This window comes from Saccopteryx leptura, chromosome 3 (assembly GCF_036850995.1).
Source record: "Saccopteryx leptura isolate mSacLep1 chromosome 3, mSacLep1_pri_phased_curated, whole genome shotgun sequence".
Taxonomy (NCBI): domain Eukaryota; kingdom Metazoa; phylum Chordata; class Mammalia; order Chiroptera; family Emballonuridae; genus Saccopteryx; species Saccopteryx leptura.
In genome coordinates, this window is record NC_089505.1 from 190,214,182 (window position 1) to 190,502,539 (window position 288,358).

At 42.9% G+C, this 288,358-nt stretch overlaps 3 protein-coding genes and 1 long non-coding RNA gene across 8 annotated transcripts; 2 read left to right on the top strand and 2 right to left on the bottom strand.

Moving 5' to 3' along the window:
* Positions 1-14,857: 14,857 nt before the first annotated feature.
* TBC1D7 (TBC1 domain family member 7) lies at positions 14,858-36,357 on the bottom strand. 4 transcript variants are annotated; one of them, XM_066377076.1, is made up of 9 exons: positions 36,281-36,357; positions 34,263-34,382; positions 32,860-32,940; positions 30,206-30,244; positions 29,318-29,505; positions 24,941-25,078; positions 17,652-17,797; positions 16,465-16,594; positions 14,858-15,435 (listed from the first exon to the last, which is right to left on the bottom strand). In XM_066377076.1, the coding sequence occupies exons 2-9, from the start codon at positions 34,372-34,374 to the stop codon at positions 15,349-15,351; spliced, it is 921 nt and encodes a 306-aa protein (XP_066233173.1). In that variant the 5' UTR covers positions 34,375-34,382; positions 36,281-36,357; the 3' UTR covers positions 14,858-15,348. The 4 variants fall into 4 exon arrangements, with proteins under 4 accessions (XP_066233173.1, XP_066233174.1, XP_066233175.1 ...); XM_066377077.1 differs by lacking the exon at positions 36,281-36,357 and adding an exon at positions 36,091-36,115; XM_066377078.1 differs by lacking the exon at positions 30,206-30,244 and having other exon boundaries at positions 36,281-36,354.
* A 19-nt stretch (positions 36,358-36,376) lies between these two features.
* On the top strand, positions 36,377-68,383 carry LOC136400425 (uncharacterized). The gene is made up of 4 exons (XR_010750304.1): positions 36,377-36,477; positions 52,592-52,698; positions 67,382-67,472; positions 68,221-68,383. It is a non-coding gene; the product is annotated as an uncharacterized lncRNA (long non-coding RNA).
* Positions 68,384-75,016: 6,633 nt separating this feature from the next.
* GFOD1 (Gfo/Idh/MocA-like oxidoreductase domain containing 1) lies at positions 75,017-220,066 on the bottom strand. Of its 2 annotated transcripts, none has more exons than XM_066377081.1 (2): positions 219,099-220,066; positions 75,017-77,070 (listed from the first exon to the last, which is right to left on the bottom strand). In XM_066377081.1, the coding sequence occupies exons 1-2, from the start codon at positions 219,349-219,351 to the stop codon at positions 76,151-76,153; spliced, it is 1,173 nt and encodes a 390-aa protein (XP_066233178.1). In that variant the 5' UTR covers positions 219,352-220,066; the 3' UTR covers positions 75,017-76,150. The 2 variants fall into 2 exon arrangements, with proteins under 2 accessions (XP_066233178.1, XP_066233179.1); XM_066377082.1 differs by lacking the exon at positions 219,099-220,066 and adding an exon at positions 205,771-205,870.
* Positions 219,898-223,373, top strand: LOC136398393 (uncharacterized). Its single transcript, XM_066372686.1, has 2 exons — positions 219,898-220,443; positions 223,263-223,373. Exons 1-2 carry the CDS (start codon positions 219,898-219,900, stop codon positions 223,371-223,373), a joined length of 657 nt encoding a protein of 218 aa, XP_066228783.1.
* Positions 223,374-288,358: the final 64,985 nt, after the last annotated feature.

The following is a 288,358-nucleotide window of genomic DNA, read 5'->3' on the forward strand; positions in this document are numbered from 1 at the left end:
AGCCTGGCCTTCACAAAAAAAAAAAAAAAAAAAAAAAGAGTACACCTGTCCCCACCTAAAACTGGATGGGAAGCAAGTTACTCTTGAGATGCACACCCATTGGTGAGGCTACTTACTTTTCTGCAGGCACTCCAGGCTCCTATGGCCAGCAGTAGCCCAGGCTCTGTGCATATTTTGGGGGGAGCTCAGGACAGTTCCTCAGGCAGTGCCCACTAGCCGTGGCAAAGCTGTCATAAACTTTCCTCGCAACACCTGGAGCGAGCACGCCACTGCCCAGCCCCAGGAGGACACCATCACGACATCTTTTTTACTTTGAACACTGAATCTGAATAGTTATTGACATGGGTAGAAATACTGTTCAGGAAAATGTGTGCGGTCAGGATTTTAGCATGGCTTCCCAAAAGGCTTACTGCCATCTGAATGCACTACTGGTGTGACAAAAGATGTAGAGCTCTTTCATCTGGCTTCTCTACGGCAGGCACATGTTCTAGGGAGGTGCCTGCTTTGCCAGGAGTTGATTCTGAACGTCTTCTCACAGCTGTGCTTCAGGCAGCTCTCAGCACCCTGGCTCCATGGTCAGGCTTTCCCCGGCCCAGGAGAGAGTCCTAAGAGAACTCATTCTATGACCTGGACTCCTCCCACCAAGACCAGTGGGTCTTCTGCCGGCCTTGGCTCTGAGGCCTTTCAGATGCCTAGAGACATGAGGCCCAGATCAGTTTCCCTGCAGCCAGCCAGCAGTCCAGGTCTTCTGCCCAAAGTGCCCTACTTTTGCAGTCCACGTGTGCATGGAAGAAATGGAGCACATTTTCCACTTCTGTTCCCACAGAGCACCTTTTCCAGCAGTCACTTGCAGGAGCTCTGGGTGCACCAGAGGGCACCCACCATAGAGGTGGGCAGTTTCAAACCCTCTGTAAGTGGCTCAGCAGCCTCCGTGGACCATAGGATGGCTCTCTGCTGTCTCTGTCCTTTCCTGAAATCTTGAGGTCTTTATAGAAATCTATCCAAATTTCTCTTTTGCCACATTGTTATGACAATTGGACAATGTGTGTTACTTCCCAAGATGACAAATTAATGAGGGGTAGGGGGTGGGTGGGGGGGAGAGATGGCCTGGCTGGTTTACAGTGTGTTACTTTCCTGAGGAAGCTGCAGTTTGGAAGTCAAGGTTTATTTTTTGTGTATAAATTTCCTCTTGTCATCTGGATTATCACAAAAGGAAAGATGTGAAATTTCTCAGATCGAAATGTTTCCTTCTGAAAATCAGGCATTGCCTGCTTCTCCCCATCCCACCTAAGACAGAACAGTGCCATTGATAGGCTGACCCGTGCTCTTTCAAAATTGCATTCTTCTTCCCAAAGGCCCTCAAAGCCCTGAAAACCCATTAAAACTTTAGCCTTTATATCAGATTAGAGACACCAAACAATGTGATGGTAGATGTGAAAAGTGAAAACCTCTGAGTTTATTTTTCTCCCGCTTATGATCATGTATTTATATTTGCTGAATGAAAATTGTGGTGTGTGCTGCGATGAATGACATTTCCAGCTCCCCCTGTGCACAGTCCGCGAGCAAAGGTCACCTTAAATGACTCTTCCCATTTGTCTGTTAATCCCCAAACTGGTTGCTTTTTCCAGTTGCTTCCTGGGTGTCTGTACATAGTTTGTCTTTGTATAGGAGCGCTCTCTCGTGTTCTAATTTAACAGATGACGGCTGTATGAGGAAGACCATGTAAATAGAATACAAATTAAACTGGATCTCTATGGCCAAGGTTTTGTACATACAGAAACTGCATGGTATTTAAATTATTGTTTGTCTCTGATGATGTATGCAGTTTCTTTAAAAACAAATCCAAAAAAAAAGAAGTCTTAAGAAAATCACTCTCTTGCCTCCTGTGTGTTTTATCAACCACCCAAAATATATACTTAGTTTGGTTGGGGTGGGGGCCAGTGGTGAGTCAGCACATCAGAAAATTATAAGAGTTAGGGAGATATAGGAGGGAGATATAGGACAACCTCACAGATCTGGTAGCACCAGGGAAGAAAGGATTGCTGCACATAAATTAACTTTCTAGCCTGACCAGGCGGTGGCGCAGTGGATAGAGCGTCGGACTGGGATGAGGAAGGACCCAGGTTCGAGACCCCAAGGTTGCCAGCTTGAGCGCGGGCTCATCTGGCTTGAGCAAAAAGTTTACCAGCTTGGACCCAAGGTCACTGGCTTGAGCAAGGGGTTACTTAGTCTGCTGAAGGCCCGCGGTCACGGCACATATGAGAAAGCAATCAATGAACAACTAAGGTGTCGCAACGAAAAACTAATGATTGATGTTTCTCATCTCTCTCCGTTCCTGTCTGTCTGTCCCTATCTATCCTTCTATCTGACTCTCTCTCTCTGTCCCTGTAAAAAATAAATAAATAAATAAATAAATAAATAAATAAATAAATAAAAATTAACTTTCTAGATAACATTTGTGTGCCAGGACTTTTTTCTTCCAAAAGTGTTTTAAGAACGTCTAAAATGCATTACCCAACTATCTGTCCTTTAATAATCTGGGAGTGATAAATGTGAATTAACTTGGCAACTCATTCAGTCACCGGGTTTTATCAGTTACCAGACAGCCTTAGATTGCAACATTGCCTTAGGGAACCTATGGGGTGTCACTGCCTAGAAGCAAGAGCCTCAGACCACTCTACTCTGATGTCTGACTCCTTTCTTGAGAAGCCTGAGTATTTGTCCTGCAAAGCAAAGAACTTGATCACTTAACCTCCTGGTCCTAACTTGTCTTTTGAAGGTTTGTTGGGAAGCGAGAGGGGCTGTGATGCTTGCTGGCACTGCTCTCCTGCACCATGGCTGGAAATCGGCCTGGTCAAAGTACAGGTGCCAACTCAGTAGGACTGGGGTGGGGTGGGGGTACCTGAGAGTTTGCATTTCTAACTAGCTCCTAGTGCATACTGATGCTGCTGGTCCAGGAATCACACTTCTGGGCAGTGGGGGCTCCGGAGAACAATCCGAAGGGAGCTACTTTTCCTTTGCCTGGGACTCTGTAGGCTCGGAGAAGCGAAGCAGCATGTGCGAGGCTGATGTCTTTGCAGACAGCAGTGGCAAAGCCCAGGTTGGAAGTCAGCACCTCAGCGTTGCATCCGTGTCTGAGCACCCTCTCAGCTGTGCAGCGGAGGGATACTGGGCGGGTTTTGCAGAAAGAATGTAGGGTTTCAGGTGGAGCTTCTCTCTCATCCTGCCTTCTCCTCATCCCCAGAGCTCTCACTTAATGAAGCTAACCGTCAGAACTTGACTGCAGCTATCCAGGAGAGTGAAAGGGCCAGAAAGGAAGGCTATGGTAGAACCCCCAACAGGCTTTGCCTTGCAAGAAAAAGGGACACTGGCCTCCATGGTAAAGGGAAACCTTTCGGAAGTAAGGAGAGGTCACGGCTCCACATTCTCAGTAGGTAGAGGCACTTGGTGTGCCCATTCTCAGACCCTCAGACCTGTTTACACCATCCCATGACAGAGAAGTGGTGTTCCTGTCATGGCATTTAACTGGACAATTTTGGCCAAGTCAATTTCTATGGGCCTCTATGTCCTTATCTGGAAAATAAAAACACTGAATTAGATGTTCTCTCCTGTGCTTGGGGGCATCAGTTTTCTAAGATTTGGATGTATCTGGATTTTTTAAATGCTAAACCTAGTCCTTAGGAAAGAAGGATCCTTAGATAAGTCTGGTCAAGGCAGTCACTCAGACAGTTTGAAGTCCTCTTCCTCAGATCACCTGCAGTCTGACCACATGCCTCCACCCCTCCCTGCTTCGGGCTGGCCTCCTGGAGTGCTAGTTGGTACCAAGACCTGCCCTCCCCCACGTCTTCATGGGGGCTCATCTTAACGCTGCAGTCAACCAGGCTAGTCTGTCTACTTCGTCCAACCTCTCCCTGCCTCTCTCTGCTCTGGACACAGCACCCTGCAGGGGCCTGTGGGCCTCAAGCAGTGATGCTTAAGACACTGCCTGCAGCCTCTGCTACACCCCAAGTTTGAGGGAGCTTCCATGATGGGGTGTTTTTATACCTGCGTGTTAATCCAGCGAATAAACTTGGTGCCACACGCTCCCCGCTGGCTCTCCATGGGCCCTAAGAGCCACCCTGGACTTAGATGACTCCATAGCTACAGCTCCGATCCTCTCTGAGTGCCTGACCCTGATGCCCAGCCTGTCACAAAGCAGAAGTGTAGTGTAGACATCAAGAGCAGACATGAGCCCACATGCCCTGAGATCAAATTGTGGCTCTGCCCCTCACTAGCTGTGTGACTTTGGTCACCTTTCTTAATCTCACTGTGCCTTAAATTCCTTATCTATAAAACAGGAATAGTGGCACCTGTTTTACAGGGCTGTTAGGAGAAAGCAATATGTGCAAGGTGCCTAGCACAGTGCCTGGCAGAGCTAGGCCTTAGTCAGCATCAGCTCTATGGTTTACATGTCCATCTCTCCCTCAGGCACCTCAGACTTCTCTGTCCCAGACAATGTTTCCCTGTCTGCCAGCCCTACCCCCCTGTCCCTTCCTGTTTCTCTCTAGTCCCTTTTCAGGGAATGGCATTACCTAGAAGTCACTTTCTTTCCACTTCCAGCTGTTCATGAACACCTGCCAGTTAGTCTCAAAGCCGTTGCACTGCTCTTCATTAAGGGCCCCTCTCCTTCCCACAGGGTGGAGTCACCTTGCCTGTGGCTTTCACCTGTCTAAGCCTGCTGCCAGAGTCCTCTATCCACAGACTTGCTCATGTCACACCTCTGCTTGACATCTGCCGTGGCCCCCACTGGCCTACTGATAAAATGCCAATCTCCAATGTGCCACCCTTGCTGTCAGCGAGGCCCACCCAACATGTACATGCTCCAGCTCACAGGATCCAGGACAGGCTCTGCACCATGTGTGGCTCTGGAGCCCTGTGAGGGAGACTGTGCTGTGGTAATCACCTCGGGACAACCAGAGCTGACAAGGGCTTCAGGGACTGACTGGAGTCCAAGAGAGGCCTCCATTTGCTGACCCTGGGACTCTAGTGCATGAGCAAGGGTCCTCAAGCACGCAAAAAAAAAAAAAAAAAAAAACGATGACAGACGGTTGTCCCCTGTGGTGGTGACGTGTGGCACCTTCATGTCTAACCAGCTCAGCTCTGGGTGCCTGCCGACAGCACTACTCACTGCTCCCACAGAGCACCCAGGCAAATGTGCCTGAACCAATCAAGCCATGGCTGCAGGGGGAGGAGAGAGAGAGAGAGAAGGAAAAGGGGGAGGGGTGAAATGGGCACTTCTCCTGTGTGCCCTGACGGGGAATCAAACCTGGGACATCCACACCAGGCTGATGCTCTACCACTGAGCCAACTGGCCAGGGCCTGAAATGCAGGCATTTTTAGACCATCAAGCACCTGGTCAGAAAAACAGAGCCCCACAGGACAGCAGGGAGTTCCCAGCGAGCAGCCCCACATTGGGTCTCTACCCACCACCTCCACACCAAGGAGATGAGCCCCCTGGATGATTCAGTTCCCTGTACAGAGATGGGCTTTGCCCTCCAGGAACCTACTGGCTCTTCCTGAGCTGAAACAGTACAGGGTACCAAATATAAATAATTGAGGTGAGGAAGACAGGGAGGACAAAGAGCGGTGGCTCCAGGTTTGGAGGACAGCTTTAAAAATTTTGAAGCAAAAAAAAAAATCTCTCATTTGAACAGAAGAGGTGTGGACCATTCCACTGTGGTTGAAAACCTTTTACTGTAGCTTCCCATCAGTCTCAGAGAATGTGCAGTCCTTGTTAACAGCTCAGTCCATTGGGCTGGCTCGGAACAAGGGGCTGGGGTAGAGTCATTTGGGTTTCAGCAGCAAAGCAATGGAGGGAGTTGAGCTGTCACCCGAGCCACGTCCTGGGCCTCAGCTTAGGGCTTACAAGCGGGTGGAGGAAGATACAAAGCGGGTTTCTCATGGCCCGCTTGAAAGCTGCTCGTGCTGTCCCCCTTCCTCCTAAAAAGCCACACTCACAGAACACTGATGGTAACAGGGCCACTTAGCTCAACTCTTCTGGTTACAACTGAGGCAGTGGTACTCTGCCTCCCTCGACACACCAAGGCCTGTGCCCAGTGGAAGCTCTGAAGGGTGTATTACTGCCTGTACCAAAGCTGCACCCCTGCAGTCCCCTCATGGCTCATGTCGGCACTGGTTGCTGCTGTTGGTTGGTCCTGTCCTCATGCCATCCTGAGACACCCCTCCCAGCACTAGCAGAATGAGCTCTGCACCCTGGCACAGTGCTGGGTGTTTTCATCCACCATCCCCTTTTTATAGGTGAGGGGATGGTGAAGCTTAAAAGAAACAGGGTCACACCACTGACAGCCAAGCTGAGGACCTCAGACTTCTGACTCTCAATCAATTCCCTTGTCCCTACGTGACAGTTTTAGACCCAGATTTAAACCCGTGGCTGCCCTGCCAACCTGCATCTGCTGTATTGGTGTCAGTTAGCTATGGGTTCTTCAATCTTCATGTAATGAAAGACCCAAATAGTAGCTGAAACAACTGGGATTTTTTTTTAAATATAAACGAAGTCTGGAGTTAAACAGGGATGAGCTGTAATACCATCAATGTGCCATAGCTCTATTTTTCTGCCAATCATCCTTATGTGGCTTCTACCCTCAAGGTTGCCTCATGTTCCAAAATGGCTGCTGGAGTTCCAGTCATTATGTATGTGTTCCTAGTAGGAAGTAAAAGATAAGGTTACCTGCCTGCTGAAAAAATTGTCTTTAAATAAGAACCTTTTCTAGAAGTCCTACCTAATGACTTGGCCTCCATCTTATAATCCATTCCTCTTTGCACAAGAGGCTGGGAAATAAAGTTTTCTTAACACATTCCTACTTCAAATAAAATTGAGGTCTAGCAAGTAAGAGAGAAGTAGAGGGTGCATATGGCTGTTAGCTGCCAGAGAGCTATCCTTGGTAGTAAGCTGACTTGGGATAAGGTTATAGTGAAACCACTTCCAGTGACCTAGCAAGGAGAACAATCCATGGAGAACATCCATGTCTCAGTTCTGAGACTTTAGTCAGGTTTTGATGAAGTGCTTTATAAACTTTAAGCAATAACCCCATCATTGCCTAGAAATAAAGCCAGACTAATAATTTTAAAATGAGAATAATGGGCCCTGGTTGGGTGGCTCAGTGGATAAAGCATCAACCTGGCACACCAGAGGTTGCAGGTTTGATCCCCCAGTCGGGGCACATACGAGAAGCAACCAATGAGTACACAACTAAAAGCAACAACTAAGTGAAACAACTAATGACTTGATGTTTCTCTCTCTCTCTCTCTTATATCAATGGAAAAAAATTTTAAGTAATATAAAATAAAAATGAAAAAATGACATGGGCAGGTAGCATTCTCTGAGGCATCTTTCTTTCTTTAGCAATCAGGGTAAACTTCATACTCTAGTGAAATCTACACTCCCTAGGTCCTTGCTACTCATACTGTGGTCCAAAGACCAGCAGTATTGGCATCATCATCAGGGAATAGAATAAAAATGCAGAACCCCAATCCCACCCAAGAGCTACTAAACCAGAATGCATTTTAACAAGGGCCCCAGGAGATTCCTATGCTCATTAAAATTTTAAAAGGCCCCCCCCTTTTTTTTCTTTTCTTTTTTTTTTTTAGTGAGAAAGAGAAACAAGAAGAGAGATAGATGAGAAGCATCAACTCATAGTTGCGGCACCTTAGTTGTTCATTGATGGCTTTCTCATATGTGCCTTGACCGGAGGGCTCCAGCTAAGCTAGTGACCCCTTGCTTAAGCTAGTGACCTTGGGCTCAAGCCAGCGACCTTTGGCTTATAAGGAGCCCCTTTCAAATGCATGATTTAAAGAACCTATAAAGTGCCTCTAATCTCAAGACCCTTCTCAGGAAACAATCTCCTCTAAGGCAGTCTTTAGGAAAACTTAAGTCACAGTGCCACCTCTCTGAGAACACGTTTATCACTGTGAGAGCTTGTTTTGTGCCAGGCACTGACCTAAGGGCTCTGAGGGTCCTGCACTTAATCCTCCTACCAATTCTGTGAGGTGACTATTAGTATTGTACAATGTCAAGTCCAGATGAAGAGATTTTTAAGGTTCAGAGAACATATAGAATGAATGTTTCAGAATGAAGGAGTTGCTTGGAGTTCAATACAGTCCAGACAAGGAGCCAGAACACCTGTGTGCCAGAGGCTGCTCGGCCCCCCAGTGGCCTGGTATAACCTCCTTGGTCACCCAGAAGTTCACTTTTCTTATTTATGTATTGGGGAGGGGACCAGCAAGTTTTCCTCCAGATTCGACATTCCTCAAGCTGAAGTGTTTCACCGCCATGAAATCAGTCAGCCTCAGCAGCTGCCTACCCCGACTGACCTTATTTAGGTTCATCCAGTTGTCACCAGGGCTGGCGGAGCCCAATCTAGTCTAGAGACCCAGCTAATGGACACCCGGAGGGACCCACACACCTTCCCAAGCAGTCAGGGGCAAATAAATACAGCTGGCGCCACCTCTCATCACCAAGCCTCCCACACGACCCAGGCTGGGGTAAGGAGCTGGGCAAAGCTGACTTTCCAAAGACTTCCAGAATAAACTAGACTTGATACACTTACAAAGGAAATGCCTGGCCATGTGACACTGTTCACCGAAGCCACCAGCGAGGTGGTCCCACTCTGCCCACCCCCATCTGGAGGCACTGGCTGTGTCACTCTCAGGCTGATTGACAGAAACCAGAATGAACGGTGAAGGAAAAACCACTTAGACTTAGTGCAAGGCAGAAGACACTTGTTACACCTCCTGGCACCTTTCCAGGGCACATATCCAGTCCAAGGATTTGCTAAATGGAGTGGAAAGTGTTTGAGACTGTCCTACCAGTTCACGTGGACCTTGTGACAATGCCCCTCATTCACTGCCCTTAGACTGCCATGGACACAAGAGGCTCATCATGGCATGATGTGTTTGCTCTATGAGCCCTTATCTCCATGGTTACATATGATAGACCACAGACAGCACCAAACCCACACTGTACCACACCTTCTGTCCCACAGATTCAGGAATTGGGGCCAAAACACTCCCTCCCCAGTGACTGTACCACACAAGTTTAGGGTCTTAGGGTAAGGCATCTTTGGCCAGAGCAATGTGGACTGCAGAGACAGAGGTCAACAGGAAGGAAGAGGATGAGAGGGTCCAGAGTCTCGGTAGTCCTGTCCCAGACTCCAACCCTTGCCCTTTATGTCTGAGCCTCACCCCTGTATCCTACAGTAGAGTCTCCTTGAAGCAAGCCAGCACCAGAACAGTCCTATTACTTGTCACCAGAGGAGTCTTAATCAATACTGAGCCAGCCATTCTTGTGTTCCTCTAATATCCCCGTAGAACCCAGGCGGGCTGGGAGGTGCCTGGCACTGAGGAAGTGAAAGAAGGAATTAGACATGATCTCTACTGCAGAGGCCAGCTCAGCCGTGGGCGTGCATGAGAGGAAGGTGCTGCAGGACTGAAGAAAAAACATACAACACACAACATAAAGAAAAGATGGGCGCTGGCCAGTTGGCTCAGTGGTGGAGCATCGGCCTGGCGTGCAGAAGTCCCGGGTTTGATTCCTGGCCAGGGCACACAGGAGAAGCGCCCATCTGCTTCTCCACCCCTCCCCCTCTCCTTCCTCTCTCTCTCTCTCTTCCCCTCCCGCAGCCAGAGCTCTATTGGAGCAGGGTTGGCCCGGCACTGAGGATGGCTCCATGGTCTCTGCCTCAGGCACTAGAATGGCCCAGGTTGCAGCAGAGCATCGCCCCCTGGTGGGCATGCCGGGTGGATCCCGGTAGGGCACATGCGGGAGTCTGTCTGACTGCCTCCCCGTTTCCAACTTCAGAAAAATACAAAAGAAAAAAAAAAAAAGAAAAGAAATGATGAGTACAGGGGACTCCCAGTCTCTAGGACTGAGAGCCCAGATCTCTGCAGCCTCATGATATTTATTTGTTTCTTTTATCAGCAAGCAAATTAGCAGAGCATAGACTTAGGGACAGAGAAGGATGATTAAAACATTGCAGATATGCAGGAAATGGCTATAAGGTTCAGAAGCTTCTATTAAACAATCTTATCAGTGCTTGCCAGGGTAGCGTTCTACCCCCATAGGCTTTGGCATTCCAAAGTCTGCACATAAGACTTGTTTCAGGGCAGCATTCCAATCTCAGGCCATTTTCCTACACTCTGCCCTCAAGGATCTCGCAGGCAAGTGTGGACACAAACAGCTCACTCCTAACTAATGTGTTAATGTGGGGAAAAGGATACCAAGTGCCATGGAAGGAAACAAGGTCAAGGGCAGAGAGCCAGGAGAGCTTCCTGGAGGAGGGGATGCTTGCACTGAATTTAAGAGATAGGAGGATGTAGGTCACAGTGAGGAGAGGATGCTTCTGACAGAAACGACAGGATGTTTATGGATGGGTTGGGGACAGTCTGGTTTCAGGGAGAAAACATGCCTGAGGGATTGTACCAGGTAAAGTGTCCGTGCAAAAGGGAACAAGACCATCTCTGGCCTTAAGCAGCTTGCATTTCATTTCATTTTACTATTATTTTTGTTTTTGAGAGAGAGATAGGAAGAGAGTGGAGGAAAGGAGAAAGAGAAAAGCATCAACTCATTGTTCCATTGAGTTGTGCACTCATTGCTTGCTTCTCATATGTGCCCTGACCACGGCTTGAACCAGAGACCTCAGCAACGAGCTGGCAACCCTAGGATCGAACTAGTGACCTTGGTGCTCTCAGATGATGCTCTATTTACTGCGCCACCAGCCAAGGACAGAAGCTTGCATTTTAAAGGGAAAGTTTAGTAGAAGTTCAAGGCCATTAAATGAGAGACTTTCAAAAAGTACTGCTAAAGGAGTGGTGGCCGAGGTGTTGCAGAGCTCAGAAGAAGGGGTGCACTTTTGCTGGGAAGCTGATAAAGGACTTCTCAGGGCCCGCAGGGCTATCAGGCCTTGAAGTTCAGGCACCTTCAAACAGAGGCGGTGCCTGGCCACACTCTGGCAAACCATCTATTAAAAACAGTCACCATTCTGTGGAGATCCTTGTTTCTTAAAGTGCTTTCACATTCAACTCATCTGATGCTAAGAACCACACTGAGGGGTAAAGTGTGTAAAAGAATTGCTGTTTGGCAATGGGGAAGCAGAGGCACTGGCAGAGCAGGGAGGCTCAGACCCTCCCCTCAACCCCACTCTTCCCCCAGTCTAGGCTGTCACCTCTTCCATTAGTAGGGAAGGGGGCAAAGAACCACATATCTCAGAGTGAGTCGAACCTTTCTCTGGAGCTTACAGGCCAGCCCAGGTTACCTTCTCCCTGTTACAAGGTGCTTTACTTAGGACTAAGAACAAAATACATACTTGTTTAATTTAATATTTCTCTTCCCTCAATGATTTTAAGTCCCAAGAGGGCAGATAGCATGACTTTTTTCAGCAATTATGTCCAGTACCTGGCCCATAATGAGGAGTGCATTCAAATTTATTTCATGATTGAATGAGAATAAATAAAACAACCAATGAAACAAAAAAGAAGAGAGAGGAATGAGAGGTGGGGGTGCAGGCTCACTGGGTGGCCTCCTGACACTTAGAAGGGAGCCATCAAAGCTCTCCTCCCTCACAAACATGAGTATCACGTCCAGCAGGCAGGTGCGGGTTGGGGAAGAAACGTGAAAACTACTGACAAGGACCAGGCTGCTACCTGTTAACCGTACAGGAAAAGGAGGGTGATGGGAGACCAGGAAGATATGGCAGAAAGAGCAGAAGTTAGTGTGAGCTCCAGCCAACCCTAGCATGTGTGTGCATGTGTGTAAGTTCTTGGTAAACTACTTATATCTAAATTTTAGGCACGGTTTGGGGCTGTGAACATTAAGCACCGGCTGCGATGTTTGGAGCTCCAGTTAGTCAGAACAGGCTTACTCCAAGGAGTTTTTTCCCTGTCCTTCTCAGAGCACATTCTTCTTTCCCCTATGGTTTCCTCACAATAAAGCCAGCCCCCAGGACTAAAGTGGGGAATTGTCACCTCACTAGCAACTAACTGTCCACTTACCTTTTAACTTCCATAAGATAAGGCTGGAAGAGAGGCTGAAAAGGACAAGAGGTGGTCAGGAAAGCATGCAAGGGCAGCAACCCCACCCCATCTGTGGCCTCCAGGAAAATTCCTCTCTCCTGCTGTCATCACCCCCTTCCTCCCCCCTCCCTCCTACTCTGGACAAGCAACAGCTGATCTGGACAGGCAGTGTGAGCCGGGGGGGCCACAAGCGGTTTCATTTGGCACAGACACTAAAGGAGAAACAGCCCTTTGTCTCACCCACCAGAGGGAATGCCAACAGCTCCTGCTACACAAATTCCCACACTCCCCTGCGTCCTCCAGGTCTTTGGAGCCAGCTAAAGACAAAAGCTGCTTACTCTGTGTGACCTGTGACCACTGGCAGACACAAATGCAGAGCAAACGCCCTGCCAGCTGCCCACCCCCTATCCCCCATCAAGGCTGCCTTTGCCCTAAGAGCTCAGGACACTCCTCCTGCTTAATGTCTCATAGTGGAGGCTGTCCCTCTCTGAGCAAGAGGCCTTCAGACCAGTCCTGGGATGATATGCTCTATTTTCACCCTCCTGGTTTCCAGACTTCCTTCCAGATTCTGCACTATCAGGGACAAAAAACAAACCTCAAGTCAAGGTAGGGGTGTGGTGATCACATGACGGGACTGACTGGTCAGAGGAAGGGAGGGTTCTTAGGCAACTGAAATGGGGCAGGCGTGCTTCACACCAGAGCAACAGGGGACAGAGGCCTTCAAAGTGCTTTCCACACATCATGTGACTCGAGTGTGATTTTTAGGAACTTTCCATCAACAAAAAACAACAAATAAACCCCACTTCATTCCAACAAACCCTGACCTCATTTCCGAAAGTATCCTCAAACATACACAAGCCTCTGTACACACAATTTGCCAATTCCCTCTGTCATTGAGCAAAAACCACACACACACACACCCCTTCCTTGCCCTCAAAACCTCCTAGCAGAGCAGAATCAGAGCTTCTCACCTGGCTTTGAGAAAATACTGCAGAAACTCAATTGAGTAGTGCCAAATCCCAGTTTTCCAAGGGAAGGAGAAGTCCACAACAGTTTGGCTACAATAGAAGCCCTGGGCTTAACATAGAGGAGGAATCCTGCAGTATCCTGACAAAATGTTTTGAATAGAGAAATTGGGGGAGCTGTGCTTCTCACTAAAGATAGCGAACATTAGTGTTTTCAAAATACTTAGTTCTTAGCAGAAAAAAATGTGGACATTAAAATAAAATTAGATCCACCCAGTGCCTTAAAAAACCCTTCTACTGAGATGAAGCTCTTTAGTTTTCTCAGAAAACTCTTGATAGTTTCAGATTGACTCACTTAGAAAATAATTCTCACCCCCACACCCTATAGCCAGAAATGCTTTACCAAAGGTTTGACAGAGTACATTTGCAGAATATTGTCCTTACTTTCCAATTCCTCAGCAGTCAAGCTTTCCATTCCGGGTTGCTTGGACCTCCCCTCAATTGTGCAGATGAATACTGCAGCCCCTGAAGCGTCCTCCCCAACCCCAAGGCTCCCATCTCCCCACCTCCACCTCTCCTGAACAGACCAGTCTTCTACCAGCATTTCAGTGTAAGCAGGAGCGCATACCTTGAAATTATCCCCTTGATGAGAGATCACTAATTTTTTTCTTCCTTTTTTGGAATATTCACTAATATCCCTTGACCTTCTAATTTCTATTTTACTAGTTATACAAATGATATGTGGCTCATAAAATATATAAAATTATTGTCTTATGACTTCTCTTTGAACTCCATATATCCCTCAGGATCACCGCAGGACAGACGACCAGAGCAGGAATTCCTCCCTTTGCTTTTTTCTCACAGCCGCCCCAACTGGACTGAAAGTTCTTCAGGGACAGAGGCAATCAATTAATAAATGTGAAGTATTCACTGTAGGCATCTGTTTGCCTTTTGTGTGTGTGTGTGTGTGACAGAGAGAGGGACAGATAGAGACAGAAAAGGAGAGAGATGAGAGGCATCAATTCTTCTTGCGGCTCCTTAGTTGTTCATTGATTGATTTTTCATGTGCCTTGACCGTGGGGCTAGAGCAGAGCAAGTGACCCCTTGCTCAAGCCAGCGACCTTGTGCTCAAGCCACCAACCACGGGGTCATGTCTATGATCCCACACTAAAGCCAGCGATGCCACGCTCAAGCTGGTGAGCCCATGCTCAAGCCAGTGAACTTTGGGCTTTGAACCTGGGTCCTCTGCATCCTAGTCCAACACTCTACCCACTGTGCCAGCACCTGGTCAGGTGGCAGCTATTTGACTTGAGGTTTTCTTCTGAGTGTATTTCTTTGTTGCTGTTTTAAAAACGTCAATACCCTTAGATAGACTGCTCTACAGAAGTATAGGCTAGTGAACTCAGCTTGCTCTGAACTCATTCTCAAGTTATTTCACACATTAGGGAGGGACTGCATTCTCCGATTTATAACTCCCTAATTTTATGATCTCCCTCCTCTTTTGGGGGTGGGGTGGGGTGGAGAATCCAGCTCACCACTCAGGTCCCTGGAAGTCTGACAGCTGAATCAGTCTTAAAGGGCCGCATCTCACTCACTAGCCTCAAAGCCTGTCACTGCCCAGTTACCACTATGAGGCACAATACGGCCGGGGGCACTAGCTATTAAACTTCACCCGCCATTTCTCCCACTCCTATTCTGGGTGACAGACTGCTCCTTGAAGTATACCCAACACTTAATGACCCACCAAGAAAAAGCATGACTCCAGCATGTCAACAAATATTCTCTCTCCTGATAAGTAAATTTAGACATATTTTGTTCAACATCTGTTTTATTCCAAATGGCACAAACAGAAAATAATGTAAATTCTTTATTTAAATTTAGCAAAACAAAGCCTCAAAAGCAATTAGCTTAGATTTAAACAAGAATTGCATCAATAAAAGCTGAGTCCAAGTTGTCAACAAAAGGAAGTTATTCTTTACTCCAGAAATAGACCTTACAAAGTCACTAAGTTGGTGCTAATTAGAGAAGTGCAGGGTGTGGTTATGGACTGCTCATTAAAGCGTCTACCCACCTGACTGAACAGCTTTAGAAACTCCAACAACCCTTTCAGCTGCACTCAGAGTGGAACTTTGTACTTCTGCGTAACTAAAGGATGCTGCTTCGCAACATGGCAATATTGGCGGGGGGGGGGGGGGGGGGGGCCTTAATTAAGTAATTATACTGGAAAAGAAATGACACTTTGACAACCAAAGCAAGAACTCTGTTTTCAATCACTTTAGTGCTTCAGGTTCCACACGGGCCTGGCAGTGTCCAGTGTTCAGGCGGAATGCACCGGGGTCCCACAGTGTTTGTGCCATAAGTCGATGGCCTTGCTCACAATCGCATCTGAGCTGTCCTGGGGAATCTGTGAACAAGCAAACCAGTGTCCCTGAAACCGCAGCGTTTATAACATCAGTCTCCCTCATTCACAGTGGCATATTTCCAAGGGCATTCTCGCTGTTTTTCAGAAAGTGATGGCACAAGAGGCTGCTGCCTGGACCTCTGTTTCACATGACCCCCGAGGACACACTATGGAGCTCTGATGTCAGCTGCCTAGGTTCAAATCCTGCACTGCCCACTACACTGTGTGGCCCTGGGCAGGTTGCCTAAGCTACCTGGGTTCAAATCCCATCTCAAAAATGTGCAAATGGACCCCACTGCATAGGGCTGTCACAGGATTCCATGAGCTAACCCATGAGAAACACTTAACATAAGTCCTGGCACTGTTAGCCACTAATTATTATAATGATTATTCAACACATATTCACTTAGTACTTATTATTATTATTTACCCTGCCTGTTCAAATGTTAATATCGACTGAAAAGAAAAAAAAAAAGAATAGCTTTTGGATCCAGTGAAATTTCTCAGGCATAAGTCTCTTCACATCTTCCTCTTACCTGGTTAAGGGTATTCTAAGACACCCAGAGAGGGAAAAGCTGACTCATTTCCCAACATGCACAAGTTTATACGTAAGCACATTAGCAAACCCAACTGGGGTTCCAACAGTGATGCTAGCAAGAATGAAAGGGCTTACAAAGTCCCCCGAACACTAGAGTCCTCTTCCATTAACAAGGATTACTCATCCTAAAGTGACAGAGCTCACCCTTTTCTTGATAAGGCTCTTAGTAGTCCCTTAAGGGCACAAGACTCTGGTCCTGAGTGCACAGTCACGATGACAATCTCACTGCTCAGACCATCATCCCCCAATTAGAGGATGTAAACTATAATCCCCTTATCAATTATAATCTGAACGTTTTCAAGGGAAAATCTGTTTCTTATAATGTAAAAATATGTCATTTCTCTGAAGTAATTTAATGCAGCAGGAAAACCTGACTTGCTAGTAAGCTGACTTCCTTTCCAGATTCATAATCGAATCAAATAAAGCACACTTACATTTTCCAGAAACTTGGTTATCTTCTCTGAATTGTTCAGTGCCATCACTTTTATTTTGAAGGTTAGTAAAATTTCCACTGCTACAAATACCAGGATCTTACAGGATCCACTTATAACTTTATCCCAAACCCTACAAAAATGAAGAAATAATCAAATTATGTGAGATTAAAATTTGTTTACCTAGTCATCTCAAATTACAAAATTAAATCACATCAGAAGAGCTATAATGAAATAATCATTTAAAAACAACAAATCAGCCATTTGAAATCTATTTTAGACACAATCAGCACTGGATGGAAAAAAAGAATGATTGCTGAAAAGTACTTGCTCTGCTTAAAATCTACCAAATGCTCATTTTCTGTTTCAGACAGACAGTTTCGAGAAGGAAAGTCCTAAACCAAAGTTTAGATTTTACTAATATTTTATAATGCTAATATAATCATAACATGCTAAGGAAAAACAAAAGCAGCATAAGAAATGAGATAAATTCAATCCCATTTCCCAGTGGTTTAAATTCCTTCAACTTCTCCATGGGCTTAAGGAGCTAGTTATTGATCTGCAAGCACACAAACATAATTATTCTGATAATTCCTATAATTCTTAAAGTTGGTATCACACTCTGCATGCTTATTATCTGTTGTCCTGTGATGTTCTCTGTGTACTGCCTCTCTTCACAGCTCTACCCTCACTCCTTGGTGGGGAAGGGCCAAGTCTCCAAACACCCACAACATATGTCTGAAACTAATGCTTTCATTAGATTACGTTTGAGCCTCAAATCTTTTTGACTGCCTTCAGCTACTTGAAAGATGTCATAATGAAACTAAAAACTACCAAGATTTCCTCTAGATCAGGATCTACATTTCTGAAAAAGGCTGGGCTTGTATCAGCTCCTGGAGACTCTTTCAAATGTAAATATTTACAGCATCTAAAACGTTGAGGGCCCTTGATGTTTACAATTGTATATTCTAATATTTGTAATTTTAATCTTTGTCATTATTAAATATTAATATTCTAATCGTATATACAACAAACAGAACCATGTGTTGTTATGTTAGCTGCTAGAGAAGTTAGCTTTAAATTACTATGTTGTTCTAAAGCAAATTTATATTCTGAGGAATGATCATATGAAAAACCAGGATTCTTCTCAAACTCCAAGCCTTCAGTACATCTTTGAAAGAAATACTTGCCTCTGTAAACTGGATTCAGGCAAGCACCCTGCAAAGCACTTCTTGAACCAGAGACCATAAGGAAGTTTGGATACTGCAGAACACATCTTCAGGTGACTCAGCAGCCTGCTATCTTCCAGAAGCAAGTACTGCTCAAAAGCCCTTGGCTAATGATAAAACAAGAAAGATTATTCACTTCCTGTGACATAACATTACCTAATCTTACAACCTATGATGAAAAAATGTACATGATGAATGCAAGGAAGTACTAGAAAACAAAATTTCAGAATCATCCAAGTCACTGGTGATGCAGCAGTTTCCCAAGTCAGCACAGCCAGGGCAACCAACCATCTGGGACTAAGGGGTTTCCTGGGACAGTCCCAGACAAACGTAACATTTGGTCACCCTAATGTTAACTGTATTAACCAGATTCAACAGCCTAAGGCAAAAGTCCAAAAGCAAAATTCAATTGTTCTGGGGAACTTAGAAAGGCCCTTGATCTTCCTGGCTGCTCTAGAGCAGAAGATTATATATACAGAGAAAGAGGGGAAAGGGGGAGAAAGGGGGGAAAGGGGGAGAAAGGGGAGAAGGGGGGGAAAGGGGGGAAAATGGGAGAAGGAGAAGACCAGAGAAACAGAATGGGACTAAAGTGGGAGAACTAGGAAAAATAAGACAAGAGAGCTGGAGCTAGAAAGGGCCCCTCAGCCACTGACCACACATACACTGACCCACCCTGAGCACTACTGTGCGCAATGCCAAGTAGGTTCATCTAACAGGGATGTCCAGAAGTGCTCTGTCCCCAACAAAATGTGCACAAGAATTCTCAGTAGTTAGAGGAATAACACGGAGGGAACAGAGTATACCTGGATTCTACCTGGTAGCCTCTCCCACATAAGGTTAAGCAGCAGCCAACTGGGAGACTAACAAAAGCAGCTCCCCAGACCAGGCCCAATACACCTTGATCACACTACTCTCTTTAGAGTCAGCTGGCTAAGAATGGACCAAAGGGTTAAACACTAAAGCTGACTGATGGTGGCAGAGTGGACAGTGTTGACCTGGGTCGCTGAAATTCCCGGCTCAAATCCCTGAGGTTGCCGGCTTGAGCGTGGGGCTGCTGGCTTAAGTGTGGGATCACGACATGATCCCAAGGTTGCTGGCTTAAGGCCCCCCATCAAGGCACATGAGAAGCAGTCAAAGAACAACTAAAGTGACGCAACTACGAACTGATGCTTCTCATCTCTCTCCTCCCTTTCTCCCCCATCCTATCTCAAATCAATTAAAAAAACTAAAAACCTAGTATCTGTACTCCCTATCCAGAAGAGCACAAGACTGTTTATCATTTAAGTACATGCAAATATTTATTTTACTAAATACATGCATCTCTACACTTCTGCCAAAGAGGTGATTCAAAATATCAGTGGCCATTATAGCCACACACTGTGCTATGTACAGGAAATAGACGACCAAATAAGGTCAAGTCCCTGCCTTCAAGGAGCTTAAAGCTGGTTGAGAGAGCCCAGGAAAGAGGAAACTAGGTGACACTGTAATAAAGCTATGGTTGGGATAAGCACAGGATGCTGGGCACAGCCACAGGGAATCCTCACCCTGTCTTTAGAAGCCAGAAAGTTTCCCTGAGATGTGACCTGTGAGCTGGGCCAGGAAAACACAGGGTCAGCCAGACAAAGAGGGCCCACATGTTAGTATCTGGTCCACTTTTCCCTCTCATTTCCAGAGAATCTCTTACTTTTTCTGTTTATCCAACTTACCTCTACCACTTAATGCTTCCAATAGCTTCTCCAGAACACCACATACAACTCCCCAAACCAGGAGTTTTTCTCTAAAGACCAATTGTCAAAGGGCTCCTGTTCTGGCTTTTCACCTCTGAAACTCTATTCTAGAATTCTGATCAGTTCTGCCAGTGATAAATATGTATGCTTTTGCCATAAAGTGACACAGATGAACACACACACACACTTGTATATTATGTCTCACAACAAAGAAAATTTCATCCAAAAGGCAGTGCAAATAACAAAATTTAGATGGGTGAAGATTTAAAAATATTTATTGTCCTTTTCCTTTATCAGACTGTAAGCTCAGTGAGGGCAGGGGCTGTGTGTTTTGTTCACTGCTAGTTCTCCAGTACCTAGAACATTACTTGGCATAGTAAGTACTCAATAGGTAACTAATGAATGAATACTGTGAGTTAAATGAAATTTAGACATGTATTAATCAACATCATAATAATCATTCAATGTATATCTTTTAGCTAGCCTTATATTCTTCCAAAGTTTGTTTTTCCTGATTTAGAATATGCTTGTACAAGAAATCTTGAAAATACAGGAAAGAACAAAATAAAAGAAGTATATAAAGATCACCTATAATCACACTCTCCAAAGATAACTGGTGATAATATTTACGTTGTACAGCATTCATCTGTCTTGCTGCATAGATTATATACACACTTTCCTTTTATCAATTGGACTCATATTGAATATACAACTTAGTATTTTGTTTTTTGCACTCAACATAATATGGACATGTTCCCAGATTAACAAATAACCTTAAAAGGTAAATACCCTAGGCCCTGGCCGGTTGGCTCAGCGGTAGAGCATCGACCTGGCGTGTGGGGGACCCGGGTTCGATTCCCGGCCAGGGCACATAGGAGAAGCGCCCATTTGCTTCTCCATCCCCCCCCCCCCCTCCTTCCTCTCTATCTCTCTCTTCCCCTCCCGCAGCCGGGGCTCCATTGGAGCAAAGATGGCCCGGGCGCTGGGGGTGGCTCCTTGGCCTCTGCCCCAGGCGCTACAGTGGCTCTGGTCGCGGCGGAGCGACGCCCCGGAGGGGCGGAGCATCGCCCCCTGGTGGGCAGAGCTTCGCCCCTGGTGGGCGTGCCGGGTGGGTCCTGGTCCGGCGCATGCGGGAGTCTGTCTGACTGTCTCTCCCCGTTTCCAGCTTTAAAAAAAAAAGAAAAAAAAAAAAAAAAGGTAAATACCCTAAATAAAGAGAACCTCTAAAAATAGAGAAGAAAAAAGCCATATACTCTAAAAAAAAATGCAAATGGCTCTTACCCATATGAAAAGATGTTCAATGTTACCTATAATAAAAGAAATGCAACCTAAAACTACAGAGGCATCGTTTCTCGCCTATCAGACTGGCAAAAATGACACACCACTTTGGCAAGGCTGTGGGGAAACTAGTGTTCTCATCTACTAGTCTTGGGGATGCAAAAGAGTATAAGATTTACGAAGAGGAACATGGGATATTTCTAGCAAAGTTAACACATGCATTACCCTTTGATCCAGTCAATCCATTTCTAGGGAATCTTTCCCAAAAATCTACTGGCAAATACATAGAAAGATGTAAACACAAAACTATTATCTGTTACACTGTATCATAGCAAAGGACAGGAAATATCCCAAATGGCCAACAATAAAGGACCAGTTGAAGAGTGTAAATATGCATAATGGAGTAGTATGCAGCCATGAAAAAGAAAAAGGAATATCTATACCATTATGGCATGATAATCAGGCAACAATAGGATGAAAAAAAATATATATCATGTGCTAAGTCTAAGAAAGAGGATAAATATTGATATAAATGTATACGTTTTGATAGCTGTATGGAAACTGCCATGGGGTCAAAAGGCACCTAAGTATTTGAATGCAAGTGGAAAACAGGGACAGAAATCAGGTACTGGCAGTTTCTTCATTTTCATTTGTGTGTGAATTTTTTAAAATATAAATGCTGGAACATTAATCATTAATACAAGTTAAATGCTTCAGTGAACAAGTTTCAACAGTTCAACTTTATATAACAATTATAAATAAATGTGTTAAATTTTTCTGGACAATGTCAGAATTTGGATATTTTCTAAAACAAGTAAATTCTCATTGATGGCAACTAAAACAACAACAACTGGTTTTTAACTCTGGGGTTAGAAAGAACTTTCTAAATAGTATATAAAAAAATATTTGACAAATCCAACTGTATCAAAACTTACATTCTTTGTACAACAGACATGGATAAAATATGTTCAACATATTTAAGGATAAATATCCACTTATTGACAGCTTACAAATAAATAAGGAAGCAAACAAAATAGAAAGGGGAACAAATATAAATGACCAATAAACATTCAAAGCTGCTCAACTTCACTAAAAAATGAGGATATGTAAAAAATGGGATAATTTCACTAGCAGATTAACAAAAATGTAAAAACATGACACTACCAAATATTGGCAATGGAGTGGAAACCAGGAAATCTCATAACCTCTTGGAGGAAGCAAAATTGGCAGAGCTTTTGGGTGGGCAACCTAGCAGTTAAAATTTAAATACATCTCTCCTTCAAGTCAGCATTCCCCTACAGGCACCCATTCTGGAGAAAACACTCACACACATACACGAAGACACATGCACAAGGGCATGCTGAGGGTCAGTATGGACCTATCATGTTCAATTATGGCAAACAAGAAACACTATGAGCAAATTTAAAAAAAAATAAAGGTGGTTGCCTGACCAGGCAGTGGCGCAGTGGATAGAGCGTTGGACTGGGATGTGGAGGACCCAGGTTCAAGATCCCAAGGTTACCAGCTTGAGCACAGGCTCAGATCTGGTTTGAGCAAAGCTCACCAGCTTGAGCCCAAGGTCACTGGCTTGAGCAAGGGGTTACTCAGTCTGTTGAAGGCCCATGGTCAAGGCATATATGAGAAAGTAATCAATGAACAACTAAGGTGTCACAATGAAAAACTGTTGATTGATGCTTCTCATCTCTCTCCGTTCCTGTCTGTCTGACCCTATCTGTCCCTCTCTCTGACTCTCTCTCTGTCTCTGAAAAAAAAAAATAATAAATAAATAAATAAATAAATAAATAAATAAATAAATAAATGTGGTTCTAAATGAGTAATTCTCAGCCTGAACCACACTTCAGAATCACCTAGCGCTTTTAAAAAATTAGAATTCTGGGGCCCCTGCTCCAGAGATTCTGGCTTATTTGGGCTGGGTAGAAGAAAGGCACTGGTATTTTCAAAAGCTCCCAGAGGGAGCCTGGCCTGTGGTGGCACAGTGGATAAAGCATTGACCTGGAACGCTGAGGTTGCCGGTTCAAATCCCTAGGCTTACCTGGTCAAGGCACATATGGAAGTTGATGCTTCCTGCTCCCCCCCCCCCCTTCTCTCTGTCTCTCTTCTCTAAAATCAATAAATAAATTTTTAAAAATTAAAATTAAAATTAAAAAATGCAAAAGCTCCCAGAGGGTACTAACAGGAATTCAGGGCTAAAAACTACTGATCTATTCGTACTAACTTGGAAAGCCTCCAAGATATTAAGTTAAAAATAAACTGTGGGGCCATATGAACCGTGTGTTAATATTTGTTTTTAATACTATTTACATTCGTAAAAAGTATATACATCATTATGTGTGTATATGCATCCACATACACATCCATCCATCCTAATGTAGTCTAGAACATATCAAGTTGATGACTATGTTTACTTCTTAGAAAGTAGGGGATGGGGAGACACTATTACAGATCTATGGGAACACTGGATTCATTTGGATTGTTGGACTCCTTCAGAATGTATTTATCAGCTGTTAGCTCAGTGGATAGAGGTTCAGCCCAGCATGCAGATGTCCTGGATCCCCGGTCAGGGCACACAAGAGGAACAACCATCTGCATCTGCTTCTCTTTCCCTTTTTTCTCCCCTTCTCCTCCTCTCTCCTGCAGCCAGTGGCTCGATTAGTTCCAGCATCAGCCCTGAGAGCTAAGAATAGCTCGGCTGGTCTGAGTGTTGGCCTCAGGCACTGAGTATAACTCGGGTGATTCAAGCATCAGCCCCAACGGGGGTTGCTGGGTGGATCCCGATCAGGGCACATGTGGGGATCTATCCCCCTTTCTCTCACTTAAAAAAAAAAATGTATTTATCTATTACTTGTGTTATCAAAAATAAAGGATGAGTTTTTTAAACCTGAGCTTTCAAAATGTTACTAAATTTACTCCATTATTAAATAAGAAAGACTAAGTTATGAAATCATTTGCACATCCTGATTTAATAAGGCAACATTTTATTTACAAATGCTCAATGCTACACTTAAACCATTTTAATTGAAATCAACTAAATGAATTAAATTTCAAGATTTTAAGAATCAAGCTTTATTTAACTTAAATATTTAAAAATCACTCTTGTGCCATGCTCTACAAAGCTGAAGGGCCTAGCCAACCGTCCGATAATCGAGCAGTGATCCTCAGGTTCTTCGAGCCTCCAACACTTGGGTCCTGCAACCCACATCACAGTGACTGCTTTCAATAAAATTTTTAAATTAAAAAACTCAATGATTTAAGGAAAAAGAGAGCTTCACCTTCATAAATGAGAGAAGCCAGGAAAAACACTGGAAAAGAGAACGGAAAGGACACCAGCTTATGCTGATGAAGGAAATGCCGTTCAGTTCTCTGGACTCCCGAGTCGGAGCACAATGCTGCCCTCAGACCCACTCACCTCACCCTCCTCACTAACAGAAGCCTATTTTAACAGGAGAGCACACGTGTCCAGTTAAATACATATACATTTCCCAGTCGGGCAGCCAGGGAACACGGTCCTGCCACGAACTGACATGAAGAAAACAGTCTGTTAGAGCGGGACAGGCTTGACTGACTTGTCACTTCTATTCCTGTCCTGGGTCTCTGCCTCACCCCGCCTGCTTGCCGAGAGCACAGATGTCACAGCTGTCTCTCCATTTTTCTTATGCACCCAGAGGAAGGGTCACACTAAGAATGCTAGTGCAGGCAGGACTGGTTCCCTACTGACACCGCCATGTCGTGGCACCAGCTCTGGGCTGCCTCGCCCCTAGACTGCTGTTACAGGAAAAAAACAATAAAGTTTCTGTTTGGGGGGGGTCTTCCCATCATATGCAGGCAAACCTAAACCTTAGCTCACAGACAGGGACAAGTCTAGATAAAGCCCGTGGATTCTAGATCAACATAAGGGATACTGGGGGGGGGGGGGGGGGGCAAACTATGACCTGTAGCAGACAACTCCAGGCACGGCCATTCCTTTATGTATTATTGATGGCTGCTTTTGTGTGACAACAGCAGAGCTGAGTGACTGTAGCAGAGACACAGGGGCAGAGACACCATCTGGCCTGCCATGCTGAGAATATTTACTACCTGGCCTTTTACAGAAAACATCTGCTTATTCCTACTACAAAGGGTCTACTCCTAATTGTAGCATCACTCCCAACACCACTGTTCACCATGCTCATCATCACCCGCCTCCCTCACCACTCCCCTATCAACAGCCAGAAAAGTGCCCCTCACCAGCTGGCGTAAGGAGTCCCGGTACTTGCGGTTTAACTGATTCACAAAGCACCGGGTGAGCCAGTAGCAGTCAACACTGTCTTCCATCATCTCCTCCATGGCCTTAGCAATGGCAAGAAATACTTCATCTTCTGGTTCCTGGAAGATTAATAATAAATCTCAAGAGGGAAGCAGCAGAAGAGAGGAATACGTATTTCTTTGATAAAAATAAAACTTTACCCCCTAAATTTTGAAGAGGCTGCATTAATAAATCAAAGTGGAACCAAAACGCACAAAGTTCATCACTACAGAGAAGACCAAGGAGGAGGTAAGAATGAGTAACCATAGAAATCTGAATGAACTGTTCTTTGTGAATACTAGGTTTCAGGCTGAGCACTCTAAGTTTCCAACGTCTAACATTAAGGCCATCCATAAAGGAATCAACACTAAGCAGAGCAAGGTGCTGACTCCACCTAGAAATATTCCTGGTGTTAGAGAATTACTCTCAAAACAATGTGATATACAGCATAAGTAATAATTGGAGACATTTGCCAATATGGTAACTTTCAAAAATTTAATGACTCCAAAAGGACTAAGAAAGCATTTTCTTCACCTCAAAGTATTCATACATACCTTTAGAATTCTGTTCTATTTTTAAGCTCCTAAAGAGTTTAAAGTGTCCCTAGAATCCAAATTTCAGGAATCAGAAGAATGGCATTTCTCAATATTTGTGTCAATAATCAGAACATAAAAGTAAACCCTCCAGGAAATTTCAACTAAGAAATCTTATAAAAAGTGGAATCTGCTTGAAAATCTATTTTGTTTCCAAACACCATTATCTTACACAAAAATATATTTTCAACTAGAATGTAACAGCTCAGGGATTTTAATGTTAAAAAAGAAACGAAAAAGTATCTTTCTACTCTCCTAAAATGTCCTAAGTTAAATCAAAATTCCCATTCTAAGAAAATTATTTCACTTTAGGTTTATTTTCAACTTAGTAATATTCTATAAAATGTCAAATAACAGAATCATAGAATATGCATTTTTCTAAATATTAATGTGTCAGAGACGAAGAGAAAAGAAAGAGGAAGAGGGAAGCTCCTTTCCTGAACTCCCATCTAGTACCAGGCACGGGGCTGGTGCTCCAGAATGTGGCATCGCACTACTGCTTGCTCCTGGCCACTCCGGGTGATCAGGGAAGAGGACTAATGTCCTTGATTGACCACGTTCCAGCCCAGTGCCAAGCACTGTCACACATTCTTCTTAATGGGTAAGAAAAATGAGGCGGTGGGGCTTGGTAACCAGGCAGGCATGGCACGGCAGAGCCCAACACAAACACTTTGACGGCACGTCTGCCCGAGACTGCACCGAAGGTGTCTGGGCTTGCGGAACGGACAAGCTGAGCAGGGATGAGGTGACAGCTATAACTATCATTCTTGAATAGATAATCTACCCTGACTTAATATATAAGAACTCATGTAGTACTACCAACTTCACTTTGCCAAAGATAAGCAAAATTTTAAAAAGCTTGTTAAGAGTTCCAATTATTTTCAGGGCCAAACTCTCTGGATAAACTCTAAAAAAATGGGTGACCAGCGGGCCTTCATGGGAACCATACCATTAACTTCAAAAAGAAGGATCAGGTTTCTCTCTCTTTCTCTCTCTCTCCCCCCTTCTCTAAAATGAATAAATAAAATCTTAAAAAAAAAAAAAAAGAAGGATCAGTTCAAAGCTCACACTTCTATAGTGGCAGACTGCAATCAGAAATAAAATAAACTTCATATATAACATAGCTTGCACACAAATCCCTCTTTTGAACAATTCACTATTTCAGCCCTCCAACATCGTTAAAGTGCCCAGAATAAGTTGCAAATTGCATTAAAACGGCTAAAGCTCAAGACCTGAACTCTTCCTCTTCTCCATCTTTTTCCTCTACAAACAAGTAAAACAAGTAACTAGAATTGAGATTAGCAAAGATGAAGTTTAAAAAGCAGGCTGGGGCCTGTGGGGCCAAGGAGAGGCCAGGGACTACAAGGCCTATGCAGCTTGCAGGCCAGGGTCAAGAGATGGCTCAGAGTGCTGGTTACAGAGCAATATGCAAAGAAGTGTTTATGTACTGAGGGCAATGGGAGCCTCTTCAGATTGCAACTGTCAGAGAAGAAATTACAATACAGAAAAAGTAAAGGCTAGAATGAGCCTGATACTGGATCATATATATAGTATTTGGAGCTATGACTGTGAACTCAGGATTTCAATATATTGAGATAAACAGATACATAAACATGCACAGGTGTATGGGAATACGTATGTGAATGTGTACGTATGAACATGTTTCCTGGCTCCTTCTGCTGAGAGGGCCTAGAAGAAATGATACCCCAACAATGATGAGAATACCTAGGTGCCCTATTATTGGTTTCTAAATATCACTCCACTGGTGGGGGCAAGGCAGATTCCAGGCCTGGGGTAGGGAAAGTATATGACCCTGGAGCATCTTTTTATGCCAGAAAGTAAGGAAATGCTCAAAATGATGGAAACTTGTCAAAAAAGACAGAATTCAGCTTGATGAAAAAATCTGACATAATTTAAATACCAAAATAAATACTGGCAGCAATGCATTATCACCCACTGAATAAAAGAAACCCATAAATTCACACTGATATAAACAAATGAGAAGGGAAAATTTTCCTTATAAAACAATACCAACTAATAAATGCAGAGGAAATAAAAGAGTTAGAAAATCACTATTTGGCAATCAGCACAGCAAAATTGTTTCAGGCAAGAATCATTAGCAGAAGGATATTTACAAAGTCTGAAACTTTCTACCCAGAAATTACTTATTAATTACAAAGGGGAAAAGTAGTAGGTTTACATTGGAAAAACCTGGCAGACACCACCTTAACCAAGCAATCAAAGTCAGCAGCCACAGTAATAAGTATCATACTTCTGTGGTACTTCTGCCAAAAATGCATAACCAGATTTTAATCATAAGGAAACATTGAACAAAACCAAACTGAGAAATGCTACACTGCCCTGTACTCTTCAAAAATGTCAAGATTATGAAAGTTTGTACAAAGACTGAGGAACTGTCCCAGATTAAAGAAGACTAAGAACTCATGGGAGTAAATGTAAAGTGTGATCCCAGACTGGATCCAGGGTCAGAAAAAGGACATCAGTGGAACAATTAGCAAAATGTCAACGTCCACAGAGTTCATAATATTGTATCAAGGCTAATCTTCTGGTTTTTTTATTCTACAGTTTGTGAGATACATTTAACATTTGAGGATGACAGATGAAGTTATATGAGAACACTACACTATTTTTTTTACAACTTTTTTCTATGTCTAAATGAATAGTGAAGACACTAAAAAATTTTGAAATCAATAAATGATAAAACTAGCGGGTGAAAGTTTGATAAGAGAGTTTGATAAGTTCTGAACTAAAACTTTGTTTGTTTTGATAAATGGCATTATTAGGACAACTGATCAAATGTGAATGGAGTCTGAAGATTAGATGTTAATACTGTATCAATGCCAACTTCTTGGTTTTGATGATTGTAGTATGGTCACCAAGGGGAATGGTCTTATCTTTAGAAAGTACATACTGAAGGAATAAGTAATGGGATATCAAGTCTGCATCTTATTTTCAAATGGTTTAGAAAAAATATGTATACATATAAAGAAAAAATGACAAAGCAAATGTTCAAAACTATAGACCAGGTATTTTTGGGTAACCTGGGTAAAGGGTGTATGGGAATTCTTGATAGTATTCTTGCAACTTTTTTGTAAGTTTGAAATTACTTCAAAACAAGACATAGTATTAAAAAAAATTAGGTACATGGGGTCAGACTATGCAGGGCCATGTATGTAAGGGAAAGATGTGTTGCTTTTATTCTATAGACAAAGGGGAGCCACTGAAAGTTTCTAAGGTAAAACATGATGCAATCAAAGGCTGGCAAGATAGGACCATCTAGAGCAGGGGTCTCAAACTCGTGGCCCGCGGGCCGCATGCAGCCCGACGAACAATTTTGTGCGGCCCGCAGACTAATCCACGAAGTTCAAAATATTTTGGATAAAATTAAGTAAGCCTAGGGGCCTACTTGTATTTTTCATTTCTCTAGCATCCTAGCTAGATATTAGCTTAGTTAACAGCAGTTGTGATGCGAACTACAGTTTCTGGTCGTTTTATGACACTGAGTAAACCGCATGTACGATTGTGCTTGTTGTACTGATTTTTTTTTGTTTTCAACTGCAGTGAGAAAAGTGTTGCGTAACAGTTGCCTTTTGTAGACCTAGTGCGGCCCGCGGAACAGCTGTGATCTTGCTCTGCGGCCCACATGCTGAGTTGAGTTTGAGACCCCTGATCTAGAGTAAAGTGTTGAACAAAAGTACCACTAACCAGTGGGAAGGAGGGACTTCGAGGCAACTTTCCAGATTCCAGCTGATACATGCGGAGGTAGAGTTCAACCTGAGGTGTGGTATCACTGATAAAGTGAACGACCCTCAGGGCACGGAGGATATCCAAGTACTGCCCCTTGCGATATGACATCACCAGGGAATGGGAATCATGGTGTGGAGGCAGGATCCCTATACAAAGACCCAGGGGAAAAAAAGAGCAAAATACTGAGGCATCAATCCAAATTCCTCCTCTTGTAAAGAGAACCCTGGGAGAAGCTGCCCATCACAATTAAACTAGAACTCACACAATTACATATTTAGTTACCATTCAGATTTCTTTTAGCAATTCTCACTATAAAAAAAATTTAAATACCATCGTTATTTGGGTGACAACTATCACGGCTATAAAAGAGAAATGAAACAGCATCATAAAGCCCTAAATTCAAGATAATAACTGTATCAATTATAATAATGATTTAATTCAATTAAGGTTGTCAACCTAGGGCCACCTTTAGCTCCTAGAAACCCATGTTGTTTTCCTACTTGGCCCATGGTATGGACTGAATTATGTCCCCTCAAAATTCGTATGTTAGAGCCCTAACCCCCACCATGACTATATTTGAAAACAGGGCCTATGAGAAGGTAAAGTTAAATGAGGTTACAAGGGTGTGGCCCTAATTCAATAGGGCCGGTGCTCTTATAAGAAAAGGAAGAGATACCAGAGCTCTCTCACTTTTTGCCATGTGAAGACACAGAAACAGGTGGCCATCTGCAAGCCAGGAAGTGAGGTTTCACAAGGAACCAAATCAGCCAGAGTGGAAAGAGCACACAGGAAAGGCCTTCAGCACACCAAGGTCCCAGCCCCTGATCTGGTAATACCGGTACTCACAAACATCGGTGTGGGCCCTTGTTTTCTCATCTGTCAGGGCTGGAAAATGGGAGGGATAAATGTTCTTTGCAGAACACTAGCTCCTACAGTTTTCATGAGAAAAGGGTGACAGGATCAAATAGATCTGGAAAATGGTGACAATGAATCTTCAAGGCTCTAAGTTTTGCTATAAAGAAAAATATGCTACTTTATTTATTGCAGCCTCATTAAACTTAATCAAACTGCAGAGCAGCACAGACTGGAGTCCAAGTACCTGGGTCTGAAGTCTAGCTCTACAGTTAACTGGCGGATGACCATCAGCAACTTACTTGATCTCTCTATGCCTTGGCTTTTCTATCTGAAAAATGAGAATCATAGTACCTTTCTCAAACAGTTGTTATGATGAATAAAAAAATGTATATACATAAAGCACTTAAAAAGTATACGGCACAGCCCTGGCCGGTTGGCTGAGCGGTAGAGCGTCGGCCTGGCGTGCGAGAGACCCGGGTTTGATTCCCGGCCAGGGCACATAGGAGAAGCGCCCATTTGCTTCTCCACCGCCCCCCCCCCTCCTTCCTCTCTGTCTCTCTCTTCCCCTCCCGCAGCCAAGGCTCCATTGGAGCAAAGATGGCCCGGGCGCTGGGGATGACTCCTTGGCCTCTGCCCCAGGCGCTAGAGTGGCTCTGGTCTTGGCAGAGCAACGCCCCGGAGGGGCAGAGCATCGCCCCCTGGTGGGCAGAGCATCGCCCCTGGTGGGCATGCCGGATGGATCCCGGTCGGGCGCATGCGGGAGTCTGTCTGACTGTCTCTCCCCATTTCCAGCTTCAGAAAAATACAAAAAAAAAAAAAAAAGTATACGGCACATACTTACGTAGAGTAAATGACAGCTAGTACACCTGACTATGGGTCACTCTTTGCTTCGCACCACAGATCTAGCTTTCTAAAGAACACTCTGGGAGACAAAAGTTGGATAAGCTCTAAGGACTCTAGCTAACATGATGCTTTGTTAACGTTACAACCAAACTTGCTTAAATGTTCTTTTCCTGATGTAAATCTTTATTTACCTTAGTTATGGGGCACTATGCAGGCTTCCAAAAAAGCCAAAGAAACACACTATAATGTCCTCCAAATTTAGACTAAAACAGTACAAATTAAATACCTGTAGTTAAGTCCTTATAATACTACTAGAGGCAGCATGTGTTTCCAAGTTAAAACATCAAACGTGTTTTCTAAGACCTAGCCCCAAAATGTCTCTTCCTGATATTTATTAAAATGGTATCACAAGTAGGCAGAACAAGGTCCCTGAGTAATCAACAACCAATGCTAGTAAGAGTCATCCTGTCTTTTCCAGTGTGGCAGCCCTAAATCTCCCATACCTTTACTGCAGTAACAACACAACAAAGACTTACCTGATAAAGACAACTAGGGACAATACAGGTGATGAATAAGCCAGGCAGCCTTGGCACTCAGGGAATGTCACAAAGTATAACTGTGCCTCTCTCATCAATCCACTGGTATTATCAATTAATAAGACACAGTATTTTCCAGCAAAAATAGATAATATTCACAGTGCCACTTAGAAAAAGCATCCTTATTTTCATGACCACTGGAAACACTAAGCTTTTTTTTTTTAATGCCCAGGAAAACACTAAAGTAGCTTTCACCCATTCTCTAGATTGTAACTGCTCAGTGACCTACTAGGAATACAAGTGTACAAAAACTGCCAAGATGCGTAACAGAACAGCTATTATGCAGTGCTTTCTGGAATGGTTTGTAGTCAGACTTAGGATTAAGAATTGTCAAGTCCTGAAAATACAGTGCATTTTAGAAAGAAGATGAGGTCTATAGTCTATACTACCTTCAAATGGGCTCTACAAACCTGAGCTCAAAGACTAGCTCTGCTATTGATAGACTACAAGGCCTTAGGCAAGTTATGTAACCTCATGGTCCTTTACCTATCTGTAAAACTGGGAAATTGGTACTTAACCCACAGGAAAATTCTAGGATTATTCTAAATATTTTCTTTCTTTTTTTTTTAAAGGAAGGAGGGTAGCATATGTGTTAGCAGGTTCAGCCATGACAGGGGCTGGGGGGGACTTTGGCTAAAAGTACAAAGGTCACTTGTGGCACCTAATATGCTTTTTCTTCCACAGAAACTGAGCAAGATCCTCTTCCCTTCTCCTTAAGCCACCACTAATCACTGGAATGGATTCATCTGCACCTCTAGGAAATAAAAACACTTCCATTCCGTTGTGACTCTGATCACACTCATTAGGAAGCGCACAGCATACCTCTATGCTAGGAATCACACAGGACAAACTGAGCGCTAAAACCTAAAAGTTAATTTAGCAAAAAATGAGACCTTGCAGGGTCTTTGTCAAGGTTACCCAGTTCACAGCAAAGCCTAGCCCAGTTCTTTCTCCCAGTGCAATGCTCTTGCCACACTTTGTCTCACAAACTACATTACTTTCTCTTCTACCACTAATAAACTGACAGTCTTAGAGTAACATTTTATGTTTTGCCACTGAAGTCACCTCCTGAAAGGCAATCATACGGAGCAGTAATTCAGTCTCCTAAGATCAGACCCAATATTCAGTGAGGACCTCCTTTTCCTGACTGATGCAATGAGAAATGAGCATTTTTGAAGATAAATTTCCAACTCTTTGGTCGCATACCTAGAAGCACCTTCCATACCAATGCACGGTACATGGACGGGAGGGGAAACCTTTGACTAAAAGTACGAAGTTTCTCAACATCTAGAAGAAGAAAAAACCCCAATAGTTAGAAGCTTTCATGCTGTTCACAATATATAAAAGTGCATTTCGTTGTTTATAACTTAAAGCAGGAGTCGGGAACCTTTTTGGCTGAGAGAGCCATGAACGGCACATATTTTAAAATGTAATTCCATGAGAGCCATACAATGACCCATGTACGTTACACATTATCCAATAAAAATCTGGTGTTGTCCCGGAGGACAGCTGTGATTGGCTCCAGCCACCCGCAACCATGAATGTGAGTGATAGGAAATGAATGGATTGTAATACATGAGAATGTTTTATATTTTTAACATTATTTTTTTTATTAAAGATTTGTCTGCGAGACAGATGCAGCCAACAAAAGAGCCACATCTGGCTCGCAAGCCATAGGTTCCCGACCCCTGACTTAAAGGGTAAGAAACAGTAAATCTACCAAACAGTAAATCTAAGAAAGGGAAATCTGGTCTGATTTCTAGTCCGAGGGTTCCACCAAATAGCTATTTTAAAAACAATTATTGTGTCCCAGCATAGGAGATACATTGCATATATTACTACATTTCCAATAATATTAACAGTAGTTACTACTTACAGAATTTATTTCATTTAATCCACCTTGCAAGCTTATTGGCTATTCTTTTAAAGCACAGAAATGGAAGCTAAAAGCAGATGAGTGACTTGACTGCGTTAACACAGCAAGTGAGTCAGCACTCAAATCCCACATTTTCTAATAAAGTACACTCAACTGTCCTCAACCTGAACTCTACTACTTGTCAAATGAAAATGATAACAACATACTTAAAACAATGATCATCTAACAAGAACCAAAGCTCAGGTGGGAAATGTCTTTGAAACTTTAAAAATACTGTATGCATATAAAGTGCTATTTCTAACTATGGTTCAGTTTTACTTTAGTCAACCACAGAATAGACCTTATTGTTACCAGCTGGAAGAAACTGAACTGTCAATACACAATCCAGTCTCAGTATTTCCATAAGAGAAAGTCAGAGCAAGAAACTGTAAATTTACCCAGAAGCTCTGAAGACACCAATGAAAATTGAAAAAAGAAAATATATGGGTCTAAGACAAGAAAAAAATATTGCCTTCTTTGAAGGCCCTTCAAAAGCATCTGATTTTTGTCTCAGCGAAATATAAACTTGAAAAATCCATAATTTCTCCCAAAATATATATACCACTCTGCTGTCATCCACCATTAAACAATTCAGCAGGTAAAAAATACTTCTGGATGTCTTAAGGTAACATTTATTTCAGAACAATTGAGATGACCAAAAACCAGCAGGCTTAATTTAATTTATAAAACTCACCCAAACGGTCATCTTTTAGGAGAATTTCCAATGATTTCTTTTCTTCCACTCCACGAAACCCCACTTTCTCATAATATACTGAACGAAAGTTCCTTTGAGAATCCTCAGTCATGTTTCACTCTTGGAGAGGGAGCAGGAGGAGAGAAAAAAGTGAGTTTACAAACAAAGAATAAAAAAGGAAAATTTTTCAACGATTTTCTCCAGTGTTTCAGTGAATCTGTCTGCCCTTGCACAGGACTCAATATTAACTCTTTCCTTTTACACAACTCTAACACCACCTCACCTGCAACTTGGTCAAAAACCAAGAAATGAAACCAAAGTCCTCCGAGCCGCTAAAATAGATGGCATGAAGTTCATGCACTAGGGATCTTACTTTACTTATGAGAGCACCTAGTCATAAGATATGTTCAGGCCCTGGCCGGTTGGCTCAGTGGTAGAGTGTCGGCCTGGCGTGCAGGAGTCCCGGGTTCGATTCCCGGCCAGGGCACACAGGAGAAGTACCCATCTGCTTCTCCACCCCTCCCCCTCTCCTTCCTCTCTGTCTCTCTCTTCCCCTCCCGCAGCCAAGGCTCCATTGGAGCAAAGTTGGCCCAGGCGCTGAGGATGGCTCTGTGGCCTCTGCCTCAGGTGCTAGAATGGCTCTGATTGCTGCAGAGCAACGCCCCAGATGGGCAGAGCATTGCCCCCTGGTGGGCATGCCGGGTGGGTCCCGGTCGGAAGCATGTGGGAGTCTGACTGCCTCTGCGTTTCCAACTTAAATACAAAAAAAAAAAAAAGATATGTTCAAAGACAAAAAATGAGTGAAATAGGCAGACAAGGTGTCATGCAAAAGGCTTTACCAAACTGTATACACAATGATTGTTTTTGTTTTATAAGTACTATGCATTAAAAAAATAAGACTAATATCTGAAAAGTTAACTATAGTTATCTTCAGGTAGTAGGATTCCAGAGGATTTTAAATTCTTCCCTTGCTCAGTTGTGTTTTCTAAAATAAGCATTTTGTAAAATGAAAAAAAAAAATTATAAGTAAAAAGCCACAAGTTCCTCCGATTAGTTTTCCTTTAAACACAATTCTAACCAAGTTCATTATCAAAATTCAAAACCCATAAAGCTTAACAGTATTAAATTACAAAACAGAAGAGGGGCAGGAACGTAGCTGGTGGACAAGTTATGCCACAAAGTTAGAGACAGAATAACAACTTAAAATCTGTCATCAGAATTCAAAAATTCAGTGGTCTTGGGTTCTTTCACAACCTTCATACCACTGATGGCACGTCATCAGGAAAAGGTCAAATTAAGTTGGTATTTTAAGAATATAATGGATGTTATGATTTTCACAAAAAAAAAGTACTGCATTGCCCGACCCAAATACTTCAAGTGCCGGTGCAAAAGAGGAACATAATCCTCAGAATTTAGTAATTTCTCATGTGCTCAGTGATCACAGGAGGGCTGAGCTCCAGGGAGCCAAGATCTTTCTTGGAGAAAAGATCGTCTCTGAGCCAATTCAGTCACAGGAAAGATTAAGATTCGCTTAAAATAAGAAATTTTAAAGTGTTCTAAGCTTTGGGGACCAAATGTTTTTTAAGGACAAAATTACTAAGCATTAAAACGCTAAATAAATTTGGAGGTTATTTACAAGAAGCATGCAAACAGCTGCAAGGCGATGCAGTGTCTGCTAAGGAAATCAGTCTCAGACCTCAAAATGACAGACGCATCGTCTTAGAGGAAATACTGTAAATTCCATTCCTGCCCATGACCGAACCCCTGACGGAAAAGTAAACACAGGTTGGTCTAAGGCCCCGCGTCCCATCCCTTCATTACGCTTCACCTCTAGTGGAAACCCGGGTTGAGACTACGTGGCCTGGGGAAGGGCCAGGGATGGACACCAGGCCAGGGGCGGACACCAGGCCAGAATCGCTAACCCGCGGTCCGGCAGGCGGGCGACGTGGGGGCTGGCCAGGGGGTCGAGGACGCCACTAGGAGGTCTGCCGGACGGAGGTAAACGGGGGGACACTTACGCCACGAGTAGCAGTAAACAGCACACGGATGATGCCGCCGCCGCCGCCGCCGCCAGAAGTGACGTCACTCAGTTCGAGGGGCGGGACCGAGAGTGCGCGTGCGCGTACAACGTGGGCGGAAGCTCTGCCCATACAGTGGGGGGGGGGGGGGGGGCGGAGCTGAGACGCCGAGCCCCACATGTGTGAAGGAACAGAAGGTATCTAGTGTTATTCGTCTCAAACACCCATCATGTCTCTCCGCCGACCCTTTCCTAACCAGAGAATCTCGCGACCATGTTATCCTCGCTCTCCCAGCCGGGCGTGGCTGGGATGCTCCCTCCCTTGCTCTCAAGGCCCCTGTCTGGAGACGACCTCCGGACCGCAGGGCGGCGCTCATCAGGCTGTCTGTGGTCGAGGACCCCTGTTTCGTTTTGTTTTGTTTTGTTTTTTAATTTTTATTTACTTTTTTCCCTGGTGTGTGGGAATAAGTAAAGGCCAACCAAACGCAAAGGCATTTTACTCAGAGCTTGCTGTAGACAGAATCAGCTCCTCACCGCTTGCATTTTGTTAGACTCAAAGGCAGGCAGAGGAGTGGGGAAGGTTGGGAGTGGAAAGAAGGGAAGATGCCAGGTGTGCACTCAACGCAGGCTGCTGGCATGGTGAGCTGTAGGTTGGCTGATTAGAAGCGGGGCATCCTATGTGATCGGCAAGCCATGTTTTGCTTTCCCTGCTTCTAAGTTGGAAGCAGGAACAAAAATCAAGGAAGCTGTCAGTTATTAATCAAGTTGTGGCCATTTGGGGTCACCTGTCAGAGAAATGACTGTTAGCTTCCTGGGTTGTTACTAAACTGGCAATCTGGTTTCCTGTAAGGCTGCCTTCGTAGGCTGATTACTGTAGATAAGGAGTTGTTTTCCTATACAGGTTGCTGCTGTTGTTAAGTACCCAATTAACAATTCCGCGGGTTTTCGTAGAGACACCAAGTCTAGATGAGTTTTGAAAAGTTTTATTAGGAGGAAATTTATTAAATATGCCGGCCGCATATAGTTTACATGGAGCAGTCCCAAATCGTGTGTATCTATAATATTCTAGGGGATGGTTATATATTCTTAATTATACATGGTCAGGGAAAAAGCCTGATATCACGGGCATAAGCTAATAACCTTTGTTTTCACCTACACAGGTTTAGGAAAAGGATGAAGGGGGGTAAGGGGGGGATGGGACACAATTCATTAGCAAGTTTATAACATCTGCCTATAGGATTCATAAAAAGACGTTGCTTCACATTAAAATTTACAAGGTAACACAATGGTAAAAATGTCACTCTACATATTAAAAGACATTCCTATATTTTTTAGTGTTCATTTGCTATTCCTTTGTCCAGAGATACATACATTAACTACGTGCTTTCTGGAGGAGAGAGGTAGTTTCCATGGGGACAAATGCCTGTAAATGGCCAATTAATATAAGAAAAGGCTTAATTTAATCTTTCTCTGCCTGCACCTGGCTAGCTATTCATCCATTTTGCCACAGGTGTGGTGGAAGGTTAGACAATACAAGTTTCCCTTTTGCATTTACAACACAATGCCATCAGCCATCTTGGTTTTATGCTAATCACACAAGTACAAATATCATTTACAAAATCTCTGCACACCTAGCCCAAATTAATAAAATGTTCTTCAAGCTTCCTAAAATATTAATATTAATTTTGTAGCTTTTGGTCACTGCGGCAGATTATGGGTCAGAGTTCTATTTTTATACATGGTTGGACCTCTTGTCCGTGTATTCAGCCTCTCAAGTAAAACACTACAAAAATAAATTTTATTAAAAATGAAGTTTAAAAACAAGGTATACTAAATATAAGCCCAAATTTATTTGCTTCAGCAGACATAAAATTACTCTTCAAAATGGCTATTAAAGTTTATAAACACTTTGGATTTCTTTGCTTACCTTTTCACTGACTAGCACCAGACCTGAAACATTCCTCCCAGCGGCACTGCCTGAGTGGGTTTTTTAACCACTGCAGTTCAAGGGGACTCCCCTACAGAAAACTTGGTTCAGTGATGGGTGCTGCCTCCTTAAAAGCCCAAAACTGTACAGAATAGACCACACAGAGGCCAAGCTCTAGAGGGAAACTTAGAAATCAGCGATACAGATGTCAGCCCAGTTGCCATGTTGGTAAGTTAGTGGTACAGTGGATAGAACTTTAAAGAAGCTGGTGGTGGTTGAAATCAAACATGTTCATCCCAGCTCCCCAACCATCATGGTCTTTAGTACTAGAGGACTAAGCCTTACTTAAATTGTGTTTCTTCACATGTGTAAGTGGAGTTCTTCAAGTTACAGCTTTCAGGAGTTCCATTTACTTGATCTAAATCTTGGACCAGTCACAAACTGTTACAATCTCTTTTTCCTGTCTTTAAAATACATAGAGATAAAAAATAAAAATAAATACGTAGAGATAATAATGAGGACAGTATCATAAAGGTATAGAAAAGATTCAATGAGAAGGTATGTAATATGTTTGGCAGAGTGCCTAGCACATGGTACAGTGAGGATATCTCTGAATTGGCTATTAGCTAAATGCTGACAAAATATGGTTGCCCTTTAACTGTCATTCTCTGTGCTTTTAATCACCTTATTGAATTTATTGGGAGGACATTGGTTAATAAAATTATATAGGTGTTGGGCAGATAAAATATATTATGCTCACTTTGTTAAAGATGGCGCTGCCTACATGGAAGCCTGTCGCCCAGGTGATATTAATGTGTGTTGGGGGCGGGCTGTGGGCAAGTAGGATCCTTGTAGCCTAGGACTTGGTTTTAGGACTAAGCCTTTCCCACCCTTTTTGATGTGGGGTGGTACAATCAAATTATGCCTCTGTTGGGCAGATAATATGTATTATGCTCACTTTGTTAAAGTGGCACTGCCCACGTGGAGGCCGTTGTCCAGGTGATATTAATGTGTGTCTCTGGGCAGGCAGAATCCTTGTAGCCTGGGGCTTGGTTTTGGGATTAAGCCTTTCCCACCCTTTTTTGATGTGGGGCGGTACAATCCAATCATGCCTCAGAGAAGTGTCTGTATTAGAGAATTCCCTGTTTGTATATTGGATTAGAGGTTGTGAAGCTACACTATAAAATGGGGGCGAATGAGAGCTTGGGCTCTTGGTTCCTGAGATTATCTTCAGAAGAGAGAGTAGAGCCAGCAGCGGAAGGAGGCCACGTGGAGTAGGCCAGGAGAAGCAGCCAAGATGGCGGAGTGCTGAGTGAGATGCCAGTTTGTGTAGAGTTTGTATTTGGGATAAGGAAGGAGATGGGGAACAGAGGTGAATAAGTCTGGTGAGCTAGAAACCTTTGATTCTAGGAAACTCGGATAAGTCATTGGCTTTGTGAGCACTGAATGTGACTGGGTTTTGGAGCCCAGTGTGTATTTTTACTTGCCCGCCGGGTGCAAGCTAGAATTAAAGATGACAGCCCATCAGTTTTTGGCTCCGTTGTTTCTTTACCGACTGTCTGAATCCAATGCGAACCTGCATGGGCCGGGCTGCTTTGATAGTGGTGGCCCTGGCCTTGGATACTGGCTTTACAGCCTCAGATAAGTGACTTTGTATTAGAGACTTCCTTATTTTGTATATTGGATTAAAGGTTTTGATTTCTACACTATAAAGTGGGGGCAGAACAGGAGCTTGTGCTCTTGGTTCCTGAGATTAGCATTAGAGAGCAGAGAGCAGAGAAAGGCCATGTGGAGGAGGCCTGGAGAAGCAGCCACGATGGCAGAGTGCTGAAGGAAAAGCCAGTTTGTGCAGAGTTTGAGCAGAGAGAAGGAAGGAGATGGGGAACTGTTGGGCAGATAAAATATATTATGCTCACTTTGTTAAAGATGGCGCTGCCCACGTGAAAGCTGTTGCCCAGGTGATATTAATGTGTGTTGGGGGCAGGCTGTGGGCAGGCAGAATCCTTGTAGCCTGGGGCTTGGTTTTGGGATTAAGCCTTTCCCACCCTTTTTGATGTGGGGTGGTACAATCCCATCATATCTCTGATAAGTGACTTTGTATTAGAGACTTTCCTATTTTGTATATTGTATTAAAGGTTATGAATCTACAGACAAAAATGAGGGCAGAACAGGAGCTTGCTCTCTTGGTTCCTGAGATTAACATTAGAGGAGACAGCAGAGCAGAGAGAGGCCACGTGGAGGAGGCCAGGAGAGGCAGCCAAGATGGCGGAGTGTTGAGTGAGAAGCCAGTAAGTGCAGAGTTTGTGCAGGGAGAAGGAAGGAGATGGGGAACAGAGGTGAATAAGTCTGGTGAGCTAGAAACCTTTGATTCTAGGAAACTCGGATAAGTCAGTAGCTCTGTGAGCACTGAATGTGAGTGGGTTTTGGATCCCAGTGTGTGTTTTTACTTGTCCGCCGGGTGCAAGCTAGAATTAAAAATAATGGCCCTCCAGCTTTTCGCTCTGCTGTTTCTTTGCCGACTGTCCGAATCCAGTGAGAACCTGCATGGGCCAGGCTGCTGTGATGGTGGCCGTGGCTACTGGCTTTACAGGAACAGAGGTGAATAAGGCTGGTGAGCTAGAAACCTTTGATTCTAGGAAACTCGGATAACTCAGTAGCTTTGTGAGCACTGAATGTGAGTGGGTTTTGGAGCCCAGTGTGTGTTTTTACTTGCCCGCCGGGTGCAAGCTAGGATTAAAGATGATGGCCCACCAGCTTTTGGCTCCCTTGTTTCTTTACCGACTGTCCAAATCCAATGCGGACCTGCATGGGCCAGGCAGCTGTGATGGTGGCCTTGGATACTGGCTTCACAATAGGTTTCAGGTCTATAGTACTATAATCATCTGTATATTGTATCGTGCGTTCACCACCCCAAGTCAAACCTCCTTTCATCACTATTTATCACCCCTTTACCCTCTTTTACCTCCCCCTACCCTCCCCGTTCTCTTTGGTAATCACCAATGAGGTTTTTTTTGTTTTGTGTTTTTTTGTTTGTTTTTGTTTAATCCCTTTACTTTTTTCACCCTGCCCCCCAAACCCCCCTCCACTGTGACAGCTGTCAGTTTGTTCTCTGTATCTATATAATTCTATTTCTATTTTATTTGTTAGTTTATATTGTTCATTAGATTCCACATATGAGTGAAATCTTATAGTACTTGTCTTTCTCTGACTGGCTTATTTCACCTAGCATAATGTTGGAATCCATGGGAGTTCAAAAGACCAGAGTAACAGGCTTTATTTAAAGGAAGAAAGGAACCCTGCCCGGCACTTCTGGGAGAAGAGCACGGGTTACAGATTAGGAGTGAATTTATAGGGCAAGGAAGAATTTCGAGCCTGTGGGTGTTGAATCAAAAGTCCTGGTATGTCCAGAATGCTCCTCCTTGGGAGGCTTGCCAGCCTCTTGGAATTTCTCTGCCTCGGGGGCGATAGTCCAGTAAGGGTGAGGTCTGACAGATAAGCGGAACATCAAGAGGGCAGTTTGGAATTCCTGGTAAATTCACGTATCTATCATATAATACTCTCCAGGTCCATACATGCTGTCAGAAAAGTAATATTTTCTTCTTCTTTTACAGCCAAGTAGTCTGTGCTTTTTTTTTTTTTTTTTTTTTTTTACAGAGACAGAGAGTCAGAGAGTGGGATAGACAGGAACGAAGAGATGAGAAGCATCAATCATTAGTTTTTCGTTGCACATTGCGACACCTTAGTTGTTCACTGATTGCTTTCTCATATGTGCCTTGACCGCGGGCCTTCAGCAGACCAAGTAACCCCTTGCTCAAGTCAGTGACCTTGGGTCCAAGCTGGTGAGCTTTTGCTCAAACCAGATGAGCCCGCGCTCAAGCTGGCGACCTCGGAGTCTCGAACCTGGGTCCTTCCACATCCTAGTTCGATGCTCTATCCACTGCGCCACTGCCTGGTCAGGCTAGTCTGTGCTTTTGATGAGCTGATAAATACAATATTTGGAAGCTTCTATAGGAGATAAGTCTCTTGGAGACAATTCTTAACATTGCAGCCAGAGTGACCCTTTAAAAATGACCTTCCTCGCCTGATTAGGCGGTGGCGCAGTGGATAGAGCATCAGACTGGGATGCGGAGGACCCAGGTTCGAGACCCCGAGGTCGCCAGCTTGAGCGCGGGCTCATCTGGTTTGAGCAAAGCTCACCAGCTTGGACCCAAGGTTGCTGGCTTGAGCAAGGGCTTACTCAGTCTGCTGTAGCCCCACAGTCAAGGCACATATGAGAAAGCAATCAGTGAACAATGAAGGTGCCACAACGAAAAACTGATGATTGATGCTTCTCGTCTCTCTGTGTTCCTGTCTGTCTATCCCTCTCTCTGACTCTCGCTCTATCTCTGTAAAAATAAAGAAATAAATAAAATTAAAAATTACCTTCCTCTGCTCAGAATCCTGTGAGCCTTCCCATTTCACTCACAGATAAAACCAATGTCTTTCTGTTATCTGCCTCTTTTGACCTCAACCTCATCTACTGCTGGAGACGCTCTTTCCTTAGGACCCTCTCATGCTTGTTTCCTCTGCCTGTAATGCTGTTTTCCCAGAGAGCCAAATAGCCTATTCTGTCATCTCAATTTGGTCAAATCTGCCCTCTGAAGGCCTATTCCAACCACCCTACCTAGAACCTGAACCCCAATTTTCTCTACGCCCCTACTCAGTTCTGCTTTTCCTTTCTTTCATGTTGTAGTAAGGTACCAAAAAGCTACAGAATTAATATTAATATTTTAGGAAACTTATAGAACATTTTATTAATTTGGGCTAGGCATGCAGAGAGATTTTGTAGATGTGATTTCTATACTTGTGCGATTAGCACCAACTCAGGATGGCTGATAGCATTGTATTGTAAATGAAAAGGGGAAGGAGATTTAGATTCCCATCCTTCCCCTACACCTGTAAGGAAGCAGGTAAATAGCTAGCCAGATGCAGGAAGAGAAAGGTTGAGAAAAAACCTTTTCTTATTTGATGAATATTTGCAGGCATTTATCCCCTAGTGCCATGGAAAGTACCCCTCTCCTCCTGAAAGCATGTGGCTGGTGTGTGTATCTCTAAACAAAGGAATGGCAAATGAACACTAGAAAATTTAGGAATATCTTTTAATATGTGGAATAACATTTTTGCTATTGTGTTACCTTATAAGTTTTGATGTGTAGAAATATTTTTATAGGTCCTACAGACAAATATTGTAAGCTTGCTAATGAATTATGTCCCATCCCCTTCTGACTTTTCCCGCCAACCTGTGTGTGTGTGAACAAAGGTATATAACCTGCCACAAGGGCTGTGCAAAGGGGCACATGATTTGGGTTTGCAACTGCCCCATGTCAGCCATATGCAGCCGGCATATTTAATAAATCTCCTCCTTTAATAAAACTCTTCAAAATTCATCTGGACTTGGTGTCTCTATGTAAACCTGTGGAATTGAGGTATGGGTACTTTACAACAACAGCACTTATCACCTAACACTTTTCATACTTTACTTATTTATTTTTGTTTTTTATTGCCTCTATCCTCCCCCCAGAATGTCAGTTCTACAACGTCAGGAATCTTTGCTTTGTGAACTGATGCACCAAATTCATGGAACACTGGCTGGCACATAGTGCCTAATACTGACCTGCTGAATGAATGAAAAGAAATCCCATTGTGAATGGGTGGCCATTCTTTCTTCCTTAACATGGCATATTTTAGCTGTGAGCTGTTAAAAGGCATTATTAGTTGTTGAACTCCCAGTACAATACAGAACATAAAGTGAAGTAGGCAGGTGTGATATTTGTAACTTATAATAAAAAAATACACATTTGGCTTTTATTCCTGTTTCTGGCTCAGAGCTCCTAAAACCCTTAATTTCCTAAGTGGTGAGATGGATAAAGGTGTCTTTTGGACCGAACCTAAGGATGGAGCCTAGTTGCCTGAAGCATTAACCATGTGATTAGGGGGCTGGTGCTTCACCTGACCTCTGAAGAGGGGAAAGGAGCTGAAGCTTGAATCAGCCAAGTCTATGTAATGAAGCCTCCATAAACCCCACAAGGAGGAAATTCAGAGAGCTTCCAGGTTGGTGAATAAATGGAGGTGCTGGGGGAGTACATTTCTCTGAGTTCTGTGAGCCGTCCTAGCAACTCAATCAAACACAAGGAAGAGGTTGTTGGAACCCACAGTCTATAGCGGGTAGGTCAGAAGCCCAGGTGACTATCTGGAATTGCAGTTGGAATCTGAAGTGGGGGTGGGGAGCAGTCTCATAGGACAGAGTCCATAATATGTGGAATCTCTCTGGCATATAGCGTGAGAGTTGAGTTAAATTGTAGGACACCCACTTGGTGTCTGAGAATTACTCAGTGGTGTGGGAAAACAACCCCCAGCATGCATACACACATCAGAATTGGATCACATAATTTTAGCAGGCAATAAAATTTTAATGAAGTTTAGTTAAAATAAGAATTTTAAAACCCAGGTTCGGCTGCCTGCCACTTTGAAAGCCAGTACTCGAGAGACGGATGCTGATATGAGAACAGAGGGCTCATTCCAGTGCCAACAGCTTGAGAAGATGGGGCACTCTCATCCCAAAGACCATCTCAACATTTCAGTGCAGGCAGAGGTTTTTATAAGGAGGGAGAGAGAAAACAGAGCAATGGAATCAAGGGGAGGATGTTGAAAAGTTTTCCACATGCAGACCAGCAGAGTCTATTCTGATAAGGACCTCAAAACCAGTCAGCTGGTGGTCTGGTGTGCATCATCTTGGTTTTACATCGTCCTGGTTTTATGGTCAGCAAATCTCCCAGAGCTGGAAAGCCTGAAGGTCAGGGTCTGCATCCTTTGAAGTCAGTTCCTAGGATTGTTATACAAACATGCTGTTTATCTACACGTTGCATATTAGAGTCAGCATTTACAGAAACAATGTCAAAAGAATGGTAGATGGGTTATATAGCAGGTGCACTTCATGTGAATATATACCTTGTTGTCCCTTTGAGACTTGCTGACTCCTGCTGCCTTGGGAGCTGACTGCCCTCTGGTGGTTAACTGTTCTTACTAAATTTGGAAATAATTGTACTGCTATCCAAACAACCAAATCTCCAGGTGGAAAGGGATTCAAATATTAGCCTTCCTGTTAAATGCAGTGCAGAAAGCTAGACTTCACAGTATAAAACAGAACACTTTTAGGAATGGCACTACATCTTTCAACTAAATCCACTTGTGACAGGATAATAACTATCAAATAACATTAACCTCAACCTCTTGCCTCTCTTTTTTCAAAAGATAAGGAAATGGAGAGCCAGTGTGGTTATAGGTCTAAGACAATTGTCTTCATTTTCAGTAGCAACTAAAATTAATATAGTAAAAATAAAAATCCGTTACAGCATGATTGGGAAATACATACCTAAATTCAGGTAACTGATATATCAAATCACTTCTCCAGAACATCTGGAGAGAGACAAATCTGGATGGTGCTGGATGTTCATCTTGTTTTTCATTCATTTTAGTCATTTGGCAGAGAACTGGCTCAGCAGGTCTGAATTGCTCAATCAAATAGGCAGACACCAGCCATGGGACTCTGGAGGCTCCCCTTTCTGACCAGGCAGCTTTCCTTAGAGTCATAGCACTTCAAGCACTTCACTTCTCCACTTCAACTCACAAGACCTCATTGCCAGAGGCAGATTTAACGGCAGGCGTATCGGGCGCGCACCTGGGCCCTGACTTCTGAAGGGCCCCACAAAACCCCAACTTTACACTTTTTCTAGACACCAAGTTTGGTTTCATATGTACAATTTTAACATTAATAGTACATAATATTTTTTATTTATTTAAAAATATGGTTAACACGTATTTTTATTTTCCCTGTCTCTCTTTTTTTTAAGGAGCCCAATGTTTTCTTCTGCACCCTGGGCCTCAGCCAACCTTAATCCACCTCTGCTCATCACTATAAATATATAAAGTAAGGGCACAGGGGCTCTGCTAGATTGACATGTTGGTCACAGTGCATGTAGACCCTCTATGCCTGGCCCAACTTCAGATACTTGCCTGCACTCAACTACTTTCCACTTGTGAGTTTTTTTTCTCTAACAGACCCTATTTTATGAGTGGTGTGTTTTCATGACCCTTTTTCAGGATGCATAATTATATACAGGAATGTCCTATGAGAGGCAAGGACATTAATTTACCTGTCAAGACTGGTAGATTCTGTAGATGTGATTTTTTAAGAGATTTTATTTATTTTATTCTAGAGAGAAGAGAGAGAGAGAGAGAGAGAGAGAGAGAGAGAGAAATGGGGAGGAGGATCAGGAAGCATCAACTCCCATATGTGCCTTGACCAGGCAAGCCCAGGGTTTCGAACCAGCAACCTCAGCATTCCAAGTCGACACTTCATCCACTGTGCCACCACAGGTCAGGCTGTAGATGTGATTTTTTATTTTCCGCTGTTTTTTGTTTTGTTTTGTTTTTTACAGGGACAGAGAGAGAGTCAGAGAGAGGGATAGATAGGAACAGACAGGAGCAAAGAGAGATGAGAAGCATCAATCATCAGTTTTTCGTTGCAACACCTTAGTTGTTCATTGATTGCTTTCTCATATGTGCCTTGACCGTGGGGCTACAGTAGATCGAGTAACCCCTTGCTCGAGCCAGCGACCTTTGGTCCAAGCTGGTGAGCTTTGCTTAAACCAGATGAGCCCGCGCTCAAGCTGGCGACCTTGGGGTCTCGAACCTGGGTCCTCGGCATCCCAGTCCGATGCTCTATCCACTGCGCCACCACCCAGTCAGGCTGTAGATGTGATTATTGACTTCCAATAAAGTCCCAGTATATAGAAACTTCTGGGTAGAGACTTAGATTGCCTGGTGAATAGGAAGTCATTTAACAAAGAATGAATCCATTAATCACAGATAATTACTTGCCTTGGCCCTGCCCATATCTTGCATGAATCTTAGACCCTTCCAATATGAAGATGGCATTTAAAGACAGAGGAGTAAAATGAAAACTCCATTTTCAGTGAAAGAATTATAAAATAGGTGAAGAAATTTCCTAAAGTGGTGAAGATCAAGCAGGGTATCTGTAAGAGAAAGATCTGCAGATCTCAGAAAGAACCAGCAAAACACACATCTGCAAGGTGTTTTTCAAAATCAGAAACAGATGTTGGAATTTGCCAAGTGGTTTTTCAGCATATGTGAAGATAATCACATGGTTTTTCATACATACTTTGTTATATATGGTGAATTACATTGATTGATTTTCAAATGTTAAACAAATTGGGCATTCCTGGAATAAACACAATCATGATACATTGTTTTTATTTATTGCTGGATCTTATTTACTAAAATTTTGTTTATAAATTTTGCATTATTTTTTAAATTTTTGCATCATTTTCATGATGGATAATGGTCTGTAGTTTTCTTTAGCTTGTAAAGTTTTTATTTGGTTTTAATATCAGGTTAATGCTGGATTTCCAAAACAAGTAGGGAAGTATACCCTCCTCTCCAATTTTGTGGGTCAGTTGGTGAAAAATTGGTATTATTTCTTCCTTGAATGTTTTGTAGAATACACCAGGGAAACCATTTGGGCCTAATGTTTTCTTTTTGAGAAGGTTTTAAACTCTATATGCAATATACTTAATAGATAGAGGGGTATTCAAAGTATCTATTTTTTCCTGACTAAGCATTGATAGTTTAGGTTTTTAAAGACATTTTTCTATTTCATTTAACTTTTAAAATTTATTGGCATAAAGTTTTTTATAATGTACCCTTCTTACTCTTTTAGTGACTGTAGGGATTTGCAGTTATATGTTCTGTACTGATCTCATCTCTCTCATTCATGATATTGGTAATTCAAATCTTTTCTCTTTTTTTCCTGATCAGTCTGGCAGGAGGTTTTATCAATGGAAATTGGTCTTCTCAAAGAACCAGCTTTTTATTTCATTGATTTTCTATATTATTTTCCTGTTCACTATTTCATTGCTTTCCACATTGATCTTTATTCTTTCTTTTCTTCAGTTTTTTATAGTTTATTTTGTTCTTCTTTTTTAGGTTTTTTTTTTGTTTGTTTGTTTGTTTGTTTCGTTTTTGGATTTTTCTGAAGTTGGAAACGGGGAGGCAGTCAGACTCCCTCATGTGCCTGACTGGGATCCATTCGGCATGCCCACCAGGGGGCAATGCTCTTCCCATCTGGGGTGCCGCTCTGCTGCAACCAGAGCCATTTTAGCACCTGAGGCAGAAGCCATGGAGCCATCCTCAGCTCCTGGGCCAACCCTGCTCCAATGGAGCCCTGGCTGCGGGAGGGGAAGAAAGAGACAGAGAGGAAGGAGAGGGGGAGGGGTGGAAAAGCAGATGGGCGCTTCTCCTGTGTGCCCTGGCCGGGAATCAAACCCGGGACTCCTGCACGCCAGGCTGATGCTCTACCACTGAGCAAACTGGCCAGGACCTCTTTTCCAGGTTTTTAAGGTGGCAACTGCTCAGAGACTTTTCCTGTTTTCAAATATATGCATTTAGTACTATACTTTCTAAGTGCCCTGTGATTTCTTTATTGACTCATGTGTTATTTAGTTTTCAAATATTTAAGGACTTTTTATTTTTAATTTAATTCAATTGTGGTCAAATAATATACTAATTATGATTTGAATTCTTTTGAAACTATTAATAATTGTTTAATGGCTTCTCTTGTTAAAGTTTCTGTGTTCTTAAAGAGTATCCTGCCATTGTTGGGGTGGGGGGATTTTATACATGTCAGTTAGGTCAAGTTGGTTGATTCTATTATTTAAGTCTCCTTAACTTTCATTTACTTGCCTGATCTGTGGTGGCACAGTGGATAAAACATCAACCTAGAATGCTGAGGTTGCCGGTTCAATACCCTGGTCTTTCCTGGTCAAGACACATATGGGAGTTGATGCTTCCTTCTGCTCCCTCCTTCTCTCTCTCTCTCTCTATTCTCACTAAAAGTAAATAAATAAAATCTTAAAAACATTTTGTCTACTTATTCTCTCAATTTTTTTATTGATTGATTTTAGAGAAACAGGGAGAGAGAGAGAAGCACTCATTTGTTGTTCCACTTAGTGTGCATTCATTGGTTGCTCCTGTAGGTGCCCAGACAGGGGTAGAACCAACAACCTTGGCATTTTGGGACAATGCTCTTACTGACTGAGCTACATGGCCAGGGCTTGTTCTATCAATTTTTTCACCTTTATTGAAGTATAATTGAAAAAAATAATTATATATATTTAAATTGTGTGGCATGTTTCAGACTAGAATTTTAATTGTGGTCATTTTTATATCTTCCATGCCTCTAACTTTTTAATATAAGAAATAGTGTTATAACAACTTTTACTTACCTTGTCTGGTAACTTTATCATGTGTTAGTTCTGGGTCAGTTGATCAATTTTTCTTCTCATTTTGGATAATATTTTCTTCTTTCTTTACCTGCCTGGTAATTTTTTATTGGCCAGACTTTGTGAGCTTTACTTTTTTGGGTGTTAAATGTAATTGTATCCCTGTAAATAACTGTGAGTTTTGTTCTGAAATGCAGTTCAGATACTTAGAAACAGCTTGATCCTTTTGGGTCTTTTTTTTTTTTTTTTTTTAATAAATCAATTTTTATTTTAATCTTGTTTTTTTGTTGTTGTTTGTTTGCTTTGTTTTGTTTTTGCCTGGTCCTGAATCAGGACTAGTTTTTTCTTTCTTCTTCTTCTTATTATTAATTTTAATTTATTGTGTTAACATGGATTCAAGTGTCCCACTCAATATAACACCCTCACCCCCACACCTGTGTCCCCCATTATACCCATTTTTCCTCTTCCCTGTAACTCCCTCCCCCCTTCCCTAAAATTTGCTGTCCTGTTATCTGTATCTTTGTGATGTGTTTATAAAATTTTACTAATCCTTTCACCTTCTCTGATCCTATCCCCTCTTCCTCTTCCCTCTGACAGCTGTCCCTCTGCCTCCTGTGACCCCATATCTGCCTTTATTCTGTTCCTCAGTCCACCTTATTCATTAGATTCCACATATAAGTGAGATCATATGATATTTGTCTTTCTCTGCCTGGCTTATTTCTCTTAACATAATAATCTCCAGGTTCATCCATGCCATCGCAAAAGGTAAGGTTTCCTTCTTTTTCACAGCCACATAGTATTCCATTGTGTTATGTTCCACAGCTTTCTTTTTTTTAAGAGACAGAGAGAGAGAGAGAGAGAGTCAGAGAGAGGAACAGATAAAGACAGACAGACAGGAAGAGGGAGCATCAATTCTTCATTACAGCACCTTAGTTGCTCATTGATTGCGTTCTCATATATGCCGGGGTCCAGCCCCGGGGGGAATCCAGTGGTCCCACAGGAAGAGACGGCATCAGCACGAATCGAGTGAGAGAGCCGAATTCTTTTCTTTCTCTTTATTCTCTAGTTAGCATTTACTGCCAGGCATCTCTGCCAAATGCTGGTCTAGCTTTCTTTTTATGCACACACACTAAGTTACAATCACATGGTATTTTGTTTCACTACATGTTTCCAGATAACAGTTAATTCATATATAAACTATAAATCAGGTGGTAAGTTATTCAAAGTACAGTTATACAATAGCAATAACAATATTGGTACAAACTTCTAAAAGATTAGTACTAATTAATAACTCTACTTTACTGTTGTTGTGAGTCAAGGGCGCAGAGAGAGATTAGCAGACGAAATCATCAAGGACTAGCAAAGGACCACCGCTTGCTCAGGCAAATGGCCTTGAGTTCATGCAGTGTCCTAATTTTTCTCACAAGACTTCAAAAGGCTTGCTTATTAAGAAATTGTCATAACATCAAGAGTAACTTTTGCTTAAAGATATATAGAGTGCACCTGCAAGATAGCTTAGTAGCAACATAATATCAGAAGGCATTAATTGCTATTGCTTCTATGGATTTCACCACATTCCTCTCCTTATTCTTGAAAAATACAAAAATCTCATGAGAATGTCTCACTGAGAAAGCCCAGCAACTGCCTTCAGTCGTAAAACAAATCTCTTAGCAAAAGATTCTTTTCTTGCCGACTGCGCTCCCATCCCAGGCCACGCAACGGGCCATTCCATAACACCTTACCTAAGATTCTATTGTCTAGTCAAATTTTATTTATTTACTATATTCACACACTAGTTTAGTTCTAACTATATTCTTCTCAGAGTGTTCCACCATCTGCAGGTCAGGTAAGCAAGAAGAAAGGAAAGTTTCTCTACTCTATCACATGAAAAGGCTAGGGAGGAAAGATGATGAATTAAGTGAAGGCTGAAAGGTGCTCTGTGCACAGCCACTGCCTCCTATCCATATACAGGTCACAATCTATTCTTTCTAACATGATTAATAAGAAGAAATTTTCCTACAAACTTAACCCTTTACGAGGGATATCATAGCCAGCCTCTTATGTTTATGAGCCCAGTTCAAGGGGCTTACAGGCTTTTCTGTGGAACTCACACCCTCTGTCTCATTTTCAAAGAAATTACTACGAATCTACAGGGAAAGCACAGTACTATTATCCCTGTGCCGTAAATAATAGCACACACCCAGAAAAGGGGGGATATAAGACCAGATTAATTCAAAAAGTCAAAGGGGAAAGTATCGTTGTGCCTTTCCTTTGTGGTGACTTTGTCAACCCGCAGCCATTGTTCTTCACTGCGGTGACTTTGTCAACCAGCAGCCGTTGGTCTTCTCTGCTGTGACTTTGTCAATCAGCAGTTTTTGATCTTCTTCTGCTGTGACCTTGTCAGCCAGCAGTTGTGGGTCTTCTCCTGCTGTGACCTTGTCAGCCAGCAGTTGTGGGTCTTCTCCTGCTGTGACCTTGTCAGCCAGCAGTTGTTGATCGGCTCCCGACACATATATGCCTTGACCAAGGTGCTACAGCAGAGTGAGTGACCCCTTGCTCAAGCCAACAACCTTTGGCTCAAGCCAGCAACCTTAGGTTTCAAGCCAGAGATAATGTAGTCATGTCTATGATCCTGCGCTCAAACCAGTGAGCCTGTGTTCAAGCTGGTGAATCTGTGCTCAAGCTGGATGTTCCCACATTCAAGCTGGTGAGCCTGTGCTCAGGCTGGATGAGCTGCAGTCAAGTTGGCAACTTCAGGGCTTCGATCCTGGGTCCTCCATGTCCCAGTCTGACACTCTATCCACTGCACCACTGCCTGGTCAGGCTGTACCACAGCTTTTTAATCCACTCGTCCACTGATGCACTCTTGGGCTATTTCCAGATCTTGGATATTGTAAACAATGCTGCAATAAACATGGGGGGTGCATATCTTCTTTTGAACCAGTGTTTTAGGATTCTTAGGATATATTTCTGAACGTAGAATAGCTGGGCCAAAAAGCAGTTTTGTTTTTAATTTTCTGAGGAATCTCCATACTGTTTTCCACAGTGGCTGCACCAGTCTGCATTCCCACCAGCAGTGCAGGAGAGTTTCCTTTTCTCCACACCCTCACCAACACTTATTGTTTGTTGTGTTAATGAGCACCATTCTAACAGGTGTGAGGTGGTATCTCATTGTGGTTTTAATTTGCATTTCTCTGATGATTAGTGACATTGAACATTTTTTCATATGCCTATTGGTCATCCTTATGTCCTCTTTGAAGAAGTGTCTGTTCAGTTCTTTTGCCCATTTTTAATTGGATTGTTTACCTTTCTGGTGTTGAGTTTTAGAAGTTCCTTATAAATTTTGGTTATTAATCCTTTATCAGATGTATCGGTAAATATGTTATCCCATTGTGTGGGTTGTCTTTTTATTTTGTTCATGGTGTCTTTTGCTGTGCAAAAACTTTTTAGTTTGATATAGTCCTATTTGTTTATTTTGTCCTTTATTTCACTTGCCTGTGGAGATATATCAGCAAAAATATTGCTATGAGAAATATCTTGGGTTTTGCTTTGAAGATTTGCTAAGTGGAAGCAGAGACATGTTTATTTCATGGTTGATTATTCCCCACTGCTGGGGCAAGACCCTTCTGAGTACTCCACATGATGCTCCAGGACCCTTGAGGCTTCCTGGTCCAGCTGGCAGGAAAAGATACTAATTTCCCCCCAACCCAGTGGACATAGTTCTCTCTGATTCTTTTGGGTGATTCTTTCCCTCCGTAGACCTCTGAGTTCACCCTCTGGGAAGTTCTTTCCACTCCTCTGTCCTGTGCACTCCAGCTATCATGTGCACCCCCCACCACCACCGCCGCCGCCCCTTCTCTCAGTTTGTTCTACTTCACTCAGGGGAGTCCACATGGGCCCCTCCCTGCACCGTGGCTTAGAAGCTCTCCAGGCAGTGAGGGGAACCATCATAGGGCATAACAAATTTGTTTCCCCCTTTTGTGGAATCACTGTCTTTTGCTGCCTGATATCCAGTGTTTTGAAAACCATTGTTTTATATATTTTCTTCATCTTTTTTGTTGTTGTTTGAGGTGAGACATAATTCTTTCCACAATATTCTGCACCATGGTTAGAAGCAGAGGGCCAAAAATTGTTTTTAATCTTATTATATTTTTTATTAATGCCCAAAATCTCAACAACACATTTTGTCAGAAAAAAAAATTAAGAAGGAATTTACTCAAGTGACAATGCATTTGGTAAGGGCAACCTGAGAAGTGCAGAAGGAATATCTAGGCTTGAGGTGCTGTTTCCTGAGTGGTGAGAGAGGAGACTGTGGAGGAAACAGCATTTATGCTGAGGTGTAAAGAATTTCTGTAGAAAAGAGGGCATCTTTGATCAAAGCACCAGCACTCATTAAGCCGTAAAGGAAAGAGTATGTCTATGTGGAGAATGGGAGCTGGCTCACGGCAACGTGTGGGTGTCATGAGAAGTAAGGCTGGTGAGGAGGAAGGCTCAGCTGTAGAAAGCTAAAGGAACTTGAATCAAGTGTGGACAGTGAAAGGTGACTCAGATCAGAGAGGAATTTCAGAATAGTGGCTCTCAAAGACCTGCAAAGGGGAGACTTGGAGGCAGGAAGGCCTCTCTAGAGATGCTAAAGAGACCCTGCAGAGGGAGGAAGGGAGGGATTTGGGCAGCTGAGAGAATGTGAGAGGTCACAGCTAATGTGGGACTCAGGTTTGAACATCTGGGGCATGGAGGAAGTCAGTAAGGAACAAACAGGTCTGAGAACTTGCCAGTTTCAATTGCAAGTAGGCTGAGCTTGAGGTGACAAAGATCTACATTTGATGGCAACATCCTCAAGCAGTTATAGGTTGTATGCCATGTAAAAAATGCAATGTTAAAGGCACTGTGAAAAAGAAATTCTAGTATATGCAATTGAATCCTGAACAAAGTACAAATGGTTAATTGATTACCTCCACATGAGGTTAGGTTTTTGCCAGTCTTCCAGCCCTAGAAACTCAGCTCAGTGTAATTCTCAATTGGAGGAGCAGAGGGCAGCAAAAGTAGGTGTTTGGGATGTTCCTGAACTAAAGGGAGCTTCGTTCCCCAGGGGCACTTAAATTCTGCCCTGTAAGATTCTGTAGGTATTCCCAGATGCTGGGGAAGAGAGAACTGGCCCTAGCTCGCTCGGTTAGCCATAGATGTATCTTCTTGCATATGGAACTGCTGAGCAAGGCAACAGTGATCTCTATTCCCTCAAGTAAAAAGAATAGTAATAGCTAAATTTATTGAGTGTCTGCTGTCCTAAGAGCGGTGTGCATATTATGCCATTTAATTGTCTTAACAATACGTTTAACTGCTGCACTCTATTACCTCTCTATGAAGTGGTGTTATTATCGGAGAGGGTGTGTGCGAGTGCACATTTGCTCTTTGGTGCACAGAGTTTTGTTAGTTTGTTTACATTTTGGGTAAAGTGGGAAACTTAATAGGTGTTTTGATATTTTGAACCAAAACACTGTGAGGCATAAATAAGATACTTTGGTATGCTAGAGCAGGGCTCCCTGAAGTGTGGCCCTCTGACTAGGACTAGCCAAGAAACTATTGGTTACAGGTCTGCAACTAGTTAAGTACTGGAATTCAGAGCAAGCTCTTAGGCACTCTTACGGCAATTGGACAGTAATCTTATGCCTGTTGAATCTAATACTAAAAATGGCTTACTTGTATGTTGTTTGTCTTTTTTATTTCATTTTTCTAGTAATTTATATTTATTATACTTGAGAAAAGTGAAGTCCACAGCAGATTAGAATTTTTAAAAAGTGCTGATTCTTCGCCACAAGAGTGCTTGAGAAGCACTATAGACACAAAGGTCTGTAGGATGTTGGATAGATCCCTTTGAAAGAGCAAATGAGTATCCATGACAACATGGAGGAGCTACGCCTTTAAATCCTCCAACCTCTCCACTGATCATCATGATTAAAATATAGTGGAGAGGAGAAGGTGAAAGAGGAGGGTGATGGGAGAAGAGGAAATGGGAGGAGGAGGATGCATGAGGAAAGAAAGAGGATGGAGAAACTTGATAAGACTTAAGAAATGGGATCGGCTCACTTCTTGGTCTTGAGCCAAATCATTGCAGCAAGTACAGAAGAGGCAATAAGTAAGTAGAAAGAAATGGATGGAGTATGGAATAATTTTGTCTGAAAGTTGCTCCTAGGTATTGCAGACCCATCTTTTGCATGCACGTTTGATGCAGCAAAGGATTGTGAGGTCCCTGTAATAAACCAGCCTTCCACGTTCATTTATCCCTCCTCACTTACCATGAAAAATGCCTGATTTGTGGCTGAAACACGAACCCTTGGCCTCATTCCAGATTTAACATTAAAGAGTTGCTATTTAGGAATAAGAGGGGAGGGGCGGAGTTTTTCTAGGCAACATGGCATTGCTCAGGAAAAAAAATCAAACAAAAATATTTTTTCAAGGCATAAATAAAACTTAAAAGTGTGCGTGTGGCCCAGAGTGGAGTTTATTAGAGTAGAAGAGGAAAAATGCAATGTCTTTGTTCACTGGCAGGTGTTTTCCTTCTTTGAGGAGATAAAGGGGAAATGCTAAGCTCTGTCTTGACAGAGTACACAGACATGGAGTAGACGTCCATCCACACAATAAGATTTGCCAGGAAGTTTCCCCCAGTCCCCCCCCCCCCCAATCTTTCCTCCTCTGCCCTACTCTCTCTGCATTGAAAAGCCATTTTGGGCTTAAAACTCTTTCCTATTATAAAGCAAGAGCCCTAAAATGATCAACACATTCAACTAAATTGATCATCTGTGTTCTAATCGGTATGAGTGTCAGACCCTTTTCAGAAAGCGTAAATTGATAGAATTTAATAGAAGTGGCCACAGGGGGCTGGAAGCATTCACCCTTCAGCAAACATTTTGAGTCCCCAGTGCCAAGCACTGGAAATACTTGTCCCTACCATCAAGGAGCTTATCATTTACTGAAAGAGACACAAATGAATCCAGAAAACCACACAGTATATGCTTTGGTGCATATACTAGAAGGGGTATAGGGTGCAGAGAGAATTCATTTACAATGGGAGGGGTCATAAAAAGGAAAGAAGTTGGAGATTTGCTCAAGAGCAATGGGCAGGCACTGAAGGCTACTGCCTGGAGGTGGCACACTTGGTATAGAAATGGGAGCCTGCGCTGATATCCCCCAATCCTGGGGCAGCTCAAGAGGATGTCAGGGTGTTTTGGTTCCATTGGAGCCTATTAAGACTGATTAAGGGTGGTTTGCTTTGGAAAATCACATTTGATTTCCATCTCTGTCTAATTCAGCTCAAAACCAATTTTTAAGTCAAGTTCAAGTAAGGTTTAACTCCCTCCAAATCAGTAATTGTCATTTTCATGACACAAACCTGGGAATAATGCATAGACACATTTGACTTCTCAATTTGCTAGTTAGGCAAATAACTTTCAATGCTTCATTTGTCTTTTCTGTAAAATGGGGATAATGGAACTATTTACATCATAGGGCTATAATGGGGATTAAATAACAAAAATATGTAAAGTGCTGTGATTACTATGACAACTTTTGTGTGACATCGACACCAAGTAGTTTGACCAACTGAGTGTAGGGAGAAACCTCTTCCCTTCCTCTGTGTGTATGATAGCCCCAGGGTTTGGGAAGAGGGTGTTGGAAGTAAGAAGTAGTGTATGGACACCTTAATGAATTCTCAAAGAGCGTGAAGCCATTGGCAGGGCCAGAGATGTTCCTCAGATTAAAAGTAGGCACTTAAGAAGGGAATTTGATACAAGCGCAAGCTTTTGTGTGTGTGTGTGTGACAGAGACAGAGAGAGGGATAGATAGGGGACAGACAGACAGGAAGGGAAAGAGATGAGAAGCATCAATTCTTCACTGCAGCTCTTAGGCTCCTTAGTCTCCTTAGTTTATTCATTGCTTTCTCATATGTGCCTTAACCGGAGGGTTACAGCAGAGTGAGTGACCCTTTGTTCAAGCCAGCGACCTTAGGCTCAAGCCAGCGACCTTGGGCTTCAAGCCAGAGACCCTTGGGCTCAAGCCAGCGACCATGGGGTTATGTCTATGATCCCACGCTCAAGCCAGCAACCCCTCGCTCAAGCCGGATGAGCCCACACTCAAGCCGATGACCTCAGGGTTTCAAACCTGTGTCCTCTATATCCAAGACCAACATTAGATACACTGTGCCACTGCCTGGTCAGGCAAGCACAAGCTTTTAACAGGAAAAGAAAGTGACTTTCTGCTGGCCATGTAACAAGCTGAAGTGTGGCCACAAAACACAATTTTTTGTTGAGGATACAGACCCAATTTTCCATTTTCAACTAATGTTATTGAGCTTCTGCTATGTGCCAGGCACTTTTTTAAGTGCTTAAGGTATGTCCTTATACATAGATAGATAGGTAATATAAAATAACAAAATATCCCTACCCTTATAGAGCACACATTCTAGTAGAGGTAAATGTACAATAAACAATATATTTAATAAGTAAGTAGATGAGAGTAATGCTGGTGGGGGTGAAACTGCGTGTCTCTGTTTACTTGAAGAATGACAAGAAGGCCAGTGTGTTTGGAGTGGAGTGACAATGGGGCACAGCAGTAATGGCAATAGTCAGAAACATCAATGGGAAGATGGTTGGGTCTCACTGGTGACCATGAGAACTCTGGCCTTTTCTCTGAGTGGAAGGGGCAGTTTGGGGCAGAGCAACAACATGCTCTGACTCACGTTTGCTGCTGTGTTGACAACAGAATAGAAACCAAAACACCTATCAGGAGTCGTTGCAGAAATTCAAGCAAGGGACTGCATTAACCATGTTTCTAGCTTCTGTAAATTTGGTGTTTTAACATCTGCCCTACATGTTTATGCCTGACACGCTCATTCTGGACAACCTGAATGTGCCTGAGTCACCATGTCCTTGTCTCCTGATCCCTCATTGCTCCCTCCTCAGGAAGACTCCTCCTCCTGGGGGCAAGCTTTTCAAATACAAACCAACCAGCCCAGAGCCCACACCTCAACCACTTCCCTTACCTGTTCTCACACTAGGCCACTGTTCCCTGCCCTGATTATCCCAATGCCTGGTACCAGGCAATGAGGGACAGCCCCTATGCCCAGAGTCCACTGAAACTATTTAAACCAGCCAGTCCTAAATGTGCCAACTCTACGTTGCCTTTCCCTTACTATGGAAGCCACAATAAAGGCAATTGCCCACAACTGTCCTCCTGTCCCACTGCCTTCTGACCAACCCTGGTGCTTCCCTCTGTGACCTCCCAAAGGGTCAAGTGTGGCATCCTCCTCCTCTTGGGACTGTGAGTCTAACAAACGGTCTTTTCAGTGGCAGTCATCTCCTGATCTTGATGGCCCCAGTATATCTCAACTTTTCTATTAATACACTATATTGTAGAACAGGGATAATAATGATGACTAGGACAGGGAAAGTAACTGTGGATAGGGTGACAAGTGGTCAGATTGTAGAGACATTCTGAAGGTAGAGTCAAGAGGTTCTCCTCACCAACTGTATGTAGGGAGGGAAAGAAAATAGTCAATAGTGACTTGGAGTGTTGGACCTGAGCAGCGGGACAAGTGGGGTGGAATGCAGGGAGGGCAGCTTGGGGACACTAGGACATAGTAAGTTTGAGATGTCTATCTGACATCCCAGTGGAAATGTCAAGCAGATGGTTGATCATAAGTCTGGAATATACCACTTATCTACCAAGTGCCTCTCTGTGATAATGGAACTAAGCCCTATAAATAGTTCCACTTTGCCCTCTGGGATGACATTGAGTTTTCTCATCATGTGCACTGGCATGACACAGCAGGAGGAAGGGGTTCTCCTCCTGATTCCCACAAATTCTTCCTGGCAGGTGCCCACAGAGTGTCCCGAGTCTGCTGTGCCCAGCTTCTGCAGTAGGCCACAGCTGGTGCCTGGCCACCAGCAGCATGAGACCCCCCCTCATGGTGGCTACCCCTGGCACCCTCTCGGATGCCTTTGTAGCACGTTCCAAAGTGAAGCCCCAACCAGCAGATGGCTTCCCCCCACGCCCGAGAAGACTAGTTCTCAGTGAGTCCCCGACATCGCGCTCAGCAAACTTTTCCCCCATCCTGAAAGCCATAGCTGCACCCTCTCTAGCTAGGCTGCAGCTCAGCCCTAGGAATGAACAAGGATCCCCTCTTCCAGGTTAATTCCCCCCTTGGGCTCTCTAGCTCAGCCTTAGGGGTAGTGGCTGTTCCCTGTAGCTGCTATTCCTATATCCTTTAGAGTTTTTTATTAATTGCTAGCCAATTCTCCATTATACCAGTATCCTGCTACAATTATATTAAACTGTCCATGATCAAATTATTGTGTGGTGTCTGTCTCCTGACTGGGCCCTGATTGACAGATGGGGCTTGGCAAAGAGGTCCACGCAGGAGATAGAAACTGGGGAGCTGGCCCTGGCCGGTTAGCTCAGTGGCAGAGCGTCGGCCTGGCGTGCGGGAGTCCTGGGTTCGATTCCCGGCCAGGGCACACAGGAGAAGCGCCCATCTGCTTCTCCACCCCTCCCCCTCTCCTTCCTCTCTGTCTCTCTCTTCCCCTCCCGCAGCCAAGGCTCCATTGGAGCAAAAATTTGCCCAGGCGCTGAGGGTGGCTCTGTGGCCTCTGCCTCAGGCGCTAGAATGGCTCTGATTGCGGCAGAGCGACGCCCCGGATGGGCAGAGCATCCCCCCTGGTGGGCGTGCCGCATGGTCGGGAGCATGCGGTAGTCTGTCTGGGGAGCTGTCAGCATATAAAGGCTACTTTGAGGCATGAAATCACTAAGGTAGTGGGCAGATGGAGGACGGAAAAAAAATAGACAACACTCCAACACTAAAAGGACAAGCAAAAGGGAGGAATTTGTATAAAAAAAAACAGAAAGAAACCAATCACTGAGGTGGGAAGAAAAATCAAGAGATTATCTTGGAAACCAAGTTTAAAAAGTGTCCCAAGGAGGGAGCGGTCAATTGTGTCAGCTATTGCTGGTAGATCAAGTAAAATTAAGACCAGGAACTGACAGGGGAAACGGTGGTGCTGTTGATGACATGGGCAATATTGATGGAAGCAAAAGCCTGTGTGAAGTCATCTTAGGAGAGAAACTAGGAGAAGAATTGCAGAGACAGGGCACATTAGCAGCTCTTAGAGAAGTTTTGCTGCAAAGAAATAAGTGGTACCTTGGGATGAGGGCACAAGGATGTAATGCCGAGACGGTATGTTTGAGTGGTTAAGGAAATGGAATAATTGCAAAGGAATAATTGCCAATCTGGCAAGAAGGGTGAGAATCATCCCTGGCAAGTGCCTTAATCTTTCTGAATTTTGGACATATAAAAGCGGTTAAGCATAGCCAGTGTGGTTGTAAGGATTAAATGAAGGCACGTTAATAGATAGATAGATAGATAGACAGATAGATAGATAGATAGATAGATGCAGGCTCCTTCATGCTTCCCTGACTGAGCAGGGCTCCTATCTTATGCCAGTTTTCCGTGGACCAAGCTCTTGCCCATCTTTCCTCACTTCCTGAAACTGCTCTCAGAAGGATTCCATATTGAAAAGAACCTGATAAATCAAGTATCATTCAGGCAAAATCAAAAAGCTGCTTTCTTGAGGAGTATTTGTACTTTGGGATGTGTAAGTCACTAACCAGTAGGTTAAAGTTTCATGTATGAATGGGGTGGAAGAGAGAAATTTGGGACTCACACAGTTCCAGAACCTCCAATCATACAAGCTGGACCAGTTTATTTCACTATATGGCAGGTTCTTTTCATTGCAGAAGTTTTTGGCAAGCTTGTCACCTTAATAACTTTAAAAAGATGTCTTGTGACACACGTATTATAAAACCAAAAGGAATGAGGAGTCTTAGAAATGACTCTGTCTAATCAGGGTTTAACAACAGAAGTTAAAACATCCCCTCAATTAGAAAAAAATTGGACAATCAGAGACCCAGCCAAAACACTAAACAGTACACAAAAATTCCTTTGGTCATAAAGGCTGTAAAACCTCCAAGAGTTTGTGTGAGGAATCTACACATCTAAGCACTCACCTACCTCCCTGACAAACTTCTTGGTGGCTTGGGGGGACTGCAGACCTAGAACCCAGAATTCAAGTCTCAGTAGCAAGGGGAACATGTGTAAAACAATGAAAGGTGCTCGCCTCAATCAGAACATCCAATAAAAAGTATGATGAATATTCTTGGCCAGCTGCACTTGAGTTTCCCAAACTTGAGCTGGAAAAACACTAAAGGGTTTAGAGTCTATACACTCACTGGCTGTGAAGGGCTCTTCCTGCACATCTCTGGAAAAGGGGAAGTTCTCTGATTAGAGAGAGGGAGTAGGGAGTGGGCATAAGAATTGAAGGTAGAACAGCATGGTATTGTAGTGCCAACACCCTTGTCCCCACTGTGACCTGGGCCACAGCTGGGAAGGCCTGGCTGTGTCCTCTGGTCAATTTCTTGGGTTCCTTCTACAGTTATTCTTTCTGAAGCATTCCTAGATGGTATAGGTTTTCTTGACTATTTACGTAGTATTGTTGATACAATATCATCTTGAAAAACAGATGACCATCTTCCCTCAGCCTTCTAATCTTATTACTTACTGGTGGGAGGGAGAAGAATGCACAGCTATTTGGTTTTCTAGGAAGAAAGTGAGCATAGCAGTAATAATAAGAGTAAGCAACTGACTCAAGACACAATCGACCTATTCACTTTCTCCTCTACTTGTTTCTCATGGGTGTCTGTACCTTGATGGCATGGAGTGGACGAGCTCCCTGAAGACTCATCACAGGCTTATTATTGTACAATTTTTTTTCAGGGCCAGAAAGAAAAGCAAAAGAGTGGTTGGGGAAAGGCAGATAGCTGGGTGGGAGTGAGCAGCAGTGGACGCCCTTGAATATGGTGGAATCAGGTTGAACATGGAGGTGGGTTGCCCTCCTGGGAGACTCTGATGAGTGTCCACTGGAACATTTTGGGGTGGGAGAAGAATAAAAACCTTTATGAGGGCTTCCTTTTTGACATCAATTTGCCTGAGTACCAACTTCTTCTAGATGCTACTCATATTTGTAAAAACTGGAAAGAACACAAAATTGACCATCTCACAGTATTTTCCACTCGTCCTTGAGGGAGTACAATCAACATTAGCAATACTATGCTGATGACAAGTTCTGACCTGTACAAAGCCCTTAGAATCTAAGATTTTATTTTTCTGCTAGAAAAGACTTTAAGAAACTATTAACTGGCTCTCTGACTAAAAGAAAGAATTATTGATACAATTTCTGTTTTAGAGATGAAGCAACTGAGGCCTAGGAACATGAGAGGATATAATTTTCTTGAAGTCCCGCAGCCAGTAAGGGGGCGAGGAGGTAGAAATCCACGTCTCCCCTCTGGCAAGGCTCTGTCCTACACCCTGTCGTCTCTCTGGCTGACTAGTGATTATGATGAATTACAAGGAATAAATGACTTCTGTGCTGGAAGAAAGCAGTGGGAAACAAACAGGTGGTGACTAATGAGGCTGCCAAAATCTTCAAGGAGAGGAGCAGGAGTGGTTTTGAACTCTGGTCCATTAGAATCGCTGGAACAGCTATGATTGGGCCCCTGGTGGAGGAGTGAAATCAAAGCCTCTAGGGGTGGAGCCAGGGTGTCCGTAACTTGTGAACTCTCCCCTAGGTGATTTTAAGAGGCAGCCAGGGCTGAAAGCTGCTGTTCCAGAACAGTGATTCTTAACGGGTGGTAGATGGATGACAGACTCAACCTAGAGCAAGCAGCAGTGGGCATGAGCATCCCCATCTGGAAGGTATCCCAGGCTGCCTTCAGAATTTCTGACTTGGTAGGTCTGGGCTGGGAACAAGAATTTTCATTTTCTTTTTTTTTTTTTCATTTTTCTGAAGCTGGAAACGGGGAGAGACAGTCAGACAGACTCCCGCATGCGCCCGACCGGGATCCACCCGGCACGCCCACCATGGGGCGACGCTCTGCCCACCAGGGGGCGATGCTCTGCCCATCCTGGGCGTCGCCATATTGCGACCAGAGCCACTCTAGCGCCTGGGGCAGAGGCCACAGAGCCATCCCCAGCGCCCGGGCCATCTTTGCTCCAATGGAGCCTTGGCTGCGGGAGGGGAAGAGAGAGACAGAGAGGAAAGTGCGGCGGAGGGGTGGAGAAGCAAATGGGCGCTTCTCCTGTGTGCCCTGGCCGGGAATCGAACCCGGGTCCTCCGCACGCTAGGCCGACGCTCTACCGCTGAGCCAACCGGCCAGGGCAAGAATTTTCATTTCTAACAAGCATCCCAGCTGGTGCTGATGCTGCCTAGCCAGGACCACTTAGAGAACTGCAGATCTAGAGGCAACTTCTCAAATAAACTACACTTGCCTGGTCCCCAACCTAAGAGTCCATTGACCTCTTTAGAGTGGACTTGGGGAGCACAGGTGGAGAAGAGGGTAGATCACATTAAAAATCCAAACAAAAATGATTGCAGAGCATACAACTACCATTATAGTGTGTGCCATTTCTCAGGTCTTCTGGAGAAGAAATAAGTTGTCAACTAACAATTCAGAATATAAAAACCAGAACTGAAGGTAAAATCTGGTGAACCATGTACTAGAACTAGCTCTAAAAAGACTATGCATGGTCTATTATCAGACACATGGCAAGCCAGCAACTGAGAGCAAGAACTTTATCTCAAGAAAAGCAGCTTGCCAGGAATTTGGGGCCTGTTGTGACCTCCATAGGGCTTGTCCTGGCTGCTTCACTTTACCTTATAGGGCAATTGCCAGGATATCAGTCACAGAATGAGGCCTAAGAACAACCTGATCTCAGAGGAAAGGCACAGTGAATTGAATATACATGTCATGTGGCGGCTCCACAGTTCTCTGAATGTAACAGCCAGGACTCTGCTGCTCCCTGAATCTTAAAGCTGCACCATGCCTGGGCCAGGCAAGACCATAATGGCTCCAGGGAATGGTGCGTGAGCAGATGAAAATCCGATGGAGGGGACAGTGGAACTGAGTTCATAAATGCATAGACACCCAGTGTTGGTACTGCGGGGGAGGGGGATATACCGTGAGACATTCCAGAGAAGTGGCTATTAGTAACTATGTAGGAAGTAGAATATTAGAAAGAATCTCCAGTGAACTTATGAGATGCATTCAGAGCCCTGCCTCCCCAAACCAAAGACTCCTTCCATGAAACACGGAACTGTTGATGTCTGCAATGACATGGCATGACATTCACTCTCAGGATTGACAAGACATTGGAAGAATTCTAACCTCCACCAGAGTAACTTCATCTGCAGGTCCCTACTCATGAGACTTGGACAAACCCAGGGAGTCAAGCTACTTGAACATAGGAGGTAGTGAGACAAAATTGAGATTATAAGTGATTCCTTAATAGAATTTGGAGACAAGAATTTGGGTACTACACTAACTTTTCCAGGTTACTCAAGTGACTCAGTGCCCTCAGTCTGTTTGTTGCCACAGTAATACTTTCCATGGACTTTGCTAGGCAACACGGATGGATGAGGCGCTGGGAAAATCTGCCTGGTGTTGACATTTTGCGATGCTATACTCTGCACCAGCATTTGTTCCCCCACTCTGAACTCCAGAGTCCACAGTTCAGTGAAGTACATCAGACCTTGCAGATGCAACACATTGTACTGAATTTTAGGGAATTTAACTTATCTGAACATGTCACTTGTGAAAAGGCTTTTCCCAAGCCTTTTAGCTGGGTCAAGGACACCTTAACACCCGCTAAAGGAAGTACAAGGAGGCTTTAGTGCAAACTTTGGGGTTGTTTGTGACCAGGCTTGAATTGTTTCACAAGCCCTGGCCTAATTTCCTGGACACTTTCAACACGGAGAATGAAAGGCATTCTGGAGCTGAAAAGAACTCTGTGCTCACCCCGTGCTTAGACTGTCAGTGGCGATGCCAGCTGCCTGCCGACTGCAGACAGGCTTAGAGAAGAACCCTTTTCTGCCACTAACATTCTGTGTGAACAGCCGCCAGTGGAGTGGAGACCCATTGTTTCTGTAAAGAACTATAAGTCGTCATTTTGCTTTTAGATTCCCCAGCATGAGAGGGCTCTGAATGGTGGCAAAGAAGCAAACGAGGACACGTTTCCCCTGACTGTCAGGCTGGCTGACCTGAGCAGAAGACAGGGGTTGAGGGTGGGGAACTGCAGCTCAGTTACCTGGGGAGCTTTACAAAAAGAGAAAAGATCCAGGACCCATCTGAGGACTGAGCCAGGAAGCCCAAGACAGCAGAGGCCGGGACTAGATGCCAGGACTAGATGTCCAGTCCTGCTGGGCCCAGTCTGCTCCTCCTGAGATTTCCTTCAGAAATGCTCAGGGGAACTGGAGGAAGGAGACTGTAGTGAAGGCCTGAAGGACAGGGTCTCTGATGCCCAGGAGGAGTCAGGCACCATGTGTGTGAAAACAAAGGCTACATGGCAGGTTCCTGAGTGAAGAGTTGTACAGTATGCTCAGGAATAGACTAATAGACAGGCTGGAATATTGAAGACTTCCAGTTTGAACAAATTGCAAATAAGAAAAAACAGGGTCCCCAATGACCTTGGGGTCCAGTAATCATTTAACAGCAGTTGGTACTGAAACTTTTCTAGCAAATGCCAACAATGTGATAGCTTCAAATAGTTTTAGAAGTGAATCAGCCAGGCTTTTTGAAGTTCCTGTAAGAATTCCTCCCTCAGTCCTTCTCATCTGTTCTCCTCCTCCTCCTCATACAAGCTGTTCTCAGAGCACAGATTAGGCCTGTCAGCCACACAGGAACCCTACTGTAGATATTTTATGTAACATTTACTTATCTTCAGAACTATCCCTCCATCTTTATTTACCCTTGGCATAAATGACCCCTTTTGCTCCCATCCCTGTTCCCTTGCTGCTCCCCATACTCCAGCTCCTTCTCCTCTTTTTTGTCCCCATCCCTTCCCTCCTTGCTTTCTTGGTGTTACATACGGCTTTAGCACTTCCCAGCCAACTAACACCCAGCTGTTCTTCTCAGACTAGCTCTCTTTTGCTCTGTGGCAGGCACCTGAGCTTCAAGTCCAGACCTCTTAGCCTGACACACTGAAGAGGGACTGGCTTCTCCAGGATCAGCCATTGGCCCCTAGATCCCACACAAGCAGCCTCAGAAGGCCTCAAAAGTCAGTGGGGGCTCTGGTCTTGCTCCCTTCCCTTTAGTCTCACTGGCTATATGCCTTCTGGGTCTTGGATTTTTTAGAAGTCTGGACTCCAAGTCAGCCTCACACAGCCCTGACCTGACTTCATCCTGATTGAGACCCCTCCATGCTCTCCAAAAGGGAATTAGTGACCTGGGGAGTTCAAGACTAAGGACGGCCCGAAACCTGGCAGGCTTTGTGGATATGGTCTTTACGTCCACTATAGCCACTCAAGACCTTCTTAGAGTTCCTCCTTCTCAGGCTGTTCTTCTTCTGAGGCCCTGGTGGCTGGTGGCGAATGAGGCTTACATACATATATGTTCCAGATTGTAATTCTAGGATTGAACCCCATCAATGTACAGCTCATTGACCAAGAAATGAATTACCATGATTGCCCAAAAATTGCACCTAAAAAGCAGTTCTCCTCGTGACTAAGGAGAGAGAGAGAGAGAGAGAGAGAGAGAGAGTTTAATTTGATCTAAGGTGATCAGAATCTGTGTAAAATTAGGAGAGAAAGGTATTCCCATAATTAAAGTATTTTAGAGGAAGTCTGAAAACTTCGATATGGTGAGTTCATTTGCAGAGCTATGGTGGGGCGCCAGCAATGCTACAGAGACTGTCATTGCTCACATCATCTCAGGAATTTACCCAGTATTGGTCCCGCAGGGGTAGAGGGGCATACAATGTGACATTCCAGAGGAGTGGCTGTAGACTCAGAGAGAAGATTCAAGAAGAAGCCTCAACTTGAACGAACAAGGCAAGGATTCTAAATGTTTTGCATCAGCTTTTTTTGTAGAGGTTTTTGACTAAGTAAGCTGTAACCTGGTTGTGACTTGGCCCAAATTTGGTAAAGAGGTGTCTTTTTTCATGCCTGTCACATACACTTTTTTTTCTTAAGTGAGAAGCAAGGAGGCAGAGATACAGACTCTCGCATGTGCCTCGACTGGGACCCACCCGGCAACCCCCCTATGGAGCCATGCTCTGCCCATCTGGGACCATTGCTCTGTTGCTGGGCAACCAAGCTATTTTTAGCACCTGAGGTGAGGCCATGGAGCCATCTTCAGTGCCTGAGGCCAACTTGCTTCAACCGAGCCATGGCTGCAGGAGGGGAAGAAAGAGAAAGAGAGAAAGAGAGAAGGGAGAGGGGGAAGAGTGGAGAAGCAGATGGTCGCTTCTCCTGTGTGTACTGACTGGGAATCGAACCCAGGGTATCCACACACCAGGCTGACATTCTACCACTGAGCCAACCGGCCACAGCCACATGCACTTATTAGAGAGCATTCCAGAAGGAGGAGCTGCTACTGCTGAGTGCACATAGGGGCTGCCTAGGAATACTAGGCACAGGGATCTTTTCCACTGAGGGTAGTGTGTGTTAATAAAATGGGAGCCTACTACTTAGAGTGAGGTGAAATTATGTATTTTTTCATGTCTATACAAAATTCTGCATACTCTGTGTATGTGTAATTCATTCTTATAACAGTTGTAGCAGTCATTTTATTTTTCAGATTGGATCACCCAGACTTATCACAGCAGGGACTAAAAAGGCCCAAGAAGCAGAAGATAAAAGAAACTAAAGGATGGTCCTGTGTATCTGTGGCGGAGAGTAGGGTGGGGGTCGTGGGCAGAGGAACACAGATTCTTCTTTGTTTTACTGGTAAGCAACCTGAATGACTCAATTGCATCGTTCTTTTGCAGGCGTCCCCAAACTACAGCCTGTGGGCCGAATGCGGCCCCCCACCGCACTTCCGGAAGGGACACCTCTTTCATTGGTGGTCAGTGAGAGGAGCACTGTATGTAGCGGCCCTCCAACAGTCTGAGGGACAGTGAACTGGCCCCCTGTGTAAAAAGTTTGGGGACCCCTGTTTTAAAGCAACACTTCAAGAGACTAACAAGGCAACACTGATCATATCCTGTGATTTAGTAGGAGGCAATATCATCCCTGGTTTACAAAACAAGTATTCCCTGAGAGAAACCAACATCACAAAGAGATTACAAATCTGTGAAGGAACAACTAGCTCCTGGATTAAAAATATACACAAATGCTTGGAAGAGTTGTGTCTTCATCAGGGCTGGTTCCCAGGCCACTCTGCTGGGAGAAACCAAGAGGACAGGGCCCCCTTGAAACCATACTTTGCATTTACACAGGTGGCACTTTGGCTTTGACAAAGCACTCTGTCTCCCTCACTGCCTTCTTTAGAACTACTTTTAGATTTATGACAGTATCATAAAGTGTGAGAAGGTCACATGTGCACTATAATAATTCATGAGAATAAAGGGGTTGGCTGCAATTGATTTTCTCAATGGATGGGCTGTGCTCTGAATGCATTAACATCAAAACCTGCTCATGAAGTAATGAGTAATAAGATCTCTGCTTTCGTATTATTCTTTCTAATTCTCAGTTGCCTTGCTTGTTTTTAGTGAGAGAGATAGGAAGTGAGAGAAATGAGAAGCAACAACTTTATGAGTTGCAGCACTTTAGTTGTTCATTGACTACTTCTCATATGTGCCTTGACCAGGGAGGGGGGCTCCAGCCAAGCCAGTGGACCCCTTGTTCAAGCCAGTGATGTTTTGGGCTCAAGCCAGTGACCATGGGGTCGTGTCAATGATCCTGCACTCATGCCAGTGACCCCACACTCAAGTTGGTGAGCCTGCGCTCAAGCCAGATGAGTCTGTGCTCATGCCAGTGACCTCAGAGTTTCGAACCTGGGACTTCAGAGTCTCGGGTCAATGCTCTATCCACTGTGCCACCACCAGTCAGGCTAATTCTCAGCTGTTTTTAAATGAAGGGAAAGCACCACCAGAAGAATTACGTGTGTGCGTGTGTGTGTGTTCTCGAAGACAGGATAGGGTGAAGAGGAAAGTCTAGCCCATCCAGGAGAGACCTCACGAAATGCAGATTTGCAATTAGGCTGAGCTCTGTTCAAGCTAATTGCCATTAAATACTTCTAAGAACAAAGGAAAAGGAAGCAAAGATGCTCTTGTAAATAGTCAACTGAGCCTGTTAGAAAGTGTCATTCAGGGCTTTGTGGGAAGTATTAGGTTAGATAGGAAATAAGTAGAGAATTCTAAAATTTGCTCCCTGACCTTAAATCTATATTGTCCTCTTCTTGTTTATCTTGACTAAGCTTTCACATGCGCTCTCTCTCACTCTCTTCCCCACCCACCCCATGACCCACCACCATTCCCACCCCCTTTCTTGCTTCAGGTTCCACAAACTGGCCAGGTACCTAGTTCATGATCTGGAGCAGCTGGGGCTAATAAGCAGACAAACAGCTGGACTTGTTCTCTTCATTCTTTATTTGCTCCTTTCATTCTTTTATCCACCAATGCAAGTTGTGGAGGACAGCAGGAAGCCACAAGTGCAGTGGTACATGACAGCTAGCTGAGTGAGCTGCACACGACCCCTGGACACCACAGAGGTAACAGTGGGCATCAGCCCCTGGGCCGGGAAAGCAGACTGCACAGCTGAGAGCCCAGCAGGAAAGCCCACCTCCCACCATAGTTTGGCCTTTAAAACATGAAAAACAGTTGCATTCTTTGTCCTTTTATTTTTCTTTAATAACAAAAAAAGGAAAACCAAAACCTTCTATAATTTATATGCTATTTTTTGCTATCTACATTATATAGAAAATATAGACTGTTTATTTTATAACACACATATTTTCCCCTTGATAAATAATTCTTTAAAATATCTTGTATACATGCCTTGACTTTTTATACATAAGTTTGATTTTATACATATACGTACATATATACTCAGCATCTTTTAAAATCGACTTTCTAAGTTGATCTCGATTATAAGTGATGCAGTGAACAGCAGAGCTGGAGATTTTCACACTGTCCTTGGCCGATTATGGGAGAAGGCCTTGGAATTTGCACTAGGTTGTTGGATATCACACAGGAAAATGTCTTTTCTTAGGGAGCACACTTTTGAGTTGGTTTGTGACTCAGAATCAGCGGCGGATTGCATTTATACCTTTACACCCTCTTAACTCTCCTCATCTGGTCTGATAGCTGCAGCTGGTGAATTTGATTTGTGTTTGTAAATTATGTTTTTGATTCTATTGCCCCTTTATTCTCGGGGTGGGTTGGGGTGGGGGCAGGATGGGGAGCAGAGTTCGCCATTGCTTATGACATCATGGGGTGAAAGTAAATCCAGTTGCATCTGAAGGGACTTCAGAGCCCAATATATTTAGTTCCTTTATTTTATATCCCCCAAGTGGTTAAGTGATGGCCAAGGTCACACCAACTGTTAGTGGCAGACCCAGAACTAGAAGCTGAGTTTTCTGTCTCTAAGTTACATCTTGCTCCACACACCTTCCTGCCTCTCAGATGGGAAGAGGGAGGCTCAGAGAGGTGCAATGGCTTGTCTGAGGTCTCATGGCTACTGGGTGGAAGAGTTGCAATTAAAACTTAGACGTGCAAATGGACTGTGTTCCCTGAGTTGTTGCAGCTGAATCAATTTTCTAGAAATTTATTTATATTTTGAATGTACTCATTAAAAACTAGCTGTTCAGAATATCTTGTTGTGATTGTAAATGTGAACAGTTATCTAATTTGTATGGTATTTGGCAAAGACGGGGACATAAATTTAGATATGGGCTTTTGAGGTTTCCCGAGGTCAGTTCTACTTATATTTCTGCCCCCCCACAACTCTCCTAGATATAAATTTCAAAGCCCTGAAATTTATGGAACAGAGGCCATGACATTGGGGAGCTCATTTAAAAACAAAAACAATCAAAGCCCTACATTTCAATTCCCTTTTGAGACAAGGAGGAGGGTCAGGAAAGAAGCTGTGTGAGTCTGGCTGGCTGGCCGCACTGAGGCTTCCCCACCCTAGAGGGAGGAGTGGGCCAATTGGAAACACTGGGCTTCAGAGGACAGCCCTGACGTTGCCTGTCTTCCAGGACTTCTCACAAGACAAGTGAAGACCACACCTCACCCACCCCATGCTGCTTTAAGAGATGGGCTCAAGTTTTCACACTGGAATCTGGAGGTCCAGCCAGTACCATATCTGAGTGACCGCATCAGTTATCAGTGGAAAGCTGTGTACTACCAACCTTTTTCTTCCCCACATCACTGTCCCTACTCACTGGAGCCCCTGGGGAACCACTGAAGCGTCTGGCTCTCAGGCTACTACAGTGTTGCACTACTGAATCCCCTTGAGTCTGTTTATACCAACAATGAATAGAGGAATAACAAGACCACATCCTACACAATGGTTTTATGCTTAGTGTGGCAATCTAAAGCTTGCTGGGTGGGTGGCAAGGCTCTATAGAAAAATCACGGTGTCACGTGTCTCTGCTTAATAGTTGTCCTAGATCAAAGTCAGTGACCCTGGGCAAGTTGCTGTTCCTTTCAGAACCTCGATTATCTCATATGTAAAATGGGAATAACAATACTCAATACTAAAGCGTTCTTTTTATGGATTAAATGAGATAACTGAAAATACCCTGCACACAAAGGATATCAAGAAATGTTAGGGCACAGAGAGTGCTCAGATTGCTCTCTGCACAGGGAAAAGGCTCTGGGAAAAGTTCATCTTAGTAGGAGTTGGCCAAGACTACCACTAGGGTCCAGATACACCTGACATGAAGGTATCTGCTGCCAGGAAGGCTAAGGAGTTTTCTGCGGTCCCTGCTATGCCTGTCCCATTGAAGGGAGACGTTGTAGAGCAGCTGATAGTGGCTGTGGACTCTCTCTCCAGAGGAAAATGCAGAGAATCCAAATAAGCCCAGAGCATGCCCACACGCTGTGGATGCCATGTAAAAGTCCCTCACCTATCCCTCCTCAGTATTTGGAATTTGGGACATCTGCAGGGGCAACCAGTGGCATGAGCCAAAACTATCAGTGGCAGAGGCATCCACACAGGGTGGGAACAAATCAGGCAAAGGAGACTAAATGTGATGTCCCTAAAGTGGTGCCATTACTATGCTCACTCCTTGCAAATTAAACCAAGAGGAAAGAGCTGGATTATCACTGGGACTTGTCCTAGATCAAAGTCAGCTGAGGGCACTATGAGGTGCTGAACTTTTTTTCAGCAAGCTCTGTTGAAAGCTTGAGATTATAGCTCCATATTGCAACTAAGTCTTGGTAAGTGGTAGGACAGGAGCAAAAGGAGCAGTAAAGAAGTACTTTAAATCTGCTGACTATAATTTTTATATTAAAAAAATGAACTATACTGGTCTTTTCTTCCTCTCATTCCTGCATCTACCTACTACATGCATGTCAGTAGATAACATCTGAGTACTTACTAAAATATTTTTCATGCTTTTTATTTATTTATTTTTTTTACAGGGACACAGAGAGAGTCAGAAAGAGGGACAGATAGGGACAGACAGACAGGAACGAAGAGAGATGAGAAGCATCAATCCTCAGTTTTTCGTTGCGACACCTTAGTTGTTCATTGATTGCTTTCTCATATGTGGCTTGACCGCAGGCCTTCAGCAGACCGAGTAACCCCTTGCTCAAGCCAGCAACCTTTGGTCCAAGCTGGTGAGCTTTTTGCTCAAACCAGATGAGCCTGTGCTCAAGCTGGCAACCTTGGGGTCTCGAACCTGGGTCCTCTGCATCCCAGTCCAATGCTGTATCCACTACGCCACCACCTAGTCAGGCTTTTCATGCTTTTTAAAAGAATATATATCCTGGCCATGGCCAGTTGACTCAGTGGATAGAGCGTCAGCTTGGTATATGGACATCCCAGGTTCGATTCTCGGTCAAGACATACAAGAGAAGCGACCATCTGCTTCTCTTCCCTTCCACCTACTCCATCTCTCCCTCTTCCCTTAGCGCAGCCAGTGGCTCAACTGGTCCAAGTGTCAGCCTCAGGCACTGAGGATAGCTCGGGTGGTCCGAGTGTCAGCCCCAGGTGCCAAGGATAGCTTGGTTGATTTGAGCATCGGCCCCAGGTAGGGTTGCCAGGGGGATTCCAGTCAGGGTGCTTATCTTTCTCACTATCTCCCCTCCTCTCACTTAAAAAAACAAAACAAAAGAATATATACCTTTTCTATATACCCTAGCCTCAAATAAGAATTTTTATTTAGACACTATCACAGAGCTCAGAGGCCTTTGGAGGGAAAAAGAGTCCCAAGTATTTTGGTTAAGTACAGAAATTTAAAATTGAAACCCCAGGAAAATCCCTCCTTAGGTTATAAACAATTTAGGAAAATGAGACCCATAGAGTAATCTATGTAGTTTCCTTTTCCTTCATCCTTAATCACAGCCTTTCAGGATAGCTAGGAAAAAAAAATTCACTCCATTCAGTTTCCAGTATCCAGAAGGCAACTCAGGAGAACCTGAGCCAAAGCAGTCCACAGGGTGACTCTCTGCTCAAATGAGCTCTCGAGACTTCCACTCGGTCAGATCTCCAGTTTTGAACTGATAGCTACAGAAGCTTGGCATGTCATCACAAAGTCTGGAAACAGATCAGGGACTGTAACGGACCATGGAGAGTTTCAGTTGACTAATCTTACCATACTGCATTAGGCCCTGAATGAAATAGGCTGTTTCCAGGAAGACAACCCTTATTCTTCCATGCTAGAAAATGTTCACCATTCCCGCAATGTCTGGACACCCACACTGCACCAATGGGCAGCCTGGGCTTCACAGGACATTGTCCCTGGGAGGAGAATGGAGGGTGCAACTGATTGTACTGTTTGTTTTCAGATTCTGCCTGCTCAGAACCTGGAGGGAACTCTCTGCCCCTTAAATTCCCTTCTAGTTCTCCTGCCAATTATCTGAAAAGAAGTCTAAATCTCAGTAGTATGAGCTGTGAACAAAACTTAGGTAGATTTACAAGCACTAGTTTCTATATCCAACCTTGACAAATCTGTGGAATAAAGGACAAAGAAAAAATAAAAGGATAATTCTCTGTTTTCAAAATGTATTTGATTTGTTCCTTTCAAGACCAGTCCTGAATCTTTGAGAGTGATTTTCGTGACATTTGGTGGCAGTAAGCATTTACAAACCCGTGTGTATGCGTGCGTGCATGTGTGTGCATGCATATGTACATGTCAGGCTGTTCCATTTTGGCACCACCTCCTCTGAGCCTGCAGTTTGCCCTCTCCAATAAATGCTCTGTACACAGAGGTGACAAGACAGGAGAGACGGGAGGCCAAGGAGTAGAAGAACATGTTTTTCTAACCTCAGCTTCTCAATCCTACATGAAGATATACCTGAGAGGGACCTATGTCCCTGTTGTCCTTTTGTTTTGTTTTGTTTTGTCTAATACCTCTTCAATTTTTTTTCAGGTATCACATTCATGAAAGCACAGGTCAAAGCTAAGGAAAAGAGCCTTGGCTCTTTCTTTTTTTTTTTCTTCTTTTTTTTGGAAAGAGGATTATATCTAAGTGGAAGTGCAACTTCCCTTTTACATCCACAAAGCTGCATGAAACTCCTAAAAGGCATTCCCTAGCTAGGTAGGAGAGATGGGTGTTGGAGCACAAAGCCAGTTCAGGGATGGCTCACTTTCCCTTCTGCTGGAGAGCTCCCACTGCACACCAGGGCACCCTGCTGGCCCAGTTCTTGAGGGTAGGGTAGCACAGGAGTTTGTAGTCACACCCATGCCTCCTGCTGCCTCCCTGGCCCTACCTGGGAAGACAGGTGACAGGACAACCTCCATACTAGTGTACCTTACCTTCAATTCTGCTCCATCAGAAGTAATGTTATAAGATGGCTTCTTGCAGTTTTTTAATTGCTGATAAATTCAAAGGACTATGTCATCCTTTGCCTCGTCTCTTGCTCTTTCCTTTTGGCTTAAGAACCTGTCTCTCTGCTGGCCATTGCTGATACTCCCTTACCCCGCCTCAGGCCAGGTGAAGGGCAGTGGACCAATTAGGAAGACACTCCCTCCTGCTTCCTATGAGGAAGTGAGGAAGACCATCAATCAAGAAAGCTGTACACTTTGCTGCTAAGTGCTTTTTCCTTCAGACACTTAAAGTAGCTTCCTGGAATTTGAATTTTCTCATGAGCCCACTGCACCCCTACCTTTCCCCAGACTAACAGGCTTGTGTGAACCTGTGAGGATGTGCCTTCTCCTGCCAATGTGTGTGTGGGGGGTGGGCAGCACCAGCTCAGCTTGCCCTCACAGGAGCATCTGGCTTGCAAAGAAGGCCAGGTGCAGGGAGATAAGGAGGAAAGCCAACCCTCCTAGCTTTTCACAGTGAAGGGCAGCAGAGGCAGCTAAACTCCTCCCTCTCATGCAAATATCCAGCAGGGTTGGTCCCAGAAAAGGCAGGCCCTCTGAACAATCCCAGGTTATCTACTTAGCATCCTAACAGTCTCGTTTGGGGCCCCTCACCTGGGCTGGGGTTCACCTTCCCAGGTGCCATTTATTTCCATTGCCCCTCCACATCCCCAAACTCACTTTCCCCAATATCTCTCCCTGACTCTGGGCCCCACACAGAAAGCCTAAGTCCCCCAGATTCCCAGTCCATGCTAACAGTACAGGGACATCCTGCTGCGGCGCATGGCCTCGCTGATTAGGTAGGCAGGGCTCAGCTCTGGTTCCTCTGTCATAATGGCAATATTCTGCCACTCGCCCGTCTGGCTGGACCTCTTTATTGTGTCTACCACACAAAGTGCGTACAGGCAATCATCGAAGGTGGCGGCCATGGTGAGTGGCCGTCCATCCCATGTGCGCCGGTCATCCTGGTCCTGGAATGCCTGGCGCACAGCCTGCATCATCTTGATGGTGCCACGCAGGTAGGGTGACGGGATGTCGCTGAAGGCCTTCTCGGGCAGCAGGGAGTTGCTGACAGGTGTGGAGTCCTGCAGAAGCAGCTCCTGCTCTGGGGCACTATTGCGCTGCCCGTACAGGTCTGTGCCCACCGCCAACAGGCGCCCAGCCGAGCCCACCACGGTCACATCCTGCTTGAACTCGCCTGGCACGTTGAAGTTGAGGGTGACAGTGCAGCACACCCCACCCTCCAGCACCATCTGGAAGGTGCAGAAGTCATCGCTGGTGATCTGGCGGATGCCCTTTATGTGGTCGGTCTGCTTCACAAAGGTCTTGAGCAGCCCGTGGACCTTGACGGCCTTCTGGCCAGTGAGGAAGGTGAGCAGGTCAATGATATAGGTGCCCACCGAGTGCAGGCCACCTCCGCCCATCAGGTCGTCACAGCTCCAGTTGTACTTCTTGCCCAGCAGGCTGCCACTGTGCACCTGCACCTCGCACACCAGCAGCTTGCCCACGTAGCCATCCTCGATGAGCTGCTTCATGTGCACGAAGGCTGGCAGGAAGCGCAGCACGTTGCCCATGATGCTCATGAGCTTGGGGTAGTAGTGGGCGGCAGACATCATGCGAAAGGCATCCAGCGGTGTGGCTGTGCGGTCGCAGATGACATTCTTGCCAATGCCTGCAGGCAGGGAGAAGAAAGAGCTGATCAGGGCACTGGATGGGGAGGGAGCGGAAGGGGGTGCTGTGGCCCCAGACGTTATTTCTGGGATGGGATCTGATACTTTTATTATAATTAAAAATATTTTATAACACCTTTTATTTATGCAAAATAATATAATCTATATATTTCAATATTCTATAAAGTAAATAATCTGCTCACAAAAATTAGAGAATATTTTATCACTTTATATTCATTTTAAAATATCCCCTAATTTTTGTGAGCAGTATAGCTAAGTTGAATTACTTAACTTTAGTATTAAACCATCCACACTGATTTAAATATTCAATTAATATTTTAAATAGCCTATATTTTAGAAATATTTTTAAATATTTAAAATGTTTTAAAATATAATATAAAATACCTCATTTAATATTTTATGTATATGTCTATAATATTTTATATACAAATACATTACTTATAAAATAGATGTAAAATATTTAAATATAAAATGAGTTCTAGTAAACTATACAATATAATCTTCTTACATATACTATGAAATATGTTTTATTAAAAGCATCTTACATAAGAAATGCTTTAAGTTTTACTTTTATGTAAAACAAATTTTATTTAAAATGTATTATTAAAAATATCACATGTAGAGAAAAGAATAGTGTCTCTATCTGGATAAAACCAGAACACACAAGCTTAAACCAAAGCCAAGGTCAGTCTGATTAAGTATGAGGAAGAATTTCTTAATATCTTTCAGAGACCTAAGCTTTTACCTGTCTCCCCTAAAACCACCAACAAAGGATTATATTTTGAGTGTTATCTTGCTTGTTTACTTTGTATTATGGATCAGGGCTGGCAGTGGTCACAGATGTGTTAGTTTAATGTTTTCTGCCTTCTTTCAGGAAAAGCCACTCTATCTGAGGGGTGGGCAGTGGCTGGTTGCTGCCATCTGTCTCCTGGTGAGGTTTAGTGCTTTTGGACAGTGGAGCTGAGGCCAAAGTTAGGCTTACATGTGGACTGTGATGAATGCATAAATTACAGGTAGGTGGAAGCCCTTGGGGGACTAAGTGGTTCTGGGTGCAGAGAAGGCAAAGGGCCAGAGGAAAGGAGAATGACAGGAGAGGAGACAGGGATTTATTCTGCAGAAGCCAAGAGTCAAGGAACAAAAACAATTCAACTGAGCCTGGAGAAACAGCCAACTGGAACTCAAAATAACACAATAACAACAATAATAAAAGAATTATACGAATTTTATTAGCAAACCAGACTAAAGAATGCTAGGCAAAAAGACTTGGGGAGCTTCCAAGTCAAGGCCAGTGCCTGCCTGTGGCAGGACTCTGTTGTCCAGTCGTGCTCCGTACATAGACCCTCTGATGGGGGTCAGGAAAGCTGGCTTTCCTGATGACCATGAACGAGCAATAAGAAGCACCTTTTACTTTCAGCAACCAGGCTCCAGCAGAGGGATGAGGAAACACGGGTCTAGATTACCAAAAGTGCCACACACCTGCATAACCTAATGTTCTGATAATATGATACTGTACGCATCAGACTCATGTAACACCAGCTCATGCGGGCAGGAGCAGATTTACATGTAAATATTGGTAGGTCACTGCAGGGACAGGTGACAAATGCTGCCAAAATCTGCCTCATACCTGTTGGGTACAGGCTGTGGTCTCTTACACCTCCCTCCAGGCCCCCAAAACCGGGACCCCTGGCTGCCATCATCTTGTTATGCTCCACTGGTCATTTTAATGGCACATGAAAAAAAGTTTATCTTATATTTTCCTGTTATAAAAACAATAAAATAAAATAGTAAATAAATAATAAACTGGGAAATTTAACTCATACCCCACTTCAAAATAATCATTGACTGGGTAATTCTTTGCAGCTCTGCCGATGAAGATTCTGATCAAAGCTAGACTCCCTCTCCAGAAAATGCAATATGAACACACATGCAAAATTCTGCCTCCTTCAAACTCACGCATGGCGCCCCCTAGGTTCTGAGACACAGGCATCTCTTCCTTCAGACTATTATGCGTGTTGTGGTTTCACACTGTTCATTAAGTCCCAAGGATAAAGGCTGGGTCCTCCTTTATGCCCACAGCACCTAAAAGCTTGTCATGAATTTTGCAGGAATCCAGTGAGCATATGCCTGGCCCCCCTCTCTGACCAGTCTTTTGTGATGTCCACACTTGATAGATAGGTGTCAACAATATCTTAATGTATAGTATCTCCAGAAATCAAAAGAGACTTCTAGGAATCTACCATAAAGAAATAATCTAAAATGTATGCACAGCTTTTTGCCCAGAGATTCTCATGCATTATTTATTTAAAAAAAGAAATAAAAAGGCTGGGAACAATGCAAATGCCCAACATTAGAAGAATGGGTAAGTACACTGCAGCATAGCCATAGAATGGACTATTGTGCAGCCACTGAAAATGATGCTTATATTTTTAATGGCAAGCAAGAGGATTATGATGTAATGTTAGGTGAAAAAGGCTCTATTCATAGACATACTATGATTTCAACTCTCTCTTAGACAAAAGAAAAGAAAAAAACTTGAAAGGAACTACATCAAAATGTTTACAGTGGTCCATTGATTAGTAAAATTATGTCTGATTTTTATTTTCTTCACTACATTTTATTAAATTTTATCTTATTGATTTTAGAGAGAGAGGAAGGGAGGAAGAGAGAGAGAGAAGAACATTGATCTGTTCTTGTATGTGCCCTGACTGGGGATCAAACCGTCAACCACTGCGCTTCAGGTCAATGAACTAACTGAGCCATCCGGCCAGGGCTACATTTTTCTACATTTTCTAAGTTTCTACTTTTGTCATCATGAAAAAAACAAACAAAAACTTTTCTTTTGTAAACTCAAAAGAGACATGAAGACCTTCCAAGGATAGTGTTCTCATAATGATAGGAGGGCCCTCCAAAGCCTAAGATGGGCAAGCATGTCCCAGAGCTAATGGACTGGATCTGTCCCTAGAGAGCTGGTGAAGGTGCCATGAACCCTGAACTTGGAATGTTTCAGAGGCTCAGACTAGGTTGCCAGGTCCTCTTGCTCCAAGTCCTCCGGATCTCTTTATGATCCTGGTGAAAGCTACAGTCTCTCTCTAGAAGATGCAGCTCAAACATACATACAAAATTTCATACCAACATCTCAAGCCCATGCACACACCCCCAGGTACTGAGAAACATGAATCTCCATTGAAAAGTGTTGGATACCTTCTTGACACCTTTATGACATAAGGTTAAAATAGAGTTAAGCTGCCATACGCAGAGGTAGCAGACTCATCACAGATTTTTAAAGCAAAGTTTGTTTTCTCTCTGTTCCAACAGGCTACCTCCACCCTGCCTCTTGGTGAGACTTCTGCAATGCCCACGCTGGAACCCTCAAGATCCTTACTCTCTTTCCCAGCTTTCCCCCACCCAAGACAGCCCTGCAAAACTCCCAGGTTCTCAGCAGTGTGACAAGAATCAAGGGCTTAGGCTAAAGAAATGCCATTCTATCTTTGTCATTGTTTTTTGCTTATTTTTCTGGTTTTATTTTAGCTTTATTGAGGTATAGTTGACATAAAATTGTAAGATATTTAAAGTATGCATCATGGTGACTTGATACATGTATACACTGTGAAAGGACTCCCACCATGCATTTAATTAACGCTTCCATCACCCCTCATATTTATCTTTTGTGTGTATGTGGGAACATTTAAGTTCTACTTTCTTAGCCAATTTCAATTATACAGTACAGCATTATCAACTACAATTACCACATTTTTATCACCTCAGACCTTATACATCTTATAGCTGAAAGTTTATGCTTAAAGGAATACAATTCTAATTGTAGACTTTCAGTCATCAGATGCTGTGTGTGTGTGTGTGTGCATGTACATTACTGTCATGTAGATTATCTCCTTTACCCCTAAAATCACATGCATTATAATGGGAACTTGCATTGTCCAGGCACAAAGTTGACATATCCCACAATCCTGGGTATGTCAGATGCCACTGAATATATCAGGGGTCCACAAACTTTTTACACAGGGGGCCAGTTCACTGTCCCTCAGACCGTTGGAGGGCCGGACTATAAAAAAAAACTTTAACAAATTCCTATGCACACTGCACATATCTTATTTTAAAGTAAAAAAACAAAATGGGAACAAATAAAATATTTAAAATAAAGAACAAGTAAATTTAAATCAACAAACTGACCAATATTTCAATGGGAACTATGCTCCTCTCACTGACCACCAATGAAAGAGGTGCCCTTCCAGAAGTGCGGCGGGGGCCGGATAAATGGCCTCAGGGGGCCGTATGTGGCCCGCGGGCCGTAGTTTGGGGACCCCTGGAATATATGCTGAATTTCTCCCAAAGAAAGCCCAAAGATAATACCTGCCTTTAAATTCTATCAGCCTGGGCTTTGAGTTTAGCACTCTAGAAAATACTACAAGTCTTTGGTGTCTTCGAGATTTTCATATGTTTTAACACAATGCCTTCTTGCCACTCCCAAAGAAAGTGCTGGAATGGTCTCTTTAGAGAAAAGTACCCTCTCTCCATTTTGTGCTGGAAAGGAAATAAGTAAAAGCAAGATCTTGCGCTCCTCCCTAAGCACAGGGACTGACGTTCCTTTTTATTTTTTTATGATTAAATATTTTATTGTAAGAAGTCATTGTGACATCCGATATGAAGGTAAATTTAGTCCACCATGGAGGACTCAGTTTCTCAGGGACAGAAACAGGGAGAGGCAGAATGCCACTTTATGAGTCTGCCTCTAAAACAGCTATGGCTGATCCTTAATGGGAAACCATGAGGGAAAACTGGAGCTCTGCTCCACTCTGCATACCCTAGGACAGCCCGTGCCTCCTCACAGGAGGGCCATCTCCACCACCCTGCATTCATGATCTTTCAGATGGAGAGAGGGTACTTTTCTCTAAAGAGACCATTCCAGCACTTTCTTTGGGAGTGGCAAGAAGGCATTGTGTTAAAACATATGAAAATCTCGAAGACACCAAAGACTTGTAGTATTTTCTAGAGTGCTAAACTCAAAGCCCAGGCTGATAGAATTTAAAGGCAGGTATTATCTTTGGGCTTTCTTTGGGAGAAATTCAGCATATATTCCAGGGGTCCCCAAACTACGGCCCGCGGGCCACATACGGCCCCCTGAGGCCATTTATCCGGCCCCCGCCGCACTTCTGGAAGGGCACCTCTTTCATTGGTGGTCAGTGAGAGGAGCATAGTTCCCATTGAAATATTGGTCAGTTTGTTGATTTAAATTTACTTGTTCTTTATTTTAAATATTTTAAACCCACTCTCCTTAGGTTTGGGGTTCAGATGTTCTTGTGGTAAGATGCTGTGTCCTTCTAAAGCAAAAGAGACAAGAACTTTGAGACCTCAGACAATTCTAGAGAAAACCATGCCATGGCGAATCAGCCCAAGGGACGTGAAACATATGGACTTAATTTCACTCCAAATAAACAGGCAGGACAAATGGAAAACAGGAAAAAAAACCAAAACACTAAATGCTTGAGAAGTCATTTGTGTTTTGCCAAGCCCCAAACACTTCCTGAGGAGTTGGAGAGTTTCAGCCAAGCCCACTAGTGCTCACATGATGTAAAGAGATGGCAGGGGTTTTCTGGGCACTTAGGGGCTCTGGTGGATGGCAGTACCCTGTGGCTTCCCTTGCAGGCTGTAAGCCATTACAGTATCATGCCACACTCAGCTCGCTCCTCCAACGGGTCTGGCCCTGTACCCAGAAACGGATGTTTTGAAATCTTGCCACATTTATGAAGGTTGTGCACTATGACTGTTGGGAGGGAGGTGGCAGAGAATGTAGCAGGGCTGGCCTGAGCACTTCGTAGAAGATTCATACCCCACCCACTTCCACAGATATAACACTTACCTCTTTGCAGCCTGAGAACAGAAAGATGGGTCTCCTGGGTGGGGTGGGGCTAGAACCAGCTTTTTATTTTTCAAGACGAGAACCCCTCCTCAGCCAGTAAAGAGTTCGCTGCCTATAAAATGGCAGGATCTCTGAGCCTTCTCACCTATGTCATGGGGAGAAAATGAGATCGACGGGAGACTACTGGAGGGTAAAAGTGCAGTGTGCAAGGTGCTATTCCTGCTCTTCATCAGAAGCTTTTAAATTAAATAATTTCAGAAGGAGCTTTACTGTCCTCCTGAGATCCCTTGTGAGGAAATGAAAATCTAGCTTCCTCCAAAGCCGGTGGAGTGTGTTCTCTGTGACAGCCAAAATAGCCATAGCACTGCTCTTGGAAGGACTTTCCAACCCATAGACTATAAAGCCACACTCAAGCAGCTGCTCCCCTCATTCTCTCCAAGCTCAGGATCTTCAAGCTGTGGCTGAGCACCCATCTATATTCTTTCCAGAGACCAGGGCATTAGTCCATCCAAACAGCACTCCCCCAGGAACCAGGACAGGGGGCTTCCCATGGACCTCTCTGCTGTCCCACAGAGCAGCTGTCTTTTAATCTCCTCCACCAGGTGGGTTATCCCCGAGTTTCTGGGGGATGGCTGCCACCAGCCACCGAGAGACCAGAGCCTGCCCAGGCATGATCAGCCTGGAGCTCCAGAGCATCCCTCCCTGCCAGAAAGCCTCCAGGGACACGTTCCTTATCTAATCAATGGTGGAAATCTGTGAGGCCAGTGCTACTTTCCCACCAGCTCTTCTGGATTACTCCACCTGTGCTGATAGTCTCATCTTCTGAAAGCCAAAATGGGTGCTGGTCCTGCGGGATGGCTCACAGCTGCCCTGGCAGATTGGCAGAGCCTCACAAGTTCCCCATCAGATACGGCTTCCTATTTCCTTCCCTCCCTTTCACAGAAAGGAGAGGGCTTTTTCTGCAATCCAAGCAGGGAATTCATCTTCATTTATACTCCACTCCTTCAACATTTCTGTGCTGGCCACTGGACCAAAAAATGACCAAGAAAGATGAATAAAAGCTCACAGTCTAGCAGAGGAGACTAACCAGGAAATGAGTGATTATGGGAGCTAATCGATTACATGAGCTCACAGATTATGAAATCTAATTAGAGGGATGAGTGGTAAGAGCACAAACGAAGGGCTGCCCAACTGATCAGTGCAAGGTAGAAAGCTTTGCTGGACAGGTGACATTTAAGCAGGGTTCTGAAGCATGTGTGTAAGAATTTACCTATTCATTCAGAAGCTTCAAGTCCCATTTTTTTAAAAAGTGGCGTTTAACTCAGGACCTGATAAACTGCTAAACTTGGACTATTTACAAAGATTGCATATATATATATATATTATATCCTGATACTCAATTTTCTGAGGGAGAGGTTCATTTGTGTCTTACAAGAGTCTATGATTCCAAAGAGATCAAGCAGAATTAGAGACTGAAGAAAGAGCTAAGTATTTGAATAGACAGGGCTATTTTTATAACAGCCCCTTCCCTGCACCCTGAGATCCAGGGCATTTGGTCAATTTCACTCACTCACTGCCATATCCATTCAGTCCAGGTCTCTCTTTCTCCCTCTATCCCCTCACCCCTCTGGAATCTCCTCTCTCCCCTGCCACCCTAACACACACGTGTTTTCTTTCAGCTGAGAAAGTGCAAGAGAAGTGGCAACATCAGTTGGGTGACTTGTCTGAGCCCCACTCTGTGCCCTCTGGGTCTCTTCCACATCAAGTGGAAGGAAGCCACACTGGAGAAATCCCTCGTCCTCAATCCCCTGTGATTTCCTGATGAACCACTTCCCAACTCAAACCATAAGTCTGATCTCCTCACAATAACAATGACATAATTTAAAACAGCAACAACCGTTTATTGAACACTTAACTTCGTGCCAGAAGAGGCTGAGTATTTTACATATACTTCCATTTCTTAATGTACACAACCCAATTGAGGCAGATATCAATGTGAACACTGAGCCTCTGAGCGGGTAAGCAACTTGCCCCCAGTTGGACAACTCAATGAGTTGTAGAGCTGGGATTTGAGCTGTGGCTCCAGAGCCTGGTCTTAATTCTGCATTCCTTCAACACCCAGAGGATGACATTCACGTCCCTGATATCTGCCATTCTTCGGCTACGTGCACCTGTGCACACATGGGCAGTGCCAGCCACACAGGAGGCTCTGAGAACTGTGCAAGGAGCTGTGGTAAACGTTGGAAACCACGGCTGTGGGCGCGGGTGCCTAACGCTCAGCTGCTGACCACCAGACGTCTCAGAGCAGCTTCACTAAGTTTCCATTCTACTTTCTGACTTGAGGTGGAAATGGGCCAGCCAGGGTAACCATCTTCAGCTCCTTTTGTCAAGGCCCCTGATGCCATCAGGGAGAGTTGGAGGGGGAGGGGGGGCAATCAAACAAAGGAAGTCAGCATGGCTGATATAGAAGGGACTTGAAATTGATATAGAAGGGACTTGAAATTGAACTAAAGTAGGTGTTCAAGTGCTTTTCTAGAGCCAATCTGCCCTTAAAGGCCAGCCCCTGTCCCACCAAGCCTTTTTATGGACATTCCTCCACTACTCAAGCCTGTCGTCTAAGCCTTCCTTTTGCACAGAAATCCCTACCAGGAGTTAAATCTTCTCAAATGGGTTCATGCACCTTTGTATCATCTAGTTATTGAGCACCTAACACCCATGACAGGAACAGTACTCTGGAAACACTTTCCATTTTTGATTTCCTCATTGGTACATCCCACACATCTCTACCACTATGGCTTACACTTGTTAAGAATGAGAACATGGTGTTGGAAAGTCACTAGCCAGCTCCTCCTCACCTGGCATTCCCCAGGAGAGAAAAGAATGGCTGCCACTTCTAGCCCAGGGGAGACCAAGAATCAAGGTTTAGAAATAGCAAGTAGGCATGCGGGAGCCAGAGACTTCGAGACTAGCAGCCAGTTTCCCAGGTAGGTAGCCTGAGGCAGCCTTTCCTATTCATAATGTATGGGTGTTGTGTCAAGCAGATATGTTTGTGGTAGTTATTACGGCAGCAATAAAAAAATGGACTGGTGAGGATTGTGGTATACTGGAGATGCACATGCCACGTAACTGTGGAAGCCACCATTCAAATTCAACCAATAGGTGTCATGTAGAGCAGCGGTCCCTAACTTTTTTTGGACCATGGAGGTGGCACATAGAAACCCAAGTGTGAGGGGGCAGAGAGGTGGTAAGAGAGCCCATGAGAGGACCCGAGGCCAAGAGTTAGATGCAGTCACTACAGTGGTCAGGGACTTGGGATAGAGAAATGGCCAGGACTGTGGACCTCATCAGTTGAGTTCTGCTATGTTGCTCCCAAATAGCCAAATGACACGTTAGTGGTAATTATTCTGTGGAATGGCCTGAAACAGCCCCATTCTGAGCCTGCACCACCATTCCACAAGCCAGGATTCAGAGAACACCTGGACAGGGAACAGAGCCAGTCATATAAGCCTCACTCTCCCCATAGAAGCAAACACCTTCTGCAGTGGAAGGGTTCAAAGGGCAAAACACTGAACAGTTGGGCCACCAAAGTCATCTAAAAAAGATTGAGCTACTTAAAAAAATGTAAATGATTGGGGTGGGTGAGATTACCAGATTGGACTATAATTCTGTCCCCTCCCTACCCACTAAAGATGGGGCCCAGAACACTGATCAGATTGGCTGCAGAGAAATAAAAACAATCTGTACTTTCTCTAAGCAGAGTGTGAATTCTCATCAAACACCCAAAAGGGTGGGAGCCTTGTGTTATCTCCCAAAGCCCCCAGCTCATCCCCCACAAAGCCTCAGTACCTAATTGCCAATTGCAAGTCAACACTTTTGGAATAAACACTATCCATACCGTGTGTATAGTATGAAAGAGAGTAGAATTTAAACTAGGCGACTTGAAAAAATGAAAGAAAGAGGGGAGGGGGGAGAGAGAGAGAGAGAGAAAGAGAGAAAGAGAGAAAGAAAGAAAGAAAGAAAGAAAGAAAGAAAGAAAGAAAGAAAGAAAGAAAGAAAGAAAGAAAGAAAGAAAGAAAGAGAGAAAGGAAGAAAGGAAGAAAAAGAGAAAGAAAGAAAAAGAGAAAGAAAGAAAAAGAGAAAGAAAGAAAGAGTAGGAAACTCTCCATTCAAGAGGGGTTATGCTTCAGTGAAGGGATCACAGGTATATTTACCTAGCAGGTTTTTGGCCTCTCTTAAAAAAATGGGATGATTCATAAACATTGGTTTTCTTTTCCCAGAGCCTCTATATCAGTGGTCCCCAACCCCCGGGCTGCGGACCAGTACCAGTCCATGGGCCATTTGGTACCGGACCACAGAGAAAGAATAAATAACTTACATTATTTCTGTTTTATTTATATTTAAGTCTAAATAATGTTTTATTTTTAAAAAATGACCAGATTCCTTCTGTTTACATCTGTCTAAGACTCACTCTTGACACTGGTCTCGGTCACGTGATGCATTTATCTGTCCCACCCTAAAGGATGGTCCGTGAAAATATTTTCTGAGATTAAACCAGTCCATGGTCCAAAAAAGGTTAGGGACCACAGCTCTACATGACACCTATTGGTTGAAGTTGAATGGTGGCTTCCACAGTTATGTGGCATGTGCATCTCCAGTATACCATAATCCTCACCAGTCCATTTTTTTATTGCTGCCGTAATAACTACCACATACACAGCCACTTAACACAACACCCATACATTATCTTTTGAGTTCTCTAGATCAGAAGTCCAGGAAGGCTCAGCCGGGACTCTGCTTAGGATTTTACAAAGCCACTCTGGGAAAGAATGTGCTTCTGAGTTCATAAGGTTGGTGGCTGAATTCAGTTCCTCAGGCTGTGGGCCTGAGGTCCACTCTGGCTGTCTGGCATCGGGAGGCCCCTGCATTTCTCACAAGCCAGTCTGTCTTTGGCTAGTCTGTCCTCAGGCCAGTTTGTCCTAGGGCCAGTAGAAGCACCTGGAAGTCAGTCCTTCTCAGGCTTGAACCTCTCTAAATTCTTCTTTTGCCACCAGCTAGAGCAGAGGTCGGGAACCTATGGCTCACGAGCCAGATGTGCTCTTTTGATGGCTGCATCTGGCTCACAAACAAATCTTTAATAAAAAAAAATAATGTTGAAAATATAAAACATTCTCATGTATTACAATCCATTCATTTCCTATCGCTCATGTTCATGGTTGTGAGTGGCTAGAGCCAATCACAGCTGTCCTCTGGTACAACACCAAATTTTTATTGGATAATGAGTAACGTATATGGGTCGTTGTGAGGTCAGGAAGTAAACTTCCCTCCTTTTAATCAAATAGTCAGCTAGCTAATGCAGAAACCTTTTTGACGAAGAAGATGGCTAAAAGAAAAAAAGATGAGGAGTATCGTACTTTTTAGCAGGAATGGACAGAGGAATTCGCCTTTGTAGAGAAAGCAAGTTCTGCAGTGTGTCTAATGTGCAATGATAAAATTGCATTGATGAAACGGTCAAATATAAAGTGGCACTTCGACACACGCCATACTACATTTGCATCGAAATATACAGTGGGGGACAGCAGGAAGAAAGCATGGCAAGAGCAACTGTGCAGAGTGCAAGCTAGTCAGCAGCAACTCTGTGTTTGGACCCAACAAGGTGACTGGAATTCAGCTAGCTTTGCTGGTGCTTTAGCAATTGTGAGAAAGCCATTCACAGATGGGGAGTATGCCAAAACATTCATGTTTGATGTTGCCAATGAACTTTTTGACGACTTTTCGGATAAAGACAAGATAATCAGATGAATAAAAGACATGCCTCTGTCGGCAAGAACTGTTCACAATCATCCATCATGATGGCAAATCAAACTGAGGCAACAGAAGTGAAGGACATAAATGCAGCACCATTCTTTTCTCTCGCTTTGGATGAGTCAACAGACATAAGCCATTTATCCCAGTTCAGCATGATTGCAAGGTATGCTGTCAGTGACACACTACGTGAGGAAAGTCTTGCTGTTTTGCCTATGAAAGAGACAACAAGAGGGGAGGATTTATTCAAGTCTTTCACTGAGTTTGCTAAAGAAAAAAATCTACCAATGGATAAATTTATTTCGGTGTGTACTGATGGTGCTCCGTGCATGGTGGGGAAAAACAGAGGATTTGTAGCGCTTATTCGCTTCTTTGTGAACATGAAAAGAGACCCATCCTAAGTTTTCACTGCATCCTACATCAGGAGGCGCTTTGTGCTCAGATGTGTGGCGAGCAGCCTGGTGAGGTGATGTCGCTGGTCATTCACATGGTCAACTTTATGATCGCCAGTTTAAAACACTGCTGGATCAAGTTGGGAATAATTATCCCGGTCTGCTTCTGCACAGCAGTGTGCGTTGGTTGTCAAGAGGGAAGGTGCTCAGCAGTTTCGTGGCTTGTCTGAGTGAAATCCGGACTTTCTTAAAATGAAAAATGTTGAGCATCCTGAGTTAGCTAACACTGAGTGGCTCCTGAAGTTCTATTATCTTGTGGACATGACTGAACATCTGAACCAGTTCAATGTGAAAATGCAAGGCATTGGAAATACAGTCTTATCCCTTCAACAAGCAGTGTTTGCATTTGAAAACAAGCTGGAACTCTTCATCACTGACATTGAAACAGGTCATTTACTACACTTTGAAAAACTGGGAGAGTTTAAAGATGCATGCACAGCAAGTGACCCTGCTCAACATCTTGATCTCCAGCAGCTAGCGGGCTTCACATCTAATCTCCTGCAATCATTCAAAGCACGCTTTGGAGAATTTCGTGAGCACACTTGTCTTTTTCAGATCATCACTCATCCACAGGAGTGTGCAGTGGACAGCGCCAACCTGAGTTACATTCCCGGTGTCTCCGTCAGAGATTTTGAGCTACAGGCTGCTGACCTGAAGTCCTCAGACATGTGGGTGAATAAGTTCAAGTCAATGAATGAAGATTTGGGAAGACTTTCATGACAGCAAATAGAGTTAGCGAGCAAACACAAGTGGGGAGAAATGAAAAAACTTCAACCCGTGGACCAGTTGATCGTCAAAACTTGGAACGCACTTCCCGTCACATACCACACACTGCAGTGTGTGAGTATTGCTGTACTGACAATGTTTGGCTCTACGTATGCATGTGAGCAGTCTTTCTCACATCTAAAGAAAGTTAAGACCAGCCTATGATCACGTTTAACGGATGGAAGTCTCAACGCCTGCATGAAGTTTAACCTTACCACGTATCAACCAGACTACAAAGCCATCAGCAAAACCATGCAGCACCAGAAGTCACATTAATGGTAAGAAGTACTTTATTCATCATTGGTTGGCAACAGCATAACAACGTTATTAAAAAGAATTCAGAGACTTATTGTACTTCAAAAGTGTTGGTCTTACATAAAATGCACACATTTACTTGTATTTAGTGTTAAACATATTGTATGGCTCTCACGGAATTAATTTTAAAATATGTGGCGTTCATGGCTCTCTCAGCCAAAATGGTTCCCGACCCCTTAGCTAGAAAGAACTCTATCTTTAAAGGGCTTCTGTGATTAGACTAGACCCACCCCATCATCTTCCTTTTGCCATATAACTAATTAAAGGCCAAGGTCATCTTAACATTACTCCAGCCCAGTCCACTTATTTGGGCATGAGCTCTAGAAAACCTGCCAGGAGGAAAATTCTCAACTCTTCTTCCAACATGAAGTGCCTCAGACACATGTGTACATTCCTTTCGAGCCTCCCCTTGTTTCTATGTTCTTTCAGTAAATTTTTCTCCATCAAAAAGAAAGAATCAATGAGGTACTCTAGACTTTTAAAATTCTATTAATAGTCTCCTTGTTGCCACAGAAATTGTGTCCCCAGTTCAGGGCTCCCAGTAGGCAGCAGTAATGGGAACAGTAAGGGGCAAGGAGTGAGTTTTGGTCTCCAAAATGAAATGAGCACAGGAAACTCTGGAACTGCTATGCATCCACGAGATGCCGCCGGGCTTCCCATCGGCGTTGTGAAGCATCAAGCAGCAACACTGTCCCCATTTTTCCAGAATAGAAAACTGAGGCTAAGAGAGATCATAGACAGGGGGCAGGTCCCAGCTGCAAATTCAGATCTGTGATCCCAAAACCCTGCATTTCCCATTTTCCACCTAGGGAATTGCTACAAGAGGAAGGATGGAAGTGGGATGAAATGACTAAGCCTCGGCGCTACCAGGCACATTATTAAAAGAAGCCCCAAACCATTTGGGCCCCACTGGACCCAGTCCTGAGTTGAGAAGTGATTTGGGATTGAGAAGGCCAAGGAGGGAGGGCAAGGCTAGGCAGTGCTTGCAAGGGGTAAGAACAGAAAGAAGTGGAAGAACCAGAGTGGCTGCTGTCCTCCAAGGGCAGACGTCTAGCTGCTCCACATCGATGGCAGTGGCCTGGCCAGAGCAGCTAAAAAATCTTACTGGGAAGGAGAGTGGCTGAGAAACAGGCCATTGTGGTGGCTAGGTTTGCACAGATGAATAAAGGAAGCCCGGCAACAAAGGGCTCCAGCCTCTTGCACGCGGGCACCTGCCGTCTTTGCAAAAGGAATTGGCAAGAATGGCCTTGCCACATACTTCACCTCCAGGGAGCAGTATGCCAGCAGCAAAGCCACAGCAGAGCCACAGTACCCACCACCCGCCACCCACTCCCCTGTGAAGCCCAGGGAGGAGATTCTTGGGAGAATAAACACTTCGGTGTGACCAGAACCAGCCCAGGAAAGGAAAGCAAGCCCATGCTCCATGCTTCCTCACAAAGAAACAATGAAGCTCCCCTTCATCCAGAAGCAGAGGGAAAAATATAGCTGTGAGGCGATTTTCAATTCAAAAACACAGTGTTCTTGCTGATGTGGCCAGACAGCAGCAATAAGCCACAGCCAGTTGGCAAACCAGATCCAGCGCTCCGGGGTCATTGATAATTATTAACAATCCACTTCCCAAAGCACTTTCATCTACATTATCTCCACAATTTAGACCAAGTCTCTGATCAGGTATGGGGAGTGGTGGGAAAGTGGTGATGGTGAGAAAAAGAGGTAACCTGGCAAGAGGTGTTTGTGTGTGTTTGCTTTCCCAGCAGCCTTTGCAGCAAAGGCATGAGCACACATCTGGGTTCGGCCAACCAGGGATACCACCTGAGCCTGGTACACAAGGAAGGTGGAAGGTGGAGAATCCAGGCTGGCAGTGGGGACAGCAACACCCTATGTCCCAGGGCTGTGATACAGTGATGACAACAATGGTTCCTGCATTCAGCACTATTGCAAGCAACAGGTTCTGTTTATGTAGGCTAGTTTCTCTGGTGAGACATGGACTGCGAGTCCAGCTGCTACACCTTTCTTTGTTCCCTTTGTTTTCCAAGTGTACTTCCCCAGCCTGCCAACATTTCTCTGATGATCTAATGTCTTTTCAAAATATTCTGCTCTGCAAAAATCAGCTGGGTAGTTTCTATTGTTGGAGATTAAGATGCTTCTCTGGGACATGAGGTTTACAAGTTCTGGACCTCTTCCTGAAAAGGTTGATTTGGGCATCAAGGAGCTGCTGAGTGCCTATGAATAAAGTATTCCCAGGCCCAGCAGAATTTACTGGAAAGGGAAATGGAATGGAGGTTATGAAACATGGATTAAAGTTCAAATTCTGGCATTTGGAACTGTGTATCCCAAGCCATCTGATGTGCAGGAAGTTCAGATTACTTATCTATAAAATTGGAATAACACCTTAAAAGGCTGCCTGCTTTATGAATGCAATGATGTATAACCACTGTCCCAGCACATGAAATGTGCTCTAGAGTGTCTGCAAAAGTCAAGAAAGATCCAAATAAAACCTGCTCATATCAGCTCTCAGAGCGACAAGAATTCAATATAAGTGGGTGCCAGGAAGGTAAGTGTAAGGCAGCATGGTGAGTGGGTAAGGTTTCAGGACTTGAAATCAAAATGGGGTCTAAGTCTGACATTGCCACTGATTCAATATGCAAAATTCATCTGTGCAACAGGGCTGACATCTGACCCTCCAGCTTCATCAGACTGCAGGGAAGACGGAATGAGCAGTGTATAGAAAGTCACCTGGGTGGAGAAATAACAACTGACACAACAGAAATACAAAATATTGTAAGAAAATACTATGAAGAACTGTACGCCAAAAAACTAGACAACCTAGATAAAATGGACAAATTCCTTGAATCATATAATCTTCCAAAAATCAATCTGGAAAAATCAGAAAACCTAAACAGACCAATTACAACAAATGAGATTGAAATAGCTATCAAAAAACTCCCAAAAGGCCCTGGCCGGTTGGCTCAGCGGTAGAGCGTTGGCCTGGCGTGCGGGGGACCGGGGTTCGATTCCCGGCCAGGGCACATAGGAGAAGCGCCCATTTGCTTCTCCACCCCCCCTCTTTCCTCTCTGTCTCTCTCTTCCCCTCCCGCAGCCAAGGCTCCATTGGAGCAAAGATGGCCCGGGCGCTGGGGATGGCTCCTTGGCCTCTGCCCCAGGTGCTAGAGTGGCTCTGGTCGTGGCAGAGCGATGCCCCGGAGGGGCAGAGCATAGCCCCCTGGTGGGCAGAGCGTCACCCCAGGTGGGCGTGCCGGGTGGATCTCGGTCCGGCGCATGCGGTAGTCTGTCTGACTGTCTCTCCCCGTTTCCAGCTTCGGGGAAAAAAAAAAAAAACTCCCAAAAAAGAAAAGTCCTGGGCCTGATGGCTTCACAAGTGAATTCTACCAAATATTCAAAGAAGAACTAACTCCTATCCTTCTCAAGCTATTTCAAAAAATTCAAGAGGAAGGAAGACTTCCAAACTCCTTTTATGAGGCGAGCATAATTCTGATTCCAAAACCAGGCAAAGACAACACAAAGAAAGAAAATTATAGGCCAATATCCCTGATGAACTTAGATGCAAAAATCCTCAACAAAATATTAGCAAACCAGATCCAGCAATATATGAAAAAAAAATCATACACCATGATCAAGTGGGATTTATTCTTGGGAGGCAAGGCTGGTATAATATTTGCAAATCAATCAATGTGATTCATCACATAAACAAAAGAAAGGAGAAAAACCACATGATAATTTCAATAGATGCAGAAAAAGCATTTGATAAAATCCAGCACCCGTTCATGATCAAAACTCTCAGCAAAGTGGGAATACAGGGAACATACCTCAACATGATAAAAGCCATCTATGACAAACCCACAGCCAACATCATACTCAATGGGCAAAAATTAAAAGCAATCCCCTTAAGATCAGGAACAAGGCAGGGGTGCCCCCTTTCACCACTCTTATTCAACATAGTTCTGGAAGTCCTAGCCATAGCAATCAGACAAGAAAAAGAAATAAAAGGCATCCAAATTGGAAAAGAAGAAGTAAAACTATCATTATTTGCAGATGATATGATATTGTATACAGAAAATCCTAAAGTCTCAGTCAAAAAACTACTAGACCTGATAAATGAATTCGGCAAGGTGGCAGGATATAAAATCAATACTCAGAAATCAGAGGCATTTTTATACACTAATAATGAACTGTCAGAAAGAGAAATCAAGGAATCAATCCCCTTTACCACTGCAACCAAAAAAATAAAGTACCTAGGAATAAATCTAACCAAGGAGATTAAAGACTTGCACTCAGAAAATTATAAAACATTGATAAAAGAAATCAGGGAAGATACAAATAAGTGGAGGCATATACTGTGCTCATGGTTAGGAAGAATAAACATAATTAAAATGTCTATATTACCCAAAGCAATTTATAAATTCAATGCAATACCGATTAAAATACCAATGACTTACTTCAAAGATATAGATCACATATTACAAAAATTTATATGGAACCAAAAGAGAACACGAATAGCCTCAGCAATCTTGAAAAGAAAGAATAAAGCGGGAAGGATCACACTTCCAGATATGAAGTTATATTATAAGGCCATTGTACTCAAAACAGCCTGGTACTGGCATAAGAACAGGCACATAGATCAATGGAACAGAACAGAGAACCCGGAAATTAACTCACAGCTCTATGGACAACTGATATTTGACAAAGGAGGTAAGGAAATACAATGGAGTAAAGATAGCCTCTTCAACAAATGGTGTTGGGAAAATTGGACAGTTACCTGCAAAAAAATGAAACTAGACCACCAACTTACACCACTCACAAAAATAAACTCAAAATGGATAAAAGACTTAAATGTAAGCCGTGAAACCATAAGTATCTTAGAAGAAAACATAGGCAGTAAGCTCTCTGACATCTCTCGCAGCAATATATTTGCTGATTTGTCTCCACAGGCAAGTGAAATAAAAGACAGGATAAACAAATGGGACTTTATCAAACTAAAAAGCTTCTGCACAGCTAAAGACAATAAGAACAGAATAAAAAGACAAACTACACAATGGGAGAATATATTTGACATTGTGTCTGATAAGGGGTTAATAACCAAAATTTATAAAGAACTTATAAAACTTAATACCAGGAAGACAAACAATCCAATCAAAAAATGGGCAAAAGAAATGAATAGACACTTCTTCTCCAAAGAGGACACACAGATGGCCAACAGGCATATGAAAAAATGTTCAACATCACTAATGATTAGAGAAATGCAAATTAAAACCACAATGAGATATCACCTCACACCAGTCAGAATGGCGTTCATCAATAAAACAACACAGAATAAGTGCTGGCGAGGATGTGGAAAAAAGGGAACCCTCCTGCACTGCTGGTGGGAATGCAGACTGGTGCAGCCACTGTGGAAAACAGTATGGAGATTCCTCAAGAAATTAAAAATCGAACTGCCTTTTGACCCAGCTATACCACTGTTAGGAATATACCCCAAGAACACCATAGCACTGTTTGAAAAGAAGAAATGCACCCCCATGTTTATGGCAGCATTGTTCACAATAACAAAGATCTGGAAACAGCCCAAGTGTCCATCAGAGGACGAGTGGATTAAAAAGCTTTGGTATATATATACTATGGAATACTACTCAGCCATAAGAAATGATGACATAGGATCATTTACAACAACATGGATGGGCCTTGATAACATTATACTGAGCGAAAGAAGTAAATCGGAAAAAACTAAGAACTCTATGATTCCATATATAGGTGGGGCATAAAGATGAGACTCAGAGACATGGACAACAGTGTTGGGGATACAGGGTGGGGCGAGAAGAGGGAGGGGTTGGGGGAGGGGAGGGGCACAAAGATCATGGCTTTTCAGCATTTGCCATATTCCCCCTTTAATCTATAGACAGACAGCAAATATTTACTTATGGTGTTTCCACTATAAAGACTGTTGTCTTAGGGACAAATGCTGATGAACTATTTCAGCAGTTCCTCCTTCTTCAAAGACTTATATGTCAACATAGAGCTTCATGTTTCATAGGACATACTCAAGCTCACTCCATGCTCCCTGGAGCTTTAACACAAGGGAAGGCCCTTTATTATTTTTTGTTGTTGTTGTTGTATTTATTTATTTATTTTTTGTATTTTTCTGAAGATGGAGATGGGGAGGCAGTCGAACAGACTCCCGCATGCGCCCGACCGGGATCCACCTGGCATGCCTACCAGGGGGGAATGCTCTGCCCATCTGGGGTGTTGCTCTGTTGCAACCGGAGCCGTTCTGGCGACTGAGGCGGAGGCCATGGGGCCATCCTTAGTGCCCGGGGTGGCTTTGCTCCGGTGGAGCCTTGGCTGCGGGAGGGGAGGAAAGAGACGGAGAGGAGGGAGAGGGGGAGGGGTGGAGAAGTAGATGGGCGCTTCTCCTGTGTGCTCTGGCCGGGAATCGAACCCGGGAATCCTGCATGCCAGGCCGATGCTCTACCACTGAGCCAACCGGCCAGGGCCTAGGAATGCCCTTGTTGATCAAGCTACCCAAAAGAAAATTATATGGAGCAACCATGACAGACCGAGCAAGACAGTCTCATACTATTCATCACCAGAACGCTGCAGCCTGGTGTAAACAGTTTCAACTTTCTCGGGAAGCAGCACGGCAGATTGGGAAATCCTGTCCAAGGGGTCCTATACTGCCCCTTCATTTGGAGTTAACCCTCAAGGACCCCTACCAGGACAACTTTGGCAGATGGATGTTACTCATATACCTTCATTTGGCAAACAGTCGTATGTCCACATTACAGTGGATACATATCCCGATCTATAGTAACCTCTGTCAGAACAGGAGAGGCTGCTAAGCATGTTATAGCTCATGGTCTGTATGCATTGTTCTATTATTGGATTTCCTAAACTGGCTAAACTGAAAATGCTCCTGCATATGGAGCAAAAGCATTTATTGTATTTTGTCATGCTTACAATCTTTAAAGTTAAGGTATTATTAAAGTGTACTCAGCAAACATTTTAAGGTCAATTTAAAAAAAAAATTTAAAAGGGGGTAGTCATATCCTGGAACCCCTACGGGTCTACCATATCATGCTTTTTACTTAAGAAAAAAAATTTTACATTTCTTTTGAATGCTGATGAACAGGAGACACCAAATCTTTTTCGCCTGCAAACTACTACCTTCTTTATTAGATCCAGCTAATAACACTGTTTTGTCTTTTTCCAAATAGCTCCAGATATATGGAAAAGATTTATATAGGCGGATGGGGATCCTCCAACCCCTCAGCGAGATCTTCTGAGCATGGCTTTTAAGATACCTAGAGGCAGAAAAAGCCCAATAGAGTTCAGGGGAACTACCAGCTTTTAGGATACACCCTTAAAGGCTCCAATGCCCAAAGGGGTCTCATAGGATGCCATCTGGGTCCTGCTTCAATAGTGGAAAGGAAGGTCATTGAGCTAAAGCCTGCCAGGCTTACATGCTTCCGTTGTGAGGAAACAGGGACACTGGAAGGTAGGCTTCCCCCTTGCTCCTCTAAGGGACGGTTCAGTCTCTTCCAGCCCTGCTCCAGCCACCTATGACCTAACCTTGCCCAGAAAGCTGGGGTTTGCCACTGAAGGCTGAAGGTGCCCAGGGCGGTCAGCCCCATCTACGACACTGTGGATGAGCCTAGGGTAATTCTTCCAAGAAGCAGGTAAACTGATCTCATTTGCACAAGGGCCACTTAACTATGTTTTGCCTGAATAGTCAGGTTTTTTATTCTTCCCTCAAAGATCTCTGTTGTGGGTGTTGATAGTCCTATTTTCTGCTGCTTTGTTTAATATATAGTGTTTCCTTTATCCCTCCTACCTCAATGCCCCACTCATATTTCAGGCTGGGACCTACTCCTAATTTAGAGCTCTCTTTCCCCCTTTTGCCAACTTCTATTATGAATCTACCTTTGCCACCCAGCTTAGTGTATCCCAAGGTTCTCTTTACCATGCCACAGTTGCAGAGCTCCAGGGAAAAGCAACCTGGTCTCATCTCTCCAGGCAGAGGAGAACAGAAGCTCCATATCCACGCATGCTGCAAATGGCTTTTCCAGTCTACCTGAATCATTACCAGCTAGAAGCAGTGGTCATTGGGACTTCGACGTGAGCTGCAAAGTATAGAATGATGACAACAATTCCAGTGCCATGCGGACTTTTCCTGGATGTGGACCTTTCCTGGACTCCTGCTCCCTGTGACAGCTCCTAACAGACTGAACTGTGGTTGGGTTGCATTTTTCAGGAATTTGGCATGGTGATGGGGCCAACTTGGACTTGGTAAACATGTTAAGGACACTACTCTTTTATGGATTCTTGCTGTATTGGCCAAGAGCTTGCTTAAAGGCTTTTAATCACTGTAAAAAAAATAGAAGACTGGATAAAGAAGATGGGGCACATATACACCATGGTATACTATTCAGCTAGAAGAAATGATGACATCGGATCACTTACAGCAGAATGGTGGAATCTTGATAACATTATGAAGAGTGAAATAAGCGAATCAGAAAAAAACAAGAACTGCAGGATTCCATACATTGGTGGGACATAAAAGCGAGACTAAGAGACATGGACAGGAGTGTGGTGATTATGGGGAGTGGGGGGAGGGAAGAAGGGGGAGGGGGAGGGGGAGGGGTACAAAGAAAACTGGATAGAGGGTGACAGAGGACGATCTCTATTTGGGTAATGGGTATGCAACAGAACTAAATGACAAGATAACCTGGAAATGTTTTCTTTGAATATATGTACCCTGATTTATTGATGTCACCCCATTAAAATAAAAATTTATTTATATAAAAAATATTTAAATAAGTAAATTTAGATAAATTTAAATCAATAAATAAGAGTCATGGACATAGTTAAAAGGAGTTACCAGGGAAGGAGAGGGCAGTGGGGAAGAGGAGTAAAGTGGAACAGATAATCACAGTAAATGATCTGACTTTGGATGATGGGCACACAATGTAATCAACTATTCAAATGCTATAGAAATGTGTACCTGAAACCTATGTACTCTTATTGATCAATGTCATCCCATTAAAATTTAATTTCTAAAATACATATATGGGAAAAATCATACACTATGATCAAGTGGGATTTATTCTGGGGAGGCAAGGCTGGTACAATATTAGTAAATCAATCAACGTGATTCATCACATAAACAAAAAGAAGGAGAAAAACCATATGATAATTTCAATAAATGCAGAAAAAGCATTTGATAAAATCCAGCACCCATTCATGATCAAAACTCTCAGCAAAGTGGGAATACAGGGAACATACCTCAACATGATAAAAGCCATCTATGACAAACCCACAGCCAACATCATACTCAATGGGCAAAAATTAAAAGCAATCCCCTTAAGATCAGGAACAAGGCAGGGGTGCCCCCTTTCACCACTCTTATTTAACATAGTCCTGGAAGTCCTAGCCATAGCAATCAGACAAGAAGAAGAAATAAAAGGCATTCAAGTTGGAAAAGAAGAAGTAAAACTATCATTATTTGCAGATGATATGATATTGTATATAGAAAACCCTAAAATCTCAGTCAAAAAACTACTGGACCTGATAAATGAATTCAGCAAAGTGGCAGGATATAAAATCAATACTCAGAAATCAGAGGCATTTTTATACGCCAATAATGAACAGCCAGAAAGAGAAATTAAGGAAACAATCCCCTTCACTATTACAACCAAAAAAATAAAGTACCTAGGAGTAAACTTAACCAAAGAGACTGAAGACTTGTACTCGGAAAATTACAAAGTATTGATAAAAGAAATCAAGGAAGATACAAATAAGTGGAAGCATATACCGTGCTCATGGTTAGGAACAATAAACATCATTAAAATGTCTATATTACCCAAAGCAATCTATAAATTCAACGCCATACCAATTAAAATACCAATGACTTACTTCAAAGATATAGATCACATATTACAAAAATTTATATGGAACCAAAAAAGAACACGAATAGCCTCAGCAATCTTAAAATAGAAGAATAAAGTGGGAGGTATCACACTTCCTGATATCAAGTTATACTACAAGGCCATTGTACTCAAAACAGCCTGGTACTGGCATAAGAACAGGCACATAGATTAATGGAACAGAACAGAGAACCCAGAAATAAACCCACAGCTCTATGGACAACTGATATTTGACAAAGGAGGTAAGGAAATACAATGGAGTAAAGACAGCCTCTTTAACAAATGGTGTTGGGAAAATTGGACAGCTACCTGCAAAGAAATGAAACTAGATCACCAGCTTACACCACTCACAAAAATAAACTCAAAATGGATAAAAGACTTAAATGTAGGCCGTGAAACCATAAGCATCTTAGAAGAAAACATAGGCAGTAAGCTCTCCGACATCTCTCGCAGCAATATATTTGCTGAATTATCTCCACGGGGAAGTGAAATAAAAGACAGGATAAACAAATGGGACTATATCAAACTAAAAAGCTTTTGCACAGCTAAAGACAATAAGAACAGAATAAAAAGACAAACTACACAATGGGAGAACATATTACATTATTTGCAGATGATATGATATTGTATATAGAAAACCCTAAAATCTCAGTCAAAAAACTACTGGACCTGATAAATGAATTCAGATGACAATATGTCTGATAAGGGGTTAATAACCAAAATTTTAAAGAACTTGTAAATCTCAACACCAGGAAGACAGACAATCCAATCAAAAAATGGGCAAAAGAAATGAATAGACACTTCTCCAAAGAGGACATACAGATGGCCATTAGGCATATGAAAAAATGCTCAACATCACTAATGATTAGAGAAATGCAAATTAAAACCACAATGAGATATCACCTCACACCAGCCAGAATGGCGCTCATCAACAAAACAACACAGAATAAGTGCTGGTGAGGATGTGGAGAAAAGGGAATCCTCTTGCACTGCTGGTGGGAATGCAGACTGGTGCAACCACTGTGGAAAACAGTATGGAGATTCCTCAAAAAACTAAAAATCGAACTGCCTTTTGACCCAGCTATCCCACTTTTCGGAATATACCCCAAGAACACCATAGAACGGCTCCAAAAGGAGAAATGCACCCCCATATTTGTGGCAGCATTGTTCACAATAGTGAAGATCTGGAAATAGCCCAAGTGTCCATCAGAGGACGAGTGGATTAAAAAGCTTTGGTACATATATACTATGGAATACTACTCAGCTATAAGAAATGATGACATCAGATCATTTACAATAACATGGATGGACCTTGATAACATTATACGGAGTGAAATAAGTAAATCAGAAAAAACTAAGAACTATATGAATCCATATATAGATGGGACATAAAAATGAGACTCAGAGACATGAACAAGAATGTGATGGCAATGGGGGTGGGGGGGTGGGGGGAGGGGGGATGAGGCGAGGAAGGAGAGAGGGGGTGGGGGAGGGGAGTGGCACAAAGAAAACCAGATAGAAGGTGACAGAAGACAATTTGACTTTGGGTGAGGGGTATACAGCACAATCAAATGTCAAAATAATCTGGAGATGTTTTGTCTCAACATATGTACCCTGATTTATCAATGTCACTGCATTAAATTTAATAATAAAAAAAAGAAAAAAAAAAAGAAAGTCAGCTGGAAGGCATAAGCATATTATTTATTATCATAATTATTATTATTATTTTTACAGAGACAGAGAGTCAGAGAGAGGGATAGACAGGGACAGACAGACAGGAACGGAGAGAGATGAGAAGCATCAATCATCAGTTTTTCATTGCGCATTGCGACACCTTAGTTGTTCATTGCTTGCTTTCTCATATGTGCCTTGACTGCGGGCCTTCAGCAGACCAAGTAACCCCTTGATCAAGCCAGCGACCTTGGGTCCAAGCTGGTGAGCTTTTGCTCAAACCAGATGAGCCCGCACTCAAGCTGGTGACCTTCAGGTCTCGAACCTGGGCCCTTCCACATTCCAGTCCAACGCTCTATCCACTGCACCACTGCCTGGTCAGGCAGGCATAAGCTTATTAAAGAAACAAAGTTACTGCAAAATGCAGCAGCAAAAACAAACCTAAAAAACCAACCCTATTGCAGTGCTCGCTCATGAATAAAAACAAAATGCAGAGCCTATAGGTCCTGGTCGGGGCCCTGATTCACTGGACAGCACCCCCCTCCCCTCCCAGGCACAGACTTCTGCAGGCATTATTGGTATTATCGGTTGTGTAGAGTGGCACCAGGGAGGCCAGGCTAGGCAAATGTGAGGCAAAGGCAGCCTGAGAAATTTAGCTGAGTGCCCTATCCACTGCTCCTAGTAAACAACAGGAGCTCAGCTAGTGATGGAGGCTGCAAACCACAACCTCCCATTCTGAGAACCCAATTTCACCCTTGGTTGCCATTGATATTTTGCCAGATCTGTGCTACCATGATCACTAGAATGAGGATCCTGTCAACAGAGCTCAGAATCTCAGGAAAGGGCAAGATGTGGGGGGCAGGGGGTGGGGGAGCTGTATGCACTAGAGGGATTGCTTACAAAGCAGCTAACTGATCACTGTGATGCCAGCTTCCCTGACAGGCAGTAAAACATAATTGCAGTCCAGAAGCCAGCGATTTCTTCCATTCTCCAGCCTTTTCTTTTAAAGGGACAGTGCTCAGTTTTTCATCTTGGGACCAGATGATAATAGCCTGTCCTGAGCAAGGTATGACCAGCCCTCTGGGCCAAAAGGCTGAAGAATTGCTCACTGCATAGTGCAGACCAGTCATACTGCCCAGGCACTGGCTAGGATGAGTCTAAAGTCTTTGGAGCTTTTTTTTTTTTGGGGGGGGGGCAACAATTCACAAACATGCAGACTTTTTTATAGGAAGAAACCTTGTTGGCAGGAACTCCCAGAAAACTGGACACACTTGGTCCGTGGCTGCCCCAGCACCACCAGTTGAAAGCTCTTGGCTTAGTGATGTCAGGTGGCAGCAGCCCCATTTTACAGATGAGGAAACGGGTTAGGGGTTAAATTCCAATGCTTTCTCTTCCACAGTATACCGTGAGGCCCTGGAGGAGGCAGGGATACCAGCACACAGGTGACGAAGGCTCTGAAGGTACCAGCTCCTGGGGAAAAGGCCACGGCAGGGCTGTTGTAAACGCTCCCTGTCTATTCTGAGGGTGATCCTGTAGGGAAGGGACTCCCACGGACTCCCAGGAGAGGGCTCTGCGTGGGCACAGCGCTGGAGCAAGTCTGGCCTGGGGCTCCTGAACACCTGGTCACTCATCAGACTTGCGCAGGACTCGGGAATAGCCTGTGGGGAGTTGTCCAGATGTCTCAGCCATGGCTGATACCCTAGAGCAGTGGTCCCCAACAGTTTTTGGGCCACGGTTTGATTTAATGTCAGAAAATATTTTCACTGACCAGCCTTTAGGGTGGGACGGATAAATGTATCACATGACCGAGACAAGCATCAAGAGTGAGTCTTAGATGGATGTAACAGAGGGAATCTGGTCATTTTTTTTTTTTTTGTATTTTTCTGAAGCCGGAAACGGGGAGGCAGTCAGACAGACTCCTGCATGCGTCCGACTGGGATCTACCCGGCATGCCCACCAGGAGGCGATGCTCTGCCCACCTGGGGCGTGGCTTTGTTGCAACCAGAGCCATTCTAGTGCCTGAGGCAGAGGCCACAGAGCCATCCTCAGTGCCCGGGTCAACTTTGCTCCAATGGAGCCTCGGCTGCGGGAGGGGAAAAGAGAGACAGAGAGGAAGGAGAGGGGGAGGGGTGGAGAAACAGATGGGCGCTTCTCCTGTGTGCCCTGGCCGGGAATAGAACCCAAGACTCCTGCACGCCAGGCTGACGCTCTACCACTGAACCAACTGGCCAGGGCCTGGTCATTTTTAAAAAATAAAACATCATTCAGATTTAAATATAAATAAAACGGAAATAATGTAAGTTATTTATTCTTTCTCTGCGAACCAGTACCAAATGGCCCATGGACTGGTACCAGTTCATGGCCTAGGGGTTGGGGACCACTGCCCTAGAGCTGTGCCAGATACAGACAGCCCAAGGACAAGCCCCAGGCATGGTTTGCTCTCTTCCACGGGGAGGGGTGTGGGGCCCCTGGGACAGTATGACTGCTCACCACCCTCAGAGAGCAGTTCTTCAGCTTCTCAGGTCTTCAGCACAGAGAGGCTGGCCTCTGCCAAGGGGCCTCACTGCAGCTTGTTCCTTTGCCTCTCCTCCACCTAAGTGTTCACTGACCCTCCTCTTCCTGGGAAAACCTGTCATGCTCCTTCACACCGAAGTTTAAATGCCCACCCACAAAAAAGAATAACAGAGCTCAAAAAAAGCACCAGACTGAAGCACCCGGCAAAGTGCAGTCGCACTTCTGAATCCTCCAATACCCTGCGAGGTCACTATCATCCTCATTTCACAAACCATGCCCCCGACCCCTCAGGAGTCCATGTCCCAATTCTCTCCCTGGTAAGTACCATATTTCCCCATGTATAAGACGCAGCCTTTCCCAAAAAATTTGGGGTCTAAAAACTGGATGTGTCTTATACCGTGGTTGTGGCATTTCAAATGCCATAGATGGAACTGAGGACGAGGCAATATATGAAACAGTGATTCATCATCAGACACAGATGAGGACAAGCTAATGGATGGGAGTTTTGACAGTGATGAGTTGTATGAATTTTATGATGAATAAAACTTGAGTTCAATAACTTTATGAAATACATTTTTTTTCCAAATTTTGGGCCCCAAAATTAAGGTGCATCTTATACATAGGAATGTCTTATGCATGGGGAAATATGGTAGTCGAGCTGGGATTCAAACCCACATATTCTAGCTCTCTGTATCTGTGGCTCATCTTGAATATGTTACAATTCTAAATGCAACCTGACAGGCAGTAAAACATGATTGCAAAGGAATCAAGTTGCAATCACAGATTTTCACGTAAGCTTTGATTCGATCCACACACACTCAACAAGGGACCACTGAGAAGAAACAAGACAGGGGGCACCCCAGCCTCCATCTGATCTCACAACTTCTACCACTAGTTTCTGTGCTTGAACCTTGGTCCTCAACCAGAATGCCTGGGCACCCACATTTGCACAGCGAACTCACAGGGGCACTGCAGTGTATTTAGATTGCTTGTTGACACATGGGTGGCACTTAGCATCCCTCAGGCATTGCAGGAACTGCTAGCTGGAGGAAGTGCAGTTTCAATGTTGGATTGCACTACATTCCTTTCAATAACATCCTATTTCTGGGCTTGATTTTTGGCAGTTGCTTGTGATTGAAAACAAAACAAACAAAAAAAGTACTGGACAAAAATCAAGGTAGGACAGGAAACAAGGTCGGTTAGGTTCCATCTGATTCCAAGCTTTGAGAAACTGTGCAGTGCCCAACAGGCACAGCTATCCTGTTATAACATCCTGATTACTCAAGAATGAAATATACATAGTTTTTATTCTTTCCATTTATGTGTTATTTTTTATTTAAATCTCCACTGTGTTGTTAGGACTAAATACTTATTACATACTAAATGGAATTTCCTTTTGGCCTAGGAGCACCATGAAGAAAATTACTGAGACTAAGGGCACCATGAATAGAGAATATTTGGGAACCTCTGTTCTAGAACAGACTGTGTACTCCCTTCCCTCATCCATAATTACAAGTTTTTTAAAAACAGGAGTCACCTTATATTGGTAAATACTTTGGTTTCTCCTTAACATAGTATTTGGTTTCCTGTAGATACTTGTTAGTACTTAGTCAGAGTTTATAATAAAAGTCTTAAACTAACCGATGAGAAGCCCTTAAAGCTCCACCGGAGTCCAGTGAGGTGTGAGTGATTAGGGGAGACTACTGACACATTGGGGGTCAGGGATGTGTACAACGCCTTCTCAACCCTAGAGCATAAATACAATTTTCTGAGCTCTCTGATGCAAAGTCAAATAATTAACTGCCTCTTAAGGGTTTTGAATTCAAATGAGAGTATAGAATTTAGGAAGAAGTCATTTTAAAATTCTCTGCTTTGACTATGAGGTTGAGATTCTGTTTTATTTAAGCTGAACCTATTATCATGTCACTGATCTCCTTCATTCTTTCCAGTCTCACAAGGCTGAGCCACACACCTCAGGGGCTTTCAGCATGCAGGGGAGGGTCAGAACTAGTGGGCAGCAGCAGAGTTCATGTTCTAGCCCCTGGGTAGCTCCAGCCTGAAAACTGCGGGAGGAGCTACAGACCTGCTGAAAGGGAGAGCAGAGATGAGCTGGTTGCTTAGTAGCAGCTAAACACTGCCAGGGAGAGCAGAGGAGGTGTGTGTCCAATGTAAGCTTGTGTTCTAATCTCAGGCATGTGGCACTCCTGTGTATCTCAAGACAAGATTGGCAGGAGAGGATCCACCCAGGCATCTGCTCCCATGCGGCTCTGGTCCTAATAAATTGCACTGGTATCAGCAACCCCAAAATGTTTAAAACTGGCAAGTGGTAATGGTGGGAGCCTTCTGTAATGACCAAGCATTCTGCAACAAAGGATGGTTGTGCTTCTGCTAGGGGCCGGTGATAGGAAGATAGGGCTGTGCAGTCCAGAGAAAACTCACAACCTGCATTTCTGCTAGGTCAGGAAAGGAAAGAACAGAATCATTCTTCTGTTCTTTCAGTGCATTAAGATTAAGCAGTTATCAAGTTATGAGTAGAAATGGCTCATTGAACAATGGAGCACCTTTTGTACACAGGGTAATTTCTGTTGGGGAGGGGGAAAAGAGGTAAGAACAACATCAAGCAGTATAAGTGAGGGGTAGGTAAAGCACAGCCCCTAAAATCCTCTTCAAAGGCTTAAACCTAAAGAATGAACTCGGGAGAGTTAAAGCACTTGCAGAGAAGAAAAACAATAAAGAACAAAATATAACAACAAATAATAATGCATAAGAATAAAGTTACTAACCGATCCCTCCTTGGTCATCTCTCTGCTCCACAGAAAAGGACTCAGGTCTTTTGCAGCTAACCTGTCTTTAGATTTCTTTTCCTACCCATTCCCCCTCAAACACTAGTTTATAAGACTTCTGATCCTTATCAGGTACCTTAGGCCAATGAGTTTGAGCAATTATCCTTACTTTTTCAGACAATAGCTTTGGTGTTCATGGTCCTCTGTTCTCTTTTCACTCCCAGACCCTAAACAATCATTACATTGAATGTCCCAGGGAGTCTCCAGTTCACCCCAAATCCCCTTCTTAATCACAGGCAAACACGCCACATTTGTGCTAGACACATGCCCAGTGAAACAGCAGTTCGAGAGCCACTGCCTGGATAGTGACCTAAGCCACTGACTTAGGTCGTGCCTCTGGCTGGACTGTGGAGAAACCTGGTCTTCTTTGGAGGACACAGCTGCCCCCACCATCCTAAGTCAGCAGATGTTCCAGTTGGCTCATTCAGCAGTTACCAGTTACGTAGGCACACACAGTTACGCAGATCCCATTCTCTGCGGCCACCGTGCACTGTTCCACCCAAGTGCCAGGCCCCACAAAGCACTTCTTCCCAGACGCCCCTATTCTGCGCCTCTCCGCAGGGCTTCCCACTGGCGGCGTTCGCCTCCCCCACTCTCCCACTCTCAGAGGGTGAGTAATTAGTGTCGAGGGGCATGAGGAAGGTGACATGGATGTGACTTTATGTTCCACATCCCCGTCCCAACTCTGCCACTATCCATCTTCTCATTTGCAGAGTGAGGGACTAGGCTAAAGCAACGCTTCCCAACAGGCTCCTGAGGAACACCAGTCCTATGAAGTGTTCACGCTGTGCCAGACATGAGAAAAGGATTCTAATAGGCTCAGAATGTTTGGGAAGTTCTTGCTAAAAATGTTAAGAAGTTTCTCCCTTGCCGAGTGGCTGAAGGGATATAAAGTGTTATCCTGGCATGCCAAGATCGCAGTTCAATCCCTCGTCAGGGCACGAACGAGAAACAAGCAATGAGTGCACAATCAAGGAGAACAATGAATTAATGCTTCCTATCTATCTCACTATCTCTTCCCACTCTCTCTCCTTCCTCCCCTCAAATCAATGGGAAACAATTCTTTTAAGTGAGAGGAGAGATAAGACTCATTCCCATATAAGCCTCAACCGGGATCCACCTGACAACCCGTCTAGGGCTGATGCTCAAATCAACAGAGTTATCCTCAGCTCCCAGGACCAATGCTTGGACCAACTGAGCTAACACTGTGCCTGGGGCTAACACTGGAACCAGTTGACCCACTGTCTGAGAAAGGGGAAGAGACAGAGAAGGGGGAAAGGGAGGGGAAGAGAAGCAGATGGTTGCTTTTCACGTGTGCCTTGACCTGAGATCAAACCTAGGACATTCACATGTGACAATTCACTGAGCCAACCAGCCAGGGCTGAAAATTTTTTTTTAAATATTAAGAAACTTCAATTCTGTGTTCCACCCCCATCCCCAGCCTAGTTCTCATTCCTTCAAGTCCCAGGAGAGATCAGACACACCAACAACTATCCTTATCTCATATGAGTCTTTGTGTCTATTTTGATGGTTTTTAAAGCAATTTTAAGTACTCAGTTACCAGTTACGTAGGCACACACAAATACATTGAATTTGTTAGCACCCTCTCCATAAGGAAATGGTTTATGTAATACAGTAGTACTTCCTTGAGCCATCACCGTTTACAATGAATCTTCAAGGAATCAAAACATGGACCAATCCCTGAATTATCATTTATTATAAATTATCATTTATTTATTTTTTAAATGTTTATTTTATTTTATTGATTTTAGAGAGAGAGGAAGAGGGAGGGAGAGAGAAAAAGACAGAAACATCAATCTATTCCTGTATGTGCCCTGACTAGGGGATTTAACCAGCAACCTCTGTGCTTCAAGATGATGCTCTAACCCAGGGGTCTGAAACTGCGGCCCGCCGAACAATTTTGTGCGGCCCGCAGACTAATCCACGAAGTTCAAAATATTTTGGATAAAATTAAGTAAGCCTAGGGGCCTACTTGTACTTTTCATTTCTCTAGCATCCTAGCTAGATATTAGCTTAGTTAACAGCAGTTGTGATGCGAACTACAGTTTCTGGTCGTTTTGTGACACTGAGTAAACTGCATGTACGATTGTGCTTGTTGTACTGATTTTTTTTTGTTTTCAACTGCAGTGAGAAAAGTGTTGCGTAACAGTTGCCTTTTGTAGACCTAGTGCGGCCCGCAGAATGGCTGTGATCTTGCTCTGCGGCCCACATGCTGAGTTGAGTTTGAGACCCCTGCTCTAACCAACTAAGCCAGGGTATGACCATTCCCTTTTAGATTAAAGCATGTTGTAGAAGGGGGGAAGCCTGTGTTTGGTCGAGATGTTCTCTAGGGTGCCTCCAAGTATAATATCCCATGATTTATATTCTTTATATGGTACCTTGCTAACTAAACAGCCAATAAGCATTTATTTTGGAAGTGTAGGAGCAGAGAGGAAATGAGGGGCTCAGAGGGGCTCTGATGCTAAATCAGGGCTATCAATGATGCCACCAGCTGGCCCTCCATGTGACCTCAAGAAAGGAGAGTATTTCAGCAGTTGTAGAAGCTCCAGTTCATGGAAGGTGGGATGCGAAAGCACTTAAGAACACATTGGGGAGCATATGCTACCTATCTGCCATCGCACACACACCTTTAAGTTGATGAGAAGAAAAGAAAGAGGTGTGGTAGACTGCTCAGAAAAAATCTTAGCAACCAGACATGTAAACAACTCATTGTGAAGTTCAAATACAGGCACTTTTGCCAACTACTATATGCAACTAATATTCTAAAGGTCAATATTGTGTCAATACTGTGTCTTTAAAAAAATATCTAACACCCTTTTCCAGTCTGTCTGTTGAGGGAAAGCCCCAAAAGTCTAAATTCAGATCAATTCTGAAGAACTGACATGTAACCTTATTCAAATTCATAAGAGCTTTAATAGGGGAGCTTACATACGTGAGCACAGCAGCTGCTTCTTACCAGTGGCCATGGGCCAGGCAAAATCCACCCCCATCCCAGAATGGGGCCCCTTTTTATAGGGTTAATAGCAAAACCATATAGTGGGTAGTCACGTAGACTACCACAAAGAACAATGCATTTCTAATTTAAAAGATAACATCAGGCAGTTGTTATGCTCTATACATTCATAAACCTCCCTCCTGGGACATGATGTTTGTCTTCGGGTGGCAGCACTCAGGCTATGAAGCAGCCAGTCCGGTGGGAGGTTGCAGAGTCACAGAGAGCCCGGCACAGAGAGCACAGCACTTCCCAGACGCCTCTGTCCCGGAGCCAGATTGCATCCCCATAGTGAGTTCCCCTCTTGCTATTTTTAAAATTGGTTTTAGAGAGAGAGAGAAGCATTCATTTGTTGTTTCACTTAGCTGTGCATTCATTGTTTGCATCTGGTATGTGCCCTGACCAGGGATTGAACCTCCACCTTAGCATTTTGGGCTGATGCTCTAACCAACTGAGCTAACTGGTCAGAGCCTACACTATCTTACTGTTAATCTTTTTGAAACATCAATACACACATACACACACTCACACGCCCTCCTGTTTAGAAATTTATGGCATTTGAGACTTGTATGCCTTGGCTATGACTTACCTCTCCAAAGGGGGTCTCTACTCTCCCTCTTCTAAGTCCTCAAGTTCAGACAGGTTCAGCCTCACTGGGCACTTTCCCACCCTCATACCTTTGCTCCCTTCCTCCCAAATCCTCATTATGTCAACTCTCTCCAAGGTCCAACTTAAGTCCCATCCCGTCCGTCTCAGATATCTTTTCTGAGGACCCCAAGCCTCAGGCATCTCTCCTCTAATATTTGCTGCCTGAGTCAGTTATAACTTTCTGAGACTTTATTATATAAAATCTGAAATTCTTAGTCATATTTCCATGTAGAATATTGAGTCTACCAACCACCTGTGAGCTCTAAAACTGTGAGACAAGTTCCCATAAACATTCTGGGCTTCAGTTTATTTTTGGTTTATATAAAATAGGAATAACAATGGTATTTACTTCAAAAGGCTGTTTTGAGAATTAAATGAGGTAATGAATATAAACACAGTGGGTGGCATAATAAGTACATGTTAAGTGCTAGCTATTATTAACCAAATAGTGAAACACTTTAGAACAATCAGGAATCATATCTATTTCTTGGTGTCCTCTGATGGCCTAAGCACAATAACCATTTTCAATAAATTCTTATTGCTTGAAATTTACCCAACAAGGTAAAGAGAAAAGAATCAGAGGAGGGAAAGTTGAAAGGGTACTTAATGGCTTTCAAGGGTATAAAGGGTTTACTCTATATAGAACATAAACATTAGATTTTGTTTCCTTGAAGGCAGGAGATTAGAAATGGACTTAAATTTCAGTAATCTTAGCTGAAACTTTCTCATGGTGCCAACAAAGGTGCAGTAGAGAATACTGACACAGGCAGAGGAGCCAGACCAAGGGCAGAGTCTGATCTCAAAGCTCCACCACTTATTTAACTATACTTCTCTAAGCTTCAGTTTCTTTATCTGTAAAATGGAATCATAACAGAATCAACTTCATTGGAGAGTTGTGAGAACCATCTTAGCAAAGGGTCTGGAACATAGTAAGCACTCAGTATATGCTAATGATGGTCATGATGTTATTGTACCAGTAGATGTTGTGGAGTTTGTTTGTTTTTTAAATGATTAGTAAATAGTAGATAGTTGGTGACAGGTCTGCCCATGTGATGTGGGAAAATTACTCAAGGTCCTAAAATTTGTTAGGCTTGGGACCACTCTGGTGAGGCTAAACAACTCTGCTGACCATGGAGGCTGCCACATCTTGCTTTAATAAGAACTGCTTTTTCTGGTTAGGGTGTTTTGCCCCTGAGTTCTCTCATTGACTGTTATCATCTCATACCAGGGAAAGGGGGGAGCAGATGAGATGGATGGTAAGAGCAAAGAAGTCAGGGAGCTTTCCAAGAAAGAAAAGAAGTGAGAAGTGACAGAGGCTTTCCTGTCACTGAATGCTTTCCAGATAGCATTCTTGGGCTCACTGTCCTTGTGGAAACATACCCCTGAACCAGTCCAGTGGTATGCTGTAGTCGCACAGCTCCACCAGGACCTCCCATCCGATGTGGGGCAACAGGGTCGCGTACAAATAGTCTCCTCTCCCTCTCATTCATCTGGAATATGGTGACACCCAAACTCTATAAACCCAAGAAGGAATATATCTGCCAAAAAAGACTCATTGTGGTTAAGTTGGCTCAAATTCATAACCAGAGTCTGCCACTGCTAGCAAATGCCTCTCACACACACACTGCTTTCAGGGAAAAGGCATATATTGATCTGCCAAGCCTCTTGCACTGTGTTCCTGTTGGCTGAGCTGACCCTTATAATGGAGTTCCTGGAATCTTATTTCAACCAATGGGCTTACTGTCTCTTAGCTTAGTTTGTATGTTAGGTGGTATCATGAGTACTTCTATGGTTAGAAAAACAAACTAAGTATATAACTGCTGTGTTCCAGGCTCACAATTGGAGCTGTGCAGCTATATTCTCATTTGAATGTTCACCAAATAGAGTGGTTCCGTAATGACAAATCAAAACGTGTGATTTCAACTAATCAGGAAAGTGCTATTTTGACCAATCAGAAAGTATAAAATTTGGATTCCTCATTTACATAAAAATGGACCAATTAGGGACCAGGGCAGGTCCTTTTCTATACAAGCAGGCCTCCGCTTGTCTCTGGGCAGCATACTTTCAGTTTCCAGGGGACGGTGTGTTTCCCTGGTTTGCAAAATATTCACCAAAATGAAGTTTCTCAGTTTACTGCACCCCACACTGGGAAATCCTATAGGCATTAAATTGGTGGCAGCAAAATTATGTTGACAACTTACTGAAGTATTTATTTTTAATAATGTCAACCAGTGCTTGAGTTTCAAAATTAAAAAAGAAATTGATTTAAAATAACTTGTGGTGAACTACAGTTAATTGAACTACTTATTCAATTAATCTGGACTCTATAAAATAGTAAATGTTTCCCTTGGTCCATTTCTTTTTTTTCCCTTGGCCAATTTCTTTTTTTTTTTTTTTTTCTCATTTTTCTGAAGCTGGAAACAGGGAGAGACAGTCAGACAGACTCCCGCATGCGCCCGACCGGGATCCACCCGGCACGCCCACCAGGGGCGATGCTCTGCCCACCAGGGGGCGATGCTCTGCCCCTCCGGGGCGTCGCCATGTTGCGACCAGAGCCACTTTAGCGCCTGAGGCAGAGGCCACAGAGCCATCCCCAGCGCCCGGGCCATCTTTGCTCCAATGGAGCCTTGGCTGCGGGAGGGGAAGAGAGAGACAGAGAGGAGGGCGCGGCGGAGGGGTGGAGAAGCAAATGGGCGCTTCTCCTGTGTGCCCTGGCCGGGAATCGAACCCGGGTCCTCCGCACGCTAGGCCGACGCTCTACCGCTGAGCCAACCGGCCAGGGCCTGGCCAATTTCTTAAAGAAAAAATTTATAGGTATTTCGCTAGCTAGCTGATACATATATAGCCTGTTTTTCAAAGATTTACTTTAATTGTCATTAAACATTATCTTTTTTGTGATTTCATATAAATTTTATATTTCACATAAAAAATAAGAATGCTTTTCATCCATGATAGGGAAATGACACTAAAAGGGCAGGATGAAGAATAACATGTATGGTATAGAAAGAAAAGTACAAATTTCTATTTGCTTATATTTATGTAAAACACCTCTGGACGGAATACTGATCACCAGCGGCACTGGACACTGGCTGTCACTGGGAAGGGCAGTGGTGGCTGTGGGCAAGGGATGGGTGAGGGAATTTTCAGTGCACCTGCCTTTATACTCTTTGAATTTTGAATTGGGTAACTGCATCACCAATTCACAAATAAATAGGTAAAATTATCGTTTCTATTCAGAACGGAAAAAATGAGCTTTACAAAGTCTTTGGGTGGAGGTGGGGGCCTAAGTTTCAGGAGGGAGAGGGAGGTTGAACAAGGAATGGGCACACCCAGCAGCATGGACCTCTGCCAGCGGATGCTGGGTGCACGACGACGAGCCTATAAATCACCTGCTAAAACACATATATCACAGCCTTGCCTCGGATAGGGGAATCTTGTTTTCCCTTTCTTGTAATACAGAAGATGGATGAACTGTCCAGAGTTCAGATACTGCAATCTCACGGGCTGGTTGGACATAAGCCAGAGCTGCCCTATAGCAGCTGTGTAAACCCAGATAAGAGAGTTAAGCTCTCAGTACTTTAGCTTCCTCATCATTAAAATGTGGACAGTAATATCCTGGGGAGCGAATAAAGATTACCTGTAAAAGAACTGGCTGCCAGGACTCACTCATGCATGTTAGCCCCTTCCCCTTGAGATCAAGACACCAGAAGACACCACAGGGGGAGGCTTCATCAGCTCCCTGCTCTTTGCTCCCTGCAAAAAAAAAAAAAAAAAACCTTCCCTGGCATCAACACCAGCTGCTCGCACTCTTACCTGAGTTAGTTCCCAGCCATGAGCAAAGGAAACTGGGGACCTTGTTGGGAGTGGTGCTACTCAGGCTTGCGTATCTCCAGTCCAGGGGCCTGAGGCAATTCCAGGTCCAGTTTGGGGTTAATTCACTCAAGGGGGAGCTGACCTTGGGACTACACATGCTAGCCACTGAGCCAGAGGAGAGTAAAGGGCCAGGAGAGTGAATGCAGGAATGTAATCCCAGTACCTCACCATTGACTGCCCTTTCCAAATTTGCAGCAGTGGATTCTAGAGCTTGGGAGCCTGGGGCACAACATTTATAATTTTAGTTTGTTTTTCATAACCACAGAAGTACCCATGAAGCCACCCAACATGCAAACTAAGATAAGGAACAGTATCAGTCCTACTTCTAAGTACCTCACTAGAAATTCCCCCAAATAATTATAGGCATCCTTTGTTGAGCACCGACTATTTGCTAGCCACATGCTAGATGTTTCCATCTTCTCTGAAAAGTTAGATTACTGTTTCCATTTTACAGATAAGGAAACTGAGGCTCAGAGAGAATACATTTAACCTGCGAGAGGACACAGAGCAAACAACTGAGTAAGAATTTGAATTCAAGTCTCAGTGCCCACATGCTTTCAAATGCATCTCTCAAGGTGAGGGCCACACTGAGCATCTAAGAGCTATACCAGCAGCACAGTCTTTTACAGGGCAGGCAGTCTCTCCCAGCAGTGTGCCAAAGATTCTGTGTCCCCTGGTGTGATAGGCTGAATGTCAGCATCCTAATCCTCAGAACTCATGAATGTTCCCTTATATCAGTGGTCCCCAACCCCCAGGCCATGGACCAGTACTGGTCCGTGGGTCATTTGGTACCGGTCCGCAGAGAAGAATAAATAACTTACATTATTTTCATTTTATTTATATTTAAGTCTGAATGATGTTTTATTTTTTAAAAATGACCAGATTTTCTCTGTTTCATCCGTCTAAAACTCACTCTTGACACTTGTCTCGGTCACGTGATACATTTATCCGTCCCACCCTAAAGGCCGGTCCGTGAAAATATTTTCTGACATTAAACCGGTCCGTGGCCCAAAAAAGGTTGGGGACCACTGCCTTATATGATGGCAAAAGGCACTTTGCAGATGTGATTAAGTTAAGGATCTAAAGGTGGGGAGATTATCCTGGATTATCCAGGTGGACATGATATAATCACAGGTCCTTATAAAAAGGAGACAGGAGATCAGCATGGGTGTTAGGAGATGTGTTATGTAAGCAAGAGACTGCAGTGATATGAGAAAATTGTCACCAAGAAATACAGTAAAGGTGGCGTCTAGAATCTGGAAAAGGTAAGGAAATGGATTCTGTCCTAAAGCTTCTAGAAGGAATGCAACCAACTAGCACCTTGAATTCAGATTTCTAGGCTGCAGAACTAATAAGAGAATACATCTATATTGTTTTAAGCCACTGAGTCTGTGACAATTTGTTACAGCAGCAATAGGAAATCCACATGCCTGGGATATTTTGTGTCAGAGGAAGGGAAATTTCCCTGAAAAGCAGCGATAGCAGCAGTTACAGGTGTGCAGTAATTCACTAGAAGAACCATATCCGGGCCCTGGCCGGTTGGCTCAGCGGTAGAGCGTCGGCCTGGCGTGCGGGGGACCCGGGTTCGATTCCCGGCCAGGGCACATAGGAGAAGTGCCCATTTGCTTCTCCACCCCACCCCCCTTCCTCTCTGTCTCTCTCTTCCCCTCCCGCAGCCAAGGCTCCATTGGAGCAAAGATGGCCCGGGTACTGGGGATGGCTTCTTGGCCTCTGCCCCAGGCACTAGAGTGGCTCTGGTCGTGGCAGAGCGACGCCCCGGAGGGGCAGAGCATCACCCCCTGGTGGGCAGAGCGTAGCCCCTGGTGGGCGTGCCGGGTGGATCCCGGTCGGGCGCATGCGGGAGTCTGTCTGACTGTCTCTCCCCGTTTCCAGCTTCAGAAAAATACAAAAAAAAAAAAAAAGAACCATATCCGCAGAGCCAGAGAGGCCTGGGTGGAGAAAGTGCTCAGGGAAGGACAAAGAGCTCAGTGAGCTCACAGCAGTGACTGGGGACTGTGGGACCCCACAGAAGCTGGCCCTTGACAGAAAAGGGGATGTCAGGCTTCAGGGTCCTCCCCTGTCCATCTGAGGCCGGCCAGCGTGCTGTGAGACATTTATCTCTCCCCCACTGTATGGCTTTTCACTTACTCTTTCACTTCCGGCCTGTATCATCTCTGGGGCAGCCCCTGCCATGCCCTGAAGGGGTGTGAGCCATAGTTGTATCATACAACCCAGAGCTGGACTGCAGGGGGGACCTGTGGGCCCGTTACCTCTTGCCAGGGCAAACACTGCCTCCTCCATCTGCTTCCATGCTAGAAGCCAACACAGAACAGCAGGGCAGGTGGGTACAAAATGTAAATTTGGCCAAACACCAGTTCAACCTTAGAAGTTAAGAGAAGATGGTGGTGTCCTGCAGAAAGTATGTTAGGAATGACACTGGGCTCACATGGCATCTCCCTGCAGTGCCCTTTGACTTGATCATTGGAGAAAGAATATTTTTTTATATTAAATTTATTTAAATTAAAGTAAACACAGGCCAATTTGGAACCAAATACAAATACTACATTAATTTTTAGAAAAAGAAATTTCTGACTATAGGCCTTGTGCCCGTTTGCTTCCTCTGTCTCCTCAGGTATGCATTCCCTTTCCTCTGTTCTTAACAAATATTTCAAAAGAAAGTCTGGCCCTGGTCACATAGCTCAGATAGTTAGAGCATCATCCTGACATGGCCAGCTTGCGGGTTCGATCTCCAGTCAGGACACATACAGGAATCAACCAGTGAATGCATAAATGAGTGGAACAAGTCCATGCCCCCCCCCCTCTTTCTCTCTCAGTAAAATCAATAAATAAATTTTAAAAAAAAATTAAAGAAAGTCTGAGAAGCCTGATTTAGACAAAAGTGCCAATACTGGAGTCTTCCCAACTATACACCATATTTCCCCAGGTATAAGACCCACTTTGATTTTGGGGCCCAAAATTTGAAAAAAAAAATTACATAAAGTTACTGAACTCAAGTTTTATTCATCATAAAATTCATACAACTCCTCATCACTGTCAAAACTCCCATCCATTAGCTTGTCCTCATTTGTGTCTGATGACGAATCACTGTCTTCAACAATGAGTGCAAAAATAAGTGCGAAAAAGCGGAAATGCAAGTAAAAAAATCTACAACCACTGTATAAGATGCACCCAGTTTTAGACCCCAAATTTCTTGAAAAAAGGTGCATCTTATGCCTGAGGAAATACATATATAATGCACAGCCAGTGAGCTAGATAATGTTACTCTACTGTTGTATATTATGTTATATAACATATAGTATATATGACATATAAAGTATATATAACATACACAATATATTATACATTATATAATATAGAGTTATATAACAAAATACACTGCTCACAAAAATGAGGGGGTCAGGGAGCATGCAAATACTCTAGTACTTTCAGCCTTTTGTATAGTGCATTTCCACCAATGAAATACAAGTTGGTTTTGCATCTCATTTGCATAATCAAACAACTTTCTTTGACTTGTTTGCTTTTCTAATGTTCTTGTTTAATAAAAATATCAAATGCTTTTTTATTGTTTCATATTCATTTTGAAATATCCTCTAATTTTTGTGAACAGTATATATATACTTTTTACACATATATTATGTTAATTACTTTTCTGGGCCTCAGTTTCCTCATCTGTACAGTGGAAATGAGGACTCACACTAGTTTTGATGAACAGGCTTTGCTGCACTCAGAAGGGAAGTCCTTCTGGATCCCAGGACCTGGAAGCAGACTGTGCCTATGTCAAGTAGTGAACCCCTCTCCACTGCCTGTTCAGTCTCCTCAAGAGGCATTTGGGGGTTCTGTGTCATTTTTGAAAGCCTCTCTATATTTTTATTTTTCAATTACAGTTGATATTCAATATTATTTTATATTAGATCCAGATGTACAGCATAGTGGTTAGACAGTTATATAATTTACAAAGTGACTTCCTTGATGATTCAAGTACCCACCTTGCAACAGACAGAGTTATTAAAATATTATTGATTATATTCCCTAGGATGTACTTTACATCTCCATGACTATTTTGTAACTGGCAATTTGTACTTCTTAAACTCTCCACCTGTTTCACCCATCCCCCAAGGCCCCTCCCCTCTAGCAATCATCAGTCTATTCTCTGCATTTATGAGTCTGTTTCTGTTTTGTTTATTGAATTCTTTAGATTCCACATATAAGTGAAATCTCATGGTATTTTCTTTCTTTTGTCTGACTTATTTCACTTAATAATATTGTCTAGGTCCATCCAAGTTGTCTCAGATAGTAATATTTCATTCCCTTTTATGGCCGAGTAGTACTCCATTGTGTAAATGTACCACAGCTTTTTATACACTCATCTATTGATGGGCACTTGGGTTGCTTCCATATTTAGCTACTGTAAATAATGCTGCAATGAACATAGAGGTGCATATATATTTTTAAATTAGTGTTTTGGGTTTCTTCGGATAAATACCCTAACCAAGTGGAATTGCTGGGTCATAGGCAGTTCCATTTTTAATTTTTTCAGGAACCTCCATACTGTTTTCCATAGTGGCTGCACCAATTTGCATTCCCACCAACAGTGCACATCCTTGCCAACACATGTCATTTGTAGATTTACTGATGTTAGCCATTCTGACAAATGTGAGGTGCGATATCTCATTGCAATTTCAGTTAGCATTTCTCTGTGGATTTGTGATATTGAGCATCTTTTCATATGTCTATTGGCCATCTGTATGCCCTCTTTGGAGAAGTGTATATTTGGGTCCTCTGCCCATTTTTTAATTGGACTGTTTGTATTTTAAGTGTTGACTTGTATGAGCTCTTTATAAATTGTAGATGCTAACTGCTTATTGAATGTATTTTGGTGAATATCTTCTCCTGTTCAATGGGTTGGCTTTTGATTTGTTTTTAATGTTTATTTTATTGATTTTAGACAGAGGAGGAAGGGAGTGAGAGAGACAGGAACACTGATCTCTTCTGTATGTACCCTGACTAGGGATTGAACCAGCAACCTCTACGCTTTGGGACAATGCCTGTCTTTTAATTTTGTTGATGGTTTTCTTTGCTATGAAAAAACCTTTTAGTTTGATGTAGTCCCATTTGTTTATTTTTGCTTTTTTTCCCCTTACCTGAGGAAATATATCAGAAAAAAATATTGCTAAAAGAAGTATCAGTTTACTACCTATGATTTCTTCTAGGAGTTTTATGGTTTCAAGTCTTACATTTTCAGTCTTCAATCCATTTTGAATTTATTTTTGTATATAGTATAAGGAGGTGGTCTAGCTTCTTTTCTTTTCCTTTTTTTTTTTTTTTTTTTTTTTGCATGTTATCTATCCAATTTTCCCAACACCATTTATGGAATAGACTGTCTTTACCCTATTGGCATGTTCTTGCTTCCTTTGCATATATTCATTGTCCATACCAGAGTGGGTTTATTTCCAGGCTGTCTGTTCTGTTCCACTGATCTATAGGTCTGTTTTTATTTCAGTAACACACTGTTTTGATTACTACAGACTTGTAGTATAGTTTGATATCAGGTAGCATGATTCCTCTAACTTTGTTCTTTCTCAAGATTGCTGTGGCTCTTTTGTGGTTCTATATAAATTTTTGAATTATTCTAGTTTTGTGGAAAATGCCATTGGTATTTTGATAAGGATTGCATTGAATCTATAGATTGCTTTTGGTAATATGGACATTTTTTATTGATTGATTTTTAGAGAAAGAAAGGTGGGGAGAGAGAAAAAGAAAGATCGATCTGTTGTTCTACCCATTGCATGCATTCCCTGGTTGTTTCTTATATGTGCCCTGAGGATCAAACCTGTAGCCTTGGTGTATTAGGACCATGCTCCCACTGAGGTATCCAGCCAAGGCTGGATAATATGGATATTTTAATGATCTTAATTCTTCCTACCCATGAGCATGGTATATGCTTCTATTTACTTGTACCTTCTTCAATGTCTTATAATTTTCCAAGTATAGGTCTTTTACCTACTTGGTAAATTTATTTGTTTTGTTTTTGTTTTTTTCTGCTGTTATTGTAAATGGAATTGTTTTCTTAGTTTCTCTTGCTGACAGTTCATTATTGGTCAGTAAAAATGCCACTGATTTCTGAATATTTATTTTGTGTCTTGCTACTTTATAGAATTCATTTATCAGCTCTAAAAGCTTTTTTATAGTAACTTTAGGGCTCTCTCTATATAGTATCATGTCATCTGCAAATAATGACAGTTTTACTTTTTCCTTTACAATATGGATGTCTTTTATTTCTTTTTCTTGTTTGACTGCTGTGACTAGCATTTCAGTGCTATGTGGAATAAGAGTAGTAAAAGTGGCCTGACCAGGTGGTAGTGCAGTGGATAGAGCGTCAGACTGAGTTGCAGAGGGCCCAGGTTTGAAACCCTGAGATTGCTGGCTTGGGCGCAAGCTCACAGCTTGAGTGTGGGGTCGCTGGCTTGAGTGTGAGATTATACAATATGACCCTGTAGTCGCTGGCTTGAGCAAGGGGTCACTTACTCTACTGTAGCCCCTTGCTCAAGGCACATATGAGAAAGCAATCAATGAACAACTAAGGTGCCACAATGAATGATTGATGCTTCTCATCTCTGTCTCTTCCTGTCTGTCTCTCCCTCTCTCTGTCTCTCTCTCTTTCTGTCTCTGTCACAAAAAAAAGAGTGGTAAAAGTGGACATCCCTGTCTTATTCCTGATATTAAGGTAAATGCTTTTAGTTTTTTCCCATTGAATATGATGTTAACTGTGAGTTTGTCATATATGGCCTTTATTATGTTAAGTATGTTCACTCTATTCCCATTTTGCTGAGAGTTCTTGTACTATTAAGCTGGTACTGAATTTTGACAAATGCTTCTTTTGCATTTATTGATATAATTATATAATTATTATCCTTTATTTTGTTTATGTGATGTATTACGTTAACTGACTTTAGATACTGAACCAACTTTGCTTCTCAGGAATAAATCCCACTTGATCATGGTGTATGATTTTGTTAATGTATTGTTAAACTTGGTTTGCTAATATTTTGTTGATAATTTTTGCATGTATGTTCATCAGGGATACTGACATATAATTTTCTTTTTTTAGAATTAAGGTTTGGAATCAGGATAATGCTGGCATCATAAAATGAGCTTCAAAGTCTTCCCCACTCTTTAATTTTCTGGAATAATTTTAGAAGAATAGTTGTTAGTTGTTCTTTGAATGTTTGGTAAAATTCACCTGTATAGCTAACCAGTCCAGAACTTGTTGGGAGTTTTTTGATTACTGAATCATTTTGTTGGTTAAAATTGGTTTGTTCAGATTTTCTGTTTCTTTTTGATTCAGTCTTGGAAGATGTCTGTTTGTAGAAACTGAAAGATTCCCTGCTGATTAAGATGTCATGGATACCTGTAACTATTCATTTCTTCTTACACAGAGCATGAGCTAGTTAACAGTGATGCCAAACATTTAAAGAGAAAAGCTGGACAAGAACTTTGGAAAACAGGCATATTTTTAATAATGTAAAACATATACTTATCCAAAGCCCAGCAATTCTACTCCTAGAACTGTACTAAAGAGAAATAAAAACATACATCTGCCAGAAGACCTGAACATAAATATTCACAGCAGTTTTATTTACAATAGCAAAAACTGGAAACAATCCAATGCCCATTAGCAGCTGAATGGGTAAATGTATTATGGTATATCTATAAAATAGAATACTACTCAGCAATGAAAATAAATAAACTGACCAGACATGTGAAAGAAGCCAGATGCAAAAGCCATATGACTCTATTTATATAAAGTAAGCTACAATGACAAAAGGCACATTGGTGGATTCCTGGGCTGGAGCTAGGGCTGGGAATGTGGAGTATGGACCACAAAGTCATTCAAGAGACTTTCTGGAACAATGGAGATACTGTATCTTAGAATTGGTGTGGTGTTACATAAGTATAAACACTTATTAAAATTCATTAAACTTTATACTTAAAATGAGTGAATTTTATTATATGTAAATTATACCTCAGTGAAGTAAAGGGAGAGAAAGAGAGACTGACCTGCTGTCTTTGATGGCATACTCCCCCTTGGGGAAGCTAGTGCGTTTGTTCTTTCTCCTAAAATCCTCCACTGTTATTCACACACCCACTAAGAAGCCGAGTTTTACCCTGAAGGGATTATAATCTAGGACTCCATGGGAATACTGATTTTTGTCTTAAAAAGGAGAGATCTCTACCTTCTGCTACATTGGATACAGCAAAGACTCAATGATAGAGGGTAGAACTCTAGAATAAAGCCATTACACTGAAATGTACACAGGCCCTGGGCCAATCTCCAGCCAGCACACGACCAGTTCAGGCAATCTCATTACAAGTGGAAAATAATTAAAACATGTATTTTTCAGCTGGTACATAGCTGCTGCCCTGAGAGTCCAGGTGTCTTCCCATCGCCCAGTGCCCCTCTTCTCCCCATGGCCCAGCACTCGAAGGGTTGGCAGCAGCACTGCCAAGGCCCCACTCCAGCTCCAAGGTGGCTTCTGTGCTGATGGGTGGGTGCCTGGCATACTGGAAGGGGAAATATTTTAAATTGCCCCCCCAACTTCAGACAAACATAAACTAGGAGTAATCCACAGCATATAGTATTTAAAAGAACACACATTTTGTCAGAACAGAGTGCTGACAAAACACATAATAGAAAAAACACAAAAGTGGGATTTTTATGCATACACCACGTAAAAACTCTTTAAGAGTTTTTTTTTTTTCACTTGAAAGCCCTGCTTTGACCCTAATTGCAGACTTGTGTCTCACTTCCTAATCAAAATTTTAAATGAAGGGAAGCAGGGAAGAGTGTTGGACGAACAGAGAGGAAAGGCATATCTGGTTATTGGAGGGCAGGGATGAGAAGTACAGGCATTGAGAGACCTAGAGTGAGAGACTCTTTTCTGGGGCCTGGGGAATCTAACTCTCCACCCTTTTAAATAAAGTGAGATGAGCAAGAGCCCTCTTTGTCTCTCCTTATAACAACTAGTCATTGACGCTCAAGCATGGGGGGTAGGGATGGGAAACAATGGTGTTCTGTCCAATATCTTCAGCAAGAATGATCTCTCCTCATCAGATGCTTAAGAGCCAACAGCAGCATCACACACTTGTGTAGACCAATGGCTCTACTGCTGGAGGAAATAATTTCATGCTCCAAATTCCTTTATATGAAATGAGGTGAGAGAGAGTTTAGGCTCATTTAATGAGGATTCTCTGACTGTAGGTGTTCACCTTATATAAGGTTAGAGACACACTGTGCCTGAGTAATATAAATTTAAATCCTCAACAGATGAAAAAGAGAATAGAAGGTCCATTAGACAATGAAGGAGACTAGAAAGATATCACCACCAGTTATAAAGGAGGGCTTTTTGGATTCTGATTGAGAAGGCCAACTACGAGAAGATTTTTTACAAACAGAGAAATCCAAATCAGGACTGTACAGTGGGTGAAAACAGAGAATTCTTATTAATTGTTATGGGTCCAATGGTGGTACATTGGCTAATTGGAAAGGGCGGGAGAAAGAGAGGCAAAGAGAGAAAAAGGACAGGAGGAAGAGAGGAGGAATACAGAAACTAACAGAGGCTAGCTTCGGCACCTATAGGTGGAATGGCATGTGGGTATTATGCATGGTATAACACTTTTAACATTTTGCAGAAAAATTAACAATCTAAAAATTAAATTAAGAAGTCTATTTAGCCCTGGCCAGTTGGCTCAGCGGTAGAGCGTCGGCCTGGCGTGCGGGGGACCTGGGTTCGATTCCCGGCCAGGGCACATAGGAGAAGCGCCCATTTGCTTCTCCACCCCCACCCCCTCCTTCCTCTCTGTCTCTCTCTTCCCCTCCCGCAGCCGAGGCTCCATTGGAGCAAAGATGGCCCGGGCGCTAGGGATGGCTCCTTGGCCTCTGCCCCAGGCGCTAGAGTGGCTCTGGTCGCGGCAGAGCGACGCCCTGGAGGGGCAGAGCATCACCCCCTGGTGGGCAGAGCTTCGCCCCTGGTGGGCGTGCCGCCGGGTGGATCCCGGTCGGGCGCATGCGGGAGTCTGTCTGACTGTCTCTCCCCCTTTCCAGCTTCAGAAAAATACAAAAAAAAAAAAAAAAGAAGTCTATTTATATCAGCATCAAAAAGGATAAAATAGAAATAAATTTAAAAAATATAAAACTTGTACTATTAAAACTAAACAAGATTGCTGAAAGAAATTAGAGAAGACTTAGTTAATTGGAAAGATATCCTGTGTCCATGGATCAGAAGACTTAATATTGTTCAGATGCAACACTACAGAAATTTATTTACAGATTCAACTCAATTGCTATCAAAATTCCAGTGGCGTTTTTTTTTTGTACAAATTGACAAGCTGATGCTAAAATTCATATGGAAATGCAAGGCACCCAGAATAGCAAAAACAATCATTGAAAGATAACCAAGTTGGAAGACTTACACTTTGTGACTTCAAACTCACTACAAAGCTACTATAATCAAGATGGTATGGTACTAGGACAAGAATAGAGAAACAGATCAATGAAATAGAACTGAGAATTCAGAAATAAGCCCTCACACTTATGGTTAATTGATTTTCAACAAGGGCACCAAGACTATTCAATGGGGAAAGAACAGTTTTTTCTAACAAATGATACTGGGACAACTAGATACCCATATGCAAAAGAATAAAGTTGGAACTATGCCTCATGCCATATGCAAAAATTAACTTAACATGGATCAAACATAAGAACTAAAATTATAAAACATTTAGAAGAAAACATAGGAGTAAAACTTTGAGACCTTTCGTTGGTAGATTATGACAGTGGCATCCAAAGTACATGGATTTGAACCTTAGTTCTGCCATTTTTTTCTTTTCTTTCTTTTTTCTTTTTTTTAATCAAACATATCCTCAAGATTTTACTGTCAAATAATTAAACAAAATATAAAGCTTAGAATTGGATCACTTGGCCCTCCACCCAGTTCAGAATGCTTGCATCTCTTAGTAGTCACCATTCCCTTAGCTCTGCTGTTGGCCTTAACACATTCAAGCCTCAGCACAGTCTTCTTTGTAGCATTAGCCATTTTGCAAAAAACCAGCTTAGTCTGTGCACCATAGCTACTTTGCTTCCTATCATAATGCCACAGTCCCTGTGCCTGCAGAGAATCCCTGCCCTTCTTGCACTGTGCTACATTGTGGGGTTGATGCCACATTGTTCTTACAGAAAGTCCAGCAGGTTTTAGGAGTATTTGCCATGTTTATCAGAGTATTATTGATACAGAAAGTTCTGCCACTTTCTTGCTGTGGCCAAGGGGGGGGGGGGGCTTACTTTCCCTAAGCCTCAAAGAAATGAAGGTACAATCCAACTTGTAGGGTTGTTATAAGAGCTGTATGAGACAGTACAGTACTATCCTGGCATCTCCCAGAACATGAATTCAGGCAATATGAGTTAATTGTTAGCCATGTTCTTGGTAAAAGAACATGTAGGCTACAGAGTGGAGTCTATGTGTAAACTTGGGTGCAAAATTAAAAATAACGTCATTTCAAGATTTAAAAAAGAAATGCCAATTTACAAAGCTTGGTTTTAATAGTCTGCAAAGGGTACTTTTCATGGAATCTGTAGGGTAAAACAGTTTGCTCTAAAGATTTGAAGGTCCCAAAAGTAGCATGCTAGAGTCCTCTGGGCCAAATTCCATTGGAAGCACCCAGCATTTAAAAATTTTAATTTGGATGCCTTTCTATAAGGTACCTCATCCCAGAGAACCACAAGCCTCAGCATTCCCTATTATATGACCTCAGGCATATCTTATTTGTTTATATCATTGTCTGGTTCCTGAAGGTGATTAAGTTTTTAGAATCTATCTCAAATTCAATGAAATCTCTTTGTTGGTTAGCCAATGCTCTTTTTACAAAGGTTTGGAAAGCCTCTTCTCTTCAAGTTGTAGATTTTTAAAATACTCTTAAATACTTTCCATAACTTTAAAAACATAGCCATAAAAGAATTTAAGAGATAACAGAGACCAGCACTGTCCAAAAGAAGTAAGCTACAAATGCAAGCCACATGTCATTTTAAATTTTTTAATACTCACATGAATAAAAGGAAAAAGAAACAGATAGAATTTTAATAATACATTTATTTAACCCAATATATCCAAATTACTATCAATCTACAGTCAGTATTTAAAAATAAAAATATTTTATAGATATTTTATAGTATTCTTTCAAGGTAAGTGTTTGAAATCCAGTGTGTATTTTACACTTACAAAATATATCAATTCGGAATGGCTGTATGGTCACATGTGGCTGGTGGCTCCTGAATTGGACAGTGCAGATATAGACAACCAATGACCAACAATGCAATGTTAGATATTAAGGTTATACAGGAAAAGACGTCTGCATTGAAAAGTACTGAAGTGGCGGATTCTGAAGCCTTGGTGGTTATGGTGGTGACACTGGTCATTTTAAAGCTTAAGATCAGGTCAAAGTGCAATCACATTACCCAGTGCAGATGGGGAGGAGTGGGTATTCAGGATTGTTATTTCTGCTGTTGTTTCCACTTCTGTCTTCCCTACTCCACATGTAGTAGGGGTGGAATAGGACAGGGTTGAAGAAAAAGTGAACAAAAGGCCTTGGCCAGTGACTCAGTGGATAGAGTGTCAGCCTGGCATATGGACATCCCAGGTTCAATTCCCAGTCAGAGCACACAGGAGAAGTGACCAGCTGCTTCTCCCCACTTTTTTCTCCCCCTTGTCTCCCTCTTCCCTTCCCATAGTCAGTGGCTTGATTTGTTTGAGTGTTGCCCCAGGCACTGAGAATAGCTCAGTTGGTCCAAGCTCATCAGCCTCAGACACTAAAAATATCTCAGTACTCAAGCATTGGCCCCAGATGGGGTTGCTGGGTGGGTCCCGGTGCATGCAGGAGTCTGCCTCACTATCTCTCCTCCTCTTACCTAAAAAAAAAAAAAAAAAAGTGAACAAAGGAGGAGTAGAGGTGGGTTGAGAGATGACAATTCCTAGTATTATATCTGATCCAAGCCCTGGCCCCCACTGACCTGGCCTGAAGTCCAGGAGGAAGCTAAGGAAGGTTTTTCCTGCCGCTCCCAACTTCTGAGGCAGCCTTCTCTAGCTCCAAAGAACAGGCCTTCAGCCTCTGTTATTCAATGAGTGCCATGTTCTCTTAACTGTGATATTTTGGATCATTTTGGCAGGAGGTAGGATGGGCAGGGGTGGAACAACTTACAAATGGCCTTTGAACAAGGAACCAATAAAACACAGACATCTGGCCCTGGGATTCTGCTGGGTCCAGGGACGTCACTGTAAACCCACTAACACTAATTACTTTCACGTCTGCTCCCATTTCCAGTGGAAATAAAATGCCTCTCTGGCTAATGGAAAATGAAATGTCCATTTGCTGTCTGTTTACCACATTACGTAAGAGCTCTTGACACACCACTCCCCCCAACCCCCCACCCTGAAAGCCTTTAAAGGATATTTGCACAAAGCCTGCAAGGGTTCCACACATACAGGGTAACAAGGCTCAGAAAGGGTGCTTGTATTCCTTACTAGGACTGTGGAACTCCTAAATCCTAGACTAAACGGATGGGAGAATGCTGAAAGAAGAAAGTGAGACAGAAAAGGGAAGGAATCCTGCTTATTTTTAATATATGTTTCCAGAAATATCTTGGATGTCCCTATTGGACATTAAGTACAAAGATCTGTACTTCAACTTGTGAATTCAGTTTGACATCAAAGAAGGGAAAATATAGGTCCAGCTGAAATTGGGGTTTAAGAAAATAGACTCTCAACCCATTGAGTCTAACACAGTTGTCCTTTAAAATAATTTACAGAAGCTCACTGGGAAGGCTTCTCTGTCAGTCCTGTTCTAGCTTGGCTGCCTGTGTACCCTCTTTCCCCACTGACCACTGGCAGGACTGCATCCTACTCTATCTCCAGTACAGGTTTCAGAAAATCATAGGTATAGCAAGATCCCTGGATGTCCCACCCCAGTGGTTCTAGTAACATAACCATTCATTTTTAGCAGGAGTCATGGTTGCTAAAAGTAAAAACTATGTTTCCCAATATCCTTTGCAGTTAAATGTGGCCATGTGACTAAGTTCTGGCCAATAGAATATGATGAAAGTGATATACATATAAACTTCCCATGGTGCAGTTTTTCATTTCCTCCCCTTTTTGTGTAAATTCTGATGGGCTGAGGCTACATAGGGCCATGCAGACAAGGACAACATCCTATGGAAGGTGGAGCAACAAGACAGAGGGTCCTGGATTCCTGTGACACTGTGGAGTTGCCAGACTGCTTTCAGAGGGTCTGTTATGTGACAAAGAAACTCATATTTTAGATCCGGGTTGCAGTAGCTAAAATTATATGCTTAGATTTATTTGTTGAAGAGAAAAAAGGAGGACACCCTTAAAATAGATAACCTCACTGTGATTGTTATTTTACATGTTCATTTGACTGGACCACAGGATACCTGGACATTAGGTCAAATATTATTCTGGGTGTATCTGGACAGTGTTTCTGGAAGAGATTAATATTTCAGCAGGTAGACTGAGCAAAGCAGATCGCCTTCCCCAATGTGGGTGGCCTCATCTCATAGACTGAGGACCTAGAGAGCAAAAGCTGAGTGAAAGAACTCCTCCTGCCTGATTGGTGAGCTAGAACTTTAGTCTTTTCCTGACTTTGGACTCAAACATAAATATTGGTGCTTCTGGAGACTCAAGCATGCTGACTTTCAGAGTAGAACTTACACCACTGGCTCTTCTGGTCCTCAGGCCTTCAGACTTGGACTAGAACTACAGCATTGGCTCTCGTGGGTTTCCAACTTGCCAACTGCAGATCTTGGAACTTCTCAGCTTCCATAATTGTGTGACCCAATTCCTTATAATAATTCTACTCTTTTATTCTTGTCCAGCTAGAAATTGATAGTCCAGTTAGTAGAGCAGCAGAGAACTGATCAGGAAGAACCAAGAAATAGCCAGGGATCTGTGCCATACCTGTGATTTGCCAAGACCTGTGCTAAGCACTGAGGTAGAATGCAGTGTGAGATGCAGTCCTGCCAATAGTCAGTGAGGGGATGGACAAGGCATCGTGTAATCACACCACATATATATTGGTTCTGTTTCTAGAGAACCCTGACTAACATAACTCTGGAGAGCCAGTTTCCAACTCTTCCTGCCTCTTACTGGTAAAGACTCTTACATCCCTAACTAGACAACATGCCCCTGGGCTGCACAGGTTCACCTTCCTCAGGGCCTTCTCTCACCTCCCCCTCCATGTGTGCCTGCTCCAGGGCTGGGTGCAGAGCAGCACTTCTTGACCAGAACGACAGTAGACACTTGAATAAAGGATCATATTAAAAACAAAGCCTTTGGTCATCTCTCTTTGGAATGCTTTTGAAACACCTTGCTATGACTGAGAAAACTGCCTAAGATGGCCAAGTGCAAATGGCTTACCTTAGAATCAAAACCTTCTTCAAAGCAGACATTGGTTTTTGTATACTTTCTACATAGCCATGACCCGCCCCCCCTCATTTCCTCTATCTCTCTCAAATGAATGAGAAAAAAAGTTTTTTTTTTAAAAAAAGATCAAACAGGGCTCAGAGAATCAGCTATTACAACAAGATTTAGTCAGGTGGTTTTTCCTCAGTCATTCAATTTCATCAGGAGAGAACTGCAAACACAAACCCTTTGTTTAATGTAGATGGTGATGAAATAAATAGGGTGACTCCAATTCAACCACCTCCCTCCTCAGACTCACCCAAACAACTCTCCAAGATTGCCCAACTGAAGAGCAGAAGTTTGCAGATCTCTCTCTTTTTGGGCCAGCTCCCAAAGTTTGGGAGCACTTGGCTTTGCTCCCAGAAAAACTGTGATCTGGTGAAGGTATGTGAGCAATGTGCCCTTCCCTACCAAACGCTGCAGTAGAGAATGGCCAAGAGCCCATAGGACTAGCATTTGTCCTCCGGGTAGAAAGTATTGATGCTCTCTCAAGCTCAGGAAATAGCCACCTGATCAGAACACAACTGAACATGACCCACTGAATGTGACCTTGGCCCCTGGCTATGGCAGGCAAAGGTTAATTTCCTTTTCTCCTTAGGGCAGGACCCAGTTCCAATTGTCTCACTTTGCCTAATAAAGTTTTCTGCACAATATAGCAAGCACCTTATCTTGGGCAGGGAGGTAAAAGCTTCCCCTTATTTCTTTGTGTGGTTTGAAGTAGAAGTTTGATAAAGAGCACATTTTGCTCAAAAGAAAAAAAAAAACAGCATTAATTGGGAACAGAAATTACTTTTTCTACTTGTGGCTACTATTACAGTAAAAATTTATATTCACCTGTGAGGACCCTCTTCCCCATGTGATCTGGTAGGGAGAAAAGACAGAGCGCCAGGTAAAGGAGCTCCGGTGAACCACTTAGGACCTAAAGGAAAGTAGGCCAATGGGCTGACATAAAATCCGGCCACACGCAGACAAAGGCTTAATAAACAGGAGATAATGTGATGCTGCACAGTCCTCTGGCCCTCCACCCTCACGCTCCATGGCCAATGGTGCTCAGAGCTCAGCTGGTTAACAGCTCTGTTAAGAGACTAGTTGGGCAGATGTATAGATTTGTTTAATATATACCATTATTATGGAATGACTTTATTGTTTTTTGGAGGAATTATATGTATTGCTTTTTTAAAAAAATAAGTGACTCAGAAAAATCTGAAGAAGAAAACGAAACTGTAAATCGCACAGTCCATTAAGCATCCATCAAGTTAGGTGACTGTAGTCCAGTTATGTCTTTAGGCACATATACAGCTGCGATGATGGACAGATTTATAAGTAGAAACAATTTTAAATGGAGTTTACCACATACTATTTTTAATAAAGAGAATTTCATTATTGACAGATAAGAAGCTGAAATGAAATGAAGCTGCTGGATTTCTGAAAAGACATTTTTAGTCAGGCAGGATTCTGCAGGCAGGGTGAGTGTCAATGACATCACAAAGCACATAGCATAGGGAAATCAAACCTCAAACTCTAAGTGATCTGAAAATGTTTTCCTTGGTGCTTTGGAGAGATGCCTTCAGTTGAGATAAGGGTAGAAGCTACTCTGGACTCAGTGTTCTGGGAGCCTTGGCCTCTGACAGGGCCGCTGGCAGGCCCTGCGTTTGAATAGATTATCGAACCTCTTAAAAAGGGAGCACCTAGGGATGGGTGAATCTGAAGACAACAATTAAGGTAGAAAGAGGGTAAATCATCTAATACACGGTGGCAGGAGGAAAGTGGGGAATAATTTGAAAGCTCAGGTTAGTATCAGGGGACTCCCAGAGAGACCAATGCAGGTCGGGCCAATCTGGATCAAAAGAGAAAAAGAGAAGAGAAGGAGAAAGAGGAAAGTAGGAGAAAAATACATGCCTCACATGTCTTGACATTGAGAATTCAAACCTTGCCTTGGGAGACTAAGCCTACATAATTATTCACACAGCAAAGCGGTTTAACTTCGAGAAGTCAATGGGAGATGCTTTCAAAGGAACCAGGACCTCCTACATACCTGAATGGTGAAGCCTTACATTCTCATTAGGAAGGGTCCAGGACCCTACAAACAGCCAGGCATATAGGTAGTGCTATAAAAAGGCTGTCACTGCTCACAGCTGGGTCAGAAGGGAGGAGCAGTAACAGAAGGAAGGCTCTAGGCCAGTGGTAGTAAACCTGGTCCCTACTGCCCACTAGTGGGCATTCCAGCTTTCATGGTGGGCAGTAGCGGAGCAACCAAAGTATAAATAAAAAGATAGCCTTGGCTGGTTGGCTCAGTGGTAGAGCGTCGGCCTGGCGTGCAGGAGTCCCGGGTTCGATTCCTGGCTAGGGCACACAGGAGAAGTGCCCATCTGCTTCTCCACCCCTTCCCCTCTCCTTCCTCTCTGTCTCTCTCTTCCCCTCCCGCAGCCAAGGTTCCATCGGAGCAAAGTTGGCCCGGGTGCTGAGGACGGCTCTATAACCTCTGCCTCAGGCGCTAGAATGGCTATGGTTGCAACAGAGCAACGCCCCAAATGGGCAGAGCATCGCCCCCTGGGGGGCATGCCAGGTGGATCCCAGTCGGGCACATGCGGAAGTCTGTCTGACTGCCTCCCCATTTCCAAATTCAGAGAAATACAAATAAATAAATAAATAGATAGATAGATTTAACTATAGTAAGTTGTTTTATAAAGATTTATTCTGTCAAACTTAGCAAAAATCCAACATAAACTACTTGGTATTTAATTATTATTATATGTTTTAACTTGCTGTAACTCTGCTTTATAAATTTTATAAAGTAAAGTTACTTCCCTACTTTATAAATCACCATTACTGTGGAACTGGTGGGCGGTTAGAAAATTTTACTACTAACAGAGATACAAAAGTGGGCGGTAGGTATAAAAAGGTTGACTACCCCTGCTATAGGCAAAGGGGCACCTTGGCTCAGAGAAGTCAGCTGTGAAAACAGCGACTCCAGGCTGACAGAATCCAACCTGTGGCTATTGGGCCTGTTGGACAGCAGCTATTCATTTTCATTGTTTTAACATGTGGCCTGTTTTTCTTAGATGCAGTAAAGAGTGTCACCTGGAGGGCCTCCTTCCCACACAGAAAGGTTGGAGGTCGGCCTCATAGACGAAGGCCTGTCATTCCAGTACATGATAAAAACCAGTCATGAATGTGAAAGAGCACCTCAATATTTTCTTTTCAATGAATTGAGATTATGCCCTTCCCCCATAATGTCCAGTGAGAAATTTGGAGAGAGCCTTTGTTTCAGAGGCTGCAGAGAGGTTCAAGAATGCCCAGTACAGGTTCTAGCTCCACTGCTTCCTAACTAGCTAGCTGTTGGAGTCCAAGTATCAAGTCCTCTGTTTCCTTATCTGTATAATGAGGGACACACAGATGTCTTAGAGCTAGTGCAGGGATCAGGAGGTGGTTCACACAGAGGGCTGGGGCAGTTCCAGTACATAGGAAGGGCCATGATGACCCACACTACCACTGAGCACATAGTAAGTGTTATGGGCTAAATTGTGCCCCTGAAAATTCATAAGTTGAAGTCCCCAGTACCTCAGAAGGTGACTGCATTTAGAGACGTGGTCTTTAAAGAGGTAATTACAGGGCCCTGGTCAGTTAGTTCAGCTGTTTGGAGCATTGTCCTGAAATGCCAAGGTTGCAGATTTGATCCCCAGTCGACATATATGGGAAGCAACTGGTGGGTACACAGCTATGTGGAACAACAAATCAATGCTTCCCTCTCTCTCTCTTTCTCACTTCCTTTCTCTGTATCTCTAAAATCAATCAACCAATCAATAATAATAAAAGAGGTAACTACGGTAAAAGAAGTCATGAGGGTGGGGCCTAATCTACTATAACTAGTTTCCTTATAAGAAGAGATCAGGACACAGACATGCACAGAGGGAAGACCGTGTGAAGACACAGGGAGAAGGTGTCCACCTGAAACCCAAGAAAGAAGCCTTAGAAGAAATCAACCCTGCCAATACCTTGATCTCAGACTTCCAGCCTCCAGAAGGGCGAGAAAATAACTTCTGTTGTTTAAAACCCCCCAGTCTGCAGTACTTGGTTACGGCAGCCTGGCACACTCACACACATAAAGGTTGTCCTTTTAGCAGAGCTATGTTCAGACAGTATGAACCAGTGTGGAAACAGAGCCTGTGTCACATCTGATTAGTGACAACAGTTCTAAAGTATTTCAAATATTTTTAATGCCTATCCCTTCCCCCTACACTTACTAGTCTTATGCCAGTGGTGCTCACCCTTGGGGGAGAAAATCAACCTTTGGCTATAGAAACCAGCGAGAATATGAGAATATGTCTGCTTTCTGCCCTTTGGCTTGCCTTCCTTCTGGGCTTGCACAGTTCAGTGTTCTGCATGCTTGAGCACCTCTCCCTCGTCCCTTTGAGGCATGGAAGTTATGATGACCAAATACCGTGAAGGGTAAAGGGGGCTCCTCTGAGCAAAGCCATCACCAAATCCTCTTCCAAGAAGCCCCTTGGGGTCTTGTCCACTTTGGAGAGTGCCTGCATCTGAGGAATGTGACAGGGTCGCTCTGACGATGAACAGGCTTACTCTCTGCTCAGCACTGGTCAGCCTTCCAAGCGGTCTCAGTGGCACCTACTGTACACACAAGAAGCCCAGGGAAATCAGAGCTGGGAAGGAAGCTGTACCAGCCCCTCGAGAGACCCAGGCTGACGGAACACCCCCTGGGCCCTGTCACTGAGTCAGCCTTTGCCAACATGTTCCCCCAGAAGGTCTGCACCCGAAACTATGTGCTCCTTTTACCTGAAATTCTTTCTTTTGCAAGTTTGTTAGCCACACAACTTGGTGGAGCATTTACCCACCATGCCCGGAACGTTTCAAACTCTCGGGTAAGAGGAGGAAGGAGCAGGGGTAACCTGTTAGTCCTAAAGATCTGGGGACAAGCACGATGGGGTTAGGTTATCGCTGGCTAGCGGTTGTAGCCTCCACAGGCTTCCATCCTCTCTTTTGCCACAAAGGTACCTCTCAGCCCAGCCAGCACCAGCACGCACAACAGCAAGAAATAAGCATGCATTCCTTGTCCAAGGATAATTCTGATCCAAAAAACCCAGTAAAATCCTTTCTATTGGAAGGTGTCCACAGTGGCCGTCAGCTCCAGGAGGCAGCGAGCTCTCAGATGGCGGTCGTTTAGCTCTCCACTTTCCTCAGCTTAGGTAAGCCAAGGGTGAGGCAAGCTGCAAAGAATGTCTGAGCATTCTTTGGCCTAAATGGGAAAAATAAAATTAAAAACCATTCTGAAGCATGCATTGCGCCCGCCTCCTTCTAAGGCTTTACCAGACCAGCTACCACCTTTGGCTCATTGGGTAGGCTGTGCAAACACATGTGCAAATCAACTCACAGCAAATCCAAATGGAAACAACCCAGCAGATCAGACCCCGAGGTTTTGCTGAGCAGCCCAGGTTCAGTCTCAGAGCTCAGCTCGGTTCTGTATTTGAACAGATTACTGAGAAAAGCAGTCACCTCAGGAATTAGACAGCCCAAAGATGCCCAATATAAAGAGGCCAAAATGAAATGCACAAGGTGGCCAAGCCCCTGAAACAGCACCGCAACCAAGCTGAGTCTACAGGTAATGTTTTCCCTGCTTGACAGTTGCCAAAGCAAACCACATTTGTTCTACAGAGATAAGAGCTTGTTAATACTGGACTACTGCAAGTTTCATCCACCTGTACAAGGCCACCACTTAAGAGAAGGCCACCACTTAAGAGGAGGCCACTCTGTCCCCTGGTCATGCTAAGTGCCATTAAACTACTTACGCTAACCACCTACTAACATGTCAGGTGCCCTGGGGGAAACTAGAGGAAAACAAAGCATGGGCCCTGTTCATAAATGTCTTGCAGTCCAGAAGGGGAGAAAAGATGTGCATATTTGGAAATGACTCGAGATGGCAGCAGGGTCACACTGGATGGAATGCCAGATTGTGTGACAAAGGCATCTGATATAGGAATTTGGAGAGTGCCAGAGTCAGACCCCCTGGGAATGCAACCCACTGAACAAAACCAGCAGCAAAGACTTAAGAGGCAAAGCAGCTGAGGGAGGGCGGTGCCTGTGGTAGCTCAGGGCTCTCACTGCTGCCTCTGGGACAGACTGATCTGCCCCTGACCCGGACCGCTGCCTAGTGCAGAGTAGAAGAGAGCAAGTCCAAGTGCCACTCTCCTTGGCTTCAATTCCCAGCAGCACCACTTGCTAGGAGTATGACCTTGGGCCCCTCCCGAGATCTCTCTGTGCCCCCAGTGCCCCATCTGTGAAGCAGAGACCAATAACTGGTACTGACATCACTGGGCTCTTGTGGAAAGAGCTTCAGCATAGTGCCGGGCACACAGTGAGTAATGAGTGTTAGCTGTTATTATCATGGGCCTGAACTTCTAAGGGTTCCCCTCTGTTAACAGCAGGGATCATGAAATTCAGTCTAAGTCAGAAGACAGATGAAGTAGCAGAAAGTAATTTTAATTTTAAGCAAAGACTTTCTTGGGTGAAGGAGGGGCAGGTGCTAGATTCCCGTGAATATGATGTTAGTCAGAAGAGGCTCTAACTCAGAGCAAAGGCCATGGCAAGCCCAGCAACTGCAGTGGCCAGAGCCAGGGTGAGTCCAGCTGCTCCTGCTGGTGGTCAGCGGCCGCCGCGTTCAAGCAGGAACAGAAGTCAGCACTGAAGAGAAGACTGTCAGTGACACTGTGCCAGAACACCAGTGGCAGGGGTGCACCCAGCTGGCTGATGCCAGGAGTCACTCATCACCCTTCACTGCTTGGATTCAGATCACTCCCCGTACCACTGCCCTTTTTGGTGAAAACACTTAAACACAAAAACTCAACTTTTCTCACATCCTCTTAAAGTCAGTCCCTTCCCCTCTTCCACCCTTTCCACACTTGAATGTACGGGTCTTCTCACAAGAAATTCCTAGAACATGCTTGACTGTGGGAAACATGACCTTTCTTTGCCAGACAGTTTCCTGCCCCTCCCCCACTGACCACTTCAACACTGACCCTACCCCTGCTCCCTGAGGGAGGGCATTACCTTTATTTTAATAATGCAGTATTGCAGTATCATTGAGTCACCCTTGTTCTCTACCCACCTCGTCTTGGCCACTTAACTTAGAGCACAAAAAAAAGTTCTCAGAAAGTAGATGCTACTGGGCACAGTGCAGGCCTGAAGGTAGAGGCACACCTCAGGTGGGCATTAGCCTTCCACCCTTCAAGGCCAGGCCTTGTACATGTCCTGGATCAGAGGGGGACTTGGCTTCATCTCCACAGGGCATCAAGCAACAGAACAGCCCTCTGCGGGTCTGGCTTCAATAGCGAGGCAAGTTGACCTATTTGATGGTTCACTTGCTCATCAGATGAATATCTGTTTTGGACTATGAAAATGGCTAAATGAGATAATGAACACAAAGTACAAATTTAGATCTTGGCACACGACGACCATTCTCCTAACCAATCATTAGCATTATTATTTACGTGGCTATGATTAGCATCCAGTTTTCTATTCATTTATTCAACAAACATTGACCATGTTTTTCCAGCATCAACCATGTGCCAGGCATGCAGTGGTAAAGATGGCCACTGTCCCAGGCCTCATGCAATTTAGGGCCCAGTGGGAGCACAGCCAATAAACAAGTAAGGAAAGAGAAAGATATCATTTCAGGTCATGGAAGGCTATGAAGGAATCAAATAGAGTTAGTGACAGAGAATACAAAGAGAAAACTTGCTTTAGATAGAGTGGTCAGGGAAGGCCTCAGTGAAGTGACATTTGAGCTAAAATCTAACAGATGAGGAAATGCTAGCCAGGGAGAGGCAAGGTGCAGGGCACTGAGCAGAAAGAGCAGTGTGTGTGAAGGCCCTGGAGGAGCAAGGCAGAAGTTTCCTGGGTCTGAAAAATAAAAGATAGTCAGTATGGATGGTGTGCCACCACAAAAGGGCAAGTGGCATTGGGTGAGGCGGGAGGGCTGGGCGGGGCTGGAGCTGCAGGCCTGGAGAGGAAGTTTGATTTTTATCCTAAGGGTGATAAATGTTCAGACTCATAGAGATGTATCATACTCTCAATTCACCACGAACATCTCATGTCTGCCCTTCACTGAGCACTCACTACATGCTAGCTTCTGCGCTAACAGTTTTACATGCACTATCCAGGTGCGGCACACTAGTGATGGGGCCAGGGTAAGAGAACAGTGGGCAGATGCAAGAAGCAGATACGAGATAAGAGGGTGACCAGGCTTTGCTGACAGAATGAATGGGGCCCAGGGAAGAATGCTGCTCAGACATGGCCACTGGCTTCTCAAATTATTCCATCGTTATCATCATCATCATTTCCAAGTTACAATGATCATTTAACCAAAGAACAAGGTTAAATCAAAGTAGTCACTTCTATAGAGGGCACCTACTACATACACTGCATTTTAGAAGACAATGTGCTCAGTAAGAAGCATGTGGTAGGTTGCTCATCTCCTAGTACTCCATGCTTGGGTACTCTATACTCTACTCTAGTACTTCAGACTTGGTACTCTGTCTTTACCTACTTCTAACCACTGAATCTAGAAATAGTTCCCAAAAGAACCTGACAATTGCTGACTGGTCCCATTGAGTTAAGTCAGCTCCAAGAACAAAGCCAGGGAACTAACCTAAAAATGCAAAGTACTAGTTCTGTTTACCAACGCAGCAGTGCCCCCTGTACAAACGGCGTCACCTAGCATGGAGGGGTTCCAACCACATCACGCAGCCTGTCAGACAAGGACCCAGAATAATGTCAGGCTCAAAACAGCAACCAAGGCCAGAGCCCAGGAAGCCTTCTCATAAACGCAGCAAGAAAAGAAATGCCAGAACATGGGTTCTTTCAATCACAGCATGAATAATGCTACCAGTTGCCACACCATCATTGAAACAATAACACATGTCTGGATTGCAAACCTGCTGGGAAATGATTCAGTTGAAATAGTCTAATCCCTCCCCTCAGTGTGGAGCATACTTACTCGTTCCAGTATGAATGTATTCTGGAAAACATGGACCACTTTCATCAACATACAAATGAATCTCACAACAAGATGCAACAGGAGGACTTAGAGAAAGAAAACAAAGGAAGAGCAGAAAGAGACTTTCTAAAGGTGAATCCTTGGGTTTCCCATCCTCCCATGCCTGGGAGACCATGTTAACTTGTAGGTAAGAAGAGAGAAAGGTATCAGGCTTACCCGACCTGGATTCAGCCTCGACTAAGACTGACATGTCATTTTTGGAAGCCAGCTTCACGCTTACTCAGTAAAACCTTACACCAAAGCCAATGCAAGGGACAAGCAAGACTATAAATCATAACACAAGGAATGGAAGGGAAAAAAAAGAAGGTTGGAACTAGAGGAAACAGACATCTCTTGAGTGGGTAACTGTCCTTTCCTCATTAATTTCTCTTCTGAGATACAAAAATCCAAGCCAGACACTGTCTGGCTGACACGTGGCTGATCAAATTAGATCCTTGTGTAGAATATGCAGCCATCAGAGATGATTCTCCCTGCATAGAATATTAATCTTCTTATCCCTGCCTTCATTTTGCTCACCCTTCCTTTAACAGAATGAGTCAAGTCACACAGCTTCTAACATCTTGCAAATAATGAATGTGGAGGCCCGAAGGGTGGCACCCAGGAGTTTGCCCTAAATTCAAACCTGGACCACCATTTGAAGGAATCTCTCTTCTAAAGCCCAGAGTATTGGTTTCATCAGTCACCTCTGCTCCTCATTTCTTATTCATACTCTTACTTAGAGTTGTAAGATGTTAGAACTGAGAGGCATCTTAGAATCAAGCTGTCTAAGACTCGTGGTAAAGATTAAGAAGCAGTTCTGGCAAGGATGAATGCTCCTGGGCACACATCTGGCAGTTGAAACAAAAACCGTGATCTCCTGAAAACTGGTCTAGCCAGGGCTTTCCTTTTATGCTGGGGAAGGTTTACCATCCCTTTTTACTAATAGTATCAATAATGCAAAGCCCTAGAAGGAAGTCAAACAGGTGCTGAAGCTGACAGCCATTGAAATGCATCCTGACAATTGTCTGTTCGGTGTTTTCTGGTCAGATGGTGTAGTTGGAGAACTTCCAGCAGATGGTTCCTGGTTTTGTGTGTTTTTCCTAAGTCCCACCTGGCAGGACAGTGGCATGAAGGAAAAGAAACAGATGGTTGTCATGTTGGACTGCCACTTTGTTTCCTGTTAAAGAAAGAACATGAAAAGAAAGATTCGTGCCAAGTTGAGAGGTGAGCACCCTTCCAAAAGGACACAGATGCAGGGATTATTAACAACTGTGATTATTAACAACTGTGATTGACACCTGGAGGTCAAGATTCAAGAGGAAACAGACTACTTTAGAAGTTCCTCCTCTTCCCTGAGGATGGGAAGGATGCCAGAGAGCTGTCCAAGCCTCCACTGGTCACAGCTCTACTCCCAAGGGACAGAGTGAAGGCAAATGGCAAATGACCCCCCTACAATGTGTGCTCCCAAATGGGCCACTCCTCACTCCCCACAGCCCCCTCCATCCTCTCCCACCTGGACAGTAGCAGCAGCTGCTGGTTTCCCTGCTTTCGCATCTGCTGACTGTTAAACCAGAGAGAACCAACCTCTTAAACCAAGACACCAGATCACATCATTCTCTTGCTATCAACCCCCAAGGGCTCTGCAGTACACAGGACACTGAACCCCAAGTCCTTACTGTCATATATGGGGCTGTCCACAATGGCTCCTCCTCCACAGCCCAAAGTCACCTTTCTCAGACTCCTCCCCTCGCTCACTCTGTCCTGCCCACAGCCTCCTTGCTGTGTCACAGGACATGGCAAACACTCCTCCGCCCCTTCTGCTTGCTGTGGCTTCCCCCTGGAACACCCATCCTGCGACTGCCCCTAAACACCCAGGTCTCACTCCCTCACTTCCATCAAATCTCTGTGGACACGTCAACAGCCTTTCTCTGTTCACCTCAGGGAAGCCATCCCCCCACACCCCACCACCCAGCACTCTCTGACCCCTGCTCCTGGACACAGCACTCTGGCCCCCTGACGGGCTGTCATTCTTCAGTGTTTCTCTCCCCGACTGGAAGGTGTGTGAGCTCCACATGGCAGGACTTGGTCTTTCTACCTGCTTTCCTGTCTCCAGTGACTGGGACAATAGAGTCACAGAAAAGGCACTCAGTACCTACCTGTTGGCTAGCATGAAACTGACCCATGTACTAAACAACGTTTGGATAAAGAAAACATGATTTCTACTAGAAAACCCTTGGACCTCTATTTTTTAGTGTACACTGACTTGTTTCCAAATATATATCCTCCCATCTGTCCCCAGAGCCCTTCTGAAAGGTGACAACGAAGTTTGGCATCTCTTAGGGGATGCTCCCGGCCCACTTCCTTTTGAGACACCACCAGCTTAGGAGTGGATGGCTAAGGAAGCTGAGTGGGAGAGAAGAGCAGAGGAAGAAAGAGCTGTCCTGAACCGAAACAAAGCCCTTCTGAAAGCACCCAGATTCTGAGAGGAAGAAAGGCACGTGTTTCCGTCTCTAGTATGATGCCTCTAACTTGCAACCTATGGAAACTGAGTAAAAGAGCTGCTGTCTTTTCTCCTAAGTCTCTAGAAGCAACTTTGTCAGGTACTTATCTTAACTTTGAGGCTTCTGTTCATGCAGCAGTCTGATACCTACACTTCAACAAAGGACCGACTTTTTGGAGTCTTAAGGAAGAAGTAGGCATAGGCACATGCCTCCTCCATGTGGAATTTAATGTAGCACAAAAACAATGCTATAATGTGTTTCAAGATTGTATTTATTTGTTTGTTTGTTTTAAGAGAAAAAGACAGTGAGACAGGAAGGAAGACAGAGAGAAGAGAAACATCAACTCATAGTTGTAGCACATTAGTTGTTTATTGATTGCTTCTCATATGTGCCTTGACTGGGGGGCCCAAGCTGAGACAGTCACCCCTTGCTCAAGCCAGTGACCTTTGAGCTCAAGCCAGCAATGATGGAGTCATGTTGATGATTCCATGCTCAAGCTGGTGAGCCCACACTCAAACTGGCAACTTTAGGATTTCGAACCTGGGTCCTCAGCATCTCAGGTCAATGCTCTATCCACTGTGCCACCACCGGTCAGACAAGACTGTTTTTTTTTTTTTTTTTTAATTCTATGCCCAGTAAGTGTGATTTGAGGAATCGACTCTAAACAGGATGTCATAAATCAGACAAAAAGTTATGCGCAAAGATACTCATATAAGTACTATTTATAATAAAGAAAAAGCTGGAAACAACCTAAATATCTAAAATCAATGCACGTAGGATTCTTAGCCCAGTGCCTGGCACACAGTGAATGTTCGATAAGGGGTAGATATAAAATTTTATTGTGACTAATTAAAGAAAGTGTGGTACAGACCAGACCTGAAGATGGCAGCAGAGTAGGCAGATGCACAGACTCCCAGCTCACACCACAGAACTGGATTATAAACTAATTTATGAACAATCAGCGTGAAAAACCAAATCTGGACTATAAGAACAGCTTTCAAAAACCAAGGAGCAAAGAAAAAGCCACAACAAACCTGGTAGGGAGCACCTGAATCTCCCCTGCTTATAGGAACGGGGGTGGGGGAATGAGGCTGGGCTCTCACTCCAAGGAAAAGAGCAGTAAATACTGCTCACAGCCACTTGCCTGATGACCAGGGAACGAAGTATGTTGAAAGGGCCCGCTTGTCTTCCAAAAAGAAAGGAGAGAGAGAGAGATGGATGGTGAGAGGAAGAGGAATACAGGTGATGACATGAAAAGCTGACTCATTCAGTGCTAGAGGCGGCCATAACTGGGGGAAGGGTTGATCCTTCCACAAAGCAAAATACAAAAGAACTTCCAGGTCACAGGGATACAGACATCTCTCCAGCTCCAATCAGTACAACAAGACACAGCTGAAAACAAAAAGTGGGGAGGAGGGGCAGTAACTTAGGTCTCCATGGAGATCTGAGATACACCTCCCTCTACTGAAGCTGAGAAAGCAACCCGCCCCCAGAGAGATTAACTGGCAGAAGAGGACTTCAGAGCCTCAGGTCACATCCACTGCATTCCTGGATACAGTTTCAAATAAGCCCCCTACTGAGATCAACAAACAAGACAATCACCTGTTAGGAAAACCGACAAATCAAGATTTCACAGCAGCCCAAATCCGAAAGTTGATTACAAATAATAGCAAACCCAAGAAGACCTAGAAACAACACAAGTGAAAACTGGAGGAAGACAATACCAAGCATAGACTCAACCAGCTCTACAAAGAAAACACCCAGACACCCAGGCACAATGAGAAGACAAAGAAGTGCAATCCAAATGAAACCACAAGAGAAACCTTCAGGAGATGAACTGAGTAATATGGAAATAATCAAACTTCTGGATGCGGAGTTTAAAATAATGATTGTAAGGATGCTTAGGGATCTTAGAACAACAATAGATGGTCATTATAAACACCTAAATAAAGAAATAGCAAGTATAAAAAAGGATATTGAACTATTAAAAAAGAATCAGTCAGAGATGACAAATACAATATCAGAAATGAAGACCACAATGGAAAGAATTAAAAACAGATGGATAGAGCTGAGGATAGAATCAGCGAGTTGGAGGACAACTGGAATGAAGGCAGAGAAGAAAAAAGAAAAGAGACTCAAAAAGTCTGAGGAAACTCTAAGAGAGCTCTGTGACAACATAAAGAGAAATAACATCCGCATCATAGGGGTTCCTGATGAAGAAGAGAAAGAACAAGGGATAGAGGCTTTGTTCAATCATATCATAGCTAAAAACTTCCCTAAATTAATGCAGGAGAAACTCTCACAAATTCAAGAAGCACAGAGAACTCCACTAAAGAGAAACCCAAAGAAACCTTTACCAAGACACAGCATAATTAAAATACTAAAGCTAAGTGATAAAGAAAAAATATTAAAAGCTGCGAGAGAAAAAAAGACTATCACCTACAAAGGAGCCCCCATAAGGATGACATCAGAATTCTCAACAGAAACACTTGAAGCCAGAAGGGAATGGCAAGAAATATTCAAAGTAATGCAGAACAAGAACCTACAACCAAGACTACTTTATCCAGCAAGGCTATCGTTTAAAATTGAAGGAGAAATGAAAAGTTTCCCAGACAAAAAAAAACAACTCAAGGAATTCATTACAACCAAACCAATGCTGCAGGAAATGTTAAGGGGCATGGTGTAAACAGATCAAAGTGGGAAAAGAAAATAGCAAAAGAGGAATACAGCTTTAAAGAATAAAATGGCAATAAGCAATTACATATCAATACTAACCTTAAATGTAAATGGATTAAATGATCCAATCAAAAGACATAGGGTAGCTGCATGGATAAGAAAACAGGACCCGTACATATGCTGTCTACCAAAGACACACAATAAAACAAAAGATGCACATAGGTTGAAGGTAAAAGAATGGAAAAAAACATTTCATGCAAATGGAAATGAAAAAAAAGCTGGGGTAGCAATACTTATATCAGACAAAATGGACTTTAAAACAAAGAATATAGTAAGAGATAAAGAAGGCCACTACATAATGATAAAGGGAGCAATTCAACAGGAAGATATAACTATTATAAATATCTATGCACCTAATATAGGAGCACCTAAATATATAAAGCAGACTTTGATGGATGATATAAAGGGTGAGATCAACAGCAATACTATAATAGTAGGGGATTTTAATACTCCACTAACATCACTAGATAGATCCTCAAGAAATAAAATTAACAAAGAAACAGCAGATTTAAAGGACACACTAGATCAACTCGATTTAATAGATATCTTCAGAATCTTTCACCCTAAAGCAGCAGAATATACATTCTTTTCAAGTGCTCATGGTACATTCTCTAGGATAGACCACATATTAGAGCACAAAAGTGGTCTCAACAAATTTAAGAAGATTGAAATCATATCAAGCACTTTCTCTGATCACAATGGCATGAAACTAGAAATCAACCACAACAGAAAAGCTCAAAAATTCTCAAACACATGGAAACTAAATAGCAGGTTGTTAAATAACGAATGGATTAAGAATGAGATCAAAGAATAAATTTAAAAATTCCTAGAAATGAATGATAATGAGCATACAACAACTCAAAATTTATGGGACACAGCAAAAGCAGTACTGAGAGGGAAGTTCATAGCACTACGGGCAACTTTAAGAAGCTAGAAAAAGCTCAAATAAACAACTTAACCCTGCATCTAAAACAGTGGTTCTCAACCTTTCTAATGCCGTGACCCTGCAATACAGTTCCTCGTGTTGCGGTGACCCCAAACCAAAAAATAATTTTGGTGGCTACTTCATAACTGTAATTTTGCTACAGTTATGATTCGGAATGTAAATACCTGATATGCATTATGTATTTTCCGATGGCTTTAGGCGACTCCGCCAGGGTCGCGACCCACAGGTTGAGAACCACTGATCTAAAAGAACTAGAAAAAGAACAGCAAGTAAAGCCCAAATGTAGTAGAAGGAAGGAAATAATAAAGATCAGAGCAGAAATAAATGACATAGAGACTAAAGAAACAATACAGAGGATCAATGAAACTAGGAGCTGATTTTTTGAAAAGGTAAACAAGATTGATGAGCCTTTAACTAGACTCACCAAGAAAAAGAGAGAGAGGACTCCAATAAATAAAATTAGAAATGAGAGTGGAGAAATAACAACTGACACAACAGAAATACAAAGGATTTTAAGAAAATACTATGAAGAACTGTATGCCAAAAAACGAGACAACCTAGATGAAATGGACAAATTCCTTGAAACATACAATCTTCCAAAAATCAATCTGGAAGAATCAGAAAACCTAAACAGACCGATTACACCAAATGAGATCAAAACAGTTATCAAAAAACTCCCAACAAAGAAAAGTCCTGGGCCAGATGGCTTCACAAGTGAATTCTACCAAATATTCAAAGAAGAACTAACTCTTATCCTTCTCAAGCTATTTCAAAAAATTCAAGAGGAAGGAAGACTTCCAAGCTCCTTTTATGAGGTGAGCATTATTCTGATTCCAAAAACAGGCAAAGACAACATAAAGAAAAAATTATAGGCCAATATCCCTGATGAATATAGATGCTAAAATCCTCAACAAAATATTAGCAAACCGGATCCACCATAATCAAGTGGAATTTATTCTTGGGAGGCAAGGCTGGTACAATATTTACAAATCAATCAATGTGATTCATCACACAAACAAAAGAAAGGAGAAAAACCACATGATAATTTCAATAGATGCAGAAAAAGCATTTGATAAAATCCAGCACCCATTCATGATCAAAACTCTCAACAAAGTGGGAATACAGGGAACATACCTCAATATGATAGAAGCCATCTATGACAAACCCACAACCAACATCATACTCAATGGGCAAAAATTAAAAGCAATCCCCTTAAGATCAGGAACAAGGTAGGGGTGCCCCTTTCACCACTCTTATTCAACATAGTCCTGGAAGTCCTAGCCACAGCAATCAGACAAGAAGAAGAAATAAAAGGCATTCAAGTTGGAAAAGAAGAAGTAAAGCCATCATTATTTGCAGATGATATGATATTGTATATAGAAAATCCTAAAGTCTCAGTCAAAAAACTACTGGACCTGATAAATGAATTCAGCAAGGTGGCAGGATATAAAATCAATACTCAGAATTCAGAGGTATTTTTATACACCAACAATGAACAGTTAGAAAGAGAAATTAAGGAAACAATCCCCTTCACTATTACAACCAAAAAAATAAAGTACCTAGCAGTACATTTAACCAAGGAGACTAAAGACTTGTACTTGGAAAATTATAAAACATTGATAAAATAAATCAAGGAAGATACAAATAAGTGGAAGCATATACCGTGTTCATGGTTAGGAAGAATAAACATCATTAAAATGTCTATATTACCCAAAGTAATTTATAAATTCAATGCAATACCAATTAAAATACCAATGACATACTTTAAAGATATAAATCACATATTCAAAAATTTTATATGGAATCAAAAGAGAACACGAATAGGCTCAGCAATCTTGAAAAGGAAGAATAAAGGGGGAGGTATCACACTTCCTGATATCAAGCTATACTACAAGGCCATTTTACTCAAAACAGCCTGGTACTGGCATAATAGCAGGCACATAGATCAATGGAATAGAACGAAGAACCCAGAAATAAACCCACAGCTCTATGGACAACTGATATTTGACAAAGGAGGCAAGGGCAAACAATGGAGTAAAGACAGCCTCTTCAACAAATGGTGTTGGGAAAATTGGACAGAAACCTGCAAAAAAATGAAACTAGATCACCAACTTACACCATTCACAAAAATAAACTCAAAATGGATAAAAGACTTAAATGTAAGGCGTGAAACCATAAGCATTTTAGAAGAAAACATAGGCAGTAAGCTCTCCAACATCTCTCACAGTGATATATTTGCTGATTTATCTCCACAGGCAAGGGAAATAAAAGACAGGATAAACAAATGGGACTATGTCAAACTAAAAAGCTTTTGCACAGCCAAAGACTATAAGAACAGAATAAAAAGACAAACTACAGAATGGGAGAACCTATTTGACAGTATGTCTGATAAGGGGTTAATAACCAAAATTTATAAAGAACTTGTAAATCTCAACACCAGAAAAACAAACAATCCAATCAAAACATGGGCAAAGGAAATGAATAGACACTTATCCAAAGAGGATATACAGATGGCCAATAGTCATATGAAAAATGCTCAACATCACTAATGATTAGAGAAATGTAAATTAAAACCACAATGAGATATCACCTCACACCAGCCAGAATGGCGCTCATCAACAAAACAACACAGAATAAGTGCTGGTGAGGATGTGGAGAAAAGGGAACCCTCCTGCACTGCTGGTGGGAATACAGTCTGGTGCAGCCTCTGTGGAAAACAGAATGGAGATTCCTCAAAAAATTGAAAATCGAACTGCTTTTTGACCCAGCCATCCCACTTTTAGGAATATACCCCAAGAACACCATAGAACGGTTCCAGAAGGAGAAATGCACCCCCATGTTATAGCAGCATTGTTCACAATTGCAAAGATCTGGAAATAGCCCAAGTATCCGTCAGAGAACAAGTGGATTAAAAAACTTTGGTACATATATACTATGGAATACTACTCAGCCATAGAAATGATGGCATTGGATCATTTACAATACCATGGATGGACCTTGATAACATTATACGGAGTGAAATAAGTAAATCAGAAAAAACTAAGAACTATATGAACCCATACATAGATGAGACATCTAAATGAGATTCAGAGACATGGACAAGAATGTGATGGTAACAGGGTGTGGGGTGGAGGGGTGGGGAGGGGGCGAGGAAGGAGAGGGAGGGGTGGGGGGGAGGGTAGGGGCACAAAGAAAACCAGATAGAAGGTGACAGAGGATGATTTGACTTTGGGTGAGGGGTATGCAGCATAATCAAAGGTCAAAATAATCTGGAGATGTTTTCTCGGAACATATGTACCCTGATTTATCAATGTCACTGCATTAAAATTAATAAAAATAAGATAAAAAAAAAAAGAAAGCGTGTTACAGCTTTACAATGGATCCATTTTGAAGCATTTTTCCCACATGGTGCTGTCACATGCATATTAAAATCTGAGTAAAGGAAATCCTTAAACAATGCCCTTCAGCAAGAGACTGTATATCCGCCCGTATTTTCAGGGACACCCTGTCACATTTTTCTCCCACTCCCAGCCCTGTATTTGCCAGTTGCACAAAAGGCATAGTCACCCATGAGATCTGTTTTCTCCACCTGAGTGATTGCTTTATTAGTCTTTCTTAGTTTTCTCTCTGAGAGGAAGGTGAAAAAGATCATTCTGTAACTCAATCAGCATTTTTTAAATATTTATCATGATCCAAGCCCTGGCTAGCATGAATGTGGTCACAGGAAGGCCTGCTCATACTACTGGGCTAGAAGCCTCTCCTGTCTAAGCAGGGTCTCTAATGAGAGTCCAGCAAGGTTTTCTGTGCAAGCATAGCCCTTCAGCAGGGCTATCAATCAGACACAGCAACCTGTGATGGATAGATCTATAACTGGTTTCTTTCTCTGGGACTCACCAAGGGACAAAAACCTGAAATTGTGACCTCTAATTCCTTGGAGGAGAATTATATCTAAAGCAGGAGCAAAATATTATCAACAGGCTTTCAGAATACTTGGGATTGGTTGGGACCTTTCCCCTTTCCACGTCTATACAAACATATTCAGACACATATACACACACAGACCAACTGACACACTCACACATATGCCAAACACACACATGTCCAAACATAAACAAAACACACATGTAAACACAAAATGCACAAACAGGTACAAACACACACGAACATCCATCACCTCCCTTTCCTCTAATCATCCCCTTCGCCAATGAGAGCTGCAATTCAATCCTAAATTCTGGAACAACAGAAAGAACAAGTTCACCTTTATGGTTTGTGATGCTCAGAAAGCCCCAAGTAGAAGCAAAGGCCCAAGGAATGCTGCCCAGCTAGATTCTCAGAAAAGGACTTTGCAGGAAGTGCAAGGCTATAAGGGACCAGGGAGAGCACCCACCCGGCAGAGGAGGATGCTGAGGTTTGCTAAGTGATACGTAGGGTCCCCAAGATGCTAACAGTGAGTCTCTGTTTCCTCCACAGCTCCAGTGGCTAACCAAAGCATCCCCCCTTCATCTTCCCACTTCCCCACTTATTCAACATTTATTTTAAATAATGCCTCCCCCAAGATAGAAGCAGACACCTCCCAAATAGCAGAGATGCTGACATGTCTACACTTGGACCCTTTGCAAGTAAGTTACTAGCTGTTCCAGGTAGATGAGAAGAAGAAAAAAGGAGAAAGACAAGAAAAACCCACTGTTCCTTTGGAGTCAGATCATTTCCATCTCAGAAGGAAGCATGTGTTCACCCAGATACCAGTGGGCTGGTGCCTTTGTTTAAACAATAAAAGGCTTTCCTGAAAGCCACAGGGAACTAAAGGGTTAGGATGCTCAGTAAGAATTTTCCCTCAGTGAAAGCAGGCGGTGCTCTAGAGGGAAGTTTGACAATTCTGGAAACTCAGCTAGCAGGGCAGACTTCATGTGAATGTGTGTGATTTAGGAATTTCACCCTAGGAACTATTTTAAATCCAGCTTGCTTTAATTGGCTATTTCTTCTACCTCTAATGCCATTTTAAAGACATATCCTCCAGGAGGAAGAGTATGCATGGGAATGAACTTGGCCCTCACAAAGGGTGCCACAATACCCATTTATAGCTGGTTTACAAATAACTATCTTGAAAACCAACCAAAGAAGTGCCTTGAAAAGTCTGTTTCTCTTCTAAAAGAAAATAATGAAATGAAACTCCAGGCAGTGTTACCTTTGAAGATAAATTTAAGGTGCACAGCATAGTACTTAGCAGACAGAAAACAACATAAATACCAGACCCCTCACCCCAGCATTTAGTTGAGACCAGACTCCCAATAACAGCCAAAGTTAACACACAGTTACAGTGACATGGACACTCCTGAGACAGGATAGATCCATTTATTGAGCACCTGCTATGTGCCAGGCACTGGGCTAGCCACTCTCCCTAAGTGTCACAGTCAGCCCCACTTAGTATACTGCAGAGAGGACGATGCCGAGGGTGCTCTGGTTAATAAACCATGGTCATTCAGCAAGTAAGTAGCAGAGCTGGAACTGAACCCACTTTGATCAAGAATGCATGCTCTTCCCACTACATTACATTGTCTCAGTGCAGAAGCTTCTTAGATGAGTCCTTCCTTAGAGACCCTTTTTAACCTATCTCCCACCCAAAGCAGAACTGTCCCCAGCAGATGGTCATTTACCCTTTGTTTAAATAAGTATAGTGACAATGCGCTTAGAGAGTTGCCACTCCATGGTTAAGTTGTGAGTGATCCAATGGTCAAAAGTTCTATCTCTACATTGGGCTGAAAGCTTCCCCGGAATAATTTTGACCCATGGGTTCTCAGTGCACTCAATTCTGTAACAGATTTTGCCAACATGAGGAAGGTGATGTTGACAATGATGACAACATCAATGTTCACCTTAAACCCTCTTTACATAGAGAACCCAGATGTGAAAAGATTCCCTTAGAACTTAACACCCCATCAAGTAGATACAGACTATATTTGGATGTGAACAAAAGAGAATACTTAAAACATTATGTCATCCAAATGACAGAATATCATGAAACTATTAAAATCAGGTTTCCAAGGATACTCCATACCATAAGAAAATGCCCACCACATATTGTTAATGAGAACATTGTAGAAGCAGTACAATAAAAAAATATGTATACATAAAAAATGTACAAAAGAAAATGCAATAATAATAATAATTGTTACCTGTGATTGATGTAAATGGTTTTTTTTTAATGTCCTTTTACATTTCTGCATTATTTAAAAATTTTACAAAGGTTTTCTTTAATATTTTTGGACTTATCTATTCAATCTCGAGAACTACCTATAAGCACATCTCATTTAAAGATTATTAGAACAATAACTGTAGCAACTCTAAACCTATATTGAATTTACCATATGCCAAGCAGTGTTCTTAGGGGTTTATACAGAACAGATTTAATCCTCACCACAACCCTGTGAGTCAAGTACTGTCATTGTCAACCATTTTACAGATGAGAAAACTGAGGTCAGAACAATGAAGGCACTTGTCTAAGGTCCCAGAACTAGAAACAGGGACAGCCAGGACTTAAATCCAGGCAGTCGCTCTGGGGCCATGTTTTTGGCTACTACTTCAGACTTGATCTAAGGTGGATAGACTTTGGAAGAGTATAAAATAGTTAAAAACCCAGTGGATCCACTTCAGAGTATATGCCCAAAAGAACTGAAAGCAGGATCTTGAAGAAATATTTGTACACCCATGTTCATAGCAGCACTAGTCACAACAGCCAAGAAGCGGGAACAACCTAAATACCCATCAACAGATGAATGGATAACAAAAATGCAATAGGTACATATCATTCAGCCTTAAAAGGCAAAGAAAGTCTGATACATGCTACAACATGAAATGTCCTCATGGGTGAACCTTGAGAACTTTATGCTAAGTGAAATAAGCCAGTCACAAAAGGACAAAATTATTCCATTTATCTGAGGTACATCGAGTAATCAAAGTTATAAAGTAGAATGGTGGCTAGAAGGTGCTGGAGGGAAGAAAAATGGGGAGATATTGTTCATGGTGAGAGAGTTTCAGTTTTATAAAATGAAAACAGTTCTGGAGATGGAGGGTAGTGATGGTTGCTCCAAATGAAGAAGGTATTTAATACCACTGAGCTGTACACTTAAAAAAGTTAAAGCCTGGCTGGATGGTTCTGTTGGTTAGAGCATCATCCTGAAGCACATAGGTTGCTGGTTCAATCCCCAGTCAGGGCACAGACAAGAATGGGACCATGTTCCTGTCTCTCTCTCTCTCTCCCTTCCTCTCTTGGTAAAGTCAATAAATAAATTTTTTTTAAGTTAAGATTATAACTTTTATATTATGTGTATTTTACCACAATAACTTTTTTTGGGGGGGGACCTTTTTGAATTTGTCTAGGGGCCTTCCCGTTGAAGACCCCCCACCCCATTTAAAGTTTGTTTTGGAAAAAAAACCAAAAATGAAAAAAAAGTATGAAGATTATGACCTTGCTAAAGTCCTTTGTGGGTTACTCAGAAGACAAACCAAAATTGCAGTCCTTGTTAAGGTCTAAAATGGTGTTTCCCAACGTGGGGCCCACGCCCCAGATAGTTAAGGGGGGCAATTTGAAAATGGACTCGACACGACTTTAACTCTTTTGCCCCAGACCATTTAAATGCAATGCTAGATATCGGTGCCAAATTTAACAAAAAATGCAATTCTTAAATAATTGCGGTAAATAATTATTAAGTATAATTTCATTTGACGAGACCAAAATATCAACTGGGTGATTGACGTTGTCAAGTAAACTTCGTCCTGGGTTCACCGCAGAGCGTGCCGTCTGCCGCGGGGAACCCCGGACGTTTTAAAAACTCGCTAAACAACGCAGTTATTCTCACCTAATTGGCCCATCGCAACTTCTGTAGTAGTTCACATCATTCAGTTGGTGTTAATTTGAAATAAGTGTCAGTCAAAACTGTTGTAAAAGCTCATTGATTTAATAAATATACATATATATATATTATATAGATATAATTGGTATTTGATTTTATTTTTATCAATATTAAACTCTTTATTAAGTACTTCTTTCATCGGGGCTAGAAAGCACTAATATTTTATAAATATTATTGGGGCTATAATAGTGCATGCACGACAATTTTAATTTTAGAAGCATAACTTTCCAGAAAATTTTGTCAAGTGGAAAAAATATAGATACCTTTTGATTTGCGGTGGTAGTGTAGTAAATGTGTTATATACATTTAAATAAATATGAATTTTTAGTATACGTTTACTCTATGTCACATTGAATATATTTTAACACATATTTTAATATTAGTTTTTAATTGATCTTATTTTTATTTCTTATAGCCCATAGTAAACTGAGTGGTGCAAGCAAGAAAAAAACTCGTCAATATTCGGAGGAATATTTAAAATTTGGGTTCATACCCGCTGTTCACAATGAGCGGATTCCTTTTTGTCTTTTATGCCAGCAATGCTTGACCAACGGATCAATGAAACAAGGTCATCTTGAGGCGCATTTGAAGGCGAAACATAGTGCTCATATTAATTCAGATTTGAGTTACTTTAAAACTTTAAAGAAAAATTTTGAAAAAAGAACAACATTAAAGTCTCTATTTACTGCTCATACTTCAACTAATAATCGTGTTCTTGAGGCTAGTTATCAAATTTCTTTATTCATCACTAAAACTGGAGAAAATCACACTATAGGAGAGAATTTAATAAAACTGTCAATATCAGCATTTCTTAAAACGGTTCTTGAAAAAGATGACAAAGATGTAAAAGCTATGCCACTCAGTGACAATACTGTTAGTAGAAGAATAGACGAAATGAGTGAGGATATTAAAAAACAACTTATTGAAAAGCTGAAAACAAGAAAATTCTCCTTGCAAATGGATGAATCAACTTTGAGAGACAGTGAGGCAGTATTGATAACTTATGTAAGATATATTGATAAAGGACATTTTGCTGAAGAAATGTTGTTCTGTAAAAGATTAGAAAGCACCACTACCTCCAAAGATATATATAATAAGCTAAAAAACTACTTAAATGTCAATGATATACCAATGAAAAATATAACATCTTGTGCTGCAGATGATGCTCCCAATATGATGGGCAAGAAAAATGGCTGCTTAAAATTGATGAAAGATGCGAATCCAGAAAGATTCTTGTGCATTGTGTTATTCATAGGGAAAACTTGGTAGCTAAAAACATCTCGCCTGTTCTGAATGAAGTATTACATACAGTAATAAAGTGTGTTAATGCTATTAAAGCTAGTGCCAAATGTGAGCGTCTTTTCAAGCTATTTTGTGAAGAACAAAATGAAGACCATGTGAGATTTTACTTCATACTGAAGTAAGATGGCTATCTAAAGGAAACTGTTTGAAAAGATTTATGGAACTGTTTGATACTCTTAGTGATTTTTTAAGCGACAAACCTGAAATGAAGTACCTGTTAACAATAGATGGTAAAGCATTTGTGAGTTATTTAGCCGATATCTTTGAAAAACTAAATATATTAAATAAGCAACTTCAAGGAACAAATAAAACTCTTGTCGATGCAAAAGCAAAGATATTTGGTTTCATTACCAATATTGAGTTATGTCAGAAACATATTAACAACAAAAACTTTAAACAGTTTCATTGGCTCCAAAAATGTGAAGTAACTGATACCGCTTTACTTGTTATTGTCAATCATTTGAATATTCTATCGGCTGATTTAAAAGAAAGATTTTCTGATTTAAAACAAATTGATTTCCCAACATGGATGATGCAGCCAATGTTAGTGGATTTGTCTGATATATCAAATATGCAGTATCAAGAAGAACTCGCAGAATTGCAAAATGATGAGTCAGTTAAAGCTTTATTTAATATCAAAGGAGCGATGGCATGGCTTTGTGAGGAAACAGAAATCAAATACCCAAATTCAACCAAATGTGCAAGAAAACTATTGCTACTGTTTCCATCCTCATTTTTAGCTGAATGTGGATTTAGTGCTGTAAATGATTTACTGGTAAAAAAAAGAAATTGGCTGGATATAACACAACGTGGAGACTTGAGACTAAAGCTAACCAAATTGGAACCTAATATAAAATCTCTGTGCAGCAAGCATCAAGCGCAAGGATCACACTAAATTAAAATAATAAATTAATATAGAAAAATCTGTATTAAAATTATTTGGAATTTAAATTTCTGTTTTTCATTATATGTTTTGAAATTTTACTTACTGTGTTTTGTTAACAATTTCATAGTGATTTCTTCCTAGAACCTATCATTTATGTTTATTAAGTGAACCAATTTTTTAATGTTAAAAATTATGTATGTTACATAGGGGGGGACATAAAAATTTTAGTAAGGTTAAGGTGGGGCATGGCACAAAAAAGGTTGGGAAATACTGGTCTAAAAGCTTCAAGGTCTTCATGCAATGCATATTGTTTCCCTCTTATATTAAATATAGACCTTTATTTTCTTACTTAAGCCATAAACTAGCTTACTGACTTTTCCAGAAATATCTATTGCACAGTGAGAAGCATTTTTATTCAGGAAATAATAAAGGAGCAAGTGAAACATCCTTAAGTTATGACTCACTAAATATATTATATATTAGATCAAACATATTTTGCAATATGTATCTGACTAGTAAAATGGTTTGTATTTAAAGGGTTAATACCACCTATAACTGCTGAGGCTGGGATCTAACTGATGAAATCTCATCTTTCTGACAAGTACACCTGCCCTGAGCTCTCCCACCTTGGCCCCTGTCAAATCCCACCAGAAAGCAAACTAGAAGTGGTCTACATGTGGCTATTCTAGAAATTAAAATTAAAATGACAGCCATGTTCACAAGTCCTTTCCAGAAAGGGGAAAGAGTCTGGGACACAGTTGAGGCACAGGCACCTGTCACCAAGTTCGATGGTTTGATAGGAGCCATCCAATGTGGGAAGCAGGTGAGTGAAGCTGAGATGGGTCTCCAGCTCTCTCCCCTCCCACTGGCTCTGCTGTGCCTCCACCGTTCTGAGCCAAGGCCACACACAAGCCAGGTTACAGGACCACCCCACCTGGTCCTACAATACAGAAGACATGAGTGCCAGGAAGCCACAGAAACAGCCGGCTAGTTGTCCTACACCCAATCCCGGGTTTATCCCACCCCAGCCCTTACTGGGTCATCTGGATCACAGGGTGAAGAAGAAGCTCTAACTGGGGTGAGATACAGACCTGCCAATCTTTTAGAAAATGACCACACCTCTCCTCTGACCTCCTGAAGTGGTCAAGGACCTCGGGTACATTGTCTGCCCCTGTGAAGACTGGGAAGCTGCCTTGGGTCCCCTGGGATGCTAAATGAATGCCCCACTGGTGTTCTATAGGCACCCAAGGATGCCATGTCTCAACAGGAGCCTCAGCTAAGCACAATGAACAGCTCCACTGGAGGCCAGATGCAGAGGTCTGGGTGGACTGAGGAAGTAGGTCCCTAGCAGGGGACAATTCGGGACTTAACAAGCAGGATAGGGACTGGAAACTAAACTAGAACAGAGGGCAGAGCCCACTGCCAAAAGCTGCAAGTCTTTCGAAGCTTTCCTGCTCTGGGAATGGCTGGCAGTGTCACTGGCAACAGAACATGGCCCTAGTGCCGGAGGCTAGGGTTTGAGTCTCAGCTTCTATTTTTTTTTAAATTTTTTAATTTAATTAATTGAGTTTACATAGATTCTAGGGTCACCTCGAATGCATCCCCCCTCCCCCCTATTCCCCTCAACATCTCCCTTGCCCTCCTCCCTACAGCGCCCTCCCCCCTTCCCTTCAGGTTTATCCCATCCTATCATCCCCTTATTATTTGTTTCTTAGACAGGTTGTTTAACATCTCCAAGCCTCAGTTTTTTCTTCTGCAAGGCAGAAATATAACAGTATTTATCTTTTGTGGTTGTTGTCATGAGCAAAACTATAGGGAAGCATTTTTGAAAACCACAAGTAAGTTGGCCTCGATGTCATGTGTTGTGAAAAACCACGGAACAAACCTGTTAACAGGTCACAAAACACTGAATGTTTCCAGTTTCAGTGAATCATCTTCAAATCATATTTTCAAGATCATGCAGTTTTCCCAGAACCCAGGGCCACATGTCTTCTGTACACCTGAAGCCTTTGTAGAGAAAATATGCTGAGAGAAGGCTTGACTTTCAGAAATCCTGTAACTGCAAAAATCCAAATGACAAATGGGAGGCTCAAGACAGATAAGAGACACGAGTGAACCATGAAGTTAAAAATTTGATTTTAAATAGTGCTGCTTATAGCAAACTTCTCTGATGTCTTTGGGACATTCAATTTCCCTAAGTCTGAGATACCCACATTTCACAAGTGTCACAATCATATTAGATAATAAAGAAAGGTCTATGCCACCATCTGCTATGCCTGGAGCTCCCTTGGACTTGCACAAATAGGAAGCCTAGGATCCTCAAAGGGCACCTTTCCATGGTTAGCAGGTGCCCAGACACCAGACTGAGCCTTGTGACATCGTGGCCCTCAAGCATGGAAAGGAACCATTAAACTTTGAGGTCAACAGTGCCAAAGAGAAAAACCACCAGTCTCTGAGAGAAAGCTGTGGACAGCTCCCTTACAAATGACTCTGAGCTGGGCACCACACGACTCTGACCACACACACACCGAGCTCCGTCATCACAGTCCATATTCAAAAACAACAGGCCTGGGAATCCGTGTAGATAGGAAAGTCCAGCTGGAAACAGGTGGCCTTTTCCATCAACCATGTTTTAATGCTTACTTCCCTTTTCTTCTTAGTATTAAAAAAGGAAAGAAAAATCAGCCCACTTCCAGTGTCTGCAGACGGCTGGGTCCCTTCCATGGCTCTCCAGCCCATGCAAAACTTCCCTTGCTCCGGGGTCCTAGTGTCTCTTTTGACAAGATGTGAGACTGACTCAGCCCAAGGTGACACTAGTCACTGAGTAGTGTAAAAAACTGGAGGCTGGGGAGGAAGTGGAGAGGGTGTGTTAGCAGAGTGGGGGAGGGGGATACCACCGAAGCCCTGTGGCCAGCAGTGGAAACACAAACTTGATGTTTCCATTTTCTTGTCACCTTCTAATCTCAGGCACCCAGGGTGACTGTACCACATTTCATTTCCACTACCTTTTACACCCAGCACATTAAAGACTGCCTAAAAAAAAAAAGGCTCAAGGTTTTCTATCATGAAACCTGAGAACATCCAACAGAGAATTTCTGTAGACCTTCGCACTAAAGCACTGGGGGACCCCAGACCCTTCCCAGAACAGAGGACAGGGAGAACTGCTCCATTATCTGCACCTCTGCAGGGCACCTTCCTCTCTCAACACCTCCGCCCAGCTGTAAATGGAAAGGGTTCCCACTGGCCATCCGTCTGGAGCATGGCACTTTCTGGTTACTCAGCTATTCTAACAACCAGGTCTCCTACTCATCCCATGGTGTATGATTTCCTGCCTGCCTCTTCTCTGGCCTGGTTAAAAAGCACCATGTTAGACAAGAAGATTCTTGACCACCCAAAAAGTGAGAATAGATATCTTAATTAGTACCAAAGTCCCTAAACATGTGATACTAGCTTGCTAAAAACCCCAACAAGCCTCCAAGAACATGGGCCCAGATGTGCTCCCTAGAGAAATCAAGGCAGCTAGGGACCCATCAAATCCATGAAAGAGAGAAAATTAGGGGCATCCACCTGCTGAACCAGAGGCCCTGGCTGGTCACAGCACACCTCCCAGTCACTGGCCTTGGCTTCTTGCTGGGAAGCAGCACAACAGGTCACAGGGAGGGGCTGGTTCCCTGTGTGGCCCTGACATGAGAGGGTGGCTGCATTCAAGGGCTGTTCCTTTTCATGCCATTCACCAGGACATTCTGCCAGCTTTTTGCTACTTCAAGAACTGCTGACTGCCAATTTAACACAAAGGAAGAGGATGTCTAAGACTAAGAGGGGTGAGGTCCATGGTCCTCTCAAGCAGAGAGGCCTGAGTTTCCACCTGCCCAACAACTAGGAGTCATTCAGGTACTACTGATTTATGAAAAGCTTGACCAGAAACTTAGGTGGTACCCTGGCCTCTGGGCATGGCTGAGACATGGGCATTCTCAGAAACAGCTCTTGGCCTACAGCTTTCTGGAAAACTCAGATCAGGGCACATCACAACAGTGTGCCAGGAGATTGGCTGAGTGAACTGGTGAGGAGCATCTTTCTTAAAAGAATAGAACAGGCTGAAGATTGGATAAAGAAGATGTGGTACATATGTACTATGGAATACTACTCAACCATAAGAAATGATGACATAGTGTCATTTATGACAACATGGATGGACCTTGAGAATGTTATACTAAGTAAAATAACTAAATCAGAAAAAGCTAAGAAATGTATGATTTCACACATATATATAAAACTGAGACTCATGGACACAGATAAAAGTGAAATGGTTTCCAGGGGAAGTGGGATGTGGAGGAAGGGGGAGGAGGAAGGGGGAAAAATATAAGGTGATAGAAAATGATTTGACTTTGGGTGATGCCTATACAGCATAATCAACAGCTCAAATGCTATAGAAATGTTTACCTGAAACCTGTGTACTCTTATTGATCAATGTCACACTGTTAAAGTTAATTTTCTAAATAAAATTTAAAAATTAAAAAAAAAAAAAGAATATAACAGGCTTGATCAGGTGGTGGTGCAGTGGCTAGAATGTCAACCTAGGACACTGAGGACCCAGTTTTGAAATCCCAAGGTCACCAGCTTGAGTGCAGGCTCACCAGCTTGAGCATAACATCGCCAACTTGAGTGTGGAATCATAGACATGACCCCAAGGTCGCTGGCTTGAACTCAAGGTCTCTGGCTTGAGCAAGGGGTCACTGGCTTGCTGGAGTCCTCCAGGCAAGGTACATATGAGAAAGCAATCAATGAACAACTAATGTGCCACAACAACAAGTTGATGCTTCTCATCTCTTTCCCTTCCTGTCTGTCTGTCTGTCTGTCTCTCTCTCTCTAAAACAAAAACAAAAAGAAACAAAAAAGGCATCCAGTTTGAAAATTAATAAGTAAAACTGTCATTATTTGCTGATGACATGAAACTGTATATAGAGAACCCTAAAGTTTCCATCAAAAAACTATTAGAACTAATAAATGAATTCAGTAAAGTAGCAGGATATAAAATAAATATCCAGAAATCAGTTGCATTTTTATACACTAGTAATGAACTATCAGAAAGGGAAAGTAAGAAAACAATAGCATCCACAATTGCTTCAAAAATAATAAAATATTTAGAAATTAATTTAATCAATATGTAACAAAACTGTACTCAGAAAATTATAAGACACCGAGGAAAGAAACTGAAGAAGACACAAATATGTGGAAGCATATACCATGTTCAGTGACTGGAAGAATGAACATCATTAAAATGTCCATATTAGCCAAAGCAAGCTATAGATTCAACACAATTCCTATCAAAATGGCTTATTTCACAGAACTAGAACAAATATTCCAAAAATGTATTTGAAACCCCAAAAGACTCCAAATAGCCACAGCAACCTTGAGAAATAAGAACAATTTGGAAGAATCACCCTACCTGATATCAAACTACTATACTACAAGACCACAGTAATCAAAGCAGCATGATACTGGTATAAAGACAGACATATAGATCAATGGAAGAGAACAGAGAGCCCAAAAATAAACCTACACCTTTATAACCTATTAATATTTGAAAAAAGAGACAAGAGCATACAATGGGGTAAAGACAGTCTATTCAATAACAGGTATAGGCGAATTGGGCATTTATGTGCAAAAAATAAATAAAACTAGACCATCTTCTTACATCATATACAAGAATAAACTCAAAATAGATTAAAGACTGAAATTTTAAACTCAAAACCATAAAAATCCTAGAAGAAAATATAGACAGTAAAATCATGGACATTTTTCATAGCAGTATTTTTTCTGATATATCTCCTAAGGCAGGGAATGACAGAAAAAGTAAATTAATGAAACTACATCAAACTAAAAAGTTTACGCACAGCAAAGGAAACCATCACAAAATGAAAAGACAACCCACTCAATGGGAGAACATATTCATCAATATTCATCAATACATCTGATAAGGGCTTAATATCCAAAACTTATAGAGAACTTCTAAAACTCAACACCAAAAAAAAAAAAAAATCAAATTAATAAATGGGCAAAGGACCTGAATCAACACTTCTCCAAAAAAGACATACAGATGGCCAATAGACATATAAAAAGATGCTCATTGTCACAGATTATCAAAGAAATGCAAACTAAAACCATAGTGAGATATCACCTCGCACCTGTCAGAATGATTATCATTAGTAAATCAACAAACAACAAATGTTGGTAAGGATATGGAAAAAAGGGAACCCTCAGCTCTGTTGTTAGAAATGCAGAGAGATGACATCAGAGTAATGGCGGGATAGGAAGCGATACTGATAAATCTCCCCCCAAACTCAACATGATCTTCAACCAGAAACAGAAAAACCTATCCTTGGAGCCTCCAGATGTTCCGCAATACACGCAAAGGTATGATCAAGTGAAAAATTGGCTAAATATATAACCAAACCCCGAAGGAAATAGGGAGTAAGAAATGCTCCGCCTTTCTCACTAACCTAAACAGGGTGGCTTTCACTAGAAACTGAGAATATAGAAACTAAGGCAGGCAAAAGGGGTTAATAGATCCAGGCCGCGGCACAAACGGCCGAACCAGGCTGTGGCACGGAGATCCAAGCCGAGGAAAAACTGTTCTTGTGACAACCCGGGCAATACAGCTAACACTCGTGCCAAACCCAGACAAAGAAAGACAAGCGGGGCAGCCATTTTACCCAATCTCCTGGACGGCGCGCGCAGATAGTGGGCAAGAGATTCCTTCCAAAGCCCCGGGAGTGTGCACCCATGTTGTACCACAGAGGGGCAGAGTCAGGGGCCTTTGTGTGGGCCTAAAGCGGAATCTCAGGCCGCCCCAGCACCTTGAAAAAGCCGCACACGGGGACGGAGCAAGAGCCAATTCCAACGCTGGAACTTGCCGTGCGGGAGGGGGGTTTCACTCAGAGGGCGAGACTTCCAGTCTGACATCTTGGTCTGCGCGCGCAGATAGTGAGCGAGAGATTCCTCCGAGTGCCTCGGCAGTGCCTGCCCGTGTTATCCCACAGAGGGGCAGAGTCAGGGGCCTTTGTGTGGGACTAAAGCGGAATCTCAGGCTACCCCAGCGCCTTGAAAAAGCCGCACACGGGGACGGAGCGAGAGCCAATTCCAAAGCTGGAACTTTTCAGTGCAGGCGGGGGGGTTTCACTCAGAGGGCGAGACTTCCGGTCTGACATCCTGGTCTGTGCGCGCAGATAGTGAATGAAAGTTTCCTCCAAGCGCCCCGGGAGTGGGTGCCCGCCCATGTTACCGGACAGAGTGGCAGAGCCAGAGGTCTTTGAGTGGGCAGAAGCCCTGGCTGATTATGCTAGCAGCTCTGATTGACTGAGCCTTACCCAGAGCCCTATGCTGAGTGGGAATAGAGTGGGGAGTAGCCAGCTCTTTGAGCCTCTTACTATCCAGGCAGAGGCAGCAGCAACCCCATAGCTGGATTATCAGGCTACTAATTGAGGAAGGAAAGACTAGGAGAGAGGCTCCAGGAACACGGACTCTCTCACTGTCGGAGCCTATAAATGCTAATGAGCCTCAACTGCCAACGTGATTAAAGCACAATACATGACATCACCATAGAGACTTATCAACTGCAAACCTCTACCTGAGTGTGCCAAAGGGGCAGAACGCGGGGTACAGAGTCACCGACCAGGAAGAGGGAGAGAAAAGAAAAAGCAAGAAGATAACCTCTCAAAATCAAGAATAATCCGCAGACTTTATAACCTATCCCATTTTATTATACTTGTTCGTTTGTTTCTCTTATCTTCATCCTTGATTTTTTTTTTTTTCCTCCTCCAATTTGGTCGTTTAACTCTCTACCGGTCTTACTCTCTCCTCTCCTTAAACTACACTATCCATAAGTGTTACATCTCCCATTATCTTTTCTTTCCTCTTCCTTTCTCTCTATGAGGGTTGCACTCAAAAACCCTTAACTCTCTCTCTCTCTCAATCTCTCTCTCTCTCTCTCCTCTTTTTTCTTCTTTTAGTGGTTCCCTCTTTTTTCTCTCTCTCTCTCTTTCTTTTCTCCCTCTATATTAGTTTCTTCCTTTCTCCTTTACGTCTCTTCTCATTTAAACCTCAATAACGAACAAATTATCTTAGCTGGGACTCAAACTTATGTTTGTGGCATTTTGGGGGGTTTTTACTTCACCTTTTTAACTCACTAGCAGTGCTCCCATCCCTAGCTCTCCATTTTATCAAGCTCTTGTTCCACTAAATACAATAGTAATTTTTTAATTTGTCCCCCCATTTTCCTGTTTCCCTCTTATTCCTCTCATCATAACTCTTAGTCAACCAACACCTAAACGCAAATCATTTTATTCTTGATCCAAATTTTTTCATTATTTGCTTTTTGTGGGTCCATACTCCCCTCTTTTTTTATTTTTATTTTATTTATTTATTTATTTTTTGCCCCTTTATTACTTTTCCCCAATTCAGGCCCTCCATTACAGGCATTGTTTGTTCTATTAAATACACTATAACTCACAGTTCACCACAAGATTTTCTCAAGAAAGAGGGGAGAGGAGAGGAGAGGAAAAAAGAAGGGGGGGAATAATTTCCTTTTTTTTTAATTTTTTTAAAATTTTTTTATTATTTTATTTTTCTTTATTTCATTATTAATTTAAAAAAAACAATTTTTTAGATTTTTTATTTTTTTAACTTTTTATTCTTTATTAAATCTCATTAATACTATCAACAAAACCACCCTCAGATGCCATTAAGGAAGAGAAAATCAAATATCATGGATATAAAAGAAAGAGAGGTAACACAGATAGATAAGGAAAAATCTATGAGAAAAAATTTAATATATTGTAAACCTTGGAGCTAAATGACAGAGAATTCAAGATAGAAATCCTAAAAATACTCAGAGATATACAAGAAAACACAGAAAGGCAATTTAGGGAGCTCAGAAAACAACTCAATGAACACAAAGAATATATGTCCAAGGAAATTGAAACTATAAAAACAAATCAAACAGAGATGAAAAACTCAATTCACGAGCTGAAAAACAAGGTAACAAGCTTAGCTAATAGAACAGGCCAGACAGAAGAGAGGATTAGTGAAATAGAAGACAAGCAACTTGAGGCACAACAGAGAGAAGAAGAAAGAGACTCAAAAATTTAAAAAAATGAGATAGCCCTACAAGAATTATCTGACTCCATCAAAAAGAATAACATAAGAATAATAGGTATATCAGAGGGAGAAGAGAGAGAAAATCGAATGGAGAACATACTCAAACAAATAATAGATGAGAACTTCCCAAGCCTGTGGAAAGAACTAAAGCCTCAAATTCAAGAAGCAAACAGAACTCCGAGTTTTCTTAACCCCAACAAACCTACTCCAAGGCACATCATAATGAAATTGGCACAAACCAATGGCAAAAAAAAAAAAATTCTCAAGGCAGCCAGAGAAAAGAACAATACAACATATAAAGGAAGGCCCATTAGATTATCATCAGATTTCTCAGCAGAAACTCTACAAGCTAGAAGAGAGTGGACCCCAATATTTAAAGTCCTGAAAGAGAGGAACTTTCAGCCACGAATACTATACCCAGCAAAGCTATCCTTCAAATATGAAGGAGAAATAAAAACATTCACAGATACAGAAAAGATGAGGGAATTTATCATCAGAAAACCCCACTCCAGGAATTACTAAAGGGGGTTCTCCAATCAGATACAAAAAACAAAAAAAAACAAAGCCACAAGTAAAAGCTCCAAGAAGAACACAATAAAACCAAATTTAAACTGTAATAACAAAATAAAGGTGGGGGGAGAGGATGGAGATTAACAGTATCAAAGGACGATGGAGTGCAAAAGTACTCACAAAATAGTGCGCTACAATGAACAGGGTAGGAACCCTTTTCATTACTTAAAGGTAACCACCATTGAAAAAACCACCACAGAAGCACATGAGATAAAAAAGATAGCAACAGAGGAAAGATGTATGGAATACAACCAAATAAAAACAAAAGATAGAAAAACGAAAGAGAAGGATCAAACAAGACACAAAACTAACAGAAAGCAATCTATAAAATGGCAATAGAAAACTCACAAGTGTCAATAATTATACTAAATGTAAACGGATTAAACTCAGCAATAAAAAGGCACAGAGTAGCAGAATGGATTAAAAAAGAAAATCCAACTGTATGCTGCCTACAGAAAACTCATCTAAGTAACAAGGATAAAAATAAATTCAAAGTGAAAGGCTGGAAAACCATACTCCAAGCAAATAACATCCAAAAAAAAGCAGGCGTAGCAATACTCATATCTGATAATGCTGACTACAAGACAACAAAAGTACTCAGAGACAAAAATGGCCATTTCATAATGGCTAAGGGGACACTGAATCAAGAAGACATAACAATTCTTAATATATACGCACCAAACCAAGGAGCACCAAAATATATAAGACAGCTACTTATTGACCTTAAAACAAAAACTGACAAAAATACAATCATACTTGGAGACCTCAATACACCGCTGACGGCTCTAGATCGGTCATCCAAACAGAGAATCAACAAAGATATAGTGGCCTTAAACAAAACACTAGAGCACCTGGATATGATAGACATCTACAGGACATTTCATCCCAAAGTGACTGAGTATACATTTTTCTCCAGTGTACATGGATCATTCTCAAGAATTGACCATATATATGTTGGGCCACAAAAACAACATCAGCAAATTCAGAAAAATTGAAATTGTACCAAGCATATTTTCTGATCATAAAGCCTTGAAACTAGAATTCAACTGCAAAAAAGAGGAAAAAAATCCCACGAAAATGTGGAAACTAAACAACATACTTTTAAAAAATGAATGGGTCAAAGAAGAAATAAGTGCAGAGATCAAAAGATATATACAGACTAATGAAAATGACAATACGACATATCAGAATCTATGGGATGCAGCAAAAGCAGTGATAAGAGGGAAATTCATATCACTTCAGGCATATATGAACAATCAAGAGAGAGCCCAAGTGAACCACTTAACTTCACACCTTAAGGAACTAGAAAAAGAAGAACAAAGACAACCCAAAACCAGCCGAAGAAAGGAGATAATAAAAATCAGAGCAGAAATAAATGAAATAGAGAACAGTAAAACTATAGAAAAAATTAATAGAACAAAGAGCTCGTTCTTTGAAAAGATCAACAAAATTGACAAACCCTTGGAAAGACTTAACAAGGAAAAAAGAGAAAGAACTCATATAAACAAAATCCAAAATGAAAGAGGAGAAATCACCACGGACACCGTAGATATACAAAGAATTATTGTAGAATACTATGAAAAACTATATGCTACTAAATTCAACAATCTAGAAGAAATGGATAAATTCCTAGAACAATACAACCTTCCTAGACTGAGTCAAGAAGAGGCAGAAAGCCTAACCAGACCTATTAGTAGAGAGGAAATAGAAAAAACCATTAAAAACCTCCCCAAAAATAAAAGTCCAGGCCCTGACGGCTATACCAGTGAATTTTATCAAACATTCAAAGAAGACTTGGTTCTTATTCTCCTCAAAGTCTTCCAAAAAATTGAAGAAGAAGCCATACTTCCAAACACATTTTATGAGGCCAACAGAACCCTCATACCAAAACCAGGCAAGGATGGCACAAAAAAAGAAAACTACAGACCAATATCTCTAATGAATACAGATGCTAAAATACTAAACAAAATACCAGCAAATCGAATACAACAACATATTAAAAAAGTAATACATCATGATCAAGTGGGATTCATCCCAGAATCTCAAGGATGGTTCAACATACGTAAAACGGTTAACATAATACACCATATCAACAAAACAAAGAACAAAAACCACATGATATTATCAATAGACGCAGAAAAGGCTTTCGATAAAATACAACACAATTTTATGTTTAAGACTCTAAACAAAATGGGTATAGAAGGAAAATATCTCAACATGATAAAGGCCATATATGATAAACCATCAGCTAACATCATATTAAATGGCACTAAACTGAAGGCTTTCCCCCTTAAATCAGGAACAAGACAGGGTTGTCCACTCTCTCCACTCTTATTTAATGTGGTACTAGAGGTTCTAGCCATAGCAATCAGACAGGACAAAGAAATAAAAGGCATCCATATCAGAAAAGAAGAAGTAAAGGTATCACTTTTTGCAGATGATATGATCCTATACATCGAAAACCCCAAAGAATCCACAAAAAGACTACTAGAAACAATAAGCCAATACAGTAAGGTCGCAGGATTCAAAATTAACATACAGAAGTCAATAGCCTTTCTATATGCCAACAATGAAACAATTGAGAACGAACTCAAAAGAATAATCCCCTTCACAATTGCAACAAAAAAAATAAAATACTTAGGAATAAACATAACAAAGAATGTAAAGGACTTATATAATGAAAACTATAAACCATTGTTAAGAGAAATCGAAAAAGATATAATGAGATGGAAGAATATTCCTTGTTCTTGGTTAGGAAGAATAAATATAATCAAGATGGCCATATTACCCAAAGCAATATACAAATTTAATGCAATTCCCATCAAAATTCCAATGACATTTTTTAAAGAAATAGAGCAAAAAATCATCAGATTTATATGGAACTATAAAAAACCCCAAATAGCTAAAGCAATCCTAAAGAAAAAGATTGAAGCTGGGGGCATTATAATACCTGACTTCAAACTATATTATAGGGCCACGACAATCAAAACAGCATGGTATTGGCAGAAAAATAGACACTCAGACCAATGGAACAGAATAGAAAGTCCAGAAATAAAACCACATATATATAGTCAAATAAGTTTTGATAAAGGGGCCAAGAACATACAGTGGAGAAAAGAAAGCCTCTTCAATAAATGGTGCTGGGAAAACTGGAAAGCCACATGCAAAAGAATGAAACTGGACTACAGTTTGTCCCCCTGTACTAAAATTAACTCAAAATGGATCAAAGATCTAAACATAAGACCTGAAACAATAAAGTGCATAGAAGAAGACATAGGTACTAAACTCATGGACATGGGTTTTAAAGAGCATTTTATGAATTTGACTCCAATGGCAAGAGAAGTGAAGGCAAAAATTAATGAATGGGACTACATCAGACTAAGAAGTTTTTGCTCAGCAAGAGAAACTGATAACAAAATAAACAGAAAGCCAACTAAATGGGAAATGATATTTTCAAACAACAGCTCAGATAAGGGCCTAATATCCAAAATATACAAAGAACTCATAAAACTCAACAACAAACAAACAAACAATCCAATAAGAAAATGGGAAAAGGACATGAACAGACACTTCTCCCAGGAGGAAGTACAAATGGCCAATAGATATATGAAAAGATGCTCATCTTCTTTAGTTATTAGAGAAATGCAAATCAAAACTGTAATGAGATACCACCTCACACCTGTTAGATTAGCTATTATTAACAAGACAGGTAATAGCAAATGTTGGAGAGGCTGTGGAGAAAAAGGAACCCTCATACACTGTTGGTGGGAATGTAAAGTAGTACAACTATTAAGGAAGAAAGTATGGTGGTTCCTCAAAAAACTGAAAATAGAACCTCTTATGACCCAGCAATCCCTCTACTGGGTATATACCCCCAAAACTCAGAAACATTGATACGTAAAGACACATGCAGCCCCATGTTCATTGTAGCATTGTTCACAGTGGCTAGGACATGGAAACAACCAAAAAGCCCGTCAAGAGATGACTGGATAAAGAAGATGTGGCACATATACACTATGGAGTACTACTCAGCCATAAGAAATGATGACATCAGATCATTTACAGCAAAATGGTGGGATCTTGATAACATTATACGAAGTGAAATAAGTAAATCAGAAAAAACCAGGAACTGCATTATTCCATACATAGGTGGGACATAAAAGTGAAACTAAGAGACATTGATAAGAGTGTAGTGGTTACGGGGGGAGGGGGGAAAGGGAGAGGGAAAGGGGGAGGGGGAGGGGCACAAAGAAAACTAGACAGAAGGTGACAGAGGACAATCTGACTTTGGGTGATGGGTATGCAACAAATTGAAAGACAAGATAACCTGGACTTGTTATCTTTGAATATATGTATCCTGATTTATTGATGTCGCCCCATTAAAAAAAAAAAATTAAAAAAAAAAAAGAAAAAAAAAAAAAAAGAAATGCAGACCAGTGCAGCCACTATGGAAAGCAATATGGAGATTCCTCAAAAAATTAAAAGTGAAACTTCCTTATAACCCAGCAATTCCACATCTGGGGATTCATCCAAAATACTCCAAAACACTAATTCAAAAGAATATATGCCCTCCTATATTGCAGCATTATTTACACAAGATTTGGAAATAGACCAAGCATCCATAGGACATGAATAGATGAAAAAGCTGTGGTACATTTACACAATTGATACTACTCACCCATAAAAAAGAAGGAAATCTTACCCTTTATGACAGCATGGATGGACCTGGAGAGCATTATGCTAAGTGAATTAAGCCAGTCAGAGAAAGATAAGTACCAGATAATTTTACTCATATGTGGAATCTAATAAACAAAATGAACTAATAAGTAAAATAAAGACAGACTCACAAATAGACAACAGACTGACAGTTGTGGGGGTGGGGCTAATTGGGGGTAGAGGGATTGAACAAAAAAAAAAAAAAGAGAAAAAACTCACGGACATGGACAATAGTGTGGTCATTTCCTGGGGAGGGGGATGAAGGAGGTGGAGGAGGGTAAAGGGGATAAATAGTATGGACGGAGACTTGACTTAGGGTAGTGAACACACAATACAGTGTACAGATGATGTGCTGTGGAATTGTGCACCTAAAACCTGTATAATTTCATTAACCAGTGTTAATTCACTAAATTCCATTAAAAGAAAAAAAAAAAGAATGTTCCAAAATAAAATTTTTCATTTTCCTCAAGGGGAAAAAAAAGAATTCAGTTTCATTGAAGGACATCCAGATGGTGTCACACAGAATTGCTTGGTGTGAGGGAAAAAACCTCCACACATTTGGTGACCAACAGTGTCAGAAGTAAGTGTTTTGTGTGAGGAGAAAAGTACACACACAGGGAAGAAACACACAAGAGGGAAGAACTGGGATTTTTCCCACACAGGAAGGAAACTTTAGGAAAGGAGGGTCTAAAAATAAAGTTTCTCCATCCTGTCCTTTGACCTTCTGTCATCAGTTCAGGCTGCTATAACAAGATTTTGCAGAATGGCAAAAACAACAAACTTTTCTTACAGTTCTGGAGGCTGAGAAGGCTGAGACCAGCATGATCACGTTCTTGGTGAGGGCCCTCTTCCTGGTTTGAAGACGGCCACTTGTCCCTCCATCCTCTCAGACAGGAGAGAGAGTATGTCTCTGATGTCACTTCTTAGAAGGGTGCTAATCCCATCATGGGGCCTACCCCTTCTCAGAAATGTAATCACCTTCCACAGCTCCTACCTGCAAACACCATCACAATGGGGATGAGGCCTTCAACATAAGAATTTGAGGGAGAGGCAACATTCAGCCCATAGCATCTTCCTCTTTTCAGGACACCCTCCTACATGGTTCCATTGTGGTTCCACGCCTGTCAAAGGCCTGCCCATGATAGCACTGCACCCCTGTGGCTGTTCTGGGAGTGGGCAGCACAGAGGATTCTGCACCTCTACCTCCTGAGTATCTCTCTGTCTCACACCTGGCCTGTACACGCCACCAAACCTGGGTCCACACAGAGAGAAAAGGCACAAGGCTTTAATGAACAGAGCAGCAAACTGTCCATGAACCCACATCGTCTCAGGATTTCTGGTATAAAATGTCCTGTAGAATGTCAATGGTCATTTGTCCAAGTTAATTAAAGATCACTGGGTCTATAATCTTCAACGGTCATATGTCCAAGTTATCACTCACTCATCTAGCTCTAATCCATGTCATCAACATGTGGCTCAGCCATGGCCCATGTACCTCCAGTTTCTCAGCAGCCTCAGGACACCTGTGCAGGAGATGTCGGTGGTGGGGCTGCCTGACCTGTGCACTGCAGGTGCTCCACACACCAGGCCTCTGCTTACTCAGTGCTGGTAACACCTCCTCAGTTGAGACAACCAAAAATGTCTCCAGACACTGCCAAATGTTCCCTCAGGGGCACAATCTCCCGCTGCAGGCTGCTGGGATGACCTGCAGGACGGCTTCTGTCTGGGAAAGCCTGCAGGGGCATTTTCACGGGGCGTTCTCCCTTTCTCTCCACATCCACTTCACTGAACATCACGTTCTCTCTCTCTTCTGTGTTTCTACCACCATTACCCAATGTCTGCCCCCCCCCCCCCATCTCTCATGAGGGTCAGCAAAGATCAGATCCTCCATTAAGCTTAGGAGTTCTTCCCTTCTGGTCCACACAGTACCACCTGCTTCAGTTCCTAAAAGTGCTTGTCAGCAAACCCTCCAACAAACCTTTTCTGAGCCTTCTTGCAGAGCTGTGTCAGGCCTTGAACAGCAAGGGGAAGCAAGCACAGATGTGAGAAGCACCATGTCCTAGACCTAGGAGAACATGGAAGTTACAGGCAGATAGTGTCACTACAAGGTACGGGGCAACTGAAAGGCACTATGGAAACTCAGAGAGCTGGGGAAGATGAGGAAGGAGTGGATGTTCCCTAGAGAGATGGTGTTCAACTACATCTTAAAAGACCAGTAGGAATCAGCGAGACAGACGAGCAAAGAGGGCACTCCTTGAAGACAGGGTGGAAGGAAGCCCAGTGTTCTGGGAGAGCAGGCAGGGGGCCACTGCACAGCAGAAGCACTAGGAACAAACAACAAGGCAATGTGGTTGGAAAACCAGAGGCCTGGAGAATTCACCACAGGCTCTGCTGGCATCTGACTCACTTCAACAGCCCACTTGAAGCAGCAAAAGGTCACTGCACCAAGCCACACACCCTGAAGGGCACATGTCTTCCACCAAACATCCCATTATCAGAGCTTTCTCACTTGGGCACCTCAGAGCCACCCCTTTCTAGAGCTTTCTCATTTGGGCATCTCCAAGCACATTCTGGGCAGCACTCATGATCAACCAACCCCCTGCCCTTTATGTGAGGGACAAGGGGCCTGTGGCCTGGCTACAGCTGCTACCTCCAGTTACCTACGTGTGAGGAGAGTGCTCCCAAAGTAAAACCAAGCAACTAAACCCAAACATGGAGCCCTCAAAAAATGTGCCTCTGATGTGTAAAATGATGGTGTAAAGTGTGGTAGGGGTACTCAAGTCTTCTGCTTGCATCATAAAAAACCTACCATGTGAAGCCTTTGCACATGCTGTTCTCTCTTCTGGAATGCTGTTTGTTCCCCATCTCCACCTCTGTCCTCCTTGCGCCTCCAAGTTCCTTTCCTCCTCATCCTCTCTTTTCAAACAAGACTTCCTTTACTGATGATCTACTTCAGAGCTCTGGTCGATGCTCTTGCCTTTCCTTCAGCTCTCTTACTATAATTGTAATTAAATCAGTGGTTTTCAACTTTTTTACACTTGGGGGCCAGTGAAAATAAGAGAATTATTTCAGGGACCTACCACTAAGGCAGAAATCAGTCTGTACATAAGTGAATTTGACTAAGATCACTGGGTCTATAATCTTCATACAACATCAAGGTGGCTAACTCCTATGCGGACCAGTCTGTGGACCAGTGGTTGAAAAACATTGAATTACAATAAATACAGTAATCAATTGTGTGTATTCTTCCACTAGACTGTAATCTCAAAATGAACAAGTCTTGGGCACCACATCTCCAGGTGGTCTGCCCAGGTATAACCCCCAGTACAACCTAGCAAGTTATTAAACTGCTCAGATACTTCTGTACTGGTTGTAAACAGCTACTGTGCCAAACCTACTGCATGCCTTTGCCAGGACCTAGACACAGTCCAAACTTTGCAATAACTTTTCATAAGAGGGTTTCATTACAGTTCCTGTGGACACAGTGCAGGCCCTAAGTAATGGGCTCGTCTGGGGTTTCAAACTGTTGTCTTTTATTCATGGCTAACATATGTGGAAAAGTTGGATTTCTTCCTCAACTAGCTTTCTTTTTTAAAACCCAAAATTATAAATACAGAAATGGGTGGAAGGGATTTTAGTACACATTCATGTTTACATATGTAATTAGAAAGTTATTTTTAAAAATATGTCTGGGCTCAGGCCAGTTGGCTGAATGGTAGAGTGTCAGCCTGGTGTATGGATGTCCCAGGTTCAATTCTTGGTCAGGGCACACAGGAGAAGACACCATCTGCTTCTCCACTCCTCCCCTTCCCCTTCATTCTCTCTCTCTCTCTCCTCCTCCCACAGCCATGGTTCTATTGGTTCGAGCACATGGGACCCCAGCGCTGAGGATAGCTCCGTGCAGCCTATATCTCAGGCACTAAAAATAGCTTACTTGCAAGCATGGCCCCAGATGAGCAGAGCATCAGTCCCAGACAGGAATTGCCAGATGAATCCCAGTCGGGGCACATGTGAGAGTTTGTCTCTCTATTTCCCCTCCTCTCACTTGGAAAAGAAGGAAAAATAATACTTTTTGAAAAATACACACAATACAGGTGACAGCAGGTACTCCAAGAAGTAGAGCTGGAGGTGGAGAAAGAGGGAGATTAGCATTTTGTACCTTTGAATTTTTTAACAACAGGCATGTATTCCCTGTGTAAAAATTATACAAATGAAGTGAGTTTTTAAAACTTAAATTTTGTAAGTATGTAAATAAAATATAATTTTAAAAATGAAACCAAAATATACACGTTCTTTTTTTAACATCTAACACTAATGTAGAATATAAAGTAAAAATAAGTTTTTCTCTCCCCACCCCCTGACAATTCCCTAAGTAAAATGATTGTAGACAGTTTCCTATATATCTTCCTGGAATATTTATCTTTTTAAAATAACCCAGTGGGATCATGCTATACATTCTATCTCACATCTAAATTTTTCACTTAATATAGCTTGGATATATTTCCTTATCCACATATGCAAATATAAATTATGGTTTAAAGACTACATAATATTATATTGTGTTACTATGGCACAATTCACACAAACCCACTCCCTTGTACATAGGCACTTAGGGTATTTCTGGCTATTCAATATTATAACTAATGCTGCAATAAACAGTTGTGTTACTACAGCTAAATAAATTCCCAGTGGTGGAACTGCAGGGGTGAAGGGTGGGTGTGATTTCTGCTTTAATTGCTACTGCCAAACTGCTGGGCACATAATCATTCTACCGCTTTCATTTCTTCACTTGTACATATTGATGTGCTAATAGGTTACTTTCATCAGAGTCTTGGCTAGACTGAGAAATACAAAGCAGGATTATTTTAGGTGATATCTTGTCAAAGGCACTGTGTTCATACAAAGTTCTAACCCAGAATAGTGTCTGGGGTCAGAAACCAGGGGGGCTGCTGGTCTACCAACCTCTTAGCAGGCCTGTTATATCCACGGAGTTCTTGTATTTCCCTCCTAAAGTCACTTTCAGAGTGAAAAGGATGTTCTCACAACTAGGCTATGAGAGAAAGCAAGCCAACCCAAAGGTAATGGGTCTCTGTGAAGGCAACCATGAAAAGTTAAAGAAAGTTCCAGCTCCAAGAAAATCTAAGACAGCAGGGATTTCTGTGGCTTTTCCCTTTACCCTGCTCGGTCATGTGCTCCCATGATGAAGTTCCACACCTCCCTGAAGCTTTGTTTCTGAAGACTTCCTTCCTCTAACCATGGCAAATGCAGGAGACAGGCATGAAGAGGACCCTCTTACCTCTAAAAGTCACTTTAAAAATAAATTGCTTGGCACCCACCCTCTAAAACAATGTTGGCCATCAGAACTTTCTGCAATGAGGGCATTGTGCTCTATCTGTGCTGTCCAGCAGGGGAGACACTAGCTACATGTGACCACTGGGCACTGAAAATATGGCTAGTGCAACTAAGAAACTAGATTTTTCCTTTTATTTTCTTTAAATTAATTTAAACAGCCTGACCTGTGGTGGCGCAGTGGATAAAGTGTCAGCCTGGAAATGCTGAGGTCACCGGTTTGAAACCCTGGGCTTGCCTGGTCAAGGCACATATGGGAGTTGATGCTTCCAGCTCCTCCCCCCTTCTCTCTCTCTGTCTCTCCCTCTCCTCTCTAAAAATGAATAAATAAATTAAAAAAAAAAAGTAAATTAATTTAAACATAAATAGTCACATGTGGCTGGTGTCCAGTCTTTGGTAGAGCAGCTTCCATAGTTTTAAAGTAAGATGCCCCCTTAGTCCAAAATTTTCCTCAATCAGCCCATTGAAAAAGACAAACTATCCCATCACAGGTGAACATAAGGCAATGAATACAGTATGGGCCAAAATATGGATAGTGACCTTTGACAGTCACTGCTTATGTCTGGCTGCACACTGCTGCACACCAAACACCAGAATGTGTGCAGGAGTTTTGGAAAAAGAGTCTGTCACTTCTCCATCACTCAACAAACATCTGTTCCATCTGTGCTGGGCTGGGTTCTGGGGTTCTAGACACATGAGAAGCTGAGGGAGCTCATACGGGGAGGAAGACGAAAGACAAATATATATGTATATACGTGTAGAAAGAGAAAAAAGCAAAACACATGCTGAGCACTCTGCAGGGGCTTTTCCACATGTCCGTTCATTTCTTTAGCTTGATGGAGGAAATAGAAAATGGCAAATGACAATGTGATGTGATAAAGGGGTTAGTGGTCTATGCATAAAGAACTCAGGAAGCCTCCAGGGCATGCAGTGAGTTGAGTCTCTGCCTCATTCCAAAACCTGATCCTGTAGATTTAGTACTGATGACCCTAGCACTGGATACGCCCTCACTCCCACCCTGTCCACAGTTGTGCTCACTCTATTAAAACCCAGAATCAAGAACCAGTGCAGCCCTGGCCGGCTGGCTCAGTGGATAAAGTGTCATCCTGGTGCACCAAGGTCAAGGGTTCAATCCCTGGTCAGGGCACATACAAGAAGCAACCAATGACTCGCTGCAATGAGCAATGAGTTTACATTTCTCTCTCTACCTCCCCCCCTCTCAAATTAGTGGAAAAATTTAAAAAGAAGAAGGAGAAGAAGAGGAAGAAGAAGAGGAGGAGGAGGAGGAGGAGGAAGAAGAACCAGTCACATACAAAGGAGCAGAAAAGAAAGTTACTCTCAATATGGAAGGCAAGGGCGACAAAAATGTTGAGGAACTGAGGCTGCAATTACCTCCTTTGCAAAGAGAACTGCTTGTAATCCCAAGTAGACTTTCTGATATATTACGATCACCCAAGACCAGTTCCCAAGCCTCAGAGAAAATTCATTGCCATTTATAAATACAAAATTATAGCTTCTTGAAAATAAAAAGAAAAAAAATTTTAATTGAAAATATGAATGACTTGTCTCTTAACTATAACATGTTGATAATTATAATATATAACATTGTATGTGAAATATATTATGCATGCTACATATAATATTAATAGATTAATCTATACTACTGAGCACTTATCATGGTCAAGACATATATATTATTTATGTCATTTTAATCTTTACCACATACCATCCTGCAAAATGGGCACCCCTGTTACCACTTTGCAAGTGAAGAAACTGAGGCTCAGTGCCAAGAACTGATGGAGGATCCTGACCCAGACCTCCTGAGGTCTGAAGTTCCCACTTTCTACACCGTTTCACAGCCTCAGGGAGGTGCTATAAACTCTATTTCACTCTGGGAGTAAGCCTCATCGTTGCAGTGTCCCATATACCCCCCTGGCACAGTGGCAAACACCTGGCACATCCCCTGAACCAGAGGGTCTGTGTCAGAACTGGTACCCACCCACGTGAAGTTAGGAGTGGGGATGTTCTGACAGCAGAACTGCTAACCCAGACATAGTGGATTAATTTGTTATAATCAATATATATGAACATGATATAGATGCAGATTGATGTTCCATAAGTAGACATGATCTAATAATATCAGTGAATAAGAACAGAATCATAAGCCCTGGCCGGTTGGCTCAGCGGTAGAGCGTCGGCCTAGCGTGGGAGGACCCAGGTCCGATTCCCGGCCAGGGCACATAGGAGAAGCGCCCATTTGCTTCTCCACCCCTCCGCCGCACTTTCCTCTCTGTCTCTCTCTTCCCCTCCCGCAGCCAAGGCTCCATTGGAGCAAAGATGGCCCGGGGCGCTGGGGATGGCTCTGTGGCCTCTGCCTCAGGCGCTAGAGTAGCTCTGGTCGCAACATGGCGACGCCCAGGATGGGCAGAGCATCGCCCCCTGGTGGGCAGAGCGTCGCCCCTGGTGGGCGTGCTGGGTGGATCCCGGTCGGGCGCATGCGGGAGTCTGTCTGACTGTCTCTCCCTGTTTCCAGCTTCAGAAAAATGAAAAAAAAAAAGAAAAAGAAAAAAAAAGGACAGAATCATAGAAGCAGAGGCCAGTTTGCATTCTTGACTTCTAGAGACATCATTCCAGCAATCACAGTACGTATTTGGGAATTAACTATTCCAGATGTGCTAGGCAGAAGATTCAAGATATATTACCCAAATTTTACTCATATTTAATTTTCTGGAGACTGTCCCTTGTCAAACACTATAATAGGGTCACTTTAAACAGCTATTGCAACACCTAGACAAAGGAAAGGGAGGATCAGAGAATAAAGAATAGAAAATAAAAGATATGTTTCTGCAGATGGATTTGGGTGCCTGCATCTGAGACAGTCAGACAACAGTAGCATGGCTGCCCTAGGCGGGCCTAGCCCCAGAGGGGCTCCAACTCTGAACCCTCCACTGTTACTCCACTGTATGTAAGAGGATGCCAGTCTGTCTGTCTCAAAAATATGTAAAACTGCTGTCCAGAGACATTTTTCATAGATGGTGAAAAATACATCTGCATTTCAAGAGTTTTCTTTCTTTTTTTTCCTTTTTTTTTTTTGTGATAGAGAGAGAAAGACAGGAAGAGAGAGAGGAGAAAGGGGAAGGAGAGAGATGAGAAGCATCAACTCATAGCTACTTCACTTGAATTGTTTATTGACTGCTTGCTCAAGCCAGTGAACTTGAACTCAAGCCAGCCACCTTGGACTTTAAGCCAGCAACCTCTGGATCATGTAAATCAGGGGTAGTCAACCTTTTTATACCTACCGCCCACTTTTGTATCTCTGTTAGTAGTAAAATTTTCTAACCGCCCACCAGTTCCACAGTAATGGTGATTTATAAAGTAGGGAAGTAACTTTACATTACAAAATTTATAAAGCAGAGTTACAGCAAGTTAAAGCATATAATAATAATTACTTACCAAGTACTTTATGTTGGATTTTCACTAAGTTTGGCAGAATAAATCTTTATAAGACAACTTACTATATTTAAATCTATCTTTTTATTTATACTTTGGTTGCTCCGCTACCACCCACCATGAAAGCTGGAACGCCCACTAGTGGGCGGTAGGGACCAGGTTGACTACCACTGATGTAAATGATCCCATGCTCAAGCCAGTGACCTGCACTCAAGCGGCAAGCCCAAGCTTAAGCCAGCTACCCTATGCTCAAACTGGTAAGCCTGTGCTCAAGCTGACGAGAGCCTATGCTATAGCCAGCGACCTTGGGGTTTCGAACCCAGGCCCTCAGCACTGCGGGCAGATACTCAATCCACTGAAGCACCACCGCTGGTCAGGCTCAGGCGTTTTCTTTGCTTATTGCGAAGCTAGGCTAGTGACTAGGGTGTTGACTAATGGAGAGCTTACTATGTGCTGGGCACAGGACCAAGCACCTGGCATTTAGTCTTTCTTATATTATCTTCACTTTACAGATGAGGAAGCACAGCTACTGGGCTAGTAAACTTTGCCATGCTTTCACTTGACAAGTAGTTCTCAACATGGTTATCCATTATAGCGGGGTAGGAGGTGGGAGGAATACTTTAAAAGTACCCACACCTGTGTTCCACTCCCAGAGATTTTAGACACTTGCTCCAGGATATAGCTGGGCATCAGAGTTTTAAGAGCTCCCTGGGTGATTCTAATGTACAGTCAAGATTGAGAACCACTGCTTTAAGGTAAGTAAATAGAGGAGGTAGGGCTCTGAAATTCCAAGGCTGTGATCTTAACTGCTTACCCACAGTGCCCTCTGTGCTAAAATTAAGAACATTAGGTGCTGGCAAACAATAATAATTGTTATAGGAAATCCAAACTAGGCCAGTTCTTCCACTCTAGGCCTTCCATGCAAGTCACGTCTTTCAACTTAAGGGTTAATGTGAGTTCTCTGTAAACCATGCCCACCACCTGACTGTAATCAATCACTCTTCAGGTGACTGCTCTCAGAGACCTGCCCTTGGGCAGCACTCCTGTTTCTAGAAAACTCACAGAGTTCAGACTTCCTCGCATTCCAGGACTGGCTTGGTCTCCTGGCAGCAATTTCATTAACAAATGTTTTCAGCAATCAAAACCAGATATGTTGCCCATTAAATCCGAGAACAACTTTCAATGTAAACAGTACTTGGGTTATTACTCAAATATCCTCAGTTCATTTGCAGAAACACAGAACCCTTTAAATACTTGACTTTAAAATAAGTGTTATCTTTCAATGTTCCACCCAGCTTTGCTGAAACTGCCCTGCTGTGCATGTCCTGCTCTCTATGCATTCTCTCCTCTCCTCTCCTCCCTCCTCCCCCCACCTCAGTGACACAGGGGCACTGCTGCCGGTTATCTGGAGATACAGACGGACAGGAATAGAAATAGAGGTGGTCTGTTACACTGATTATTTCATCTGCTAATCTAAAAGTAATCAGACCATTTCAAAGAAGTCATTCCACAACCTACATCTGCCAGGATGATATAATTTCATTAGATTATAAGCATTTAAAATTAATTTCTCTTCCCTCCCAACCTTCCTTGCAGAGGCTAGGGCAATGCTCTGCCCAGTGGCGCCCTCAACAAGAAGAGCGAAACTGGTCACAATCATGTTTGCTGCAAGCTCACAGGACAGGAAGGTAGAAGGGTATGTATCTGTAGCCCAGAGCTGACACTGCCCACCCCAGGTTCAAATGGTTTGCCCCTGTTCATGGAGGGCCAGCCAAGCCCATGATGTCATGGAGACCTCTGAGCTGAGAAGCCAATAGTCTTCTCTCATTAAATACAGTTTGCCCTTGAATAATATAGGTTTGAACTACGTAGGTCCACTTATGCGTAGATTTTTTAAAAATATATAACTACTGCAAATGTATTTTCTCTTCCATATGATTTACTTAACATTTCTTCTCTCTAGCTTACTTTACTGTAAAAATACAGCATATAATACATATAACATACAAAATACATGTTAATTGACTGTTTTTGTTGTCAGTAAGGCTTCTGGTCAGTGTAGTGATTGCCGGGGTGGGGGAGATGGATAACAGGGGGAATAAATGGTGATGAACAGAGACTTGACTTGGGAGGGGTGGTGAACACTTCTATACAGTAGATGTGGTGTAGAACTGTGCACCTGAAACTTGTGTAATTTTGTTAACCAGTGTTACCCCAATAAATTCAATTTAAAAAAGTTATATGATAGGTCCCTGGCTGGTTGGCTCAGTGGTAGAGCGTCGGCCTGGCATGCAGGAGTCCCGGGTTTGATTCCCGGCCAGGGCACACAGGAGAAGCGCCCATCTGTTTCTCTACCCCTCCCCCTCTCCTTCCTCTCTGTCTCTCTCTTCTCCTCCCGCAGCCAAGGCTCCATTGGAGCAAAGTTGGCCCGGGCGCTGAGGATGGCTCCATGGCCTCTGCCTCAGGTGCTAGAATGGCTCTGGTTGCAACAGAGCTATGCCCCAGATGGGCAGAGCATCGCCCCCTGGTGGGCATGCCGGGTGGATCCCGGTCGGGCACATGCGGGGAGTCTGTCTGACTGCCTCCCCGTTTCCAACTTCAGAAAAATACAAAAAAAATAAAATAAAATAAAAAGTGATATGATAGTTTTTGACTGCACTGAGGTTCAGTCCCAACCACCATGTTGTTCAAGGGTTAACTGTCTTTCTGTTTCTAACTACATGTGACCTCAGGCCGGCAATTTGAGGCTTGGGGCTTAATTAAGGTCACAGCTCTACAGGTCCACAATCACCAGCATGGACATCCACTCTCCTCCTTTGTCCCTCTGACACCCATGCTGACACTGCAGACATAGGGCTTTGGATTCCCTTGTTTCTGGCGGGGCTTTTGGTGAAAACTTCCAGGAAAAGAACAGATCTAAGGTCATTACAAATGACAGGTCTTTCTAAAATGAAATGCAGCACATGTAAGTGACACATCTCATAGTCAGACACTTATGTAAAAGTCGAGGAGGAAATATTTGAATTTACAGTTCTCTTCAATTTCATACCTTTGCAAAGAATTTATCTTGTAATATTCTCAGCTTCATATAAAAAATCAACCTCCTCTAATTATCAAGTGCATCCCCTCCAAAGATAACCTGATTAATAATATGAACACCAATCCTCCTGTAACAGTGCACTTATTATCAGCAACATGGGCACATATCAGCTGTGCACACAGTGAATGAGGACTAAACATGCCAAAGAAACAGCTCACCTCTGGCAGAGGGCAGAGTGGAGGAAGAGTGAGGAGGGAGAAGGGAGCAGTTAGCATTCAGGTAAAGACGGTGCCTGGCAGCCTTTCAAACCTGCAGATTCTCCACAACTCTTGTCTCCATGAAGGACTAGATTTCCTGATGTCTGCTGAGTGCCACTTCTCATATTCATATATGAATATTCAGGTATCAATGTGCATCTCAGCAAGAGCTAGAGACTGCAGTGGCCATCACCTATCTGATCGCAGTAAATAACGTCTGCACTTGTACTGGGCCCTTAATCTAAGGAGACCAAGATCCAACCCCGTTTTCCCCTATCAGAATACAACACAAAATTCCAATGTTTTAGAAAAAAAAGCTCTTGATTCACATTTTCCAGAGCTGAAGGCAAACAGATCTTGGCCTCTGGCATGCCTGGCTTTCCTCTCAGGGTTATGATAGGAGAGAGGATTCCTACAGGCAAAGAAGCAGAGGACATGACAGATGGGTCTGGCATCACTGTTTCTCCTAACAAACTTGCTTTCAAAAGAGAGGTAACATTTCTCCCTTATGTCTGCGGAATCAAGAGATGTACTCAGTAAGGAGACATCTTAATGTTACAGCTTAGAACAATCACAGATATAATGAAGTGCAGGCCTAATCTCGAAGAGGCCAGGAGCCTCAGTGCACGTGTCACAGCCCACCCTGCTAGGCTACACAGTCCACACATCCAGCCCTTACCCATCCTAAGCCTCTCTGGCTAGACACTACAGTGCCAGTCTGATCTCTTAATAGAGCATCACACCAAAGAGCCAGCCAAGTGTGGCAGCCTTTATCAGAAAACATCAAAAGGGTGGCAGAAGGAAGACTGGAGAATGTCTGTTCAACAGCAAAAAGGGAAAAATGATGCCAGCAGGGACCAAAAAATCTAGCAGAGGGAGAGGGGACCACAAAACCACCACAATGGGGTTGGAACCAACACTCTGTCCACTTTGCAAACAAGCATAGCCCCATCCCTGGCATCATAACGAGGCCAAGAACTAAAAGGTAACAAAGCTACAGCTCTGGGATCTGTTACATAATGGGGATAGGCTTTTGAAATATCTATTATTATTAAATGAATTTTATTTCAAATCACCTCTAAAACCCCCAAGCAGGTCTATTCCCCTGTAAGTCCCAAAATCACACTGGAAGAACCAGCACTCCCAGGCTGCCCCAGGAGAACAAAACCAAAGAACACTAGATACCTGTATGTGTTAGAACTCTGGGACCTGGTGGAGGTGGGGTGAGGGGTGAACACACAGTACAGTGTACCAAGATGTGTCATAGAATTGGGTACCTGAAACCTGTATAATTTTGTTAACCAGTGTCACCCCAATAAATAAAAGCTCTGGGACCACGGTGGGGTGATTACTTGTATCAGCTGGCTGCCTGATCTCTAAGCTGGAGGCTACAGCATTGAGGTAGGGAGGGGCATCCTTCTGAAAAACTCATTCAGCCCAGAAAAAGCCTAGGTGCAGCCCCAGCAGAAGACGATGAAGCCAGGAGGTTCCTGGTGACGTCGTGAGAGTCAAACCAGGCCTGCTGTAGCCACCTGCTAATCCCACTGTGATATTCTCAAGTAGTGTCAGAATATACACGCCCCAAGACTGGCAGCATATCACATATGTAGGGTGCACCGACTGCCCCCAAACACATCGACTGGCAGCCAGTTATAGTAAAGGAAACCCTGCAAGGAAATGGGAGTCTTTGGAAAGAGGGTCAAGGCCAACAGGATCCCACTAATCTACCCCGCCAACAGTGAAAAGCGCTTTTAGATGCAGGAAGCATGCAAGTGAGCCTCCCTTTCTACCACCAGGCAGCGTGTCGGTTGTCCTCACCAGACCCTTCTCTGCTCACCTCCTAGGGGCCCGAAGCAGAGGTGGCTTTCCAAATTCTAGGCCAACTTGCTCTGGGTGTCACAACAGTTTTGACAAAAATTTGCTGATATGCAAGGGAGTGCTTAAGGGATATTTTGGAGCCTATGTGCCCTCCTGGATATTAATATGAACAAATCCCTTCTTAACCATCATTGCAAAAACCAAAGGTTCACGTTAGAAGGTACATCAGTCAGCTTGGGCTGCCTCAACAATGTGCCACAGACCAGGTAGCTCAAATAACAGAAATGTATTGTCTCAGTTCTAGAGGCTGGGAGCCTCAGATTCAGAGGCTGACAGGGTTGATTCCTTCTGAGAATTCCCAGGAAGAACCCACTCCCGCCTCTCTCCTGCTCCCGGGTGTTTGCAGGCAGTCTTAGTGTTCTTAGCTGGTAGATCCATCACCCCAGTCTCCACCTTTATATCCACATGCTGGTCTTCCCGTGCACATGTCTGTCTCCAAATTTCCCCTTTTTTATAAGGATGCCAGTCATACTGGATTAGGGTCCACCCAATGACCCCATTTTAACTTGATAATCTTATTTCCTAATAAGGTCACACTCAGAGCTACTGAGGGTTAGGACTGTAACATATCTTTTCTGTGGTGGTAGAAACACACACTTCAACAGAACAGATCTCAGAGATCCAGAGATTTCCAAACTGTGTTGTATAGAATACCAGCTTTTTAAAATGCTCTGCACAGAGAACCCTTCCACAGGTACGTTCATGCCCTAACTCGTTGGGTTGTACACATTAAATATGTACAGCTCTTTACATGTCAAACATCCCTCAGTAAAGCATTTTGTTGTTTTTTAATGAAAGATGTATAAAGTAAGAGAAAATCCTTTGGTCCAATAGGTTTGAGAAATGTTTCAACTCTATCCTAGAGATTCATTATTACACACAAATTTATGAAGCACCTGCTCTACATCGGGCACTGAGCTCAGCCCTGAGACCAAAAATTAATAAAACCTGGTTGCTCCTGGGGAACTGGGTTTTTTGAGGGGTCAGGGGCAGGTACAAACTGAATATTTCACTGTTCTGTGCTAAGTGCTATGGCAGAGGTGTACACAGATCTCTGGGAGCCCGGAGGAGAGAAGCTTACCTTAACCTTGGATAAGGGGAAGGTATTAGAAAAGGCTTCCTAGAGGGAAAAACTAGCTAGGATTTAAAGAGTGGATAGGATGTCTGCGCAGGCAGTGGCGCAGTGGATACAGCATCAACCTGGGATGCTGAGGACCCAAGTTTGAAACCCTGGTTGCCAGCTCAAGGGCGAGCTCATCTGGCTTGAGCACAAGCTCACCAGCTTGAGTGAGGGATTACTGGTTTGAGCATGGGACCATAGAAATGACCCCAAAGTCACTGGTTTGAACAAGGGGTCATTGGCTTGGCTGGAGCCCCCTAGTCAAGGCACATACGAGAAGCAATCAATGAATAACTGAAGTGCCGCAACTACGAGTTGATGCTTCTAATCTCTCTCTCTCTTTCTCTCATTAAAACAAAAAAAGAGTGCACAGGAGGTAAAGAGAACTGAGGTATGACACATCACACATTTAAAGCAACATCAGCAGCGTCACAAGCTGAGTACTCCTAGATGGCAGAGGACAAGATCAGCAGGGAGGGAAGTGAAGATGAAGAAGCACAGAGGACAAAGGGAGGCTTATGTTTACCCTGAAGGCAAGGGGGAGCCACTGGAAACATTTCTGCATGGAGGTGACAGAGTCAGAGCCACATCTGGATACATCTGGGGTGGGCAGGCAAGAGCAGAGGCAGAGAGGCCCATCAGTAGGCTGCTTGTTACATTGACTCAGCCCAAAAACTGTGATGAGACAAGTTGGAACATCATAATTTTGCAGCCATCAGCTGAGATCCACATCACCAGTGGATGTGAAACCCAGGGACAAATTCTGAAGGTGTGCCAAAAAGTCTTAAAAGGGTCTTCCCACAGATTGCTTATTAGTTGCAATGGAAAAAATAGTAATATACAAAAGGTAAATGGCACATTTTGATTAGTGGAGGGTAAGCAAAGGGTGTCAAAAGGTACCAACTTCCAGTTATAAAACAAGTCATGGGGATGTAATGTGGACCATCGCAACAGTTAACACTGTATTGCATATTTGGAAGTTGCTAAGAGAGTAGATAGATCTTAAAAGTCCCCTTCTCAACAAAAAAAAATGTTGTAACTATGTATGAAGACGGGTGTTAACTAGACATAAAATATCACTTACAGGAGATCATTATGCAATATATACAAATATCAAATCATTATATACCTGAAGCTAATGTAATGTTATATATCAATTATACCTCAATTTTAAAAAATTAACACCACCAATGTTTATGTATAGCAGGTATTTTCCATTAATTTACATTTTTGCTTTGCAAGTGCCCATCAGGCTTGTCTCCCAGGTGATGGTAGTGGTCACAGTGTTGCCTCCTTGCCCAGCACAGACAGATGCTCTAGAAGGGAGAGTAGAAGCTTCTCTTCCCAAGTGTCTACCCTCCAGCCCAAGAAGGCACAGAGCACAGTAGAGAATTCTCTGCACGATGAAGTGCTCAACCAAAGCAGCTGGCCAATGGTTTCCTTTTTGTCATTTTAGCCCCAAGGAAAGGGTGCACTCTTACTGGTCTCCTCCCAAAAGGGAGCTTGTGAACAATTTTGAAAAGAAAATGAAAGTTTCCAAATGCCATAGCAACACTCAGACCTCCTCACAAATGCCAACAGGCACAGAATATCTGCCTACTCCTTGCACATTATTGGCAGTGGCTTCCTGTATGACTCAATGCCTTGTCTCCACTCTTCCAAGGATAAAAGCAAAATGTGCTTAGGCCACATAGAGATAAAGCCACTAAACTGCCATGAGAGGCACAGGCTCCCAGAACAGCCTCATGGTGCCATGCTTCTCGCCGTGTAGTTGGTGCAAGTCGGGAACACTTCCTGGAGTGCTCTGTATTTAAAACTGCTGACTTCCAACACTAGCTCTAGAGACAGAGCCAAAATCCTCTCTAAAGGAGGAGCTAATTTTAAATGCTGGAATATGAAACGTGATAGAGTGATCCCTCTGTCCTTGGAGAGCCAAATACTCAACCACTGGGACAACCCAGGACAACTACAAACAGAAAAGAGAGTCCTTAGAGAATCAAATTATTGTGATTTTGGTGTTCCTAGTCCATAAAAGTTATGACAGCCAAACACAATAGTTCATGTTCTCCTCTCCTCCATACAGATTCATAGTTCTTGCCACTAAGGGTACAAGTCTCTACCTTCCCAGTGAGAACTCTATTCTAAACGAAATGTTTCCCTAACACATTCAGGAAAAAGTATTATGTATTTCTATTCAGAGTTCACAGAAACAGGTTAAATACACCGAGGTCAAGACCTTGCCTTTCCTCTCAAATGACCTTTCCTCCAGTAATTTTTTCCTAACTTATATGAGACTAACTGATTATCCTGGCATGTCTCAGGAGAATCTAGAACCTCATTAAATATAGAATCCCGAAGACAGAGTGACTCTGATGAGAAGGCATGCCAGCCAAGTTCTGTTTCAGAAAGTTCCCTCCGTATTCCAGCACGCCATACTGGGCTGGCAGTTCCGTGCTGATTTTTCACATGTGGACCCTGAATGATCTGGCCTCTCAAAGGGCAGTGCAATGTCTGGATTTCACATGGGGCTGGAGGGGACATTGATGCTCAGGACAAATTTTAACTATGCTATAGCTCCTCTTGGAGTAGGCAGAAAAACCTAACCTGTGCCATCAATAAGCACGGGGGACATGTGCAGCACTGTGGCACTTACTTACCTTCACCCGCTCTCAGTCATTTTAAAGTCCATGAATACGGAGGTCCCCAAGGCTACTCCCAGGCTTAGCAGGAGGTGAACTGGTAGAAGAATTCATAGGACGCAGCATACAGATGCACCCATGGCTACAACTGGTTATTGCAGAAGGACACAAAGCAAAACCAGCAAAGGGAAAAGGCTCATGGGGCAAAGTCTAGGAGAACCAGTTTCCAAGACTCTTTCTTCTCTCAGTGAAGTTACACAGAAAACACTGTATTACAGTATCAGGCTATAACCCCAGCGATGAGCACTGTCCAGCAGGAAGGTCCATTAGAGACTTCATGTCCAGGGTTTTATTAGAGGCTGGTCACCTAGGCACCCTCTGCCTGGCATGTACCAAAATTCCAGACTCCCAGAAGGAAAGCAGGTGTTCAGTATAGCCTATACCATGTGCACAAACAATTCAGGCACAGAGAGTCGTGCTGATCACTTAGGAGAAGTTTTATATCAGTATAGGAAATGTCTGATGCCATGACGGTAGCACGGCTCTCACCTAGATGCTGGCCCAATGCAACACGCCTTCCTCTTCATCAGCTGTGATGCTCATTCTTTGTACACCCTTGGCAACTCCTGCCAGAATCCTTAGTGGACACCACAGCATTTCTTAGAACCAGAAAGGCCCTGAAAGCACATCTGGACAATTCCCCTCAGTATACAGATGAGGAAAGGGACCCACAGGGAGGTGAAGTGTCTTGCCCAGATTAAGTCTTGATTTGAAAGCCCCTTTTCCTATACCAGACTCCCCTGGCCTCTGACACTGACAGGCCCTAATTCATGGCCTTCAGCCACGAACCATGGGCCTGAGAGAAGGGAAACAGATCAGCAACATGGGTGCCTGAGCAGCCTGGCTGTGTGACCATTCAGTTATAACAGACAAGGGTCAGGGAGCATTCAGAGTCAAGCCCAATCTACCCTAATAAACGCAGTCACTCTGCTAGCATGCTGAGATTCACTGGCAGGCTCTCCTTGTAGTTGTCAAGCAGGTAGGGGGCAGTGGTGGCTCGGGTTCTGAGATTTGAAGCCAGTAAGTAGCTTGAGGGACAGAGACAGTCAAAGGGCCAAGCAGCTTGTCTTGGCCCCAAGCAAACAGGCTACACTGTCAATATAAGCAGCAGGAATTCCAATCAGCAAAGGGAACAGAAGGCATCAGACCCAAGCAGTAACAACCAAGGTCAAGGGAACATTCACCCCAAAGATGCACTGTATATTAGGTTAAGGTCAGAAAGACTGAACATCCTGCATCAAATCCAGAACCAGAGCGAGGGTGCCTACATGGCCTGTTTTCTTTAACTAGACACCCCCACCCCCAGGTCTTCATTCTCACACACAGAAGGGAAGCAGACCTGTGGGATCTGAATTGAATTGAAGACTCTAGCTCCATCTGGCTACTACCTTAAACTGAGCAGGTTAAGCCAGGTTTCAGTGTTAATCACTATTTTCTACCATGTGGACTGGGAAGCAGGAAAAGTCAGTGGTCAAAGAAGGATGCCCAGATGCTAGACAAAGGGAGAGTACTCCTTGACTCCCAGGCTCCAAGGCGTCTAGGGCTCCAGGGGACCCTGTACTCTTATCATACCCCGCCCCACCGCCAGTACAAAAGTCTGCTTACTTCTGAAACTGGTTTCTGCAACTTGCAAGCAAAACAGGCTCAATGCATAACAGCAGGATTGGCTGACCTCAGATTGCAGAGTTAGCCTTTTGACTCTCTACAACAAAGAAAGCCTGCAGAAATGTTCCAGATTGAAGGAGTCTAAAGAGACAAGGGCAGAGGTGGCAGGGTCCAATGGGTAAGATGCTTGCCCTCAGCATGTCCCCAGTCCTGATCCTCAGAATCGTGCAGTGACAAAGTTGGGGCTTCGAAGCTTTGAGACCTGAGCATATGATTTAACTCCTCGGGGCCCCAGGGCTCCTTGTCCATAAACTGCCTAGTTATGCAGGCTCATTACCCCTTTCCTAAAGCTCTGGGGCAGGTGCAGGGTAGAATTTCCCAGATTTTAGAAAGGTAATAAGCTACATGCACTTCCAGCATTTTTCTATGGAGAAATGTGTGAGCATTCACGTGATGAGGGTGGGGGAAACAATACATTGCCTCACGTCAGTTCAGCTCAGGTTCTATAATAAATGAGTTTGCACCATGCCCCCCCCCCCCCCGCCAAATATTACATTTTCAAAGTTAAGTTTTTCTTATTCGGTTGGTCTTGGGGTTTTGGGGGGGTCAGAATTGAGGATTAGGGACCTCAGATGATTGTGAGGATTACATGGGTTAGTCCAGGTGCAGCGTTGCGCACAATGCCCATTATCGCCTGCGATTACATCACTTTGTGTCTGTTGCTCACCACGCTGCAAGCTCCTTAAATCCCAGAGATAATATCTTAGTCATTCTTTTTAATCCACTCTAGAACCTAGAGAAGTGTCCGGTGCATAGCAAGGCTTGAGTAAAATGTTTATTAAATGGATAAATCTAGTTTCAAAGGTACATTTTTTTCAGTACTCAAAACACAATGATCCTTGCAGATTCCCTGGAGGGGAGAATTATTTATTCATTTGAAGATGTATAAATCTAGAAATTTCAGGTGGTAACATCCTTACTCCTTTCAATTCACCCCCTTTTTAAATTTTTATATATTGATTTTAGCGAGAGAGGAAGGCAGGGAAGGAGAGAGAAAGCAAGAGAGAAGGGAGAGAGAGAGAGAGTGAGAGTAATATCAAGCTGATCCTATATATGCCCTGACCGGGGATAGAACTGGCAACCTCTGTATTTTGGAACAATGCTCCAACCAACCAAACTATCCAGCCAGGGCTCAATACACCTCTTTTTAAAGCATCCTTCATAATACCCTATTTTCAAACTTTAAACATTCAAAAGACACACAGTATAAATGGTAATAGCAGCAACTTATATTCAGTGAGAATTACAATATGCCAAGTGTTGTTTGAAGAACTTTATATGTGTTCATTTATTTGAACCTTTCAGCCATTTTTTAAAAAATTTGCCCATTTTACTGATATGGAAGCAAGGCAGGCAACTTGACAAAAACACATGGCTAGTAAGTGGCAGCTTTCAAGCTCAGCCCGTCAGACCCCGTGACCTATGCTCCCATGGCCTCTCACACAAGATGAGCACAAAGAACCCTTTTATCCCCCTTATGGGTTGGACTGTGCCTCCCCTTCCCTACCCAAGATATCAAAGTCCTGAACCCTGATACCTGTGAGTGTGACTCTATTTGGAAATGATTCCTTTGTAGATGATCAAGTTAGAATGAGGTAATTGAGCGGGACCTAATCCAATGATTGGTATCCTTAAAAGGGAACATTTAGACCCAGAGTCAGACATGCACACAAGCAGAACAGCATCAGACATGAAAGCAGAAATGAAGTGATGCTTCTCCAAGCCAAGGAACAATGAAGATTGCTAGCAAACCACCAGGAGCTAGGGAAGAGGCCCGGAACAGACACTCCCTCAAAGCCTCAGAAGGGATCTTAGCCCTTCTGGTCTCCAGAACTGTGAAAAAATTAATTTCTGTCATTTAAGCCAGCCTGTTGGTGGTACCTTGCCGTGGCAGCCCTAGCAGACTACTTTTAAGCCCACAGGCTTTTAAAAGAAATTGGCTAGAACCAGCATGGCCACGTCTCCTCCTGCAGAGGCGCACATACACACAATACAATAGCGCACCCTTGCTGGGCTGGGGAGCAAGAGATACAGGATGCTAACAGGGCTTCTTGCTCACTGGCACATCCCCAAATCCTACTTCCCGAACTTTCAGTGACTACATCTTTTAAAACCAACTTAAAAGAAACCAATACAAGACACATTTCCCCGCGATCCACTAGCTCTTTAGAATAAGCAATTGCGTAACTCCTGCTTATGAGCACACTCATCCTCACACTGACATGTCCCCCACAAAGCAGAAAATTTCCTCTTCACTGCGTGAGCCCACCATGAACATTCTCCACCTCCCACCGACCGAGGTCTGCTCATGAATCAGATATGACAGCTGCCAGCCAGAGACTGACGTCAGCACTTCCCAGTCCTCCCATGGGCTGCCAGAGGGAGACAGACGTGGCCTCACATGGAAGATCAGACAGAACAAGAGGCAGCAAGGTGGTAGTGGGGTCTTCCTCAGCGTCCAGGACTGGCTTCCTGTCTGGCTTTCACTTATAGCAAACCTCTGGCTGCTATGAAATGAAGAACCACAAGTAGATTATAATCTATAATTTATAATTATAAATGCATTCAGATGAGATTTTATACCATCGGATACTGTGACTCCCACTAGTTTAGGGTTTAGTCATCTGAGGCTCTCTGATCTAAATCTCTCTGCCATGTGTGCCTGTCACGCTGGAGCCCTTACACACACACACACACACACACACACACACACACACACTCACACACACCCCCACCCCACCGCCTGAGACTCTGGTCTCTGCAAACATCCAAGGAGGAGCACTCACCTCCTTAAAAATTCCGAGAGCTTTGGCAAAGAGCAGGTGCACCCAGAAAGGCACACAGCGGGTCAGGTTTCTGACCTGATCCAAACTAAGTTTTATGCTCAATGTTGGTGCTTTTAGAAGTCCCTATCACTAAATCACCTTGGTAATTCCAGACACCCGTCTGGGTTTTGTTTCCTGAGCAGGAGACCAACCCCCCAGCTCAAGAAGCCATGGAGAATTGCCTGAGCAGGGCAACTACCAAGGTGAGAAAGCCCCTGTCTCTGGTCTGAATTTGGTTGTAGAAACACCAAAGATGTGAACACATGTTATTCTAAGGACAAAATCCTCATGATATCTCACCAGAGATTGACAGATTGACGGAAAATATCTGAAACTGCAGGCAAGGATGTATCATTGAATCCAAACAGTAGCAAACCAGAAGATCTGCTACTGCCCACCTGCAGTGTCCTGCACAGGCCACCTGACATTCTGTTTGGACCAAGGACACTCAAGGAGAAGAGCAATAAATGTCTAAGCCAAACTCAGCACAGACACCCATGCAAAGAGCCACATTAGATCAGGAAGAGCACAAAAGGTCAACTTGCTGTATCCTTCCTGCACGTGTGTGAGGGAAAGGAGAGAAGACTGCACCCTCACCGGAACACCCACTTGTCATCTAACATTTGCCTGGTCAGGCCATTGCAGACAGCATTTTCATAGGGAGTCTAGTAGAATAATCCCTCTAGTTTGACTACTCTTGAAATATTGCCAGGCGTGGATTTGATACAGCAGGTGGGCAGGATGGGGACGCTCCTGCTGGACCCAGCTCTGTCCTGGGGAAGCTCTCATCCTCTGGGTCTCAGCGGTGGCCCAACACACAGCCAGCCTACATCGCAGCAAAACCCCAAATGGTCGAGGGGAAGTGAGGCTTCTCATAGATTGTTTTAGCTTTTTAAAACTTTGAATAAATATTGCCTTTTGCCCATTTAAATACAGGTTAATTTTAAACTACCCATTGCAGCCACCTCCAATCCTTTCTAGAATAAAGCAGGAATCTTAATAAATATACGAAGAGATCCTGAGGGCTCTCTTGCTGCAGATGATAAATCCTAAGCAGGAGTTTAGGTCCTGATGTCTAACCTCCCCGAGCTGTGCGCTGTACACAGAGGCACTGCGCCCCTCCCCCCCACACACCCCGCGGGATGGAATAAAAGCCTTCTAGGAATAAAAGCATTCACGTTCAGACAATCATGAGACATTGCTGAGCAGAATGAAAAGTTCAAGTGTATTTTTAAAATAAGAACAAGACATCCCAATAAGACTTGATCATCCTGCAGGAGGTGTTGAGCTATGCCCTTCCCCCACTCTGGAGGTACCTGGACAGAGGAATTTGGGGAACCGTCTGTAAGGGCACTCATTCTGCTGACATATGAGGGGATATTCCTGCTCCTCCTTGTTCGCATGATGACTAGGTGACATTAGTGACCCACATGAGAAAAGCAAGGACAGTGCTTTACATCATAAACATAAGGCAAAGGGGCCACATTGCATAGCTATGAAGATCAAAGCCATAGCTCCCCACACAAAACGCATGAGACAGCAAGGGGAACCTAGCTAGGGAGCTCAATCGGTTTGAATGTTGTCCCCATACATCAAGGTTGTGGGTTCAATCCCTGTTCAGGGCACATTTAAGAATTAACCAATGAATGTATAAATAAGTGGAACAACAAATCAATTTTCCCTCTCTCTCTCTCTCTCTTAAAAAAAATAATAAAAAGACTGCAAGGGGAGTTAAACCTTTCCAGACACTCAGACATGCTCACTCTTGTGGACCCTGAGTCAGAATTGCCAGAAGCAAATGGGCGCCTGCCAGGGATTTGAGAGGTAACCTGAACTTGCTATAATTTTCCAGAGTCTAAAATGAAGGAATGGTCTCTAAAATGATCTACAGCACACAAAACTGTGCCCTACAGATAGCAGGTACTCAATTGGGGAATGATGATTAATAAGCCTGCTACTAGCAGAGAGCCAACCAAGAAACCTGGCTCTCCCATCCACCAATAGCACCGGATGTTGCAGAATAGTGCCCAAGAGTCTCCACTTTTAACAGGGCCCGTGTCCACCCCCCAACTCAGGTCCTCAGAAACTCTTAGAGAAATTGATGCAGAGAAATAGTCACATGCCCAGGTGATGATGGAGCTGGGATGAGAGCCTGGGTCTGGACAATACCACACCTGAAACTTCTGTGTAAGAATCATTATTGATTATTGTAGGAGATCAGGTATTTTCCTGTAAGTGTTAGTAACCATTTATAACAAATTCCTGCAGCTGGGTGTGATTCAGAGTAAGTGAGACAGCCTCAATGTAGTTCTAAACTGGACTCTTGAATTTATATTCTTTGGAAGTCAGCCTCTGCTGGCAAAATAAAAAAAAAAAATAAACATGGAGCTTTCTCTGGCTCAGTTTTCAGAGGTCTTAAATCATCTCCTTGGGCTACTTCAGCGAGAGCCTGCAGCTGAAACCAAGAAGAATTTTCTAAACAGGCAACAGAAGAGGTTCCAGTCATGATTCCTGAAGCTCAGACAGGGATCAGATGGCTTCACTCTTTCCCATCAGCCTATCCCATCCTACAAGCCTAGAGGTCTCAGCTCATCCATAAGGAAGTCTGAACTGAGGAGAGCTAAGATCCAAATTTAATTGATTGCTTCCTAGTCCCTTGGCCCTCTTTTCCTCATCCATATATTTAAAAACCCCCTTTGTATTACATTATCATTTTATAAACCATTTCCAAACTCCTTTGAAATAGAGATGTAACCGACAATGCTCCCCACTGAACTCCTAAGGTGATCTAGTATGATGGAGAAGTCAGCCTGATTGTGACTTCAGTCCCAGGCCCTCCTCATTAGCAGTATCACCTTCCACACATGACCTAAACTCTATGAGACCCATTTTCCATATCTGTAAAATGGTGCTGATACCTGTACTACAGGAGTGTTGTGAGAATAAAAATGAAATGACACAAAACTGCTTTGTGGGGGTGGTATTGTCCTAGTTGTTATAATGAAGACAACCAGAAGATCCACTGCCCCTCAGGCAAAAGCACTGAATTGAAAGAGAGATAAGGGAGCCTTTCAGATGTGATGTCTTGTAAAAAACGACATGGAGTGGTGAGAAGAAAAGCTCGAGAGACAGCCATGACAGTAACTAACAGGGTAGACCAGTGTTTTGTTCATCAAAGGCAAGATGGACAGAAGGAAAAAGGAACATGCAGGAAAGACTCAGAGATTTTCTCCCATCTTTACCAACTGCCATGGGTTGAATTGTGTCTCCCTCCCAATTCTTAGTACCTCAGAATATAACCTTATTTGAAAACAGGGTCTCTGCTGAGGATCAAATTAAGTTGAGGTCATTAGATTTGAGCCCTAATCCAATATGACCAGTACCCTTACCCAAAGAGGAGATCTGGAGACAGACACATACACAGGGAGAAAGTCACGTGGAGATGAAGACAGAGATCTGAGTGATGCACCTAAAGCCAAAGATGACCAAGATGGCCAGCAATCTACCAGAAGCTCAAGAAAACAGATTCTCCCTCATCAGCTCAGAGGGACCAACCCTGGCGACACCGTGACCTTGGACTTCCACCCTGGAGGACTGTGAGACAACAGACTTCTATTGGCTGAGCCACCTGTTTTGTGGTACTTTGTTACAAGCAGCCCAGGAAACTCTATTATTATATTACATAACGTATTATTGTTGTTGCTGTATTTTAACAATTCTGGACACCAGAGCAATGCTGAGAAATGATGGCCTGGCTTCAGCCTCATCACTACCTTATTGACTATTGCCTTGATTTTTATAGCTCTTTTATAAGAGTGCCCTTCCCCCTACACACACACACTGAAGCTCACACTTGGCACAGAGTTAACAGACTTGAACACGTCCTCACCACTCAGAATCAAATCTGAAACACTCCCCCACTCCATCCTACGTTCGACTCCCTGAAGCACTGACTGGTCAGTTTGTTCCCCTTTGCCTCCCCACGGCCCCAGGACAATCCCATCCTGGTGCCACCTGTCAGCAATGGTCCCACAGATGCTATTCCCTCTGAACTCACACAGGGAAGCCAGACAATATGCTCCTTAAAGGCAAAAAAACAAGTTCAGATAACAATTGACTCTGGCAGGGACCCTCGTATCTCTAAAGAAGATGCCTACATCTCTAATTTAGAGGCCCTCTCTTCACATCCTTCTGTGGTAGATGAGGATTCAGTTCACTTGTCCACTCAATGCTCCCGATGGTTTATACCACTATTTCATCCCCTCTGCAAAATGCCTCAATGAGATTGATTACCCTTGTGGGGGCAGCTTGAAAACACATCCACAAATTCCTTGATGTTCCTCTCATCGAGAGGGATGATATAGTGCCCTCTCCCTGAGCAGAAGGGCATTTATAATCACATCAGTGCATAAAATGAGGCACGAGCTACTGCACAACTTCAGAGCCTCGGTTAGAAAAAGCCACGTGGCAGCATCTGCCTATTTCTTTGGGGACACTCACTCTGGGAGCCTCCAGCCACTGTGTAAACAGTCTGGCTACCCTTAAAATCCCTGTGGAGAAATGAGGTAGAAGGTGGTGAGGAGCTGAGGAGCCCCAGCTGTTCCAGCTCCCCTATGGATCTTGTCTTCCCAGCCCGGGTGCCAGACAGATGTGTGGAGAGCCTTCAAGAAGATGCCTGGCCCAGCTACCATCTGACTGCAGCAGTGGAGTCTAACCAACCTCCAGGCTGGTGAGTAAAATAAAGGATGGTATTGTTTTGAAACCACTGTTTTGGAGAGGTGTGTCAGCAGCTCTAGGTCATCAGAACCACCCATATGTTTGTTTCTCGTCCATCATCACACAGTGTAGTCCCCGCCTGGAGGAAGCTCATTCCTGCTTCAGTGTCTCCTCTCCTCTCTCCTTCACCTCTCCAGTTTTGCCATCTGCAGGGCACTTCCACTGCCCATGTTTATCACATCCCATTCTGCTCAGGCGCCACAGTGAGTCCCACTGCCTCCACTGGCCTTCCTGCTTCTAATGTCCACCACATGCAGGCTCTTCTGCACTCTGCCACTCCTGCTGCGGGGTGTTCTAAACGCAGGGCAGATATGACCACTCCTCGCTGCCCAGAGAGCACTCTTGCTCCTTGGGTTGGTGTTACAGCCCTTTGCTGTCCTGGATCGCCTGCTTTATTCCCAACCAGTTATTCCAATGACAGCCTGAACTCGGGGCCCCGGGGCCCTTGCCTGAATGTACCACACCCGTTCAGCCGCTGCCCCTCAGCTCACACTGCTTCCTCGCCAGGAACGCTCTCCCCGTCAGAGCTCCACTCAAACATCACTGCTGCTGTAAAGTTCCCCTTTGTGCCCCAAACCCGTCCCCTCCTGCAGCCCCGTGGCCGTCATCCCAGGCCAGCATAGCCCTATCATTCTGTGTCATGGCATCTGCTCCAAGAACTGTAAACTCTTTGAGGGCAGGGTCCCCAATTCACTCTGAAAATAAACATCCACAGACTCAAAATAAACATCTGCTGAATCGCTGCTAAGCTCAACCTCAGTAATCCCAGTGGGTCCCCCAGAGCCCACCCACCAGTGGTGCTGATGGAGAGTTTTCAAAGGAGACAGAGGGGAACTGGATCAGTCGTCTGGCTGGCATCAGAGTCTGCCTTATCCTCATTTCCCCACTCTCACGGTGATGGGCCCAGTGATGGGCCCATAATGACGCCCATGTCTATGGGTACCGAGGACGTCAGCGGCACACAGTGAGTCACAAATAGCCTGGGGCACTGTGGGTCACCTTGAGCTGGTCGTGCGGGAAATCAGGAGGCAGCGCAGCAGAGCAGTGTAAGAGGCCGAATGGCATGTTCACACTGGACTCTGACAGTATTTGTTTTGCTCTGTTTTTGTATAATGTCTACTTTTGACTTCCTAACCTTGACCCTTTGGAAGCAGGAAGTCCATCTCATGTTTTGAGTCCACTTTATAGCCCCTGGCCAAGCATGTTGGACACGGTGGGCCCCCCATCAGTACAGCTCTCATGATGATTACAGGCAGCCCTCGGGCTCCCAGGCTCACTCTCCATGCTGTCACAGAGCCCCCCCAGCCTGGCCCTGGTCAGACCCTTGCTAAGCGGCCACCAGGAACGCCCTGGGTCGCCCAGTCTGCCACCACAGCTGGGATGCCTCCAGCACAGCCTCAGGTGGCTAATGAGCCACAACAGCCTTCCCCCTGTTTTTCCATCCCCAGTCAGCTCATACCTTCTTCCCTCCAGAGCAGGGCGGCACCACTCTGCCCTCACATTGCCCATTCCTCCTCAGCAGCTGTTTCCTGTCAGCTGAATCTGGAATGATGTGTTATTGGTATTTTTCCTGTATCTGATATGTATGGGGTACACCCTCCCCTGAACCATGAATTGATCCCTCTGATTTCAGAAAGAAGGAGGCTCCTTCTCCATCACTCCACTCACCCCAGACTCAGCTCTTCCCAGAAAACCTACGATCTCCATCACCTCCCACCCCCATCCTTTCCTGGGTCCCTTAATTTTTCCAGCAGGACCTTGAGGTCAATGAAATAATGGGTCTTTTCCAATTTCAACTCCTAGAATTTAAACAAAGTCTGTCCTCCAAACCTCAAATGTACTCACTAGCTTTGCCAACAAACAAAACAAAACAAACCCACCCTGATGGTGACTTATGCACTCAAATTGCACTGTCGCCTTCCCTTTGGCCATCATCCCTGTCTAGAAAAAGGATTCCTTTACTCAAGAAGGAAGCAACTGATGAAAGCAAAGCATCTCATGTTCAGGTTGCAAGTGCCATTCAAGGAGCTCATCGGTGAAGATAGGCTGCTAAGATTTCATTAAGCAGAAAGCATCTCTCTTTTCAAACTGTCAAGTCACATAGGTGAGCAATTAAGCCACTGAAAGGGAAGAAGGGAAAGCTTTCTTATGGATCATTTAAAAATGCACAGCATGTAATCTGTAACACCACCCAGGGCACTTAATTAACTATATGCCCCATGTAAGCATTAAGCCTGGTTTTCCTCACCAGCAGAACCCAGAAAGGAGGCTCTGAGTCCAGCCTCCCAGTTAGCAGATGCTGCACCCAAAGCCAAGGCTGTGGGACGGGGCTGTGGTGAAGGTGGGGGCTCACTGCCACACAGTCAGAGGCAGAAGGGCAGTCCCTCAGATCGGTGTTGTCCACCCCAGGAGCCACTAGTCACATGCAGCTACATACATTTAAGTTCATTAAAACAGAACAAAATTTAAAATGCCGTTCCTCTTTAGTCATATGCAGCTACTTAAATTTAAATCAATTAAAATGGAATAAAATTTAAACTTCAGTTCTTTATTGGCACTAGCCACATCTCACATGCTCACCAGCCACATGGTGCCCGCAGCTCCCTCTCTGGATAACACAGGACAGAAAGCTTCCACAACCACAACAAGTTCCACTGCACAGTGCTGCTTCAGATCACCGGGCTCGGAGAGTCCTTTCCTCTCTGCCAGAACCTGGGTCACATTTTTTACCGCAGGTATCCACCTGTTAAGTATTGTGAAATTGGTTCAGTGGGACAGGACCAGCTTTCCTTCTTAATGAAATAGGAAATACCATGATGCATCATGTGCCAATGAAATAAAAGTAAAACTCAGGTTGTAAAACTTCTTCCATTTTCTGCGATTTTATTTGTACACACACATACACACACACACACACACCCCTAGATGTTACCTATTTCTATACACTTCTATATTTACTGTGTCACGATGTGAAATGTATTTCTCCCTATGGCTTAAGGTCAGAGAAAGGTAGACTCCTGCTCTACAGCGTGCTCCTTGCCTGCAGATATTTGGTGCTTTTGCCCCCACTCATCTTCCCTTTTCGGGATGACTCCAATCATGAGAGAGTGAAGCAGAGCGCTGGACAGCACCATGCACAGTTTTCCCCCAGACCTAATGTTCCCTGTGCTCTTCCCTGTTAATCTATTTCTCTCGCGCACAGAGCCAGGCAACTGGAAGGACCCAGACAAGTGTCCTTCAGTGCCCACACATGCCAGGTTAGAGGGAAGGGTGGGCAGACAGAACCAGTGCTCATGCCAATTCTATGGCTCATGAAGTGTGGCCCTCTTACATTTACAGCAGAACACAGACTTGCCAAAACATTGCCAGTACAGATTAGTGCCCAGAAGACATTCTTGTTCCGCTGGCCCACAGCTCCTTCCTCTCCAGCCATAGTTCTGTAGTTTACAAACGCCAAAAGCACTGGAAAAGCATTTCCCTCATTGTGATGGTTAATTTTGTATGTCAACTTGGCCAGGCCGTGGTACCTAGGTATTTGGTCAAATAAGATTATAGATGTTTCTGTGAAAGCATTTTTTAAAGATGAAATTAACATTTAAATCAGCAGACTCTGAGTAAAGCAGATTATTCTCCATAAGGGGGGAGCAGTCATTCAATCAATTGAAGACTTTAATAGAAAAAGTGATCACCTCCAAATAGAAGAGAGGATTCTGCCTGCAGACTGCCTTTGGACTTGAACTGCTACACTGACCCTTCCCTGGGTCTCCAGCCTGCTGTCCTGCCCTGCAGATCTCAGATTTGCCAGTGTCCACAACTGCATAAACCAATTTCTTAAAACTAGTATCTATACACACACACACAAACACAAATCCTATTGGTTGTGTTTCTCTGGAGAACCAGAAGTTTCCTTGACTAATTCCAAATCAGATTCTACCGAAAGAAAGCCTCATTGTTAAGGGTATCTCCAATGCCTCTTCCTCCATGCAGCAACCCCTGATTTATTTTACTCTTCTAGAATAACTGCAGCTTCCTCTGTGCTCATTTCTGTAGTACAGGGCTTGTGCCACATTTTTGCAAACATAATTATTGTGCCTTGTACCATGGCTCATATTTTGATCTCAACCTTGTCACTAAAAGCTTGCTCTGTGAACCAACCGCATCAGTACCCATGGAAACTTGTTAAAAATGCAGACTCTTAGGCCCCACCCAGACTGATGGACTCCAGATCTATATTTTAACAAGATGTTCATGTGATTCAGATCATATTAAAGTTTGAGAAACACTCACACACACACATACTCACACACACACACACACACACACACACACAAACATACTTAACTTTGAGGAGCTATTAAAAATGGCAATGCCTAGTTTCCACCCTCAGAGACTCTTACATAATTGCTCTGGGGTGCAGCCTGGACATCAGGATGTTCAAAACCTTCCTAGGGGCTCTTAATGTGAAGCCAAGCTTGAGAACCATTGTAAATAAACTCCTTTTTTTTAGGCCAGCCATGTTAAGAGACGGTATCAGGCCACACAAAGTGAGTCAGTATCAAGAACAGGACCCCACCAAGGCTTCCTGTCTCTCTAAAAATGTTCAGAAGAGAAAAAGATCCATATGCGTTATCAGCAGAGGTAAAACAAAACCTGGGTCATCCAACAGCCATCTGATGCAGGACACTGTCATCACACCAAGTGTCTTCTCTGTAAAGAACCCCTGAGTTTAGACTGGATCTCAGGAAACCTTTCCTATTTAAAACGACTGTCAAACACTGAAGCCAAGTAGTAATTAGTGCTGAGAAAGACAGAGGCCACCCCCAGTCTAGGGCAACCCCACAACATTCTACACGGACATAGACACTGCCTTGATCAGCTTCTTCTCTATCTGCTGGTCCTGCAGTCTTTGCTCACGTAACTCTGTGGAAGGTACAAGATGGTATTGTTGTGCCTTCTTAGTGTTCCCAGATGGCACAGATTTTCTATCTGAGTTAGGAGATAACAGGGAGAAAATATGGGAGAAATAAACAGTTATTTTCCTTTCAAGACCCTCTCTGGGTTTTGTCTTTATGCTAACATGTGAGGTCCGCTCACTCCTCTGCCAGGTGATGATCAGTAACAAGCTTCCTACCCACAGTTATTCACGTCACGTGCTCTACCTATTTGGAAGGGTAACTACATGCAGAAGGGACCTGCCTTGGGTGAACAATGGCATGAAGAGTGGCTGTACCCAACCAACTACAAAAGTATGACAGGGTGACGTTCTCATATTGTCTCCCTCCCTTTGGGCTCCTATAAACTGTCCCCATCGCAATTTCCAGACTGGAGTTGCTTGGAATAAATATCCCTTTGAGCTTCTGCTGACAGTGCAGTAGTTCTTCTTGGGCAAAACTATATCTTTCCTTAGTGCAAGGGAGCACCATCTGCTTAATGGGGCACCTGCAGAAAAAACTAACCCCAAACACCCACTGTGCTGATCAATTTGTGCCCAGAAATTATACCAAACACCACTAAATTACTAGCTTGACAGCTGGTAGTAGCAGCTACCCATACAGATGTGTTCTCAGTGGTGACATTAAAGGGAGAAAAAAATCCCCACAACATTAAGGGCATAATACACATAGGCGGGCTCTCTCTCTCTCTCTCTCTCTCTCTCTCTCTCTCTTGGCAATCAGCTTTCCCACTAAGCCACACCATCCATGCCACTTTGTCCCCAGAATGTGCACATCACCTCCCTTGAAGATAAAAGACTGTTTCCTGTTATAATGGAGAGCTGTGTGTGTTTGTGTAACAACATTTTTTAAATACCAAAAACAAAACAAAAAAACCAAGCTGATCAACCAGTTGACAGCAATAATAATAAAACAGCACTGAAAAATATTTACCAAACCAAATCATTTTGCCCAGTCAGTACCCAGCTTTTAAAGTGAGTTACCAGAGTAGGCAGACAAGGTAGCATGTGGCAGGGACAGATAAACCCACTTCGGCGCCTGCATTTCACGTGTAAGGAAACGAAAGTCTAGAGAGGTGAGGTCACTTGCCCAAGGTCACACAGATAGTTGTGGAGTCAGGACAAGATCCACCTGCCCAGGCTCCCAGGTCAACACCTTGTGGGGGCACCGCACCACCACCCCACGGCCCAGACAGCAATTCCAGCAGGTGGTGGTGAACTTTCTCAGAACAGGGTTCCAAAGCCACTCACCACCTACGCCAGCACAGGTTTGGCTAAAAAGAAAACTCCCTGCAAAGAAAGGGGAAATGAAAGCTGGAAATGCTGCAGATGCACCATTCCTGTATTTCTTTGGAAGGCTGAAGTCAACAACATCTCTTCCCACCCTGGGGTGAATTCAGGAGGTAGTGGAACAGGATGGGACCTCATCAGCCTCTTCTAGTGACACTGGTTTCTGGGGACACAAGGTTAGAATTACAAATAAACTACCCTACAGCCAAGAGCCTCCAGCATGTCCTCAGACCCAGAGCCACATCCGAATATACTCCACAAGAACAGCAGAGCTCCTGAACCCCCTTTTCCCTTCAGTCAATGCTGGGCTAATTTCGCTTCACCATAAACGTCTACACGTGCCTGGAGATTACTGTCCCAGATTCAGAGCATCACAGAATGTAAGAACTGTATAGTCACCTCAACCAAGCAATTATTCCCACATTATTGTCTCTTTCTTTCAAAAATATACATTTTTTCCATTAAGATCAAATTGAAAATTTAGTGTAGAAAAAAAATCCAAATCCCACCATCCCGTAATAACCATATTAGTATTTGGGCTTATTACCTTCCAAATTTTAATTTTCAGAGCATGTGTGTTTTAAACAAGGCTATCATAATATACAAATATTTCTGTATCCTTTCTTTACCTATAATTATATCATTTTTAAAAATCCCTATAATGCTGGTCTTCCTTTACATAATTCCAACAGTTATTCAGTACTTAATCTATTGTATTCACCATATTTACCTACCCAGTTCCCTACTGTGGACCATTTGTGTTTGTTTCTAGTGCTTCAGAAATATAAATAAGGTTTCACTGAACACTTTCATGCATGCAGGAATTTTTCACAATCAGTACTTCCGCAGAAGAGCTTGCCAGAAGTTAACCTCTCCATTTTCCTCATTGTTGAAGAAACACAGGCCCCGAGTAATTAAACATCTGAGACAGGATGAAGGAACACTCTCTGGAGTGTTCCGGGTTGGTCCTGACTCAGTTTTCAAGGATCAGCTGTGTGAACACCAACAAGCCACTCAACTCCCCTGATATTCAGTTTCCCTAGGCATTAGGGGACAGGTCCCTCCAAGTCTGTCATGGAGTTCTGATCACCAGGAGTATGCTCTTTACACTACTCACACACCCATGAGATACCAGATCATTCAACCTTCTACTTCTCCATTTTTTACATCAGCTGCTTTTCAGCTCAGGAAAATTACTTAGAGCCTGTCGTAGGCCCAGACTTGTTATGCGTGTGGGGCTATGTAGATCCAACCCAGAGTATGCAAAGCATGGCAGCACTCTCCAGTCGAGAGCATGGCTCTCTGAATCCAAGTCAGCCATGGAATTGAGACCTTTCTTCATATCTGGGAGTGTTGACCATAGCACACTGTGCCAGTGATAAACACACAGGCCTGCACACAGGGACTTCCCAGAACTCAGCCATGTGGGGGAGGGTGCTGGCCTATGTCTCCTAACATGGTTCTCAGGACAGTAAAGAGGTCACTGTCACATCCCTCACACATTCCTGCAGGTAAACAATGCACTCAGCCCCAACCACAGCAGCAGAGATGAAGGAATGCATTACTCTGTTTCTCTCAACCAGACCACAGTTTGCCATTTATTGTTGGCCTTTAAAAAATGGGGGTTTTATATTCAACAGAGAAGGGAAGATAGTTAAATAATATTTTCTCCATCTTTCTACATCCTGTTTGACACATGCAGTTCCCTGTGCTCTGCAGCTCCCTCCCGTTCATTCACTGTCCCCTTTCCATACATGGTCTGTGGAAATCACATGGCCTTTGCCAGTTATAGAAGAAAGCAAGACTGGGCACACAAGCTTTACAGTCAGGCAGACCCATGTTGAATTCTGACTCCACTTCTTTTCAGCTGGGTGAACCTGACAAAATACTCAATTCTGCAGAATCTAAGACACCCCTGCAAAGATCTATGATCATTCACTACTGTCAATGAAACTGTGACAGGACACTGACTATAAGACATAGTAGATTATAAAGTGTGAAAATGTCTTAGAATCAATGACATGTGATATTTAACCTCTCTATAGTTAAAGTTCTCAGTTGTAAGATGAAGATGCTAAATGCCCACCTGGAAGGTTGGTCGCAAGGTAGGATGAGCTGACACTGAACCACGCTTGACTCAACCTGGTACACTGTAAGTACTTGATAAAATGTTAGTTCTCATCTCCAAAGTGATGGGTAGGTTCTGGGTAGATATTAAGGTCTTTCAGAGTCCATGCCAGATTTTATACATCTTTGACCTCTTCACCCCTCCCATGACCTAGAATATGACCATACACATTGCAGGCCCTCATAAATGGATGATAAACAGAAATGAGTTCATTGAAAACTAACAAATACCTAATCAGGGACCCCTGCTGGAGGATGTGGCCCACGCAATCCCACTGGCTTCCCCAGACTTGGAAGCGATGAACACAGCTATCAGTATCATCCAGGGTCGTGGGGGCTGCAAAGGAGAAAAGCAAATGTCAGCTGCTCAGTGCACAGCCCCCACTCCTGTGGGACCCCCAGTGCACACAGGCTATGGACAGCAGCCCACCGCACTGCAGTCAGCACAAGTAGCTGCGTCCCAGTCTCAGTTCCACAGACAAACACAGCATTGTGGTATCCTTGGGCCTCCCGGGGAAAGCCAGGCTGCCTCTGTGCCCTAGATGTGAAAGGCTGTGCATATCAAGTCAGACAGGCTACATCCCCACGGGCTCTAAACCTGTCCCCCAGGACTCACTGAGAGCATTACTGTATGGCATAAATAAGTGTCCCACGTGGGTGGTGCTGGAACAGGAGCAGACATTCTGACAAACAGAACCATGAGGCATTTTCCCCATCAGTGTTCAGACCTGCAGCTGTGTTCCCCTGTGGTGCCCGAGCTCTGCTAGAAAAGGGAAGAGACAGAGCAGAGAGGATCTCATTTTCCACCGCCCACTTTTGATTATTCATACCCATGTAGGAGACGAGAGGAGCTGCCAGTGACAAATTCAAATAACAAGTAATCTAAGATCCTTACTTTGTCCTTGACTTCAGCCAAGAGACATTCTGTCAGAAACATGCTGGGGCTGCATGTCACACCCTCAAATGCACACACCTCTCCCTCCAAGCTCCCCCGGCTGGAATTTCACAGTCCCGGTTCTCTGAGCATGCTCGCACAAATGGATATTGCTTTCACAAAGCGAATGGGACTTGAAGGGGGGAAAAGGCAGTAATAATTAGGAAAATAGTAAATACCTATTCTTTGAGCCTTTCTCCTTAGGTGAAGGGAAGGATAGAGGCATGGAGAGAAGAGAAATATTCAGGCAGAAACCTCCTTCGCAGAGTCCCACAGTGTGCTGGCAATGGGGTAGAAAGCAACCCCCTGTGAAGTCAGGCTCCCCTCAGGAATTGGCTCCTGGGGTTCTCTTGGGTTCTCAAGGGATTAAGAGGCGGGCTTCTAGTCCCTTCCCACCACTGGTTCCTTTTGCTCCTCTGTGCTTCAGGCAAAAGGAAGGAAGCCTCAAGCTCTGCTAAGAGGGCTAAGGAAGCGTCACCATGGAGCAAAGGCTACAGTCCTGGCCTGGCATCTCTCAGTCTCATCTGTGCCATTTGCCTACAGTACCTGTGATGGCCCGAAGGTGGGCAGGAGTGTCATTTATCTGGTTGTTCATTCCCAACGTTTAATGGGAATTTTAGGAAACTTCCCACAGCACATCTCCTTCTTATTAATAATAAATAAAGGCATGGCCATGCCTCGCTAAACATCTACTAATTACTTACAGCATACCAGTAACCCACTGTGGGGATGCCTTATCATCCTACCCCTGGTAGAGAACAAAACACACTCAAAAGTTTGGAATTCTCAAAAATCTATGCTTAGATTAAGCATAAATAACTGCTGTTTGCTGTTGAGTCTACAGCCCCAAGGTTAGAGCAGTCTAATAGGTCTTTTTGCAAAGATGGAAATGTCCTGTGCTGCACTGACCAACAGGATGGCCACCAGCAGCCACAGGTGGCCTTTGAGCACCTGAAATGTGACTAGGGCAACTGAGAAACTGGATTTTTTATTTATGTTTAATTTATGTAAATCTAAAGAGCCACATGTGGCCAATAGCCACTGTACTATAAAGTGCAGTTCTAAAGAGCAGTATACAGCTAGTGCTCAGTCAATATTTGCTCTGGGGGAGAATGAATGGATAGTAGCGGCTCATCATAATAAGTTCTGAGTAAGCAGCATTCTCATGTCATTGAGCACTCACTTTGAACAAATTCCTGTTTAAGTCAATGCGCTTCTGAGGGAGGTAGTTTTCTTATCTGTCTTAAAGATGAAGAAACTGAAGCTCAGAAGAGTTACATAGAGAACCCATAGCCACATAGAACATGGCAAAGCCAGGATTCAACCCCAGGCAGTGTGATGAGGCTGCCTCTTAAGACTCTTCAACTTTTCCACTGATGAAAAAGTGCCCCACTTTATTTCCTGCAGGCTGATACCAAATTCAAACAGGAAATCTCCTTTTGAAATAGAGCAATAAAGACACACAGTGTGTCATGTTTGGAAGCTTTCAGAAGCCTAGCCAGAGCACTCACTCACCTAGCAAGGCTCTGTTGACTGACCACTGGATCCCAAGTCAAGAACTAATTATTTGTTCTACCACAGTGGCCCTGCCCTGAAACTATCTCCCAGGACAGCAGAGCACTGGGCAGCAGCCTCATAATCTCCACAAGCTGTCCCCTCCTAATGTTGACAAGCATGTCCCCATGTCACGCACTAAGTGTCTTGACCAAGGAGAGTCTTTCATCTGAACTGACCCTTGGACCATTAGGTACTCAACTCTATAACAAAGGGACATGGGTTTCCACCACCATCCGGCACAAACACAAAACCAGGAACTGAGCAAGGCCAGCTCAGCCTCTCCTCAGTTGACCCTGCTTTCCACTGTAGCCTGCCCCAACTCCACCACACAGGGAGCTTTTGTCTGTACAGTGTTTCTTGCTGACTCAATTTTTACAGCTCTTTTCACACCCTTTAAGGCAGCCATGTTTGCTCCTCTCTATGGGGTTCTTCCCAACAATCCTGCAAGCTGTTTTCTTTGCCGACCTCAGAGCTGTGTCATCTGTGACAGTCACCACTAGGAGCTGAGGGGAAAGAAAGATGCAGATGAAGGGGGAGGTGGTGGAATGCTGAGAAAATATTTTTTTTAATTCTTGGTAAGACAAAATAATTTTTAATTTTGGACATTCAAAAATTGATTTTAGAGAGAGCGAGAGAAACATTAATTTGTTATTGCACTTATTTACGTGTTCATTGGTTGACTAGGGATTGAACCCGCAATCTTAGTATATCAGGATGATGCTATAACCAATGGAGCTACCTGGCCATGGTCAATTTAGACATTCTTAAATCCCTCTAACTTTGTCCTAGGTGGTCGGCCTTAGGAAACACAATTTTCCTCCGTGTTGCTACAGAACCAGGTTGGTCCTTGGAGAGGGTTTCATATCACAGAGCTGACTATGTCTTCTTTCGCAATTATTAAATCCTCCCCCTTCTTCACCCAGTTTACACCCTACTTCTGCCAAATGTCTTCCTGGGCCATTCTAGCTCTCCAGAAACTTCAGCTTTCAGGCAGCACCTATTATCTGCAGGGCCACCTCTTCAGGGACCCACACTGCCTGAGGGGAAGGGCACTGGGGACCAGCGTGGCCTTTCCTCACAGGTTCCGCACATTTTATCTCTGACCTGAAACTCAAGTTCCCCACTCAGCAACACAAATGCTTAGCAGTGAACTAGATCCAGCTCTTCTGGAAGGCAACTCAGAAACAGCTCACCGCCTGTTGGAGGAGGCCCTTCCAGGTCTCCCTCTGCTGCCAGGCCCCCAGGCACACACAGAACACTTGTATGAGGGGGATTTTGTTCAGTTTCTCCAGTTTTTCCTATTGTTTTAGTACCCTCTGTAGACTGGCACTGGGACATTACCCAGATGGTTGGCCCTTAATCCAACACAACACTTTTATGTTTGGGTGACTCAACTGTCTTAAGCAAACACTTACTGGCACTGCAATATAACACTTGATTCTGTACTTAATCATGAAGTTCCATTGTTGTTGTTTGTGAATGTTTATTTTTTCTCAAGGACAAAGATCATATCTTACTATCTGGGGTATTTCCCACCACACCTAATACATTGCTACAAGCATTCAAAGGCATCTATTAAATAAAAATAAATGAAAAAGAGAGAAACATTCTCCAGAAACTGGGTAAAATAAGTGATTGAAAGATTCTGGAGCATCTCTGATAATTTCTGATAATTCTGAACTGGAGACATCCCTCAAAGGAAGTTCAGCACATGATCAGGGCCCAGGGCAACGCAGGAGCCCAGTCATGAGCGTCTGCTGCTCACATGGTTGTTTCCTCTTCTAAATAATGAAACATTTCAGTGAATATTTGTTAAAGCTAATTTCATTTGGCTTGAGGAATTTTTTCAACACTATCTAGTTCCAAAACCAAAAATACAGGGAAGCATTTTAAAACCAGAATATTCTACCCCTAACTTAACAACTTAAGAAAATCACAAAACCAATGCTTACAACTCAATAATAAGAAGACAAACAACCCAGTTTAAAAATGGTCCAGAGGTCTGAGTAGACATTTCACCAAAGATATACAACTGGCTAATAAGCACCTGGAAATGTGCCTAACATCACTAGTCATTAGGGAAATGCAAATCAAAATCAAAATGAAATACCACTTCACACTAATTACAATAGCTATAATCGAAAAGACTAACAATACCAAGTGTTAGTAATGATGGAGAGAAATTAGAATTCTCCTACATAGGTGGTATACATATGAAATGGACCACTGCTTTGGAAAACAGTTTGGCAGTTTCTTAAACAGTTAAACATATACCATATTTTTTGCTCCATGAGATGCACCTACGGTTTTAAGGAGGAAAATAAGAAAAAAATATTCTGAACCAAATGGTGTGTTAAAATATTTAATAAAATATACGACAATAATATTTCAACAATGTAAACTCAACAGCAGTATTAACAACCACTAGCACTGTTATTAACAAATGAGATAGACTTTAATGTTCAAATACTCTTCTAGTTGTCCGGGAACCCGCAGCAGCTAAAAAAAATGAACATTCACTCCATAAGACGCACGGGCATTTTCCCCTCCACTTTTGGGGGGGAAAAGTGCATCTTATGGAGAGAAAAATATGATACATACTTTTTAACCCAGCAATTACAGTCCCAATTTGTGGGTCTACAAAGGACTTATACGCAAATATTCATAGCAATATTATTCATAACAGTGAAAACTGGAAATGATACAAACATTCATCAAATGGTGAATGGATAAACAAAATGTGGTCTATCCATACAATGGAATATTACTCAACAGTAAAAAGGAGTAAACTTCTGATACATGAAACAACATGCATGAGCATCAAAACCATGATAAGTGAAAGATGCAAGACACGAAAGACTAAATGTTAGACGATTCCATTTATATAAAATTTCTAGGAAAGGCAAACAGCAGAGACAAAGCCAATCAGTGACTGCCTGCGGGAAGGGGCAGAAATGGGGATTGGCTACCAACAGGCATGAGAAAACTTTCTGGGATGCTTGAAGTGTTCTAAAACTTTTTGTGTAGACAGTTGCACAACTACACTGCTCACAAAGATTAGGGGATATTTTATCACTTCATTTTTTAAATATCCCCTAGTTTTTGTGAGCAGTATATATAAATGTACTAAAAAATCACTGAATTACTTACAACTGGTAAAATTTTATGATATATAAACTATATCTCAATAAAGTTATGTTTTAGAAAGTAATGCTAAAGCTGTAAACGAACTTAATTTGGGGCTTCAGCACTCTGCATTTTCAGTTTCTGGACAGTATGCTAACTAGAAGAGCTAACTAAAAGAACATCTCAATATCACAGGTCTATTATATTTGGAAATTGAAAGTTTAAAAAACACTTCATATCATTTTAATGTAAAGTTATTTTTTCTGCATTTTTAATGCTGTACAGGTCATTAACAATTTTCAAAGAAAGTCTAAGCCCAAGGCATTATATGCTTGCCTGAGTGTCCAGCTTCCCCAAAGCCCTGCTGACAGGTAAAGAGCTAGTCAGGGTGAAGGTCATTGTGGCTCTCAGCAGAGAGGATGTGAAAGCCTTTTTCCCAACATCCCCTTAGCTTGAGTCTAAACCAGAAAGAACTTTAGCCTTCAAGTCTTCCTGCTTAGAGAACAATGTGCAGAGATGCTCTCCTAGGGGCCCACACTCACCAGCTGGACTCACTGGAGCAGCTTCTCCACCGACAAGTCCTTCCAGACCTACACCTGCATGACACATCTTATCACCCATTTGCCCAGCCAGGTGGCCTTGATCCAGCCAACATTCGTATTTGTCAGGATTCTCCAGAGAAACAGAACCAATAGGATGTATGTATATACCGAGGGAGACAGAAGTTAATTTTTAAGGAATTGGATCATGCAATTATGGAGATTAGCAAGCCCAACATTTGCAAGGAAGGACAGTAGGCTGGAGGTCTGGGAAACAGCTGATGTTGCAGTGTTCAGGACAAAGGCAATGTGAAGGCTGAAATCCTTCTTCCTCCAGGGAGCTCTGCCATCTTCCTGATTCCTGACTCCTTCTAGGCCCAACACTGATACTTAAGCACAAAGGGTCTGTGCCTCATCACAGTTCATGGCTGGCACACGCCGTGAGGCAGGTGCTCAGTACAGGCTTGTAAAACCAACAGGTAACCATGTAACTCCATGGAGTCAGTCATGTTTCTCTACTTTCCCATTGCATACTTTAAAATGTGCATTTCATAACATGAACAAAGACCCTACATAATCAAAAAATGTCAGCCTTGACCAGCTAGCTCAGTCAGTTAGAATCTCATCCCGAAATGCCAAGGTTGGGGGTTCGAGCCCAGTCAAGACACATACAAGTATCAACCCATGAATGCATAAATAAGTAGGACAATACATTGATGTTTCTCTCTCTCCCTCTCACATGCACACCATTTCTCTCTAAAAATAAATAAGAAAGCTCTTAACTATTTTCTTAATCTGGCAGGCGGCATTCATCTCTTCTGAAAACAAGAAAAAAATATCTTCAACTGTTCTATTTGGAATAGGCTAAAGAACTGACCACAATAGGAAGAAGTAAAACTAACATTTACTGAGCTTATGCAGATCACTGATGGCGGACATGGTCTAGGTCTCTACATATCCCTGCCTATTGTAATTGTCACACTAGCCCTATATGATAGGATCTTTAACTCCATATTACTGGTGAGAAAACTGAGGCTCAGGAGGGATGGTCACCCCTCCCAAAGTTACACAGTTGTAATCTGCCGAACTTCTCTACCATTGCTTAGGTTTATAATCCACAACATCTTATACAGTGATGCTCTTTGCCAGGCCATGATTGTCCTGAGAAAAAATATTTAATTAATTGCCTGTGTATTTCTTTCTTAGTGAAACCCTTAAAACATGCTATTTACTTCCACTTTGTTTTTCTTTCTTCTTCTTCATTTTTTTTTTTAGTTCTTCTCCAGTTTCAGGTATCAAAATGTCCAAACTTTTTCATTTGGCTCCTTCTCACTCCAATTTAAACTTCTGCACAATTGTACATTTCCAAAGCCAGATATCATCCACAAAATAATCATTTAACTGCACCTAATTTCAATTAGAGGCAATGAAGCTGGTGAAGCCTGACTTTTCCTAACAGTAATAGAGTCATTTCTTTCTTTCCATAATGGCTAAGGCTTCCCCAACTCCATGCCAAATCAACAACCCAAAATCATTTTGCTCAGTGCTCTGGGGCAGAAGTTCAATCACCTTGCCCACAAAGTCTTTAGAGAGAAAGGGTTCAAGAAGAGACTTCAAGGAAGAACTCAAATACAAGGTTTGCTGGGATATCAGAATGTTTAGTCTCAAGTCCAAATGCACCATTTCATTATCTGTGACCCTATCTCTGCTAGTGTGGCAACCATGACCTGAAGGGCTCTGTCTCAACCTGGTGTCCCCCCTACTCTCTCACCCCTGTTCCAGGAACCTGCCTCAACCTTGAGCAACTGTGACACTGTGAAGTAAGACAGGAAAGGGTGCGCTGCTCAGGTCCTCAGCTAATGATGCCGTGCAAGTTGGGGCAAGAACAGTGTGCAGCCTGATCAAAGCCCCACGAAACCCTAAGACTTACTCTCCTTACCAAAGGAGCCTTCCACCCCACAAAAATGCTTCCCCTGTCTCCAAAAAGCACAACAGGCACCATGAAAACAGATGTAATCACATTACACACAAAGGCTGCAGGTATTTTAACATGGCTCCCATGCTGGGTTCATTCCTCATAGCAGAGGACTTCTTCTTTTCCCAAAGACAAAAAAAGCCATCACATCTCTGTCTGGCTGCTGTGGCCTCCACATCACCTGGAAGCTGGAGAGCAAGCCTGAATCTCAGGTCCCACCCTGGAATCTGCACTTTGATAAGATCTCCAGGTGATGCAGCCACACATTCATGTTTGAGAGAAACAGGGCTATTGCATACAGGACAAAAATGTTATGTATTTCTTGCCACATCCTGTTTATAACCTTTTGCCTTCCCCAAGCCTTCACTTATTCAATGAAAAGTCATTCGCCTGTCATTCAGCAAATATTTACAATGTGCCTAGTAGGTGACTGACTCAGAGCCTGGCATTGTCTAGGGGAGATAAGGCCTCCCAGATGAGCAAAGCAGACAAAGGCTCTACCTCACAGCACTTACATTCTAGCTGTGGGGACAGACAGCAAACAAGAGAACAAGCAAACAAATGAAAGAGATACACAAACTGCAATAGTGTCACCAAGAAGATAAAGAGGATGACAGAGGCATAATTGACAGTTTTGGGGGACAGATTTTCGATTGGAAAGGGAGGTCCCAGAAGGGTCTCTCTCCCAATAGAACACTTGAGCTGAAACTTGAAAGTGAGAAGAATGTATGAGAAAGAACCTTCGGAGAAGGGTCCAGCCACAGGGATGAGATAGTTTATAAAGGCCCAGGGCTGGGAAAGAAGGTGGTGTGTTTGAGGAACAAAAAGAGGGCCAAGTACCTAGAGAGCAGTGAGCCTGGGAGGTACACGGTTGCTGGAGATGTGGGAGAGATTACAAGGCAGAGCCATTTCAGACCAAGTAAGTCATAACAAAGAACTTGAATGTTGTTCCAGGTGCCATGGGAGCCACTGAAAGGTTCTGAGCAAGGAACACACACACACACACACACACACACACACTGTGTCCTACATATATATATACCACTTACCTGTTACTGTATTAGAAAATAAACTGATTAAGAAACAATAGTGAACCTAAGTAGGCAGTTCAGTTGGGTAGCTCACTGCTCAGTCTAGGTGGAGTGGCCTGCTGCAGGAGGATGATGTTTTGACTGACCCCAAAAGCTGACTGGGAAGTGGTGTGCTCAGGATACCAAGGCAAGGCACCAGGCAGTCAGGGGGCTTGAGGGAAGAGGCACGCAAAAAAATCATCTCAGGTGCCAGCTAATTTGTTAAATGAATTGAGCATATACTTTTTGACCAGCAATTAGCATGCTCATCCTGCAAGCAGAACGGCATGTGCATAATGACTTATGTTCTAGATTGCTCATTATGATGTTTGTATAAACAGAAGACTGGAAACAACCTAAATGTCGAGTAATAGAGAGCTGGTTAAACAAACATTGATTTATCCATACAATAAAATACTATGCAGCTAAACATGGAAACAAGGATACATTCACATTCTGAGTCTTTATATACATATATTTGTATATGTGTGTGTGTATATAATGGGATGCTGCCAATGGTGTAAAAACAATTTTAAAATTCTCACACACATAATTGCCAGTACATTCTTTGAAAATCTTCACAAGGAGACACAAAAACTGCCTCTTTGAGGGCAGAGATTGGGGGATACATACTTCTCACTGTATATTTTTACACCATTTGAAATTTGTATACATGAATGCTTAACCTATCTAAAATAAAGAGAACAGAAGGATATGGAGAGGATGGACTAAGGAAGGGGAATCATTCTGGAACAGGTAACACTGGGGCTGAGTCTTGATAAATGAACAGGCATTCGTCGCCAACATATGACAGACCATGTTCCTGACAAAGGCATGGACATGTAATCCACAAGGTCCCTCAAGGAAACAGAAGTATTTTGGCTTAGCTAAAGTTCATGGGGTTCCAGAAAAACCAGCAGCTCCTGCCTGTTATGTCAAGAAGTTGGGGCGTGTCCCAGAAGTGCTGAAAGAGTGGAGCGGTGACGTGATCAGATCTTCAGTTCTTTGAGGTAACTCTGGCATCAGGGTGGGAAATGGACAGAGGCAGAGGTGGGGGGAGCTGACTACAACCTAATTCAGAAACTAAGTAAGGACCTAGTTCCTTTTATGGAAGAAGCAATGATACAGAAGAGGGAATAGAGACAAGAGGGATTTAGGAGTTGGCATCAACCAGATTTGGGAACTGATTCCATGGGGTGGGGGCAGTATATAGGAATAAAGGCTAACTCCAATAATCTTACCTGGGCTGCCATTATCTGAGAAGAAACTGAGGCAGTGAAGCAAGGCTATGGACAGAAGAGGAATAGTTCCAGGGGAGGAAGAATAAGAGGTTCAAATCTCTAAGTGTACAGTACTTGAGCAGTTTGACTCAAGTCTGTATTTTAGTTGCCTCATTTGTAAAATGGAGCTAATATCTATCTGAATTATTTCAATTATGAAATGAAATGTTTTATATACATGACCTACTACACTGCCTGGCCTATACTAGGTACTTAACAAGAGGCAGCCTTGGACACAATAGAAATTATACATTATAGAAAAGTCTCTACAGCCCTGAATGGGCAACTCAGTGGTTAGAGCATCACTCAGATGCTCCAAGGTTGTGAGTTTGATCTCCAGTCAGGGAACATACAAGAATCAACCAATGAATGCAAAAATAAGTGGAACAACAAATCAATGTTTCTCTCAGTATCCCCCTTCCTCTCTCTCTAAAATCAATCAAGATATAAAGTTAAATTTTTAAAAAAGTCTCTACAACAGAGAAATGCCTAGTTCACTAAGGTAGAGATTTCAAGGAAATTTTTAGAAATTAAAGAATGTTGTTATTCAACTGATTTCAAGTTTCATTACTCTAAAGTCCTACACTAGCCCCCCACCTTGCCAATCCCATAACCAGTTATGAGATCGGGGACCACAGATCTCTCATCATTGCTAGGCAAGCAACTCACAGCCCAGGCTTTTGCTAAATGGACAATTCACCAGGACTAGTCAAGACTGCCTTGTTTCAATTCCAGACACTAGCATCTATAAACCCACAACACTGAGACCATCCAGATAACTGTTTGGGGTTTTTCACTTCCTGTGTTGAGTGTGTCAAACCTCTCACCCTGACAGCAAAGCAAACCCAGATGACCACCATGCCATGTACTAGCAGGCACAACTCAAAGGAGAGTGACCACCAGGGAATTTTCAGTGAAGATAAAGTCTGGAACAAGACTAAACTCCAGCCCCTCTAAATCCTATGCCTCCACGTTTTCTATGATCACAGATGACTTTAAATTACTTGCAAAATCAGGAAGGAAAAAAAAATCCCAACACCTACCATGAAGACATGAACAAAATCCTATTCCTTAAATCATGAGTATTAAACTAAGTCTATTTTATATGCCTCTTACTTACACTTGGTTTTGAAGAAGCACCTCACATTAGCCATGTGAAGAAAAAGAAATCAACGGGATTTTTGAAAATAAAAAATATCCAGAAATATATAAGTTGTGCTTCTCTCGAAGCCAGTGTCCCCAAATACTTTCATGCTTAAGTACCGGTGATGGTCAGAAAACAGGAACATCCTTGTTTCTCAAATCGCCACTCTCCTGGAGACATGCTCTAGGGTTGGTCTATGGATCTGACCTTCAGGACTGTGCTGCCCAAGAGGGGAGAAGCGATGTCAAACAAGGTCTTTCTGGTATTACCTGTCATTCTCTCTCTAGTAGACATGGAGCTCAACATGGACCTGTTTTATACAAATTGCCCCATTAGACTTATATTATAGGATGGCCACAATCTATTTGATATGCACAGACCTACTGCAAGCACGGAGGTTATCTACCCAACAGACACATTATTGTATATAAAACAGAAAAGAAATAGTAGCCAGAATTCAATTCAAGGCCAAAGAAACCAGGCAACAAAGATCAGAAGCTTAACAAAATTAAGCTGAAAACTGACAGCCCTGGGCATCCTCTTATACCAGATGTCCCATCTCAGTCAACAGCAGAATGGCCTGATAAGAATGGTTTTTTAGTTTTTTCTGGTCATAGGTTTTTGAAGATAGAATTAAAATATATGTACATTTCACCTACCGGAAATCCATACTTATTTTTAAAAATAAAACATTCTGTCCAAGATTACATAAATTACCATTGGTTTCTGAGTGCTGCTATCCCTGTTCCTTCCCAAATCCTGCCTCATAATGCTTCTCTAATGTGTCATCCTGTACTTTGTCTCTTTCCTCACCAATAAAATTCCAACATTTTTCTTGGGAGAGTAAAGGGTGAGCAATCTTCCTGGGATTGTTTTAAATATCAGAACTGTCAGAACTCCTGAGAGACAAAGCATACACTTACTTCTTCCCCTAGGCAGTGCAGAGATGCTGGTACCATACTGTGAGATTGTTCCGACTGCCTGGGTTAGGTGGGGGTACAGGCTGGTGAGGGGTGGTGAGTTCACCCGCCAGCCACTGCCTGTCAACACCAGACCTCAGAACTATTCCCAACGGGAATTAAGGAGGGACTATTACTTGCTTCCACGTGAAACCGGCAGCGTTAGGCCTTTTCCCACACAAAGCACGTGGGCCTCTGAAATTACTGCGCCCCTGCTCTAAAAATTGAAGCTCTGTGACTCCCATTCTGCACAGGAGACAATTCCTGGCTGCTAAACCCAAAAGTTAAAACCCTCTGGTTTTATCCAACCAATCTTTACTAATTTATGAGCCTCCCCGAAGCCTAAAGATGTCGCAATAGATCCCCCAATCCCGAGCATCAACTACTCAGGCTATCCTTGTTTTTAGCGAAGATGAGATAATTACGGTTGTCACGTGTCTAATTTCACACTAAACTAACCCATAGCGGAAAGTAACAAACTATCGTGGCAGGGCGCCACAGCTGCTAAATGTCAGGTCGTCTACAGCTCCCCGGAAAACCAGAGACGTGAGTGGAGCCCTTTATTCAGGCACTCTTGGGCGCGCACTCGCCTATCACAGGCGCGCACGCACACACTCGGGCACTACACACACAGCAGGGACTTAGTTTTCTCTCCCTCAGAGCAGCCATCCACAAGTCAACATCTGATCCGCCTCATCCCCATCCCCGGAATTCACGCCTCCCCCAGCCTCCGCGATACACACGTGGGGAAGCGCGTCCAGGTGGAACACGAAGAGAGAAGGAAAGCGCAGCGGTGGGGGCAGGATGAAGGAGGAGTGCGCTCGGAGGGGGTGTGGATGGAGGAGGAGTGCGCTCTCAGGTCCCCGGGTCCGCGCTGAGGCGAAATAAGCTTCTGGGAGGAAGAGGGGGAGAGAGAAAAGCAGCGGGAAAGGGAAGGAAAGGAGGCAGGAGGAGAGGTGGGGGAGGGGCGCTTACCCAGGGTTTTGACAGCGATCTGCCTGGTGAGGGGAGGTGGCAGGTTGATGCACACTAAGTCCACGTCCTGATGGAGCAGCACCTCGTCAATGCGACTCGTATAGAAAGGAACGCTCATCTCCTTGGCCAGCTCCTCCGCTTCCTCCTGTGTGCGACCCCACAGCGCCTTCACCGCGAAGCCCTCGTCTTTCAGCAGCGGAATGATGACACGGGCGGTAAGGCTGGTGCCGAACACGCCCACCCCGGGAAGCATGGCTGCTCAGGTCCGCCTGGTTCTGCTTTAGCTCGGCTCTCCAGTCCAACACGCGAGCACACACCCCTCTAGCCAGCCAGTACTGCACCCGGCTCGCCGCGGTGCGCCAGCCACCGTGCCCTGGGCAAAACGCCCGGGTGCCGAGAGCGCACCCAGCTGCAGGCGAGCAGTCTCGGGGCTCCTCAATACGGTGACTGCTGCAGTGCCCGCCACGCGGGGCTCCCGTCCTTCCCGGAGGCGGCAGCAGAGACTCCCCCAGGGCCCCTGAGGCCCCGAAGCCCCGCAGAATCTCTGCTCAGGTGGCAACCCTGCCGCAGCACCAGCCGGCTCCGTGCGCCCCGCGGAGGCTGCTCCATGGCAGTCTCATCCCCGCACCCGTGCCTCTGCAGCCCGGGACTAGCTCTCTCCCGGGTCTTTTCCGCAGCCGCGAGTGTCGCGCGCACAAGCCTCTACACGCTGCCTGAGCCTGGAATGGCTCGGCTGCGGGGGTCCCCTTTCTCCCCCGTCCTCCGCCCAGAATGAAATAATTCAGCGACAACCAGGAGGATGGCTAAGCAAGAGGCTCCGAGGGCGACGAGCGCGGATCTTAAGCTGCAGCGCGGCGACGGCGATCGCAGAAGCCACGACCCCGGAGCCAGCCTTCTCATTCTGCTGCCATATTCACTCGTAGCGCGGTTCCGGCGGCCTCGGCTCTGGCCGACTCGGCTCCGGGATCCCGCGGGGATGAGGGCGGAGTTGGGGAGTTTGGCTGTCAGCAACCGGGTTTTCCTGCACCGCCCCCACCGCTGCGCCGCGCGCCATTGGCCGCCGCGCGTCGCCCCCGCCCGGCCGCCGCGAGCTCGGGTAAGCGCCTCGCTGGGGCCCAGGAACAGCCGGACTCCGCCCCGGCCCCGCCTCGCTCGCCTCCTGCCTCTCCGCTTCTTCCCTTTCAGTGCCCTCCCCCAGCTCCTTCTCTTCCTTGCCTCTTCCAAACCCCGCCCAAAGCAAGCTAATAAATCTATCCAGGCAGGGCGCTCCCTCACCGCGGAGCTTTCGGTCCCTGTGAAGGCAGCACCCGGTACCTGGCCGGAGGAGGCCAGGGGACACAACGAGGTATGAGCAGCGGATAATTACAGCCTCTGTTCCGAGAGAGTTTTTTGCGTGCGGGGAACCGTGCTGGGAAGCTTTCCAGGCATTCTTTCTTTTAATCCTGTCACCAACCCTAAGGTTATTGGAAACCTACTTCACCGATGATGTGACTGAGTCCCGGGAAGGTTTAGTGACTTGAGCAAGGTTACACAATAGGTAAACTACTGGCATGGGATTAGAATCCAGGCTCCAGAGGAACGCTGAGCCGGAGAGTTCTCTCCTGAAATGCCTGCTCCGATCGCGCACTCGTAGCCCAGCCGCCTTCCTAGGACCTAGATAATCTTGTCTCGACCAGCTCTGCTTTCCCCTCGAGGCCGGCGCTCTTGTAGTCGCTGCTGTACTCAGAGGCTGCCACGGGGCAGGGGTCTCCGAAGCGGCTGAATACATGCGTGTCTGAGTCTTGGTTTAGGGATGGAGGGGTCACTCTGACCAGATGCCACACCAGCCTCTCAGCCTGGCGCTCTGGCTTCTTTCGCTGCCGCTTCGCGCGGCTGCCACTCCCTGCCTTGTACACTGTTTCCTTCCTGAGTCCTCATCAAGGTACTGGGGGGAGGGGGTGCCAGGCTCGAGCTGTGGGGACCTTGCACATGTTTAATTTCCCGCCATTTCCTCAGCACCTGTCTCACTGCCTGCCTGGCATGTAGTAGGCACTCTGTAAACATTTGCTAAATGAATGATGAATATTTATTGAATACCTGCTTTGTACCCACTTGGTGTTGGGAAGGGGGACCCTATACTGAAAGGCACGTGACCTGACCTCTAGTTCAAAATCTCTGGGGAGGTCAGGAGTCCTGTCATGTTTATCTCGTCTTCATCACTTAGCTCAATGTGCCACATGATCTGCTTCAAGTGATGAGTGGAAAATGGGCTAAGTACTTGCAGCCTTTAAAACAACTTATAACAACTTACAATGAAGCAGGGCACGTGGAGAGAGCAGGACACCAAAAAAGCTTGTATGTGGCAATGTAGGGAGGAGGCTGACCTCAAGGCATTAGAAGAAAGGCACAAAGGACACAGTGCACTGGTATCTGCTTGGGAAGACCTGACACAAAATGAAGTATTGCTACCAATGCTGACAGGCTTCTTCTGAGCAGTTTGCAAAGATCAAGGCAGGAATGCCTGCTGGGGTACGGTGCAAGCAGGGGAGTTAGACACAAGGCATCTTCTCAGTACATCAGAGGCTAGATCACCTGTCAAAGATGACATTGTTCATAGGGAGCTGGGGATGTGGAACTTGGCATTGAGATTAGAAGCAAGTTATTTAATCTCTCTGTGCCATGGTTTCAACTGTAAAATTAGGTATAATGGTATATACCCCAAAGGATTTTCAAAAATTATGTGGGTTTTTATAAAGTTCTTAGAATAGTGTCTGGCACATAGTAAGCTCTATATAAATGTTAAATTAAGCATGGAGAGTAGGTCTGTTACCGACATCATTGCTTGATACAAGGACAATTGTATAAGTGCAGCATCATCTAGCCAGTAAGAGGGAGTTTTGTGTTCTTTTAAGGGAACTCAACTCCTGGCTTCAGTGTGAATAAAATATATATTCTATCTATATAATATCAAGACAGTGATCACATTTGATTCTCATTAGAAATGTATAATATAGCCTGACCAGGCAGTGGTGCAGTGGACATAGTGTTGGACTGGGACGCAGAGGACCCAGGTTCGAAACCCCGAGGTTGCCTACTTGAGCACGAGCTCATCTGGTTTGAACGATGGCTAACTAGCTTGAGCATGGGATCATAGACATGACCCCATGGCTCCTGGCTTGAGTCCAAAGGTCATTGGCTTAAGCAAAGGGTCACTCGCTCTACTGTAGCCCCTCCTCCCCCGGCTCAAGGCACATATGAGAAAGCAATCAATGAACAACTAAGGAGACAAAAGAGCCTCAATGAAGAATTGATGCTTCTCATCTCTCTCCCTTCCTGTCTGCCTGTCCTTATCTGTCTGTCTGTCTCTCTCTCTCTCTCTCTCTCTCTCTCTCTCTCTGTCATTCACATACACATAAAAAGATGTCAGATCAGGGCCCACCAGGCTCCACTCCTACCAGTGAGTAACCCCAAAGTCTTCAGAATGGACTGAAAAGCTCTATCTGACCTCAGCTTCGAATATCTTACTACATACCACCTTCCACCCAGGTGCCCTGTAAAGGCCAAGCCTGTTCTTATATCAGGGCCTTTGCACTTGCTGTTTCCTCTGCCTGACCCCACCCCTCTAGCTCTACCCATATATCCACGTGGCTTACTCACCTTACTCGGAACCCTGCTCAGATGTCCCCTCCTCAACTGGCCTTGCCTGATCATCCATCTAAAATGATACCTCTTCCTGACTGGTGGTGGTGCAGCAGATAAATGGGGACTTGGGATGCTGAGGTCCCAGGTACAAAAACCGCAGGTCACTGGCTTGAGCGTGGGCTCATCAGCTTAAGCACAGACTCACTAGCTTGAGTACAGGGTTGCCAGCTTGAGTGTGGGCTCCATGATCCCATGGTCGCTGACTTGACCCCAAGGTCACTGGCTTGAGCAAGGGTTCACTGGCTCATCTTGAGCACCCATGTCAAGGCACATATAAGAAGCAATCAATGAATAGCTAAAGTGAAGCAATTATGAGTTGATGCTTCCCATCTCTCTCTCTTGCTAAAAAAATAAAAATAATTTTTAAATGGTTCGTCTGTCACATTTTATCCTTTTGTCCAGCTTTACTTTTCTTTATAGTTTGTCTCACTACCTCACATTATATTGCATACCCGTTTGTTTATCATCCATTTGTCTCAACAGGTTATAAATTCACTGAAGTCAGAAGTCTGTGTGTCTTCTTCACTTCTGGCTCCCCAGTGCCCAGAATCATACCCAGAACCTGCTGGACACTCAATCTGTATGTTTTTCTAATAACGGTGTATTACTATGAGAGTTGTACGAGTTAATATTTATAGATTTCTTAAAACTCTGCCAAGTGCCATGTGCAAGGAAAGTTTAGACCCTGGAGAAGCAAGGCTGAGTATGACAGAGCCCCTGACCTCAGGTTGCTTATGCCAAGTGGTCTATTGCTTGAGGACATGAATTGGCAATGACAATACTGAGTGACAAATGCTATGGTGGGGACCTTCAGGGGATGATTTGGGATCAGAGGAAGGCTTTGAAATCAGAATGGGAAGCCTCTAAAGACTTTCAGAATGAAGAGTGGGCTGGACCCAGGCTTTAAAAGACTTGTTGAGGTTAGCTTGAAGAAAGAGGGGAGAATATTCTAGACAGAGGAAAGCTAAAAACAGGCTAACCCAAGGTTGGAGGGGTGTATGTGGAGGAGGCTAGAATGTGATGAGGAATCACTGAAACACAAAGCAGACAGTGAACAATCAGATTGGCATATTAGAACCATCACTCAGGCTGCACCATGGAGGATGGGGTGCAAGGGGCACATCCACCCCAGCCCTGCAAAAAGACCACTACAGTAACCAAGAGCAAAAGAAAGAGGATTAAACAAAGGCAGTAAGCATGGAAGTGAAGATGTGGGTACAGGGACTTGAGATAAAACAGGGCACTTGGTGGGATAACAAGCAGATGAAATCTCTCTGGCTTGGTAGCTCATTGGACATGTCTTGTTCCCCCTCATCCAATCTCTACTGTTTGCATTTGGGTGAAGACTTTAGGCCTCTTTTAATGTCGTTGAAGATAATCGTCTTGTAACTCCAAAAAGAACATTCTAAACCTTCTTTTAGAAATAAAAATAGAAAGGATTCATTTTTTATTCATAGCTCTAGGATGATGGTACAGTGGAACTTTTTCTCAAAATAATTCAGTTTAATGATAGTGATGGAGGGACTCTTGACTTGGGGTGATGAACACAACACAGCATACAGATGATGTGTTACAGAATGGTACATCTGTAACCTATGTAGTTTTATTAACCACTGTCCCCTCAATAAATTCAATAAAAAATTTATCATTTTTACCATTTTTAATTGTACAATTCAATGGCATTAAGTACATTCACATTGTGCATACAACCATATATTTTTAAAAGAAATAACCTGTGAAATGAAAAGAAAGCTACTTATTCATACATTTCTGTACTTTTCATATAGCTAAAATTAAAAAAAATTAAACATTTATATGAACTAACAGTCTGGTCACATACTCGGAAATCTTTTTCTCTACAATTATGACTCTGAGTAAATGAACTCATTGAGGGAAGGAGCCTAAATGCATCTGGCTAGTCACAAGCCCTCTGAAACACCAAAAATAGTGGTTGACCCAACTAGGTTGTATAGGAACATGTTTTATATTTGTGTCACTTGCCAAACCAAGAGAACAAAGATGCCCTTTAAAGTTTCACCACTAAATCTGTGACTCTTTGAGGGAGGGAATGGGTTTAAAGTATATAATAACATAGGACCTTGGACATCACAAGCTTATGTGGAAAATACAAAACTTTTCTTCTTGGTGTGTGACAACCTTCAGGGCACTTGGCCTCTTCATGCCCACAATTTCTCTGAGATAATGTTATTCTGTGTAACTTTCTGCTGCCTCAGTCAGCATGCTAAGCAGGCACCCAAACCTCGGCCTGCGGGCCGCATGCGGCCCCCTGAGGCCATTTATCTGGCCCACCACACTTCCACACTTCCGGAAGGGGCACCTCTTTCACTGATGGTCAGTGAGAGGAGCACTGTATGTGGTGGCCCTCCAACGGTCTGAGGGACAGTGAACTGGCCCCCTGTGTAAAATGTTTGGGGATCCCTGTCAGCCAAGGCATGAGGGCAGACAATATAATTGCTCTATAAATAAAGTACAGATCAATAAATACATAACAAAACTATCTAGCATCCCAAATTATTAACATACTATTTACATACACAGATTAGCATGCCAGAAAAATAACCCTTATAACACTATGGCAAAAATAAATACTATTTAAATTTTTTAATTTACAATGAAGAGAGAATGACATCCAATTCAAATTAAGAGCATTATTCTACTCCCACAATTTTTGGTTTAAAGGATAGGCACATAAAACAGCATTTACTCCATGTTAAACAAGTCTCTTCTACTTATTAATTGAGGCAACATACAGAATTCAAAATCAATCACTTAAACTCTAAGTATCTAGGAATTGATACCATAATGTCATACCAGGGCTGGGCTAAAGGAGGACGGTGCAAAAGGCTGAGAGGTTCAGCAGTTGTTCTCAGGTGAGGTAACCAGAGGCCAGGTGTGGCCTGGGAAAATGGTGGCAGAAAGAACATGTTATGCAACTCAGCACGGTGAAAGTAGAAGGAAGCCAAGGCCATTCATTCATTTACTCATTCATTCAACCAGGGATGATTGTAAAAATATTTAACAGCCGGTTTAGCAGGGGAAACAAGCAATCAAATTACCCCTGGAGCAGAGTCTTGGAGACCCCCTGCTAGATCCAGCATGTCAGTTTCTGGGTTGTTTGTTTGTGGTCAGGCCTCGGGGCCTGAAGGAGAGGCCTGGGCAGCAGGGTGGCTAAGTGGCACTCAAAATTCAGAATAACTGAACATTTCCATGAGCAGTACAACCATGCTGGGTATATGCCAGATGGCCAGCAGCCCTAAATTTAATTTACATTCAGTCACTTTCTGCTCTGTCCAGCCTTCTGAGTTGCTCACTGGAGATACAGAACTAACAGACTCCCATGTGCCCCTTAGGGAGCTCACAGCCTAGTAAGTCAGACAGACAAAAAAATCGGGTTTGCAATGTAGAGTGCAAGAAGTATCATTACAGAGGCAAATTAGGGTCTCTATTGATACCCACACACAGGCCGCATGGGAGGGGAATGGGCACAGAGGGGGGGCTGGTGGGCAAGGTATGATGAATAGAAAATAATCCTTGCCTCAACTAAATTACATTTAGATCTTCTAGAACAGGGGTAGTCAACCTTTTTATACCTATCGCCCACTTTTGTATCTCTGTTAGTAGTAAAATTTTCTAACTGCCCACCGGTTCCACAGTAATGGTGATTTATAAGGTAGGGAAGTAACCTTACTTTATAAAATTTATAAAGCAGAGTTACAGCAAGTTAAAGCATATAATAATAATTACCAAGTACTTTATGTAGGATTTTCGCTACGTTTGGCAAAATAAATCTTTATAAAATAACTTACTATAGTTAAATCTATCTTTTTATTTATACTTTGGTTGCTCTGCTACCGCCCACCATGAAAGCTGGAACGCCCACTAGTGGGCGGTAGGGACCAGGTTGACTACCACTGTACTAGAGTGAGCAGTGAAGGGATAATCCGCACACAAGCAGCAGCCCAGATCTCTGGAATTCCCTTTGTTCAGAGTCTCTCGCCAGCGATTGAACCGCCACCCTAACTGGCTGTTCTTCCCCCTCTCCCAACCCTATCCCAGCCCTCCCTCCCCTTCCCTGCCCCACAACATACATATACCTTTTTTTTCTCTTCACACAGCCAAAACATGACTAAAGGTTTTAAACAAAGCTTTACAGAGAGCTGGGAGCTAATGGCAGGGAAATAACATCAGGTATAACAGGAAATTAGAATGTGACTGACAAAGCATATTTATGTTCACTTTTAGAACCCTTCACAGGGTGCCCTACCTTTACCACGTCATGACACAAAGTGTTTGACAGCACATTGAGAAAAACTGGGAAAGGTCTCAGGCATCTGAAGGTGACCTGACTATGGGCCCTCCAGTGCCCTGAGGGAGGAAAGACCGGTATTCAGGCAGGTCTCCACCTTACTGAAGGATGCTGGGCCCTCTGGCCATGGGTTGGAAAGCTTGTTTCTTCCCTAACTAGAAGAATATCATCTAATAGTGGAGTGACATTTGGGATTGTGCAAAAGAAAAGTGAGTGCCTGCCTACCCAAGAGCATAGCAACAATGTTTAAGGAGAAAAGCCATACATATGAAAGTCCAAACTAAGAAAAATAGAAATCAACAAAAAGTTCTTGCCCCAGTGAATTTCTTCCAGGGGTCCCCAAACTTTTTACACAGGGGGCCAGTTCACTGTTCCTCAGACCATTGGAGGGCCGCCACATACAGTGCTCCTCTCACTGACCACCCATGAAAGAGGTACCCCTTTGGGAAGTGCAGCAGGGGACCAGATAAATGGCCTCAGGGGGCCGCATGCGGCCCACCGGCCATAGTTTGGGGATGCCTGCAAGAGAAAGCACCTACTCAACAAGGACTGAATGGAACTGAAGGAAGGCTGGGCTGATTAGGACCAAGACCTTCCCTAGTCACCCTTAAGTGTAACACCCACCTTCAGACCAAGCTAAATTAATAGTCATTCACTTTAATTCACCGTAATGCAATCTGATCTAATCAGATAATATCCCAAGTTAAAGAACCCAATCAGTTATAGGCAAAGGAGAAATATTCAAAATAGGAAGATTCCAATTAGCCAGTGGGACGTAACTCTGCTGTTTGGACAGAGTACCTCTACATCACCTGCCTGGTCACCTGGAACGCAGGTGATGACATAGCTGACATTCATAACATAATCTGTATTGGCATTTCTAAGGGCAGGAATGTTGCAAACTGGGGTCAGAGGGTACTGCTTTCGCAAAATGCGGTGAATGCTGAGGGCCTTGGTTTTTCAGGATTGTACTCAGGTTCTGCTTCTGCAAGAGGAGTTTTCCTTCTTCTTTTTCTGGTAAGAGGAGGTTTCCTGAAAGATAGATTCTTTTTTACTCCTCTTTTCCAAACAATAAAAATAGTTACTTGTTATGAAAACAAGACATGATATTTGCATATAATAATAGAGATTTAGAAAGAATCTTCACCCTGGCTGGGTAGTCAGTTCAGTTGGTTGAAGCATTGTCCTAATGTGTCAAGATTTCATGTTCGATCCCCAGTCAGGGCACATACAGGAAACTACCAATGAATGCATAAATAAGTGGAACAACAAATCAATGTTTCTCTCTCGTGCTTTCTCCTTTCCTTTCTCTCTGAAATCAATCAACCAATCAATCAATCAATAAAGAAGGCTCTGGTCAGTTGGCTTAGTTGGTTAAAGCATTGTCTTAATATGCCAAGGTTACAGGTATGATCCCTGGTCAGGACACATACAAGAATCAACCAATAAATGCACAACTAAATAGAACAACAAATTGATGTTCCTCTTTTTTTTTCCTCTCTCTCTAAAATCAATCAGTAAATTAAAAAAAAAATTTTCTAAAGAATGTTTGCCCAATACAGATCCTTTATAAGCCCACTCAAAACATTTACACACTTGACCATTTGTTTGGCCACAAAAGAAATCACAATAAATTCCAAAGGAATGATATCATACAGATTACATTCTTTTCACCACAATGCTCTGAAAATAGAAACCAACAGTAGAAATGTATTCTTCTATTCCATAAATTTGATAAAATAAAAAATATTCTAAATAATCTCTGGTTTAAAAAAGAAGCCATAATGAAGATGAAAAATATTTAAAAGTGAAACACAACAAAAGCATACATATGAAAACTTATGAGTTACAACTAAAATTGTACCTTGTGGGGTATTTAGAGCTTAAATGCATCTTATTAAACAAAAAATATCTGAAAATTAATAAATTAAGCACTCAGTGATCTAGAAAGAGAAAAATCTAGAAGGAGAAATTAAAACAAATAATAGACTTTAAAACCAAGAATATAAAAATTATCAATGAACCTAAAAGATTTTTAATTTAAAAATAATAAAATAGGTCCTGACCGGTGGCTTGGTAGAGCACTGGCCCGGCATGTGGAAGTCCGGGGTTCAGTTCCCAGTCAGGGCACACAGAAGTGCCCATCTGCTTCTCCCTGCAACACTTTCCCCCTTCTCTCTTCTTCCCCTTCTGCAGCCAGTGGCTCAATTGGTTTGAGAGTTAGCCTTGGCACTGAGGATAGTTCCATTAGAGTGCATCAGCCTCAGGTGCTAAATGTAGCTCAGTACTTGAGCATGGGCCCAAAATAGGAGGTGGGGGTTGCCAGGTGGATCCTTCAGGGAACATGCAGAGTCTGCTTCACTATCTTACATAATAATAATAATAATAATAATAAAAATAAAATTGGTCAGTCTCTGGAAAGACTGATTAGAAAAAAGAGAAAACAAAATTAATGATATTATGAATAAAAATAGTATAAACAAAATTTTGCCTATAATTTTGAAAACTTTCATAACATAAATAACTTTGTAGAGGTATATCAATTAGAAAAGTGATCCTAAGAGAAATAGAAAATCTGAATATGCCTGTAACTATTAAAATAAGTGAATGGCTAGTCAAATAACCCTCCTCAAGGAAAGCAGCAGGGTCAGTCAACTGTACAGGCAAATTTCAAGGAACAGAAAATTCTGTCTTGGCCAAATAACTCCAGACAGCAGAAAAAAAGGGAAAAACTATCAAATTTGTTTTATGAAGTTAATATAAGTGGAAAAGAATAGTATTTTTAGAAATAATTTATGAATAGAAATGCAAGTATTCCAAATTAAAAACTAGCAACATATAACCTAAGTAAAGTTTATCCTGTAAAAATATAGGTGACTCAACATGAGAAAAATGTATCAAGTTACTATAAAATATGAAGATGTGAAAGGAAAGAAAACTATGACTTTCTCAACAAATACAGGGAAATTCAATATTAATTCATTTTTTAAAATAAAATTTTAAACAAACAGAGTAGACAGAAACTTCTTTAACTTGATAAACTATTTCCTCAAAAAAAGAAAACCTGGTAATAATATTATACTTACTGATGAAATTTTAAACATACACCTATGATGTTCAGGTGTAAGTCAGGGTGCCCATTATCACTCCACCACCCATCACTGGACTCAAGGTCCTTCCTTACCAAGGAAAAAAACAAGAAAAGAAAAGACAAAAGAATAGGGGAGAAAGATAAAATGCTCATTATTTGCAAGTTGTTTTCTTTGAAAACTAGACAAACTATTAGCATGAATAAGAGGGTTCAACAAGGTTGCAGCATAAGAGTATGAGATCATCTTTAGCTTTTCTTTACACCATCAATAACAAATCAGAAAATGTAATACAAAAATTCTCCTTTTCAACAGCTACAGAAATTATATTGAATCTAAGAATAAGTTAAGCAAATGATGTTTAGAACTTTATAGGAGAAATATATAAAGAGATGTTGGAAAAAGAAAAGTTGAATGCGCCTGACCAGGCGGTGGTGCAGTGGACAGTGTCGGACTGGGATGCAGAAGGACCCAGGTTCGAGACCCCAAGGTAGCCAGCTTGAGCGTGGGCTCATCTGGCTTGAGCAAAAAGCTCACCAGCTTGGACCCAAGGTCACTGGCTCGAACAAGGGGTTACTCCATCTGCTGAAGGCCCACGGTCAAGGCACATATGAAAAAGCAATCAATGAACAACTAAGGTGTCGCAATGAAAAACTGATGATTGATGCTTCTCATCTCTCTCCGTTCCTGTCTGTCTGTCCCTATCTATCCCTCTCTCTGAATCTCTCTCTGTCCCTGTAAAAAAAAAAAAAAGAAGAAGAAGAAGAAGAAAAGCTGAATGCATAGACAAAAAGAAAGATTCAATATTCCTTGCCCCACATTTGTCTATAAGTTCAATATAAGTCAATTTTTACAAAGAGCAAGGATAGGGAAAGAGCTATCTATTGATGTCTAACAAATTTTTCCCAAACATAATGGCTTAGAACTACCACTGTGCCTCTGCAGTCTGGGATGGGCATTTCTGCTCTCCTCACAGGTAGCCAGTCAGGTAGCTGCACCCAGCTGGAGACTCAGCTCTGGGCTGGACTCAGCCTGCTAAGATAGCCTGGCTTCTTTCCTCTTCCCAGGGCCTCTCCCCTTCCATGTGGTTTCTCCTCTGTGGGTTTTTCTCTGTGGGTATCTCCAGCAGACTTGCCAGATCACTTATGTGGGGGCTCAGAGCTCCCAAGAGCACAGAACGATAGTTTACAGGCCTAAGGTTTAGACCAGGAACTGGCATAGCATTACTTGTATCTCATCCTAAAATTAAAGCAAGTCACAAGCCAACCTAGATTTAAGAGTTGGCTTAAGGATCTGTATAGAGGAGGTATGGTTCACTATCTCCACAAGGAACCTATCACACATCAAGATTTGTAAAGTTAAAGTGTAGTGTTGGTGCAGGATCAGATAAATAAATCAATGGATCAGAGCTGAGAGCTCTGACAAACGATAGAAACCTGGTAAGTGATACAAGTGTCACTACACATCAGTGAGAAAAGGTAGGCTTTTAAAAATAAGTAGGCCTAACCGGGGGTGGCACAGTGAATAGAGTGTCAACCTGGGACACTGAGGTCCCAGGCTTGAAGGCCCAAGGTTGCCGGTTGCAGTGCAGGCTCACCAGCTTGACCACAGTATGGCCAGCTTGAGTGTAAGATCATACGCATAATCCCATAATCGTTGGCTTGAGCCCACAGGTTACTGGCTTGAAGCCCAAGGATGCTGGCTTGAGCCCAAGATTGCTGGCTTGAGCAAGGGGTCACTGGTTCAGCTGCTGCCCCCCATCCTCAGTCAAGCAACATATGAGAAGTAATCAATGAACAACTAAGGTGCGCAACTAAGAGTTGAGGCTTCTCATCTCTCTCCCTTCCTGTCTCCTTCTCTCTCTCTCTCTCTCTCTCTCTCTCTCTCTCCCCCCCCTCTCAAAAATAGATAGATAGATAGATAGATAGATAGATAGATAGATAGATAGATAGATAGATAGATAGATAGATAAATGTAGGAACAGGACAAATGGCTTTTTATATTCATGGTGGATTTCAACTGCCACAATTCTTTGATACTCCTCCCTTGAAGATATGCAGTGTAATTCTTCTCTTATTGAGTATGGGCTAGTACTTAGTGAATAGAAGTGGGTTCACTTCAAATGACGAGAATACAGTGGAAGTAACAGTTTTGACTTCAGAAACTTTGTCGTAAAAAGCACTGCAGCTTTTGCTTGCTCATACTTTCTCCCTCTTGAATGGATCAGTCACACTGGGGAAGACTAGTTACCATGTCATAAGGACTCTCAGGCAACCTTGTGGAGAAGCCTCCATGGAGAGGAACTGAGGCCTCCTGCCAACAGCCATGTAAGTGAGCCATCTTGGAAGAACAGCCTTCAGATGACTGCACCCTTGACTGACATCTAACTACAACCTCAGAAGAGACCCTAAACCAGAACCACCCAGCTAAGCTGCTCCCAGATTTCCAACCATCCAAAACTATAAGATAATAAATGTCTGTGGTTCTATGCTGCTGATTGCTGGGCTAGTTTGTTTTACAGCAATAGATAACTGATACAATATCTCATCCTGCCAAAGAAATAAAATATATCCTTCATCATACCTTACACATAAAACATTAGAACTGTTGGATATTATGAGACAATATCTAAGACTATAGAAAAAAAATTTTAAATGAGACACATACACAGAGACACCATAAAGGAAAAGATACAATGATCAAGGTTCAAAAATAACTGACAAACAGGAGAAGATATTTGCAACACATAGTATCCAGAATATACAAACAACCCCATCAAATAAAGTAAAAGACAAACAGCTCAATAGAAAAATAGGTAAAAGTAATAAATTGATAATTCATGGAAGAAGCAACCTAAATGACCATTAAAACATCTTATTAGCAACAAGAGCAATGCAAATTAAGCCAGGATGAGATTCTATTTCTGATTCATCAGAATAACAAAAATTAGCAAATCTATTGTAATACTATCAAGGGTTTGGTGTACAGAGATGTGTTGTAGAATTGGGCTCCTGAAACCTATATAATTGTATTAACCAGTCACCCCAATTAAATTTAAAATATATATCAAAGGTTGACCAAGATGTGAACAAATGGGAATTCTCATACGTAGCTGGTGGTAGAGTAAATTGTTATAGCCCTATGGAAGCAATTTGGCAGTATGTAGAAAAACCAAGTAGGTACACACAGTGTGTCCCGACAACTCCTCTTCGAGCAATTCTAGAATTTCCAGAGAGAATCCCTAGTTCCATTCACAAGATCACCCACACTAGGATAGCTTATTACTGAATTGGTTGTCGTAGAGAAATAGGCAAAACAACCTAAATGTCCATCAATAGAATGAATAAGTGAAAGATGGTAAGGAATAAACTGCAGTTATAAATATCAATATTGATTGGCCTCAGAAACATAATGTTTATTAAAATAAAAATATAATTACTTTTATATTGATTTTAAAATCATGTGCAAACAATTTTCTCTGTTTTTTATGAGTATATATGTAGTTTGTATGTGTTTAAAAGAAATTGGAAGAACTCCTATGACTATACATTGAAACCATGTGTAAATTAAACCTCAATATGAAACTTTAAAAATTAGATTGGGTACACTGTAACGATTAATTTATGTCAACTTGACTGAGCCACAGGGTCACCCAGATATTTAGTAAAATATTATCCTGGGTGTTTCTGTGAGGTTGGTTTTAGATCAGATTAAGATTTTAATTGGTTGATCAAGTAAAGCAGATTGTGCTCCCTAATATGGGTGGGCCTCATCCAATCACCTGAAGGCCTGAATAAAAAAAACTAACTCTCCCTCGATTAAGAGAGAATTTTTTCCTGCCAGCAGACTGCCATCAAATCGGGACCTCAACTTTATTCCTGCCTTTGGCCTTGAACTAAGACATCGGCTCTTCCTTAGTCTCCAGCTTGCCTAGTCACCATGTTGATATTGGGATACTCAGCCTCCATCATCAAGAGTCATTTCCTTATAACAAATCTCTCTCTTTCATACATATATTCTATTGGTTCTATTTCATATATGTGGGTGGTGTGTGTTTGTGTGTGTATATGTATCTCACATCTGCGTATCACCTGCCAAGCCCAGGTCAATACATAGAACATTACCACATGTGCGCGCGCGCGCGCACACACACACACACACACACACACACATTATCAGTTCTGTTTCTGTGGAGAACCCTGATGCATACAGAAGACAAACACTAAATACCAGATAGTGTTTGTTTCTCCAGATAAGTTTGGGGAATGAAAATAGCAACTTTAATTTCAATATTTTATACTTTTTTCTATTTTTTGAAAATTCTCAAGAAATTTATACCAAAAAAAATCCAAAAAAGAAAGTAAAATATAAAGAAAGAAGTAAAAATTATTTGTAATTCTACAGTTGCTGGCATTTTGGTATAGAGATTTCTAGACCTTTTCTTTACATATACATAGAAGCACATACTCATACTCTTCTCACTTTACAAAAACATATTAAAACCCATCTTGTTTTATAGCCTGCATTTCTCACTCAATGTTTTTAATAGACATTTTTAAGAATATTTTTAGAGACTGAATAATGTTTCAGAGAATAGTTGAAGTTTAATTTATTTAGCCAATTCTTTATTTATAGATATTTAAGTTATTTCCAGGGTATTTTGTTTTGTTTTTAGCAAATATTATTGCAATAAAGTATTATTTATACATACACTTGTCTTTTTATTTCCTCAAGCATAAATTTCTAGAAGTGAATTTGCTCAATCAAAGAATAACTACATTTTAATAACTTTTAAAGCATACTGACATGGGGGTGCATTTCTTCTTTTGAATCAATGGTGTGATATTCTTGGGATATATTCCCAAGAGTGGGATAGCTGGGTCAAAAGGCAGTTCCATTTTTATTTTTTGAGGAATCTCCATACTGTTTTACACAGTGGTTGCACCAGTCTGCATTCCCACCAGCAGTGCAGGAGGGTCCTCTTTTCTCCATATCCTCGCCAGCACTTATTCTGTGTTGTTTTGTTGATGAGCACCATTCTGACTGGTGTGAGGTGATATCTCATTGTGGTTTTAATTTGCATTTCTCTAATGATTAGTGATGTTGAACATTTTTTCATCTGCCTATTGGCCATCTGTATCTCCTCTTTGGAGAAGTGTCTGTTCATTTCTTTTGCCCACTTTTTCATTGGATTGTTTATCTTCCTGGTGTTGAGTTTTACAAGTTCTTTATAAATTTTGGTTATTAACCCCTTATCAGATGTATTGTCTAATACAGTCTCCCATTGTGTGGTTCCCCATGTTTATTGCAGCATTGTTTGCAATAGCCAAGATCTGGAAACAGCCCAAGTGTCCATCAGTGGATGAATGAATTAAAAAGCAGTGGTACATATATACAACAGAATACTATGAGGCCATGAAAAAGAAGAAAATCTTACCTTTTGCAACAACATGGATGGACTTGGAACTATTAAGTTAAGTGAAATAAGCCAGGCATAGAAAGAAAAATATCATATGACCTCACTCATTTGAGGAATCCAATGAACAATGTGCACTGAGGAACAGAATAGAGGCAGAGACGGGATCAAAGGGACCAGAGGGAAAGCAGAGAGAAGGAAAGTGGATGATAGGATGGGATCAGAGAAGGGAAAGAGATTGGTGAAATTATATATACATAACACAGCATTATAGAGAGCAGAAAAGCAATCCTGGAGGGAAAGGGGGAGGGTTTTGGGGGGAGGGTGGCAAGGGGGATGTTGATGAGAACATGGGGGAGGGGGTGGATGCTTTCGGGAGGACACTAGAATTATGTAAACACAATAAATTAAAATCAATAAAAATAAATAAATAAAAATAAAATAAAGCATACTGACAACCTACCCTCTCCTCCTGAAAGGTTTTACCAGCTTACTCTTTTCCATTCCCTTACAAACACTGAAAGCTGGACATTTTTGTTAGATAGGACAATGGTCTCAAGCTCTGGCAGTTCTTACTTAGAAGTATCTTGCTAAATATTAAAATGCAACACAGTATTTTGCACATGCAGCTGTAAGCAGGATGAGCTTCACAGGAACTTAAGGATAAATGTAGGCCCTGGCTGGGTAGCTCAGTTGGTTAGAGCATCCATCCCGATATATCAGTTGTAGGTTCAATCCCTGGTCAGGTCACATACAAGAAGCAACCAATGACTGTACAATCAAGTGGAACAACAAGTCTATGTTTCTTTCTCTCTTCCTTCCTCTCTCTCTCTCTTTATCACCCAAATCAATCAATAAATTTTTTAAAATTTTTTTAAAAGATAAATGTAGCCAACTGCAAAGAAGAAATCAACATGTAATTGATCAAATAATCTATATAAGCAATGACTCTCCTTTTGAAAAGACAGAACTATGGATATAAATCCTGTGTTTTCTTTACTTACTTGCTGCAAGTAAAAAACTACTTTAGGACAACCATCTCTGTCCTTGAATAGAGTATCCCAGGTGGTAAGCCCCTCCTTGACTTCAGTAACTTCAGGGACAACCTTAGCCTATCATTTTTTAAATAATTGATTGACTTTAGAGAGACAGAGAGGAAAGAAGGAAGGGAGAGAGAGAAAAAACATTCATTTGTTGTTCCACTTAGTTGTGTGTTCATCGTTTGCTTGCTGTATGTGCCCTGTCCTGGGATCAAACTGCAATCTCAGTGTTTCAGGATGATGCTCTAACTGACTAAGCTAACCAGCCAAGGCCTCTCTTGATCAACATCTTATCTGTGGTTTGTTTATTACCTCCCAGAAGGCTTTAGATTCCTTAGTCTTTGATCAATAACATAGAGCTTCTGTTTGCACCAACAGAAAACTTAAAAAGTTTAATATACATTGTGTGCTTCAAGAATAGCTAGATGTGCCTGACCAAGCAGTGATGCAGTGGATAGAGCATTGGCCTGGGACACTGAGGACCCAAGTTTGAAACCCCGAGGTTGCCAGCTTGACTGAGGGCTCACCAGCTTGAGTGTAGGCTCACCAGCTTGAGCACAAGGTCGCTGGCTTGAGCGTGGGGTCACCAGCTTGAGCATGGGATCATAGATATGACACCATGGTCGCTGGATTGAGCCCGAGGTCACTGGCTTGAGCAAGGGGTTACTGGCTCAGCTAGAGCCTCCGGTTAAGGCACATATGAGAAAGCAATCAATGAACAACTAAGGAGCCACAACTATGAGTTGATGCTTCTCATCTCTCTCCCTCCCTCCCTGTCTGTCTGTCTTTCTCTCGAGCTTAAAAAAAAAAAAAGCTAGATGTGTATTGAGCTAATACCTTTATATATGCATTTAAGGTAGTCCTATGGTACCATTTCCACTTAGACTAACAGAATTTCCTTTTGTTTTAGGAGCCATATATTTTCATTTCAAACACTCTTTGAAGGCTCCTAGAATTGTTAACCAAATTCTGGTTTCTTTTTGAAATGAGACCTGCATTCACAGATGTCCACACAGGATATGAGAGGTATCAATGGTAGCATCTGTGTAAAGTACCTGGGAGTACCCTAGCCTCGTGGACCAGTGATCACCGAACTCCTAGATTAAAGGCAGGGAGGGACTTATCCCGTGGCAGCATTGTCATGTTATTCACAGGTCTCCAGAGGTAGAAGCATCAGTTTCATTTTTATTTGTTGTTCAACTGCTCAGGATTTCTTCCTTCTATGGATAATTTTTGTTTTCAGTCATTTTCAACTCGCAAAGAACTCTGCTTGAGTGCCAAGCCGATGACCTGTCTCTTCTTGCCTAACATAAATGAGGCCACGTTTTTATTTTATGTTTTTAAAAGAGTCAGTAAGATAGTTCAGGGTAGCAACTGACACATCTTAGGATCTGTGCAACCCTGACAGGAAAACTTTCACGAGAATGGAGACAGAAGGGCAAATGGAATTCACAGCGTTCATTTAGAACGCAGTAGCGATAAGAATAAGAACGTAGGACTTCTATTGGAAAGATCTGAGACAACAACTTGAAAGTCAAGCTTTGGAAATAGAGGCTCAGAGTAGAGCCCTGGGAATAGAAGGACCGTGTATGAGTGAGCAGCAGGGTGACAAGAACTGAGAAAACCTCTGTTGTGGACTCTGATTCTTGGATAAGCTTGTTTTTAGCCAAAGTTCTGCTAAGTAGAGCGACAGCCAGCAGCCCTATTTTACCAGCCAGAGGGGCAGAGAGAGAATAAACAAGACGAAGGGGAGCCCGCAGCCTCTCTCTACCTCTGCCTTTGGTTACTATTGGCTGCTCTGGCCTGCAGCCTCTTTACCAGAAAAATGAGGGGATTGTGTTAGTAAGTGTCCAAGATCCAATCCAGTTTTTATAAACCAATATTCATTGTCTTGTATCCATTCATTCCATGAACAGTCAGGTATTAGCCATTCTGATGCACCTATACCACAAGAGAAGAGAAACTGAAAAAGTAATGGATCCAATAGATTTTGTGTAATGTAGACACAAATAAGTGGTATGTGGTATAACAACAGACCAGTCCAGGTCTTGATCTGAAAGGTGAAAGGCTGCCTTTACTTTTTCACCTGTAATTCCCTTTAACCATAACAAATTATTATACCTATGCATAGGTTTTGTGGTTAAGCAGAACACTACTTGAATACTGGTTCCCTGAGTCCGTAACCACATTTTTTTCTCTAAGAACAATAGAAGCACTTATTACTATATCCTCTGCGAGGAGACTTAACTACCCAAATATGCCTGCACTGGCAACCCTCATTAACATTTATGTGATGCCAAAGACATAGTGGCTTTGAACGGAAAACTTGGATGGTTGGTTTTATTAGTTTAAGAACTCAGTAAATAGTTACTCTTAGAAAGAGCATGTAATTCATCAGTAAGCACATTGAAATACACAAAAATTATTTTATCATTTGACAACTTGAAAATTTCCTATACATATATTTGAGTTCCAATCCCATGTCAAGATTCAGAAAATCATATTGTGCTAGAAAAGAGTGGGATGGTCTAAAAACAAATTCTTTTTTGTTTTTTCTTTTTAACTAATAGGGAAATGTATATTTTTAATGAATTATAAGAAAACTGCAGCTTATCTGTGAAGAGAGCTATAAGAATCTATAATCAGGAGACCAACAGATTATTTTATAACCTAAACTGCTATACTGATGTGCATTCTGGGTATTACAAATGATTCAAATACACAATTATGTACTTTATGATGAAGGCTGCCTCAGTATTAGATGAAGCAATGAGGATGAGATTTGGGGGGAAGGAATATATTTTTTCAGATTTAGATTACTCTCCTAAAATATTTAAATTTATGAGGTTTAGAACTTTTATTTTTACTTTGAAAAACTAATTTATTAAAAACTCACTAATCAAAAGTGGATAGTGATTATCACAAGGGTCTCACATCTACGTAACAACCTCCCAGGTCGATAAGTTGAACGTCACCAGCACCGCAGAAGGCCCCTAAGACCTCTCTATCACTATCCCCTTTTCATTCCCCAAAGGTAACCACTATTCTTACCTCTAACAACAAAGACTTGTTTTGCTAAATCTAAAAAAAAAAATATTTTGCTAAAATGGAAGGATATAATATGTACTCTCTTTTTTATACAACTTTCTTTATTCAACATTATGTTTTTGAGATTCACCCAGGGTGTTATACATAGCTATAGTTCACTCATTTAATTGCTGTGTAATATTCCATTGTGTGACTTATACAACAGTTCATTCATCCATCCTGATTTTCATGGATATTTGAGTTTGCTTACAATTTGGAGTTGTTAGAAATTGTGCTGGTATGACGGTTCTGGTCCATGTCTGTTAGTGCATATCTCTGCATGGATTTCTGTTGGGTATATACCCAGGAATGCAATCTCTGGGTCATAGGTTATACAAATGTTTGATTTTGAGAAGGAATGCCAAACAGTTTTACAAAGTATCTGTGAAGCTTCCTTTATTCTTGGCAATCACCCTTTCTATTTCTGGCAAGGGAGAGTAAAGTGAGTAGGATTTTTAATGACTTTCAGGTTTCTTGGAACAAAATATCTTTTTACAAACACTGCTTGACTGAGGATAGTTTAAAGTAATTAAGGGTGTAGGGATTAGATTTCTAAACTACAGAATTTTTCAAAATCAGTGTAAAAGTGCTTGGAGCAAGATACATTTGGGATTTCCTTGTTGCCAAAATACGTGAGAAGTAATTCCAGCTGCTCAGCTCAAATAATCCATGGCCAAGCTGGCCAGCCTCCCGCCTTATATGGATCATCCTGGGATTTTCAATAAAATAAACAAAATGCAGAGAGAAGTCAGGATCCCCAATATCAAAACATTGGGCTCAGCGGTAGAGCGTCGGCCTGGCGTGTGGGGGACCCGGGTTCGATTCCCGGCCAGGGCATATAGGAGAAGTGCCCATTTGCTTCCCCCCCACCCTTCCTCTCTGTCTCTCTCTTCCCCTTCCGCAGCCAAGGCTCCATTGGAGCAAAGATGGCCCGGGCGCTGGGGATGGCTCCTTGGCCTCTGCCCCAGGCGCTGGAGTGGCTCTGGTCACGGCAGAGCATCGCCCCCTGGTGGGCAGAGCGTCGCCCCTGGTGGGCCTGCCGGGTGGATCCCGGTTGGGCGCATGCGGGAGTCTGTCTGACTGTCTCTCCCCGTTTCCAGCTTCAGAAAAATACAAAAAAAAACAAAAAACATTGTCACTCCCATTAACTTAAGCAAATAAGCATTTCCAACATAGCCATAGTTCTGCTGGGAAGTGAGGCAGGTTTGAAAATTAAAAAGAAAAAGTTTCTTAGGTTGGAAATTTTCTTCTCCTTGATATGAAATACATGTAGAAACAAACAATTGAATAAAGGGACGGTTTTTCAAAGGATAGTAGAATGTGCATTGGTCTGTCTCCCACCAGTTTGACCATTCAGTATAGAGCTGTCCCTCCTCCACAGAGACTAGGAACTCACTCTCAGGCAGGGCTGTGAGAGGATGGGCTCACCAGTGCCCCCTAGGTTTCCTAACGGATGTTGTGCCATGATTAATAAAAGGTAAGAACTTAGTATATTTCCCCATGTATAAGACGCTCCCATGTATAAGATGCACCTTAATTTTGGGGCCTGAAATTTGAAAAAAAAATGTATTACATAAAGTTATTGAACTCAAGTTTTATTCATCATAAAATTCATACAACTCCTCATCACTGTCAAAACTCTCATCCATTAGCTTGTCCTCATCTCTGTCTGATGATGAATCACTGTCTTCATATATGCCTCATCCTCAATTCCATCTGCAGGGATAGTCAACCTTTTTATACCTACCGCCCACTTTTGTATCTCTGTTAGTAGTAAAATTTTCTAACCGCCCACCGGTTCCACAGTAATGGTGATTTATAAAGTAGGGGAGTAACTTTACTTTATAAAATTATAAAGCAGAGTTACAGCAGGTTAAAGCATATAATAATAATTGCTTACCAAGTACTTTATGTTGGATTTTCGCTAAGTTTGGCAGAATAAATCTTTATAAGACAACTTACTATAGTTAAATCTATCTTTTTATTTATACTTTGGTTGCTCTGCCCACCATGAAAGCTGGAATGCCCACTAGTGGGCAATAGGGACCAGGTTGACTACCACTGGGCTGGATGATGAGACAAAAGGTAGCACTCAGATCTGGCTCAGTCACCACTAGCTGTGTAACATGGCAACGTGGTTAAATATCTCTGACCTTTATTTTTTTTATCTGAGATCTGGGGATAGTATTACTTATTTTGAATTGTTTTTTAAAACATTAAAAAATTTATTGACTGATTTTAGATAGAAGAAAAGAGAGAGAGAGAAAGAAATATTAATTTATTGTTCCACTCATTTATGCACTCATTGGTTGATTCTTGTATGTGCCCTGAACAGGGATGGAATCTGCACCCTTGGCATATCCGAGGAATGCTCTAATTAACTGAGCTACCTGACCAAGGCCTTTGAATGTTTGTTTTAAGGCCTGAAGATAATGTATGTACAGGGCTTTACACAAAGCCTAATACATAGTTATTATTCCATAAAATGGTAATTATTACCACTAAGGATTTGGGGAAACTTTGCAGTCCTGAGTGAGAAGTGGCTATTTAATATTACCCTAAGCTGTGGGACTGTTAAAAATAAATCACAATTAAGATTAGCCCACCTTTTCTGTAAACAGCAACCTTATTTTAAAAAAAACAAAAACAGAACCATAACAAATGTAACAGCAAAGCACACAAATCATAAGTACACACCTTGTTAAACTTTTACAAAATGAACACACCCATGTAACCAATATCAGGTCATGAAACCTGACCAGCACACCAGAATGTCGCCTTGCACCCTGCCCCTCCCAGTCAGCACTCTGCCTTGTCACATCCTTCTAACTTCTATCACTATAAGTGACTTTTGGCTGTTTTTTTAACTTTTGTGTCTGGTCTCTTTCATTCTACATTATGTCTGTGAGCCTTGACTCTGTTGTTCCTTGTAGTTGTGGCTCTTTCATCCACATTGCTGCCTAGTGCTCTCTGTGTGAATATACTGCAATATATTTTATCCATTTTAATTGAAATATCTTAAAAACAATCTTTAATGTGGGACATCTAGACAATTTCTTTCTTTCTCTCCTCTCTCCCCTTCCTTCCTTTCTTCCTTCTTTCCTTCCTTCCTTCCTTCCTTCCTTCCTTCCTTCCTTCCTTCCTTCCTTCCTTCCTTCCTTCCTTCCTTCTTCTCTACCTCCCTCCCTCCCTCTCTCTCTCCTTCCCTCTTTCTCTCTCTTTCTTTCTCTCTTTCTTTCTTTCTTTAACTAATAGACAAACAAAAGACAGGTAGGGAGAGAGATGAAAAACATTAACTCATAGTTGCCACACTTCGTTTATTGATTGCTTCTCATATGTGCCTTGGGGGTGGGGTTCTAGCCAAGACAGTGACCCCTTGCTCAAACCAGTGACCTTGGGCTTCAAGCCAGCGGCCTTTGGACTCAAGCCAGTAACCATGGGATCATGTCCATGATCCCACACTCAAGCTAACAACCCTGCGCTCAAGCTGGTGAGCTGTGCTCAAGCTGGTGAGCTGTGCTCAAGCCAGTGACCTCAGAATTTTGAACCTGGGTCCTCAGAGTCTCAGGTTGACACTCTATCTACTGAGCCACCACTGGTAAAGCTTTTTTTGCTTTTGTAAATTTTTTTTGGACAATTTTCTTAATTGGCTACCTAGCTTTTAGGCTTTATATGCTTATACACACAAACAAGTTACCATAGTTCCCCAGGTATAAGACGTACTCTTTTCCAAAAAAATTGGAGTCTAGGCCCTGGCTGATTGGCTTAGCAGTATAGCGTAAGCCCGGCGTGTGGAAGTCCCAGTTCAATTTTTGGTCAGGGCACACAGGAGAAGCACCTATCTGCTTCTCCACCGTTCCTCCTCTTCTTTCTCTCTGTCTCTCTCTTCCCCTTTCACAGCCAAGGCTCCATTTGAGCAAAGTTGGCCTGGGCACTGTGGATGGCTCCATGGCCTCCATCTCAGACACTAGAATGGCTCCGGTTGCAGTGGAATAACGCCCCAGATGGACAGAGCATTGCCCCCTGGTGAGCATGCCAAATGGATCCTGGTGGGGCGCATGCGAGAGTCTGTCTGTCTGCCTCCCCTCACTTCTCACTTCAGGGAAATAAAAAAATTGGGGTCTCAGCAATCCCTCTACTGGGTATATATCCCCCAAACTCAGAAACACTGGTACATAAAGACACATGCAGCCCTATGGTCATTGCAGCATTGTTCACAGTGGCCAAGACATGGAAACAACCCAAATGCCCTTCAATAGATGACTGGATATTTCTTCCTGGGAGAAGTGTCTGTTCATGTCCTCTTCCCATTTTTTTATTGGATTGTTTGTTTGTTGTTGAGTTTTATGAGTTCTTTGTATATTTTGGATATTAGGCCCTTATCTGAGCTGTTGTTTGAAAATATCATTTCCCATTTAGTTGGCTGTCTCATTATTCACAGTGGCCAGGACATGGAAACAACCAAAAAGCCCGTCAATAGATGACTGGATAAAGAAGATGTGGCACATATGCACTATGGAATACTACTCAGCCATAAGAAATGATGACATCGGATCATTTACAGCAAAATGGTGGGATCTTGATAACATTATACGAAGTGAAATAAGTAAATCAGAAAAAAACAGGAACTGCATTATTCCATACGTAGGTGGGACATAAAAATGAAACTAAGAGACATTGATAAGAGTGTGGTGGTTACGGGGGGAGGGTGGAGAGGGAGAGGGAAAGGGGGAGGGGGAGGGACACAAAGAAAACTAGATAGGTGACAGAGGACAATCTGACTTTGGGTGATGGGTATGCAACATAAGTGAATGACAAGATAACCTGAAGTTGTTATCTTTGAATATATGTATCCTGATTTATTGATGTCGCCCCATTAAAAATAAAATTATTAAAAAAAATAGATGACTGGATAAAGAAGATGTGGTATATATATACTATGGAATACTACTCAGCCATAAGAAATGATGACATCAGATCATTTACAACAACATGGATGGACCTTGATAATATTACACTGAATGAAATAAGTAAATCAGAAAAAACTAAGAACTATATGATTTCATACATAGGTGGGACATAAAAATGAGACTCAGAGACATGGACAAGAGTGTGGGGGTTATGGGGGGGGGGGTTGGGGACTGGGAGAGGCACAAAGAAAACCAGATAGAAGGTGATGGAAGACAATTTGACTTTGGGTGATGGATATGCAACATAATCAAATGTCAAAATAACTTGGAGATGTTTTCTCTGAACCTATGTACCCTGATTGATCAAGGTCACCTCATTAAAATTAATAAAAAAAATTGGGGTCTAAAAACTGGGTGTGTCTTATACAGTGGTTGTGGCATTTCAAATGTTATAGATCAGTGGTAGTCAACCTGGTCCCTACCATCCACTAGTGGGCGTTTCATCTTCATGATGGGCGGTAGCAGAGCAACCAAAGTATAAATAAAAAGATAGATTTAACTTTAGAAAGTTGTTTTATAAAGATTTATTCTGCCAAACTTAGTGAAAATCCGACATAAAGTACTTGGTAAATAATTATTATTATATGTTTTAACTTGCTGTAACTCTGCTTTATAAATTTTATAAAGTAAAGTTACTCCCCTACTTTATAAATCACCATTACTGTGGAAACTGTGGGTGGTTAGAAAATTTTACTACTAACAGAGATACAAAAGTGGGCGGTAGGTATGAAAAGGTTGACTAGCCCTGATCCAGCCATTTAGGAAGACCTCCTGGTCCACCCCAGCTACAGGGCAGAGGGGAGTGTGGGCCTGAGGCAGAATTAAGATGCACTGTGAAGTAGAAGCTTGCCCACCTGTGAGCTCATAAAGGGACCACTTCAGACAATGTCCATCTGTAAGAAGTAAATTCAATTCAGGATTAATCTTGAGTGATGAAAACCTGATGTGCCCCAGCCCTCTACCTGGTGCTGTTTTCACTGTTGAGAGCATCCCCTCCTCCTTTCTGAACCACGCATACCCACCTCCTTCTCCAGGAGCCTTCCCAGGCCCCTGAGGCCACCAGGCTCTCACGCTTATTTTAGGGAGTCCCTTCCACCTACACTGTTTCATTTAATCTTCACAAAAAGTAGCGTTAAGTGCTATCCCTTTTCCTCAGATGATGAACCAAGACTTAGAGGGGTTAAGTGCTTTGTTCAAGGTCAGAACACTAGAAAGTTGCACAGCTGGGATTCAAAGTTGGTTTCATCTCTTAACCCTCCCGTCCCACTCTGACCTGAGCCTCCCTCCTCTGTTATCCTAGAGCTCCCTGTGCAATAGTATCTGAGTTTCTCACATGTTCTGGTAATCACTGACTTTTTCTGCTTGTTTCCCTGACTAGATAGCGAGGAGAATTCAAAGTGCTTTATTTGATTGCATATCCCCAGTTCTCAGCGCAGTACCTGATAAATAGTGAGTACTCAAAAAGGTTACTGAAAGAATGGGAGGCTGAATCACTCCATACTAGTCCTGCATCCCTCTTAGCTGGATGTTAAATAATAAACAGTGATTGAGAGGCAAGGCAGCTGACAGGAGTCAAAGCACGGGCTGTGGAACCACAGAGGGCAGGCTCAAATCCTGACTCCTTGCTTACTAGTTGTGTCCCATGGGTAGAACACACAACATCTCCCAGTTTCATATTTGTTAAAAGAATATAAAAATTGTCCCTATTTCATAAGGTTGCTCTCTTAGTGCAGGCTTCTATAACAGAATATCATAGAACAGGTAACTTAAACCAGTGTTTTTCAACCACAGGGCCCTGGACTGGTGCCTGTCTGCCAGAAATTTCGTGCAGGTTCATGAAAGAGTTAACCACTCTGATGTTGTATGAAGATTATAGATCCAGATCAGGGGTTGTAAAACACTGGCTTAACAACAAACTTTTATTTATCACAGTTCTGGGGACTCGAAGACCAAGATCAAGGTGCTGGCAGATTCAATATCTGGTGAAGCTTGCAGATGGCCATCTTCTTGCTGTATCCTGACTTGGTGGTGAGTGACGGAGCATTAATTGGGCTGTCACAGAAGAAAACTGGAGTTTTAGGAGGAAATTTGAGAAAAATAAACGTAGTGCTTCAAAAAGAGAGAAAGGCTGGCTTTGCAGACAGGGCCCCCCTACTGATGATAGAAGCTTGGTGGGGTTGTCAATCCAGAGTTTGATCTGAGAGTGGCCAGTGATTCCATTTCTCCAGTTACTCCAGTCAATCAGATTCGAGGGACTGCGTCACAGTGACTAAAGTCATAGAAAACAAATGTGTAAATCAAAATGCATAGGCATAAATTTGCCATAAGAAATGCAACTGCCTGGCAAATGAAATGGTAATGTCCATTTTCCACTAAAGGAGCCAACTGCAAAGAAGAACACAGGGCTTAACAGAAAACTGTAACCTGATTTATGAGTATTTATGAGTGTCATTCATTCATTTAGCTATCTTTGTTTGGACCTTTACTAATATATAATAATATTATTTAATAATTTTTACACCATTTTATTATATGATCATATCATTATAATAATAAAATTAGGCCCTGGCCGGTTGGCTCAGCGGTAGAGCGTCAGCCTGGCGTGCAGGAGTCCCAGATTCGATTCCTGGCCAGGGCACACAGAAGTGCCCATCTGCTTCTCCACCCCTCCCCCTCTCCTTCCTCTCTGTCTCTCTCTTCCCCTCCCGCAGCCGAGGCTCCATTGGAGCAAAGATGGCCTGGGCACTGGGGATGGCTCTGTGGCCTCTGCCTCAGGGCTAGAATGGCTCTGGATGCAACAGAGCGACGCCCCAGAGGGGCAGAACATCTGGGAGTCTGTGCATCTGCCTACTCTGCTGCCATCTTCAGGTCTCTCGGGAAATTCTTTCTTCATATAAAAATCATAGCTAATAAAAGCAGAAGGAATGACAAGCTGTGGACACCAATGGCTGCTAAAACCAACAGATGAAATGTTCATGGAGATTTTATTATGGATAGATCAGGCCAACTATAGCTAGACCACCAGTCAACTTAAAATCACTAAAGATGTAAACACAAACCACCATATTTTTTCTGGTGTGAAGCAATAAGAATGCACAGTGACCTGCCTTTAGAGAATTCTTGCCAAAATGAATTTGAATTGAATTAAAACTCTAGGTTTAAATACCTGTTTTCAGGAGACACAGGCATAGAGAAACATGTTAGGTGACACCAAGAAAACACAAACAATCAGATCTGGACTGTGAATTTCTACAAGACATATGACCCAGTTTTATTGACAAATGAATGAGATAAAAAGGAGGTGATCAGAAAGGAAATGTAAGAAACTGAAGAAGTATATTGTATTAGTCACCTCAGGCTGACATAACAAAATACCATAGAGTCAAGGCTTCAATAACAGAATTTTATTCATCACAGCTCTGGAGGGTGGAAGTCTGAGGTCAGGATGCCTGAAAGGTCTGGTTTTTGTGAGAACACATCCTGGCTTGCAGACAGCCACCTTTTTGCTGAGTACTTACTTGGCCTTTCCTTGGGTATGCATGTAGATAGAAATGTTGATCTTTCTCTCTCTCTTCCTCTTCTTATAAGGCCACCAATCCTATTGGATTGAGAACCCTAGCCTTATGACCTCATTTAACCTTAATTACTCCTAAAAGCCTGTCTCCAAATACAGCAACATGGAGGTAAGGGCTTCAACACATAAATTTGGGACAGAATTCAGTTCATAGCATATACCAACCAAATATCATAAGTAAATCTTGTTTGAAACTTGAATACAATAAACTGTCAAAAGACATTTATGAGACAATCAGGAAATCTTTTTTTTTTTTTTTTTTTTTTTTTTTTTTTTTCATTTTTCTGAAGCTGGAAACAGGGAGAGACAGTCAGACAGACTCCCGCATGCACCCGACCGGGATCCACCCGGCATGCCCACCAGGGGCGGTGCTCTGCCCCCCGGGGGGTGATGCTCTGCCCATCCTGGGCGTCGCCATATTGCGACCAGAGCCACTCTAGCGCCTGAGGCAGAGGCCACAGAGCCATGCCCAGCGCCCGGGCCATCTCTGCTCCAATGGAGCCTTGGCTGCGGGAGGGGAAGAGAGAGACAGAGAGGAAAGCGCGGCAGAGGGGTGGAGAAGCAAATGGGCGCTTCTCCCATGTGCCCTGGCCGGGAATCGAACCCAGGTCCTCCGCACGCTAGGCCGACGCTCTACCGCTGAGCCAACCGGCCAGGGCCAGGAAATCTTAATATCATGTATCAGATGGTAGATGATGTCAAGGTACTACTGTTTATTTTGTAGACTCGACAGAGATGTTATGGTTATGTTTTTAAAAAACATTCCTGATTTTGGTGTTAATTAGCTTGGAGCAGTTGTCTGCTTGGCCTACTCTACACATTTGTGTAATCTGTTTCGCCCCTTGGTATTTGAACTACTGTTACTTACTGGGTAGGGATTGAGTCCAGAGCCAGTCTGCCTCTGGCCAGCCTGTAGTGTGTGAGTTCTTGATGTTGTGCAGGAAAGATTTCACAACAAGAGTCCAGGTGATTTCAGGAGTACGTTTATTAACGCTGGGGACAGTGAAACAAGGAAGGGACTTAGGGTAGAAGACATAACAGGAGAGCCTAGGCGGTGCTCTGCTTTGGCTCTCTAGAAAGGTTATGGGAAAGAAGTGAGCCAAGGTGAAGCTGCTTTTAACTCACTGGAAAGTCAGAGAAAAGAAGGCTTTGGAAATAGGTTCAGGGGCTAGCCCAGATGAGCTGCCACCTCCTACTGTTCCCCTGGTTGCAAGTCTCTTGGGGACCCTTAGAGTTTAGGAGAAAGTAAAAAGTTCATGCCCAAGAAGGGGCATGGGCATGCTCATGAGAGAGCCCTTGATGGTATCCTTTGTCTTGAGGGTTTTTATCTCTCTTCTGCAGGCAAGAATCTTAGGGGAGGGTTTTAGTAGAATATTCATCAGCTTTCCAGGTGAGTCCTGCAATACGTTGGCGCATCAAAATAAGCATATAGAGGAATTTGGGATCATTCTTTGGTCAGTTTCATGCTTTACTTTTATCTTGGGTCTGTCTGCTAGAACCAAGGTTCTGTTATTTGTTCCCCAACTTCATCCATCCTGGGTTTGGCTGGCACAAATGGCATTACTTGGGTTTCTGATCTCCATCGCCCTAACAAGGGTGATTTAAGCTACATTCTCTGGTCAGGGGGGAGAGGTCTGTATTAACCATTTGCTCTCAAGTGTCATTGCATTAGGGGAGATAAGGTCTTGCGATTTACTAGCTGTCTGTAGATTGGTCAAATTGTTTGGTCTTGTTTAATTATCTTGTCTCAGTTTCCCCATTTCACTTGCCCAGGAATTTTCCTTGCTTCTTAATATCCTGCCTCACTACTATTTAACATTCATGGCTCCTGCAATGTATAACTGAAGTTATTTTTTGTATATTTTATAACACTTCACCTTAATTTTTTTCTAATAAATTTCTAGTTGATTTCTAGGGTTTACCAGGCTAACAATTGTATAATCTATGAATATTTATAATTTTGCTTCTTTTAATTTGCTTCGATTTGGTAGTCAGAATTAAAAATCTTTTTTTAATGTTTACTTTTTTATTGATTTGAGAGAGATAGACAAGAACATTGATCTGTTCTTGTGTGTGCCCTGACTAGGGATCAAACTGGCAATCTCTGTACTTGGGGATGATGCTCTAACCAACGGAACTATCTGGTTAGGGCTAAAAATAATTTTTAATAGGGAAAAAAAATCCTGATCTCTTATAGGTACATAAAGAAGTATTTACCTTTGAAATTATGTAAAGTCTAGGACTTGTTTTAAAACAATACATAGAGGTGTGGGTAGAGGTGGGGAAGGAGGTATACATGAAACAAGATCATCCCTATATCATTTACTATCGAAGCTGGTGATGTGTGCTTGGGTCACATGCACAAGATGCAGCTCCCTCTAAATCAAGAGAAGAGTCCTTGAAATGAGACCTGCCTTGCTGGCATCTTGATCTTGGACTTCTCAGACTCCAGAACTGTGAGAAATAAATTTTTGTTGCTTAAACCACCCAGTCTATGGCATTTTGTTATGGCAGCCTGAGCAGATTAATATAATGGCCTAGCCAAATTGACACATAAAATTAACCATCATACAAGCATTTATTTTATCTTGAATTTGCTCTAAAATACTAAATAATAATAATAATAAGGCAGATAGATGAAACCTGATTGGCAAAATTTTGACAATTGTTAAAACTGGGTAATAGATAAATGGAGTTTCATTACATTATTATCTAAAATTTTCTATCATCAACCATTTAAAAGAAATATTTAGGAGACTAGCGTGTTCCAATCCAATAATGGCAGGAAGAATTCACACACACTCTTAACACTTGGAAGATGAATGTTTCAATAATGAAATTCTTTAAGTACTTTTGTCCAGCTGTGATCTGTAGCTTCCTTTTTCCTATTCATCCAGAAAGTTCTAATTAAGATATGACTCAAGGACATGGAGTTCATTAAAATGATCATTGTATCATGTAGTGGGGAGAACATTGTCAAAAAAAATCCATCTGTGCAGAGCATGTCACTCAGGATTTTTGTAACTGAAACCCCGATAGCTAATAGGATTTCTTAGTTTTGCCTCCCAAAGGTCTAGATAATGTACCATAGTAGCATATAAATCCCTGTAACAAGATTCAAAATGCATCAAAAACCATTGTCATACTTCTACATTTCTCCTACTTTGCACAGTAAAATAATATTTTCTCCTAAAAGTGTGTGTAAATACATATATTTATATACAACTTTCAGTATTACATTTGTTTTAGCTAAGTGAATGCCAAAGGTGTCATCAATTAAAAAATAAAAATAAAAAACCAACCAGAACGAAAGTTGTCATTTAGGATCTCTGATTTTTCCCCCTCAAGTATAACATGAGCCTCTTTCACTTAAAAATAAATGCCCTCTTGAAGGTTGAAGCATTTTTATGATTTGAAGAATAGGCATTTTCGGAAACCTCATACTCTATATTAAAACCATATACTCTATATTGAAATCTGCAAGTAAAAAATCATTAAAAATGTTCAGCACAGGCAGAACTGGTTCAGTGAGAACACGTGAAGTAAACAGAAAGGAAGAGTTTCCCATCTGCTCTGTCCACCCAGTAATTCATAGGTGCAGCTTGAAAAATGGGACTCAGTATCATTACTTCTGAGTAGAAGTGAGAACTGGGTCTTTAGGGGGGTTTGGTGGGAAACCTTGACCAGTGTAATAAGAGCCTTGCTGTCTATGTGCCCTGATTTGGCATTTCAGCCTATGATTCTAGACCTCTGATTATCCTTCTTGTTCTGAGAGGCACGGACTGAGCAAGACAGATGAGAGCCATGCTTCTCCTAGCCGTCACGTCCCACCTCAACCTGCCTGGGCCATGCTGTCACCCTCCAGGTCTTCCAGGCCAACAGTGCACCTGCAACAGGGCTGGCTGACTGCAGTTGTGTAGCAATGAGGCAGGTGGGACACGCAGTGCCTGCAGGTATCTGCCAACCGAATAAAACAAAAACAATCCATTCTGGGAAGGGGGAGCAGGTCAGTCTGTCATCATCTAAAAATACCCAAAGAAGGGCATAAAAACATCCCCTCATCCCAGGGTGATTTAAGTGAAAGCCAAAGAAGAGTATATGTTAGCAAGCACTAGAAGAGGGAGAGAGACAAGAGAGGGGAGAGGAACCTGGAGATGGAGAAAATACGTATTTGGGTCACTCAAACGCTGGCACAATAACCCTTAGGAGACAGATGTTAGCAGAGCCTCATAAATAGCCTTTGGTTCACCACTTGGGGTAGTAGCATTTGTGTCAGGCCAATAGGCCTGGCTGTGAGCAGGGGGAGTCTGATGGCCTGGGCCATGCTGTCAGAAATCAGCAAATTCACAGAAGGACCCCACGGGCTCTGCCTGTGCTAAGCAGGCAGGATTTTCCAGAAATCATCTGGAGGAAGAGAACTGGGTATATCCCATATGGATGGTCAGAGTCAGAGTTCCAGGGATAAGGAGAGACAAAGTAGCAACCATCATTGTTCTGCACCTTTTTCACCAGGAGTGCCTATGAACAAAGGGGCAGGGAGGTAGCTCTACCCATCAGGCAGCATCCAAAGTATTGGCTGGTGAGTTCTGGCCAGACAGCTCAGTTGGTTGGAACATCCTCCTGAAACACAGAGACTGATGGTTCAATCTCCAGGCAGGGCACACACAGGAGCAGCTCGATGCTCCTGTCTCCCTGTCTCTCTGTCTCTTTCTCCCTGCCTCTCTCAAAAAAAATAATAATAATTTTTTTAAAACAAAACTTGGCTGGTGGGGGGAGAGGCCCCACTTAAGAAGAAATGCAAACACCAGTGTCATGGGTTAGCCCTAGGCTCCCACAGGGGCTCACTCAGGGTCAGGCTGCATTATGGTCATAGAGTGCTTTAGAGCTTACAAAGACCTTTCCCATACACCATCACATTTAGATCTGGCAAGCACTGAGTGAGGCAAGTTTTACTAATTCCATGTTATGAATGTAGAAGCTATTACTTAAAGAGTTTAAGTGATAGTCCATGTCACCCAGTTATTCAATGACAGAACTGGAAATCAAACCTCATCATTTAATTCCAAGTACAATCTTTTCTCATAATAATAACAATAGCTACTATTTACTGAGATATCCTACATGCCATACCCTATCTTATGTGCCTTACACACTTAGGCTTAGGTAACACTCATGCAAACTTGATATAGTTATGCCATTATTATCTCCATTTTAGACATGAGGAAAATTGAGGCACAAGGAAGTTGAGTAACTGCCCAAGGTCACACAGCTATATCACACTATTCAGTGGCTGCCTAAAATTTTGTTATTCATACTTCACTACAAATCACAGACTTAGGCTAGGAAACAAAGTAATAGACCAATAAGGACCCAAATTAAAAGTTTGGGCAACACAGTGTCAACAATTCCCCTGACAAGGGGTTTATATCCAGAAGCTAGGCCCACAAGCAGCAGGCTATAGGGGTTTGCTACTAAATCTGGGAAGGCAGGCTACACCAACTTATTTTAAACCTAAATGAAAAGAAGGTTTAGTGACAGTGTCAATGGGGGCCTGGCAGAAAACAGATGGCACACTCCAAGTGTTTGACTAAAAAGAAGTTAATGAAGGGACTATTTACAGAAGGGTGGGCAGGATTAAAGAAATTGACAGGAGGTACTGAGGCACCCAGAACCACCAAATGCTGGAAGCTGTTACCACCTTGAGGATTGTAGAAGGAAAGGAAGGAGGTGTGTTACCAAATGCAGTGACCACTAGAGCCGAGAGAGGGACAGCTGGCCAAGAGCTGCAGAACCACCCTCTCACCCTTCCGTCCCCAGCAGGTGTCCTCCATTAGTAGAAAGCAGCAACGGTCAACCTTAGTGAAGCTGTCTACAGGCAGCTGGTAGGTCACCATCAGGGCAAAGGACAGAGGATAAAGGGATGGGGCATGCAAGCAGAGAACACCCAGCAGGTGACCAACACATCTCGCCCTGACCCTGTCCGCACACGGCGTTAGCTAAAGCCAGACCGTGTTTGAGCTCAGATTGCCTTTACCAGAGCCAGAATGCTGTGGCTCATGCTCACTTTTCCCAAATACAACTGCTTTAAATAGACCAGATAGTAGAAGGATCATCACAATCTCGTCTTCTTCTTTCCCAGGGACTGCACAGGGGGGTTCCAGCTGCACTCACAGAACCCTCCCTCCAGCCTAGTGGCATAACAAAGGACAGTTCTTTCCCACCTTCATCAAGGATGAGTGGAATCAAACTCCCAGACCTGGCTTTCTTCTCTGCACCTGTCTTTTAACCCTTAGCTTCTCTAACTTTTTAAAAATTTTAATTCAAAAGAAAGGCAGCAACAAAGAGCTGGTTGGGCTTACATAGTTGTGGAGCAGAGAACACCATGGCTGTGTCTACAGGTAGGTGACAGGGAGTGACACATGTACCTGTCAGGCATTTTGGTTGAAGAAAGAAGGAAGAAACGGGTGGGATTTGCAGACAGAGTTCAATCTGTTACCATGAGAAGAAGAGGGGAAAGGCTTTCTCCTGATAATCAGGAGAACCTAAAGAGAAGAAGTGAGCTTGGAAACAAAAAGCAGCCTCCAAGGCCTGAAAACAAAAGAGCCACAGTAGAGGGACTGCTTGTGGTCAGACCTCAGGACCCGCAACAACTCAGGGTACCCACACCCTAGCACAGAGCCAGGCCCGTTAGAAGATCCAGAATTTCAAAGTTTAAGTAACAACTTCCCTGCAACCTTTGGATGAGCAAAGGAGGGGGGTCGGCTAGAAGAGAAGTTTTCATATTGTATCTTTTTTTTTTTTAGTGATAAAATGTATTTTATTTAAATTGTGGAAAGGGAGGCTTTCCTCCCCTGTTAGACTTGTCACTCAGCTTCGTCTCCCAAGGCACCTGGAAGATGAGAATCTTAATATTGTTTGACAAGAACTGCTCTCAAGTGAACAATTATACAAAACGGCAAGTTAGGTCGAGGCTCATATGGAAAGATGAGCAAGTCACAAATACAGTGGGGTGTGGGAGAAGGTGGGATGGAGAATTGTAAGAAGCTAAACCATGTTCCTTAGTCTGGGTCTTTAGAGTCACACATGTTTTTCTTTACTCACTGTTTTCACAGAGGGTCCATGGTAGTATCAATAAACAAACACAAAAATGAACAAATGAATGAATGGAGCCACTTTAATTTCTTTTTTCCTTTTTATTTATTTATTTACTTATTTATTTATTCATTTTAGCTTATTTTTCTTAAATGGAGCCACATTAAAATGGAGCTGGCGCAGCCATGCCGGAGGAACTGCCTTGCACGTCTTATGTTTCAAATCTTTGGAATGTTAAACCAGAGGAAATAACATTTGGGTCCGGACTAAAGCAACCTCGTGCCCCAGATAACTGTTTGCAACAATGTCAAGAAAGCAGATATGATGAATACTGAACTGATGACTACAAAAGTGAAGTTTTTTAAAACATAGTTTAGAATTTGCATCTCTGTGTTATGTTATCTGCACAAATAAAAATGCCTTCATTTTGTTAGTGTGTTTCCCTTCCCTTTCTCATAAACACCTATTGCCTTGTCTCCTAATTAGAACACTATTTGGGTTTCTGTCTGTACCTCCTAAGTAGCTATTCTATTCTTATTGATCTCAAATAAATGTTTGTTGCACCTCACTTGGAAAGCTCTTTTATTTTAGGTTAACACTGTAAAGGTAGAGGCCAAAAAGGCCTCTATCTATAATAGTGCCCAGTGGTGTCATAATCTAAGCTGTTCCTCCTCCAGGATTGCTCTGTTATTGGCACACCTATCAACCTCAACACTTGGATCCTAAACCAGGAAGTCATCTTTGACTTTTCCCTTTCCCCCAACATCCAATATTCCCACATTCATCAAATCGGACTGAAAAGTCAACTGAAACATATTTACTGTGCAGCTATGATGTGCCAAGCACAATCAAGGTGGGGAGGGAATACAGGCCTGCGGACCTCACAGTCAAGGGGCTTACAGTCTCATCAGGTGAGACAATAATCCATATACAAACAAAATCATCTCAGATTATGTGTTAAACTGCTTTTGTCTGTTAGGTGAAAGAAATGGACTCAATGGCAGTGGTGGAAAAGATTCCAGAGGTTTATGATCAGTGGTTCAAAAATGTCATCAGGGACCCAGGTTCTTCCCATCTCTCTGCTCTGCCGTCTCCTGCTTTGTCCTAAACCCAGAATCAAGATGGCTACGGCTCTAGAATAGCTCTAGGTATCACATACAGACATTTCCAAGGCCAGAGGGGGGAGAGAAACCTTCTTTCCCTGTGGCTCTCCAGGGAGAGAGGCACATTTCACGAAATCCTCCACAGACTTCCCCTCACATCTCATTAGCTAGAATTGGGTCACCTTCCCATTCCAGAACCAAAGACTAGCAGAGGGACTGAGATTACCTTTAGATCAAACAGGAATCTTTGCCCCAAGGGGCTGTGAGGGAGGGTTATATCTGAACAAAATTAGGGTTCTTTCAAAAAGGAAGAAGATGGGAACAAATTCTGGGCTGGCAGCCAACAATGTTGACAATATGAAAAAGGCACTACAAATAAGGTAGGGTAATGAGATAGAGGGGATCTCACCCCCATTGCCACTACCTGGGGTCATGCCACTGGCTTCCTAACTGGTCTTCTAGCTGCCGCCTTCCCTCCCTCTCTCCCTGAAACCACTCTCCACGTTGCCCCACTGAATCTTCTGAAAATGCAGCCCTGTTCATGTGATTTCTTGCTTAAAACACTCCTTGTAGCTCCTATTTCCTATGGAGTATATTTAGCATAATGTGATAACTGAGTACTTATCACATGCAAAGAAAAATTCTAAGCACTTTTTTGGGAGGCAGGGAGAGACTGGAAGGGTAAAAGATGTGGGGAGGAGAGAGAGGAGAAGCATCAACTCGTAGTTGCTTCACTTTGGTTGTTCATTGCTTTCTCATACGTGCCTTGACTTGGGGGCTCAAGCCAAGCCACTGACCCCTTGCTCAAGCCAGAGACCTTGGGCTTTAAGCCAGTGACCTTGGGCTCAAACCAGGGACTTTGGGCTTCAGGCCAGCAACTTTGGGATCATGTCAATGATCCTGCGCTCAAACCAGCAACCCCATGCTCAAGCTGTCAAGACTAAGCTCAAGCCCTTGAGCCTGTGCTTTAGCCAGCAACCTTGGGGTTTCAAACCAGGGCCTTCAGCATTCCAGGTTGATGCTTCATCCACTACACCACCACCGGTCAGGCAAAAATTCTAAGCATTTAAAAGAAAATTTTATTGGTTGATTTCTAGAGAGAGAGAGAAACATTGATTTATTGTTCCACTTATTTATGCTTTCATTGGTTGATTCTTGTATGTGCCCTGACAGAGGATCGAACCTACAGCCTTGGCATAAAGGAACAACACTCTAACCAACAGAGCTATACAACCAAGGCTTAAGCATTTTTATTGTGTTTCTAATTTACCTCTTAGGATAGCCCTATGAAAATAACACTTTTATAGTTCCATTGTACAGATGAGGTAATCAGGGGCTGGAATGTTAAATATCTTGTCCCTGTATGAGTTTCCTATTACTACCTCAAAACATCACCACAAACTTATTACCAACACAAATTGATTATCTCACAGTTGTGAGGGTCAGATGTCTGCTTGAAATCAAGATGTCTGCTGAGCTGTATTCCTTCTGGAGGCTCTGCATTTTCTTGCCTCTTCACTTTCTAGAGGCAGCCTGTAGTCCTCGCCATGTGGCCATCTCACTCAGCCTATGTTTCCATTATCACATTTCCTTCTCTCTCCTCTCATTTCCCGCCTCCTTTCATAAGGACCATTGTGATTATACTGGATCCACCCAGATAACCCAGAATAATGTCCCCATCCCAAGATCCTTAACTTAATCACATCTGCAAACTCCCCTTTGGCATGTAAGATAATTATAGTGACCGAATATAAAGATTAGAACAGGGACATTTAGGAAGCCATTATTCTAGCACTCACAAAGTCATGGAAAGGAAGTAGTCAAGTCAAGGTTTGAATTCAGGCTCTGCAGCTCCCAAAAGAAGCCATGCCCTGCCTCCAAACCTGATTGTTTTGTCTTCTACCTGGAAGACCTTTCTTGTACACCCCGCTCAGCCCCTCACATGCAAATTACCACTTAAGCTTAGCACCCAGTCCACAGTGAACTCTTCTGGAAAGCCTTCCATGACAGCATCCTTCCCCTACTCCTCTAACCCTGGTTCCCTTGCCTGGGTTGGGCATCCCTCCTCTGTGCTCCCACGTACTGGAGCTCACTATCAGAATAGCACTTATAATTCTAAACGTGAATTGGCTTCTCACAGAGTGCATGAAGCTTGGGAAAACTGGTTGGTCTGTTATTTGGTTGGTTGCTTGATTGAATAAATAAATCGACTGAAGGTAAGACTGTCGAAAGCAGAAAAATAATTATAAGAGCTAGTAGCTATTAGGGAAGGAGACATTTTGGCAATAGTCTTTTGAAATCTGTTTTGAGGTTGGAGTACATTTTGGGATTTGGAATACAATAACACCTTAAAATATTGAGGGCCCAGCTTACCATTTCATAGATGAGGAAATCAGCATGAGAGAGACGTATGATTTACTCAAAGTCCTGGAATTTGGGTCAGAGACACAGGCTGGAGGTCTGGGTTTGGCAGGTTTTAAGGTAATCAAGAAAGGAAGCAACCAGATACAGCAACATTTAAGGATAAACAGAGAAGAAAGCAGTAAAGAGGCCCACAGAGAACCCTGGCTGGTTAGCTCAGTCAGTTAGACCGTCGTCCGAAAACCCCAAGGTTATGGATTCTATCCCTGGTTAGGGCACGTATGGGAAGTAACCAATGAATACTCAACTAAGTGGAACAACATATGAATGCTTCTCTCTCTCTCTTTCTCTTTTCCTCAAACAAACAAACAAACAAACAAACAAACAAACAAAAAGAGGCCCAGGGAGTACTCCTAAACTTGGAAGAAAAAAAAACACAAGAAGCTCCAGGGTCTGGGGTCTTGGAAACAGGGGAAGAAAATAGTTAAAGCAGCATTCATTTTGTCACAACACTGCACAGGAGGCAGGAAAGGGAAAGGCTGAGAAAATCCACGGATGTGGCAACCAGAGACCACTGGTGATCTTTGGCAGAGAGCTCAGCCAAGTTGTGGGGTAGAATCAGATCCCAAGCGTTTCATGAGTGGATGGGAGGTGGGTGGAGATGCAATTGGGGGCTTCCTCTGTGAAGTTTGGCTGTAAGATAAGAGGGGAGAGAGTGCTCTGCCTGGATGGGTCTCAGGTGGAGGGAGACATTTCTTCATACTCTTGACCTTTGGGGAAAGGCATTGAAGAGGGAAGACTAGAGAGTATGAGAGAGATGGGGACTAAACAACAGAGCCACCAAAAGGTGACAAAAGAGTTTCCTCCTCATTAAAAACCCAGCTTGGGCACACCAGCTGGAGGAACCTGGTAAGAAATGTTTTGCTTCCAATGACACCAGGAGAATTCACTAAGATCTTGGTTGATTAAAATGCACAGAGAGGACTGACAGATATAGACAGTGTTCCCCTAGTTGGGATTTTTTTTATTCTTTTTTTTTTTTATAGGGAGGAGAGAGAGAAAAGGGGAGCGGAGCAGGAAGCATCAGCTTTCATATGTGCCTTGGCCAGGCAAGCCCAGGGTTTTGAAATGGCAACCTCAGCATTGCAGGTCAACACTTTATCCACTGCCTCACCAAGGTCAGGCCCCAGCTGGGATTTGAAAGACTCCAGGGAGACCCTATGTCTCCCTAAATGACCCTGGCTTGGGTGCCCTGGTGCCGGCATTTTTCACTTTTCTGTGTCAGAAAAACACTGCAGGTATGAAGGGAATTTTTCCTAGACCAAGTTTATCAAGTGACCACAGAGGAGTCCCGAATGGTCCTTAATTTGGCATTTTGATACAACCACTAATCTCTCTGGGAGGTAATTTATTCTCTCTAGAAACAGGCTGAAGACATGGACTCCATCATTCTTCAATGACTGTTATTGTTGTTTTACATGAAGATAGCTAGTAGGCCCTGTCTGTTACCCCTAAACTACAGTAGCTGGATGTTCTTTCTTGGGCCAGAAGGGAAAGAAAGCCAGTGCATTTGGGGGAGGTCAGAAGTGCCAAATGAGTGCAGCACACAGTGTTGGTCCCTAGGGAGTAACAGGTCTGAGAGGAAGCCCCGCCCACACAAGCATTCACTGGCTGTGAAGTGAGTGACAAGGCACTTTGTCTCTCATCCAGTGGCAATAAATACATTAGTTGGACGCTTACTATGTACCAGGCACTTTCTTAAACATTCTGCTTATCTTTTCTTCCAGACAACCTGTGATATGGATGTTATGTCACTATTTAACTGTCAGGGAAACCACGGTTCAAAGAGATGAAGGAACTTATTAAGAGTCACATACTGGTAAGTAAATTCCAGAACTGAGATTATGAGACATACCTGCCTGACTGGAAATTCTTACATTTACTTATTTCTTGGCCTCTACAAGATGAGTATAAGATAGGGATTAAACAAGTCTGTCTATTTTTTTTTTTTAGAGAGAGAGAGAGATTGATTTGCTGTTCCACTTATTTACACATTTATTAGTTGATTGTGACCGACTGGAATCGAACCCACATGTTGGTGTAAGGGGACAATGCTCTAACCAACTGGGCTACAAGACAAGCTGTTCATGCTGAAGATTAGATGAGATAATGACTGAAAGTGCTGTGAAATCTCAAAAGAGGAAGAGTAAAACTTCTTGTTGGTCCCCTTTCATACTGACAGCAAATACTGGTCATACTCTTGGGGGAGTGGCCTGTGCAACCAGGGGATCTTGACGGCGTGAGTGTTTTCAGGCTATTAGCCAAGTGTGCTGCTCCTGTCAGGGCGGGAGAAGGGGTTTGAGTGAAGGAAGCATCTTGTTGCTTATCTGGGTCTGCACATCCTCCCGACCTCATCTCACCAGGAGGGTAATCATGGGTGGTCCAGCCAGCTAGTTCTGGAAGGCTATAGTCAGGACAAAAAGGGCTGTTGGACTAGCTCTCCCTCAGCTGTGTACTCAGGAGTCTGGCCCCAGGGGCAAAGGCACATGAATGTATTTCTATCCGGTCCAGAAAGTTGTACAATCAACCCTCAAACATTCTTGGTCCAGATCTTCATTTAGCTGATCCATTATTCAGGTCTCTCAGCTCAGATGTCTCCCCACAAAGTAGCTCCCTTTCATTGTTTTGTTTTATTTTCTTTATCTCTAGTCTTAAATTTTTATTTTTAAAATTTGTTTATTTTATGTATTAGCCATTTCCCATAGTCAAAGGAAGTCCGTCATATCTTTCATACCTACAATAGTATCTTGTCTATCATTAACAATCAATATTTATTTGCTAAATGGATGGATGGATGAGATTTTTAAATGCGCTTCCCCCCTTATTTGGGCTACTCCCTGTCCTTAGACCCAAGGAACATTCTCTTTCACTGATGACATAGTTGGTCCAGGACTTAGAAGCTAAGCTACCCTGAGAACATGGCAGTAGAGGGGTTCTGCTTACTAAAGCTTCAGTAATAGTGTCTGATTGTGAAAGGTCCTGAAGTATGCCAGGTGAAGAAGGGCAAAGACTCAGGGCCCTTTGTGGGCTGGCATGGTAAAGGCTGGGCAAAAGAGGCTACTCAGGAGGTAAAGGTCAGGCAGTGAAAAGTGATGAATGCCCAAATAAGGAGCTTGCATAGTATCCCATAGGAAATGGGGAGCTCTTGAAGGTCAGAGCAAGGCAAGCCCTCTGACTGCCAACAGTGGATGAGCACAGTCAGGGAATACTAAGAAGTGCAGTGGAGCAGGACTGTTGGCCTTGAGCTTGGTCTCCGCTGCTTAGTCACTGCTTAACCCCGAGAGGCCATTCAAATGGTTGTTCTAGAGTTTCAGGTGCTGAGTAAAGTGCTATGAAGGCAGGGACATTGATAAACTATTTGGCTGCTCATGAAAATTAAAACATTCCTTTAATATCTAATATATAGTAGTATGTAAAAAATATATCCTGCATGTCACATATATCAACTTCATAGAATGATTAAAATTATCATTAAACATTTTTTATTGATTGTTTTAGAGAAAGAAAGGTAGGGCAAAGGAAAGAAAAAGAGAGAGAGAGAGAGAAACATCAATTTGTTGTTCTACTTCTTTATGCATTCATTGGTTAATTCTTTTTTTTTTTTTTAAGTGAGGAAGAGAAACAGGCTCCTGCATGCGCCCTACTGGGATCCATTCTGCAACCCGGTCTGGAGCCGATGCTCTGACCAATTGAGCCAGAGAGCAGAAGAGAGAGAGAAGGGGGAGACGGAGGGGAAGAAAAGCAGATGGTTATTGCTTCTCATGTGTGCCCTGACTGGGGATCGAACCCAGAACATCCACAAACTGGCCAACACTCTATCCATTGAGCCAGCTGTCCAGGGCCTCACTGGTTAATTTTTATATGTGCCCTGACCAGAGACTGAACCTGCAACCTTGGCATATTGGAATGACACTCTAACCAACTGAGCTACCCGCCCAGGGTTTATAGTTAGAAATATTTAGAGAATTTTTTTTCCTTATTGAATGGTGGAATATTTCCAGAATGACCAGCTGGGCACTGGGCTTTGGACTGAAAGTATAACAGAGTGAAATGTTTTCTCTTTCTGACTCTTTCTTAATTCTAGCCTGCATTTCTCCCATGGTCTTCAGGCAAATATCTCCTGCTATAGATATACTGATTATTAGTAGAATTCTGCTCAAGGCTTAAGCTTTTGGCAAAGATTTGCAGGCACCTCAAGAGCAGTTTTAGATCAGCAGGGGCCACAGACTGGGGGACAAAGAGGTTTAGAGATTTCATGCTCTTCCTTGGATCCCCGCTGGTGACTACATGTCACACATGTCTTCACCCTTGACATAAAAGAAGCCTGACTTCTGGGCTCTCTTAAGATGGATTTGGGGAATCCTTAAAGACCCCCATTTTCTCAAGCTGGTGCTTTCTCGATTAATAAACCTTTCTTTGCTCCAAACTCTGATGCTCTGAATATTTGCCTTTGGAAGCATCTGGAATATGAACCTTAAATCTGTAACAGAAGTTTTTGCTCTGTAGCTTTAAATTTGCCTTTAAAATCTTTTTGTGTTATCTGTCTGTAGCAGCAGCCAATTCGCACAAAACAAGCCCAGGTTCTCCCCTTTGAGCACCATTAGAAGTCTTGGGAGGTTCAACTCATGGTTGCCTCACTTTATTCATTTGCTGCTTGTTGAACACCTACAAAGTGCTGGCACGTTACCAGAATTAGATCCACTTCTGATAAAGCAGAACAGTGTGTGAACTTCTACTAAAACAGTGTTGTAAAATTAAGGTTGGGCAGTGGAGAAAGGCTTTTCCTTAGTAATGAGACTCCACATGTACCATGGCAGAACTTGGCCGTGGACAGTGTGTTCTACCTTGTGTGTAACACAGTTTCCTCTGGAATGATAACCTTTGCCTTCCTAAAGTGAGCTAATAGAGCTCACAGGAGTGGTTTCCTGCTACTGTGCCTAATATTCCTTAGAATACATCATTTAAAATTCTGAAAGAACAATGTGCTTTGTTAATTTTTTTCCTTTAGAGCTGGAAATTATTATAAATAATATATATACCAAAAATATATAACATAAATAATCCTAGCTACCATGCATGTTTGGGATTAACTGAATTTGATTATTCCAAAAAATTAGAAAAGTATTATCTTTCCATAAATGTGTTTTGAAAATATTGGGTGCTATCTTAAGGATAATTTATTATGCTTAGCTAATAAAAATATCCAGATAATAAAATCCAGTGGGAAGAGGGGTTTATCTATGGAAAATCTATGGGCAACTTTGAACAAATTTATTCTTTTTAAAAAAAATTTTATTTATTGATTTTAAAGAGAAAGGGAAAAGGAGCAAAAGAGAGAGAGAAAAAACATCAATTTGTTGCTCCACTTATTTAAAATGCATTCACTGGTTGTTTCTTCCATATGCCCTCATCAGGGATCAAACCCACAACTTTGGTAGGTTATTTGGTTGATGTTCTAACCAACTGAGCTACCCAGCCAGAGATAAACAAATTTATTCTCAAAAGAATAGGCCCTGGCTAGCTAGCTCAATTGACATGCTGAGATTGCACTTTCGATCCCAGTCAGGGCATATACAAGAATCAACCAATGACAGCATGAGTAAGTAGAACAACAAGTCTATGTTTCTCTCTCTCCATCTCGCACCCTTACTATCTCTCTAAAAATCAATACATAAAAGTCTTTTTTTCTAATTAAAACAATAATAATAAATAAGGGTCCTTATGCTGGGTTGGCTTGCCCTATGGCATTGGTCTGTTACATCTTCACAAGGCTCCCCCTGGTGTTTAATAAATCCAGCGTTCTCTGGCTCTTTTAAGATTCTAAGTACTTTTAATTATCTTAAAAAGTTATCCATTGATTGATGCCTCACAAATTATTTTAAAAACTAGAACATTTGGCCAAATTTTGAAAAATGTTGAGTACATGGTAATTTCTCAACAAATGTTTGTTGAATTAATTAGGATATTATTATCAATTGTGCACCATAAACCAAGCAATGAAGGCGGAAAAAGGTCATTTAACTTTCACCTACTAGCTATGTGACCTCAGACAAGTCACATCACTTCATTTATTTATTTATTCAACAAGCTTTCATTGATTGCTAATCCATGCCAGACACCATCTGTTCCCTTTTCTTCCCCCACTGCTGGTGCAGAAGACACAGTAATGGGAGACAGGTATGGCTCTTGCCTTCATGAATCTTATAAATTAAGAGATTCTCAAACTTGGTTTGTATGAAAATCACCCAGGAGACCTGTTTTAAAAAATGCAGCTGGGTCTCACTGGCAGAATATCTAATGCACCAGGGTGGGGTCTAAGAATTTGCATTTCTAACAAGTTTTTAGGTGATGATGATGCTGCTAGCCTGGGAACCCTACTTTAAGAATCACTGCCCTCAGAGGAATACAGTCACAATAGTGTAAGTGCTATAATAAGGAGTCTATGGAGACAGATAAAGTTTCCCCAGACACAGCATATTTAATCAATTCAAAGACCTTAATATCTCTGAAACTGGAATATAATAAACACTGACCATACTTTTTCACATTTTAAAATATCCAAAATCAAAATGCATTTGATGAAACTGTCACAACATTTAAGCAGAAATGGTAATCAGACAGAGCCTCCTGTGTGAAGGTATGGAGAATATGAAACACACAATGAAAAGAATTTCGATATGGTTGGCAAATATTCTCTTTGAGGAAGAGAAGAGTGAGAATTAGGAGTAGTGGGACCAGGCTGTGAAGAGCCTTTCTTGTTCCTTTTTTCTTTTTTTCTTTTTTTCTTTCTTTCTTTCTTTCTTTCTTTCTTTCTTTCTTTCTTTCTTTCTTTCTTTCTTTCTTTCTTTCTTTCTTTCTTTCTTTCTATTTCTTCTTCTTCTTCTTCTTTTTTTTTTTTTTTTTGTATTTTTCTGAAGTGAGAAGCAGGGAAGCAGGAAGGCAGAGAGACAGACTCTTACATGTGCCCAACTGGGATTCACCCAGCATGCCCACCAGGGGGCGATGCTCTGCCCATCTGGGGCGTTGCTCCGTTGCAACCAGAGCCATTCCATCACCTAAGGCGGAGGCCATGGAGCCGTCCTCAGTGCCTGGGCCAACTTTGCTCCAATAGAGCCTTGGAGGGGAAAAGAGAGATAGAGAGAAAGGAGAAGGGGAAGGGTGGAGAAGCAGATGGGCGCTTCTCCTGTGTGCCCTGGCCAGGTATTGAACCCAGGACTTCCACACACCAGGCTAATGCTCTACCACTGAGCCAACCAGTCAGGGCTGATTCTTGCTTGTTCTTGCTGCTTACAATCTAGGCCAGTGATTTCCAAAGTATGATCCCAGATCAAGAGCAACCACATGACCTGAGAGCTTGTTAGAAATGGGAGTTCTCTGGGCCCCACTTGTGTGAAGGTATGGAGAGTGTAATTTATTTCTAAATCATCCTAAAGAATTTGAACTTGAGACTTTAACTCACAAGGATCTACCCTATGCCTACTAAGGACATGCACTAGGGAATATTAGAGGATTGTGAGCAAGGGAGTGCTAAGACTAGATTTACACTACTAGAAAAACATTGGCCTGACTGGTGGTGGTGCAGTGGATAGATTGTCGACCTGGAACACTGACGCCTAAAGTTGTTGAGACACTGACACCTACCAAATCAGAACCTCTAGGGGTGGGACACAGCAATGTGGGAATTAACAAATCCTCCAGCTGACATCACCCAAGTTTGAGGACCACTCCTCTTGTCCTCTTACATATCTAACTTCTGAAGAGAAACCAGTGGGTTTTGTTTTGTTTTATTTTGTTTTAGAGAGAGAGAAAGAGAGAGTTGCATCATTTTAGTTGTTCATTGATTGCTTCTCATATGTGCCTCAACCTGGGGGCTCAAGCTGAGCCAGTGACCCCTTGCACAAGCCAGCAACTTTAGGCTTCATGCCAGCAACCAATGGGCTCAAGCCAGCAACCAAGGGTTCATTTCGATGATCCCACACTCAAGCCAGCAACCCTGCACTCACGCAAGATCAGCCTACACTCAAGCCAGTGACTTTAGGTCTCAGCAACTTTAAGCGTCAGTGTCCCAGGTCGACATTCTATCCACTGCACCACCACCAGTCAGGCCAATGTTTTTCTAGTAGTATAAATCTAGTCTTAGCACTCCCTTGCTCACAATCCTCTAATATTCCCTAGTGCATGTCCTTAGTAGGCATAGGGTAGATCAGGGGTCCCCAAACTTTTTTCACAGGGGGCCAGTTCACTGTCCCTCAGACCGTTGGAGGGCCAGACTATAAAAAAAATTATGAACACCTAGCGTGCGGAGGACCCGGGTTTGATTCCCGGCCAGGGCACACAGGAGAAGCGCCCATTTGCTTCTCCACACCTCCGCTGCGCCTTCCTCTCTGTCTCTCTCTTCCCCTCCTGCAGCCAAGGCTCCATTGGAGCAAAGATGGCCCGGGCGCTGGGGATGGCTCTGTGGCCTCTGCCTCAGGCGCTAGAGTGGCTCTGGTCGCAACATGGCGACCCCCAGGATGGGCAGAGCGTCGCCCCCTGGTCGGCAGAGCGTCGCCCCATGGTGGGCGTGCCGGGTGGATCCCGGTCGGGCGCATGCGGGAGTCTGTCTGACTGTCTCTCCTTGTTTCCAGCTTCAGAAAAATGCAAAAAAAAAAAAAAAAACCAAAAGAAAAAAAAAAACTATGAACAAATCCCTATGCACACTGCACATATCTTATTTTAAAGTAAAAAAACAAAACGGGAACAAATACAATATTTAAAATAAAGAACAAGTAAATTTAAATCAACAAACTGACCAGTATTTCAATGGGAACTATGCTCCTCTCGCTGACCACCAATGAAAGAGGTGCCCCTTCCAGAAGAAGTGTGGCGGGGGCGGATAAATGGCCTCAGGGGGCCGCATGCGGCCCCGCAGGCCGTAGTTTGGGGACCCCTGGGGTAGATCCTTGTGAGTTAAAGTCTCAAGTTCAAATTCTTTAGGATGATTTAGAAATAAATTATAGTCTTCCCCAATTTCTTCTACTCAGTTCCAACCAGAGGAGTTCTTGGTTCCTGGGTAGATGGAGGAGCTTCTATAGGCCCTTCAGCCTGGAATAACTGTGTTCCTTCATGATATGAATGAAAAAGGGCTATGCAATAATCCTGACAAGCTCAGTGACTAAAAGTAACCATGCAGAATAGTCTGATCACACATTCCTAACTGGGCAGGTCATGGTGGGTAGTCACGTCCCAGGCTTACAGTTTCCTTAGCAAAGGTCAGTCTTCACTTTAAGAGGGTTCTGTCCATTGTTCTTATGCATCTAAGATAACATACCTTTGAAATGTCAGAGTGCTTTTCTTTTCTAGACCTCTTGAAGGCACAACTGCAAGACCCAGAGCACAAAAGCATCAAAGCACAAAACCACAGAAGCCCTCATATTCATCTTGTTCCCCTGCATACCTTCTCTATGTCCTATAAATGTGAATTATTAACTACCCTGAACCCACCAATGTAAAAGAAACATGTTTTTCTCTGTTTGGCTTATAACCCAATCCTCGAAATTTCCCCACTAATCATTCTCTTGCCTCCCTACTCTACCACCAGGATTCAGGATTTCACGCACCTTCCTGACGTCTTTCCCTTTGGTTCTGCTGTACAAAAGGAGCTGCAAAACTGTCCTTATTTGGAGCATTTTCTCAGTCGGTTGAGATCTTGCTTCTGGACATGCCCTCAAAAATTTGGCTCGGATAAACTCTCATAAAACTTTCTTATAGGTTTGAATGTTCATGAGGTCCAAAATGTCATCTATCACATCACTTTTCAGAAAGTTCAGTGTTGACAGGGGCAAACCTGGTTCCACACCTCCTTACTGGCAAAACAAAAACCAACAAAACAAAAAATAAGCCAAACTCTGACCTTTAAAACAGTTATCCAGGCAAAAATTATGTTCCAGAAACCAGTACCTTGATTTTGCTGATATTAGCAAAGGCAGCAATAGCTGAGCAGAGAAAAAGAAGACAGAGAAAGTCTTGGTGTCAGCTTCACTAAGGAAAAGTAGTCAATCCCAGTTATCCAGAACCTAGGAGTAGTGTTTGTATGGTTCTTTTGGAGACTGTTTCTAACAAGAAATGAAGTACTACAGCACTCCATTTCTCATTGCAGAGGGGCAAAGGACTCTACTGTATGCCTGCTGTTTCCCTTCAAAGAGGAGCGTAAGGGTTCAGAACCAGCTGCCCTAATATGTGCCTCCATGGTATGCAGGTTATTTTGAGCTAAAAACAACCAAGACTCTACAGGCTCAGGAGAAACTTCTGCCCCCCCTCACCTACCTAGAAGAATTTAAATTTGGAGCCTGGCCCACAATAAGAGTTATTACCAGCAACCACATTTTACCTACCTATATGGCAGGCAGACCACTGCCAACTGACCATGTGTTGTCTTTGCAACTACCTTCTGAAGCCCCAAGGTGCCTCTCATCATCCCTACCTCAGAGTGTCATGTATGCCTCATTTTCCCTTTCTGTCTCTGACTCTTTTACGTGGAGTGCCCACTGGCATGTATGTAATTAAATTTGGTTATTTTCCCTTGTTACTCTGTCTCCTGTCTAGTTGGTTATTAGACCACCCAAAAGAAACTTGAAGATAGAGAAAAGTTTCTTCCTCCCCACAGAAGCATTAAAGACATCCCTACTTTCCTCCAAAGTTTAGAAATTTGCAACAGTCTAATCATAATTATTATACCTTATTCTTATCTTTTTTCCCATCTGTCTTATTGAAGCACTCTAAAAGTTGATTTTCCCTATGAGTCTTAATCATTGACAGCTAGAAACAAATACACAAATGTTCTGTTACACACACAGAACTCACTTGTATTTTAAAGTTCTGACCTGCAGGTCTGGCTGAGAAACATAATGAAAGCAACAAATAACTGTTCCAACCAAAATGATTATAACTTTTCTGCTTTGTAATTTGGTGCTTCTCACCTTTTTTGCACGATAGAATCAGCTGGGAAACTTGAAAAAAAATACCCTAAGACCCAGGCTCCACTCCAGAGAAATTAAGTCAATCAAAATTTGGGGGAGGAGGATGGGTGCAGAGGTAGAAGGATGTTGGCATCTCTTACAAGTTTCTCCAGGCTCCTGTAGTGTGCCACCAGGGTTCAGCACCGAAGGACCTGGTGAGACCTGTGCAGCTGTGATTCCTCTACTCATCACTCTTCCTGCCTTATTTCCTCATTTGATTAAATTCATCCTCCAGCAGCCTCATTAGAAAGGTGCTCTGGATGCAAATTTTCTGAGGCTTTAAAAGAGAAATGTCTTTATTTGGTTCTCGCCCTTCACTATAATACAGTGGGCTCATAGTTAATTCTATGAACTAATGAACTAAGAGTTTGCCTGTGCACAGAAGTTTATGTTGCAAATAATGATCCCTCAGAATTTTGAAGCATTGCTCAGGGATCCTGAGTTTTTCTTAGAGATTCTTAGAGAATCATAAAAAATTATTGAGAAGCTTCATGCCATTCTAATTCTCTTCAGTTAATTGGATCTATTTTTTCCTCTGGAAGGTTTAATAATCTTTATCTCTGGTGTTTAAAAATTAAGCCTGGGCCTGACCTGTGTTGGCTCAGTGGATAAAGTGTTGACCTAGAACACTGAGGTTGCTGGTTTGAAACCCTGGGCTTGCCTGGTCAAGGCACATATGGGAGTTGATGCTTCCTGGTCCTCCCCACTTTTCTCTCTCTCTCTCTCTTTCTTCTTTTCTCTCCTCTCTCTCTCTGAAAAATGAATAAATATATATATATATATATATATATATATATATATATATATATATATATATATTATAAATAAGCCTGGGGATGGGAGGAGAAAGAAAAAAAGAGAAGAAAGAGAGAGAGATTATGTTAATATATTATGTTGAAATATACCAGGCCATTTCAGTAAGGAGACTCATGTCAAATATTTTAAAAATTATTTTCTTAATGATTTCATTCCCTCCATTTTCTCTATGTTCATTTTATTGGACTCTTCTTACTCATTGATTATTTAACCTCCAGAATTGATATTTCAGAAATTTTTCTTCTTCTCAAATTTTTATACCTTTTTCCCCCAAAAATGTCTTTGACTGTTTTCTAACCTCACCACCAATTTTTTTTTTTTTTTTTTTTTTTTTTTTTTTTTTGTATTTTTCTGAAGCTGGAAATGGGGAGAGACAGTCAGACAGACTCCCGCATGCGCCCGACCGGGATCCACCCAGCACGCCCACCAGGGGCGACGCTCTGCCCACCAGAGGGCGATGTTCTGCCCACCAGGGGGCGATGCTCTGCCCCTCCGGGGCGTCGCTCCGCCATGACCAGAGCCACTCCAGCACCTGGGGCAGAGGCCAAGGAGCCATCCCCAGGGCCCGGGCCATCCCTGCTCCAATGGAGCCCTGGCTGCGGGAGGGGAAGAGAGAGACAGAGAGGAAGGAGGAGGTGGAGGTGGAGAAGCAAATGGGCGCTTCTCCTATGTGCCCTGGCCGGGAATCGAACCCGGGTCCAACCGCACGCCAGGCCGACGCTCTACCGCTGAGCTAACCGGCCAGGGCCGCCCACCACCAATTTTTTTCATTTCAGCCAACATATTTAATTTTTTATTTAATGTTATTTCAACAAACATGAAAAATTTCTGAAAATATTCAAGCTTATTTTGACAGTTATAAATGAACAGGCAACAGAAGCCTTTAATGTCCTAAGAGGTGTACATTGAGAGGGGACAAGCCTTATCAGCTATTAAAGCACACACAAAGCCTTAGTAATAAAAACTGTGGTATAATGCATGAAAAGACAGAGCCCTGGAGGAGAACAGAAAGTCCAGAGACAGATTCAAGCTTATAAATAAAATTTTTTTCTTCTTTTCCAAGTGAGAGGAGGGAAGATAGAGAGAGAAAGAATCCCACATGTGCCCCGCCGGGATCCACTCAGCAACCCGCATTTGGGGCCATGCTCTCAACCAAGCTATTTTTAGAGGGTGAAGTGTAGGCTCCTGGGAGGGGAGCCATGGCTGTGGGAGGGGAAGAGAGAGAGAAAAATGGGAGATAGGGAGGGGTGGAGAAGCAGATGGGTTCTTCTCCTATGTGCCCTGACCAGGAATCTAACCCAGGGCTTCCACACACTGGGCCGACACTCTATCACTGAGCAAACCAGCCAGGGCCTTAAATAAATTTAATATATGAAAAAGGTAACATTTCCAATCAGTATAATAAAGACAGATTTTTTTAGTAAAAGATACTGCAGTAACTAGGAAGCTATTTAGAATAAGCTAGGGTTGGATCCATACTTCACACCAGATATCAGGATAGACTCAAAATGGATCAAAGATTTCAAAAAAAAGAATTAAATTGGGTAACACGCAAATATCTAATAAAAGGAAATAAGGGTGAATTCCTTTTTAACTAAGAAATAAAGATGGCCTTTTTTTATTTTTCATTTTAAAAAATTTTATTGAGGGCCCTGGCCAGTTGGCTCAGTGGTAGAGTGTCGGTCTTGCGTGCAGGAGTCCTGGGTTCGATTCCAGGCCAGGGCACACAGGAGAAGCGCCCATCTGCTTCTCCACCCCTCCCCCTCTCCTTCCTCTCTGTCTCTCTCTTCCCCTCCTGCAGCCGAGGCTCCACTGGAGCAAAGTTGACCCAGGCGCTGAGGATGGCTCCATGGCCTCTGCGTCAGGTGCTAGAATGGCTCTGGTCACAACAGAGCAACGCCCCAGATAGGCAGAGCATTGCCCCCTGGTGGGCATGCCGGGTGGATCCCGGTCGGGTGCATGCAGGAGTCTGTCTGACTGCCTCTCTGTTTCCAACTTCAGAAAAATACAAAAAAAAAAAAAATTTTATTGAGGTGACATTGGTTAATAAATTTATATAGGCTGCAAGTGCACAATTCTATAATACATCATCTGTATATTGCATTGTGTGTTCACCACCTCAAGTCAAGTCTCCTTTCATCACCATCTCACCTCCCTCTAGGCCTTTCTAATTATAATTAAAAATTCACAAGTCCCGCCCTAGCCAGATAGCTCAGTTGGTTAGAGTGTCTGCCCAAAATGCCAAGGTTGTAGGTTTGATCCCCGGTCAAGGCACATAAAGAATCAACCAATAAGGCCCTGGCCTATTGGCTCAGTGGTAGAGCATCGGCCCAGCATGTGAAGGTCCCGGGTTTGATTACTGACCAGGGCACACAGGAGAGGTGCCCATTTGCTTCTCCACCCTTCCCCCTCTTCTTTCTCTTTATTTCTCTCTTCCTCTCCCACAGCCAAGGCTCCACTGAAGCAAAGTTGGCTTGGGCACTGAGGATGGATACATGGCATCTGCCTCAGGCACTAGAATGGCTCCGATTGCAATGGAGCAATGCCCCAGATGGGCAGAGCATTGCCCCCTGGTGGGCATGCCAGGTGGATCCTGGTCAGGATCTCTGCCGCCCTGCTTCTCACTTCAGAAAAATACAAAACAAAAAAAAAATAAAAATAAGAATCAACCAGTAAATGCATAAATAAGTGAAACAGCAAATGGATCTTTCTCTCACTCTTTCTCCCTTCCTTTCTCTCTCTGAAATCAATCAATAGATAATTTTAAAAATTCACAAGTCTCCACAGAAATAATTCTTTTAACTACATTGACAACAAAAACATTTACACAGCAAAAACACCAAAAGAAAAATCAAGAGATAAAATGAAAAAAGTATTGGTAATTATATTACAAAGGGTTAATCTCTTTAATGCATAAGTATTAAAAATCAAGACACAAACAAAAACAAAGAGCAGATAAAGATAGAGAGTATGGAAGAAAGAATGATAACTGACCCTTACACATATGAAAATATGAACAACTTCACTTATAAATGTAAGCTGTACCAGGATGCCATTTGTTACCTATCAGATTAGCTCCCAAAAAAGAAATCCAGAACTATGGTGTTTCTTTCTTTTTTTTTTTCTTTTGGAAAGGCTGAGGAGAAATAGGCACTCCTATATTTTGTTGGTAAATCGTACAACCACTTTTTGAGGGCAATCTGGCAATACCTACCAAAATACATATATATTTTCTTTTTAGACCAGCAATTGCTCTTCTGAGGGTATATCCTACACAATCTTCTATATAAGTATGAAAGAACATATGCACAAGTTTACTGATTGTGGCATAATTCGTAAAGTTTAGAGCTTATAAACAACCTATGTATTTAGCAGTTAAATATTAGTTACATAAATGAAGGCACACTTGTTTGATGGAATACTATGCAGCTGTAAATATGATCAGTGGAAAACTCCCACTGATGTGAAGAGCTCTATCTACAAGGCTATATCATTATGTGATGAGAGGAAGGTATGCAAGTATAACTGTATATAAAATGTTACTTTTAGTAAAATAAGAATAGCTATTGTATTCATCTTTATTTATACTTATTTACATTAAGAAACCCTGGAAAGGCAACTAAGAAATTTATAATAAAAACATATTCTTTTGGGGAGGAATAATTAATCAGTGCTCAATTTCTCTAAGGATATTACTAAATAGATTTGAGTGCCTTGAGGGGGTTTTGTTTGTTTTTCTGTTTCCTGAATCATTTACTTTGATCTCTATCAGTTAGGAATGTTTTTTTCCACAAGTCACAAAAAGAAGTTTAAACAAAAGAGGTTTATTGGCCCTGGCCAGTGGCTCAGTAGATAGAGCATCAGCCTGGTGTATGGACGTCCTGGGTTTGATTTCTGTTCAGGGCATGCAGGAGAAGTGACCATCTCCTTCTCCCCCTTCTCTCCCTCTTCCCCTCCCACAGCCAGTGGCTTGATTGGTTCAAGCATGGGCCCTGATGCTGAGGATAGCTCTGTGGGAGGGTATCAGCCTCAGGAGCTAAAAATAGCTCAGTACTCAGCATCAGCCCCAGATGGGGTTGCCAGGTGGACTCCCGTCAGCATGCATGTGGGAGTGTGCCTCACGATCTCTCTTCCTTTGACCTAAAAATTAATTAATTAATTAATTAAAAAGAAAAATAAAAAAGTTTATTTTTGTCATATAACAAGAAATATGGTATTAGACAAATGCTATGCGTTGGTTAAAGCTGGTATCTTTATAGTTCTTTTGGTCTCATAACCATAATATTATTGCCACAACTCTTAAGTATATATCTGTATTCACAGAAGAGGAAGAAGAAAAGAATGGCTAATGCCAGCCATTTTTGATGCCTTTTTCAACAAAGCAAAGGTTTTTCAGAAGCCCCCTAACAGACTTCCCTAAACTGGGTCATAATAGGATTCTCAGAACTGGCTTGCACCAGTAGTGATTCATCATCTAGAACTGGGCACATTACCACCTTGAATATACTAGGGGTCCTATTAAAAGAAAGAAACAGAGAATGGCTATATTTTCTCTGTCATTTGGGTCATTTGGGTCGTTTTCCTCCTTAATCACTAGTTGCCCATTTTTATCTAAGAGTAAGGTGTCAAAAAAACAGCTGGTGGGTTTGACCAGGGGTGGCACGGTGGTTTGAGTGAGGTCTCTGGCTACAGCACAGGCTTGTCTTCTTGAGCACAGGATCATCGACCTGATCCCAAGGCCACTGGCTAGAGCCCAAAGGTTGCTTGCTAGAAATCCAAGGTACTGGCTTCAGCCCAGGGTCACTGGCTTGAGCAAGGGGTCACTGGCTCGGCTGGAGCACCGTCCCCCCCATCCCCCACCCCCACCCCCCCATCAAGGTACATATGAGAAACAATCAATAAACAACTAAAGTGACACCACAAGTTCACAAGTTTATGCTTCTCATCTCTCTCCATCTCTCTCCTTCCTCCCTGTCTACCTCCCTCTCTCTCTCTCTCTCTCTCTCTCTCTCTCTCTCTCTCTATCTCTGTCTCTATCTCTCACTTAAACAATAAAAATAAAAGCTGGTGGAAAGTAGGCATACATTGGCCAAGCCTTACTTGGCAGCCAGAGAATCCTTTTTCTGCACCATCCCAAATATCAGTGTGGGAGGTGGTTCCTGTGGCCCCATTCAGTTTAGCTTCTTTGGGAAAGAATCCTTCTATAGAGTTCTGCCTTGGGGCCGGGGTGGCTAGGGGCAGGTGATAAAGGAAGAGGGCAGGGGGTCAGACTATTAGTTGTTCTCAGGCTTTCAGATGGATTAGGCAATCAATCCCCTGGTGACAACCCCAAACCTGAGGACTGTCCTCCTGGTTCCTGGTATTTTTAAGGCAGTGGTTTTTCAATGGAGGAATGATTTTGTTCCCCAAGGTAGGGTTGCCATATTTAGCAAATTAATATACAGGGTACCCAGTTAAATGTGAATTTCAGATAAACAATGAATGATTTGTTTGTATAAATTTGTTACAAATATTGCACTATTTATCTAAAATTCACATATAACTGGACATCCTATATTTTTATCTGGCAACCTTATCCCTAGGGGATTTTTGCAACATCTGAAGACATTTTTGGTTGTCACGACGCCAGGAATGCTGTTAAACATCCTACAGTGCCCAGGACAATCTCTGATCACGAAGAATTATTTGATACAAAATGCCAATAGTGTGGAGGTTGAGAAACCCTGCTCTAAGGCAAAGCCGGTTCCTTTCAGCTTCTCCTGAGAATAAAGACCCAACCTCCTGCCTGACATTTCGTGCCTAGGGTGGGGCAAACTCATTTATTTTTTAAATCTCAGCATGATTTATTTCCTGTGGTCAAAGCAGAAACTCAAACATTCTTCTTGTTTCCTTCTATAGCTAATAGGCAGACCACGAAAATGCTGGCCAGGGGAAGACAGAATTTATATTAAGTCCAGGGCCATGGGGCCAGCCTGCACATGCCCCTTAAGCCTTTCTTGGTAAAGCCTGAATTCAGGGCCAGCCTCACAAAGCAGCCCTGAAGAGCTAAGGGGAAAAGAGACCGGGAGCCTTGCTCATCACATTCAGACAGGGAATTCCACCTTCCTGACTGTGAGGAGAGGGACATGAGGTGCACACAGATGCATTTCTCATGAAGGGAGGCTTTCTTTGCAGGCCCAGGGGTGGGTGAGGAGCAGGCAGCAGAAAGTGGGGATGGTATGCATGGCTGTTAATCAAATGACTTTTAAAAAAACAGGAGAGGAAGGAAGCAAAGGGGTGGGGAAGGTTTTCTGGTTATGAGATGTGTATAAACTCGTGGGAGGTTATTTGAGGATATTTACCCCAAGCCCTATTCACAGTTGTCCTTGAGATGAATATTGGAACATTAGAATTCAGGGGTCATCACTCCTTTTCTGCAATTTCCTTCCCTACCAGCAGACCCCCGGTCACAGCAAAAACCCAAAGTCTCACACATGTCGGTGCATATGCAAACAGAATGAACATAGATCCTCATTCACCCGATCTGTGGACACTGGTGTCCCTGGGGGAAAAAATTACTGGTAGATTTTTTCCCCTTTATTTTATTAATTTTTAAAATAAAGAATAAAAAGACTTTATTATTCTGACCACTAACTACTGACTCAAGGTTAGAGACCAGGGGGGTGTTTTTGTTTTTTGGGTTTTTTTCTTTTTTCTTTTTTTTTGAGAATTTAAACATAAAAATCCATCTTTAAGACAAACAAGATGAATCAGGCTTTTGATTATACAAAAGCTTTTCATTTTCTGTAAAATCTGTCTTTGCAGTTCTCTGTTTGCTGGAGAAAAGAATGCAAGAAGCCTGAGAAGAGGGGCTGTGCAAACAGCTTTGTAAAGCCTGGAAAAGCCCCTCCAGGCTCCTTTGTGTTCTAGTGGGGCCTGGATAACTAAACCGTGTGAGTGGGAGATGGGGGTGGAAACCCCCCTCCCCTCCCCTGCCTCCCCCCCATCCCCTGTGACCATTCATTGATTGTCATACAGTAAAGTCAGGGAGAAGACTGCCAAATAGTGTTTGGAATTTCTATCTGAACTTTAGTGACTTAATCTATTTCTCTCTCATCTTTGGAGAGTATTATAAACTAAACTAAATTATGTATGTATATACATATTTTTAAAAAGAACCTGATTGTTTTATGCATTATAAAGGTAGTAGACTAGAGATATCTGAGGAAAGAAACTCAGAAAACACACAAAAAATTAAAAAGTAGAGAAAATAATACGTGAATACTCACAGAGACAATCTCTGCCTTTGACTGACTTCTTTCCAAGGTTTCCTCTAAAGCTCAGTTTTTATTCTTTTTTTTTTTTCCTGTATTTTTCTGAAGCCGGAAACGGGGAGAGACAGTCAGACAGACTCCCGCATGCGCCCGACCGAGATCCACCCGGCACGCCCACCAGGGGGCGATGCTCTGCCCATCCGGGGGTCGCTCTGTCACGACTAGAGCCACTCTAGCGCCTGGGGCAGAGGCCAAGGAGCCATCCCCAGCGCCCCGGCCATCTTTGCTCCAATGGAGCCTTGGCTGCGGGAGGGGAAGAGAGAGACAGAGAGGAAGGAGGGGGGGGTGGAGAAGCAAATGGGCGCTTCTACTATGTGCCCTGGCCGGGAATCGAACCCGGGTCCCCCGCACGTCAGGCCGATGCTCTACTGCTGAGCCAACCGGCCAGGGCCTAAAGCTTAGTTTTTAGATTGAAATATTGTGATGTCTCTTTAAATGCAAGATTATATCTCTCTTAAAAAAAAATAAGAACTATCATTTATTGAGCAATTACTATTTTGTCAGACACACTGCTAAGCACTTCGTATATATAAGTACACCTACTGATCAAAACAACCTGATGAAAGAATGAAACTGGACTACAGTTTGTCCCCCTGTACTAAAATTAACTCAAAATGGATCAAAGATCTAAACATAAGACCTGAAACAATAAAGTACATAGAAGACGACATAGGTACTAAACTCATGGACGTGGGTTTTAAAGAGCATTTTATGAATTTGACTCCAAAGGCAAGAGAAGTGAAGGCAAAAATTAATGAAAGGGACTACATCAGACTAAGAAGTTTTTGCTCAGCAAGAGAAACTGATAACAAAATAAACAGACAGCCAACTAAATGGGAAATGATATTTTCAAACAACAGCTCAGATAAGGGCCTAATATCCAAAATATACAAAGAACTCATAAAACTCAACAACAGGCCCTGGCCGGTTGGCTCAGTGGTAGAGCGTTGGCCTGGCATGCAGAAGTCCCAGGTTCGATTCCCAGCCAGGGCACACAGGAGAAGCGCCCATTTGCTTCTCCACCTCTCCCCCTCTCCTTCCTCTCTGTCTCTCTCTTCCCCTCCCGCAGCCGAGGCTCCACTGGAGCAAAGATGGCCCGGGCGCTGGGGATGGCTCCTCGGCCTCTGCCCCAGGCGCTAGAGTGGCTCTGGTCGCAACAGAGCGACGCCCCCTGGTGGGCAGAGCATCGCCCCCTGGTGGGCGTGCCAGGTGGATCCTGGTCGGGCACATGTGGGAGTCTGTCTGACTGTCTCTCCCCATTTCCGGCTTCAGAAAAATACAGAAAAAAAAAAAGAAAAAGAAAAAAAAAAAAACCTCAACAACAAACAATCCAATAAAAAAATGGGAAGAGGATATGAACAGACACTTCTCCCAGGAAGAAATACAAATGGCCAACAGATATATGAAAAGATGCTCATCTTCTTTAGTTATTAGAGAAATGCAAATCAAAACTGTAATGAGATACCACCTCACACCTGTTAGATTAGCTATTATTAACAAGACAGGTAATAGCAAATGTTGGAGAGGCTGTGGAGAAAAAGGAACCCTCATACACTGTTGGTGGGAATGTAAAGTAGTACAACCATTATGGAAGAAAGTATGGTGGTTCCTCAAAAAACTGAAAATAGAACTACCTTATGACCCAGCAATCCCTCTACTGGGTATATACCCCCAAAACTCAGAAACATTGATATGTAAAGACACATGCAGCCCCATGTTTATTGCAGCATTGTTCACAGTGGCCAGGACATGGAAACAACCAAAAAGCCCATCAATAGATGACTGGATAAAGAAGATGTGGCACATATACACTATGGAATACTACTCAGCCATAAGAAATGATGACATCGGATCATTTACAGCAAAATGGTGGGATCTTGATAACATTATACGAAGTGAAATAAGTAAATCAGAAAAAACCAGGAACTGCATTATTCCATACGTAGGTGGGACATAAAAGTGAGACTAAGAGACATTGATAAGAGTGTGGTGGTTACGGGGAGAGGGTGGAGAGGGAGAGGGAAAGGGGGAGGGGGAGGGGCACAAAGAAAACTAGATAGAAGGTGACAGAGGACAATCTGACTTTGGGTGATGGGTATGCAACATAATTGAACGACAAGATAACCTGGATATGTTATCTTTGAATATATGTATCCTGATTTATTGATGTCGCCCTGCCGGGGTCCAGCCCTGGGGGGGATCTAGGGGTCCCACAGGAGGAGACGGCATCGGCGAAAATCGAGTGAGAGAGCCGAATTCTTTTCTTTCTCTTTATTCTCTGGTTAGCATTTACTGCCAGGCATCTCTGCCAATGGCTGGTCTAACTTTACTTTTTATGCACACACACTAAGTTACAATCACATGGTATTTTGAATACATCATTGTTTTAGTTTCACTATGGTTACATATTTCTAGATAACAGTTAATTCATATCTATAAGCTACAAGTCAGGCGGTAAGTTATTCAAAGTACAGTTGTATAATAACTTGAATAGTAATAACAATATCGGTACAAACTTCTAAAAGATTAGTACTAATTAATAACTCTATTTTACTATTGTTGTGAGTCAAGGGCGCAGAAAGAGATAGCAGACGAAATCATCAAGGACTAGCAAAGGACCACCGCTTGCTCAGGCAAATAGCCTTGAGTTCATGTAGTGTCCTAATTCTTTTCCCACAAGACTACAAAAGGCTTGCTATTTAAGAAACTAACATAGTATTAAGAGTAACTTTTACTTAGAGATACATAGAGTGCACCTGCAAGATAGCTAGTAGCAACATAATATCAGAAGGCATTAATTGCTATTGCTGCTATGAATCCCACCACATTCCTCTCCTTATTCTTGGAAAATACAAAAATCTCATGAGAATGTTTTACTGAGAAAAGCCCAGTAACTGCCTTCAGTGACAAAACAAGTCTTTTAACAAAACATTCTTTACTAGCCAGCTGCACTCCTATCCAAGGCCACGCAACAGGCCACTCTACTACACCTTACCTAAGATTCTAATGTCTAGTTAAACTTTATTCATTAACTATATTTATACACTAGTTAAGTTATAACTTTATTCTTTCTAACATGATTAATAAGAAGAAATTTTCCTACAAACTTAACCCTTTATGAGGGATATCATAGCCAGCCTCTTATATTTATGAGCCCAGTTCAAGGGGCTTACAGGCTTTTCTGTGGAACTTACACCTTCTGTCTCATTTCCAAAGAAATTACTACAAATCTACAGGGAAAGCACGGTACTATTATCCCTGTGCTACAAATAATAGCACACACCCAGAAAAGGGGAGATATAAGGCCAGATTAATTCAAAAGATTAAAAGGGGAAGTATCGTTGTGCCTTTCCTTTGCGGTGACTTTGTCAACCCGCAGCTGTTGGTATTCACTGCGGTGACTCTATCAACCAGTAGCCATCGATCTTCTTTTGCTATGACTTTGTCAACCAGCAGTTGTGGATCTTCTCCTGCTGTGACCTAGTTAGCCAGCATTAGTGGATCGGCTCCCGACATCGCCCCATTAAAAAAATAAAATTATTAAAAAAAAAAAACCTGATAGAGAAGATACTTTTGTTACTTCCCATTTTACAGATGAAAAACTAGCCACAGAGTAAGGACAAAATTAGGCATATTAAACTTTTTTCATCTAACTTTGAACATGACCTTTTCCATGTTATAACTCTAAACATAATTTTAATTGTCCCCCATATTCTGAGCTGTTATATCACAATTTATAAAACATTTCTCTATCATTGGACATTTGGGTTACTTCCAATATTTTGTGGTTGTTGGTAATGTTAAATGTCTTTAATCTGTGATTGTGGCTAATGTAATGAACATCTTCAAGCAAAATTATTTCTAGATTTCTAGCCATCTGGCCCTGGCTGCATACCTCAGTTGGTTGGGGTGTGCAGCCAGACACCCCAAGATTGTGGGTGTCCTCCAGACACCCCAAGATTGTGGGTTCAATCACCGGTCAGGGCAGGGGGCATGCAGGAATCAACCAATGAGTACATGGATAGGTGGAGCAATAGGCCAATGTTTCTGTCTCTCTCCTTCTTCTCTCTCTAAAATAAATTTAAAAATGAAAAAAATAGACAGAATTGCTTAAAATGTTTTTGAGTGCTCCATATAGAATCACATTGATGTCCAAATACGCACCTTTCTCTATGTCTTCATCAGCAGTGGAAATTATTATTAAAAGGGAATTTAGTTGGCCTCGGCTAGTTGGTTCAGTGGTAGAGCACTGGCCGGGCATGTGGAACTCCCAGGTTCGATTCCTGGCCAGAGCACACAGGAGAAGTGCCCACCTGCTTCTCCATCCCTCCCCATCTCCTTTCTCTCTGTCTCTCTCTTCCCCTCCTGCAGCCAAGTCTCCATTGGAACAAAGTTGGCCCAGCTCTGAGGATAGCTCTATGGCCTCCGCCTCAGGTGCTAGAATGGCTCTGGTTGCAACAGAGCAAAGCCACAGATGGGCAGTGTGTCCCCCTTAATGGGCTTGCCGGGCGGATCTTGGTTGGGCACATGCGGGAGTCCATCTCTCTGTCTCCCTACTTCTCACTTCATAAAAATACAAAAAAAGAATTTAATTGGCCCTGGCAGGTTGGCTCAGCAGTAGAGGATCAACCCAGAGTGTGGAAGTCCCAAGTTCAATTCCCAGTCAGGGCACGCAAGAGAAGCGACCATCTGCTTCTCTACCCCTCCCCTGCCCCTCTTTCTCTCTCTTCTTCTCTCAATCAAATGGTTCTAGCAAGTTGGCCCCCGGGGCACCAGGGATGACACCATGGCCTCACCTCAAGCACTAAAATAGCTCAGTTGCTGAGCAGCAGAGCTGCAGCCCCAGATGGACAGAGCATCACTTGGTAGGGGACTTGCTGGGTGAACCATGATCTAGGTGTACACGGGAGTCTGTCTCTGCCTCCCTTCCTCTCACTTAATTTTAAAAAGAAAGAAAAAATAAGTTAGTTTTTTTAAGAAAGGAATTTAGAGTAAGTGGTTTAAATTTAATTTTACTTTATAAATAACCAGACCAACTCTTTTTTCATTCATTTGTTGGCCATATATAAATCTCCCAACATGAGACTTTTTTATCCAGTTATCTACTGGGGCTTTCATGTTTCTCTAACCAATTTCAATGAATAATTAGATAGTAAATATTTTTGTCATTTGTCATAGTCTCAGTATTGTCTGTCCTCAGGTTGCTATTTTCCTTTAACGTTTGATTCCCTTTGTCATAACATTTAAAAATGTTTATTTAAACATGTCAGTGTTTTTTTTTCCACTGTGCTGTCCCTCATGTTGCATTCTAGATACTCACTTCTCTTTTCTTTGAGTAACCTGGTTTTAACACTTTGGGGAGATTCCTCAGTAGTATTTATAAAAATTAAGGTTCAAAATAACACATGGAGAAAAACAACATAACCCTATCTCAACCCCAAGCTTTACTTGAAAAATTGGTTGCTCTAAGCTGTGGGTTTCAAACCAGCCAGAACTAATTTGTGCAAGCCAGTGGCAGGCACACGCTAGCTCCTCCATTCCCGAGGCAAGCCAGCCCAGTCTTTCACAGCCGAATGTGAGGTCAGAAATTCTCCACACAGCTAATTTGAAACTTGTCTTCTGCCATGCAGGCCCGTTGCCTTTGTTCCATTCTCAGCCAAGATTGAACAGCTAGGCATTGTTCCCCTGGCAATCATTTCTCATAGGTAAAGTTGCCTAGTGCATGACAGGCTCTCAATCAATATTTCTTGATTAAAATTGGTATTTTAAATCTCTAGTTAAAATATAAAAATAAAATCTCTAATTAGAACATTCTCAGTCTCCCTTTCTCCAAGTTGAATGCACTAACATCTTCTTTTTTCTTAACCCTTTAAATCACCTAAGTGTTGTTTTTCTCTGATTGACTTCCAGGAGCTCCCATTCCTCCTCAGGCACATTCTACAAGCTGGGACAGGGGTGGCTGAGAGTCACTTCGCACCCTCACCGACAGTTTGGCTCCCTGGGGATGTGATGTAGATTGCCTTCAAGTGCCTCTTTCTCCCTGGAAGAGATACAGGCTGACACCTAGAGGTAAGGCTGGCGGGGACAGAACTGAGCTCTTGAGTCTAGAAGTGCTGGCTCAGGCAATAACTGATTGAGGGTCACAAGCTGACATGGAATTAAGATTATCCTGTTTCAGCAACTGTCATTAACAGTGATAATATTTATCATGGATGCAAGTTGATATATTAATGTCAACAGATAGTCCTATATACACTCAGGTGACTTAAAATATTTAACATATTGTCTGAGAACAGCATGCATGCTCCAGTCCTTAAAATACCCTCAGGGAAAAATTAAACTAATAAAAATAATAGTGCTATAAGCCTTATTTCTATGTTACTTTATATTTGATGGCAGAGGCCATCATTATTACTTTGAAAGATAATAATAAAAGAGCTACAGCCTAGATAAGGCTTGATTGATACTTGTTTTACTTCAAAATTTATATAGTTTGAATTTTAAATCATCAGAAGTTTCTCTTTCCAGTGTTTAACAATCTTAGTTGCTAGTAAAATCGAACTGAGAATGAGTGACATGAGGGCTCAAATTCTGAGCAAAAAACCTTGCTCATGGGTAAAAACCATTTCTAACAGAAGCCAAAAAGAGATCAATGCCTTCACCCTGCTTTTAGGGCTGCTCACAGAAAGAAAAGAAAGATTCTAGTTTTTAAAAGGGTTTAAAAGTGGAATAGGGAAAACATAACATTATAACTACTACTCTTACTATTACCACCAGCTATGTGCTACACGCCTTCGCAAATGCTTTATGTGTGTTATTTCATTCAATTCTATGAAGCAGGTATTATTTCCATTCTGCAGATAAACTAAGGCTCAGAAAAATGAAGTAACTCAGCCAAGTCCACAAAGCCAGTAAGCAGTGGGATCATGATTTAAATTCAAAACTGTCTGATTCCAAACCTTAGACTCTTAATCCTTACTCAGAGCTGTTCAAAACTTAGTTGAACCACTACTCTGTGGCCTTGCCTACGTTATTGAAAGTCCAGGGCCTTAGTGTCCTCACACATGACATGGACTTCTGTAGTGACACCTGTTGTTATTGCCTGCCGAGTGCCTATTTCCCCTTGGATCTCTAATAGTACATTCATTTTCTCTTGGGTGAGCACTCTCTTCTATTCTTATTTTAGTACATGTGGCTCAGGTGCAGCTGACTTTCCTCTCCACTGCATGCAGGGGAGGGGTACATGTGGCTCAAGTCTGGTCAATCATCATCCTCCAGCCTCTTGGCCCCAGGGATTACTGTCAGGTTGGTCACATGACCCAAGCTAAACCATTGAGATTAAGCCCCTATTTGGTAGCCTCACTGGGACAGAGAGATTCTCTTCCTATTGGTGTACACTTAGACCTTTTTGTAGTGATCTTTACTACTACCTAGAAACAGCCTGCCTGAGAATAAAACCTAAAAGAAGGAAAAAGAGCATGTCTCTGCACTTCATCATTTTTGACATTTTTAACACATGTGGCCACAACTAAATGTGACAAAAATTCTCTGTTCCTTTAAGCCAGTTTGAAGTAGGTCTCTGACTCTCACAGCTAAAGTTTCAATTAAGGTATTATGTAAAATGCTCGGCACAGTGTTTGGAACCTACCAAACCTTAAACAAATAACAGTTATTATTTTTAAGACATTTTCCCCAAAGTGCATGCAAAATTTAAAAAAAATAAATAAAATGAAAAAGAAACTTTTGTTTTACTTATTTGGTAAAAAAAGAAAAGAAAAAGAAAACCATATCCCATCTTACTCCCTGCACCCAGTTTAATATTTGTCAGAAAGAAGGGAGTTTAATGGCTCAATTAAATGTCTCGTGTCACCTTCATTGGATGCTAAATGTAGTTCCAAAAAAAGAGGCTCTTCACCCTATACTGCTAGCATTCTTTTTTTTTATATATATAAATAAATTTTTATTTTAATGGGGTGACATAAAAAAATCAGGGTACATATATTCAAAGAAAACATGTCCAAGTTATCTTGTCATTCAATTCTGTTGCATACCCATCACCCAAAGTCAGATTGTCTTCCGTCACCTTCTATCTAGTTTTCTTTGTGCCCCTCCCATCCCTCCTCCCCCTCTCCCTCCTTCCCTCCCCCCACCCCCCATAACCACCACACTCTTGTCCATGTCTCTTAGTCTCATTTTTATGTCCTACCAATGAATGGAATCCTGCAGTTCTTGTTTTTTTTCTGATTTACTTATTCCACTCCCTATAATGTTATCAAGATCCCATCATTTTGTTGTAAGTGATCCGATGTCATCATTTCTTATGGCTGAATAGTATACCATGGTGTATATGTGCCACATTTTCTTTATCCAGACTTCTATTTTTTTTTACAGTGATTAAAGCCTTTAAGCAAACTCTTGGCCAATACAGCAAGAATCCATAAAAGAGTAGTGTCCTTAACATGTTCACCAAGTCCAAGTTGGCCCCAACACCATGCCAAATTCCTGAAAAATGCAATCCAACCCCAGTTCAGTCTGTTATGAGCTGTCACAAGGAGGAGTCCAGGAAAAGTCCACATCTAGGAAAAGTCCGCATGGCACTGGAATTGTTGTCACAATTCTATACTTTGCAGCTCACATCCAAGTCCCAATGACCACTGCTTCTCGCTAGTAATGATTCAGGTAGACTGGAAAAGCCATCTGCAGCATGTGTGGAGATGGAGCTTCTGTTCTCCTCTGCCTGGAGAGATGAGACCAAGTTGCTTTTCCCTGGAGCTCTGTGACTGTGGCTTGGTAAAGAGAAACTTAGGATACACTAAGCTGGGTGGCAAAGGTAAATTCATAATAGAAGTTGACAAAAGGGGGAAAGAGAGCTCTTAATTAGGAGTAGGTCCCAGCCTGAAATATGAGTGGGGCATTGAGGTAGGAGGAATAAAGGAAACACTATATATTAAACAAAGCAGCAAAAATTAGGACTATCAACACCCACAACAGAGATCTTCGAGGGAAGAATAAAAAACCTGACTATTCAGGCAAGACATAGTTAAGTGGCCCTTGTGCAAATGAGATCAGTTTACCTGCTTCTTGGAAAAAATACCCCAGGCTCGTCCACAGTGTCGTAGATGGGGCCGATGGCCCTGGGCACCTTCAGCCTTCAGTGGCAAACCCCCAGCATTCTGGGCAAGGTTAAGTCATAGGTGGCTGGAGCAGGGCTGGAAGAGACTGAACCCTCCCTTAGAGGAGCGAGAGAGAAGCTTACCTTCCAGTGTCCCTGTTTCCTCACAGCAGAGGCATGTAAGTCTGGTAGGCTTTAGCTCAATGACCTTCCTTTCCACTATTGAAGCAGGACCCAGATGGCATCCTATGAGACCCCTTTGGGGAGTTGGAGCCTCTAAGGGCATATCCTAAAAGTTGGTAGTTCCTCTGATCTCTATTAGGTTTTTTCTGCCTCTTGGTATCTTAAAGGCCATGCTCAGAAGATCTCGCTGAGGGGTTTGAGGATCCCCATCCACCTATATAAATCTTTTCCATATATCTGGAGCTATTTGGAAAAAGACAAAACAGTGTTATTAGCTGGATCAAATAAAAGAAGGTAGAAGTTTGCAGGAGAAAAAGATTTGGCGTCTCCTGTTCATCAGCACTCAAAAGAAATTTAAAATATTTTAAGTAAAAAGCATGATATGGTAGACCCATAGGAGTTCCAGGATATGACTACCCCCTTTTAAATTTTTTTAAATTGACCTTAAAATATTTGCTGGGTACACTTTAATAATACCCTGACTTTAAAGATTGTAAGAATGACAAAATACAGTAAATGCTTTTGCTCCATATGCAGGAGCATTGTCAGTTTAACCAGTTTAGGAAATCCAATAATAGAACAGTGCATACAGACAATGAGCTATAACATGCTTAGCAGCCTCTCCTGTTCTGACAGAGGTTACTATAAATCCAGAATATGTATCCACTGTAACGTGGACATAGGACTGTTTGCCAAATGAAGGTATATGAGTAACATCCATTTGCCAAAGTTGTCCTGGTATGGGTCCTTGAGGGTTAACTCCAAATGAAGGGGCAGATTGTAGTATAGGACCCCTTGGACAAGATTTCTCAATCTGCCGTGCTGCTTCCCGAGAAAGTTGAAATTGTTTACACAGGGCTGCAGCGTTCTGGTGATGAATAGTATGAGACTGAATTGCTCAATCTGTCATGGTTGCTCCAAATAATTTTCTTTTGGGTAGCTTGATCAACAAGGGCATTCCTAGGCCCTGGCCGGTTGGCTCAGTGGTAGAGTGCCGGCCTGGCGTGCAGGAGTCCCAGGTTTGATTCCTGGCCAGGGC

Coding starts and splice junctions, on each gene's coding strand:
- TBC1D7 (XM_066377076.1), bottom strand. CDS start 34,374: ATGACTGAGGATTCTCAAAGGAACTTTCGTTCAGTATATTATGAGAAA. Junction 30,245..32,859: donor GGTATGGAAGGTGCTTCTAG/GTATGCGACCAA, acceptor CCCATTTTCCAG/CCCTGACAGATGAGAAAACA. Junction 16,595..17,651: donor CCTGAATCCAGTTTACAGAG/GCAAGTATTTCT, acceptor TCATTTTTGTAG/GGTTTGGGATAAAGTTATAA.
- GFOD1 (XM_066377081.1), bottom strand. CDS start 219,351: ATGCTTCCCGGGGTGGGCGTGTTCGGCACCAGCCTTACCGCCCGTGTC. Junction 77,071..219,098: donor GATCGCTGTCAAAACCCTGG/GTAAGCGCCCCT, acceptor CCCTGCCTGCAG/GCATTGGCAAGAATGTCATC.
- LOC136398393 (XM_066372686.1), top strand. CDS start 219,898: ATGGCTAAGCAAGAGGCTCCGAGGGCGACGAGCGCGGATCTTAAGCTG. Junction 220,444..223,262: donor AGGCCAGGGGACACAACGAG/GTATGAGCAGCG, acceptor TTGTCTCAACAG/GTTATAAATTCACTGAAGTC.